The sequence below is a fragment of the Narcine bancroftii genome, chromosome 4 (genome assembly GCF_036971445.1).
Source record: "Narcine bancroftii isolate sNarBan1 chromosome 4, sNarBan1.hap1, whole genome shotgun sequence".
Lineage (NCBI taxonomy): Eukaryota > Metazoa > Chordata > Chondrichthyes > Torpediniformes > Narcinidae > Narcine > Narcine bancroftii.
The window spans coordinates 62,993,490-63,237,282 of record NC_091472.1 but is presented as its reverse complement, the minus strand read 5'-3'; the positions used below and the strand labels follow the sequence as shown (position 1 = coordinate 63,237,282).

General features: G+C 41.2%; 3 protein-coding genes and 2 long non-coding RNA genes across 16 annotated transcripts; 2 read left to right on the top strand and 3 right to left on the bottom strand.

Moving 5' to 3' along the window:
* Positions 1 to 3,856: 3,856 nt before the first annotated feature.
* erlec1 (endoplasmic reticulum lectin 1) lies at positions 3,857 to 40,102 on the bottom strand. 4 transcript variants are annotated; one of them, XM_069931407.1, is made up of 14 exons: positions 39,822 to 40,101; positions 39,122 to 39,226; positions 36,355 to 36,435; positions 34,993 to 35,070; positions 34,842 to 34,908; positions 31,345 to 31,391; positions 27,558 to 27,781; positions 24,448 to 24,586; positions 22,610 to 22,771; positions 21,249 to 21,308; positions 20,070 to 20,194; positions 10,380 to 10,457; positions 6,458 to 6,533; positions 3,859 to 4,515 (listed from the first exon to the last, which is right to left on the bottom strand). In XM_069931407.1, exons 1-14 carry the CDS (start codon positions 39,984 to 39,986, stop codon positions 4,444 to 4,446), a joined length of 1,479 nt encoding a protein of 492 aa, XP_069787508.1. In that variant the 5' UTR covers positions 39,987 to 40,101; the 3' UTR covers positions 3,859 to 4,443. The 4 variants fall into 4 exon arrangements, with proteins under 4 accessions (XP_069787510.1, XP_069787511.1, XP_069787508.1 ...); XM_069931408.1 differs by having other exon boundaries at positions 34,842 to 34,905; XM_069931409.1 differs by lacking the exon at positions 10,380 to 10,457 and having other exon boundaries at positions 3,857 to 4,515; positions 39,822 to 40,102.
* On the top strand, positions 39,653 to 59,479 carry LOC138760624 (uncharacterized). Of its 2 annotated transcripts, XR_011355759.1 has the most exons (5): positions 39,653 to 39,802; positions 47,230 to 49,722; positions 52,101 to 52,295; positions 55,164 to 55,206; positions 58,677 to 59,479. It is a non-coding gene; the product is annotated as an uncharacterized lncRNA (long non-coding RNA). The 2 variants fall into 2 exon arrangements; XR_011355758.1 differs by having other exon boundaries at positions 47,230 to 52,295.
* On the bottom strand, positions 54,789 to 67,806 carry chac2 (ChaC, cation transport regulator homolog 2 (E. coli)). Of its 3 annotated transcripts, XM_069931414.1 has the most exons (4): positions 67,721 to 67,806; positions 64,795 to 65,243; positions 58,672 to 58,707; positions 54,789 to 55,190 (listed from the first exon to the last, which is right to left on the bottom strand). In XM_069931414.1, exons 2-4 carry the CDS (start codon positions 64,795 to 64,797, stop codon positions 54,813 to 54,815), a joined length of 417 nt encoding a protein of 138 aa, XP_069787515.1. In that variant the 5' UTR covers positions 64,798 to 65,243; positions 67,721 to 67,806; the 3' UTR covers positions 54,789 to 54,812. The 3 variants fall into 3 exon arrangements, with proteins under 3 accessions (XP_069787515.1, XP_069787514.1, XP_069787512.1); XM_069931413.1 differs by lacking the exons at positions 64,795 to 65,243; positions 67,721 to 67,806 and adding an exon at positions 64,127 to 64,209; XM_069931411.1 differs by lacking the exons at positions 64,795 to 65,243; positions 67,721 to 67,806 and adding an exon at positions 62,795 to 63,642.
* asb3 (ankyrin repeat and SOCS box containing 3) lies at positions 63,125 to 178,010 on the top strand. Of its 6 annotated transcripts, none has more exons than XR_011355757.1 (12): positions 67,988 to 68,096; positions 83,796 to 84,005; positions 100,216 to 100,374; positions 106,774 to 106,886; positions 121,111 to 121,246; positions 141,795 to 141,972; positions 143,621 to 143,818; positions 148,132 to 148,383; positions 158,294 to 158,427; positions 162,768 to 162,961; positions 174,007 to 174,100; positions 175,961 to 178,010. XR_011355757.1 is itself a non-coding variant. In XM_069931404.1 (11 exons), exons 1-11 carry the CDS (start codon positions 68,015 to 68,017, stop codon positions 174,022 to 174,024), a joined length of 1,674 nt encoding a protein of 557 aa, XP_069787505.1. In that variant the 5' UTR covers positions 67,988 to 68,014; the 3' UTR covers positions 174,025 to 174,237. The 6 variants fall into 6 exon arrangements, 4 of the variants coding, with proteins under 4 accessions (XP_069787507.1, XP_069787506.1, XP_069787504.1 ...); XR_011355756.1 differs by having other exon boundaries at positions 174,007 to 174,171; XM_069931404.1 differs by lacking the exon at positions 175,961 to 178,010 and having other exon boundaries at positions 174,007 to 174,237.
* Positions 172,781 to 187,156, bottom strand: LOC138760625 (uncharacterized). The gene is made up of 3 exons (XR_011355760.1): positions 187,075 to 187,156; positions 176,007 to 176,635; positions 172,781 to 173,815 (listed from the first exon to the last, which is right to left on the bottom strand). It is a non-coding gene; the product is annotated as an uncharacterized lncRNA (long non-coding RNA).
* Positions 187,157 to 243,793: the final 56,637 nt, after the last annotated feature.

Sequence of the window (243,793 nt, the reverse complement as noted above, 5' to 3'; positions counted from 1 at the left end):
ATAGGAAGGGTAAATTGCATTAAAATGAATATCTTCCCATGGATACAATACCTATTTCAATCGTTACCAATTCCCTTAACAGAGAAATTCTTCAATGAGCTAAAGAAAATAATAAGGAAATTCTTATGGAAAGGGTGGGGGGGGGGGAAAGGAAACTGAGGATAGTGCTAGATAAATTAACAGAAAGGTACAAACAAGGGGGTTTGCAGCTACCAAACTTTAAGAATTATTATAGAGCAGCACAATTAAGATACCTATCAGATTTTTATCAAACAAGGGAAAAACCAGATTGGACCAAAATAGGGCTAAATAAAATAGGGGAGAAGGTACCTAAACATATACTTTATAAGTGGGATGAAAAACTGGTACAATATAGAAGTTCACCAGTACTCCACCATTTACTCAACATTTGGAAGAAGATTCACGTATTATAGACACAATGATAATTAAAAGATTTATAACAAACATGTACATCAGCTGCAAGAAAAAGAAAATGATGAAATAAGCTATAAACCCAAACAAAAGTCGGAACAAGATCTAAACATAAAGATAAAAAATGAAATATGGGAAAATCTATGCTCCAGAACTATGAGAAATATAATAACATGAGGTTACACATGATACAATATAATTGGTTACACAGGCTATATATCATGCCCCAAAAGTTAAATAAATGCGATCCAACAGTATCAGATAGATGTTTTTGCTGTAAGAAGGAAATGGGAACAACAGTACATGCAATTTGCGCCTGTGAGAAAGTGAAAACATTTTGGGAAGATCTCAATCAGGTATTAAATAAAATCACAAAAAGCAACATACCAAAAAATCCAGAGTTCTTTCTTCTAAGTCATATAAGAAGTAAAGAATTAGAACTCAAACTGGATGAAGCACAAAAAAGATTTATTATGATAGCCTTAGCTGTAGCAAAAAAATGTATGTCAACTTGGAAATCAGAAGAGAGCCTGAGAGTACAGCAATGGTACATAGAAATTAATAAATGTATTCCATTGGAAAAAAATAACATATAATTTAAAAAATAAAGTCACATTATTTGAACAAATTTGGGAACTGTACATGGAACACAACAGAGAGGGCCTACCACGGACCTCCACCACCTAAAATGACAGAATGAGAAGAAGACGAAGTGGAATAACCCAGTGTGTAAAAGTAGATGACACAATTTTCTTGTTTATTTTCATAAATAAATGTTTAATGGGTTTATGGTATTGTATATGTTGAATGCTGAGTGAGTGGGGAGGGGGGAAAAAGGGGAGAAAATGACACTATATTCAAGAGGGAAATGTTTGTGTATATTTTGGTTAATATGGTTATTAGTGTGAAAAATTAAAAATTAAAAAAAAAAGAAACCTTCTTGGACAGGCCTGACAAATTCTGCCCCATCTATCCCTCTTGCAATACAAGCCGAACTATAATTTTATGGTCACTATTTCTAATAGCTTTTTTAATTCCAGATTTAATTACTTGAAGTTAGTTCTCCAACATTCAATTTGAAATGCTAAAACATTCTCAGCAGGATTCATTAATAAGAAAATTAAAATTTCTACAGCTATTCCTGATGGAGCCTCTTAGTTGCAACACCTGTGTTCAGGACTGGACCTGGGTTCAAATCCTGAGCTGTCTGTAAGGAGTTTGTACATTCTCCCTGTGTCTGCTTGGGTTTCCTCCCACCTTTCAAAAACACCGGGGTGTAGTTTAATGGGGTGCAAATTGGGTGGCATGGACACGTAGGGCCGAATTGGCTTGTTACATTTAAATTAAAAAAAAATAGAAATTGTTTTAATTCACCCATCAAAAAAGCCAAGAGATATTATTCAATGCAAATCAGTTTGAACAAATACTGCATCTACCCAACGTGAAATAGTCAGAATTAGTAGTCATTTAGATTAGGCTTTTTGTAAAGCAAGAGACGCTCTTCATGCCTCCTTGCACCATCTCTTCAGCCCTGCTTCCCATTTCAACATTTGCTGTCATTTTCAACTCTACCTGCCCACATCAAAATGACTAAAATAAAAGGTTGGAAATCTTCAACAGGTTAGATGACCTCTTTGGAAAAAGAAATACGAAGTTTGTGTTTGTCCGGGGCGGGAAGGTGGTAGAAACAATAAATAGGATAAGAATACTACTTTTGATAGGGTGAGGGTACAGATAACAAGGTGATTCCACTATTTATGGAGCAGTCTAGTTGCTTTATTAGGAAGCAACAAATGGAGCTGGATGAAACAAAAGGACAGAAAAGTATGATGTCCTGGGTAAACTTGTACCTCTAACTTTGTTCGTTTTAGATTGGTCACAGTGTTTGAGCTACCAAAAGAAAATAGACACACACACCAAGAGCACTTCAGTTTATACAAATCTTTATTACAAATTCTAAAGCTGATATCAAACTACATTATGCAAGCCTTTCCCAATTATACTTATCAATACCTGGACTGGTCCCAACTGCCGAAGCGAGGCAACGACTGCACATTTGTAGTAGGTTGTCGGGGCGCCGGTAGCAGCTTCTCCACCTCCCCCGACCGGGTCGTTGGCTGGACTCTAGAAGTTCTTCTTCTTGCTAAGAAATGTTGCCACCTCTCGGAGAGTCTCAAACTTCAGCAGCGGGACCATGGCTTATATTACCCAAAAACTGCTTACCCAAGCACCTATTCCCAGCACAGAAATATAAGCGAGCAAGCTAGCATGCCTAGGCTTCTATTGAATAACATAATTTTCAGCTTAACACTTTGAATACAATGGTTTATTTTGCATCAAGGCTAGGCCTCTGACAGTCTGTGACCAAAACAAGCAGGAAGATTAAATGTTCTTGGTACACAGATGTCTTTTTTGTCAGATAACTGCATCTCTGGCCCCTCGGTAGAATTTAGCTTATGTCTCCTGATTCTTAAAAACAAGCAGGTTCTCAGCCTTGCAGAAGCAAAAGCTGCAAAGGTAAAAAAACATGGTTTAAATCTTCCATTACATATGAAAAGCTGATTAGAGCTGTTGCTGAGATTTAAAACCAAAAGGCAAAATGCTAGAGTGCTCAGTTCAGCCAAATAAGGCTTCCTTTTACCCTAGCACCTAATAAAGGCACTGACTATTTTCACCTGTACTTGTCCCACCACATCTAATACAGAAGATAATAGTCACAGCCAAAACACCTTCTCACAGTTCACTGGATTATATCTCTCATATGCCTGCACCTCTGTGCTTCTACAAGACCTTTTGACTACTACTCAGTAGAATTAAATACTTTTCTCTTGTTTCCTACCAAATCTTCACCTAACCTTGAGCCTAATTGATAACTGTCACTGTGATGTAAGAATAGACCAGGGGATGAATTCAGAACTTCCCAATCTGCAGATAATCAGCTTGCACAGATATGCACCTTGTGACAGAGTATATAGATATGTTTTGGGGAGATAAATTGGGAAAGGGTTGTTAGAGTAGGTTACGTACAAACATTTTAAAACAGATCTCTGTCACAACCTGAGCAGAATCTATAATCAATGTGCACTATTTGTTCAATAACAACATTCCTCCCTCTATCAAATCAGCCCCTTCCAACTCTCTTAAATCCAGGTTGAAGTTGTAATTTTTTTTTTCACAAGTGTTTTGAGGTGATTGTTGATTGTTACCATGTTGTATGAACAATTCTAAACCTCGGATTCTCGTTTCATACAGCACTTTAAATGGCTGATCAAGATGAGATGTAATTATGATCTATGCAGCACTTTGGTCAACGCGAGTTATTTTAAATGTGCTACACAAATAAACTAAACTAAAAATGAATTTACCCACTGAACCATTTGACAACTTGCACATGAATATTTATTCAGACATAAGAAAACTATATGCATTTTTATAATACAAGTGTGAATTATACATTGTTGCATTCAAATTAGCTCATTTTATTATTCTCAGGTAAGAGATTTATTTTAAATACGGCGAATCAGATGTCATAATACTTTCAAAGTGTTATAAACATTGAAAAGAAAGCAATTAATGTAAAGATGTTTATGAGAAAGATTTAATGTCTGCAATAGCTGGGATGCAGTAAATAAACTATTCAAAATGTTTCCATGTTGCAAGAAAAGCAAACATTTAACACAAGGATGATCCTTGAAGATCTGGAAAAAAATAAATTTAAAATTTACATCATAAAATTACAATTAGCACAGCAGATGTACAAGTTTCAAGTATTATTTCAAATGTTATACAAATTCAAAGATATTTCAATGGATTCTTTTTATAGTATATTTACAATCACTGTAGATCAGTTCCTCTGTTAATTTTCACACAAATGTCTGTGAAATACTCATTTCCAAGTGTCCAATTTTAAAAGGAACAGATATGCAATAAATGTTCAATTTTCATACTATGTGCCCAATCCAAAGTATTTGGAAATGCCAGTTTTCTTCTACTAACAGAAATCCAGTCTGTTTAACTGGGTGGTGAAAACAATCCATTTTCATCAGCTGTATCTAGAATTTTACAAATTATCGGTGATTCCACCTAAGGAATAAAGTAGCAGACAATTAGGATATGGCACAGAGTTCAATGCCATGAGCAACATCAATATCCTCCATGTAATGAACAAAGTAGAACCTGAGACAGTATATTGTTGTACATCTCAGCTGACTCACTGCACAAAGCCTCTCAATGTAGAGAAGACGGTATTTACAACATTAATAATCATATTTTAAGAACAGTAATATTCCTGCCTAGATTTCATGTACAAGAAACCTTGCTATGATTTATTAATTTCCAGAAAGGGTATACCTTAAATTCATGTTATTTCTCATTTTGATGATAGTAAAAATCGTTTGCTCAGTAAAAACCAAAATACATGCATGTTTAAGATACTGTGTTCAAAACAAATGAAATATTGTTCCTCTGTTTAAAAAGGGCTCCAAGTGTAGGCCCAGCAATTATCGAACAGTAAGTTTGACGTCGGTGGTGGGTAAACTAATGGAAAGTATTCTTAGGGATAATCTGTATAAGTATTCAGAGGGGCAGGGACTGATCAGGGACACCCAACATGGGTTTGTGAGGGGAAGGTCATGTTTGACAAATCTTGTTGAATTTTTTGAGGAAGTGACTAGAAAGGATGATGAAGGTAGAGAAGTAGATGTAGTCTATTTGGATTTTAGTAAGGCTTTTGATAAGGTTCCACATGGAAGGTTCAGGCACTAGGGATTAATGTTGAGATAATTAGATGGGTTCAATGGTGGCTGGAAGATAGGCACCAGAGAGTCATGGTGGATAACTGTCTGTCAGGATGGAGGCCAGTTACGAGCGGTGTGACTCAGGGATTGGTGTTGAGTCAGTCCTTTGTTGTTCGTCATTTACATTAATGATTTGGATGATGGGGTGGTAAATTGGGTGAGTAAATATGCAGATGATACAAAAATAGGGGGAGTTGTAGATAGTGAGGAGGGTTTTCAGGGTCTGCAGAAGAATTTGGACTGCTTAAAAGAGTGGGCTGAAAGGTGGCAGATGGAGTTTAATGTAGATAACTGTGAAGTGCTTCATTTTGGGAAGAATAATCATAACATGACATATGCAGTGAAAAGGAATGGCATTGAGGAATGCAGAGGAACAGAGAGATCTTGGAATAATGGTTCATCGTTCTTTGAAGGTGGATTCTCATGTAGATAGGGTGGTGAAGAAGGTTTTTGATATGCTGGCCTTTATAAATCAAAGCATAGAATATAGGAGCTGGGAGGTGATGCTGAGACTGTTCAAGGCATGGGTGAGGCCAAATTTGGAATAATGTGTGCAGTTCTGGTCCCCAAATTATAGGAAGGATATCAATAAGGTAGAGAGGGTGCAGAGAAGATTTACTAAAATGTTGCCTGGATTGCAGTATCTAGAATACAGAGAAAGATTGAGTAGATTGGAGCGTAGAAGGTTGAGGGGGGATTTGATAGAGGTATATAAAATTATGAGGGGAATAGATTGAGTAGATGAGAATAGGCTCTTCCCCTTGAGGGTAGGAGAGATTGGAACAAGGGGTCATAAGTGAAGGGTTAGGGGGCAAAACTTTAGAAGTAACATAAGAAGAAGCTTCTTCACTCAGAGAGTGGTGGCTGAGTGGAATGACGTTCTGGAAGAGGTGGTTGTAGCAGGGTCATTTTTTTCATCTAAGAAGAGGTTGGTTGAGTACATGGATGTGAGGGGGTTGGAGGGTTATGGGCAGGGAGCAGGTAGGTGGAACTAGTGGAGTTTCACTTAAATCGGTGTGGACTACAAGGGCCGATATGGCTTGTTTCCATACTGTAATTGTTATATGGTTATTTGCAAGATGTGTCCATTGGAAAGTCATCAAGACCATTTATAGGTCAGATACATTTTCTGCCCAAAAATATAAACAAGAGTATGTTTTTTTTCTAAAATAGAAAAACGCACAGACAATGTAATTGTGAAATACTATAAACAATTAATCTTTACTTACTCCTAGAATGTATTGACAGGTTTGTGGCTCAAGCATGTAGATTGTGACTGCATGTGGTGATTCCGATTCCTTGCACCTGTGACAAAGGTATTACATATAAAAATAAATTCAGCCCAGAAAGATCTTAAGTTTGAAAATACAGGTATTCCCCACTTTATGAATACCCGTTTTACGTAAATTCGCTTTTACAAAGAAACCAGTTTTCACTTTTACGAAAGAAATTTCATTTATGAAAAAGCAACTGGTGGGGCAATCATTGGGTGGTCAGCGGGGTGGTCAAAACTCACTGTCTTCCTGATTCTGATAAGTGAAAGTACACTGTACATACATATTCCTACTTTATTGGCTGTGTATTTATCATAATTCCTGCTTTTACATGTTAGTGTTATTTTAGCTTTGATGTGTTATTTGGTGTGATTTAGTGGGTTATTTTTGGGTCTGGAAATGCCATTTCAGCTCATGAAAAGTTCCGTAGGAACGCTGTAGTTTCGTAAAGCAGGGTAAACCTGTATTAAAGATTACCTATCATTCAGACTACAGAGAATACAGCAGTTGTAGTCGGGAGTAGTGGCCTCGGCAGCTGGTGTACATACAGGCCTAGTGTATCTTCAGGACAATGCAGGTAAGCGCAAATTCCTTGTAGACACAGGTGCTGAACTTAGTTTGCTCCTGCTGACCTATTTTGAAAGGATGCATAAAAAACGCCACTTGTCCCTGTGAGCGGAGAATGGAACTGCCATTCCAAGTTTCGGCACTAGACAAGACGCAATCGGAGTAGGTGGAATCATATTCCATTGGAATTGTGTCCTCGCTTCTGTCACCCAACCCATTTTGGGTGTGGAATTTTTACGTTCCCACAACTTACTGGTAGACATAAAGCGCAGAAAATTAGTTCATGCCACCACCTTTCAGACATATCCACTGGTGTGCATCAAGGGGAGAGTTTCACAGCTCAGAGTACATACGTTACACAAGGACACATATACTCTATGCAACGTATTTCCCCATATTCTCACCTCTAACTTCAATGCCTCAAGAACAGCCCATGGTGTGTCTCATTACATAGACACATCAGGCCCACCGGTCCATGCCAGGGCTTTTTGTCTGGCACCTGATAAATTGCGGCAAGCAAAGGCAGAATTTAAAGCAATGGAAGAATTGGTATCATCTGACGCTCAAATAGCCCTTGGGCCTTACCTTTGCATATGGTACTCAAGAAGACAGGCAGTCTTCAAGAAGTCGCCCTGGGGCGACTACTGTACGTTTAATGATGTCACTACACCTGACAGATACCCAATTCCACACATACAGGATTTCTTCACCAATCTGCACCATTGCCGCATATTTTCAAAGATTGATTTGGTTAAGGGATAACATCAGATACCGATTCATGAGAATGATATTCCCAAAACAGCAATTATGCCGTTTGGTCTTTTTGAATTCCTCAGAATGCCATTTGGCTTAAAGAATGCCACGCAAACTTTTCAGCAGCTTATGGAACGCTCCAGGCAGAGATTTAGACTTTGCGTATATTTTCTTGGATGACATCCTTGTACCAAGTCAAAATGAGCAAAATCACTGTCTGCATTTGCACCGCCTTTTCCAATGGCTCCAAGACTTTGGTCTGACAATTAACCTTGACAAGTGTCAATGTGGCAAGTCAACCATAGAATCCTTAGGGCATAAACTTACAGCAGACGGCATAATCTCCATTAGCAGGCAAGGTAGACGACATCCGTACATTCTCCAGACCTGTCACTGTCAAAGGGGTACATAAGTTTTTGAGAATGATAAATTTTTAATCACAGATTTATTCCTGGGATTGCTGACATCCTGCGACCCCTGTCTGACATCAGCTCTGCTCCAAACAAAAACATTACCTGGACCGCCGAGGCAGAGGCCGCATTTATGTCCGCCAAAGAGATATTAGTCAAATCAGCAATGCTTACGCATCCAAATCCTGAAGCTGCTTTGACGTTTAGCACAGATGCCTCGGGAACAGCTGAGGGTGCAGTTCTGGAACAGTAGGTCAATGGCCATTATCAGCCCCTTCTTTAGTCATCATCTAAGACCAGCGGAAATGAAGTACAGCACCTTTGATCAAGAACTATTAGCACTTTATCTGGCTATAAGGCACTTTCGCTATATCTTGGAAGGTCGACATTTCACCATATTCACAGACCATAAACCACTCATTTTTGCCTTTAGCAAAGTCACAGATCCTTGGTCAGCAAGTCAACAACGACATTTGTACTACATTTCGGAGTTTACTACGGACATACGTCATATTTCGGGAAAGGACAAATCTGGTCACAGATGTGCTCTCTAGATCAAGTGTGTGCCATATTCAGGTTAGAGTCAACATTGCTGAACTGGCTGCGGCACAATCCGTAGATCTGGATATACAGGCATACAGCACAGCTATTACTGGACTCGACATTCAATAGGTGGCACCACAACAAGTTAGTCCAGAACTCCTTTGTGATGTATCACTGGGCTATCCTCGACTATTGGTCCCATTACCTTGGGGACGGCATCTTTTTGATGACATTCACAATCTATCGCACCCATCCATCAGGACTTCAGTCAAAATAATGTCAAACAAGTACATGTGGCATGGGCAATGGGCACGAACGTGTATATCCTGCCAATCTGCGAAAACTCAACACTACACCAAGGCACCCCTGCAGCCTTTCCCGACAATACACAGATTTGAGCATGTGCACGTGAATCTGGTTGGACCATTACCAGTATCATAGGACATGAGGTATATTGTCAGGGTAGTAGACAGCTTCACATGCTGGCCAGAGGCCATTCCATTACCAGTCAGTGATACTGAGGCATGTGATAGAGCGTTCACCTTAAATTGGATTGCTAGATTTGGAGGCCTACACACATATCTTCAGACCGTGGACCACAGTTCACTTCGGCGTTATGGGCTTCCTTGGCTCATTTTTGTGGTACACAATTGCACCACACTACTGCGTACCATCCGCAGTCCAACGGGCTGGTGGAACGTTTCCATCGACAAATTAAATTTTCACTGAAGGCCCGACTCACCGGCCCCAACTGGGTCAATGAACTACCTTGGGTTCTACTAAGAGTATGAACAGCTCCAAAAGAAGATCTGTCTGCATCATCTGCAGAATTGATGTATGGTATAACCCTTATGGTTCCAGGAGATATTCACTTCACAAGTAATTCAGACATGGACGACCTGCAACAACTCCACAAGGGTATTGCTAACAGCAAACCTTCCTCTACCAACTGGCATGGCAAACCTAGGCAACAAGTACCCCAATCACTATTAAACACTGAATTTGTATTCGTATGAAGACAGGTTCCAGGGGCACTGTTACTAAAACCATATGAAGGACCATTTTGTGTGATTAAGAAAGATGGAGTGGTATATATATTAGACATAGGATGGCATCCGCAGCTATTCAGAGTGGACAGACATAAACCCACCTATATGGACCCTACTTCACCAGTTCAGTGCCCTCAACCCAGGCGATGTGGATGTCCGCCTAAGTTAAGCACATCTGGCATCTTAAGTTACAGTGACAATTCTGGGTTGGGGGTGATGTAGCAGGCGCACAGCGTGGTATTGCGAATCGCCACCATCAGTTCACAGACTTATCTGACACATCACGGGCTAGCAGTGCTGGGCGCCAAAGTACAGCGAGTGGATCAGATGAAGCCCCTGCCTAAAGGTGTGGGGCAATAATGTCTCATAGCTTTAACCTGCTGGTCCACAGGACCAGCAGCTGTTCACTAACAAGCTCATTAACAGGCAGGGAATAAAAGGTCTGTGTTTGTCTGCAATAAACCAGTCTTGAGTTGACAACCTTTGTGTGTGTTTGCCTTTATTTAGTAGCATCTACCGTAGTTGCTGCTACACAGTCACTGATACTAAACTTACTTCAATTTTACAACCACTTGTCGTGGTTCTCCTGTTAAATCACAAAGATCTCCATTTCCATAGAAATGCGAAACAGCTCTGTAAAAGAAAAGAATCATCCGTAACATGGCACAATATTAGATAATCAATTTCCAAATTCACAAGACCATTTCATGAATATTCTACTGAAATTCCAATATAAATCTCCACAGTAAAATCTATAATCTGCCATTAGAATGTTTGAAAACTTTGATGGTTTGGCATTCTGACTCACTGTTCTGATTCCCACACTCTCATGAACATACTGTGGTCCCATTCCCCACATTTCCATGAAACCTGTGCACTCACTAAAAATTATTATACTAATGAGTAGCATTAAAAAATGGTATGTGTATTGTTGAGGTATTAAGCAGAATAACTTTTAAAGTCCCAAGCTTGCTGGACTAATGGGAGTTTAATTATGACAAAATATAAAGAAATAAAATCTTACATTGATATCTAGGAAAAACAAAAATTATGACTTTTGCTGTGCAAAGTGTAATAAAACAATTGATCTAGTCTTTACTTTAATTTGTAAATGGCTTGCAAATCAATGAAACTGTTATAGTTCTGCACGATGGGCCACACCTGAATAGAAGTGACAAAATTATTGAAAATGTTGCAATGAAATGGTAAAATGGAGAAGTTCACCATTTCAGGCACACAGCAAAGATTCTACATTGGTGCAGATCACAAATGCTGGGAACAAATCAGAAACAACAACTGCTGGAAATGCCCAGTATTCCAGGTAGCTTCAGTGGATGATGTGGTCCCACCTTCCCTGGAGTCAGCAAACGCAAGACTTTTGTGAGACTGCTTTGCAGGACCCACTAATCAGTATGCAGTTACTCAATATTCCAGCCTCCTGTCACCAATTCAGTGTCTCTGACCTACCTGTCCTCTGCCTCTACCAAAATGAGAAGAAGCACCTGGTCTTTTATCTAGGTTCTTCGCCACCCTTGGAACTAATGCCACTTTTGTTCCACACTCTGGATTTCATGGATATAGCAGTAATTACTTACAATCTTTTAAATATACTATAAATGTAACCTTGACAATTTTGGTTGGCTCTGCTATGAACTAACAACCCTTTTAATTTTGGAACTAAAGGAACTTTGTTAGCACTTACAAAGGGCAGCAATGGAAATTCACCAGACAATGGTAAATTCAAAATAGTTTTTATTAAACTGTTGCAGCTACCTTGGTAGAGCTACCAAAGCAATACACATACACCAGGTTAGTCAACACAAGACTGTTTTATTTAGACTTTATAGGCTTCTTTTATATACCTCACGTCCTAGGCTCCAGGGTGGTGACATCATTAGGAGTTTGCCGCCGATCCATGGGACCGGCAGGTTTAAATTAAGCACCATGAAAGTCCTGTGTCTTCCAGCAGGAGACTCAGCAAATCAACGTGCCGATACTCAGCACGCAGCACTGCACACGTACAGTCCATTAAATGGGTGAGTAACCAGTTGTCTGTCCTATGGCTCCATGTGCCCGCTGAAGAACCGTGCCGGCGACAGTGCACCCACTCGGCTGCTACAAAACTATTAATAACATTTCTTACTTATCTCTAAACTTTACACAGACACACATCTAGATTTGTGCATAGTGAGTAAGCCCCTCTCTGAAAAGTCCATTTTAAAACTTCAGTGTCATTTTAGTCTTGCTTGAAGGTCTTTGATAATTTTCAGTTCAGAAATAATTATAAAGCACTTTTAAACATCATATCTTCAGGCTTCTTTAAACTCACAATTCTTTCGATGAGATTTCCTTTAGAAATATTCTTCAAACAGAACTGATCATCTTCTATGAAAAGGATAATACAAGTCTCGTCTTCCCAGGATCAAATCTTCTTTTGAATGAAGACTTTTGGAATCTGTTTTCCAAACAATGGAACTGTCCTCTTTAAAGAGACAGTCAAAAGTAGGCTTCACTTTTGAAATCTACTTATTCTGTGTATCCCTTTTGTTACAAGTAAACATAGGCAGCTTTTCCCCTTGTTCAAGGAAAAAAAACTGCTGGTCAATTCTGCATCTGAACAGAACAGTGTGTTTTCTTACACGGACTTCTTTGTCTCTCACTTTGATAATGTATTTCTTGCAAATCTCTCATGTTACATGACAAGTGACATCTTTTCTGTCTTTGAAGTTCATAAGGTGCCTCTGTGAGGACTGCTCTCCTTAGAGCTAAAATGGCCATGCGTTTATACAGGTGCTTCTGAAATAACACCTATTGTTTTCAAAAAATCCATCATAAATCCTTCAGCAGCCATTTTGTCTCAAACTGGCTTCTATCTTCCATCTCAAAGAACCAGGTGTATGTAAAATGCTAATGTGTTGTCTTTTTGCTGAAGTCAGCTAACAGCTGCAAAGAACGTTTCTGTAGAATGTAAATAAGCCGTGTCCTCCCATACTAACTAACTCAGATCGAGATAAAATATAGTTTTAACATTAAACTAAGGATTAATATTAACACAGATCCATTACAGCACCTTCTCACATTTCTTGTTCTTTTCAATTTTCTAGTTCTCTACAACTCAAAACACATCATCTTCTCACTTTTCCATTTCTGCCACAGGGTCCTTGACCCAAAACATTGACTCTGTTCCTCTCACTACTGAAGTTGCCTGAATGCTTTTGACGATTTTCCATATATTTAACTGATATACAGATTGTATTGCAACATAAAACATACTGGGTCCTTTGGCCCATGAGGTTATGCCAACCTCTAATAACAGGTATACCCTGCTCTACGAATACTCGTTTTACGTAAATTCACTTTTACAAAGAAACCGGTGTTCACTTTTATGAAAAAGTGGCCACAGTACACTGTCTTCCCAATCCTTGTAAGTGAAATTACACTGTACAAACATTATTTCTACTTTATATAGGCTGTGTATTTATCATAACATTCCTGCTTTTACTATATGTTAGTGTTATTTTAGGTTTTATGTGTTTATTTGGTATGATTTGGTGGGTTATTTTTTGGGTCTGGGAACACCATTTCAGTTTAAGAAAGGTTCGATAGGAGGAGTCACGTGATGGAGTAGTGGCCGGACGGTGAACTCCAGCCCTCTCCAGAAAAGTCGGGAAAAACAAGAGAAAATACAAAGGCACAGAAATACAAGTTAAAGAAAAGTGAGTATAAAGGTGGAAAGAAGATGGAGACAAAAGAAGAAAAATCAAAATCAACGGTAAGAAGAGAGGAAGAGAAGACAACGGAGGAAAAAGGTGAAGGCCTTACCTGTCCGAAGAGGCCCGCTGTGGAGAGAGGAGCCCACTACCTCAGGTCGGTAGAAAAAGAACTACAACAATGGCTCACAGAGCCGAGTAAAAGTGCGCATGCGCGATGCGCATGAAAAAAAACACACCGACGGGAGGGGGGACCAGCTGGGGAGTCGATCTCCACAGCCGGCAACGACAGCTGCAGAACACCTGCAGCAAGAAGAGACCACAGAAGACAATAGAAACAAGAAAGAAGAGGAGGAAAGGGCACCAAAGAAACAACAGATGGCCAACCCAGAGGAAGAAGAAGAGGAAGAATACAGTGAAATAGATAAAGGGAAAGGCAAGGTAAAGGATATACTTGCTCTTGTTAGAGGATACATGGAGTCATTTAAAGAATGGCAAACACAGGAATTCAATGATTTAAGAAGAAGAATAAACAACACAGAAGAGAAAGTGAATAAAATAGATATGACCTTAACAGAAATGGGGAAAAAAATGGACAAGATGGAAGAACGGGCAATAGCAGCAGAAATGGAGGTAGAAGACTTAAAAAAGAAATTGGAGGAATCTAATAAAAAAACTAAAGAGACACAAGAACTACTAGCTCAAAAAATAGATATAATGGAAAATTATAACAGAAGAAATAACATAAAGATAGTGGGCCTTAAGGAAGATGAAGAAGGCAAGAATATGAGGGAGTTTATAAAAGAGTGGATCCCTAAGACCCTAGGATGTCCAGAACTACAGCAAGAAATGGAAATAGAAAGGGCACATAGAGCATTGGCCTCTAAACCGCAACCACAACAAAAACCAAGATCTATTGTAGTAAAATTCCTAAGATATACTACAAGAGAAAAGGTACTGGAGAAGACAATGGAAAAAGTAAGAGAGGGCAACAAACCACTGGAGTATAAAGGGCAAAAAATCTTCATTTATCCAGATATAAGTTTTGAACTCCTAAAGAAGAGAAAAGAGTTCAATACAGCAAAGGCGATTTTATGGAAGAAAGGGTATAAATTTACACTGAAGCATCCTGCGGTATTGAAAATATTTATTCCAGGACAACAAAACAGACTGTTCTCGGATCCAGAAGAAGCACGAAAATTTGCAGAACAATTACAAAAATAGACTGAGGGATGAAGACGGGTAATGAGAGTAAAAATGATCACGATTGATATGTATGTGGGTAAAGACAAAAATAGACTGAGGGATGAAGACAGGTAATGAGGGTAAATATGACCACGATTGATATGTATGCGGGTAAAGAGGTACAAGAGTGAATAGAGACAATAGGCATACGTGAAAGTATCTGTAATTAGAGGAAAACATAGATAGTATAGACAAGAATTAATAAGGGAAGGTAATGGAATAGAGAGAATAAGGAGGGAATTAAAAGAGTGACCTTTGTGACATATAAAAAGTGAAATCTTTTCTGGGGGGGCGGGGTGGGGGAAAAGAGCGGTCACTGCAAAATCAGTTGACGCTTGCGAGTGGATTCGCAAATCCAAATGGAGAGGGGAGATGTGGTTGTCCGACAAGGGATAAAGGACAACTCAGGAGGGGAAGGGGAGATTGGGGATAAAGAAGATAGAAATAGGAGAATAAGGAAAATGTTGGATGTTGTAGGAATGTTGTCTGGTAAAGAGTTGAAAATAAGAAAACAGAAATGGAAAAGGAGGAAAGGTAATGATGGAAAATGTTAGGTCTGCTTTGTTCATGAATGAGTGAGACAAACACCAGGCTGAGTCGAAATCAGGGTTCTTTGTTCTTTATTACCAGATTGTAACACTTGCGACTAAACATGTTAGTCGGAGAATGCATTCTGCCGTTATCAGCAAAATGGTGATTTTTTATACCCTTGGATACATGCTTAGAACATCATCATATCATTACTTGTCCAATGACTAAAACTGTTGCTATCCTTTCCCTGCTAGCTTCCTGCCTCTCAATCCATCAATGTCTCTCTTATCTTGTAAGTACAAGGATGCATTTACATCTTGTTACAGCCCTGTACAGGGCAGGGTAACTCCTTACACATTCCCATCTCATGATGTTTTACCTTACAAAAAACAGAAAGAGAAGATAAACAAAATATAAAATGGCTACGCTGAACTATATGACTTTAAATATTAATGGAATACATAACCAAATTAAAAGGAAGAAACTACTAAATTTACTGAAAAAGGAAAAAATAGATATAGCATTTGTCCAAGAAACACACTTAACTGAATTGGAGCACAAGAAATTAAAGAGAGATTGGGTAGGACATGTAACAGCAGCATCGTATAATTCAAAAGCAAGAGGAGTGGCTATATTAATTAGCAAAAATGTGCCATTTAAAATAGAAGAGAAAATAATAGATCCAGCAGGGAGATATGCTATGATAAAATGTCAGATATATTCGGAGCTTTGGAATCTACTTAATATATATTCACCTAACGAAGAAGATCAAAAGTTTATGCAAGATATCTTTTTGAAGGTAGCTAATACGCAAGGGAACATACTAATAGGAGGGGATTTCAATCTGAATTTGGATCCAAATATGGATAAAACGGGGAAAAAAATTAACAGGAAGAACAAAGTAACCAAATTTATAATTAAATCAATGCAAGAAATGAAACTTGTGGACATATGGAGGAAACAAAACCCAAAAGAAAAGGAATACTCATACTACTCGACTAGACATAAAACATACTCAAGAATAGACCTATTTTTGTTATCAGCTAGTATGCAGGATAGAGTAAGAAAAACAGAATATAAAGCGAGAATGCTATCGGACCATTCACCCTTAATACTGACAGTAAAGCTAGAGGACATCCCTCCAAGAATGTATAGATGGAGATTAAACCCCATGCTACTTAAAAGACAGGATTTTAGAGAATTTATTGAAAAACAATTAAAAATGTACTTTGAAGTAAATACGGAATCAGTGGAAGATAAGTTTATACTATGGGACGCAATGAAAGCATTCATTAGAGGACAAATAATAAGTTATGCAACCAAGATGAAGAAGGACTATAATCAGGAAACAGAGCAGTTGGAAAGGGAAATAGTAAACATAGAAAAAAAATTAGCAATAAAGGAAGATACAACCAAAAGAAGAGAATTGGCGGATAAAAAAATAAAATATGAAACATTACAAACATATAAGGTGGAGAAGAATATAATGAAGACAAAACAGAAATATTATGAACTAGGTGAAAAAACACACAAAATCTTAGCATGGCAGCTTAAAACAGAGCAAACTAAGAAAATGGTATTGGCAACAAGGAAAAAAGACAAACAAATTACATATAATCCAAAAGAAATTAAGGAAAACTTCAGAGAATTCTATGAACAATTATACCAAACTGAAAACGAAGGGAAAGAAGGGAAAATAGATGAATTTTTGACTAAAATTGAACTACCAAAACTACAAATAGAGGAACAAAATAAATTAACAGAACCATTTGGAACAGTAGAAATACAAGAGATAATAAAAAAATTACCAAATAATAAGACACCAGGAGAGGATGGACTCCCAATAGAATTCTACAAAACATTTAAAGATCTATTAATACCACCCCTCCTGGATGTAATCAACCAGATTGATGAGACACAAAACTTACCAGATTCATGTAAAACAGCAATAATTACAGTGATACTAAAACAAGGGAAAGATCCACTCTCACCAGCGTCATATAGACCAATATCTCTGCTAAACACAGATTATAAGATAATAGCTAAACTATTAGCAAACAGATTAGCAGAACAGGTATCGAAAATGGTAAATTTAGACCAAACTGGATTTATCAAAAAAAGACGCACAACAGACAATATTTGTAAATTTATTAACTTAATTCATGCAGTAGAAGGAAATAAAGCACCTGCAGTAGCAGTTGCTTTAGACGCAGAGAAGGCCTTCGACAGAGTAGAATGGAATTACTTGTTCAAAGTATTGCAAAAATTCAGTTTACCGGAGAAGTATATTAATTGGATTAAAGCATTATATAAGGGACCGTTAGCGAAAGTGACAGTAAATGGACGTGTATCAAAGCAATTTAACTTAAGCAGGTCAACGCGGCAGGGATGCCCACTATCACCATTATTGTTTGCGCTAGCTATAGAACCACTAGCAGAATCGATAAGAATAGATAATAATATAAAAGGAATAAAAATAAAAGACAGGGAATATAAAATCAGTCTATTTGCGGATGATGTGATAGTGTACTTAACAGAACCAGAACTATCAATAAAAGAACTATATAAGAAATTGAAGGAATATGGAGAAGTGTCGGGATACAAGATAAACGTAAATAAAAGTGAAGCAATGCCTATGAATAACGCGGATTTCTCAAAATTTAAGAAGGAATCCCCATTCAGATGGCAAATGCAGGCAATAAGATACCTAGGTGTACAAATAAACAAAAATCTAGGCCAATTATATAAACTCAATTACAATCCACTAATGAAAAAATTACAGGACGATTTAGAGCATTGGAAAGAGCTACCACTAACACTGATAGGAAGGATAAACTGTATTAAAATGAACATTTTTCCAAGGATACTATACTTATTTCAGGCATTGCCAATACAACTGACAGAAAAATTCTTCAAAGAGTTAAAGAAAATAATAAGGAAATTTTTATGGAGAGGGGGGAAACCGAGGATAGCACTAGATAAATTAACAGAATGGTATAAACAAGGAGGCTTACAATTGCCAAACTTCAAAAATTATTATAGAGCCGCACAATTAAGGTACCTATCAGATTTTTATCAAACAAGGGAAAAACCAGACTGGACGAGATTAGAATTAGATAAAATAGGGGAAAAGATACCTGAACACATATTATATAAATGGGACGAAAAATTGGTACAACATAGAACTTCTCCAGTATTACACCATCTCCTCAATATATGGAAGAAGATTCATGTAGAAAGAAATAAAACAAATTATCAATTACCAAAACTAATATTGATGCAAAATAAGCTACTCCCTTTTACAATAGACAACCTTTCCTTTAGAAAATGGGAAAAAAAAGGGATTAAAAGAATAGAAAATTGTTTTTCAGGAAGTAGATTCTTATCCTTTGAACAAATGAGAGATAAGTACAATATAACTGGAGATACAGCGCTGGCATATTACCAACTGAGATCCTACTTGAAAGATAAATTAGGAAGCAATTTGAGTTTACCAGAGGGAAGTAACCTTGAATATGTGATTACAGATACAATGTTAATCAAAAGATTTATAACAAATATGTATATTAAACTGCAAGAAAAGGAGAATGAGGAAACAAATGGTAAAACTAAACAAAAATGGGAACAAGATTTAAATATAAAGATAAAAAAGGAAACATGGGAGAAATTATGTTCTGGAACGATGAGAAATACAATAAATACGAGGCTGCGTATGATACAATATAATTGGTTACATAGACTATACATTACACCGCAAAAGTTAAATAAATGGGACCCAACAGTATCTGATAGATGTTTTCGATGTAAAAAAGAAAGGGGAACAACAATTCATGCAATCTGGACATGTGAGAGAGTAGAAAAATTTTGGGAAGATCTCAATCAGATATTAAATAAAATAACAGAAAACAATATACCAAAGAATCCAGAGATCTTTCTCCTAAGTAACATAAAAAATAAAGAATTTGGAATTGACTTGGAAGATGCACAAAAAAGATTTGTTAAGATAGCCCTAGCCGTAGCAAAAAAATGTATTATGTCAACCTGGAAATTGGAAGATAATTTGAAAATACAACAATGGTATATAGAAATGAATAAATGTATTCCATTAGAAAAAATAACATATAGTTTAAGAAATAATATTGAAATATTCGAACAAGTATGGGAGCCTTACATTAAATACAATAGCGAAAACCTACCGGGGACAAACATTACCTAAGTTGATGGAAGGAGAAGGAAAGAAAAGAATGGACTCTGTAGAATTTCTGGTGTATTTTTGTTGAATGACAACATTGTATGACTGAATTAATGCAACCTAGATTGTATACCTAAAATGGATGAGAGGGGGGGGGGGGGTGGCTTGGGAGGAGGGAGGGGGGGGGAGAAAAAGTCACTGTAAATGTGTGAAAAAGAAAAAGTGTATATCATGGCTATTGTGATTTATGGTGTGAAAAATAAAAAATTAAAAAAAAAAGAAAGGTTCGATAGGAATGCTCCTATTTTGTAAAGCAGGGTATACGAGAACCTACTCCACATTAATATAACCCTTTCCTACCTCAGAGCCCACAATTTCTCTTACATCCAGCTGCCTATCTAAGAGTCTTTTAAATGTCTATTTTTAACCAGCCTCTACCACTACCTCTAGCATTGACTGTTTACTCACAGCAACTGATGAATGAACTGCCCCAAAATGTGGTGATCAGAATTGTCCATTATTTCTCAAGGCCAAAAGAATTAACATATCACAAGGCTATAAATGTACCTGACTTTTTGTGTTCCATCCTCTCTCCATTGATATGACCTGGCTGAATTTTTTGCTGCCCATGTGATATGCTCTTCTTTATTCCAGGTTCCAACCACTATGATGTTTTTGCCAGCTCCTTTATCCTTCAGATACACAAACAATTATTCAGCAGGCATAGTTATCGCTGTGCCTCGAAAAGTAAGGTTTTGTTCAACAAACTGCAGTCCAGCAGTAGCAGGGAAAAACTGGAAGGTGCAGTGGTATGGATACTGGCTTGGGTTTAAATCCTCCCTGACTGAAGGGATAGGAAATTTTGCATCCAGGCAGCAAAGATACTGAGTGAATCCTCTTAATCTGTCCTTGCACTAGTCCTCAATTGGGCAACAAGTTGCAATCTCTCTCAAAGATACGATTGGAGGAAATGGAAAAGAAGAAAAATAGCGATGGAAGTAAAAGACAAATTACTCAAGGGTAAAGGCACCTTGATGGGTGTGCTGTATTCTGTATCTTGGTTGTACTTTTCCTCATCAGTGAGCAATAGATGAAAGAAAAACTGGAGTCCAAAATGAAAAACATTCTAATGCTCACAAAATATATATATATATATATATATATATATATATATTTAAAAATTCATTTTTCTATACTGTGCACCCTGTGTCAGAACCGAACAAATCAGCTGTTTGGCCAAGGATGGGTTTATATGTGTGTGATAGGGATACTCTGGATTAGTTTGACAAATATTCTATCACTATTTCAGTCAAGTACCAACATTTGTTACATCAGGGATAGGATCTGTTTTAATTCAATGTACATTGATTGGTCTTGCAATTTTAATTGTACTCCTGGCTTAGTCATTCCTTTTAGGAAAATTATGAATCATGGAAACATTTCCAATTTTTTTCATGCTTTAAAATTTTTCTGAAATATAATAGAAAAACAATTCAGGCACTATTATTTTAAACCTATATGTATATTCACATTTTCTTTAACATGAATCACTGGGCAAATTTTAAGTTAAGGCATGTTGTTATTGCCAAATAGCAACACACTGTCACCATGGTTTATGCATTAAAAAAAAAACAAAGCTCCACTTCAGTTTGAAAAATGTTGAGTCTTGTTATTGTCAGTGATAATCTCAAAATTCTAAAACTGCATTTCCACTGTATATGAAATAAATGTAGATTCCACACATACCTCATGATACTGCTGTACGTGTTTACCATAGCAGAATTCATACTTCCACCATCCTACACCCTGTCCATACAACAGTGAAAAACACATCTTAGTTTAAGTGCATTTTAACCTTCAATATAGTAAAATAAAAAGCACATTTCCAGAATGGTATGCTGAATTAGAGAAGTAGCAGGGTGCAACAGCACTGATTTACCACAGCTTACAAACAAAGAATACACGCATGAATTTAAGTACGTGACTGTGACAAGATCAATTATGCTCTGTTCTTTCAATCATTTCAAAGTGACAAAAAAAAAAGTACTGTTCAAATCACGGATAGCATTGTGGCTAGCACAATGCTGTTACACACCAGCGATGGAGATCTGTGTTCGAATCCCATGCTGTCAGTAGTGAGTTTTTAAGTTCTCCCCATGACTGCGTGGGTTTCCTCCAGGTGCTCTGGTTTCCTCCCATCTTTCAAAACGTACCGGGAGTTGTAGGGCAATTGGGTGTAATTGGACGGCAAGGGCTCATTGACTGAAATTGCCCTGTTCCCGTATTGTATGTCTAAATTTAAAATCTAAAACAAATATCACAAGAAATTAACTAAATAACTTATAAGGAACAAAGCTTTTAGAAGAACAAAGCTTTTAGAAGAACATTAGATGCTCCTTATGAGGCCTTAGCTCCTTTTATGATATATTAAAACATTTTTTCAGTTAACAGTGGCTCCTCTTTACTGCGCACTAACCATTGGCCAGCGGGCAATACAGCCCATGCTGTAGCTTCCTTGAATCTTAAATTATGCGGCTACAAAAACTTGGGGATGAAGTAGGAAAATATCTCCACAATTTTAATTGTCTCAAATAATTAGAAAAGTTTTATTTCTAATTCTTTCACAGACTTGATAAACATCAAACTTTTGGTATCAAGATCAAATAAACAATACTGGGGGGGGGGGGGGGCATGATTTTGCAGATACTGGTACCTCAATGCTATGCATTTGTTCAAGGAAAATAGTAAGATTTAATTCACAAAAGGCATCATGGTCAAAATAACCATTGTTGTGGACCAAGTGCAGACATGTACAAATTTATCACCTTTGAATTCTGTTGTCAATTTACAAAAACTTCTCTTGAGGTTTGTAATTTACACTTTTTCATGGAATTACACATTTGTAAATCCTTGACTTGTGAATGCATTTATAATATTTCTGATGAAAATACATTGGCCTGCAACTCAATCACTTATCACCATGGCAACCCAAAGAACTGCTGACCTGATCTATCAGTTCTGTTTTTACTGTAATTTCTTGGAAACCGATGGTGTGATCTGAAACAGTTATCAGCATTTTTACAAAAATACCAGGTCTAGAATCTTACCCCATGGAAACAATAGGAGCCACTTAGAAATTCCTGAATGAGTTGTTCATCAGACAATTTGGAGATGTGAATGGTCCCTACAGCAACTGGCTGTTGACCTCCAATGCTAATAGATTTGTGGGTCGAAAACTTCTCATCTTTTGTGGATGTTGCATCTATTTCCTAGTGATCAATCCAAATTGAAAACAAGTTAAAATGACATTAATTTCAAAACATAAAACTTACTTACCTCTCAAATCCAGCATGAAAATTAGAGGTAGCCTTCTGATTATTTGAAGTCACATAGAATGAGCATTTAACTTTATCTCTATGGAAATAAATCCTAGCAATGCTTCTGGATAAAGGCCAGGAAGGAAATAAAATGACAAAAGTCCAATTTAATTGATCAACAAGAATGATATCCCTGCACACCGGAGCCTCAAGTGTAGAATCTTCATATCTGTGAGCTTTAAAACATCTAGTAAAATACTACAAATCTTATTGGAAATTATATAATAACAAAAGGGAAAATAAAAGACAGTTTTTAACATTTGACTTTTACATTTGATCATATGCCAACACTTGATGAAGTGGTTATACTTTTAAATCCTTGATATCAAGGGGCATCAGAGGAACACTTCAAATTGAAAAAAAATTTCTAAAATGGAGAAAAATGAAAAATTCACAGAGAACTATATGGAAGATCTAGACCGAAATAACATTTCACTCTTCATTTTGATGTGGGGAATTAGATCCATCCAAAGTAAGATTCTTACCAAAACTAGGAATAAAATAATACATTGTATTACACAGCAAGATACAATTGCAGTGGTAGGTACATTTATTGTATCTGCTGGTTTCATGAAAATAAAAGTTCTCAGCTTTCAATTAAGCAAATGGGTGAAAGCACTGGCATACAAAATATAACTGCAAAGCCCGAGCTCATCCTGTTCACTCCTTCAAATTCTCCGTGCAATAATGTTACAGATAAAATAGACCTTGGTTAGACCCCATTTGGAATATTGTGTTCAGTTCTGGTCACCTCATTACAGGAAAGATGTGGATGCTATAGAGAGGAGGCAGAGGAGATTTATAAGGACATTGCCTGTATTGGAGAGCATGCCTGATGAGGATAGGTTGGGTAAACTTGGTCTTTTCTCTTTGGAGCTATGGAGGATGATGAGTGATCTGATATAGGTGTACAAGATGATGAGGAGCATTGATTGTGTGGTGGCCAGAGGCTTTATCACAGGGCTGAAATGGCAAACATCAGCTTTAAGGTGCATGGGAAAGTACAAGGGGATGTTATAGGCAATTTCTTCACTCATGAAAGGTGCTGCTGGCAACTGTGGTGAAGACAGGTTCAAGCAGATCTTTTAAGAGATTATTAGAACTGAGAGAAATGGAGGGTTATTCAGTAGGGAAATTCTAGACAGTTGGTAGGTTATTATGCTGGCACAGAACAACAGATACCAAGACAACTTTAACTTTGGGAGCTGGCTGTATGGAGTTTCCATTCTCTCACTCTATAACAACACATTTCATCTGGCTGCTCTAGTTTTTTCCCACACCCCAGTGTTGATAAGTTGACTTCTGTAAATTACCCCATAGTGTGAGTGATAGGCAAGAAGAATCAAAGAGGAATTGGTTGGCATGTGTCAGAGAGAATAAATTGCTGAAGTTATCAGGAAGTAAGGAGAGGGAGTATGTGATTACTGGCCTTGGAGCTGGAATAAGATGAATTACCTCTTTTTGACTTGGCATGAATTTCCCAAATGTATATGAGTAATTTAAAAAATAGCTGGGAGACAAATCTTTCCTTGACTATTTAAAAATTTCATCTGAAGTAAAAATATTACCTCTTGGATTCTTTGATTATTAAAAGGTGGTTTCATAATTTCTTCTTGGTGTTTTTCTAACTCGTCAAGGCTTTGAGGCCTTAATGGAGAGCCATGGAATGACTGGCAAAATATGTCATTAACTGGAGAGGTTTTAAATCTATGTAAAACAAAAACAAAGTCAATGCTTTCATATGGTATCACATTAAAAGTATTGTTACAAAAATATTAGTAAAATAGACCAAACTTATTGAACTTATTAAAATGTTATAAAATTGAGAAAGGATCTTGAATGCATGGATTGGGATAAGTTTTTTTACAGCAAGGATGTGCGAGATAAATGGAGGACCTTCAAAGGTGAGATTTTGAGAGTACAGAGTTTCTATGTTCTTGTCATGATTAAAGGCAAGGTTAGAAGGAACAGGGAACCTTGGTTTTTGAGGGATATTGGGGATCTGGTTCAGAAGAGGTGTATAGCAGGTATAGGCAACATGGAGCAAATGAGGTACTTGAAGCATATATAAAAAAAAAAGAACAAAAAACCTCAAAGAAATCAGGAAGTCTAAAAATAAAACAAAGACATAAGGTTGCTTTGGCTGATAATGTGAAGTAAAACCCTAACAGATTCTACAGGTCTATTAAGGGCAAAAGGATAGTAAGGGACAAAACAGGTCCCTTTGAAGGTCAGAGTGGTCGGCTTTGCATGGAGCCAAAAGAGATGGGGGGGGGGGAAATATCTTAAATGTTTTTTCACCCATCAGTATTCACTCAGGAAATGGACACAGAGTAGTGGGAAGTAAGGAAAACAAGCAGTGAGGTCATGGAACACATACAGATTAAAGAGGAGGAAGTGTTTGTTGACTTAAAGCAAATAAGGGGGGGGATAAATCCCCAGGGCCTGACAAGATATTGATGGAGACTAGTGTAGAAATTGCAGGGGCTCTGGCAGAAATATTTATAATGTCCTTGGCCACGGGGGTGGTGCTAGATGATTGGCGGGTAGCTCACATTGTTATTGTTTAAAAAAGCCTCCAAAAATAACCCTAGAAATTGTAGGCCAGAGAGCCTGACATCAGTAGGAGGTAAGTTAATGGAAGGTGTTCAAAGAGACTCGATATACAATTATTTAGATAGCCAGAAACGGATTACGGATGGTCAACATGGTTTTGTGTGTGGTAGATTGTGCTTAACCAATCTTGTAGAGATTTTTGAAGAGGTTACCAGGAAAGTTGATAAAGGAAAGGCTATGGATGTTGTCTACATTGATTTTAGTAAAGCCTCTGACAAAGTCCCACATGGGAGTTTAGTCAGGAAAGTTCAGATGCTAGTTATTCATGGTGAAGTAGTGAACTGAATTTGACAATGGCTGGATGGGAGAAGCCAGAGAGTAGTGGTGAATGATTGCTTCTCAGACTAGAGGCCTGTGACTAGTGGTGTACCTCAGGGATCAGAGCTGGGACCATTGTTGTTGGGCATCTATATCAATGATCTGGATATTAATGTGGTAAATTGGATCAAGAAGTATGCAGATGACACTAAGATTGGAGGCGTTGTGGAGAGCGAAGGTTTTCAAGAGAGGGATCTGGACCAGCTGGAAAAATGACAGATGGAATTGAATGCAGACAAGTGTGATGTGTTGCATTTTGGAAGGACATACTCGGTGAACGGTAGGGCACTGCAATGTGCGGTAGAACAGAGGGATACGGATTCATAATTCTCTGAAAGTGGTGTCACAGGTGGATAGGGTTGTAAAAAGAGCTTTTACCATATTGGCCTTGATAAAACAAAGTTCTGAGTATAGGAGTTGGGATATTATGGTAAAGTTGTATAAGACCAAATTTGGAGTATTGTGTGCAGTTTTGGTCACCTAACTACAGGAAAGCTATCAATAAGATAGAAAGAGAGTAGAGAAGATTTACTAGAGTGTTGCCCAAACTTCAAGAACTGAGTTACAGGGAAAGTTTGAACAGGTTTGGACTTTATTCCCTGGAGTGTAGAAGAATGAGGGGAGATTTGATCAAGGCATTTAAAATTATAAGGGGGATAGACAGAGTAAATGTACAGTTGATAGGCTTTTTCCACTGGGGGTAGGTGAGATACTAAGCAGAGGACATGGGTTAAGAGTGAAATGGTAAAAGTTTAGGGGAACATCTTCAGAAAGAGAGTGGTGAGGGTGTGGAATGAGCTGCCAGCTGAAGTGGTGAATGCGGGCTCAATTTTAACATTGAAGAAGAATTTGTACAGGTACATGGATGGGAGAGATATGGAGGGCTATGAATTGGGTGCAGATCAGTGGGAGCAGGCAAAAAAAATGGTTCGGCACAGACTAGAAGGGCTGAAGGGGTTTCTGTTCCACAGTGCAAATAATTTTTTAAGACTATACAATACATTTAAATGGCAAAAAAATGGTGGCGCTGCCAGAGATGCTGTAATGCCATAACTTCCGCTGGCGCAGACCCGTGGAAAGCAGGCAGTGGAGACACAGCACTCCTTCACGGGGTTCAGTCATCTAATGCAAACAGCTCCGTACAGACTTTTAAAGACTGTTAAAGGAGCCAACGATGTTTGTATTTAGGTTTGTGCCCAAGATGGCGACGTCGATGCTGGGCAGTGGCCTTGAGAGGTTGTAGACTCTGGGGGACCAGAGCAGGGCACCAAAAATGGAGAGAACACCCTCCATTGAGAACGAAAAGCAGAGGAGATGACCCTGCAGGATGGGGACCACAGAAGCGGAGCAGCGAGGGGCTCAGCAGCTGAAGGACCCACACAGGCTGCAGCTGGTGGTATCAGGGTCATGGGAACCTGGATTCAGATCTGGGTCTTAAGAGGGTGTTGAGGGCAAGAAGGGGAGCCCATAGGGCCTTGGATGCTGGTCTTCCTGATCGTATTGGGGGTTTGGATCTGGAGCTCGAGTTGTCAATGAATAGTCACACAGGTCTGTGTGACTGCGGAGGATGTAGAAGCACTGAAAGCAAATCAACGAATACTCAGCAACTCTGAATGGACTCACTCTTGATTCTCTTTCTCTTACTCTAAGTGGTTAATGGTGACTCTGTCTGCCTTTCGGCAGTCTAAAGGAAATTTTGTTTTATTTTAATCAAGAAAAGAATCTTGAATCTTAAATATTTTACCTGTATTTCGGATGGCTGCATAATAGTGGAGTTAGTATAACTAATTCATATTCACAGGTAGTGACTTCAGCCACAGAGAGGATCTCATGTTTTGCTTCAGGGTGGCAGACATACATGACAGTGGTTACTCTTGGTTTATTCTGTTTTAAGCTGCAAGGTGTGCCATTTCCCATTATCACTGGGTGATAAGGACTGATCTGTCCTTCTATGTTTTTGGTGTGAACCTTGAAACAAAATAATTGTCACTTTAGCACATCCCTTTCAACAAGCTTGGACAAATTGTATTCTCCGCTGTTAGCAATAAAAAGAAACATTCAAAAAAATAAACGCTGTAACACATATTCCTGTACAGAAGTTGGTTTTCATATCATATTGTATATACCGGTACTCCCTAACTTACGACCATAATTCGGACCTTAGGATTGGTCGCATCTCGGAATGAATGAATGAATGTTGGAATTGCATAATTTGTTCAAAAAATAAAGAAAAAATATAAAATTATGTTGTATTTCACAAACTGTAACAGGGATAGAAGCATGCAAGAGCCAAAATGTGCATACTTACCTTGTTAGTCAGCATCCCAGGGTCTGTAGGCTAGGCATGATGCGCGAACCTTTGGTTCACATATTGGAGTTCGGTTGGCGCGTGCGCGAGAGTAAAGCGCCCTACCAATATTGAATTCGTGCCCTTTGTGAACCGTGCATACACCAAATGAAAACTCGCGGATGCACGCAGAAATCAAGATGGCCACGCCCAGCCTACGGACCCTGGGACACCGAATAACAAGGTAAGTGCAGACATTTTAGGTCTTACATGCCCTGTATCCTTGTTATAGTTTGTCAAATACAACATAAACTGCGTAAATTTTTTAAAAAACTGTATGTGTGGATGGTTGGTCACAAGTCCAGGAGTACCTGTGCGAGAGAGTAACCTATTTTCTTTTTTTACCAGTAGTTTTGACATGAATTCAACAAAGCAATGATGGGAAATTAACACAATATTCACCTGTATAAAATAACAAAGGATTTGAATTCAGACAACTTTTAAAACAAAATGATCTCTGAAAAAGGACTCAAAAAGTGAAAGTAAAAGATTTGTATTTATTATCACTCCTGATGCTCTTTGTCATTTTATATGATAGTGATTTTTAATCTTACAATTTCCACATTTTTGGATTTCTTAATTCAATTTTGTTTTAGAAATAATTTTGAATCATACAGCAACTTGAATTCAACAATGCGAACACTACAAACAATTGAGAATACAGAAGAATGTAAAAAGGGCATCTAACTATGTACAATTTCCATTTCTTGCTGAAAAAATACAATAATGGAATGAAGTGTCCCATTTTTAGACTTTGCATGAGAACACAAACAACAAGTGACACCATTTAAATGTACAGGTACCATAGATGGATTTTAAACTGAAAAATGTGCTAAAATCATGCCAGATATTTAATCAAACACCACCTTCAATGACCTTTATCCCAACATAAATACCAACAAAAAGATTTTGCATAGGCGTACCTCATCTGTTGCTGCCATGCCTTGGCATTGATTTACCAATTCATCATAAGTACAGCATATGAACTGGCTTTTTGTCCCAGCACATCTACACTGAACATGATGCTAATCTGGTTTAATCCTATCTGCTTGCACATGCTCTATATCAGGGGTGTCAAACTCAAACTCACGGAGGGCCAAAATTAAAAACTTGGACTAAGTCGAGGGCTGAACTAAATATTTATTGAAAATTTTCAACAACATCTTCTTTCAACATATGTAATGTTAAACTTTAGGATATAACTTTAGGAGGATAATGCTACAGGTCAGGAGTAGGTAGCTTAAGTTCACCCTTTGCTTGACCTGAGGGAAACACATTTGGTCCCTGTGGAGATGTAGTCAGCATTCACAGGCTGTGTCCATTTTGGCCTGCATCAGGACTCAGCATTTCCTGCTCACTCCTCAGGCTCTAGGCCTCTATTCACCCTCGACCCACCATCCCTCTACCTGACCAGTCCTTTACCCAGCCTCTACTCACCCCTCACTCCACTCACTCTGCCTCTACCCACCCTATCCTATACACGCCCCTCTACTGCCTCTCCCCTCAACCTGTTCCTCCCTCTACCCGTCTCTCACCCTCTAATCACCCCTCCCCTACTCACCCTGCCCCTCCCCTTTTACCTCTTCTCTATCCACCCCTCCTTCTACTCATCCCTCCCTCTAACTGCTCCTCACACCACCATAACTTCCCCTGCCCATTACTCCTCACCTACACCCTCTGCCCACCCCTGCTTACCCACCCACTCAGGCCCAGCGTGCTGCCGATCAGCCTTTGCGGACAGCCACCATCTCTCTCTTCACATGCAGGGCCGAACCAGCCGTCCCTGGGGTCTGCGCGGGTGCAAGCGCTGAAGGCCGTGGCGACCGGGAGAAGTGCGCTCGCGCTGTGGAAGGGCCGTCCGGTGCCAGTCGCGCGGGGCTCGTGCTGCCCGGGGGCTGTGCGCAGCCTGCCATGTCCGTCGCACCGACAGGAAATCACAGGCGCTCACCCATCCGCCGCACCGCTCGACAGGTGGGAGAAGTGATTGGTTGTGCGGGGAGCCTTCCAACTGGCTTGCCGGCTGATGACATCGACAGACTTCTCGTGTTACAATTTCTCGTGTTACAATGGGGAAGGATGTGCAATGAAGGGGGAGGATGGTGGGGCTGACATTACCAAAAAACAGCATTGGCTCTCGCTGCAAGGTGGGCCACCTCTAATACATTTTTGAAATGATCTTGCGGGCCAAATATAATTATATCGCGGGCCAAATTTGGCCGGCGGGCCAGAGTTTGACATGTGTGCTCTAGATCCTTTATTCACTGCTTGCTCACATCTGTCTAAATGCCTATTACATGTTACATTATCAGATTCCACCACCTCTCCTAGCAGCTTGTTTACACTGTGTGTAAAAAAAAAAAATTGCCTTGCACAGTTCCTTTAGAAAATCTACTCTATCAATACCTCTTGTTATTTTCACATATAAAAATACAGTACAATTCTGATTATCCATATTTGGATTCTCCAAATTTTTTGTTTAAAAAAAAAATCAGATAAATGAGGTTATCTGAAGCAGATAAGAAATCCTCATTTATCCAATTTTTTTTGGAGCTGAACTGACCTCAGTTAGGTCAGTTAAATTCACTCGACATGAAATTAGAACAATTGTCCTCGTTTCAGGCAACTCCCTCTCTTCTCTTGTTCCATTTCTTCTTTACCTTCCCCTATTGAATTTTACCTACAACTCTCCCTCTCAATCTGCATGTCACTGTCTCCCAGCTGCAGGCGGTTGAAGAATCCCTTATCTCACTGTCATCAAGGAAAGTGGGCTCCCGGACAGGAGTGAAGACCTTGGGCTCCCAGGCAGCGGGGACCTTGGTGGAGGTGTCGATGATTGGTGGTGGCCAGCATTTTTTTGCTGATAATTAAACAGTATTTTTATACTTAAAAAGCCTTCCCTTGTTTAATATCCCCGCTGCCGCTGGGAGCCCGATATCCTTGCTGCTGCCAGGAGCCCGAGGTCCCCAGTTAATTCAGCTCCAAAAAACATGGATAAATGAGGATTTCTGAATTGTTTCAGATATCCTCATTTATCTGAATTTAAAAAAAAATTTGGATAATTGAGGATTTTGGAGAATCTATTTTCTGATAACTGGAATTGTACTGTACTTGTTATTAAGGTTTAAATTTTTGACGGGCGGGGGTGGGGGGAGGAGAGAGAACAAAAAGACAGCATTTTACTTACTTTAAATTTCTCAGTTTCAGATTCATCTGACTGAACCTCAGTAGGACCTAATTGGGTAAAGAAATCCACGATTGTGTGAATATTCACCAACTATTCATACACATTTATTCAGAACTAACAAATTCTTAGAGTTAAGTACCTAACCACAGGAAACCATCTTAATCAGTAGAAATTACCATATGAATAGATAACTACTTGCATTTTTAACTTATTTAATTTAAATACAGCATGGCAACAGGCCCTTCCAGTTCACAAACCTGTGCCAGCCAATTACAACCACATGACCAATTAACCTAATAAACTGTACATCTTTCGATCATGAGAGGAAGTTAGAGCATCCAGGGAAAATGCACATGGACTCAGGGGGAACATACAAACTCCTACAGACAGTGGTAAATTCAAACTTGGATAACCAACATTGCGCTAATCGCTACACTAATCTGTTTTTATAAACTTGTGCCCATGATAATGAGTTTTTGCTCTTCAGTGAAAGAGGAACATTATCACAGAACCACATTGGTTTCAGATTGAAAGCAAGTGCTTTCATACTGTTCTGGAACTTAATGGTATTTTTAATGTTCTTAATGAAAATACGCTTATATCAACCTAAAGCAGTGGTTTTCAAACTTTTTCTTTCCACTCACATACCACCTTAAGTAATCCCTATGCTATAGGTGCTGTGATTAGTAAGGGATTGTTTAAAGTGCTATGTGAGTGGGAAGAAAAAGTTTGAAAAACTCCATTTTAATCGTACCTAATTGACTGGTTATGTGCATGGCTTCATAACTCCAAAACAACTGGGCCAAGCAAAATATTTCAGTAACAATTGGGTTTAGAGCAGTGATTCTCAACTTCCCTTCCCACTCCCATACCACCTTAAGCAATCTCTTACCAATCACAGAGCCCTTATGTCATACAGATGACTTAAAGTGGTATGGGAGTGGGAAGAAAAAGTTTGAAAAACTCCATTTTAATCGTACCTAATTGACTGGTTATGTGCATGGCTTCATAACTCCAAAACAACTGGGCCAAGCAAAATATTTCAGTAACAATTGGGTTTAGAGCAGTGATTCTCAACTTCCCTTCCCACTCACTTACCACCTTAAGCAATCTCTTACCAATCACAGAGCACTTATGTCATACAGATGACTTAAAGTGGTATGTGAGTGGGAAGAAAAAGTTTGAAAACTACAGACCTAAAACATACAGCCTTTTAGTACAACACTTAAAGCACATTTAGAATATGTACCATAAAAAATGTAACAATTGAAAATGCATAATGTGCACCAAAAATGTTCACATTGCATTGGATTAAATAGCAGTTCAGGCATATGGAATTCCAATTCCAATTACAAAACAAATATTTAATTTTATTCTTAAGCACTTGAGGGAGGGAGGGAGGGAGGGGGCGGGCGGGAGGGAGCGGGCGGGCGGGCGGGAGGGAGGGGGCAGGTGGGCGGGAGGGAGGGAAGGAGGGACGGGGCGGGTGGGAGAGAGGGGGCGGACGGGCGGGAGGGAGCGGGTGGGAGGGAGGGAGGGAGCGGGCGGGAGGCAGTGGGCAGGAGGGAGCGGGCGGGAGGGAGGGAGCGGGCGGGAGGGAGGGAGCGTGGGAGAGCAAAAGGAACTGGGCACAGATCAGAAGGAGCGAAGATGCACAGTTGGGGATGCTGTCATTGTACAGCATCATGTGAGAGTAGCCATTTTTCTATCATCTTCTCCTGTGTTAACTTTTAGTCATGATCATATGACCATATGTAGTTACTTTTATTATGTACTGCATTATCTTTAAGATGTTTTTGTGTATGAGGAAATGTTTTATATGCATACTTTTATCTTAGTAAATATATACTACAGTATAACTCTCATTATCCAAAATCAGATTTCCTGAAATCCTCACTTATCCCAAACTTTTTTTTGGAGCCAAACTGACCGGGGACGTTGGGCTCCTGGTGGCGGCAGTGGGGACCTCGAGCTTCTGGGCAGGAGCGGGACAAGTTGGGGTCCCGGCACAAGTGGGGCTTTGGTGATTAGCAGTGGCCAGCATTATTTTTGGTGAGAATTAAACATTATTTTAATGTTTAAAAGGCCTTCCCTTGTTGTTTGTTGTTTAAACACTGTTACAAGTGATTTGCTGTTGCTACTGGGCTGTTTTTTAAAAAAAATGACCAGTTCTTCGAAAAAGCCATTTATCTGCAATGGGCCCGGTCACGACCATTTTTTATAATTGGAATTGTTCTTTTTATATACACGAAGATAAACATTTGACTAACTGATGCGAAATAAAGACCATATGTACCTGTTCCGACTTGCATACAAATCTGAATTAAAAACAGACCTAGATAATGGAACTCATTTTTAACTGGGGGCTGCCTGTATTTTACCTTTAGTGGAGTAAAGGGAAGTTCAAGAGCCTGATACATGTAAAAAAGAACTTCTCGGACTGAAAGGCGATTTTCAGGCTTATGTACCTTCTTCCTGAAGGTAGCAGTGCGAAGTTGTGACCAAGTTGAAGAGGGTCCTTTACGATGTTGGCTGCCTTCTTGAGGCAGCATCTCATATAGACATCTCCAATAGATGGGAGACTCTGATGGACTTAGCTCCATTCTGCAGGCTCCTGCATTTCTGGGCAGTTGAATTACCAAATCCGGCTATAATGCAACTTGTCAGTATACTTTCCACAGCAGACCTGTAGAAGTTTCATGAAGTTTTTGATGTCATGGCAAATTTCCTCAGACTTTATGAAAATGGAAGCATTAGGAGAGATCATCTGGTATATGACCTTGCAATAACTTGAAGGTACGAGCCCTCTCCACCTCCATCCCATCAATGTGGACAGGTGTGTGGTTCCTCAGCCTCCTCTTTCTAAAATCAACATTAGACTCCTTGATCTTAGTGATGATGAGAGCAAAACTGTGGTCCTGGCACCACCCAACCAGATTCTCAACATTCATCCTCTATTCCATTGGTTTTCAAACTTTTTTCCCCACTCACTTACCATCTTACATAATCCTTATGCCACAGGTGCTCTGTGATTGGTAAGGGATTACGTAAGGTGGTATGTGAATGGAAAGAAAAGTTTGAAAACCACTGTTTTAATCATACCTAATTGACTCGTTATGTGCACAACTCCAAAGGAAATGGGTCAATGACAATTTTTCTCAAGCAGAATATTTCAGTAACATTTGGGTCTGGAGCAATGGTTCTCAACCTTCCCTTCCCCCTCACATACCACTAAGTAATCCCTTACTAATGACAGAGCACCGATGGCATCGGGATTACGTAAAAGTGGTATGTGAGTGAAAAGAAAAAGGTTGAAAGCCACTGCTCTATTCTAACTCATCATTATTCAGCTCACAGCAACAATCAAGAACGTTATTTGAAATGGCTATGAATGGTTCTGGTCCTTCATATTCAATGATCAGATAGCCTTTCAAATAGCACCACAGAAGAATAACCATGTTGCACATATGAAAATTCCAGTTGATATGGTTTATTACCTTTGGTTTCAGAATCTGCTGGTGTGCTCATTGTACCAAGATAATATTCTTGGATATTAACTTTCTGCTAAATGAGAAGATACGAAAATGTGAGCACATTAAATATTTAACTGTTGGAAAAACAACTAACTGATGCAATCAATCACTGCACCTGTCCAGTTTCTTTTTCCTCATGATACTGGCGAATGTGTTTTCCATGACACACTTCGTAAGTCCAGTAAGATTCAATCTGCAGCATATAGAAATATCATTTTTAGAAATGTTCAGTCAGGAATATTTGCATTTGGATAAATGGGTCAAAATAAATACACAAATAAAATACCAATTATTGCAAGAAACAAAATATCAACATCTAAACTATATGCATTTTTTAAGAAGTGCAACATGATTATTCACACTTGAATATAATGCACTTAAAATAAGCAGAACTTGGAAAAAAAGAGTAAAAATTACCCAGTATCAACAATTATTATTGGTAATTACAATAGGTATCCTCAACATGAGAGACAATAGATGAATGTTTCATTGGAACATAGCATTGTTTCTTCAACAATAATTCAATATTGACTAGCTGTTATTTCATAAAATTGATTTTACTTGTTACCAGGTGAACACACTTCATTACTTGGTAGAAAAAAAGAAACACGGCATGTGTGTTTAATGAAAACTTTTTTCGCCAATTAACCAGCATCTTTTTCTGATCTACAGTTTACTCCAATAAAACTCCAAATTGGGTAATTAAATTTCTGGTAGTCATTCTATTAAAAATATTTTAAAATATTTAAAATATAAAGCCAGTGAAGGTCATAGTTATACAACATGGAAGCAGGCCTTTCGGTTTAATGAGTCCATACCGATCTTTCAATTGCATTTACAGGTTAGGAAAGAGCTCCCAATCAAGCATATTTGCTAAAAACTTTAGGACCAATGTATATTATCAATCAAAAGGGCCAATTCATCACAAAACAAAAATCTGTAATTGAAATAAACTATGAAATATAACCAAATTAACATTGGTACTTCACTGTTTTTTATTTCAAGGATATTACCAGAGTAGAAAATCAACTAGAAAGAATATTAAAATAAAGATGCACAGATGAAATAAAAGTGCTAATAGGAGGCAAATAATTGATAATAATAATAAAACCACCTTTGGAGCATCAGTCAAAAAAGAGATCACCACACCTTGAAACATGTTTGAAAAAAAAAATACAGTTAAACCCCTGGCGTCCAGCACCTATGGAGATTGGTAGATGCCGGATAAGTGAATTTTCCGTTTTGTTGAGATTGCGTGTTGTGTGATTGGCAAATGATTGACAAAGTGCGCCAATTTTAAACTTCTGTATTTTTTACCTTTTTTCTGCAATTCATTTGCCGGTTGCTTGAATTCCAGATAACAGGGGTTTTACTGTATAATCAAAGCATGACCAATGGCAGCATCGTATATACCCTGGAAACAACTTTCCATAGTTCCAAAAATTATTCTATAAATTAATTTACAACTAATTTTTACCCTGTAAGAGCAACTGCTCTGTTTAAGGAGTGGTTCCAACAGTTCTCTGGGTCCATGACCATTGTAATCACTGTCTTCATCCTAAATGCAAAGAAAAAAATGATCCACAAAGTAAAGCATTCATTTTAGACTTGGGAACTCACTCACTTGAGCTAAGTTGTTAAAAACATCGAAACTGAATTCCAAATGAAGCTGGCAGAATATTTTGGAATGAATTTTACCAAAGTAGTATAATTGAGTAGCAAATTATGTGCTGATTCAAGAATTACTTCAGTAAAATGAAGCAACAGTACTTACATGTATTAGATGTTGCAGCAGATATTTTATTACATTATTTCTTCTGTGGAAACTAAGCACTGAAGATGGACAAGTGCATTTTGCTAGATATCTTTCTTTAATTTCACAGATAACATGAGGTGCATGATTTATTTTCTATTAACTCACTAACAAATCTGTTACAGAGCTATATAGCACAGAAACCGCACTATTCATCCAATGCTGACTATGTTATCTATCTGAGCTGGTCCCATTTGCCTGTATTTACCTCAGGTGCCTGCAAAACTCTACTGTCAAAATGCACATCTAAATGTCTCAAATATTATACTTGAACAACTATTTACCCACCAGCCTCTATGTGGAAAAGTTGCCCCTCAGGTCTCTTTTAAACCTTTCATTTCAATCTATGCCCCCAGTTTTGGAATCCACTGCACAGGAAGAAAAAGACTGTGACTATTAACATTTATGCTGTTAATGATTTTATGCACTTCTATAAGGGATTTCCGCCCTGTCTCCTAACTCTCAGGGAAAAAGGCTTAGCCTATACAGCCTCTCCTTGCAAGTCAAGTCCTCCAGTTTAAGAAACATCCTCGTGAATCTTTTCTGCATACTTTTCACCTTAATGACATCCTTCTCATAGCAGGGTAACTGGAACTGCACATAATATGCTGTTTGGTCTCACCACGTTATACAATTGTATTATAACATCCAAACTATTGCACTCAATGCACTTACCGATAAACACCTTCTTACATACCATATCTACTTGGATTACAGCAATAAGACCATAAGACAAAAGATATAGTCGTAGAAAAAGTCAACTCAGCCCATCGAATCTGCCCTGTTAAACCTTTCATTTCAACCTATGCCTTCAGTTTTGGAATCCACTGCACAGGAAAAAAGACTTGTCAGGGTTAAAATCACTTGTATAGCCAGGGCTGCCAGTCTATAGCAGCCCGCAGTTTGTTTTACATTCCTTTGAATGTTCCTGTGGTTGCAGCCTGTGAACCAAAGTCTTTTACTGTGTGCTTTCAAGATAAGACAGCCATTTCTGAATTGTTCTGAATTCTGCGAAGATGACGGTCTTTGGTAATAGACCTGGAACTCTATTGACTGCATCAATTATTGCTTCAAATAAAGTTTCAAGTGATGTATTAAGTACCTAAGATTCAGGATCTCTAGGTGACTAGGTAGGAAAATAGTCGCTACAACTGTGACGATTAACATTTATGCTCTTTATGATTTTATGCATGTCTCTAACTCCAGGGGAAAAAGACTTGACCAATACAGCTGATCATGAGCTGATCTATAACTTTTGATGCCTGGTTAATCAAAAACTTAATAATCCTTAAATACACCCAAAGACCTGGCCTCCACAAACTTCCATGACAACAATTACCAGGATTTATCATCCTCTTGGTGAAGACATTCCTTTGTATCTTTGTTCTAAGCAGATGCTTTTCAATTATGAAGTTGTGTCATCATGTCCTGGACTTTCCCACCATGGGAAACAAACTTTCTACATCTACTCTATCCACATCTTTCAACATTTGAAATACTTCAATGAGATCCATCTTCATTATCCTAAATTCCAGTGAGTACTGGAGAAGAGCTGTCAAACACTCATATGAAACCCTTTCGTTCTTGAAATCATCCGGAGTGGTGCAGCTGGTAGAACCTGCTTGCAATACTTCAAGTGAGGTCTCACTACTGTTTATAAAAGCTCAACATCACATCCCTGCTCTTATATTCAATTCCTCTTGAAATGAATGATGTACTTGCCTTCTTTGCAACTGACTCAACATGCAAGTTTATCTTCAAGCTATCCTCAATGAGGATTATTGGACAGTGGGGCAAAGAGAGAAAATGGATCAGCTTCAATGGTGGGGGAGACTCGATGGGGTGAATAGCCTGTTTCTGCTGCTATGATTTATACGTAGTCAGACAACAGCAAGTGACTTTAATGTCTATTTTGACAGTCATACTTGTGAATTCATTTAAAGATTTAAAAAGGAGCTTCATGGGTGGTAAAATTGTACATAACTGTTAACTATGGTTATATAATGAATTCTTTCAAGTATTGACAAATAAAAAGTTATTACTTGACCCTTTTTAAACAGTAAGGTGCCTAACATTACACAGAGACATGGAGTCAGAGTTGTTCAGCTCAGAAACAAGCCCTATGACCAAGTGCATGCTGACTGTTTGACTCCACAAATTCCATTTCCCCATTCTATGCCTCACTTGTCTAAATATCTATTAAAATAGTGACTGTTCTTCACACAAGAGCACTTTCACACAGTATCTTTTAATTAGAGAATAAATCAGCAGTATATATATATAGAGAGAGACACACACACAGAATGACACACGTCAACATTTCTTATCATTTGCAATTTGAAATTCATGCATTTGACAGTATTGATGCATCACAGCACAAGGCTACAAAAGACAGCAATTGTAATAAAACCACTAAAAATCCAAGGTTTACCTGGTCTCCATTACCAATTGATGGCAGCATACATTTGTATCTTTCATTGTGAACTGTAGTGATAATTATAAAATCATCAGGTTTATACAGGCCACCTGTTGTTGGCTGAAAATACAAAATTAAAAGCCATCAAGTAAAATGAGCATAACTATTTTCCCTAAATAACCAAGTTTGTTATCACATACTAAGATGTAAGCAATCTACAAGGTACAGGGATATCAATAAAAAAATAACCAAATGATTGCCTTCAGTATTACTTTTGGAATTATCCATCTTCAGGAATATATATTTCTGTGGAGGTAACTAACAAAATCACATTTCATAGCAAAATACCATGATGTCAAAGTGAATGAATAAAATTACTAATGATAGATTAAGCTCCATGACAAATCGTGGTGTGATCTCACGATACTTGTCTTAGATGTTGTGCATAAACCACAGAGAAATTAAATTTCCATCAGTGTCCACATTTCAATGAAGAGGCACGGGCCCGTGGCATGAGTTACCACCTCTGATTGGACAGAGCCCGAGGAACCAGGTGACCTCCCACACTCATCCCTAGTGACAGTAAGTGTGACCTGACAGGAGATTATCCAGGCAGCCGAGCCCTGGACAATTGATGAAGTCCTGATCAAGCCCTCCGAGTTTGGAATTGCTGGCCCCTGGAGGCCACCACAGACGGTGAGTAGGTAATACTAACCAGCGTGAACTCGGGCCCCGGCCATGTTATTCTGAAGGGGACATCATCGCTGAGCACAGGGGCCGTCCTACTCCGGCTCAGCCTGACAACAGCGCCGGTCAGCAGCAGCAACAGGCCAAGGCCGCTGGTGGAGCCCGAGCCGAGCCGCAGCCGCTCACACACCATCCTGCAGTGCTAACGCAACCGAGACCTCAGCCAGTGGTCCCGCCGCTTGACACGCCGAGCCGAGTTCATTACATTCGGAAACTGCTCCATTTGCCACGTCTATTTCCGGTGTTTCAGAGCACCATTACTTCCGGGGTTAGGCCGATGGGCTGGAGAGGAACGACGCCGGCCTCTTTTCTTTGTCGACAGCGGCTCCTAGTGGAATAACAGAGACTACAGGCCGCTTTAGTTGCCCATTCAGAGCCAGCTCTTCAGCGCTTGACGTCCTGTTTTGCGGAAACTACCAAAATGTTTGGCCTGGAAGTCAGCCTGAAGAAAACGGAGGTCCTCCATCAGCCAGCTCCCCACCATGACTACCAGCCCCCCCACATCTCCATCGGGCACACAGAACTCAGAACGGTCAACCAGTTTACCTATCTCGGCTGCACCATTTCATCTGCAAGGATCGACAACGAGATAGACAACAGACTCGCCAAGGCAAATAGCGCCTTTGGAAGACTACACAAAAGAGTCTGGAAAAACAACCAACTGAAAAACCTCACAAAGATAAGCGTATACAGAGCCGTTGTCATACCCACACTCCTGTTCGGCTCCGAATCATGGGTCCTCTACCGGCATCACCTACGGATCCTAGAAGGCTTCCATTAGCGCTGTCTCCGCTCCATCCTCAACATTCATTGGAATGACTTCATCATCAACATTGAAGTACTTGAGCTGACAGAATCCGCAAGCATCGAATCCATGCTGCTGAAGATCATACTGCGCTGGGTAGGTCACGTCTCCAGAATGGAGGACCATTGCCTTCCCAAGATCGTGTTCTATGGCGAGCTCTCCACTGGCCACCGAGAAAGGTGCACCAAAGAAGAGGTACAAGGACTGCTTAAAGAAATCTCTTGGTGCCTGCCACATTGACCACCGCCAGTGGGCTGATATCGCCTCCAACCATGCATCTTGGCGCCTCACAGTTCGGCGGGCGGCAACCTCCTTTGAAGAAGACCGCAGAGCCCACCTCACTGACAAAAGACAAAGGAGGAAAAACCCAACACCCAACTCCAACCAATTTTCCCTTGCAACCGCTGCAACTTCTTCCATGAAGCCAAGCCAAAGAAAAGAAACAGGTAGTTAGAATCTGGAGCAGATAATTGCTGGAGGAATTTAACAGGTCCGAATTGTCAGTCAACGTTTCGAGGCTAAAACTTCTATTAAATCCAAGATGGAATAAATGAAATTATTTATCTAAAGGGAAAAAGATATGGAAGAAGACCAGAAGGAGTGGTAAGAGGAGAGATAGACAAATTTCTACAGGTGTGTGGTGGAAAGTGTGCTGAAGGACTGCATCATGGGGACACCAATCTTTGGCTTGGCTTCGCGGATGAAGATTTATGGAGGGGTATGTCCACATCTGCTGCAGGCTCGTTGGTGACTGACAAGTCCGATGTGGGACAGGCAGGCAGGGTTGCAAGGGAAAATTGGTGGGTTGGGGTTGGGTGTTGGGTTTTTCTTCCTTTGTCTTTTATCAGTGAGGTGGGCCCTGCGGTCTTCTTCAAAGGAGGTTGCTGCCCGCCGAACTGTGAGGCGCCAAGATGCACGGTTGGAGGCGATATCAGCCCACTGGCAGTGGTCAATGTGGCAGGCACCAAGAGATTTCTTTAAGTAGTCCTTGTACCTCTGAGTAACCCACAGCATAAAGCTCTCTCAAAGGCAGTGGGCACAGCTCAGGACATCACAAGTAAACCCTCCCCACCATTGAAAACACAGACAGGGAACAGTGCCTTCGGAGAGCAGCAGCAGTGATCATCAAGGATCAGCACACGTTCTGTTCTCACTGCTGCCATCAGGAAAGAGTTATAGATGCCACAAGACTCGCACCACCAGGTTCAGGAGCAGCTGTTCCCCCTCCACCATCAGACTCCTCAACAATCAACTCAATCAGGTTCATTTAAGAAGGACTCTTACTTTTGCACTTCATTGACTTTTTTTTATTCTCTCTGTATTGCAGTCAGTTTGTTTACATTTTTTTAAACATGTGTAGTTTTTTTTTGCATAACCAATGTGGTAATTCTGCCTCATCTGCAGAAAAAAGGATCTCAGGGTTGTATGTAATGTACTTTGACAATAAATCTGAAGGACAGATATGCCACTGGAGAATTAATTTGGGGAGTTAAAATGATGAGCAACAAAAGGAGCGGAGGCATTCAGCTAATTTGTCAGCCAACCTGAGTTTGGTCTTCTCGATGGAGAGGAGCCTACACTTGAATGCACCAAATACACTGGACTAGGTTAGACAATGTGCATGTGAAATTCTGCCTTGCCTGGAAGATCTGGATAGAGGAGAGGGAGGAGATGTAGGGTTGTAGCGGGGTCGCTACGGCTATAGCTCTGGGTATAATAGGTTATTAGCTCAAGGTTGAAAGAAGACTCACACACCAAGGGAGTATTATCAACACTGGCTTTATTGGGCTGCAGCTCTGCCTTTTATAGGTAGCCAGTTGTCACCACCGGGGAGTGGCCTGAGCAAGGCTAGACCCCCTGCAATCCACTGGCAGTGATTGGTCAATTCATCTGCTATTCCTGCAGCCTATGGTATCTCATCCTGCGTGCTGTCTGCCCGATTGTCGTGTTTGCTGACACGATCCCTCCACCAAGAACCAGCAGTTGGGACACTTGGCGGCTGACCCCTGCGCCATGATTAATATCCAAGCGAGCCGGTTTCAGCCATTCGAGGTCTCCTCCCTGCAGCCAATGTCCAACACGCAGGTGGAGCTGTGTGTCTGACAAAACGATATGGACCTTCGTAAGGCCATTGAAGGGGTGGCCAGTGGGCCCCGCATTGGACAAAAACATACATAGTGATAGTCTGCAAAGTTTTTTTTGGGACAAAGGTTCTGGGCTTAACTGGGGCTAATGAGCCCAAGCGCTCATGCAGTCGAGACAATGTAGTACCAGGACTTCCCCCAAGTCCTCTGAAGCCGCCACAAATTTGTCCAGGATGAGCCATAGACCAACTCTGCAGAGGATGCCTCAAGATCCTCTTTTGGGTGGTGCAGATGCCTAACAGGACCCAAGGGAGTTTGTTGGCCCTGTTTGGTCTGGTGAGTCAGGCCTTCAGAGCTGTCTTCAGCTGCCTGTAGAACCTCTCCACCAGCCTGTTGGCCTGTGGGTGGTATGGTGTGGTGGAGTTGAGTCCCCAGGACATTTGCTAAGGCGGTCCACAGGCTGGAAGTGAATTAGGCCCCCTGTCAGATATTTTGCTCGGGGACCTTGAAACATGCTATCCAGGTATTCAGTAATGCCTGTGCACATGTCTCAGTGGAGATATCCGGTAGCGGCACCACTTCTGGCCATCTAGTCATCCAGTCGACCATGGTCAATAGATAATGTGTACCTCTGGATACAGGTAGGGGTCCCACAAAGTCTATGTGCCTGTGGCTGAAACAATGGTGTGTTGGTTCAAAAGGCTGCAGAGGGGCTTTAGTGTGGGACTGGACCTTGGATGCCTGGCACTGACTGGCACTGTTTTGACCCACTAAATGACCTCTTTACGGAGGTTGTGCCAGACATACCTGTTGGCCACCATTCTAACTGTAGTGCTGATAGCGGGGTGAGCCAAATTGGTGGTCCGAATCGAAAACACCTCCTCCATGTGACTGGAATGATGGGGCGTGGTTTGCCAGTCGAGGTGTCACAGAGCAGTGTGCGGTTACCTGGGGCGATCTGGATGTCCTCCGGTTGCAGGCTGGTAAGTCAGGGTCTGCTTACTGCACATCTGCCAGGCCTGCATGGTCGATGACTGGGGCTTGGATAGCTAGACGAGCTAGGTCATCGGCTACCACATTGGACTTGCCAGCAATATGTTCAATGTCCGTTGAAAATTCAGATATGTAGGACAGGTGCTGTTGTTGTCTGACACCTTGCTGAAAGCAAAGGTAAATAGTCTGTGTAAATTTTGAACTTCCTGCCCTCTCGGAAGTAATGGAAATGCTGAATTGCCCAGTATAACACTAACAAAGGAACTGTTCTTCTGCTCTGGTGGCCTGAGATGTTTACTAAAAACGGCCAGTGGCTGCCACTGTCCATTAGCCAGTTGCTCAAGAACACCCCTGATCATTGTGCTGGAGGCGTCTACAGTAAAGGGAAACTGTCCTGGGATGCACAAGGAGGGTGACTTTGGCCAGGGAGTCTTTGGTTGCAGGAAAGCCTTGGACATCTCCTGTGTCCATTGCATGTCTTTAACCATACCCACAAACTCTTGCAGTCCTTTTGTGGTCATTGGTCTGGGGAAGGAACGAATAGCGTCCACTTTGGTGGGTAACGGCCTGGCCCCATGTTGGTCAATGGGATGGCCCAGGAAATCAATAGTCTCTCGGCCAAAATGGCACTTGGCCAGATTGATGGTTAAACCTAACTCTCAACCTGGAGAACAATAGACTTAAGTGAACGATGTGCTCTGGGTGGGTGTGACTGGCTATTAAAATTTCATTGAAGTTGACGAAGGCAAAGTGCAGATCCCGGCCCATTGAGTCCATCAACCTTTAGAACGTCTGAGCCACATTTTTCAGTCCAAATTGTATGCAGAGGAATTCGAACAATCTAAAAGGGGTTATGATTTTGGTTTTGGGTATGTCATTGGGGTGAACTTGGATCTGATGATAACCCGATGAGTTCCACCTTGGAGAATATCTGTGCCCCTTTCAGATTACCGGCAAAATCCTGAATATGGGGGACGGGGTATCTTTCGGGCGTGGTGGCCTCATTAAGGCGGTGGTAGTCTCCACACAGCCTTCAAACTCCTGCTGCTTTGGGTACCATGTGGAGGGGGAGGCCCAAGGGCTATCGGAGCGCTGCACAATGCTATGTACCTCCATCTTTCAAAACTCTTCTCTAGCCAGGTTTAGTTTCTCATGGGGAAGGAAGGGGAGGTCCCGCCATAATAATTTGGTGTCTCACCCCATGTTTGGAATAGTGATGGAGGGGAATTCCATTAAGGCGCGAGTGAATTAGTTGTCAGCAGTACTCACTGAGTGTAGATGGGGGTTAGTAAGTTCGGTGCCCTTGAGTGAGTATGTCTGAAATGTCTGGATGACACCCCTTAAATCCACCAGTAGCGAGTTGGCTCTCAGGAAATCTGCACCCAATAACTTGTTGTACAGCCACCACTGTAAACTTCCAGGTGAATTGTCTGTCTCCAAAGTGGAGGGGAATTGTACAGGTGCCAAATGTCTGAATGTTGGAGCCATTTGCTGCTCTAAGCTCTCGGCCCACCTTGCCGCTGCGGGCTTCTAGGCTGGATAGGAGTTGGGGGGGGGGGGGAGAAGACTCTGTACTGTGCCCCAATGTCCACCAAGTAACGTCAGCCCAACAGGGAGTCTCTGATGTTTTGGAGGCTATGCAGTTGGTCGGTCGTCACAGCCATCAGTGACAACCAGCCTTGGCGTTTCACTGGAAGATGCAGGGGGAATTGCATCAACGGGCCTTGGTACCCCACTGTTGATAATAGAAACGGTACTGCTCACTGGTGGGTGTGTCGATAGGGTGGTCGGTCAGTCGGCGGGCTTCCTGGCCAAATGTCACCTCTTCAAACAAAGTGCCTGCTGGAATTACACCCATGATTGCAATGCCAGAAGCCCGGCAGCTTCTTCACATTACGGCATTGATTGTAGGCTGTTCCTCTTTTGTTGGGTCCAAACAGCACTTTGGACCAGTTGGGGTCACCACTGTAGCAGGATCGCTACGGTTATAGTTGAGGTTGAAGAAGACTTGCACACCAAGGGAGTGTAATCAACACTAGCTTTATTGGGCTGCAGCTGTGCCTTTTATAGGCATCTGATCATGTCACCACTGGGGCGTGGCTTGAACGAGGCCAGCTGCTGAGGTTAGAGTCTGCTTTTTTTTTAAAAAAAAAGACACCACCTCTTGTAGATGTCCTCGATAGTGAAGTCTGGTGCCCGTGATGTCTCAGGTAGAGAATAACAACCCTCTGGAGTTTTGCTCTCCACAGTACAGATCATTGGAGATGTTGACACCCAGAAATTTGAAGTTCTTGACCCTCTCCACTACTGAGCCCTTGTTGAGGACTGGTTAGCATTCCCCCGACTTCCTCCTGAAGTCCACAATCATCTTCTTGGTTTTGCTAACGTTGAGTGAAGGATTGTTGGTGTGACACCACTTAACGAGCTGATCCATGTCCTTCCTGGATGCTTCCTCATTGCTGTTTGTGATTCTGTTGACAACTGTGGTGTCATCAGCAAATTTCCTTTCCATATATTCACTTGATCTGTAGAGTATTTATAGCATTTTGTTTTAGAATTATAGCATCCAGGGGATTTGGTTATTACTTCTGTCTAAAAAGGATGCAGCCCAAGATGTGACAGATGCTGGAGTGGAGAAAGCAGGAATTTTATTTCTTGCTCCCTTCACCCAGTGGGCTGGATCTCCAACCCCTTCCTGAGTTAAGGTCTTACTCCTGCCTGGAGGTAGTGCCACCACTTGCCATAGTTGTTTCCCATTTTTCTATTGACTGGAGCCATCTGTGAACCACGCTTGCTGTTGTTCCTCTTTGGTGAGGGAGTCGAACAGCTGACCCAAGGATAAGGGCAAGGAATTGACAGCAGGACCTCGGGGAAGGGGGTTGTGACTCCCTGGGAGGCATGACTTTTCTTATGCAGCTTGCTGACTCCTGGCCCAGCCTCTCCCTGGTCGGCAATATACCACTGTCCCTTAACAATAGATGAATGCTGGGGGAAACTCTTTGTGGGTGGCAGAGGAGGATTTAATGTACCACATAATGGGCAGGTAAGGCCAAAGTACGATGGTCTCATTATCTGTTTGTTGCTCTGAGGTGAGGAGAGCCAAATAGCATGCCAGGAGCTGGTGTTTGAAGTGGGTGTAGTGGGAGATGGACTCTGGGATAGTTTTTGTCCAGAAGCCAAGTGGAACTCTGCGGCCATTAATTTTCGGCCAGAGGCTCCACTCAGCTGTTGTGGTGGCGTCTGAGACCTGGAATTCAAACAGGACTCTGATCTGTTGGGAGGCTAGTGGCAGTGCCTGTTTTGCTGTGTTGAGCGCTAGCTGCTGCTCAGAGCCCAGTGATGTGTGGTCTTTTTCCTGGAGATGGTATACAGCTGGTGCAGCAGCATGATAAGATGGGGGATGTGCTGCCACCAGTAGCCTAAAAGGCCAGTGAAACTCTGGGCTTCAGCCTTGTCGGTGGGAACTGCTGTATTTAATATTTTATTTTGTGCAGCCTCCAGGATATCCCTCTGGTCAGAGGGCCACTGGATTCCCAGGAAGAGGACAGTCTGACTGGGTCCCTGTATTTTCTCCCAATTGATCGTCCAGCCATGAGTGCGAAATAGAGATGAGGGAATCCAGTGTCTGCACCTTCTCGGAAGCCCCTGGATCAGTATGTCATCAATATAATGACTTGCAATGATGTGGGGGTGGATGGATAGGTCACAGGTTATTAATCAGTGGCAGAGGGTGGGACTATGGAGATATGGAGAAAAGGATGTATTGCCTGCCAAACTGATCCTGGGAGTCAGGGCTTAAGAAGATGGAGAACACATTGGTGAGGTCCACCATGGCAATGGTTTGGTGTCCCTGCCCATTTTCTCGCGGATAGGGTAGACTGGGCTATTATAGGGGGGACACAGCGGGTCTGATCACCCCTTCGTTGAGGAGGGCATCAATCACTTCTGCATTCTCCTCATTGCCTATGTTATGTTAAATGCAGCATCCCGGTGTCTGTAAGCTGTGCGCAGCCCACCCCCATCCTTTTTTTTGGGTGTCTGCCCATTTCTTGCTTGTCTAATGAAACATTAGAAAAACAAAAAAAAAATCAACCATCTATAGATGCTGCTTGACCTGCTGAGTTTCTCCAACATTTTGTGTTGCTCTAATCCAAAAATCCTCATTCTAGATGGGAATAATAGAAGAGGATTTCAAAAGTAACATGCTATCTATTTCAGCAAAGATCAACAGGAGACTATAGGCCAACAGTTTAAAATTGAACTTTCATGAAGAAGCAGGGGTAAGACATATTACTGACATTGCTTGTACCCAAATTACATGAAGAGTGCAGTTAAAGTACTGTATTTCAATTGATTAACAAATGTATTTTCATTAGATTAAAACAAAGGAATTGACATTCTGAAAATGCAAGCACAGGGTATGTGGACAATATGATTAAATGACTAAAGGAAAAAAAAAATCAGTTATATTGATTAAAATTATACTTCAAAATCCAAAAGATGTTTGGAGATGACACAAGTCTTGCATCAGAGTAAATCATGAAAAGAACGGTAGAATTCTTGAGGAAATCTTAGCAAACAAGTGGAAGTTAATGCACACAGTAAAGTATGATCTGGAACTCGTTACCAGAAAGTATGCAATCCTCTTGCACTAAACTGAGGAGAATTGGAGATGGACTTGAAACAAGCTAAAGAAAATCCTGGGATGTGATCTTCTAAACATGATCAGAGGAATGGGAGACTGCATGTGTCCCTTTCATCTTGTAAAAATATAATGTATTTTTATTTAAATTTAAAGGGATATATTCTAGAAATCAATCATGAAAATAGTATATTGAACAAAAACACTGGAGAACAATAAACAATTCATGGGCACTTAAATTAGTTCAGATTGTGTAAACATTGAATATTTATTTATATAGCACAACAGAATATTGCTCCCAAGTGCTGTATACCAATTAAGAATACACAAAGCACAAAATCAACTAACACAAAAGACTAGACACTGGATAAGGGAATCATCTCGCAGAATAGTAATGGGATGGAGAAACACGTGGATGGTGACTCACCCAAACAATCTGGGTGGGTGTTGTAGCTCCCAAGACAACCATGACAAAAGCAAGGCCAAACTTTTATCTGACATCAAGGGAATCGATACAAATTCGAAGATTATCATAATTTCTTAAAGCTGCGGCAGTTATAATGAGCAACAGTAAAGAGACAACATTCTTCAAGACTGGTGCATCATTAATGTGAAAAATGGCTGAAGATGATTAAACTAGCACCGCTCTGCGAAGGGTGATGGAATGCAAAATGGGTAGATTTGAGCTTGAAAATAGACAGCACTAACTAGTGGGCCCCTTTCTTATCAGAAACCTCAAGGATGAAGGAATCTGATTCAGACTGACAGTGACCTAGGGTACCCCATAATCACCATTGTGCTTGCTTAATAAAGACATGAATATTAACAGACACCCCTAAGGATGGGTCTGCCTAATTAATATAACATGCAATGTATGATGAGGGAGGGACTGTGTAGTATCTGCACGAATAGAAGGGAAAAGGGGAAGGTTGTAAGGTATTGAAATTCCAATTAGAAGAGACTAAATGAAGGTGTGGTGATGTTGAGCGCAGGACTGTATGAAAGAGTGATGATTCTGGACCTCCGGTGTGTCTTGGGACTAAGAGACACCCGGCTCTGCAGAACCGAGATAAAGCTGAACCAGTTCTCCAAGACTTTGTCTCCAGAGTAGTGATATTTTACAAGCCTGGGGACTCATCCGGGATCGCAACTCCCACCACTTGGCGACTGGCTATCAAAGGACGAGAAGGTGCACCCCGCTGATTTCAGTGGTCTCAGATTTCCTTGCTTGCCATCAGCGGTTTGAGTGAGTGATATCCGGACAGGAGACTCTGGAGAACAGAACAAAAGGGAACTCCAGTAGGAGGAGTGGTTCGGTCGGGGGACTCTCGTGCACGAGACCCGGGTAAGAAAATTGACTATTAAGTATTACTTGGGCGATTGGGATAGTCTGTCAGGAGTGTGTGATCAGACAGGGAGGAAAATGGGTAATCAGTGTACCAGGTCTGATGAGTCCTGAGAGAAGAAGGGACCCCAGAGTGGGGGCCATGGGGCTGACATTCCACCAGATAGTCCGTTGGGGCACGTGAAAGGGTCGGGAACAGACCTGTAAAAGGGTCAGGTCGGAGACCAAAGAATGTCTTCGGGGAGATTTCCGAGAACTTGGCAGTTCAGGACTGTGGTTGAATAAGAGCTCAGGGAGCTCAATTAAGAGTTCAGGGAACTAGTCAGGTCAGGGACCATTAGTGTGTTTGTGTGTGCTCGAAGAGCTCAGGTTTTGGGAACCTGAAGTACAATGGGGAATTGTGTAGATACAGCTATCTGGAGGTTGAAAATATAATTTGAAAAGTTTCTGAGACATTAAATGAAAGGCTAGGGAGAGAAGGATGGCCGTTGGTGGGTACTTGGGATGATGAATTCATTAAAGAAGTAATTAGAAAATGGTGCCTGTTAGCACAAGAAAGAATATAGGCTTTCAGGTTGCCAAACTAATGCTGTAAAACTGGCAGAAGGGGGGGACAGTAAACCTATGGATGTCCTCCAGAAAAATGTGCACATAGAAAGGAGCAGGACAGGAAAAATCTGGAAAGGAAAAAAAAGCCTCCTGCACAGAAGGATAAACAAAGACTACGTAGTCAAATGGAAGTCCTAAGGCTGATGGAGGAGGGAGAGTACTCCTCGGGGACCCCCTAAGGACCACCACTAGCATATCATCTGCCTGTATCTAGACCCCTAGCAGCAGTCCCCTCTGGGCCAGCAGTACCCAAAGTATTTTAGGATCCTGTTAGTGCTTGAACCCAGAGCCATGATAAATCATCCGGCCACTGTAACAAAGAAGTTAAGATTTAAAGAAAGTTTGTGGGAAATTCTAGAAGTTTTTGTTAAAACACGTTTGTCTGCATTTGCACAGTTTAAAAAATTAAGCTGTTCTCAGTGAGGACAGAGAGGACTCAGCAGAAAAACACAAGATACCACTCTACCAGCCAGGCAAATTGGCAGGAAGAGATAACACAGCCAGTTTGTACATAATACTAGAGCACAGAACGAAGACAGCCAGGAATACTCTTAAAAGGGCTATGCAAGTTACCAATTTGTTTACAGTTTAAAGTTGAGCACATACCCATGATAAAGATGTGATTTCTTAACTTAACGAGGCAGCAGATAAAGTAGCTGAAGTATCTAAAGAGTTATCAGGATTGGGACCCCAAAGATTTAGTTCAACATGAGTCCTCCTCAATGAGCCTTATACCTTCCATCCAGGAGATTAGACTCCACCAGAGGGACGCCTCTGATAGAGAAATTGAGCGATGGAAATGTTCTGGTTGTTATTATGTTGATGTACTTGAGTTTTGGATAACCCCAGCAGGCAGGGGGAAAAGTGGAAAAGTGGGACATTTCAAAAAGGAATATCCAGAATTAAAGAGAGAAAGGGATGCTATCCCTCGGATGACTTTTGGGAGGATTAGTGGGATCAGGGGTTTCTTCCTCCCAGGACTCACCGGGAACCTTTGATAAATTTCCAACAAAGCGGATGCCATTTTTCTGGTGGACGCAGAGGCCACTAGATCATCATTAAACTATACCGGAGGGAGTTAGATTCATTTGTCAACAATTAAAGGTATCAGAGGTAAAAGGGGAAGAGTTTTCTGTACCTATTTTGGGAGCCCATTATGATCGGAACAGATCATGAGGAAGTGATGTGGCAATTATTATACATTCCGGATATTGGGAGTAACCTCCTGGGTTACAACTGGGGTTAGAAAAGGGGGTAAAATATTTGGGACACTTAATAAGTAATGGAAAAAAGAAAATGTCCCAAAAGGATTAAGGGGATATTGGAACTGTTTCTCCCGAAAACAAAGAAGGAACTAAGGAAGTTCCTGGAACTGATGGGTTATTGTTGACTGTGGATAGATTCATATGCACAAAAGACTAAAAACTTGTACTTCACCACTAGGATACTTCAAGAAACAATGCAAAAGTTAGAAATAACATGGGTTATTTTCATACCCCATGGCATCCCCCTTCCTCAGGATGGGTAGAACGAATGAATCAGACATTGTCCAAATTGGTGCTAGAAATCAAGTTACCCTGGACTAAATGCCTGCCTATAGCATTACTGAGAATCCAAGCACCTCAAAGGAATGTCTGATTGTCCCCTTATGAAATGCTATTCAGACTGCCATTTTTGGGAAGAGAAGGGGAATTGCCTACTGTAGAAGTCACTGACAAATTTATAAGGAACTATGTATTGGCGCTCGTTGTTTCTTTATTTGTTCTTAGGAAAAAGGCCCAGACACTTCCGCTCGAATTTGCCATTCACAAAATACAATCAGGTGATTGGGTTCTGGTTAAGATGTGGAAGGATGCCAAGCTTCATCCAAGTTGGGATGGACCATTTCTAACCCTCCTGACCGCTGAGATAGTGAAAAGAATTGCAGAAAAAGGTGGACACATCACACCAGTGTGAAAGGACAGGTGAGGACTCCTGCTGAGCTGCCAATTTTGCACATACATCCCACCAAAAACCCGCTCAAGATCCAGTTGAAAAGACATCGTTAGAACAGGACTTTGAATAGTTTGTGAAACACAAGTTAAATATCTACGTACAACCCTCCTCCTTCAGTAGAAAGAAACACGAGATGGTGGTGGATATGCTGAATAGAGTTGGTAAGTGGGAACCTGGGTTGGGCTGATGGGATTCATACCCCAGTAAGGAGGATTGGAATCTATCATCAAGCCCTCAGGGCCAGTAAAGTTCACCATTACCACTCCAGAGAGTTCTAAACCACAGGTGATATGGTTCGATGCTTGTAGTTTAATAAAATGTGGAAGGATTGAGAGTCAGAGATAATATAGTTTTCAGGAGAAATATATGTGTCTTATCTGACATCAAGGGAATCAATACAAATTCGAAGCTTATCATCATTTCTTAAAGCTGCAGCAGTTATAATGAGCAACAGTAAAGAGACAACATTCTTAGAGACCGGTGCATCATTAAAATAAAACACAAGACAGTGAAGACGAAACACAACTTAGATTTTGGAGTCAAAACATTGTAATATTACCTAAATTACAAGCTAAACTAATTATACATAAAACACTCAGTTGTAATTAGAGTTAAAAAAAACCAAAAAATCTGTCCCACCAATACTTCGACTAGAAACCAACACCAGCACCACAGCGTTGAAAGACCGCAGCAGCTCTCAGTAGCTCGAGTAAGGAGTCTCTCCGTTCACGTTCTCTGGTACCTGGGGTTATATAAGCACCTCCGTGTTTCACAGCTCCCACATTGCCACCAACCCCCACAACACAGCCCCTCAAGAGCACCCCACTAGCGTGAAGTCCTGGCCCCACAAACAGTCCACAGTTCAGCTCCATAACCTTGGTGAGGCATCATCCTACTGGAGATAGAATACAATTCAATACAATATCCCATTAATTGTTTTGATTTTATTAAAAGTGCCTTGTTTTTCTCTTGAGGTTCATTTAAAATTATAAAGATTGATCAATTATATCACTGTATAACATTCATGAGGCAGAGGATCACATTTTCAAAATGAGAGCAGCTTAACAAATTTAATTTACCATAGTATCTTTAAGTAAATTCAGATTTAAAATATTAAATGCAAGTCAAAAAGCAATATTTTTGACTAACCTCTGTGATAGCTTTGAATACCTAAAAATGTATATTTATAATTTTACATTCTGTTTTTAAACTTGGTCTGCAATGTTACTTTTCCCCAAATATTTAGGCATTTATTTGGCAGGTCAACAAATTAATTCAGATTTAATACTTCAATGGAGAGGTAAAATTTGTTCACAAACCACAATACATGTTTGTGTGGAAAAAGCACAACACTGCTAGTACCAACAATCCACAAAAAGATAGCAATGATTATGAAAATAACCTACTTATCACAAAGTTCAGCATTTTCAGATCATAACCACCACTCCATCTTTTCCAGAAAGCAACTCTGCAACACCCATATGTTATGTCCCCCCCCCAACTCTGTATTGCACAATTGTTTACGTTTCTTTATTTGTTAACATGAACATTGTGTAGCTTTTTTTTGCATTATGAATAAGAGATCATTCTGCCTCACCCGCAGGAAAAAGAACCTCAGGGTCCTATGTGATGTCATGTATGTACTCTGACAATAAATTTGAATCTTACTGCTTTACTGGGATCTATTGCTTTCATGCCTTTGTACTATATTCCCTCTTAGTCTCCATCTTATTACAGACTTTTCCTTTAGTTCTTTCATTACTTTTCCACATTTGTTGCCCTTACACCGGAGCAAGAGCATCTGTTTATTTTTCCCCTCCCCTGGGTTCAGGTGAAAGGTTACAAAATCTGAAGTAGCGCTCCATCCTTTCTGTTGACACAGTTTGACTCATTTTTATAGTTTTTAAACATTCTCTAGATTTTGATGAAATTAACTACAAAATTGATTATTTATAATAGGAAAACTCAAATACTCTAAATAAATTGTTCAACTTTTAGGTTAGATTTAGAATTCCAATATACAATTACAATCCCTGAATGTCAGCTGTTTAAAGCAACAATATTGGAAGTATCTATTTAAATATTATTTTACTGATTATAACCATGTCAAGTTGAAATTTAACTTGCAGATTCTAAATTAAGATACAGCAGTTTTATAAAGGATGTTGACAATAAACATAATGCATATCCTCAAGGTATCCAGTACCCAACTTTTTTTTGTGTTTAATTGTTCAATAAACCTGATTTGATTGCCTCAAGCAGGATTATACTTTTGCCAAGGATCACTGTTGAACAATCGAGAAAACCAACTTTGGTATAGACAATTTGTGGTTCTCTTTTCAAGATTTCACTGCATTAAATAATCATGTTTTGATTGGGGATTGCCAGGAATAATAAAATAGCAGAAGTCAATAAAAACTGAGTAAGAAGGAGCTAAAGTGTAAACCATGTTTTCCCAGATATACTTTGTGGCATCAACTGTTTATTCAGTTACTTCTCTCACACCTTGCTACAAGCTCCTTGACCATCCTCTCCAATGAAAAAAGATGTTCATCAGTATCTTCTGGAACAAGAATTCGTAAGGAGTCAGCAAGTTTAAATAGATACTCCGTGTTCCTTCCACTTGGTCCAACGGCATTTAAAATTTGCAGAGCCACATCTTCCATGGGCGCTGGGCCCAAGTAATCAGGATTGTCACATGTTCCTATATATTGCATCACAGCAAAAGGATCAAGTGAAGTATCCTTAGGACAAAATGTAACAGTAATAGTTCTGTAACCATTTTTTTCTCGAAAGTCAAGATATTTTTTCACTTCTTTCTCCTTTCCATTTGGCAGCTTATACGCAACACCCCAAACAAGGCCCTGGACAAATAACAAGGTAATAATTATGTCCAAAATATCAAATATATTAACAATTTATATTAGTTTATTATTGGAAAAAGGACACATTACAGACAAGCAGGTGATATTTGGCATTACAATATGGAAAAACAAATGCTGCAGATCAGAACAGATTGCTGAAAATATTTGGGAAGTTATCAAATAAAGAGTTAATGATAGAGGCCGATATCTACCAAGTTGAAGGTCTTCAATCAGAAATGTTAATTTTGTTTTTTTCTCTCTCTCGCTCCTTCATATTTCAACCAAACTGTAGGATTACTATATACAAGAACGTCCCTAAAGAAAATGCAAAACAATGCCATCAACCAGGATCAAATGTACATTGGGTAAGGATGATGGGAGGGAATTCTAAATATGGAGTCTGGAAATTACATGTGATTCCTCATCTTTTGTAAATTTTCTGGGGCAAGATTAACAATTTTGTGGAATAACTCGCAAATTAAATAAGATATTTAGCTACAGATTCAAATGTAGAAGTTAAACAGGCTGCACATTTACTTTTAAATGAATGATGCAACAATGTGCATGTTGAAACAATTCACTGCGCCAGAACTCGTTGGGAGCTGCTGCACTCTCAATACTCATGTAGTGGTAGTAGGTCTTAATCCAATGATAAATCGCTGTCAGAAGTTATCCTGCTTTTAAATCTTGAAATCCCATACAAAGCAATACCATCATGCAGGTGAAGTAGAACAAGTATCACTGACAAAGCAGAATCTGACAAACAGTTTTCCTCTGTTACATTGACAACTATATTGGTGCTGCCTCATGAACCCATGAAGAGTTCATTAACTTTATTCACTTTGCTGCTACCTTCACCCTAACTCAAATTCACTTACTCCAGCAACACTCTCCCCTTTCTTGATCCCTTTTACAGACAATATAAAGATACCAGGAGGCCACTCCCAGCTGTGATCTACAGGCTGCACTGGAGGACCAATTGTTAAGTGTATGCTGCAAAAGGAGTTGGGGCTCAGTCTTAGCTCCATGATAAATTGTGGTTTAGCCTGTTTAACTTGTACATTTGAATCTGCAGCTAAATATCTTATTTAATTTGCAAGTTATTCCACAAAATTGTTAATCTTGCCCCAGAAAATTTACAAAAGATGAGGAATCACATGTAATTTCCAGACTCCATATTTAGAATTCCCTCCCATCATCCTTACCCAATGTACATTTGATCCTGGTTGATGGCATTGTTTTGCATTTTCTTTAGGGACATTCTTGTATATAGTAATCCAACAGTTTGGTTGAAATATGAAAGTAAAAGGAGATCAACTGTCTCCCTAATTTTGGAACAATAAAGATAATACAATTGGCGTGACTCAAAGAAAAAAATGTATACATTTAAATTTAGTCGAACAGCATGGTACAGGCTTTTCCAGGCCATGACCCCAAGCCATCGAATTACTCCTAAATGACCTACACCACTGTACATTTTGAAAGGTGGGAGGAAACTAGAGCACATGCAGTCATAGGGAGAGCGTTCAAACTCCTAACAGGACCAGATTTAAACCTGGGTTCGTGGTGCTACAAATGTGGAGTATTGTGTACAGTTTTGAGAAGATTTACTGGGATGTTGCCCGGACTTCAGGAACTGAGTTACAGGGAAAGGTTAAACAGGTGAGGACTTTATTTCCTGGAGCATAGAAGAAGGAGGGCAGATTCAATAGAGGTATTTAAAATTATGAGGGGGGTAGACAGAGTAAATGTAGATAGGTTTTTTTTCTACTGAAAGTAGGTGAGATACAAACCAGAGAACATGGGTTAAGAGTGAAAGGGGAAAAGTTTAGGGGGAACTTCTTTACACAGAGTGGTGGGAGTGCATGCTCAATTTTAACATTTAAAAGGAATTTGGGGGTTGGTGGGGGGGAAAAAGAAGGTTGGAAGGTAGTGTTTGTTTTTACCTCAGTAGTTCTACATAACTCTAAGTAGTTGTCACTCAAGTAACCTGAATGCTAGTGCAGGTGTGCTGTCTCTAGTTTTATATTTATTTCCTGTTTGCAAATAAATTCTATGGTATTACTAGGAACAAATGTTGAGGGTGGTCACTCCTTGAACCCTTTGAATCTGTTACCTCGACCTGTACTCTCACCATCACATTGCTTCACTGACAATTAGAAACTTCTGAATGAGCAGTAATTAGGCAGATTGGATTAAAATGACAATCTGAGTTGGTCAAAATGACTCAACATTTTATCAGTAACAAAACAAGTTATGAAATTAACCCAAAAAGAGAGATGTCAGCATGAGTACCATTTAAATAACAATAAACAATTAATTTGGAATTTGGATGGGAGAGGTATGGAGGGCTATGGACTGGATGCAAGTCGGTGGGTCGAGGCAAAAAAAAAATGGTTTGGCACAGACGAAGGCCCCTGTTTCTGTGCTATAATGCTCTATGGTTGCGCAAAGCTTGTACAACTAAAACATTATCTTACATTTAATGTTACGGACACATTTACTTATGATATTTTTCTTTCGAGGCCTGAATGAACAATTTTACGGTGTCACATAACAAGCTGGGAACAATTCTCCAAACTTAGGATATTAAAATTTTCACCCTCTCTTAAGATGTCCTTTTAAACCTAATTACTTGACCAGATTTTTCAACACCAATTATAAATATTACTATGCATGAACATTAATTTAATAAGACTACTAACAGCAGAGAATTGTTGGCAACATTAAAGATAATGTAAAACTGCAAACTGTTGAAACACTAATGTAACACGTTACCTTTTACTCAAACTATGAATAATGCTCTCATTGTAGCAATCAATCTTTTATTCAAAAGGAGACAGTTAAACATCAAAAGCACGAAAGAACAATCCTGGATCTGCTGTAAACTACATTTCTAATTGTTGTTCAGCACCAGTCAGCACCATAATACGCTTGCTGAATAACACATAACTCACAAAAGCTCAGTGACAACAAATGTAAATGATCTGAAGTGGCTATCCAAATATAACATTTGTAGTAAGATGTAATTTGAAGAAAAAAACCTCTAATCACCAACAGATCACAGTTTTGCAACACTCAGGTATTAATTTCACGTTTCCTGTGTTGTGCGATTGTTAGTGTAGAAAACAGTGGCAGTTTTCTACATACAGTATAGTATAGTTTAAAAAAAATACAGATACTATAGAATTCATAATACAGGATCCAGCAATGCTTGCAAAGTAAAAAAAAATCCTCTAACACAATCTACTTTTTTCACCAGGTATCCTGAATGCATGAGCTTTCAAATCCTGAATATATTTGAACTATAAATATTCAGGCTAAAGTACTGTGTTTTTATCCAAAGAAAATTAAGCACTTTGCACACAGCTGAGTTAAATTACAGTGACACATTATTGCTACTATTTAGAAACTTATGTATTTTTATTTATGAACAACTTATTTCCAAGAAATAATTAAAATTATGCATTTTTTTGTTTACCTCAGGATCTTCAACAAGCGTGACAACTCTTCCAGGCTATAGAGATGGAATGAGAAATACACAAAAATAATGAGATCACAGTGAATGAATAAAACCATTTTAAAAGAAATTAGGCAATTTTAAAAGTGAGCATACAATGACTAATCCAGATAGTGAGTTTGTGTTCAGTCTTGCTGTATTACAGGATGACAAATCAGTAGATGCAGGCAGCAGTGATGGTGATGATTTGTGATGGGGCATCCGGCAACACCTTCCCTTGACTGGCCTACAAGAACGCCTGCAGAGCCAGAACATCAGACTGCTAGTTTTGCATGAGGATTCCTGCCCACGCCACTGATGCAGATTCCTTTTGACTGTAAGGGGAAATTGTCCAGCTCCTCAAATTTGTGTCCTGTTTTGGGAAGGCCAGGAAGTAGTCCTAAACCAACTTCACCCTATAGCATGGGAACAGCACTACAGAACTTCAAACCCAGTGACCCTTGGCGAGATGGGTGTTTCAAGGCATGGTCTTTCTCTGCAGACAATTTGGCCTACTCCAAAGTCCCAACTTTCAGAGTGATTCCCCAAATGGTGAGTAATGGCAAGGAATATTTTTGCAGATGGTGTTATCAGCATTGGTCTAACCAGTTGGCTGAGACACCATGAGCCACTTCTGGTTGTGATCCACAGGCAGCACTGGAGGACCTATTGAAAAGTGTATGCTGTAAAAAGGGTTGGGGCTCAGTCTTTGCCCTCTCCTGATCCAGCCCATTTAACGTACATTTGAACCTGTAGCAAGATCATTTCTTTAATCTGTGTTCATTGCAGTGGTGGGGTGGGGGGGGGGGGGGTGTGGGCAGGGGAAAGAATGTTGGCAGGTAGTGTTTGTTTTAACCTCATAACTCTAAGTAGTTGTCACTCAAGTAACCTGAATGCTAGTGCAGGTGTGCTGTCTCTAATTTTATATTTATTTCCTGTTTGCAAATAAATTCTATGGTATTACTAGGAATAAATGTTGAGGGCGGTCGCTCCTTGAACCCTTTGAACCTGTACTCTCACCATCACATTGCTTCATTGACAATTAGAAACTTCTGAATGAGCAGTAATTAGGCAGATTGGATTAAAATGACAATCTGAGTTGGTCAAAATGACTCAACATTTTATCAGTAACAAAACAAGTTATGAAATTAACCCAAAAAGAGAGCTGTCAGCATGAGTGCCATTTAATAAACAATTAGGAAAGGACAAACCTTCTGAAGTTATTTTAATGCAATCCAGGGAAAAAAATTAAACTATCGATAAATGAACTTTTAAATTTTGATCCTCATAGGAAAGATTTACAATAAACAGCTACAAAATTTGGGTGGCACAGTTTGGCATAGTGCAACATCTTTAAAGTGCCAGCAATCTGGACTGGCTGTAAGTAGTTTGTACATTCTCCTCATATCTGTGTGGGTTCTTCCTGGGAGCTCCAGTTTCCTTTCACCTTTTGAAATATTCCAGGGGCGTAGGTTAATTGGGTGTAAATTGGGCGGCATGAACTTGTGGGCTGAAATGGCCTGTTACCGTGCTGTATATCTTTAAAGCAAAAAAAATTTTTTGAGGTCTGATATTAAGAAATTTCTTAAAATTAGGTGGTGGAAATAATATTTCTGGAGAAGGTAAATGTCATCTCAAGTCAAACAGTGGTCAGACAACTATTGATTTATTTTCATAACTTAGCAAGATGGGAGGAACAAAGACAAATGGAATTTAATCCTGATAACAGTGAGGTGATACATTTGGAAGGATCAATAAGCCTAGAGAATTTTAATGTTCTAGGGAATATTGAGCAGAGGAATGAGTCCAATGTGACCACATAGATGAATATGGTGGATAAGAAGCTTTTGAGACATTTTCTTTTCTTAGAATGGGAAGAGAATACAAGAACAGAAAAATTACGTTAAAGTTGCAGAGGGCACACTGCGTATCGCACTGACCACGATAATCAATTAGAGGATTGCACTCCAGAGGAAACAGGAGATTCACTAGGATATTGACTGGAAGGAGCATTTTAGTTAGAATGAGCGACTGGATCAGCTAGGTTTGTATTCTATGACGCAGAGGAGCCTGAATGAGGGTTACAAATTTAGGAGGGGCATGGTTTGAAACATTTCAACATAGCAGAGATGTACAAAATCAGAGCACAAGAATTTACATAAGGGTATGAGGTTTAGAGGGAAAACCCACTATCTGAGGGAATGATGGAGAGAGATCTCTCATGTGTGGATGAGGACCTGAATCAGTGTCATCGAAAACTATAGGCCAAGTGCTAGCGAAAAGAGAATAACATAAAGGGTATTTGATGGTTCGCCTGCTCACACGCTGTATGAATCTACAATTATATATTGCAAAGGTAACAAAATATGCATCACAAATATCCATGAATGGGATTGAAAAGGCAGAAAGAATGAAAAAATCTTAAGCTAACATTGACTTCCAATTTTAGTACATCACCCCCCCCCCCCCCCTGCTTTCCCCTATTCCTGATGCCATTCTCTCTTCTCTTTCCCTCCCATGTCCTCTGGCTTCCTGTCATTCATTAAATTCAGGTGCCTTGCTGTTTGGCTTGGACAATCATGTCTCTCCATCCGTCACAAGCTCTGACTCTCCGAATTGTAGTTGTTGCCACCCCTGAAGTGGTTTCCCGTTGCCTTCTTCAGTTGCAGTGTCCATACTAGATTCATCCGCCCAGCGTTTTTAGTTTTACAACCAGAAATTCCAAATTATAGAATCTGCTTGTAAAAGCCATCCACTATCTGCAATTCATGGCTTCATTTGATCCTGATTGGGAGGCAAAACAGTACTAAATCTTGCCTGAGGGTGACCTGTAGGATATCAAACAGAAGGAGAGCCTTACACCTCCTTTTGCTGAGCAATTGCACAACACCAATACCAAAACCACACCTTAATTCCTTCAGCTCTCCAGCACTGTCCTTAGCCTCTAGCTTCTTGCTCCGAGCTTTAAAACCCCTCCCCATTTCTTCCTCCTCCCTCTTGCCTATCCTATTACCTGCCAGCCCATGTTCCTCACCCTTCCACCCCACTCTTTGCATGTTCTTCGCATTTCCAAATTCACTGTCTATTGCCTGACCCGATGAGATGAAAAAAATTTTTAGACATACAGCACATTAACAGGCCATTTTGGTCCACAAGTCTGTCCCACCCAATTTACCCAAACCCCTGGTACTTTTCAAAAGGTGGGAGGAAACCAGAGCCCTCAAGGAAAACTTACACAGTCATGTGTAAAACATACCAACTCCTTACAGACAGCACAGGATTCAACTTCAGTTCCGATTGCAGGCACTGTAAGGGCGTTTTACCAATCATTCTTCCAGCATTTTGTGTGTTTCTACAAATCACTTATATCAAATGGAGTTAACGAGAAAATCAGCAGATACTGGGGTTGAGTGTAATTTAGGTATTGGTTATACCAACTGCATTTCCACACTTCCCTTAATCTGACCACAACATATAAACAAAATTAGGGTATTTGACATATTGTCCATCCCACATAGCTGATTTACCATTCTTTTCAAAAGTAAGTCACAAAAATCTGTAGACACCCTAAAACACAAAATGCTTTTTTAACCTTTGCTACATAATGGACATAATTTTACTACCATCCTTTTCAAACATATTTTCCTGCCTTCTTCCCATAACTCTTGATTCCTTTCCCAATCAAGAACCTGCCAGTATTTACTTCAGTCTTAAATACACCCAATGACTTGGCCTCCACATTTAGTGAGCAGCAACAAATTCCATGGATTCACCACTCTTACAAAGAAATTCTCCCTCATCTCTGCTCTAAAAGGATGGGGTTTTTTTTTCCTTCTGAGATTGTGGCCACTGGTCCCAGAGGGGGAAAACATCCTGTCAACGTCCACTCTATTAAGTAGGTTTCAATGACATTCTTCTAAACTAGAGATAAACTAATGAGAACAGAGGAAAGAATGGAGGCCATTCGGCCCTTCGTTCCACTGCCTGATTTCTCCTTAATGTGGGAATGTGCTCTATCATGCCTTATCCTGGAACGGAATCCATCTCTATAGTTGTGTTAGATTGGATTCTTTACGCGCCCTGCCTCCCTCATTCACTCACCTACCTTTCCCGGCATACCCCGATGGTCGGTGCTGCCTTGCCAGAAGCGACGGCTGTAGCCCCGCACGTAACCCACTAACTTCTCCTGGTACGGGAAGTCGACTTTCCAGATGAGCGAGCCGTACCCAAATATCCACATATCGGCGCCGCGGGATATTGGTCCTCAAAGGTAAACCGATTGATGCCGCAGCTGCTCCACGTCGGCGAACCCACAACGGTATCGGCGCACGTCGCTCCCTTTCAACGGGCTGGTAAGAGGACCAATCCTATTGGCTGTCCCGTTTGTCTCCCATCCTCTTCTGATTCGTCGGCCGGAATCAACCAATCAGATGTGAGTAACGTGGGCAAGTCTTCGGCCGAGCAAGAAACGGTGAGGAGAGTTCGATGTGAGTAATGGGAATCGTCTTACGGACGAAAGGAGTTTTTGTTCCGGTTCGCCGTGAGGGCTTTAGTCGACACCTGCTGTTGTCCTCTGCAAACGTTTTGTTGGCGGAAACTTGTTTGGAATACCGGCGCAGAGTGGTTCTTCCCCGGGCAAGGCCTGTCATTCTCCTCTCGCCACCACCGTCTCGATCTTCACTCCCCCCATCTTTGCATTCCGTGCTTTGAGTTCGCAGAGGTCCGCCAGCGTTGGGAACTTGAGTAGGCAATTACTGGAGAGACTCAGCATGTCGGACAGTATCGATTGGCCGAAATGGGTCATTCCTTTTTTAAAAACCTCTATGGATGTTGTCTGATCTGCTGAGCTCTTCCATCGATTCTCGGTTCCCAGATAGAGTCATAGTGTTCTGGGCTTAATTTGCCCAGGCTGACCCTTTACCTGGATAGGGACTTCCTGGTGGTCATCTTTGTCTGTTGCAATAACAGGAACTGTTCAGAGGCCAACCATTTTAATTCTACACACCACTCCCACACTGACATGTCTATCTGTGGCATCATAAACTTCCAAACTGAGGATACCCACAAATTGGAGGGACAAGATCTAATATTCTGTCTGGACACCATTCAACCAGATGGTATTAACATCAACTTGTCCAGTTTCAGTTATACCCTTGCTATGTTTTCCTATCCCTCTATCTCCTTTCCTTCAGCTCCCCAATCTTTTCCCTCTCTATTCAGAAAGCTCTCTCTTCTCAGTTTTTTTTTCTCTTCCACCCTCTCACCTACGTTCTCTTACCTGTTAACCTGTACTCCTCCCCCTGCCCTTCCTCTCCTATCTCCACCTTTTTATTCAGACACCTGCCTGCTTTTTGCTTCATGAAGAAGTATGCAGGCCCAAAACATTGGTTACCCTTTACTTCCCATAGATGCTGCATGACCTGAATTTTTCCATCACCTTTGTGTATTGCATCAAATTTGCCTGTGTTTGTTCCATGTCCCTCTAAATCTATCCCATCCATGTACCTTTTTGAATATTACATTTATCTCTGCTTCTCCCTCTTTATTTGGCTGTCTGTGCCATATTTTTACGTTAAATATTTGTTACAAAAGAAACAATGACAATATAGTTGATTTTGCAATCTTTAAGACAAATGATTTTTAAATCTGTAGTTAACTGCCATAAAAGGGCATTGGCAGTGTGGTTGCATCACAAAGTGCAAAAGTCTGCTGTTGTCCCACTCAACTATATTTTTAAATTTAGACATACAGCACATAACAAAGGGCCCATGAGCCCATGCTGCACAATTACATCCAATTAACCTACAACCCCTGGTATATTTTGAAGGGTGGGAGGAAGCCAGAACACCCGGAGGAAACTACGCAGTCATGGGTAGAACATACAAAACTCCTCACAGGCAGGGTGGGATTCAAACCCCAGCACCGATTCCTGGTGCTGCAACTATGTTGCGCTAACTGTTATACTAATGATGCTGCCCAATGAGGCTTTTGCCTCAAACTAATACCTGATTAATTTGGAAAAATATAATCATCTATTGCTCACATCTGTCAATAAACAGATTAAACATTTTCATTTAACGAGTAAACATCAACATCATACAGTACCATCAACAACTTTCACATAACCTCACACTTGAATTAGTGCAATCAGGTTTCTGCCCCCTGCTAAAACTGAATTTGTTCCAATCCAATGTCATCAACTTGCACAATCAGTGATTCTATAATAAGTCATTGTCTGCTGATCTATCAGTAACATTTAATTTTGAGAACACATGATCCAAGCCTGCTGACTGTTTTGAAATGTTGCGACAGGCTTTCTTGGCTAAATAGTCCACTTGAAAGAATGCTGAGGGCTCCTCAAGGACGCTGAAGCCTTCCTGATTGTATTGGAGATTTGGATCTGGAGTTTGGGTTGCTGATCGAATAAGAGTCTGTGGCTGCAGAAGCTGCAGGTGTGCTGGAGGTAGATTCACGAACACTCAGCAACTCTGAAGGGACTCTCTTTCGCTTCTGTTTCTCACTATAAGGGGCGCCAGGCAACACTAATGGTGATTCTGCATTAAAATGAGGCAGAAGACAGTTTCGTTTAATATTACATGTTCTGTACAATTACATGACAAGAAAGGACTCTTGAATCTTCAGTTATTGTCTGAGTTTTATCTCACTCGAAATCAGGGAGTGAAATAAAACTCATACAATGACTGAAAATTCAAGATTCTGATCTGGTGATGAGTTGGAGATAGAAGAGAGCTTTCAGTTCCAGGGCATAAACATTTCCAATGACATGTCCTGGACCACCTACGTCAATGCTTGGCCAAGAAACTCATCAGAAAGTTCTAATTTCTCAGATGCTTGAGGAAATTTGGCATGTCACCTTGCCTCTACAGACTCGCCATTGAAGATGTCCTATCAGGATTTATTAGTGTGGTGTAGGAACTTTTCTGCCCAAGACTGCAAAAAACTGGTTGAAAGGTTTCTTTTTTGTCATTAATAATGTAACATACATGAAATGCTTCAACTTTTGTTTGCCATCTGAGCATTGCCCTAACAATAGGAGAAAGAGAGAATCGCTTCAGAGTTACTGAGTGTCTGTGGATTCCCCTCCAATGCTCCCATAGCCTCTGATTAGTTTCTTGGCCAGTTTCCAACAGCCTGCAGCCCATGCAGGTCCCCCAGCCGGAGGTTGCCTGGAGTCTTGAGTGGATTTCTGAACTGATGAGCCCCTCACTAGTCTGCGTCCACCATCACCGCCCTGTAGGGTTGTCTCCTCTGCTTCTCTGTCTCAAGATGTGAGGGAGTGTTCTCACTGTTTTTGGTGCCCTAGTATTGGTGCTCCTCTGGAGTCTGCAAACCCTTCCAGCCGCTGCTGAGCAAAAGTACTGCCATCCTGGGCACAGACCCGGGAGTTGAACGATTTCAATTAAAAAACATCGTTGGCTCCTTTAACAAGCCGTTTAAACCCATTTGAAGCAGTCGGTATTAGGACTGAGTGGTTGAGCCCTTTGGGGCAGCGCTGTGTCACCGCTCTCCCGGGTCTGTACCAGCGGCTGCACTGCTGTTGCAACAGCTCTGGCAGCTTCGCCATTTCTTTAACTGTGGAGGGTTGTGAACATTGCTCACGCTATCACTTAAAATTGAACCCCCACCACACCTCCCCACACTCTCGCTGACTCTTGATGCCTTGGGTAAGCAGCCAAAATTCATCCTGTCCACACACTCTCCATTTCCTCCCTCCCCCCATTAGGAAGAAAATTTGTGAGTGTGAGATTACATGCCACCAGATTCGCAGGAACAGTTTTTTTTTCCAGCTGTAATCAGATTCCTGAACGAACCTCGAAATAGTAAAATTATGCTGACTTTGCCCTGTTGCAACTGAAAACTGCTCAGTATATCTATTTGTAACTCTGCACTTTTGTCCTGTCTTTTAACTTGTATTATGCATGGGATGCCAAACTGACTTTGTGGCCATGTTTGTGGATGATACAAAGATCGTAGGAGTTGCAGGTATTATTGAGAAGGCATTGAGTCTGCAAAAGGACAGACAGGTTAGGAAATTGGGCAATGAACTGGCAGATGGAGTGCAGTGCAGAGAAGTGTATGATCATGCACTTTGGAAGAAGGTGTTGACTATTTTCTAAATGGGCAATGAATTCAGAAATCAGAAGTGCAGAGACTTTTGGAAGTCCTTGTGAAGATTCCCTAAAGGTTAACATGCAGGTAGAGTTATTGGTAAGGATGGCAAATGCAATGCTAGCATTCCTTTTGAGAGGGAAAGCAGATAAAAACATGGATGTAATGTTGAGGCTTTTTAACACTTTGGTCAGACTGCATTTGGAGCAATGTGAGTGGTTTTGGGCACCTTAACTAAGGAAAGATGTGTTGGCATTGGAGAGGATCCAGAGGAGGTTCACGAGAATGATGCCTGGAGTTAAAGGATTATCATATTAAGAGTGTTTGATGACTCTGGGTCTGTACTCACTGGAATTTTGAAGATTTATGGGGAGAATCTCTTGAAACCCACTGAGTACTGAAAGGCCTGGGTATAGTGGATGAGGAGAGGATGTTTTCTATAGTGATGCGGAGAACAAGTTTGGAGGGTCCAAAAAGTGACAAGTCTGAACACAGTTTAACCACAAATAAATATCTTTATTTACACGTGGGGAGGGGGGAATTGCAACAGGGATCACACACACACACACGCACACACACACACACACACACACACACACACACACACACACACACACACACACACACACACACACACAGAAGCTACACACAATTCATGTGCATCAGACACAGCTAAACAACCTATACGGTCTACTAACAGATTGCTACTAATCACAGTTCTCATGGCTAAACACGAGGACAAAACAAACAGTACCTCCTACCCTAGCAGGCATGGTTCCCTAATTAACAGAGTGTGTAATTACACTGATAACAAGTAAGGCACAACATTCCTCAGTTATGCACCACAATAGCTCCCACCCTTTACTGGCACACATGTTACAGTTTCTCCAGTGTCACTCACAGCTCGCAATCTTGAGTGAAGCCTTGGTTTGTTCCCTGTGGCGGGGGTGGGGGCGGCGGTTTCAAGTGGTGGGCGTTTTACTGCAGCTGGCTGGAGGGGCTGGTTCAAGTGTGCCCAAATGAGAGCCAGTCTTAAGGTGTGTTCTGATCTGTGGATGAACTTGAACTTGATTGGCAGGTAAGGTGACTTCTGACCAGGCTCCCACCAAAGAGGCCATGTGATCCTCCACATCACAATGGGAGTCTTGAAGCAGAGGTCTCTACCTCAGAACACATATGTCTCTTTATAACAGTGATGAGGAGGAATTTTGTTACCCAGAGGGTCGTAAAACTATGGAATTCATTGCCACGGATGACTGTGGAGGCCAAGTCATTAGGTATATTTAAAACCACTAAATAGGCTATTGATTAGAAGGGAATCAAGGGTTATGGGGAGAGGGCAGGAGAATGAAATTGAAAAGGATAGTAAATCAGCCATGATGCAATGGCATGGTAGATTTGATGAGCTGAATAGTCTAATTCTGCTCCAAAATCTCATGGTCTTTGAAATAATTTAGTTTGCTTCCATCTGTTATGTTAAAAAGTGGAATGAAGTCCACAAATCTGCAGTCTAAAGGATGAGTTCCCAAACTGAGAGAAGCTTGGGAGGTTATAATTGGGACATTGCATTGTTGGTACCAAGACGTTAAGTATAAAATGTATGGTTTTGGGGATTTGTCGTGGTTTAATGTTAATATTATCCTCACACTAATTTTATTCAATTATTTTTAAAAATTCTCCAATGAATTATTAATTTCTGCACAATGTGTATGATGCTAATCTCATTATACTGTAAGTACTAGCACAAAGTAATCATTCACGATATTTACTATTTTCTTTGTTGACCTCACCAAAGCCTTTGACACCGTGAGCAGGAAAGGGCTCTGGCAAATACTAGAGTGCCTCGGATGCCCCCCAAGTTCCTCAACATGGATATCCAACTGCACGAAAACCAACAAGGTTGGGTCAGATACAGCAATGAGCTCTCCGAACACTTCTCCATTGACAATGGCGTGAAGCAAGGCTGCGTCCTCGTACCAACCCTCTTTACTATCTTCTTCAGCATGATGCTGAAACAAAGCATGAAAGACCTCAACAATGAAGACTGTGTTTATATCCGGTACCGCACAGATGGCAGTCTCTTCAATCTGAGGCAAGCTCACACCAAGACACAAGAGCAACTTGTCCGTGAACTACTCTTTGCAGATGATGCCGCTTTAGTTGCCCATTCAGAGCCAGCTCTCCAGAGCATGACGTCCTGTTTTGTGGAAACTGCCAAAATGTTTGGCCTGGAAGTCAGCCTGAAGAAAACTGAGGTCCTCCATCAGCCAGCTCCCCACCATGACCACCAGCCCCCCCACATCTCCATCGGGCATACTGAACTCAAAACGGTCAACCAGTTTACCTATCTCGGTTGCACCATTTCATCAGATGCAAGGATCGACAACGAGATAGACAACAGACTCGCCAAGGCAAATAGCGCCTTTGGAAGACTACACAAAAGAGTCTGGAAAAACAACCAACTGAAAAACCTCACAAAGATCAGCGTGTACAGAGACGTTGTCATACCCACACTCCTGTTCGGCTCCGAATCATGGGTCCTCTACCGGCATCACCTACGGCTCCTAGAATGCTTCCATCAGCGCTGTCTCCGCTCCATCCTCAACATTCATTGGAATGACTTCATCACTAACATCGAAGTATTCAAGCTGGCAGAGTCCGCAAGCATCAAATCCATGCTGCTGAAGATCCAACTGCGCTGGGTGGGTCACGTCTCCAGAATGGAGGACCATCGCCTTCCCAAAATCGTGTTCTATGGCGAGCTCTCCACTGGCCACCGAGACAGAGGTGCACCAAAGAAGAGGTGCACCAAAGAAGAGGTGCACCAAAGAAGAGGTGCACCAAAGAAGAAGTGCACCAAAGAGGTGCACCAAAGAAGAGGTGCACCAAAGAAGAGGTGCACCAAAGAAGAGGTGCACCAAAGAAGAGGTGCATCAAAGAAGAGGTGCACCAAAGAAGAGGTGCACCAAAGAAGAGGTGCACCAAAGAAGAGGGGCACCAAAGAAGAGGGGCACCAAAGAAGAGGGGCACCAAAGAAGAGGGGCACCAAAGAAGAGGGGCACCAAAGAAGAGGGGCACCAAAGAAGAGGGGCACCAAAGAAGAGGGGCACCAAAGAAGAGGGGCACCAAAGAAGAGGGGCACCAAAGAAGAGGGGCACCAAAGAAGAGGGGCACCAAAGAAGAGGGGCACCAAAGAAGAGGGGCACCAAAGAAGAGGGGCACCAAAGAAGAGGGGCAGCAAAGAAGAGGGGCACCAAAGAAGAGGGGCAGCAAAGAAGAGGGGCACCAAAGAAGAGGGGCACCAAAGAAGAGGGGCACCAAAGAAGAGGGGCAGCAAAGAAGAGGGGCAGCAAAGAAGAGGGGCAGCAAAGAAGAGGGGCAGCAAAGAAGAGGGGCAGCAAAGAAGAGGGGCAGCAAAGAAGAGGGGCAGCAAAGAAGAGGGGCAGCAAAGAAGAGGGGCAGCAAAGAAGAGGGGCAGCAAAGAAGAGGGGCAGCAAAGAAGAGGGGCACCAAAGAAGAGGGGCACCAAAGAAGAGGGGCACCAAAGAAGAGGGGCACCAAAGAAGAGGGGCACCAAAGAAGAGGGGCACCAAAGAAGAGGGGCACCAAAGAAGAGGGGCACCAAAGAAGAGGGGCACCAAAGAAGAGGGGCACCAAAGAAGAGGGGCACCAAAGAAGAGGGGCACCAAAGAAGAGGGGCACCAAAGAAGAGGGGCACCAAAGAAGAGGGGCACCAAAGAAGAGGGGCACCAAAGAAGAGGGGCACCAAAGAAGAGGGGCACCAAAGAAGAGGGGCACCAAAGAAGAGGGGCACCAAAGAAGAGGGGCACCAAAGAAGAGGGGCACCAAAGAAGAGGGGCACCAAAGAAGAGGGGCACCAAAGAAGAGGGGCAGCAAAGAAGAGGGGCAGCAAAGAAGAGGGGCAGCAAAGAAGAGGGGCAGCAAAGAAGAGGGGCAGCAAAGAAGAGGGGCAGCAAAGAAGAGGGGCAGCAAAGAAGAGGGGCAGCAAAGAAGAGGGGCAGCAAAGAAGAGGGGCAGCAAAGAAGAGGGGCAGCAAAGAAGAGGGGCAGCAAAGAAGAGGGGCAGCAAAGAAGAGGGGCAGCAAAGAAGAGGGGCAGCAAAGAAGAGGGGCAGCAAAGAAGAGGGGCAGCAAAGAAGAGGGGCAGCAAAGAAGAGGGGCAGCAAAGAAGAGGGGCAGCAAAGAAGAGGGGCAGCAAAGAAGAGGGGCAGCAAAGAAGAGGGGCAGCAAAGAAGAGGGGCAGCAAAGAAGAGGGGCAGCAAAGAAGAGGGGCAGCAAAGAAGAGGGGCAGCAAAGAAGAGGGGCAGCAAAGAAGAGGGGCAGCAAAGAAGAGGGGCAGCAAAGAAGAGGGGCAGCAAAGAAGAGGGGCAGCAAAGAAGAGGGGCAGCAAAGAAGAGGGGCAGCAAAGAAGAGGGGCAGCAAAGAAGAGGGGCAGCAAAGAAGAGGGGCAGCAAAGAAGAGGGGCAGCAAAGAAGAGGGGCAGCAAAGAAGAGGGGCAGCAAAGAAGAGGGGCAGCAAAGAAGAGGGGCAGCAAAGAAGAGGGGCAGCAAAGAAGAGGGGCAGCAAAGAAGAGGGGCAGCAAAGAAGAGGGGCAGCAAAGAAGAGGGGCAGCAAAGAAGAGGGGCAGCAAAGAAGAGGGGCAGCAAAGAAGAGGGGCAGCAAAGAAGAGGGGCAGCAAAGAAGAGGGGCAGCAAAGAAGAGGGGCAGCAAAGAAGAGGGGCAGCAAAGAAGAGGGGCAGCAAAGAAGAGGGGCAGCAAAGAAGAGGGGCAGCAAAGAAGAGGGGCAGCAAAGAAGAGGGGCAGCAAAGAAGAGGGGCAGCAAAGAAGAGGGGCAGCAAAGAAGAGGGGCAGCAAAGAAGAGGGGCAGCAAAGAAGAGGGGCAGCAAAGAAGAGGGGCAGCAAAGAAGAGGGGCAGCAAAGAAGAGGGGCAGCAAAGAAGAGGGGCAGCAAAGAAGAGGGGCAGCAAAGAAGAGGGGCAGCAAAGAAGAGGGGCAGCAAAGAAGAGGGCAGCAAAGAAGAGGGGCAGCAAAGAAGAGGGGCAGCAAAGAAGAGGGGCAGCAAAGAAGAGGGGCAGCAAAGAAGAGGGGCAGCAAAGAAGAGGGGCAGCAAAGAAGAGGGGCACCAAAGAAGAGGGGCAGCAAAGAAGAGGGGCAGCAAAGAAGAGGGGCAGCAAAGAAGAGGGGCAGCAAAGAAGAGGGGCAGCAAAGAAGAGGGGCAGCAAAGAAGAGGGGCAGCAAAGAAGAGGGGCAGCAAAGAAGAGGGGCAGCAAAGAAGAGGGGCAGCAAAGAAGAGGGGCACCAAAGAAGAGGGGCACCAAAGAAGAGGGGCACCAAAGAAGAGGGGCACCAAAGAAGAGGGGCACCAAAGAAGAGGGGCACCAAAGAAGAGGGGCACCAAAGAAGAGGTACAAGGACTGCTTAAAGAAATCTCTTGATGCCTGCCGCATTGACCACCGCCAGTGGGCTGATATCGCCTCCAACCGTGCATCTTGGCGCCTCACATTTCGGCGGGCAGCAACCTCCTTTGAAGAAGACCGCAGAGCCCACCTCACTGACAAAAGACATAGGAGGAAAAACCCAGCACCCAACCACAACCCACCAATTTTCCCTTGCAACCGCTGCAACCGTGCCTGCCTGTCCCGCATCGGACTTGTCAGTCACCAACGAGGCTGCAGCAGACGTGGACATATCCCTCCATAAATCTTCGTCCGCGAAGCCAAGCCAAAGAAACTTCATGTACATCACCATTTAGGAGATCTCCCACTGGTGCTGACCATTCTCTTTCTATTAACCTATTTACTACAATTTTTCTGAAAAAGATCTTTTGTATTATTCCCAAGACATGTTTGTTTCTAATAAGGTTAACATTTGATACCATTCTCAATTGCTTTGAGAACTATTGTCTTAAACAGTTGCTGTCTTTGTAGTGAAGAGACAATTAAAGGACTGTAGGTAGGGATCTTGATCCTGTAACATTGAGTTTCCAAGTCAGATGGTTTGTGATTTGAAGGAAAACTTGCAGATGGTGCCGTTCCCATGAGTTTGATGTTCTTGTTCAAGAGTCCTGAAATCTGACTCACCTGGGAATTAGTAAAAATATAAGTAGTGTAAACCAAACATAATAAAAACTGCTTTGAAACTTCTATACAATGTTTTAACTGTGACACTTAAATGAGTGAAGAATGTCACTGGCCCGTGGTGAACATAGGCAGTAAGAAGACAGGGTAAAGAAAAAAGGCCTACTCTTTCTATTGTGACAGGCCCAGAGAATCCCAAAAGCCAGCAGCCATAGAAATTCACCAAGACAAACAAAAGTTACCTTTAATTTTCCTTAAATGTAAAAACAGGATCAATCTTCAACTTAACACCATCAACTTAACCAAACCCCTTCTAATTCTAAATGCACATGCATGTAAGTTCAGAAAAGTTCCCTGATTCACAGTCCAATCTCACTTCTCACTCCTCCAAGTTCACCGGCATCAGACAATTCTTATACTGTGCAAAAAATTCAACATTCATGAATCTTCACCAGGCTCGGTCCTTGAAAGGTAAATGGTTACTGCTCAGGAAGGTTCTTGTTGGTTTTCAGAGAGAGATTTGTTGCTTGTTGGACACACACAAACTGATTCTTTCCGATCAGCCACTTCAGTGTCTTGCCGAAGAAACTGGACCCAATAAGGTCCTCCAGATGATATCCTCTTTCTTTCAGGTCACTACAGAGTTCCTTTTCTGTTTCACTTTCCCTTATCTCAGGCGAAACATTATACAGCGAGCCATCTCCTCTTGTATGGACCACAAGGATTTTGAGCAGGCTGAACTAAGAACTCTCAACCCTTCTTCAAAATGGGGTTTCAAACAAGCTTCCAAAAGCTACCGCAGAAAACCAGCAGTCTGTCTGTCTGTCTCTCTGTTCACACACCGAGAGAAAAACCTGTTTGACTCTCTCTGCTTGCAAAACAACGAGCTTCCTAAAACAGCACACTCCACCAAAATGACTTGCAGACTCCCAAAATCAATTAATGGGAGATCTCATCAGTTTCCTGAGATTGGCTTTTCCATTTGCACCTCCTTGCGAAAATCTTCAGCACAGGGGTCTATTGTCTTTGCAGACTTGTAGACACTACCATGTGCATAACTCTTGGATTTTAAAATGAGATCTGTTTTGAAGTGTTTGTATCTGTTTGTGACTTACACTACTCCCACATTCTATCACCTTCATGAAAAAACATATCTATACAGGATATTAAAGATAACATAATCTGTCACACTATGGATTCAGGAGGTGAGGTGAGCACTCATCCCAAGTCAAGTCGTGCCCCTGTGGGGGCTGTCTGATGATCTATAGCGGCATCACAGCTGTCTCTCAGGGGTGATAGCGTTGATGAAGAAGTTGAACTGTGCATGCGTGAGAAGACGCACGTACGCAGATCACAGGAGCTTCAAGATTTCGCTGGAGCCAGCAGTGTTTTTGATGGCCCAGATACACACCCAACACTGTTCCAGGAACAAGAAGAGATTTCACTGTCGGATTCGAGGAAGAGGAAGAAGGTCAAGAAGAGGAGATGACAAGCCAGATGAGAATTTTTAAAGATAAAGGTTGGAAATTGAAAGTGCCACAGGAGGAATAATGTACTAATGCCCAGTTATTAAAAGAATTGAGAGAAATAAAAACAAATATGAAAAACTCATATAAACAAATTAAGACATATTTTGCTATTGTCCAGAAATTGTAAATTAAATTGGACAAGGTAAATGAAACAGTTAAAACTGTGGAGACTGTTACAGAATATGTACAAGATAGAATGGTGAAAGTGGAGAATGATACTGATGCATGGGGCATTGAAAGGAAGCAACTGGAGAATTTTAGGATAATAAACGATATTAAAATTGTTGATCTGTTGTTGTTCTTAACTTTTTACATCAATGGATTCCAAAGGTCCTGGGACCAGATAAATTTGAAAATATTATTGAAATTGAGCATCGAGCCTTGAGTCCGCAACCTCTAACAGATCAGAAGCCAAGATCTATACTTATAAAATGTCTTTGATACCAAGATAGGGAGAAAATATTTGCTTTAGCAGCACAAGGTGCTAAGGATAGACAAGGTCCGTTGGAATTTCACGGAGCGAAGATATTCTTCTACCCTGATACAAATTTGGAATTGTTGAAGAGAAGGAAAGCATTTAACATGGTGAAGCAATTTTTTCTGGCAAAAGATTTTCTTGCAAGGAGGACAGAACAAGATCTTTACTGATTATGTTCAGGTAGAAGAATTTGTTGAAACACTACCAATTAAGCCACAAGAGGAAGTTTGTAAAACTTTGAATGTAAAGTGGTTTTTCTAATTTCATTTTCCATATCAATGGGATGGGTAATGCTAAACATCTGGTGGGGGGGAGGGGGGAAGGTGGTTTGAAGGTTTTATGGACTGATTGCTATTGACTCGTGTGTATTTGTGGCAGGCACCACAACTTAAAATAGAGGGTAGTGTATATTATTTAAACAATATTAATATATTTTTTTTCTTTTTATTTTTGTGTAGGTCAATTGTTATAGTGTTAAATTGCTCATGTATAATTTTTTTTTCTACCTGGATTGTTGAGCGGGATGACCCTTATCAAGGCTCATGGGATTGGGGGCAAAATCAAGGCTCATGGGATTGGGGGCAAAGTATTGATGTGGATTGAGAACTGGCTGGCAGGTAGAAGACAGAGAGTTGGGATAAATGGTTCGTTTTCTGAGTGGCAGGCGGTGACCAGTGGGGTACCACAGGGATCTGTACTGAGAGCCCAGCTGTTCACAATTTACATTAATGATCTGGATGAGGGGATTGGATGTAATATCTCCAAATTTGCAGATGACACTAAGCTAGGAGGGGTTGTGTGCACGGAAGAGGGGGTCAGGAAGCACTAGTGTGATTTGGATAAATTGAGGGGCTGGGCAGATACATGGCAAATGCACTACAATGTGGATAAATGTGAGGTTATCCACTTTGGTAATACAAACCGGAAGGCAGATTACTATTTGAATGGCATTAGATTAAGAGATGGGGAAGTGTAGAGAGACCTAGGGGTACTTGTACATTAGTCTCTGAAGGCGAGCATGCAGGTACAGCAGGCGGTTAAAAAGGCAAATGGTATGTTGGCCTTCATATCAAGAGGGTTTGAGTATAGGAACAAGGATACCTTACTGCAGCTGTACAGGGCCTTGGTGAGACCACACCTGGAGTATTGTGTGCAGTTTTGGTCACCTTATCTAAGGAAGGATGTTCTTGCAATGGAGGGAGTGCAGAGGTGATTCACCAGGCTGATACCTGGAATGGCAGGAATGACTTATGAGGAAAGATTGTGCAAATTGGGATTGTACTCGCTGGAGTTTAGAAGATTGAGAGGGGATCTCATAGAGACATATAAAATTCTGGCAGGACTGGACAGAATGGATGCAGATGGGATGTTTCCAATGATGGGAAAATCCAGAACCCGGGGCCATGGTTTGAGGATAATAGGCAAACCATTTAGGACTGAGATGAGGAGGAATTTCTTTACCCAGAGGGTGGTGAATCTGTGGAATTAATTGCCACAGAGGGCAGTAGAGGCAGGTTCATTAAATCTGTTTAAGAGGGAATTAGATCTATTTCTTCAGTATAAGGGTATTAAAGGTTACGGAGAGAAGGCGGAGACGGGGTACTGAACTTTAAGATCAGCCATGATCTCGTTGAATGGCGGAGCAGGCTCGAAGGGTCGAATGACCTACTCCTGCTCCTATCTTCTATGTTTCTATGTTTATAACAGTAGATAATAATTATTTGGATGACCAAGGGGGTGTAGGGAAAGAGGTGAAGGGACAAAGTTGTTGGATTTGGATTAAAGTAAATATCAATGAGTAATGCACTGAGATCTCCCAGTTTAATGTTAATGGGCTGAATGGACCTGTGAAGAGGAAAAGAATATTGATACAAATTTTAAAAAATAAATGTAGATGTAGCTTTTTTTTACAAGAGGCTAATTTAACAGAAATAGAACACAGAAATTAAAAAGAGACTGGATGTGATATGTTGCAGCTTCTTCATTTAATTCAAAGGCAAGTGGAATAGCAATTTTGATAAAGAAGTATGTTCCTGTTATACAAAATGGTTGATCCTGTTATGTAACATTTTCAGGTTTTTTTCAGAATTCTGAACCCTTTTGTATGTATATGCACCAACTGTATTTGACAAAAAAAATTATACAAGAAACATTTCTTAATTTGGCAGGGGCACATCAGAGTATTTTAACAGCTGGAGGTTTCAATTTTTGTCTAGATCCAGTTTTGGATAGATCATCTAGAACAGTAATAAGAGCAAAGGCAACGAAAGCAACTTTGACATTAATGAAAGATTTGAATTTAATAGATATATGGAGAAGTATTCATCCAAGAGAAAGGATTACTGCTTTTATTCAAATAGACATGATTCTCTTATTCTGGGATAAACCTATTTTTAATATCGCCACACCTTCAAACTAAGAGTTAATCAAGTTTATAAAAAACAAGAATTGTCTCTGATCATTCACCGATATTAATGACATTTACAGTGGTAGACAAAGAAGAATCAATTTATAGATGGAGACCTAATTCAATGCTATTAAAAATAATGGATTTTTGTTAGAAGGCAAATTCAAATTTTCTTTGAGATCAATTCTAATTGGTTTATGATAACATATCTAAGGGGACAGATTATAAGTCATACTCAAAAATTAAGGAAGATTATATGAAATAATTGGATGAATTGGAAAAAAAATAACATGTTTAGAAAAGGATTTGCAAAGACAGACCTCTGAGGAGAAACGTAGGCTTATAAATAAGGAATCAGTATAATGCCTTACATACATATAGAACAGAGAAAGTGATAATGAGGATAAAACAGATATTATGAGTTAGGGGAAAGGACTCATTAAGTTCTTGTTTGGCAATTGAAAACCGAATAAGTCTCAAGAATTATTAATGCAATTAAAACAAAGTCTAATGTGACTTCTTATAAGCCTTATGAAATTAATGAAACATTTAAACAATTTTATTCTCCGTTATATAAATTCGAGTTGCTTAGAAACAATAATAGAATATAATTTTTTTTATCACAAATAAGGTTACTGATGCTAATTTTGCAAGAGTAAATGGAGTTAGCTGCTCCTTTCACATCAATGGAGGTGAAGGAAGCATTGAACTCATTACAAAGTCATAAATTTCTAGGAGAAGATAGTTTCCTGTCTAAATTTCCACAAAATCAGGTAATATTGAAGGGATAAGTCCCAAATTAGAATATATAGATATAAAATATATTTTGTATCAAGAAGAGTTTTTGAAGATTGCTTTAGCAGTAGCAAGAATGTATAGCAGTAACATGGAAATCAGATACCCACCTGGGTATGGAGTGGTAGAACGCAAAGATGCACAGTTACGTTCCTTTGGACAAGATTCCTTACAATTTGAGAAATAAGTATGATGTATTCTTGAAAATTTGGCACCCGTATTTACAAATTGAGGGAATTAATTTATAAATCTTTTCCTCAAACTTCAACCCTCATTAACCTCCTTTAGTTGTATTAAAAGATATAAATAATTGATGCCATGTGGTGCGGTGGGGGGCGGGGGCGGGGTGAGTCCTTCCACAGCCAGGTTTCTATTCTTCTTTCTTACTCCTTTCTCTTCATTCTTTTCCTATGCTTTTTTCTTTTTCTTTTGTTATGGGGGGGAGGGGAGGGAGTTGGGTTGGGTTTTATTTATCATCTCATGGATTTGATATTGATTTTTATCATTATGTTTTTTTTTAATCTGGCTATGATTACATGTATGGAAAACGTTTCAATAAAATTTTCAAAAAAATACAAGGCAGTTGAATTTGGGGATTGGGAGAGGTTGTCAAAATAGTCCTGGCATGTTATAGATGGAATAAAATGCCTAGCCCCATCATGAATGTTGAAGGTGGCAGATGGGATGCCAGTTAAGTGGGTTGCTTTGTTCTTGGATGGCATCAAACCTTTTTGATTTCATTGTAAAGATATTTTCTCAAACAAATGCAGATTTTCCATCGTAGTCGTGACATTTGATTTATCAAGGGTGGAAAGAGATTGTAGAATTGATAGGTTAATCACATAATTCAGCATTTGGGTCTTCTAACTGCTGTTGCAGTTATTTTGTGTTGCTGTTCCTGTTACATTTCTGCTAAGTGTTGAGGATTCAGTGATTGTCATTGAATACCAATGGTTGGTTCTGAATAAATTTCTTGTCATTAGTTGGTATTTAGGTATATAAATTTGTTTAGTGCCACGATAATTTCCTTCTTAAGATCACCTTTCCATGAACCTATCAATTTAAAAAGCAGGCGATTGGTCCAGTTTATTGTGGACAGTCTCCATGTGGAAACCAGTCTCTTTCACATCTCTCCCTTTCAAATACCACTGAGTTTGATTCTATTATTAATATTATATAAATGCTGTGAATGTTATCTTGCTAATAACTCATTACCAAAATTAATATGTCATTCCCCTTGGTTCTAGTTTGGAAAAAAAACTGTACTAAACACTTACTGTTGTTATTGAACTGTTGCCTTTTATATTGCTGGTTTTCCTTACTAATTTGAATGAAAAGAAAAATAACCCTACTGGTACTATCCTGTTTTAGTTTAACATCTCCCATTTTTAACAATTGCTCTTAACAATTTTTCCTGATTGGACTCCTGTGACCAGTGGTGTTGCAGAGGTCAGTACTGGGTTCACTATTGTTTATAATCTATATGGGTGGTATGGTGACTGGAGCAGTTAGCGTGATGCCATTATAGCGCCAGTGACCAGGGTTCAAATGCAGCACTGTCTGCAAGGAGTTTGAATTCTCCCCATGTCTGCATGGGTTTCCTCCAGTGCTTCGCTGTCCTGCCACCTTCCAAAGCATATAAGATTGTAGGTTAACTTTGTTGTATTGCATGGCATTGGCTTAAATGGCTGGAATCAGCTTCTACCATGCAAATTAAAAAAAAATGATTTGGATGGTCACGTAAATTTGCAAATGATTCCAAATTTAATGGTGTGGTGGGAAGTGAGGAATGATATTGTAGTTTATAATGGGATCTAGATCATTTGGGATGGTGGGCCAAGGAGAAGCCAATGGAATTCAATTCTGACAAGTGTCAGGATTTGCACTTTGGAAAGTCTGATCAAATGACTGGACTCTGGACAATGTAGTAGAACAAAGTGACCTCAGGTACAGGTGCAGAGTTCTTTGAAAGTGGCAACCTCAGGTAGACAAGAAGGTGAAGAAAGTGTTTGTCACACATCATCTTTTGGTTAAGGAGTACTCCTGGACTACATCCTGGTGCGAGAAAGTGACAAACAAGATGTGCTCCACACCAGGGTCATGCCTAGCGCGGAATGCCACACTGACCACCGGCTGGTTCGCTGCAAGCTCAACCTTCACTTCAAGCCAAAGCCCAGGAACAATAAAGCCCCCAGAAAGAGGTTCAATGTTGGAAAACTGCAGTCAGACGAAGCGAGAGGAAACTTCCAGGCAAACCTCAAAGCAAAGCTCGACGTTGCAACCCGCCTCACGGACCCGTCCCCTGAAACCCTCTGGGATCAGTTGAAGACTACCATACTGCAATCCACTGAAGAGGTACTGGGCTTCTCCTCCAGGAAAAACAAGGACTGGTTTGACGAAAACAGCCAGGAAATCCAGGAGCTGCTGGCAAAGAAGCGAGCTGCCCACCAGGCTCACCTTACAAAGCCGTCCTGTCCAGAGAAGAAACAAGCCTTCCGTCGCGCATGCAGCCATCTTCAGCGCAAACTCCGGGAGATCCAAAATGAGTGGTGGACTAGCCTCGCCAAACGAACACAGCTCAGCGCGGACATTGGCGACTTCAGGGGTTTCTACGAGGCTCTAAAGGCTGTGTACGTCCCCTCACCCCAAGTCCAAAGCCCGCTGCGCAGCTCAGACGGCAAAGTCCTCCTCAGCGACAAGATCTCCATCCTCAACCGATGGTCAGAACACTTCCAATCTCTTTTCAGTACCAACCGCTCAGTCCAAGATTCCGCCCTGCTCCAGCTCCCTCAACAGCCCCTAAGGCTAGAGCTGGATGAGGTTCCCACCCTGGATGAGACATATAAGGCAATCGAACAACTGAAAAGTGGCAAAGCAGCAGGTATGGATGGAATCCCCCCAGAAGTCTGGAAGGCTGGCGGCAAAACTCTGCATGCCAAACTGCATGAGTTTTTCAAGCTTTGTTGGGACCAAGGTAAACTGCCTCAGGATCTTCGTGATGCCACCATCATCACCCTGTACAAAAACAAAGGCGAGAAATCAGACTGCTCAAACTACAGGGGAATCACGTTGCTCTCCATTGCAGGCAAAATCTTCGCTAGGATTCTACTAAATAGAATAATACCTAGTGTCGCTGAGAATATTCTCCCAGAATCACAGTGCGGCTTTCGCGCAAACAGAGGAACCACTGACATGGTCTTTGCCCTCAGACAGCTCCAAGAAAAGTGCAGAGAACAAAACAAAGGACTCTACATCACCTTTGTTGACCTCACCAAAGCCTTCGACACCGTGAGCAGGAAAGGGCTTTGGCAAATACTAGAGCGCATCGGATGTCCCCCAAAGTTCCTCAACATGATTATCCAACTGCACGAAAACCAACAAGGTCGGGTCAGATACAGCAATGAGCTCTCTGAACCCTTCTCCATTAACAATGGCGTGAAGCAAGGCTGTGTTCTCGCACCAACCCTCTTTTCAATCTTCTTCAGCATGATGCTGAACCAAGCCATGAAAGACCCCAACAATGAAGACGCTGTTTACATCCGGTACCGCACGGATGGCAGTCTCTTCAATCTGAGGCGCCTGCAAGCTCACACCAAGACACAAGAGAAACTTGTCCGTGAACTACTCTTTGCAGATGATGCCGCTTTAGTTGCCCATTCAGAGCCAGCTCTTCAGCGCTTGACGTCCTGCTTTGCGGAAACTGCCAAAATGTTTGGCCTGGAAGTCAGCCTGAAGAAAACTGAGGTCCTCCATCAGCCAGCTCCCCACCATGACTACCAGCCCCCCCACATCTCCATCGGGCACACAAAACTCAAAACGGTCAACCAGTTTACCTATCTCGGCTGCACCATTTCATCAGATGCAAGGATCGACAATGAGATAGACAACAGACTCGCCAAGGCAAATAGCGCCTTTGGAAGACTACACAAAAGAGTCTGGAAAAACAACCAACTGAAAAACCTCACAAAGATAAGCGTATACAGAGCCGTTGTCATACCCACACTCCTGTTCGGCTCCGAATCATGGGTCCTCTACCGGCACCACCTACGGCTCCTAGAACGCTTCCACCACCGTTGTCTCCGCTCCATCCTCAACATCCATTGGAGCGCTCACACCCCTAACGTCGAGGTACTCGAGATGGCAGAGGTCGACAGCATCGAGTCCACGCTGCTGAAGATCCAGCTGCGCTGGATGGGTCACGTCTCCAGAATGGAGGACCATCGCCTTCCCAAGATCGTATTATATGGCGAGCTCTCCACTGGCCACCGTGACAGAGGTGCACCAAAGAAAAGGTACAAGGACTGCCTAAAGAAATCTCTTGGTGCCTGCCACATTGACCACCGCCAGTGGGCTGATAACGCCTCAAACCGTGCATCTTGGCGCCTCACAGTTTGGCGGGCAGCAGCCTCCTTTGAAGAAGACCGCAGAGCCTACCTCACTGACAAAAGGCAAAGGAGGAAAAACCCAACCCCAACCAACCAATTTTCCCTTGCAACCGCTGCAATCGTGTCTGCCTGTCCCGCATCGGACTGGTCAGCCACAAACGAGCCTGCAGCTGACGTGGACTTTTTACCCCCTCCATAAATCTTCGTCCGCGAAGCCAAGCCAAAGAAAAAGAAGTGTGCAAAAAGGGGGACCTCAAGATACAGCTGTACAATGCATCAGTAAGATTATACTCAAGAGCACTGCATTCATTTCTGGTCACCTAGCTGTAGGAAGGACATCAATAAATTGGAAGGAGTGCAGAAGTGATTACCCAGGATGTTGTTGGGACTAGACTACGAGAGAGGAAGAGTCTCTGGGTGATCTTGGAGTGGTTAATAAAATCATGAGGCATGGATAAAGAGTTGACAGACCACAGGGGCTGCCGAAGGACTCACCCCGCCCCCGCCCCCCAAGGGTGGATGACTGTAGAACAAGAGATGATAGGATTAAAGTGAGAGGAGAGAGAATTTGGAGGGGCCTGAATGGCAACTTTTTCATAGAGAGAGTTGTCTGTATCTGGAAAGTGCTGCCTGAGAAATCTGTAGAAGTGAGCACAATTCTGACATTCAAAAGAGCCATGGACAAATTTATGAATAGGAAGGGCTAAGAAGGATATTAACCAAATGCAGGGAGATTGGACTAGCCCAGAATGCCAACTTGGTTAGCATAGATCAGTGGTTTTCAAACTGCCCTCCCAAACTCGCATTCCACCTTAAGCAAAGCCTGTGCCATAATTGCTCTATGATTGGTAAGGGATTGCTTAAGGTGGTATGTGAGTGGGAAGGGAAGGTTGAAAACCACTGCTCGAAACCCAATTGTTACTGAAATATTTTGCTTGAGAAAAATTGTTATTGGCCCATTTCCTTTGGAGTTATTAAACCGTGTACATAACGAGTCAATTAGATGTTATTAAAATAGTAGTTTTCAAACCTTTTTTTTCCCCTCTACTCACATACCACCTGAAGCAATCCCTCACAGAGCACTTATGACAGAGGGATTGCTTTAGGTGGAATGTGAGGTTTTGTTTTGGGGGTGGGGGGGTGGTGCAGTTTTAAAATCACTGGCATGGATGATTTGGGCCAAATGTTCTTTTCCATGCTACATCAGTGGTAACCATGACAGTGGATGATGTTAGAATGAATTTATGTTTAACATTTACTGACTTTAAATTATTTCTGTTTTATTAGTGCAGCTCTGGAAAATGGACTTCACAGAGGCATACTCTGATACTTGTTCAGCTGCTGGGCTTGCTGCAAGAAAGGGAAATGTAGAACTTTTGAAAGCATTGATCAAAAAAGGTCATAGTCTTGACATTGCAGACAACCGTGGTTGGTGTCCAATCCATGAAGCAGCGACACACAAAACATTGAAATGCTTGAGGCTTTTAGTATGTACAGGTAATGGAGATGACTAAGTATGTAAATAGATTGTTTTATTGAAATAAGATTTAACCTTCTCATTAAATATCAATGTTACAAATTGTTTGGAAGTAGCAGTTTTAGAGGTTTTTTTTGGTGGAGGGGTTTATGGTGGCACCTTGTGTTGAAACCAAATTAAGAAATTTAAAAAAAACTTCTTTGTCCAAACAAAAATAGTTAAACTCTTATTAAATTGTCAAACTGAATCTCACTGATGATATCTTTTGGTAGCTAGGCTGTGATATTGGTTACTGTGAATTAAAGTGCATGCTCACTTATCTTTATTGTTGTATGTCTATTTATGTCCTACATTTGTTTGTTTTTTTTTGCTCTTTTTCCATTCTCGTTCTTTGTTTCTGGCTTATTGTAGTTGATGTTTTTGAACTTTAACACTGACAAAAAATTGGATCATGATGAGAATGTTCAAACATGTCACCAACCCTGATCAAAATGATGGAGTAGCAGCTTGGTTTCTATTGTAATGTGAACGGTTTTTAATGTGAAGCTGGGAAGGGTTTTGCTTCCTGTCTGTTTTTTTTTACTTTATGTCTGCCTTGTAGATAGCTTGGAGCCCATGCTGTGTGTTGCAGAGGAAAAGAAATAGAGGAAGAAAACAGGTCTCTGTGTAGTTTTGAAATTTCAGATAAAGTTGTTCTTTTGAGCTTGAAGTTGTTGAGTGGTTCTTTCTCAAAGTAGAAGTTACCACATATTTTTGGCGATGAGGTGAACTGGTTTTGTGGAAGTGTCGACCCGTTTTGAACCGGAGCTGTGCATTTGGATGGCTATGTTTGGGATTATAGGTTAATTCGTGGAAGGAAATGGGGATTGGCTGGTGTATGAGGAAAGGTTGAGACACTTTTTCTGTGCTAATGGAATTACTGAGGAGGCTAGGAAGCGCTCTATTCTCCTGAGTGTGTGTGGGGGGAAAAGACCTACAAGTTGATAAAAAAATTTAGCCACATCGCGGAAACCAGGGGAAATTCCATTTGCCGAACTGGCCAAGCTTGTGTGGAACCATCACATCCTGAAACCTTCTGTGATAGTCCAATGGTTTAAGGTTCACAGCCTTTTCAGGAAGCCAGCACAGCCTGTCACCAATTTTGTGGTTGAACTTCGGCAGCTATTGGGGCATTATGATTTTGAGGCAATTTTGGATGATATGCTCTGTGATAGATTGGTATGTGACATTAATAATGATGCCATACAATGCTGCTTGTTGGAGGAAACCCCACCGATGACTTTCAAGAAAGCCCTGGAGATTGCCCAAGCCATAGAGATAATGGTTAATAATGCCAAGGATATCCAGAAAGGTCACTGGAGGGGGGGGGCCTTTGGCAGTCAGTGGCAGTGTACCAAGTCAGGAGGGAGACTGGTATACAGGGCAAAGTGAATGGAATGTTTTTGGTATGGAGGAATGCACTATGCAAATAAATGCAAATTCCAAGACGCTAGTGCTATGGTTGTGGCAAAATGGTCATTTAGCTAAGAACTGCAGGAATTCAAAGAGTAAAGTTAAGCCTGGGGAGAGAAAGCTCAACGGGCTCTGGCAGCTGCACGCTACCGAGAAGAAGCAGATGAAGAGACAGCATGTGGTTACAATATGTTTGGAGTGGAAACAGATGAGGAATCACCTGAACCATTTTCTGCTAGTCACTGTCAGGGGAAAGGATGTTAAATTTTAGATTGATTCAGGGGCCACAGCATAAGTCATCAGTGAGGAGACCTACAGGAGGACAAGAGGTCCAACCTGCCTCCCATCAGATCGTCAAAGCTCAAATTCCAGCAGCCCATACCTCATTTAGGGGTGTTATATGTGGATATAACACAGATTGAATCTTAACAGATAAATTCTTATTAATCAAAATTGCAACCCCTCTTGTTTCAGAATTAAACGATGAAGCTACCACTTGACCTACCCAATGTCTTTTTAACTTTTGGTATTCTTTCACAGTTAAATGTGTCTCTTATAGAAAAACAATATCATCTTTCTTTTTTTTATTGCACGCCAAAACATTTTTCTCTTAATTTAGTTATTAAGCCCATTTATATTAAAATGTACAAAATTTAATACATTACTAACTGCCATTTCTTAATTCCAAAAATTAAAGAACTCTTGCCACCCATCCCATTGGACCCCCATTCCATAAAATCCTTCAATTACATTTGACTTATAGATAGATAATTGGATTAAAGATAACTGCGGTCTTGGATGCGCAGAGAGGACAAGATCAAAGGAGTATTGAAGGTAAGTGATGAAAGCACAAACTAAAATCATCAAGAATTAAGACTATCAATGACAGAGAAAAAATAGAAGGAAAAAAACCAAAAAGAAAACTAAAAAAAACCCTGAAAAAAAGCCCTAAAAAAAGCACTGATTTAAAAAAAACCACCAGTTCTACTTCCCTCTATTGTACTTGTCAGGTGATCTATCAAAACTTGCTGAGTGATTTGTTGATAGTGTTTAATATTCGGAAGAGCATTTGCAAATTCCAAAGCGGCTGCTTCATCAGTAAAATTTTGTGATTAATTTTCTCCAGAAAACACTAAGTGTAGCTGGGTATCAAAAAGAGAATTTATATTCCTTTTTTTCCAAAGCACTGATACGCAGGATCAAACTTCTTTCTTCTTTTCACAATTGACATACTTAAATTCCATAGAAAAACAGTTTATTGTTTGCCACTGTTGGTGGACCTTGGTATTTTTGGACCACCGCTTTAATATCGTTTCTTTCTCTTGATAATGTGAACATCTAATTAAAATTGAGTGTGGCACTTGTCCCGGGAATGGCTTCTTTCGATTAGCCCTACTCTATCCAGTTCAAGTCCATTTGGAAAATTTTCAGGACCCAGAACTTGTGGAATCCACTTTTGAAAAAATTGTACTGGATTAGAGTCCTCAAAATCTTCAACCAACCCGACAATCTTCATATTATTCCTGTGACTATGATTTTCCAGTACATCAATCTTTTGTAAAACTTCTTTCCTTTGAACTTCCCAACCCATGACAGAATCTTCCATTTTATTAACTGTATGTTTACATTGCTCTACTTCATAACGATAGTCTTGGATATTGTTTTCAATTTTTTGGACTTGAATTTTAATTTTATCAACAGCCTCAGTATATTTTGTCATTTCTTTATTATTTTTCTCTTCACTCTTAACATATTCAAATTGTGCTTTAACATCACTTCTGACAGATTTAAATTGCAAATCTGTATGTTTACACATTAACTGCATTTGGTTGATAATCATAGAGGTTTGTTCATGGGATTCCATACCTTGAGTTTTGGCATAGGATATCTAAATCATATAGCTTCAATCTCTTGAATCAGTTGGGCTCCATCTTTTTCGTATTCTGCTCCTACTCCCTCCAATTCTTCATAAGCTTTTTCTTCCTTCAGTTTATCTTGTTCTTCATCCTTATGTCCCTCTGAATTGCTGCCAGATGATCCTGATTCAACATCTAGTTGAATCAACGGCTTGGTCTAATAAGCTATACTAGTATCCACAGCCTTAATTGATTCAGCTATTCCCCATAGAGAAACAGCTTGCTCCATTGTGCACGTCTGGACTTTCATGCATGTGCAGTTGTTCCTGTGATGTCTGTAGTTCAAATGTCTTCTTCTGGACTCCAGCGTGATCTTCGTCGGCTCCCTGGATAGATAGCGCTGGAGTCATATGAATCTTTGCTGTCACAGCACAAATTGCTCTTGGAGGAGGAGGAGCTTGAGCCCAAGGCTCCATTGTTAAGGTTGGTCCAACTTCTTCAGTTGTACTAACCTTTTTTTCTGAAATGTTGTTATAAGTTTTGGGAGTACACAAGCTAATGACACCATTGTTTTTTATATATGGGCATGTTGGATTTTTAGGGGGGGAGAAGTGTTGCAATATGTGCTGTTTTTTAAAGTGAGGCTGGAAGGGGTTTTACTTCTTGTTTGTCATCTTTACTTCCTGTGTGCCTTGTATATAGCTCGGAGGCCATGCTGTGTGTTGTAGAGGAAAAGAAACAGAGGAGAAAAGCAAGCCTGTATATATCATTTTGCTATTCCAGATAATGTTGTTCTTTTGAGCTTGAATTTGTCGAGTAGTTCGTTCTCAAATAGAAGTTACCACAATTTATTTTAAACTTCACCACGAAGCATCTTTTTCTGTTAATTATTTTATTCCATCCTCACAACTCTCTTTTAAAATCTTTGATTCACTGTTCTTCCATCACTCCTACATCTCTGTCATTGATGGTCTTAATTCTTGATGATTTTAGTTTGTGCTTTTGTCACTTACCTTCAATACTCCTTTGATCTTGTCCTCTCTGCTCATCCAAGACTGCAGTTATCTTTAATCTAATTATCTATCTATAAGTTATTGGTTCAGTTCCTATTTAACTGTTGTACATCTATTCTCTTCCGTTTTTAACACTTATTCATTTGGAAATTTTTACCATTAGAACTTGTCTGAAATTCTTTTTTTTAAAATTTTATTTATGTTGTTCAAAAAACAATTTGTACATAACATATACAACAATTAACCCTGAGCATGAATGTTATTTTTTATATATAGAGAAAAAAAAGAAAAAAGAAAAGAAAAGAACCACCACCCCCCCTCTTCAGCCAACTCTCCAAAGGAGAGCCAAAAAAAAAAGAAAAAATATTTAAAAAAAATTAAGCATACATATTAAGATCTAATCAATTTAAATTTAAATGTAAATATTCTGAATATAACAACCACTTATAAATAAAAAAACTATAATTATCACGCGAAACATAAATAATTTTTTCTATTATTAAACAATATCTCATCTCATTATGTCATCTATTAATATCAATCATATTTGTATCTTTCCACGTACTAGCAATACATTTTTTCGCAACAGATAAAGCTAAATATACAAAAGCAAGTTGAAACTTATCTAATCCCAAACTTTTCAAAGGTTGCAAACTGTCCAATAAAAATACTGTCGGATCTAAAACTATTTTAATCTTATACAGGTATTCTAAAAACAATTCAATTTTCTTCCAAAAAGATTGTATATGTATACATGACCAAACAGCATGAAAAAAAGTTCCAACAGAATTACCACATCTAAAACACAAATCTGATTCATGAAAACCATACTTTTTTAATTTTTCAGGTTTTAAGTATAATTGATGTAAAAAATTATAGTTAATCATTGCATAATGTGCATTTATCAATCTAGTTACACTATCATAACAAATATCTAACCAATCATCCTCGGAAAAAATAAAACCAATGTCCGCTTCCCATTTATGTTTAGACCTATCCCAACCCTTTTTATCCATACCATCCTGTAATATTTGATACATAGATGAAATATAAACCTTCTCTTGTACTTTCATAAGAAAAATCTTAAATTTGGTCATTTCAGGTAAAATCATATCTTTACCAAACGTACATTTTACCAAAGATCGAATTTGGTAATAGAGAAACAAAGAGTTCTTATCAACACCAAAACTGTCCCTCATCTGATTAAAAGATAAAAATTTACCCTCTTTAAAACAATCTCCCAAATTTTTCACACCTTTAAATCTCCAATGCAATAAACTTCGATTATGTATTGAAAAAGAAATAAGTTGATTATTATACAACGGAGTCAAAGCTGATAATTCAGCCCTAGAGCCTATAATTTTATTTTTCTTAATCCATAGCTTCATTAAATGTTTTAGTATAGGCACATTATATTGCTGTAACAAATTTATATTCCATCTAAACAAAAATTGATGTATTTCAAATTCAGAAATATTTGCCATCTCAATTTTGGCCCAACTAGGAGGTTGTACCAAATCCATCAATGAACTAATAAATTTAAGTTGGGCTGCTTCATAATAATTTTGAAAATATGGTAAACGTAATCCACTTAACTCATATTTCCAAGTTAATTTATTCAAAACTACTCTTGAAAATTTACCTCTCCATAAAAATTCCCTAACCATTTTATTCAAATCTCGAAAAAAAATATTATCAAGTAAATACGGAATAGATAATAGACAATAGACAATAGGAGCTGGAGTAGGCCCTTCGGCCCATCGAACCAGCACTGCCATTTTACAGATCATGGCTGATCCCTACCATCAGTACCCCTTTCCAGCCTTATCCCCATAACCCTTAACTCCTTTGCCCACTAGAGTCTTATCTAACTCTCTTTTGAACATAATCAGCGAATCTGCCTCTACCACCCTCTGTGGCAGAGCATTCCACAGATTCACACTTCTCTGGGTAAAAAAATGTTTTCTCATCTCCGTCCTAAAGGGCCTACCCTGTATTCTTAAACTATGCCCTCTAGTCCTCGTCTCCCCCATCATTGGGAACAAGTATTCCGACTTCACCCTGTCTATCCCCCTGATAATTTTGTATACCTCAATCATGTCCCCCCTCATCCTTCTAAACCCCCCTCATCCTTCTAAACTCCATCGGATACAAGTCCAGTTTTTCTAGCCTTTCAGAATATGTCAACCCAGCCATCCCTGGAACTAACCTTGTAAATCTGCGCTGCACACCCTCTATAGCTAGTATGTCCTTCCTCAAAATTGGAGACCAGAACTGGACGCAATACTCCAGGTGGGGTCTCACCAGGGCCCTGTACAACTGCAGAAGGGCGTCTCTGTTCCTATACTCCAATCCCCTCTTTATGAAAGCCAACATGCCATTAGCCTTCTTCACACCTTTCTGAACCTGCATGCTAGTCTTCAGTGACCGGTGAACAAGTACTCCCAGATCCATTTGCTCCTCCCCACTCCCTAGCTTGTCTCCATTTAAATAATACTCATCTTTCCTATTATTGCCCTCAAAATAGATAACCTTACATTTGCTTACATTGAACGTCATCTTCCATTCAGCAGCCCACTCCCCCAACCTGTCCAAGTCCCTCTGCATTTTCCTGACATCCTCCTCACACCGCCACCCAGTTTCGTGTCATCTGCAAATTTGCTCAAGTTATTAATAATCCCCTCATCCAAATCATTTACATAAATTACAAACAACTGAGGACCCAATACCGATCCCTGCGGCACTCCACTCGTCACATCCTGCCATCCTGAAAAAGACCCACTTACCCCAACCCTTTGTTTCCTATTTCTTAACCAATTTCCTATCCATGTCAGCACCTTACCCCCAATACCATGCTCCCTGATCTTGCCCACTAGTCTCCCGTGCGGTACCTTGTCAAAGGCCTTCTGGAAGTCCAAATACACCACATTCACAGGCTCTCCCAAGTCCACCCTCTTTGTCACATCCTCGAAAAATTCCAGAAGGTTAGTCAAGCATGACTTACTCTTAAGGAATCCATGCTGACTAGCCCTTATACTATTATTTCTGCCTAAGTGTTCTGCTATTACTCCTTTTATGATAGACTCCAATATCTTCCCCACCACCGACGTCAGGCTGACCGGTCTATAATTTCCCGTTTTCTCCCTCCCTCCCTTCTTAAAAATTGGCACCACATCAGCCACTCTCCAATCCTCAGGGACCTCCCCCGAATCTATGGAACTTTGGAAAATGTCGACCAGTGCTTCCACAATTTCCATAGCAACTTCTTTAAGCACCCTGGGATGCAGCCCATCAGGCCCTGTGGATTTATCAGCCCTCAGTCCCAACAATTTACTCACAACCTCCTGTTTCTGGATCCGGATATCCATTAGATCCCCTACTTCCCCAGGAAAGTTCCCCAAGTCTCTTGACACCGCATGACCATTACCCCCTAACTGACCATAACCTATATCCTCCTTGGTGAAGACAGTTGCAAAGTATTTGTTAAATTCCTCAGCCATCTCCTTGTTTCCGGTAATAATTTCACCCTTTTCCATTCTTAATGGACCAATTTTGGACCGAACCAATTTCTTCCTCTTCACATATTTAAAAAAGCTTTTGCTATCCTCCATTATATTATTTGCTAATTTCCTCTCGTACTTAATTTTCCCCTCTCTTATGACTTTCTTAGTTACCCTCTGATGCTCTTTGAAGGTTTCCCAATCCTCTAACTTCCCACTCCGCTTCGCTCTCCTATACTTACTCCCTTTGGATTTGATATTACACTTGATTTCATTAGTTAGCCATGGCTGCCATTTGCATCTCCTAGAGCCTTTCCTCCACTTTGGAATAAATTTGTCCTGAAACCTGTGAAAAATGTCCAAAAATACCTGCCATTTTTCCCCAGTTGTCCTCCCAGCTAGTGTATCTTTCCATTTTATTTTGGCTAGCTCCTCCCTCATAGCTGCATAATCCCCTTTATTTAACTGCAGTACAGATGCTTCCGACTTCCTTTCTTTTTCCCTTTCTAATTGCAGCTCAAAAGCAACCATACCATGGTCACTATTCCCTAATGGCTCCCCTACATCGAGGTCACTTATTAACTCTGCGTCACTGCACAGCACCAAGTCCAGAATCGACTTCCCCCTGGTAGGTTCCTCCACTAGCTGCTCCAAGAAAGTATCTCGTAGACATTCAATAAACTCAGTCTCTTGTGCTCCTGCCCCCGTCTGATTATCCTAGTCCACCTTCATGTTAAAGTCCCCCATAACTACTGTATTGCTACCACTTTGACATGCCACTCTTAATTCCTGATTTATACTTCTACTGATATCTAAGCTACTTTGAGGCCTGTAAATGACCCCCATTATGGTCCTCATGCCTTTACAATTTCTTAATTCTATCCAAACAGACTCTACCCCACCTGTTTCAATGTCTTTCCTTTCAAACGCCTGAATTTCATTTTTTACCAACAGAGCTACCCCACCTACTCTTCCTAACTTTCTGTCTTTTCTATAGGACGTGTACCCTGGAACATTTATTTCCCAATCCTGCCCTTCCCGCAGCCATGTTTCCGTTACTCTGACAATATCATAACCTCCCATTGCCATTTGTGCCTCAAGCTCATCCATTTTATTCCTTACACTCCGTGCATTCATACACAATACCTTGATACCATATCTCCTTTCTCCCTCCACCTTTGTTCTCGATGCACTTGCCCCTACTCTCCTATTCTTTTTAGTTCCCTTTTTCCTTATTGTTTCACCGTCTAACGGAAACACCCCTATATTCACTCTCCTATCTGCTTCCCTATCAGTCCTGTTCCCTTCCCCCTGCCAAATTAGTTTAAATCAAATCTGACAGCATTTTAAAATCTAACTGCCAGTATTTTCCCCCATTGCATTCAGGTGTAAACCATCCCTCCTGTAGAGGTCTTGTCTTCCCCAGAAGAGATCCCAATGGTCAATGAACCTGAATCCCTGCACTCTGCACCATTCCTCCAGCCACACATTTAACCTCCTGATTTTATTATTTTTGCCCTCACCCATGTACAGCACAGGTAGCAGCCCCGAGATTACGATCCTGGAGGTTCTGCTTCTTAACCTCCTTCCGAGCTCACGGTAGTCCCTCTTCAGGTTCTCCTCCTTCATCTTATCCACGTCATTTGTACCCACGTGTATCAGGACTTCTGGCCATTCACCTTCCCCCCCCAGGATACTCTGAACCCTATCTGAGACGTCTCGCACCCTGGCTCCTGGGAGGCAACACACCATACGGGAACACTTGTCAGGTTCGCAGAATCTTTTGTCTGTTCCCCTGACGATGGAGTCCCCAATGACCACCTTGTTCCCCTTCCTCCTTTCCGCACCACCGGTTCCCTTGGTGCAACCTCTGGCAGGTTATCTTCCCCAACTACATCCAATACACTATATTTGTTGCTAAGAGCAGTAGCCACCGGGGTGCTCACCACAGAGCTAGCAACTTTCCCCCCTCCCCTGACAGTAGTCCACTTACCTGACCCCCCCCAATCCAGGGGTAAGCACTTCCCTGAGCATTGTATCTATAAATTCTTCACTCTCCCTGATAAGCCTCAGATCATCAAGCTGCAACTCCATTTCTTTAATTTTATTTTTTAATGCTTGTGTCTCATTACATCCCCTGCAGGTATGTCCTGTGGGAAGATTTAAGGTCCTCTCGCTTACCTCCTCACTCTCTTGCGAGCCTAAGGTCATCAAGCTGGAGCTCCGGTTCATCAACTCGGCCCCTAAGGAATCCCACCTCTTTGCACCTGGCACAGATATGGTCATTTGGGAGGGTGGAGGTCACCCATGCCTCCCACATCTGGCAAATTGAGCAGAGCACTAACCCCATAGGCTTTTTAATGTACAGTGCACTCACCTAGGAAGTGCTAATAAAAACAGCCAACCTTTCGCTCCGCCTGCTTTCGCCGAAGCCTGATGAGCCAAAGCCTGGAAGTCCCACTCGCTCGCTGGGACACTCGCTCGCTGGGCCACTCGCTCGAAATTGGTCTATATGAATATTGCATACACGGAAAAATATTCATCTTAATTGTATTTATTCTACCCAATAAATTAATAGGTAAATCTTTCCATTTGATCAAATCAGTTTTAATTTTTTTTATTAACAGAACATAATTTAATTTATATAAAGATTGATAATTAACATTCAGAATTATACCCAAATATTTAATTCGATCAGTCCATTTCAAATTAATAATATTCTTATAAACTGAATAATCTCTTTCACTTATTGGTAATATTTCACTTTTTTCCCAATTAACTTCATATCCAGAAAGACATCCATATTGTATTAAACACTCCTTCAAGTGCAAATGTGTCTGAGCTGGGTTTATTAAATACACCAATACATCATCAGCAAATAAATTAATTTTATACTCCTCATCTAAAACTTTCATACCTTGTATCTGTGTATTTTGTCTTATCAGCTGTGCTAAAGGTTCAATCACTAACGCAAACAAAGCTGGTGATAAAGGACAACCTTGACGAGTTGATCGAGTCAATTTGAAAGGTTCCGAAATCAAGCCATTCGTCTATACTCTAGCTACCGGTTTACTATATAAAGCCTTAATCCAACCAATAAAAAAAAAGACCAAACTTAAATTTCTCCAGAACTTTAAACAAAAAATTCCACTCAACTCTATCAAATGCTTTTTCTGCATCTAAAGATATCACCATCGGGTGGTCTGAAGATTGTCGAAATCTATTAATCAAACTAATCACGCGCAAAATATTATCTGAAGCATATCTATTCTTTATAAAACCTGTTTGATCCATATGAATCAACTTAGGTAAAAATTTAGCCAATCTGTTTGCTAATATTTTAGCTATTATTTTATAATTTACATTTAACAACGAAATTGGTCTATATGAAGATGCTTTCAAAGGATTTCTATCTTTCTTTGGAATTAAAGCACTAGAACAAGACTCAGGTAATTCATAATGTTCTCCAACTTGATGTAATACATCCCCAAACACTGTAGCGAAATCATCATAAAACATTTTATAAAATTCAACCGAAAATCCATCATCACCAGGCGATTTATCGTTTGGCATTTCCATCATAGCCATTTTAATTTCCGAATCAGTAAATGGTTCCTCTAACTCCTGTATATCTGCATCCTCTAATATCAGTAAATTCAACTGTGATTAAAAAAAAATCAATCGATCCAATTTCTTGTTTTTCTTCAGATGTATATAACTTTTTATAAAATGAACAAAATTCATCATTAATCTCACAAGGTTTATAAGTAATAAGAGAATTCCGTCTTACAGCATAAATAGTCCTCGAAACCTGTTCTTTCTTTAATTGCCATGCCAATACCATGTGCTTTCTCTCCCCATTCATAATACTGTTGCTTAATCCTATTAATCACACATTCAAATTAATAAGATTGCAAAGTATTATATTCCAATTTCAACCTAGATAATTCTATTTTCTGATCTTCTGTAGCATCTTTCTGAAATTCCTTTTCTAACTCAGCAATCTGTTTCTCTAAGTCAAGACTCTGATTTAATCGATTCTTTTTCATTTTAGAAGTATAACTAATTATTTGTCCTCTCAAATAAGCTTTCATAGCATCCCATAATACAAACTTACTTTGAACAGAATTAGAATTTTCTTTCAAAAAAAATTAATTTGTTTTTTCAAAAAATCAATAAATTCCGTATTTTTTAACAACATAGTATTAAACCTCCAACGACAGGCCACTTGAATTTTCTCAGAAGTTGCATATGTAAAATATAACAAAGAATGATCTGAAATCACCCTACTTTTATATTCCGCTTGTTGTATCTTCCCTTGTAAATGTGCCGATACTAAAAAAAAGTCAATCCTTGAAAACGATTCATGTCTAAATGAATAAAAGGAGAAATCTTTCTCTGTTGGATTAAGATATCTTTAAATATCTACTAAATTAAGATCTTTCATCAACGCTTGAACCTGAACTGCCATCTTAGATTTCTTAACTTTCTTTGGAGATTTATCCAATAAAGGTTCCAAAACACAATTAAAATCACCACCAACTAAAATATTATCATTAGCCTGACCCAAATATAAAAATGCATCTGAAATAAATATTTCATCATCAACATTTGGGGCATAAATATTAAGTAAAGTCCAACATTCACTAAAAATCTTACAATTCAATTTAAGAATACATCCTGCCTTTTCCTCCATTGATTATAATTCAAAAGATACATTTATATGTATCAAAATTGCTAAGCCTTTAGCCCTAGAATTAAATGAGGAAGAATATACATGCCCAACCCAGTCCCTCTTTAATTTCATACTTTCCTTCACAATGTGTTTCTTGTAAAAAAGCAACATCAATTTTCATTTTCTTAATATACGCCAAGACTCGCTTACGCTTAATCGGACTATTTAAACCCCGAACATTAAAAGTAGCAAACCTCAACTTTGACATATCTACTATTGTTACTAAATACCAATAATTTTCTTTGGCTTGGCTTCGCGGACGAAGATTTATGGAGGGGGTAAAATGTCCACGTCAGCTGCAGGCTCGAATGTGGCTGACAAGTCCGATGCGGGACAGGCAGACACGGTTGCAGCGGTTGCAGGGGAAAATTGGTTGGTTGGGGTTGGGTGTTGGGTTTTTCCTCCTTTGTCTTTTGTCAGTGAGGTGGGCTCTGCGGTCTTCTTCAAAGGAGGTTGCTGCCTGCCGAACTATGAGGTGCCAAGATGCACTGTTTGAGGCGATATCAGCCCACTGGCGGTGGTCAATGTGGCAGGCACTAAGAGATTTCTTTAGGCAGTCCTTGTACCTCTTATTTGGTGCACCTCTGTCACGGTGGCCAGTGGAGAGCTCGCCATATAATATCTTTATATGAAAACTCAAATCAGCATATATAGCCCCTCCAGTAGGAGAAAAAAAATCACAAATTAAAAGCTAACTAAAATGAAAATAAAATTTAAAAAAAACTACCAAAAGGTAGTAATCCCTAAACAAAAATTGGGTATGAGTCACCCACCAGTGGTTGATGACTAGTAAAGAACTTAGAGCAAATCTCTCCCTCCCCAGCCAAACAATGAATAACATCAAAATATCATAATAACAAAAAAAAGATTAAGAATAAGAAAATTCTTCTATTCATCAAGAGATTCCAGTCTCGGAGATCCCATTTCAGAAAAAGTTGGACCCTTTCCATTCCCGTTTTTCCCATTTCTGCCATTTCGTCAGATTCCAAAACACGCAGATTTTTCTTTAGGAGACAATGGTGGACTATGTCTTTGTCCTCTTATGTCTGGCAATGAATCAGCAAAAATCATTGCTTCACGATCATTCTCAAAAAACTGAAATTGATGATCTCCGTAAAACACCTTCAACACTGCCGGGTAGCGAAAAGTAGACTTATAACCTTTATGCCACAAAACTTCTTTAACTGGGTTTAATTGACGTTGGCGTTGAATGTCCTCTTGAGTCAAGTCAGGATAAAAAAAACTTTACTATTCTGAATCAATAACGGAGTTTGTTGTTGTCTCTCATTTTGCACTGCTTGTCGAAGTATTGCTTCTCTGTCCAGATAATTCAAACATCGAATTATTATCGGTCTCGGTGGTTGACCAGGTAAAGGTGTTCTTCTTAAAGCTCTATGAGCTCTTTCCAATACCAAGCCTCCAGAAAAAAATTCTTGTCCTAATACTTGTGGATCCAGTCTTTAAAAAAATGAAGAGGATCTTGTCCTTCTATACCTTCTGGCAAACCAACGATTTTCACATTATTCCTTCTACTTTGATTCTCCAAGTAGTCTATTTTCCTCTCTAACTCCTTCTCACGTTCTCCCAATTCTATAACTGCTTTTTCAACCTTCGACACTTTTTCTGTGTTAGAAACCACTTGCTGTTTACATTCCAAAAAAGCAGACTGAAATTTTTTTAAATCTTCACAAGATGCTTCCATACATGCTTTAACTGTATTCAATTCTGAACTTATACTAGCATTTATTTGAACCATCTCATTCATTAAAGGTTGAATGACAGCATTTAACTGCATACACTGTAACTCAGAAAAGCTCAGCCCTGCTTTCTCTAACGTAGTGGCAGAACCAGGTAACTGCAGCTCCTGCTGCAACTCAACGAAAGGCATTTTAGAGGTTTTACTGCGGGTCTGGACTCCCAGCGACGGCACCCCAACTTCCTCAGGGGATCGCCGCTGGTCTCCCCCCACAGCTCGTTGTTTTTGCGCAAAATCTCAGAGGAAATCTATATCTTCAGGTTGAAATGGTTCCTGATGCATTTCAAACAATGGAGTTGTCTTCCTGCATGCTCCCTCCGTTAAAATCGAGAGGCTTCCAGAATCGGGATCCACTTCTTAGGAACACGCACCTTCCTCCAGAGAACGGGTAATTCCAGTGCAATCCTTCACTTGGTGAGTAGTAGACATTTTTTTTTCAGCTCCCATAGGCAGTCTTTGTGGTTTAGACACTGAATAAGTTAAACCTGAAACTGTATTAAGTCATTTCGGCCCCAAATCTTCAGCACTTCGAAAATGTAACTTCTTCTGCACTTGAGGTTTAATCTTTTTACCAGTAGTTCCTCAATACTTTAAACTAAAATTTAAAAAGTTTAAACTTGAAAACAAAGGGTTAAAAAACGGGTACTTAAAAGTCTGGCCAGAGAGGTCGAAATTACACGTCTAGACTCTATGCCATCTTGCCACGCCCCTTTGTCTGAAATTCCAGCTTCAGTGTCTCATTCACCATCCATCAGTCTCCTGTGTCTCAAAATGAGACAATGTCTCCTGACCCTCTTACTCCCCTAGTTTTAGCTTATTTTACTCCAAATCTTTTATGGTTTCAGTCTTCTCTCTTTTATGTTCAAAGATCATTTCTCAAATTATATCAGCTTCCTCCTCCACCCTCAACTCTTGCCTGGTTCTCTTGCTGATATGTTGTTAATAGTTTTATTTTCTTATAAATTACCACTGATAACATGAACTTCAGTACATTCACATTTAAACTTTGATCTGTAATGTTCCTTGAATATGATATTGGTCCTGAGATCTTTGCCTGCTGTTCTTGGAATTTCCTTGAGTTGTCGCACAATAAACAAGTTTGTAACTTGTGGTTTTAAACTATATCTATTGCATCCCCATTGCTTTCATAAATCCTCAGCTTCTCTCCATGTGAAACCCTTCCATGATTATACTTCAGATTTAATTTGCTTTAAAACTCTAATTAGTATTAAAATAAATAAAACCTTGCTAAATATATATTTCCTCAGACTTTACATGCCTAGATCTGTGTTTAGTTCCAGACAAAATCAAATAAAAAAAAACTTAGTTGCCAAAACACTTTTTAATTTTGTTCAGCCTTGCCTGCCATTACCTCCATGCTTGTAAACCATGAATGTTTTCTTCCTCTGGTTGCTCTCTGTGTATTTCATCCTTTAACTGACACTGACAAAAATCCCACCCTGAACCCAAGCATTGAAAGTTGGTGCTTTCAAGAAAAGGCAGAGATTGTCCTTACGCCTTTTAATTATTTTTGAAGTTTGTCCATAAAATGTCTACATTCTCATTTTGTCAAGATATTTCAAATGTCTACTTGTGCTACCTTTTTCCTTCTGCCTATTTGAGAAGTGCTTATAATGTTCTTTTGCAATGAAACAAATCAAGTTTACTTTGTATTTGCAATTGTTTCTTGCATACTGGCTTGAGTTCTAGTTCAGATTTAGTACTGCACGACGAAAAAGGAAAGCAATGGCTTTGGCCTGTTCAGATGTGAAATTGGGAGATTAAAGCCAACAACAGATGGTGGAGCAGTGAATATTTGAAGTGAAAAGGAAACCATGTGAGAAGGGGAGTGAGTTTTGTAAGTATTTGCTGACTTGTATATTTATTGAAATAGAAAAATGCTTTTTTTTTCCTCTAGCTTCGTTGACATCAGGTATAGAACTGAAGACTTTTGAAGGTGAAACAGCTCTTCATCTTGCTGCTAAACATGGCCATTTAGAAATTGTCCGGATTCTGCTACAAGCTGGAGCAAATCCGGATGCCATCACTAATGAGAATGTGACACCACTTTTTTTAGGTAAAACACTAAAAGCTGAGCTCTGGCTATAATTTGTTTGTAATAGCATCTGTCACAAGCTAGATTTGTACTGGTTTTGAAACTTGCATACAGGTCTTAATGTGTAAGTTGCTGAAATGCAAGATTTAATATCACAGTAAGGAAAATTTGGCAAAGGATTTGAGACTATAGAATTAATACTTGAAATAAAATAATCTTCAATCAAATTGATGGACAAGCCTTCAGAAATACTAGGATTGAGAAGATTATGTCAATGTGCATAAATTTGGAAATAAAAAGGAATGTGAAACAAGGGAAAGAAAGATGGGTTAGTAAGAGATTGAAAAGTTTTTAAAATATTCTTACAAATCTCCAATAACAAATGGATTGGGAAGGAGGGCAGCATGACATGTAATATTTAATTTCTGGTGATTAGCAAGTTGATTTGGAATCATTGCCACTTATCGTGGCATTAAAAGGAACTAAATTGGGTAGCTCTTGACTTTCTGTGATTGGTATAAGTTGCAACAATTTCACAGCATTCCATGCATTTTGGCAATGAGGTTCATTGCAAACTAGTAATAGAAGATTACAAGTTGGACACTTGCTCAGGGCAATAAATATGGCCTGCACCCAAAATTCTTCTATCATTTGCACCTAGTAGATAGATTTAAGAAATTGGTTATTTTAGTCAGGACCTATCTAATTTGTATATTTAATTTGCATTTTTTGGAGTTCACTTTATTGGAGATTCTTCAGCCTTGGTCTTAACTCTGGAAAAATTGCTGAAAGTCATTTTTCCCTTGAACTTGCCAGTCAATACACAGAGCTTTGGAGATTAATCAAAGAAGCGTGACTAGAATGGTCTTCATAGTTTTTTTTTCTTGTAATTTTCTAACAAAGAGATTGTTTCCATTAAATGTGTTTCATGGCACTACATGCTTTGATGTATGAAACATGAGCTTTCCTGGAAAACACTACATTAAGTGAAAATTCATAAATCAAAAAAGCTTTGTAGTGAATTTCAATGCAAGACTTTAGTTGTATTCCAGAATTCACAAATTTCATTCAAGATATCTAACCACTTAAATTATGTCAATGCAAATATCTGAAATAAAATATAATTTTATTATCAATAAAAGCAATCTAAATATGATAAAAATAAATCATGCATCCTTTCACCAAGAAAACAGGCAAAATCCTGAGGGTCCTTGGAAGGATAGCTGCAGAGAGGATGTTTCCTCTAATGAGAGAATCTGGAATCAAGGTCATGGTCACATAATGAGAGCTTGCCTTTTTAAGACAGATAGGAACAAATAAAACATGAGAATAGGAACAGGAGAAGGCTATTTGCTTAATCGAACCCACTCCATATTTCCATAAGATCATGGCAGAACTGGCTGTGGACTCAGCTCCACTTACCCGGCTTTACACTATAATTCTCCTGCTATGCAAAAGTCTATCTAAGTCAGTCATGAATATATCTAATGAGGCAGCCTCTACTGCTTCCTTAGGCAGAGAATTTAACAGATACACTGCATTCTGTCCGAAATCTACTCCCGTGAATCTTGAGACTATGTCCCCAAGTTCTAGTCGGAAACCACTTACCTGCCTCTGTCTTATCTCTCCCTTTCATAATTGTACTTAATTTGATAAGATCATCCCCTTTGTTCTTCTGAATTTCAGCAGGTATAGCCCCAAGCAACTCAATCACTCCTCATAAACCAACTCCCTTATCTCCAGAATCAACCTGGTGAACCTCCTCTGCACTGCCTCCAAAGCTAGGTATATCTTTTCTCAGGTAAGGAGACAAGAACATCACACAATGCCTCAAATGCAACTCAGCAGTACCCTGTACTGATGCAACAGAACCTCCCTGCCCTTCGTTCCCTAGAGCAACGATGGGCAATATTCCATTTGCCATGAAACACAAGACTGCAAATGATGTTAATGTAGTAAAACGCAGAAATGCTGGAAGAACTCAACAGGAGGTAAAGATATATATCCAATGTTTTAGGCCTGAGTCCTTCTTCAATGTATGAGGTGGTGGGGGAGGGGGGGGGAGAGGGGGGAACAGCAGTAGGCATCTCAATTTAAAGGCTGGGGAGAAGGAAATAAATGGCAAGGGGAGGAGCACAGACCAACAGACGAAAGGTGATAATTGGGCATGGATAGGAGAACAGGAAAGGAAAAGTGAGAATTTATCAGGGGAGGTGGTGGCTCTGTGAATGCAGAGTTGGAGGAAAGGGTTCAGAGGAAAAATGAGAGAGAGAGAGAGAGAGAGAGACAGATCTAGAAGAAAGAAATAGGGATAGATAGGGTTAACGAAAACTAGAGAAATCAATGTTAATGCCATCTAGTTGGAGAGCGCCAATTTGTGAGTGGTCTCAGTCTGGCATGGGCAGACATATCAGTATGGGTATAGGGTGGGGAATTAAAATGGGTGCCACTACTATTGCAGCGGATAGAGCAGAGGTACTCAATGAAGTGATCTCCTAGTTTACATCCAGTCTCTGATGCCACAACATCCGGAGCTCCGGATGCAGTAAGTGACCTATGGAGGTTCACGTGAAAGACTGTTTGGGCCCCCAAATGGTGTTGAGGGAGGAAGTATGGCACTTCCTGTAGACACAGGGTAGGTGCCAAGGGGCTGATTGATGGGAAGGGAGGAGAGGACAAAGAAGTCACAGAGAGAGCAGTCCCTGCAGAAGGCAGAAAGGGGAAGATGTATCTGGACGTGGTGCGATGATGAATTAGATGATATGTTGGATGTGGGGGAGGGGGGGGTCTAGGTGAGGACAAGGGGAATCCTGTCTTTTTGTGTGTGTGGGTAATTGAGGATAAGCGGGTGAGGGCTGAGTTGATGGTAGTCGAGGGGAAGTCACATTTTGGTGGGGTCCTGTTGAAGGGATAAGTAAAAGGAGATGTTTGAGAGTTGTCATCTGACTTTGGCCAGATGGAGGTCAGTGCACAACAGTGCCACCCTTGTCTGCAGGTTTGATGGAGATGTTATGATTAGTGCAGAGAAAGTGGAGGGCAAGGCATTCTGAGGAGGTGAGATTAGAATGAGTGAGAGGAGTGGTGAAGTCAAGATGGTTAATGTCTTGGCAGCAGTTGGAAATATAAAGGTCCAGAGCAGGCAGAAGGGTGCCATGAGGTGTCTAGGAGGAGGAGGGAGATTTAAGATGTGAGGAGGAGTTCGTAGAGATGGATGGAGAACCAAGGTTGTCGAAGTAAGCACAGAGATGGAGCCAACCGAAGAAGAGTGGCATCATGGTGTGCATGGAACTTGTTGAGGTGTGGGCGAAGGGGGAACAAAGGTGAGGTCTCTACTGAGGACAGCTTTCTGCCTCGAGATGAAGGCCACACCATAGGAAGTGCTACACATATGCCCGTACCTCCTCTTTCACCACCATTCAAGGCCCCAAACAGTCTTTCCAAGTGAAGAAGCACTTTATTTGTGAATCTGCAGGGGTCATTTACTGCATCTGGTGCTCCTGTGGATTCCAGCAAAGGAGAGACTCGATGCAGACTGGGAGATCGTTTCATTGAGCATCTTGGATAGTGACGATCCCAGTGGCAGCCCGTTTCAATTCCCTTCCCATTTTCATGCTAACATGTTTATCCTTGGTCTGAGACCACCCGCAAATTGGAGGAACAACACCTTGTATTCTGATTGGGCACTCTGCAGCCTGATGGCATTAACATCGACATATACAGTTTCTGTTAGACCCCCAATCTATCCTTATTTCTCCCCTCTCTCTCTCTCCCCCCCCCACCTTTTCCCTCTCTCCTTCCAGCTCTGTATTCATAGAGCCACCCTCTCCCCCGATCAATTTTCAACGTTCCTCTCCTGTTCTTCTATCCCTGTCCAATTATCACCTGTTGGTTTATATTCCTCCCCTTGCCCTTTCTTTCCTTATCCCCTGACTTTTAATTCAAATACCTAACTGCTTATTACTTGTACCTGGTGAAGGGCTCAGATCCGAAACATCAGTTATATATCTTTACCTCCTATGGACTCTGCAAGACTTGCAGCATTTTTGTGTTTTTACATTATTCCATTTCCTATCTTGATTACCTGTTGCACCAGCAAATGAACCTTTTGTGATTCATGCACAAACATTCCCAAATTCTTCTGCAAAACCACACGCTGAAATCTTTCACTGTTTAAATAATCTGATGCATATTTTAATTTTCTTCCAAAGTGGATGATCTTGCATTTACCAATATTGTTCTCTGTCTGTCAGACGTTTGCCCACTCACTTAACTAATCTATGTTTCTCTGCAGACTTTCCACTCTTGTGCACAATTTGTTTTTCCATTCAATTGTGTGTCATCAGCAAACTGGATACTTTTCACTCTGTCTTCAAAATCATTACATTTGTGGGCCAAGCACTGACCCCTGCAACACTTTGCTCACTACTGATTGCCAACTAGAGAAGCACCCATTTATCCTAACTTTCTGCCTTCAATCCTCTATCCATTCTAATATATTAACCCCCAACTCTATTCATCCTTTACTTAAGGATAAGTTTTTGTTTGCAGCATGTTATTGAAGACCTGGAAATCCAAGTATGCAACATCCACCTTCTTGCTTATTCACTACACATGTTATATTCTCCAGTAAATTTGTCAAACATAGCCTGGCCTTCTTGAATCCATCTGCCTCTTGCAACAATTTCTGTCAAGATATTTTGCTACTTCTTCCTTAATGGAGACTTCACCCTTTTGCCTAGCTGCACATGTTAAGCTAACTGGTGTTTAATTTTTGCACCCACCTTTTGCTTACATCCTTTTTTTTTAAATAGTGGTGTGACATTTGTTGTAAATGGTCAAAATTTCTTCTCTCTGAGCGCTTTGAGTTTTTGCATTATAACTTTTTTTAAAATTTGAGAGATACCCTCTAGCTGTCGAGAATTTCCCTTTGACTCTTGCAACCAAAACTTGATTGACAAACTTTTAACTCAAGACAACAGTTAAGCAGTCTATGAATGCTCAGATGGCGGTGGTCTGCTAATAATTTCAGAATCAGGATTTATTGCCATGAACAAAGCATGAAATTTGTGTTTTGCAGCAGCATCATCGAGCAAACATTCGTATTATAACCATCTTACAACGTTATATATATAAAAAAAAATATATATAAAAAAATAATAACAGTGCACGAAAAGTGAGGCTCATTGCTTATCAGGAATCTGATGGCAGCTGGGAAGAAGCTGTCCTTGTGCCATTGAGTGCTCGTCTTTAGACTCCTGTACCTTTTCCCCTGACGGTAGCAGAGTGAAAAGGGCATGCCTGGGTGGTTGGGGTCTTTGAGGATAGATGCTGCTTTTTTGGATGTCCTCAATGGAGTGGTTTGGTGCCTGTGATGTCACAGGCTCAGTTAACAACCCTCTAAGAGTTTTTTCTTGTCCTGAGAGTTGGCGCCTCAATACCAGGCAGTGATGCAACCAGCCAGAATGCTCTCCACGGTACGTCTGTAGAAGTTTGAGAGTCTTCAGTGACAAACTGAACTGCCTCAGACACCTCACAAAGTATAATTGTTGGCAAGCCTTCTTTGTGATTGCATCAACGTGAATGCTCCCCATTGATTTCCTTCTCCCTTAATTTTAATGTTTTTAATTTAAATTTAGACATACAGCATGGTGACAGGCCATTTTGTCCGATGAGCCCATGCTGCCCAATTACACACAATTGACCTACAACCCCCATGCGTTTTGAATGTTGGGAGGAAACCCATGCAGACACGGGGAGAACATGCAAACTCCTTACAGGCAGTGCAGGATTTGAACCGTGCAGTCCCTTGATTTTTGAAGTATCAGTGTTTACAATTTAATATTGATTAATTTTTTTCTTCCAAATTTTTCTCATTGAGTGCCTGACGTTGAACTATCTCACAACTTCATGTGATAAGAGTTCGATTCTTGTGGTGGTCCTGAGATTTTGATGCTGTATGGCAGATCCAGGACCCAGATATCCTCATGGTAATAAAACAGCGGCATTTCCTTCTCACAAGAGCATAGACAATAGTTTATTATTCAATTGTCACGAAACAATTAATCTCTTTTTTTGTTTTGTCTATTTCACAAATGCTGTCCTTTCCAATACTGGAGCGAATAAGTTTCTGAGAATGAAAAGTGCACTTTGTAACAACCAAATTGGTATTTTGGGTGTCGGTGTGAGGATGATTATAGTGCTATGTAGTTTGTGGGAACATAGCTTCATATAATAAACTTGTAGGGTAAAATAATCAACTTTCAAAATGAATTGGCTCACAAATACAAAATAATGTTATTCCAGAACTTGTGCAATTTGAATGCTTCTATTTAATTTCTCTTCATTTGATCATTTTGAAATGCACCTGTTTATCTGTAAGCATTAATCTTTGAATACTATTGTTTGATCTTATAATTGCAGCAACAGAGAAGGGCTACATAGCTGTTGTAAGGATACTATTAAAATATGGAGCAAGGATTAATGGATTCCATTCTGCATGCTTATGGAGTGTTGTGCACCAGGCTGCTTATCAGGTACCGTAACATTCATTGTAAATACTTCAGTAGGGATAGAGGAAATGTTTAAAATAATTGGTGAATGATAGCAATGTATTAATTTTGCTTTTTCATTCTTAAAATATGGGTGACAGTGGCATGCTATGCATGCAAGTACTACTCAGCTGTCCTTGTAGAGGTGATTCTTGAACTGTTGCAGTCTCCCTGGTGAAAAAAATATCACTTTTAAGTACAGAAGCCAACGTTTTGAACTAGTGATGATGAGCTATCCAATTTCCAAATAGAAATGGTGTGTGATTTGAGGGTGGAGGGACAGGTAGTCGGTGTCAGAAATTAAGTTCTACACAGAGAAAAGGGAAAACTAAAATGTGTAGAGTAATTAATTGTGAATAGAGCAGATCTGAGTTGTATTGTACAAATTGAATATATTTCGCATGTCAAATTCACTTGGAAGAATATTGCATGGTCACTGTCATTGAAGCATGGGTATAAGATCATCAGGGTTCAGAATTAAATATGACAGGAAAAATAGAAAATGCAGAATGGAGCGGAAGAGTATCAAAACATCAGGGACACATCAAGGCTGTGTGCTTATTTCTGTAATATTCCCACTAGACTAAATCACACAGGCAAGTTAGGCTCCAATGCAATCTATAAATTCTCTGACAAGACTTCCATTGTTGGGCAAATAAAGCATAATGATGAGTCAGAATATAGGATGGAGATCTGAAAAATAAATGGTGCCGGAAAAACAACCTTTCTCTCAAAATTGGCAAGACTAAAGCACTTTTTGTGGACTTTAGGAAATGGAGGCAGAGGGACCTCACATCTGTTTTCATTAACAGAATGGTGATGGAGAAAGTCCCTTCAAGTTCCTGAGAGTCTACATATAGGCAGAACTCTCCTGGAGCTAGCAGATCGAGGCAACCATGAAGACACACCAACACCTCTATTTTCTCAGAAGTCTGAGGTAATTTGGCTTGTTGTCAAATTGTCTATTGAACTTCTACTTGTGTATTGTGGAAAATATATTGCATCATGGTTTGGTTTGGAAATTTGCCTTAGAATGCAGGAGGCCACAGAAAATGGAAAATCTAGCCAAGTTCATCATGGGCACTGACCTAGTGTCCATTTATGTAAGATGCTTGTCTCAAGCAGTCTGGCATCATACAGGATTCTCATTACTCTGGTTATAATCTCTGTTGCTATTTTTGGGCAGAAGGTACAGAAGTCTGAAGTCCATCAAATCCTAGGTTCGGGAGTAGTTTTTTTTTCCTCAACAGCTATCAGGCTCTTGAACTTCTCCAGTCTACCCTAAACTACTCTGTGACCACAAAAGATCTGTCTGCACTATTAAAGTGCCATTCTCTTTCTTGCATAACTGCAACTATGAATATATATTTATCTTTAATATTTTTACCTTTCCTACCTTGGTATATTGTGGTTAATTTAATTTTTCAATGTTTCAGGCTTCTGTCATTTCAGACGTGATAGAACAGGGGGAAATAAAAGGAGGAGGAGAGGCATTGTTTGTCAGGGAAAATATCACAGCTGTTTCGGCAGGACAAACCAGAGACCTCGTCTACTGAAGCTGTATGGGTGGTGTTATGAGCCCAGAGGACCCCAAAATCCAGCAGCAATATAGATTTACCAAGACAAATGGTTACTTAAACAAAAGTAGCTTTTAATTATCTTTAAACATGAAAACAGAATCACACTTTAATTTATCACTATTAATTTAACTAACCTAACTTAACCCCCTTCTAATTCTAAGCGCACGTGTATGTAATGTGTATGTAAATTTAGAAAAGTTCTTTGATTCACAGTCCAATCTCATTTCTCATTCCTCCAAGTTTACTGGTTGCAGACAATTCTTATACTGTGCACAGAATTTAATATTTATGAAGTTCATCAGGCTTTGGTGCTTGAAAGGTCAATGGTTACCGCTCAGTAAGGTTCTTGTTGGTTTTCAGAGAGAGATTTGTTGTTCGCTGGACACTCACAAATGATCCCTTCCAATCAGCCACTTCAGTGTCTTGCTGAAGAAACTTGCCCCATTAGGGCTTTCCAGATGATAAACTCTTTATTTCAGATCACCACAGAGTTCCTTATTGTTTCTCTTATTTCAAGTGAAACATTAGGCAGCCAGTCCTCTCCTCTTGTATGAATCACAAAGGCTTTGACCAGGCTGAACTAAGCACTCACAACCCATCTTCCAAATAGGGTTTTTCCACAAGCTTTCCATCTTGTCCTATTGCAGTCCCAGGTGCTGCTGCTGACTGTAGCATTGAATTCTCACTCACACTGAGAAAAATGCCTGTTTTTCTCTCTCTGCTTGCAAAACCACATGACCCTCTAAGTTCCACTCCAGACAGCTGGCGGCTCTGACGACTTCTTTCATCTGTTGCCTTTTTGTAAACAACAATCCATTAGTGAAGTCTCTTGGGCACTTTCCAAAGATTTTGCAAAGGCTCTTGGAGCTGCACTGTCTAGCATGAGCAGAGATCTGTTTTAAAGTGTTTGTATGTGACCTACACTAAAAATAAAACCTTCCCCAATTTATCTCCCAAAAACATATCTATAATGTGGAACTGAAGAATGGGAAAGATATAACCACACTCCTGTGGTTGAATTATAGATCACCCAATAGCCAGCGAGAATTTGAGGAGGAAATCTGTAGAGAGATAGCAGATAGCTGCAGGAAACATAAAAGTTGTGATAGGGAATTTTAACTTTCTACATTCTGACTGGGACTCCCATACTGTAAAAGGGCTAGAAGGCTTGGAATTTGTCAAATGTGTTCAGGAATGTTTTTTAAATCAATATATAGAGGAACCAACTAGAGAGAATGCAATATTGGATTTCCTTTCTCCTTGGAACATAGAATAAGGGGAGATTTGATAGAGGGGAAAGACAGGGTAAATGCGAGCAGGCTCTTTCCACAGATTAGAAGAGAAAACTATGAGAGGACATGGCTTTTTGGTGAAAGGGGAAAGGTATAGGGGGAACATGAGGGGGATCTTTTAGAAATTTAATTCATAGATTTTCAAACTCAATTTCCAGTTATCAGTCACAAATTACAGTTATCCATTATATACAAGATTTGCTGTTAAGACCGAGCCATTTCCCACCACGCCCCCTCCCCTTTCCCCAACACACTCAACAGACCACAATTACATACAACAATCAAGACACTTACAACAAAGGTTGGGAACATATCAGGGATTTGTCACGGCCTGATAGCTGGCACCTAGGCCGTTAAATTTTTCTTGACTTAACTTGATCAGGCTGGAATGGACCCCCCCCCCCACCCCACCATCCCTCCTTCAGTAGAAGAATAGATGGGGAAGGCAGGGTGACGAGATATGCAGATCCACAGTAGAACTGTGCTCCTACAACATTTAAATATGTTTGCCAAATTTTTAGAAAAATGTTATTTTTTTTCCTTAAATTATAGGTAATTTTCTCCAGGGGAACACAGCTTTGCATTTCCACATTCCAGTTTGCAATGCCCAAGTGAGAGTCAAATTTCCAGATAACCACTAGGCACTTCCTGGCCACTGCCAATGTGATCAGTACAAATTGGATTTGAAATTTGGACAGCTTCACCTTAAGCCTTATGCCCGTCATATTTCACAATGGCAACATCTCTGGGTCCTGTGGAAATTCTTTACTGAAGATTTTTTTTTCTGGGGCTTGGCCTAGTTCCACCCAGAAGGGTCTCACCTTGGTACATGGCTAGGTTCCATGCACAAAGGTTCCTCTTGCAATGCCACATCTAAAGCACTAAACAGATTAGAGTTCTTTAGCCAGTCTTTGACTACCATAGCAATTTCATACAGTAAAAATAATAAATCACATCAGTTTAATTGGCAATTCATCACCAACTTCATATGTCATTAAGTGCTGGAAGTGACTATATAAAGGATTTCTTTGGCAAGGGGTTGGGGGAGGGAGTATATATGGATCATATTCTGTTTAGTATTCAGTACATTTAAAAAAAAACAATCCAAGGATCATACAGGAGAAGTGAACCCATGGAAGTTACTAGATGGCAGCCAATATTCTCAGAATGGCACACTGGTAACTGAAGAAAACTAAGAGGAAAACCTTTAAAATTCAAGGCCTGTCGGCAAATACTATCACTTTGAGTTTTAACAATGTGAGTTTGGAGGACAAGTTTTCATCTTTCATAAAGGTGCTAGTTACCAAAATTAGCAGATAAGAGTTTTATTTGGGTGATTTACAACATGGAAAACTGGAGCCAATTTTTCCATCTGATTCAGAAGTTATGCGGTGGCATAAACAAAATTCAGTTTGTTTGGTAAATTGAAGCCAACAAATATTTGAGAGAGAGAGAGAGCACAAAATTCAAAGTTGTCTTATTGTGTTGCTTACAGAGAGAGGAACAATGGGTTGGTCCGGATCCTTCTGGCTGCCTTCGAAATGTTCATCCCTTTTAAAATGCCCAACATTCTAAACTGCCTCCCAGACAATGACTAATTTTTGGGCCTCCTTCCACTCTATAGCATCCCCAGCTCACCTAAGTCCAGAAATTTCTAGATCATTTTCTGCACAAGCCCAATCCGTCTCCCACTCTCTCAGCAGTCCACTTTCACCTTGACTCTCTAAGGCAAACTGTCACTTTCCAACACAAAACCACACAACACATATACCAATGCACAACACAGAACTCTGAAACAGCTATTGCTACATTTAAAAATTTCTTTTGATAAATATCTCTGGGATCCTTCAAAATTTGTGTCTTGAAAACTCATCCCAATAAAATACTTCCAAAACTTATCTACCTTTTCACATTGCCAGACTGCATGCAGGAAAGATCCTACTTCTTTATTTCATCTAAAATATTGATCAGAACAATTCTAATGAAGTACATCCAATTTGTATGGAATATAATATAATTGATGTAAAAAAATTAAATTGTACCATTTGATATCTAACATTAATTGTATTACACTTTCATAGCATAATTTTGACCATACTTCTATTTGAATCTGTATATTTAAATCTTTTTCTCATCTGGATTTAGATTTGAATAAATCCTTTTTCTGAATAGTCTCTTGATATACATATTAGTAATAAATATTTCAATAAACATACCTGTTATAAGATATTCAAATAGACTTTGTTCTGGTAATTTAAAATTCATCCCTAATTTTCTTTTTAAATATGATTTAAGTTGATAATAAGAAAAAATAGTATTACTTTGTATATTATTCTTATCTTTCAATTGGTCAAAAGTCGAAAAATGATCCCAAAAAACAATCCCTTATTTTTTATTCCACAATTTTGCCAAATATTGAAATAAAAATTATTAACCATAAAATGAATTAAAGGATTTTGATTTAATATCATTAATTCTTCAATCCTCTTTCTACATGTACACAATTCCATACCTTAAGTATATGCTTCAAAATTGGTGTATCTGATTTTCCTTTTAATAATCCTTCATGCCATTTGTATAAAATGTGTTCAGAATTACTTTCTCCTATTTTACTCATTTCAATTTGCACCCATGCAATCTTTTCATCAGTCTAATAACAAGAAGACAAAGATCTAAGTTGAGCTGCTTCATAATAATTTTTAAAATTAGGCATTCAAAGTCCCCCTTGATCAAATTTCCATGTTAATTTTTCCAATCCCTCCAAATATATCTTCTTACGCTTTTATTTAAATCCTGAAAAAAAACATGATTGGTACAAAAATTGGTAAAGATTGAAAAAGGTATTGTATTCATCTTCACACAATTAATCCTTAAAATTGGCAATTAAAATTAAAATCTTTAATTTTCCTCAATAAAGGTATGTAGTTTAATTTAAATAAATTATTTAAATTCTTATCAACATTAATTCCTAAATATTTAATTGCACCATTCTGCCATTTAAATTTTGTCCTTTTCTTAACTTGAGTATAGTCTGTCTTGATCATTGGCATCACTTCATTTTTAAAAATATTTACTTTGTAACTGATATTAACCCATACTCCACCAATCGATCATTTACTTTTTGTAATGAGCTTTTAGGGTTTATAAGATATAATGATATAATATTACATTATCTGCAAAAAGACTAATTTTGTGTTCTTTATCATATCTTAAATCCTTCAATCTCATTATCACGTCCAATCACTTCAACTTAAGGTTCTATAGCTAATGCAAATAAAAATGAGATAATGGGCATCCTTGTCTAGATGATCTTTCCAACAAAAAGGATTTTGATATTTGTCTATTTGTAATCACTGTAGCTTTTGGTGAATTATATAATGCTCTTATCCAGTTTATAGAGCTGGTTGGAATTCCAAAAACTTTCAGAACTTTAAATAAATAGACCCATTCTAATCTATCAAAGACCTTTTCTGCATCTAAAGCTAAAGCCAATGATGGTATTTTTCTTTTCTGAGCCATATCTATTAAACTTAAAAATCTAACATTATTATCTGCTGATCTATTTTTAATAAAAAACAGTTTGGTTCACATTAATCAATTTAGGTAAACATTTAGCTAATCTATTGGCTATTAGTTTGGACATAATTTTATAATCGGTATTCAATAGTGAAATTGGTCTATATGAAGATGGAAACAAAGGGTCCTTCCCTTTTTAGGAATAACTGTTATTAATGCAGTTTAAACAACTCAGGTAGTCCCAAAGATATTCTGTTTGATCTAACAACCACATAAATATCAAAATAACTTTAAATTCTTTATAAATTTTCTCTGGAGAGAAACCATCCTCCCCTGGAGCCTTATTGTTTGGTAAAGACATCAGTATGTCATATAATTCTGCTACTGTAAATGGATTTTTTAATTCTGTCTTCTCTTCTATGCTTAACCGTGGTAAAGTAATTTTGGATAAATATCTGTCTATTTTATCCCCATCCTTCAAAGGTTCCAATTGATGCAAGCTTTACATTTTTAAAAAGGAGGGTGTGCTTGCTGTCTTAAAGCAAACAAGTGTGAAATCTCAAGGGCTTGAAAAAATATTCCCTTGGATCCTGAGGGGGGCTAGTGTAGAAATTGCAGGGGCTCTGGCAGAAATATTTCAAATATCCTAAGCCATGGGTGTGGTGACAGAGGATTAGAGGGAGGTTCATGTTGTTTCATTGCTTAAAAAGTCTCCAAAAGTAATCCAAGCACTTATAGACTGAAGAGCCTGGCATCAGTAGTAGACAAGTTATTGGAAGGTGTTTTTAGGAGTTGAGTTTACAATTTGGATTAGGGATACTCAACATGGCTTTGTGCATGATTAACCAATCTTAGAGTTTTTTCGAGGAGGTTACCAGGAAAGTGGATGTTCTCTATATGGACTTTAGAAAGGCTTTAAAAAATTCCCACATGGGAGGTTAGTCAGAAAGGTTCAGATGCTAGTATTCATGGGGCAGTAGTCATCTATATTTGACATTGGCTTCACAGGAGAAGCCAGAGAGAGTTATTGGATGATTGCTTCTCAGACTGGAGGCCTATGACTAGTGGTGTGCTTCAGGGATCCATGCTGGAACCATTGTTTGCCATCTATATCAATGATCTGGATGATAAGGTGGTGTGGTAAATTGGATCAACAAGTTTGCAGTTGACACAAAGATGAATGTAGTGAAAAGTGAGGAAAGCTTCAAAAGCTTGCAGAGGGATCTGGACCAGCTGGAAAAATGGGCTGAAAATAGCAGATGGAATTTAGTGCAGACAGTGTGACTTTAGGACAAACTGGTAGGGTACTGAGGAGTGTGGTAGAACAGAGGGATCTGGGAGTTCAGATACATAATTCCCTGAAAGTAATGTCACAGGTGGATAAGGTTGTAAAGAGAGCTTTTGGCATATTGGCCTTCAAAAATCAAAGTATTGAGTATAGGTGTTGGGAAATTATGATGAAGTTGTATAAGACATTGGAGAGGCCAAATTTGAAGTATTGTGCATTTTTGATCACCTAATAGAGGAAAGATATAAATAAGATAGAAAGAGTGGCAGAGAAGATTTATTTGGATGTTGACTGGACTTAAACAGGTTAGGACTTTATTCCCTGGAACATAGAAGAATGGGGAAGATTTGATAGAGGTATTTAAAATTTTGAGGGAAGAGACAGAGTAAATGTAGATAAGCTTTTTCCACTGAGGGTATGAATTAAGGGTGAAAGGGGAAACATTCAGGGAGAACATGAAGGGGAACTTCTTCACACAGAGTAGTGTGAGTGTGGAACAAGCTGCCAGCTGAAATGGTGAATGCAGGCTGTTTTAATTTTTCAGAAGAATTTGGACAGCTACATGGATTGGAGGGTTATAGAGGACTACGGTCAGGGTGCAGGTCAGTGGAACTAGGGAGAATAATAGTTCAGCACGGATTAGAGGAGTGAAGGGCCTGTTTCTGTGCTGTATTGTTCTATGGATCTATTGTAGTTATATCTTATTTACCTCTGAGTGCAGCATGTAAGAAATTTGGTGCATCTGTAAATTGTACTTTTTTATATGACAATAGACAATCATAATTGTAGAAATGGTGAAATCACTTCAAGAATGAGATGGGATGTAACAAAAGGAAAGTGAATAGTAGAGACTCTATAGATAGAATTTAAAAAAAACCAAGGGATTTCAGATTCAGATTTATTAACTGAGTACATGCATGACATCACATACAACCTTGACATTCTTTTTCCTGTGGGCGAGGCAGAATTACCACTTATTGGTAGTGCAAAAAAAACTGCTCAGTGCATACAAGTAAACAAATAAAGAACTGTAAACAGATAAATATTGTAAACAAACTGACTGCAATTCAGAAGGAATTTAAAAAAAAATCAATTAAGTGCGCAAGTAAGAGTCCTTGAATGAGCCCTTGATTGGCTTTCTTGTTAAGGAGTCTGATGCTGGAGTGGTAGCAGCTGTTTCTGATCCTGGTGATGGGAGTGTTGTAGCACCTATACCACAGCGAGAACAGAGCATGTGCTGAGTGATGCGAATCCTTGATGACTGCTGTTACTTTCCAAATGCAGTGTTCCCTATAGATGTTCTCAATAGTGGGTAGGGTTTTGCCTGTGATGTCATGGGCTGTGCCCATTACCTCTTGTAGGGCTTTACGCTCAGGGGTATTGGTGTCCCCATATCAGACGATGATGCAGGTGGTCTGCACATTTTCAACCACACATCTGTAGAAAATTTCCACGGTTATTGGTGTCGTATTTAACCTCCACAAACTCCTGAGAAAGTAGAGGCGCTGACGTGCTTTCTTCATGATGCCATTAGTGTGTTGGGTCCAGGAAAGATCCTCCAAGATAGTGACTCCCAAGAACTTGAATTTGTTCTCCCTCTCCACCTCTGATTTTCCCTGCCCAATGAACACTAATTGTATACCTCTGGCTTTTTCTTCATGAAGTTAACAATCAGCTCCTTAGTTTTGTTGACTTTGTGCAAGGTTGTTGTTGGTGCACATTCATCCAAGTTTTCAATCGTGCTCCTGTATGCTGACTCATCACCTTTCTTAATACAACCCACTTCCGTAGTATCACCGGCAAACTTGTAGATGGTGTTATTGTCGTACTGAGCCACTCAGTCGTAGGTGTAAAGTTAGTAGAGCGGGGGCTAAAAATGCAGCCCTGTGGGGCTCCGGTACTGATGGAGATTGCAGAGGAGATTTCTTACCAATCTTCACTGATTGTGGTCTGGAGGATTTAAACTATAGTGTCAGTTTTATGAAGTAGTTGCATATATCAATGCAGTGATTAGCTGAACATGCATAGTGAAGGCAGAATCACAAATAAGTAAACACACAATGGTAGAGAAACTCAGCAGTGTCCTTTTTTATAGGAAAGGTAAAAATACATAACGGACATTTCAGGCTTGAGCCATTCATCAAGGATGGAAGTATAGATGAAGACTTATTTTATGTTTTATGGAGGGAAGAAAGGATTTATATCTGAAGTATAAATTATTGCAACAGAAAATGTCTAAAATTGATTGACATAAATCAAGACTAAAATGGGAAAAGGATTTGGGAGTTGATTTGGATAGAGATCATTGGAAAACTGTTTGTATTGATAGTATGACAAAAATCATCAATGTCTAGTTATAGACATAAATTATAATTTTACTCATCAATTATATTTAACTCTGGAACATTTGAAAAGATGTAATTTGATTTTTTTTTGATTTGTGTGTACGATGTAATAGACAGAAGGGTATGTTTTTGCATTCAGTATGCTCTTGTGATAAGGTTAAACCTTTTTGGTCTCGTGTTAATGATTATTTGCAGGATGTTTTGAAAATAAAACTCTTTAGATTATTTTTTTAATTGGTGATATAAGTGGAATTTGTTTGGTATATAGATTGGATAAATTTCAAATAGCTTTCTTGAGATTGGCTTTGGCAGTGGTGAGGAAACGTATAGCAAGTACGTGGAAAGAGTGGATGGAACTTAATTTATAGAGATGGCATTCAGAATTAAGGTCTTGGATTCCTTTGGGGAAAAATAAAGTATAATTTGAGAGATAAACACTATATTTTTTGGAAGTTTTGGAGACCTTATTTGGATTATTTCAAATAGAAACTTCTGAAGATTTTGATCTGGATGTAGTGGGATTTCCTCATTCCACAAGGTATTAATTCTTGTTTAGTTTTTTTCTTTATTAGGGGTTAGTTGGGGTAAGTAAGGGTGGAGATGGGAGGAGGGGATGTATTATAGGGGTTGTGGGTGAATAGAAGGTTATTTTAAATATATATAAACCATGTTAAATTTGAAGATATATTTGTAGTATATTATTGGTGTAATCATGGTTGATTATATTTTAAATAAAATATTCAAAAGAAGATTTGTTTTACATCTCTTGAGAATTATGTGAGACTTTCTTCCAGGTTCTTTGATTGGAGTGGAGGGTAGCATCAATCACTCTAGCCTGAAATGGATGCAGCTGTACATACCTCAAATTTTAATGATGCAGGAAAAGCCTGGCACTTCATGTTTTTCCCCTGAACACCAGTTAGATACTTGTTTGGGAGGATTCCCAAAAGAAAGTCACCCTTTAATTGGGTGAACTGAAAGCATATGTTTTAGTGTTATGACCTTCCTGGTAATTCATTATGAATATTTTTCTGCCTTCAACAGAGACATGAGAGGGAAGAACTTCTATAAAACAAAAGCTTTTGCATTGTGTTTGTGTGGTTGATAACTTTGTGTTGGGTGGCAAGGTATAGATCAAAGGTTTAGAAACAGCATAAGACTTTACTGACTGTGAGGCAATGTTATTTTCATAAGGCCATAAGCAGAAATAGGTTGTTCAGCCCATTGAGTCTGTCCCACCATTTAAGCATGATCTGTCCCATTAATCTTGAGGTAGATTAGACGATGGTGCTCATACAATCTGATCTGGTTGATGCAAGAGGGTTTGAAACAAATGGGTTTTTCTAAACTTGTTTGAATAGGATGTATGTTAAAGGTGCAATAGTTAGTTGAAAATATTCAAGATGAAGGGAGTAGGAATTTTGAGATAACCTCACTGAATATTCTTGTTAGGATATTGATCTGTTTTTTTCTGGTTGTATTTTTCATTAATCATTTGCATGAGCAGACAAAGAATTGCTGGAAGAATTCAGCAGGTGAGATATAATGGGCATCCTGAGCTCGTAGATGCATGCCATTTCAACTTCCCTTCTCATTCCCACACCAGCCCGTCTGTCCTGCATCTTCTCCACTGCCTGAATGAGGCTCACATAAATGTTTAAACTATACGACTTAGGCACAGAATTAGGCCATTTTGTCCATTGAGTATGCTCTTTCATTTGAATCATAACTGATATATTTTTGCTCTCAACTCCATTCTTCTGCCTTCTCCCCATAATCTTTGACACCCTTGCTAATCAAGAATCTATCAACTTCTGCTTTAGATATATACAATGACTTGGCCTCCAGTTGTCTGTGGCAACGAATTCTGCAAATTCACTAACTGCTGGCTGAAGAAAGTTCTAATCTCTATTCCAAAGAGGCATGCTTTTATTCTGACACTGTGCCATTGGTCCTAGTCTCTTCCACTGCTATTCATATTCTCCATGACCATTTACTCAGCTCTTTCAATATTCTGAAAGTTTCAATGAGATTCCCCTCCCTTCATCCTTCTAAACTCCAGTGAGTATAGTCTTAGAGTCAACAAACACTCCTCATATGTAAATCCTGTCATCTCCCGGGTCATCTCGTTAACCTCCTCTGGATTCTCTCCAATGCCAGCACATCTGTCCTTGGATATGGGACATGAAATTGCTTGCAATATTCCAAATGTGGTTTGACCAATGCCTTGCAAAACCTCAGTATTAAATCTTTGCTTTTATTCCACTCCTCTCAAAATGAATGCTAACATTGCATTTGTCTTCTGGACTACTGTCTCAACCTGCAAGTTAATCTTTTGGGAATCCTGCACGAGGACACCCAAGAACCTTTGGGCATTCACTCCCCATTTAGTCTACTTTATTCCTTCTACCAGCGTGCATGACCATATACTTCCTTCTGCTGTATTCTATTTGCCACCTTGTCCATTTTCCCTATCTGTGCAAGTCGTTCTGTTCTCTCCCCATTGTCACAAAACTACCTGCCTATCCATCCACTAACTTGGCCACAAAACCACTAATTCAGTCATATAGATATGCCATTCTCATTTTTTCTTGTTATTTCCCCATCCCCACCCCGAGTGACAACGCCTTTAAAGCGCCAACGTTAGAGAGTGGAAGCAGTTTGTACATTCTCCCCATGTCTGCGTGGGTTTTCTCCGGTTTCCTCCCACTATTCATAAGGTACTGGGGGTGTAGGCTAATTGCAAGTAATTGGGCAGCATGGGCTTGTAGGCCAAAATGGCTTGTTGACATGCTCTATGTGTAAATTTAAATAAATTCCCTGTGAAGCAATCAAGTTTAGTTGGCTTCTTCCGCACTCCTCCTACCAACTGCATAAAAAACATTTTTTAATGATTTCAGTCTGTAGTCTCCCTTAAATATTTTGAGGCCCCTGCGAGAGGGGAGGGAGATGGGTGGGGTATAACCCCTGTTGAGATTGACTGATATCATTAACATATAATGTGAAAAGTACCAGTCCTAACACTGACCCTTGTGGAACACCACTAATTGCCATCAGCCAGCCAGAAAAGGCCCCCTTTATTCCTAGCTTTTCCTTCTGCCAGTCAGCCAACCTTGCACCCATGTGAATACCTTTCCCATAACACTATGTGCTTATCTCTTTTTTTGCAGCCTCATGTGCCAAAGGCCTTTTGAAAAACCAAGCAAATAACAGCCACGGACTCTGTTGTGTCTGTTCTGTTTGTTACTTTCTCAAAGAACTCCAACAGATTTGTCAGACAAGATCTCCCCTGAAGACAACCACGCTTACTTTGGCTTACTTTATCATGTTTTCATGTATCCCAAAACCTCACCCTTAATATGGACTCTAGAATAGTTGGCCTATAATTTTTGTTTTTTGACACTTTCCCTTTTAAGGTGGACTAACGTAATTCTCATCTTTTCTTCCTATTAGTTTCAAGTCAAGTCAGGTTTATTGTCATCTGATTGTAGAAGTACAACCCGATGAAACTGCGTTCTCCACTATCCGGTGCCAAACATTCAAGCACTGGCAGTCTTTATCTTTCAATCACCCTCTCAGCACTGCATCTGACCCATTTGTGTGTGTGTGTCACTCTCTCTCTCTCCCTCTCTCTCTCTCTCTCTCTCTCTCTCTCTCTCTCTCTCTCTCTCTCTCTCTCTCTCTCTCTCTCTCAGGTGCCTGCAAATCTGCCTCTGGTCCTCGTGCTTCTCCTTTCCCTGATCCACCAAACCCACAGAGGCCCCTGTCCTGGGGTCCTCCCATCCTGTCCTCTTTACACTGGTTTCTTTGTATTTCCACTATTGATGAAGGGCTCTAGCCTTTAACGTTGATCACTCTTTTTCTACCACTAATGCTGCTCTACCTGCTGAGTTTTTCCAGTAAATTGTGTTTTGCTTCATTGTGTGACGTTGGAGACTCTTGATATTGATTTTTTTTGAGGTTCCTTTTTTTTTTGTTGCCAAAATACATGGTGGTTAGTTCAATAGTGATGTGGACAGCTTATATTCATTCCCTTGGACTTTGAGATAACCTGACAGATGCTAGTGTTTGATTGATGACGGCATTGATCTTGCACTGGTCCCTTTGTATAAATAGGATATTGGTTTTGAGTTTTCATAGAGATGACTTCAGAATAATTATTTCAAATCTTTGAATTATCTTTTGCAGGGACACTTAGAGGTGTTGAAGTTCTTACTTGGAAAGGGGGCTGACAAAGAATCCAAGGATGACTATGGAATTACACCACTGTTTCTTGCTGCTCAGTATGGAAAACTGGAAAGTTTAAGAATCCTTGTACAACATGGTAATTGTTCAAACTTTTTTGATATTGGATTAGAAAGAAGTAAGGTGTTTTGTTTATTTTGAAATGAGGTGTTTTATAATCATTATGACTCAACAGGAGTTGAACCTTAATCTTTGAAATTGTCTGATGCACTGCTAATTTAAGAATGACTTTATTCCTTGAAATTGAAGCAGCATGGTACTTGTCTGAACAACAGTAGTGTTGTTTTAGTTTTATAATCTCACATGCTTTAGAATTGCTTCAGGTAGGTCATTACGCTTTTTAAAAATTATTCATTGTTTGAAGTGGTTTGAAATACTTGTCTCTATAAAGTTCGATGAAAATATTAATGAAATTGTGACAGTACGCCATTAGGCAGGTAAACTGGCCCCACTTGTCACGCACGCAGCGGGGCAGCCGGCCAAAATGGTGCCATCGGGGGTTTCCTCCCGACCTTGGCACTGGGCTCAGAAGTCCGCGCTTGGGGACCCATGTCCGCGCTTGGGGCCCCCCAGTGCGGTTCTCAGCCAGGTATAAGACCAGCCAGGCAGCCTGCAATAAATCAGTTTTTGCTCACTGAACTCAACCCGTCTGGTTGTGCGATCTTTCAGTTAGCAGTGTAGCCGCTGCTACAAATTGTAGTTTTTGGATAAGCTGCTGGTTTATATAGCATTTATCAGCACCTGTCACCAAGTTTTCTTTTTCAGACCATGATATAGTATAAAGGCCTTTGCATTTCTTTGCACTGTAAATCTATTGAGCTTGTAGCTTGGCAAACATATGCTTCTTGGTCAAAGGGTACAAATCCAACAGAAAAATGTACTCAGATGTTCTTTTTAGATTTAAATTAGCATACGCAGTTGAGCAGAACATAACATTTTCTTTAGATCTGCGAGATTGCTTGATACCAATTACAGTGTTAATTTTCTTGCTCTTTATTTAATGGTGCCCAAATCTGTAGATTTTAGATTCTTTCCTGTTTGCTTCAGTCTTCAGAATCTGATTCTGCAGTTGTTTTGCTTTTACAGTACATTTCAGAGAAAGTAAAAATTAATCTGAAATCTTATTGCAGTCGAGCAATTATCATTTTAGTCGTCAACTCGTCATCTTGGGTATAATACACAAACAGTCCAAACAACTCCACTCAAACATGGAACTTTTCTTCTCAGCATGGTGACAATTTGCCACCAACCCTATGTTCTCATTGCTGTTTTCTTCATTGTGTATTACCTCTTGAGGGGATTTTTCAAGACCCTTCATCCCAGTTCTCATGGTTTCATATCCCAACTTTTCTGTTAGGCAAAATCCATAAAATGCACCCAAAAGTGTTCAGGAAGAAAATTCTTCATTGCCCTTGAGTTATAAATGCCTGTAAATAATTCCCAATACTAGGCATTCTAATTTGGTTTAATAATTTTTCTGAAAATCTAAATGTGCAATATTCAATAGTTCCTTCTGTTAGGAACTAACAGCCCTTTTAATTTTTTTTGGGACTAAAGAGACTTTGTTAACACTTAAAAAGGATCAGCAATGGCAAAAATTCACCAAACAATGGTAAATTCAAAATAATAGTTTTTATTAAACTATTAATAACATAATATTTATTTATCTCTAAACTTGACTAAATTTAATTCCAATGCTAAAATGTAAATCTATGTGTGTGTAATAAATTCCCAAAATCTGAAAAGTTTTTTTTTAAACGTTTCAGCATCATTTTAGTCTTGCTTGAAGGTCGTAAATTTTAAGTTCCAAAATAATTATAAAGTGCTTTTAAACATCCTTATCTTCGTCCTCTTTAAACTCTCAATTCTTTCGATGAGTTGTCTGTGAGAGATATTCTTTAAGAGAAATCACCATCTTCTGCGCCACAAACGTATCTCCTATGGATAATACAAATCCTGTCTTTCCAAGAGGTCAAATCTTCTTTTGAATGAAGACTGTGGAATCTGTTTTCCAAATGATGAAACTGTCCTCTTTATCTTAGAGACAGTCAGAGGTAGGCTTCTCTTTTGAAATCTACTTATTCTGTGTTCCCCTTTTGTTACAAGTAAACAAAGGCAGCTTTTCCCCTTCTTCAGGAAAAATTATTGCTGGTAAATTCTGCATCTGAACAGAATGGTGAGTTTCCTTAAACTGACTTAGTTATTTCTCATTTTGATAATATATTTCTTGCAAATCTCTCATGTTACTTGGTATGTGACATCATTTCTGTCTTTGAAGTGCATAAGGTCTTTTGACATGAATGTGCAAAAAGCATTTAAGTTCACTTATACCTCTGTGAGGTCTGCTCTCCTCAGAACTAAAATGGCTAGGCATTTATAGACTTCTGAAATAACACCTATTGTTTTCAGTATCTCAAAAGAACATCATAAATCCTTTCATCTTCTGACTCTAACTTCAATCAGCAGCCATTTTTATCCCAAACTGGCTTCTGCCTTCCATTTCAAAGAACCAGGTGTGTTTAAAATGCTAATGTGTTGTCTTTGTGCTGAAGTCAGCTAACAGCTGCAAAGAACCATGTCTGTGTAGAAAGTAAATGAGCTCTGTCCTCCCAAACTAACTTATTAACCCATATCTAGATAATATATAGTTTTAACACTCTTTAAATATTTTTTTCTGATTTTAAAAAAATGTACATAATAAAATTTTCAATATCATAATATATTGAACTTTTTCTTACAAACAACAACAAACAAAAACAAAATGGTCCCTCTCTCCCTCTCTCCTTCCGTACATATGAATCTGCACACCATCAGAGCTTACATATCTTTTAAATATATATATAGAATACAATGGGGAAAACCATGTTTGAATATAATAGTTGCATTTAAAGTCTTTTTTCTTTTTTTAATTACTGTATCTGGGGCCCTATGTGGTTCAGGTATGGCTGTCAGATCTTTACAAAAGTATCATATTTATTATTTAAATTATATGTGATGTTTTCCATAGATATACAGCTGTTCATTTTTGTAGTCCATTGTACTATAAGTAGAGGGGATCGGACTTCCAGATTGCAATTTTTTTTTGCTACATTAAATGCTATTTTCATAAATGAGATATTCAAATTTTTGCTTATTTCCATAAAATTAGCTAGTAGATATAGCTCTGGGTTACCTGTGAAGGCCACTCCTGTTATCCTGGTTAATTTTTCTGTGATGGCCTCACCTTTACACACAACCACGTAGCATGTAAAAAAAAAGTTCCACTCTGTACCACATCTGAAACTCATTTCTGATATTTCTGGTTTTGATCCATCTAATTTCTGTGGGGTAGGATATAATTGGTGTTAAAAAAAATACACTGAATCAGTCCTCAGTCAGTAGCATTACTTATGCTGTAATGCTGTCCTTATACCAATCTAACCAGTTTCTTTCTGAAATTACCACACCCAAGTCAGACATTAAAACTGCATAAACCATAAAGAAACTTGCATGAAAAGGCAAAAAATGCTTTTTTAACATTAAAAAGATGCTACTGACCGAGGACAAATAACAAATTAAGAAAAAAGAAAATGAAAAACACATTAACCACAGGGTCTGCTGGAGCTCAACGCCTGTCATGCAGGTCTCTTACATTTATCTCGACTTGACCTGATTGGAATGTACCCCCCCCCCCCCATGCACCCCCCAAGAGAGGAAGGACAAAAAAAGAGGGTCAGGCAGCAAAGTACAGAGGACTGCACCTATATCCTTGCACTTGAGTAACGCAGGTAGGGCTGCCAGATTTTAAGAAAAGTTTCATATTTTTTCCTTAGATTTTAAGTTACTTTCTCCAAGGGAACAGAGCTCTGCATTTCCATATTTCAATGCACAATGCCCAAATAAGAATCTGACTTCCAGGTAACTGCTATGCAATTCCTGGCCATTGCCATAGCGATCAATACAAATTGGATTTGAAATTTGGACAACTTCATTTTAAGTCTTATGCCCATGATATTTTCCAACAGGAATAATCTTGGGTCCTGTGGATACTCTTTACTTATGATTTTCTCTAGGGCTTGGCCTAGCTCTACCCAAAAGGACCTCATCTTGGAGCATGACCAGGTTGAGTGCACAAAGTTTCCTATCTCTATGCCACACCTGAAACATTGGTCTGAAAGTTCTGGTTTACCTTTATTCAATTTCTGCGGTGTGAGGTTTAGCTGCACCATTCTATAACATGAGTTAATTATTGTGGTCATGCTAACACGACACAGATCTAACCAGCACTGTTCATCTATCGTAACACCAATTTCCAACTCCCTTTTCTGCCTTGACCTATGAAGTCCCGGTTTCTAGCCTTCCCCTTAGAACAGGGTGCCGTTGTGCCGAAATAAACTTTTTTGTGTTCCCTCTTCGAATCAGAGACTCCATGTAACTGCACATATGGTAGGGCAGTGGTTGGACCCAATTTGTCCCTCAAGAAAGATTTTTACCGAAAGTAGCAAAAGAGTGTCCTATTTGACATATATTTAATTCTTAACTGCTCAAATTACATGAGCTGTTCCCGTTCATAACAGTCCTCGATACACCTGATTCCCCCGTTGGCACCAGGTGTCAGGATCTTGTTATCAGTAGTTAATAGTATTAAATTATTTTGAGTCAGGAGGTCATTTGGAGACAACCCCACCTTCTGGCCAATTCATTGGTTAATTTTGTTCCATACATATAAGCATTATGTTTTAGCAAGGGGTTGTCCTTTTTGCCCGATAACAATTTGGCATCCCATTTATAAGTAAATTCTCCTGCTACTTTTTCATCTACAGTGTACAAACCAATTTGTGCCCAGGATGGTGTACCTCCCCCGACAAAGAATGAGGCAATCCACCTCGACTGGGCTGCCCAGTAATATTTTTTGAAATCTGGTAATCTCAATCCACCCAGATTATAGTCCCATGTTAATTTCTGCATGGAGACCCTGGCCACCTTTTTGTTCCAAAAGGAATCTACTCACCTATGTGTTGAGGTCTTGAAAGGCTAATAAACTTTAATGAAGTTTAATAAACTTTAGAAATAAATATTGTATAACAATAAAATCTTTCCAATTTTTAAAATAAATACTGTAACATTTCCTTTTTAAGAGACATTTCCCTTTTAAGAAACAAACACATTTTTGATGTTATTGGTTCATAACTACAGGTTGTTCATAAATCAGATATTTTCAACCTGGGGACCACCTGTACTTTAAACTGCAATTGAACTGTGATCTTTAGTACATTCTTTCCAATGTGGAAAACTCATTCAATTGCATTTTGTGGCTTTAAAACCAGCCATACATTTAAAGCCCTCTAATGTTAAAATATGCATCTCTTTAAGGAAACATAAAAGAGGGAAAAATTAAACACTGCTGTGGCCATCAAAGGAAGTTGAACTCAGTATTATATCAATGGAAAAAGACACACAAGGTTTTACAAAAAAAAAGGAAGCTTCCCATAGGATTGGGAAAATGTCAGCATCCTGCACACAAGGTATGACCAACAAAAAAAAGTGCAAGTTAGGGAGAATAAAGGAGATGGCAATGAGAGATAATGGGTGTACCAAATATCATCATCCAAAATTTGATTTTGGGTGCTGATATTCGGAAGCCCACAATAAAAAACCTGCAGAATCTTCAGAAGAAGAAGAACCTCTCCCCCTAGCACCATCTTTAAAAACCTCTCCTGCTGCCATTTTCTCCCTTAAATCGGAGTTCCCACCCTTCTACTTTCTTCACCACTTTCCTTTCAATACAATAATTTTTCTTTTAGCAGTAAAAACAAGACGGTTCAGTGCTACGAAATATAAATAAAAAAGATACGCCTTTTAGTTACTCCCATTTTAAAATGGTCTTTTCAATCTTCTCATCTGGCGACTTTAATCTTTTCATAACTTAAAAATTCTTCCACTTCTTTGTTCTTGAAAATTCGTCGATTACCTTCTGAGACACACCCCTCAATGTCACTGGGTAAGTCATTGAATGTTTATAGTTTTTGTCTCTTCATCAAATTGACCAAAGCAGGGCTAAAGTCCTCAAAAAACATTCCTTTTACATTGTTATTTTTTGAATATTCATATGGTGCTACCAAGATTGTATCCCTCTTCTGGTAACTTAAAAGTCTTACCAGGAATAGTCGTGTTCGCTGTTCACCCAGTTTTTCTGGGTCTGAGGGTCTTGTGAGCCTTTAAATTTGCAACTTTGCACTTAACTTGTTTTGTCCCAGCATTTACGGAATCCATGTTTCAAAGAAGCTCATTGGGTCTTTCCCCTCGATTCCTCTTCTCAGTCCAATGATACTTATATTGTTATGTCTGCTGAAATTTTCCTTATGATTAATCTTGTCCATCAATCCTTTTCTGTCTGTGTCCTATGTTTTTTCTTTCTCTTCTAGACCCTTTAGCCTGACTTTTGTCCGGCTCAGCCTCAACTTGAATTATTTGTTCCATTAAGTATTCCATGGTTTCTTTAATTTCCTATTCTTTTCCAATTCAACACTCGTGAAACGAATGCCAAGTTTCCATCTTGTTCAGGATGGTGCTATATCTTGGGCCCCCCACCCCCCAGCTCTGCTGGGTTCAGCTGGTCCCAAGGCTCGTCCTGAAGAACTCCTCATCAGGCTTTCATTCTATGTTCCTGGCTGAGCTGTTCCTTCTTCAGTTTGTTTTTGGTTTTCTTGGTCATTTAGCACTAGTTTTATCCATTTTTGACCATAAAGTTCTGGTTTTTGAGCTTTAAGACTGTCTTTTTAATACTTTTTTATGGAGATCTCTTCCAAAACATATCTGCTCAAATCCTCAGCATTGTCACACCACCCCCTCCATTACACTCCTATTGGTTCTGCTGGTTTATAACCTTAAAAACAAACAAATTGGTCAAACATTATTTCCATTTCATAACTCCTCCTTGTCTCTGTTCAATCCCAATGTTATTTTCTAAATTCTCTACTGCCACTTCTTTAATATTAGATTTTAGAATTTTCATTGCAACTAATGTTATGCTATCTACTACCTCTTTTTATGCAGTTGGATTCCAAACTGTGGAATTGTTCTGGATAAATCAAATTTTGGATGATGATATTTGGTACACCCATTATCTCTCATTGCCATCTCCTTTATTCTCCCTAACTTGCACTTTTTTTTGTTGGTCATACCTTGTGTGCAGGATGTTGACATTTTCCCAATCCTATGGGAAGTTTCCTTTTTTTTTGGTAAAACCTTGTGTGTCTTTTTCCATTGATATAATACTGAGTTCAACTTCCTTTGATGGCCACAGCAGTGTTTAATTTTTCCCTCTTTTATGTTTCCTTAAAGAGATGCATATTTTAACATTAGAGGGCTTTAAATGTATGGCTGGTTTTAAAGCCACAAAATGCAATTGAATGAGTTTTCCACATTGGAAAGAATGTACTAAAGATCACAGTTCAATTGGAGTTTAAAGTACATGTGGTCCCCTGGTTGAAAATATCTGATTTATGAACAACCCGTAGTTATGAACCGATAAGCTGGCCTTGAGAATGACATCTGCTTCCAGTTCGAGTGGAGCTCGCTTTCCATTAGCTCGCTACCCCATTGATTGTCAGGCGGCTGGTGATGTGGATCCACTGTCAGGCTAAGCCGCACATAGCTTGGGCAAAGCAGTGGTCGGGCGTGTGGATGGTGGCCCAGTGGAAGGGAGGGAGAGAGGAGAAAAAGAAGCAGCGTGTGCCATTGCAATGCCTCCGGAACCGTAATGGCTCGGACTGGGGTCGCGTTTCAGCCCCACAAGATGGCAGCCCGGTCTTGTGCTGTTGCGCCTCCGAGAAGGGAGGAGCAAGCAATGGAGAAGGGCGCAACTTTATTTGTTCCATTAAATATTCCATGGTTTCTTTAATTTCCTATTCTTTTCCAATTCAACACTTGTGAAACGAATGCTAAGTTTCCATCTTGTTCAGGATGGTGCTATATCCTGAGCCCCCCACCCCCCAGCTCTGCTGGGTTCAGCTGGTCCCAATGCTCGTCCTGAAGAACTCCTCATCAGGCTTTCATTCTATGTTCCTGGCTGAGCTGTTCCTTCTTCAGTTTGTTTTTGGTTTTCTTGGTCATTTAGCAAAGGAACAAAGGTGTGGGAGGGCCATAGGGTTGGGGGTGCTGCTATAGCCCAGATCTTGAGAGAGTAGCATATGCATACGGCGTATTTCAAGCCCAGGAACAGATTGGAAATTCAAAATTGAAAGTACAGTAGTCATCTCTCAATAATCTTCTTCTGTAAGTGTTAACTTTTAATTATGATCTTGTGACCATATGTTATTGTTATTACAGTACTATTATTAGTATGTACTGTATTATTATGTTTAAGATGTTTTGGTGTATTGGGAAGTGTTTTATATGCATATAAATGTAAAATATGCTACAGGTTTCAGAACAAAAGCCAGCTGCCCCAGATTTAAGCCCACCTGAATTGTGCTGCCATATTCACCCCCTTCCAGTCACGTTGGCGTCTCTCCCCCCCCCCCCCGCCCGCCCAAGTCGCGCTGCTGTCTTTCTCTCCTCCCCACCCCCCCCTTCCCCACCAAACCTAGTTGCATTGTTGTCTCTCTCTCTCTCTCTCTCTCTCTCTCTCTCTCTCTCTTTCTCTCTCTCTCTCTCTCTCCCTCCGCTGTTACAGCACCAGAGAAAAAATGCCAGTGTTTGGAGCTTTCCAGATTTTAGATGTCCGGATAAAGGATTGTGTACCTGTATATATCTTTGGCTTGGCTTCGCGGACAAAGATTTATGGAGGGGGTAAAATGTCCACGTCAGCTGCAGGCTCGTTTATGGCTGACAAGTCCGATGCGGGACAGGCAGACACGGTTGCAGCGGTTGCAGGGGAAAATTGGTTGGTTGGGGTTGGGTGTTGGGTTTTTCCTCCTTTGTCTTTTGTCAGTGAGGTGGGCTCTGCGGTCTTCTTCAAAGGAGGTTGCTGCCTGCCGAACTGTGAGGCACCAAGATGCACGGTTTGAGGCGATATCAGCCCACTGGCGGTTGTCAATGTGGCAGGAACCAAGAGATTTCTTTAGGCACTCCTTGTACCTTTTCTTTGGTGCACCTCTGTCACGGTGGCCAGTGGAGAGCTCGCCATATAACACGATCTTGGGAAGGCGATGGTCCTCCATTCTGGAGACGTGACCCACCCAGCGCTGCTGGATCTTCAGCAGCGTGGACTCGATGCTGTCGACCTCTGCCATCTCGAGTACTTCGACGTTAGGGATGAAAGCGCTCCAATGAATGGCTGCACCATTTCATCAGATGCAAGGATCGACAACGAGATAGACAACAGACTCGCCAAGGCAAATAGCGCCTTTGGAAGACTACACAAAAGAGTCTGGAAAAACAACCAACTGAAAAACCTCACAAAGATAAGCGTATACAGAGCCGTTGTCATACCCACACTCCTGTTCGGCTCCGAATCACGGGTCCTCTACCGGCATCACCTACGGCTCCTAGAACGCTTCCACCAGCGTTGTCTCCGCTCCATCCTCAACATTCATTGGAGCGCTTTCATCCCTAACCTGTATATATACGACTCAGTTAAACATTTGACTAACTGATGCTAAATAAGGACAGTATGTACCTATTCTGACTTGTATACAAATGTGAATTAAAGACAATGAAACTCGTTTTAACCCAGGAGCTGTCTATACTGCTTTGTAGGAAAAATATTAATGAATCCATAGAAAGGATACAGTAAAAGATCACGAGCACATCTGGAATAAAATTTTAGTTAAGAAGAAATTTTCACTTTTTTCAGCTTATCTGTGGAATTATATCTCTGCAGTTTCCTTGGGCAAAGGTGACCTCATTTAATATATTTAAGACAGATAGATTTTCACATATATTGCAGAATTAAGTGTTTTGGGGAAAAGGTAGGTAGAGCTGAGTCATGATGTTGTTGAATGGCAGAGCAGGCACAACTGACCAGATGGCCTCCTTGTCCTCCTATTTCTTGTGTTATGTTTTTTAAAACCTGTATAAATGTATCATACAAAATTAAGGGAAATCTTTGGAGATTTTCAACATTATGGAAACTTTTGAAATGATGGTGCATACTTGTTTCCAGTGGTTGCTGAATTATAAACAGGATGTCCATATAAACAGGACTTCCATAAAGAACTTCGAGGAAGTAGTCAGAAAAAAAACTTTGTAATTTAGATTAGATGAGATGTTCTAATTTTACTGGTTTTAACTATTATAGTGTTTCACTAGTTCTATTGTTTCACATATAATCTGACTGTTATATCTGACTTGTGCACACTGGATTGTGTAGTAGCATTTTGTTTATCTTTTGGGAATATTGAAAGAATTTTGGCAGCGAAGTACATGGTGATTGAGGAGAAGGAAGTGTGTATAATTTCAACATGTGGATCAGGAAATGTCCAGAGATCATTGGGGATCGGATTGAAGGAATAGGAGGAAAAGAGTTTTGGCAAAATCTGTTAGGAGAGCATGGGAGGATTTAGTTTCAGCACAGTAGAGAACATAGAAATGGGTGGCAAATTTGCACAGGTAGCAGAGCTGCTGCCTGACAGCTTCAGCAAATTGAGTTCATTCATGACCCCAGTGCTGCCTGTGTGGAGTTTGCACATTCTCTCTGTGACTTTTCCCCAATTGTTTGTGTTTTCCTGCATCACAAGTAGGTATAGTTTGGTAATTAGTTGGCCACTGTAAATTGGCCCTGCATAAGTTAGTGGCAAAATCTGAGGGCTGTTTTTGGCTATGGGGGAGAATAAATGGGATTAATGTAGGATTGGCATCAATAGTTTAGTTGCTGTGGACTTGGTGGGCTGCAGGGTCTGTTTCTGTGTGGAATGAGAAAATGTCTTTTGGCTTGGCAAGTACCTGTGGTTTATACTCAGTCTTCTCCAGCCTCTCTTTATCTGAATTCATTAGCAAGATATGTCACTTTATTTTTCCCTTTGCATTCACCATTAACCTCTCTAAGGTAGCAAGTTCAACATTCTAACTTTTAACCTGGTGGGCAAAGGTGAGGAAAGAATTATCAACGGATATATGTTTTGAAAATGCTTCCCTAAATTCTGAGGAAGATAGCAAATATAGCATTAAACATACCCTTATCCACGGGAACACAGTTCAAAAGAGAGCACAATGTCTGTTTTTCACTTAGGATCTCATAACACATGAGAATGTTGCCATCTTTGGAGTAAATGCAATCAATTTTGACTCTGATTTCCATACTCACTGATGAAGGGCTCAAGCATGTATTTTTACCTTTGCTATATATAAAGGACATTGTTTGATTTGCTGAGTTTTTCCAGCATTGTGTTTTTTTTTTAAACTTCAACCATGGTGTTTGCAGATTTTTTTTAAACTTCTTTTGTTTTATGTTTTGTGCTGGAAACTACCTCAGACCCTGTACCAGCTTTGAGTGCACAGGATCAAGAAACTTCAATGATTTTGAAGGAGATTGTAGAATCTTAGTATTATGAGAGATTTATGTTAATTCTTCACTTGGGCAGGGCCATCCAAGGCCCTGTTGCTAGTCAGGCTTTATTGCTGGAAGCTGAGAAGACTGTCTGCATCTCTTACCAATTAAGTATAAATATAAACTGATTGTTGGGTGAAATTCTGAATGACAGACCCATCTCAGTGAGATTTGATGTTTTAAATTGATTTTTGAAAAAATTGCTTAAGTGAATAAGCTTTTGAGCTTCCACACAGTGGTGCTGGTGAGATGTTTTTCATGAATTTGTCCTTTGCTAAAATATAATGCGATGTATCACTCTGAATTGTTACTTTTTTTTTCAAATAACATTTGGCCCTTTTGGGCTGCACTTACCTTGCTGTCTTATGACCTTTTCGACTGGGCGCTTCAGATCATCAGAAACATTAAAAAAATATAATTTAAATAAAATTTTAATCCAAATTTAATATACTGTATGTAATTTGTTACAGAGTTCTGTGTTGTGGTTTTGTGTTGGAAAGTGACAGTTTGCCTTAGAGAGCCAGGGTGAAGGTGGACTGCTGAGAGAGTGGGAGATGGACTGGGCATGTGCAGAAAATGATCTAAAAATTTCTGGACTTGGATAACAAACCACCACTGGGGGTGCTGTGGAGTGGACGAAGGCCCAAAGCATGAGTCATTGTCTGGAAGACAGTTTAGAATGTTGGGCATTTTAAAAGGGATGAACATTCCAAAGGCAGCCAGAAGGATCCAGACCAAGCCAATGGTTCCTCTTTTTGCAAGCAACACAAGAAGACAACTTCGAATTTCGTGCTCTCTCTCTCTCTCTCAAAGATCTTTTGGCTTCAGTTTACCAACAAACTGAATTTTGTTTATGATCTTTGCTTCAGTTGAGATCAAAGTTTTGTGAGTCTTCTGTGTTTTGTGTTTGTTTTGTGTCTTAAGATTTTCTGTGGGTTGGTTGGAAATATAACTTAGACTTTAATTACATATGTTATATTTAGGCTGGGGAATTTATTAGTTTTACACTCTTAGAAATTTGCATAGTAACCAGTGGGCATTATTATAAAAGGGGGGATTTTGAATTAAAGTTTGAAGATGAATTTTTGTTAATAATGTAATTGTACATCTTTACCTCTGTGTGATATGCCTTCTTTGTGGTTGCTGGTTTGATCTTGTAACAAATTTGATTAAGATATTAATTAACATAAACTAATAAACCTTCACTTTATTTTTTTGTGGATGGTTGGACCTGTATGGTTAGAGGTCCAATTTTTGTGTTGTATACCACTGATTTGATCTCATCTCCTTACCTCTGTGATGCAATTCAAGGATGAGAATGTTTAGAATGTGCTGACACCTGTACTGCAGTTGGGATGTGTGATTCCCCTGAAGTGCAAATTGAAGTGGAGCTCAATCCAGGCTAACCCAGGATGAGAGGAAAAAAGGGGAATAATTTCTAATAAAATATAAAAGCAAATGTATTAGTAATACTGATGTGAGATACTGATATGAGAGCATTGAAATGTAATTTGTTGTTATTGAGAATAAATTTTTAAAAGTGTTCTTAATATTTGTTCATTATCATTCTCTGGTATTCTGTACAAAAGTTCTATTTTATTATAATATATGATGTCCTATAATTGACATTTATTGTCATCTTGAGTTGCAATTTAGAAAGCTATGCTCAAGTCGAGAGATTTGTTGATCGGAAAAATGCAAATTGTCTAGAAATTGGATTTTTTTTAAAAAATGTTCAAATTGCACAAAATAATTAATAGGATGCAAATTGCATGACTGATCATTCTTTGTGAATTTGGACTAGGCACTTGAGTGTGCTGAGCTTATCAGTGTTCCTGATGGTTTTTTCCCCACTCTTCCATGTACACCTAGAGACATCTAATATTGGAAGATGACTTTATTTCCTGACCATGAAAATGTAATTTCTTGAACTTGAAAATATATTCTCCCTTACTGACTTGAATTGGAGTTCAAAGATGCAGCAAACAACCATCATGAAATTATTACTGTAAACCACATAAAAGGCCATTATGCTGTTTTATATCACCATTTAAAGAAACACTGGACTAACGTCAGGAAAGCTGATTTGCAATGGAATATGCTTTAAAAAAAAAACTCTCATTCAACAGCTGCTTCAGAGGTGACACCTTTGCCACTCTCCATCACCAGCCTTTCAAAATATGGCCTTGCAGAATGGGTAGCAGTGCCAGCAGCTGTTGCATCAGCATTATTTATGTCTGTGCAGTGAAGAATATGATTTGCCTAAATGAGGATGTAGTTGCACAGTGCTAATATGTTGAAACATGCAAGTACAAGAGAAAACTCAAATAATATAAAAGTTGAACATTTTCACATTTGGTTTGAATTTTAATATCTTAACTCCTTTCCCATTATACTAGCTTAAATATGAGTTATAATGTCATGGCATGTTCCCTCCATGATTGCAGTCTAACCTCTGGAAGACTACTCTCTTTCCCTTGATAACACGTGACCATATCTTGCCCTTGATGAGCAGTTTCTGATTTGTTCATGGGGCATGTGTGTGATTTGCTTGGAAGTCTTTTAAGTGTGATTTAATGGTGCCTTCATGCAAAGAAACTTGAATGTTTTGAACTTGCCAAGTTCGTGATCTTGAACAATTTTCCAAACCATTTTATCAAATTCCAAATCATATAAGTCTGGTGTTTTCACCCTTCTCTGACATGTGGCATTGCTCCTCTCCCTGTTGGTAATCAACATGTTGCTTATGAGTAGCATTCTTGTGGCTAGTGAGAACGACAATAGGTTCAGTAGGAGGTATGAAGCCTAAACTCTATTTGAAATAGTGTGAGAATAGAAGAAAATAAATTCTTTATGCACTTTTTCTATGCCTTTTAGTTTAGCAATCACCTGACTCAAAGTACTGTTGGATTGGATTGCTGCCTATTTCCAGTTAACTGTGAAGCTGTTTGGTGGACAGATGTAATAAAATGAGGCTCGTTATCCAAGTGAAACTCACTGGCCTGTTTGGCTCATTCACAGTGTAGCACATATGTATAAATAAGAACATGCAAAACACAATACAACATGTGCATGACTTGAAATATATGTTGCACGTTAAGTTTTGAGGAAATTGTAATATTGGTTATCTTGACATTTGTTAATACAGCAAGATTATTTAATGCCACATTTATTCAATTGATTGGGCAATTGAGTTCAACAGTTGAAGACAGGGGCATTTGAGATCCGGTGACCCAAACATCACTATAAAACTGAGGGACTGTGTAGGGGACAGTCATCGAAGTCATCGTTGATGTGGTTGAGTCAAAGTAGAAAGGCTTTGGTTTAAGGAGCTTCGATGACTAGGGGCTAAGGTGGTGGTAGAAGAGTTGAAGTAAGAAAGTGACACCCAATTTGAGGAACAAAAATGATTCAGCAGGTAAGCACAAGTAAGGGCAGGTTTTAGGTATTTATTTTTCCTTTGAGGCATAAGCAGTGGGAATGGCAGCCAAGGCGGGGAATGCTCCTCTTGTAGAATGTGAGTTGTCAGGGAAGCCAGGAGTATCCCTGATGACTTCATCTGCGAGGAGTGCATCCAGCTGCAGCTCCTGACAAGCTGAGTTAAGGAATTGGAGCTGGAATTAGATGATCTCTGAATCATTCAGGAGGCATAGGAAGTGATAGGAGTTTCAGGGGCACAATCACACCTTGGAGGCAGGAAGAGGGCAGATGGGTGACAGTCAGGAGAGGGGAAGGGAACAGGCAAGCAGGGCAGAGCTCCCCTGAGGCCATTTCCCTCAATAACAAGTAGACTGTTGAGGGGAACGATTAACCAAGGACAAGCCATGGCAATCAGGTCTCTGGTGTGGAATCTGGTCTTGTGTCTAAGGGAAGATAGGAGAAGTGAGCTGTAGTGATAGGGGATTCCACAGTTAAGGGGACAGATAAGAGGTTCTGTGGCAGAAATTGAGTATCCTGGATGATATGTTGCCTCTGTCATGCCAGGCTCCAAGATTGTGTTCCTGACATTCTTAGGAGGGAGGGTGAGTAGCCAGATATGGTCCATTGTTGAGACCAATGACGTGGGCAGGAAAGATGAGGATGTCCTGCAAGGAGGGTTCTGGGTTGAAGGTCAGGACATCTAGGGTAGTGATCTCAGGATTGCTACCTATGCCATGTGCTAGTGAGGTTAAAAATAGGAGGATAATGCAGCTTAACACGTGGCTAAAGACATGGTGCAGGAGGGAGGGCTTCAGATTTCTGGATCATTGGGCTCCCTTCCAGAGAAGATGGGATCTATGCCATCAGGACGGTTTGCATCTCAACTGGAAGGAGACTAAAAGCTTTGTAGGAAGGTTTGCTACTGCTGCTCTGGTGAGTTTAATCTAGATTTGCAAGTGTCAGTAGATTGTGGAGTGGATGAGGAAAAATATGTTGTGAAAATTGCATGCACCATTAGAAGTCAAGGGGTTGTATGTGGTGGAAATGTTCTCAGGTGCATCTATTTCAAATCAAGGAGTATTGTAGGAAAGGCAGACAAGCTCAAAGCGTGGGTTGGGACATGGAATCATGACGTGGCCATTAGTGAAACTTTGTTGAAGGAGGAGCAAGTCTAGCAGCTCAATGTTCTGGACTTCGTTGCTGTCAATGCGATAGAATGGGGTGGTGGGGGGGGGGGTGGGAGGGAGGGTGGCATTGGTCATTAGGGAAAGTATCATAGCTGTGTTCAGGCAGGACAGACCAGAGGACTTGTTGACTGACACTATATGGATGGAGCTGAGGAACAGGAAAGGTATGACCCCACTCATACGGTTGTATTATAGACCACCTAATAGTCAACCAAAATTGAAGGAACAAGTATGAAGGGAGATAGCAGCACAGCTGCAGGAAACATAAGGTTGTGATTGTAGGAAATTTTAATTTTCTACATATTGACTGGGACTCCCGTACTGTAAAAGGGCTGGATGGCTTGGAGTTTGTCAAATGTGTTCATAGAACCATGGAACACTACACAGAAAACAGGCCATTTGCCTCTTAAAGTCTGTGCTGACCACCTGACAACTATCCCACTAGTCCCACTGACCTGATTCCACTCCATAACCCTCCAGACCTCTCCCATCCATGTATCTATCCAACCTATTCTTAAAACTCAAGATCAAGCCTGCATTCACCACATCAGATGGCAGCCTAGTCCACACTCCAACCACTCTCTGATTTAAGAATTTCCCCTAATGTTCTCCTAAACCTTTCTCCTTTCAGATTAAAACTATCTTATTTATCTCCCTAAATCTAAGTGGAAAAAGCCTTCTCGCATCCACTTTGTCTCTATCGCTCACAATCTTGAAAACCTCTATCAAATCTCCCCTCGTTCTTCTTCACTGCAAGGAATAAAGTCCTAACCTGCATCTTTCCTTGTAATTCAACTCCTGAAGACATGGCAACATCCTAGTAAATATATTCTTACTGATATTCTTCCTTGCAACCAGAACTGCTCACAATATTCCAAATTTGGCCTCACCAACTTCATGAAAGTTTTCTAAATCTATGTATGGAGGTACCGACAATCATGAAAGTCTTCTTCAATTTTTTGAACTTTCATTTTAATTTTATCCACATATTTATTACATTTTGTCACATCTGTTTTTATTGCAGTTATTTCTTCATTAATCACATCCAATTGATTTGTAAAGTCAGCTTTAACCTCAGAAAATTTGGCATCCATTTTTTTGACTAATTAAATCCATTTTTTCAAAGATCTGTGGGTCAAGGGGAGTTGGGCTAACATAATATGCACCCCCTTTACCTTGGACATCTTGGTCACCTGCATCATCTTCTGTTTCTTCTCATTGAGATTCCTGCACAAAGCTTTCTTCCTCTCCTTCCAATTCTTCTTCTTCCTCTGAAGAAGTTGTCAGTGGCTGGAAATCCAATTGGTCCTTTTGTTTAGCCTGTGTATATCCAGCCACCACTGCTAATGTTGGGTTCTCCACTTCCGTAATGGCGTTTCAATAGTGCGCATGCGCAAGGACCCATGCATGCGCGCTGGCTCCAGAACTGGCTCAACAAGTTTTTTGCATGCTCTAGCGCTGCCCTCCCCAGTTCCCCGAGAAGGCAGCACTGGAATCTGAATTCATATCCATGTGGCCTTCAACGTCCTGGGTTGGAGAGGAACTAAAATCAGAGGCTGAGTCTTTAAAGTAGGCCCTGGATCTTCCAACAAAGTTACTTCTGTTGTAGTCGGTTTTTTTTGAAGTTTCAGATTTAGCTTTTATAGTAGCCATTTATTTAGACCTCTTAGAAGATGATTTATAAACAATTAGAGTTAAAAAAAATTAAATTTTGGTATTAATTAATTCTGTCAGGAGAGGCGTTTTCCACGTCTTCCTCCTACAGCATCACGCCATGCCCCATGGGGCTTCACAAAATGAAGGATGAACGCGACAATCCAGCAGGCAGCACAAGGCCCACAGCGCTTCCCTCCAATTGGCCACAACCAAAAGAGCTTAACTGGCCTATCAGGGAAAGCAGATCACAAACACACCCATCGGTGCTAAGAGGATTTTGACCACGCCCCTCATCTTGAGACTAAAAGCAGGGCTGAGAGTGTTAACTACACTCAACTGGGTTTGTGTCATTCTTTCTGGGAACTGCGTGTTCTTTCTGAGCTAACCTGCATGCAGCTATAACTTCTCCTTTGCTATAGGCTCCTCAGAGCCATAGCTTGTAGCAGCTAGTTACAACGTCATAATATTTTAATGTTTTTAACTCCTATTTATGTAAGTATTCTCTGTGGTCCAGGAGAAATGCTATTTCATCTTTACTGTGCAAGCATGGTATGAATGATAAATAAAGGTGACTTGACTTGAGAAATGGTTTTATGACCTGAAACATAAACATGTATAAAAGTAACAATGTAAACAACATCTCTTTACATCAATTTATTACACTTGGCTTTTAAGAGATGGAAAGCTGATTTCTTGCCCCGCTATGGTGAAGGTACTTCCACAGATAGAACATTTCAGGATTTAGCCCAGCAATGAAGAAGGATCAGTGATTTGTATTCACATATCAGGTTGCTTTGTGACCTGGAAGTGAATTTGACATCGTGCTATTCGCATGTATAATGTGTGGTTCAGAGAGTAAAATGATGAGTGAGAAGTATCACTATAGAATAAATAGTTGAATGTTTCCTTTAGCTATGATATTTATGTGCCTGGTCTAGTTACATTCCTGATCCATGGTGACTCCTGAATTTTGATGGTTGGTTGGTTGCTCAGAAATTGCGATGCACTTTGATTTTAATGGGTGATTATTTTTGGCAATGATTATTGCTTGATAGTTGGGTAGCGCGGAATGTTGTCTAAATCATGTGGTTTCATTGTCTGAGGAATGGTGATGTCTCCCTGCACCTACATTTAAGAGCAGCCTTACTGCATGGTACTTATGAAGGCCATTCTGCACCTGTGGACAAGTTACCTTTTAAGTTGATGAATGGTGAGTTGCATTTTCCTAGATAGCGCTATGCTGCTTGAATTTCAGTGGAATTAAAATAATTTAGACAACTTGAGAATTCCATTACCTTTCTAACTTGCTATATGATGATGGAAATAATTTGAGATGTTCGGAAGTGAGTTATTTACTGAACCAAACCACTGCTCTGTTCTAGTGTTCCCAATATTTGTGTGACTGTTCCATGATGAGGGCCTGCTAAAGCTAAGAAGTTACCTGTTAACAAGAGATGTTTCATTAAAGATGGTCATGGATTAGTAGTTACTATTTAGCAGCTCAGACCAGAATAATGTCCAGGTAATGGTTCATGTATGCAGGATTATATATGTGGAAGAAAATGGCGTGCCACCGCCGCTGTTGCGGACCCGTGGGGAACAAAGGGCAGAGATATAGTACTCCTGCAGGGTCCAACCACTCAGGCAACTGCCGTCAGTCTGCACAGGCTTTGAATAGCTCGTTAAAGGAGCCAATGGTAGTATTATTTAAAATCCTGTGACCCCGGGGTCTGCACCCAAGATGGTGGTGTCTATGATCAGCAGCAGCCATGAGGGGTGCAGACTCCAAGGGAGTGGAGGACTGGCGCAAGGCATCAAAAAATGGGGAGATCATCTCCCATCTGAGGAGAAGCAGAGGAGACGACCCACGGGACGGTGGCCACGACAGCTGACCAGTGATGGAGCTCTGCAGTTGAAAGATGCAACATACGCAGCTGGCTGCTGATGGCTCGAGGTGAGGAACCCAGAGGCTGTGGGCTGCTGGATACTGCTGTCAGGAGACTCATGCTGAGCTGCGAACTGCTGGAGATTGACTCAAAACTTCCTGAAGGGATGCGAAAGGTTCCTGACCGTGTCAGAGGCTCAAGTTGCTAATGGTTTGGAGTGGACTCTGTGTGGCTGCAGAGGCTGCGGAAGAACTGGAGGGTAATCTTATGGACACTTGATGTGTCTTGTGGGGGTGGGGGGGGGGAGGTCTCTTTTGCTTCTCTTTCTCTGATTATAAGAGGTGCTTTAGGCAATTTCTGCCGATGACAAATCTATCTGCCTTAAAGCAAGCAAAAACAATTTCATATAATATGACACTGTTTTATTACAATGACAATAAATTGAATCTTGAAAAATTTGAGACCTGAGGAGGTGTGACTTAAACTGAACATTGCAGTCATTGGTGAATCTCTGCACTTCTGAAATGATGGAGGAAAGGCCATAAAGCAACTGAAGGTATTTCTGCCTGAAACATTGATCTAAGTGACTTCTGCAGCAAGGTCTTGGGGTTGAGAGGATTGGTTTCCAATTGACACAATATCTTTTTTTGTGCTTGGTATGGCTTTACCTATTAGTGTTCTCCCCCTATTTTGGTGATGTCGAAGTTGCACAGGTATAAATTGACATCACTTCGATGAAACACTTTTGTATGTTTTTCTTACAAAGATTCTTTCAGTTTACCTTGTGCCAAGTAATTAGAAAATTATTAGAAAAACAGTTGCATATGTTTTTGTGACAAAGATTCTGTCAGTTTATTTTGTGCCAAGTAATTGGAAAATTATTTTAAAAAACTAGCAAAGATTTTCAGCAAGTAAATAATTAATTGCACTTTAATGCGTGCACCATATAATTAAAAACTATAAACTTAAACATTCAGTCAGATAACCTTTTTAAAATCAATTTTGCAGGTAGTAATGTTAATTGCCAGGCTTATGATAAGGCCACACCATTGTTCATAGCAGCTCAGGAAGGCCACGTAGAATGTGTTGAATTGCTGCTGTCACATGGAGCTGATGCAAACCTTTATTGCAATGAAGATGATTGGCAGTTGCCTATTCATGCTGCTGCCCAGATGGGCAAAGTAAAGTAAGTGCACACAGTCTAATTGAGCTGTATCTTTAAAAAATTTAAGCACTGTGACAGATTATGTTGTGCTTGGATTGTAAATAGATATGTTTTTGGGAGAGAAATTGGGGCAGGTTTTTTAGTGTAGGTCACATACAAACACTTTAAAACAGATCTTATTTAAAATACTGGAACTCTGCTAATGCTAGACATATTGGCATCAAGAGACTTTGCAAAATCTTTGGAGAATGCCTAGGAGACTTCACTAATGGATTGTTGTTTACAAAAAAGCAACGGATAAAAGAACTTGTCGGAGCCGCAGACTGTCTGAACTTGCTGTTCTAAGAGTTTTGCAATCAGGGAGAGTAAAACAGTATTTGTGTGTGTGTGTGTGTGTGTGTGTGTGTGTGTGTGTGTGTGTGTGTGTGTGTGTGTGTGTGTGTGTGTGTGTGTGTGTGTGTGTGTGTGTGTGTGTGAGAGAGAGAGAGAGAGAGATCAATTCTGCAGTGTTACAGCCAGCAGCTGGGACTGGAATAGGGCAAGCTTGTGGAAAACCCCATTTGGAAGACTGGTTGTGAGTGCTTAGTTCAGCCTTGTCAAAGCCCTTGTGGTTCATGCAAGAGGAGAGGACTGGCTGCCTAATGTTTTATTTGAAATAACAGAAACAAAAAGGAACACTGTTGCGACTTGAAAGAAAGGTTATCATCCGGAGAACCCTGAGGGAGCAAGACACTAAAGTTGTGGATTAAAAAGGAATCAGTTATGGGTGTCAGCGAACAACAAATCTCTCTCTGAAAACTGACAAGAACTTTCCTGAGTGGTAACCATTTACCTTTCAAACACCAAAGCCTGGTGAACTTTATAAATGTTAAATTCTGTGCACAGTATAAGAATTGCCTGCAACAGTAAACTTGGAGGAATGAGAAGTGAGATTGGACTGTGAATCAGAACTTTTCTGAATTTAAACACACATTACTCACATGTATGCTTAGAAGGGGGTTGTTAGGTTAGTTAAGTCAATAGTGATAAAGTGTGATTCTATTTTCATGTTTAAAGATAATTAAAAGGAATTTTTGTTTAAGTAACTATTTGTCTTGGTGAATATCTATTGCTGCTGGGTTTTGGGGTCCTCTGGGCTTGTAACAGCACTTTCTTATTGTGAAATTTATTTTAAATTATATGTCCAATTTATTTTAAATTGTATGTCCAGATAATATATATTGCATTGCAAGGAATTGGAGATCATAAACTAGAATTTGAATGTCTGTACACTAGCTCTAAGTCTCTCTCTATCCTCCTCATCTCCCTCACTCCAACCATGTACCTTGATTTACTTTGTTTTGGAAGCTGACATTTGCATTTTTATCCTTAACATTTCATTAATATTCATTGCGGCAGTTGATGCACTTGACAAGGATAAGGTCCAAGTCAAATAGCTACAGAAATAACATAATCTTGTCAGCTTCCACTGTGTTTTCATCCAATCTATTCATTGAAATTCTTCTTTAACTCATGTTTTTTCAATTTTATTCAAATATATTGATGTGCATTGCATTGGTTGCTTTATCATTGAATCTTGTATTATCAAAAAGCATGACTTTTTTTTCCTTTCGCTCCTGTTGGATGTGAATCTAATGTTTATGTAATAATGTGTTTTTGTATCTGGCAGTGTGTTGGAATTCCTAATACCAATCACTGATCGAATATGTGATAAAGGGACAGATAAAGTGAGCCCTGTCTATTCAGCAGTGTATGGAGGTCAGCAAGAATGCTTGAAAATGTTGCTGCAAGCTGGCTACAGTCCTGATGCCCAAGGGTGTCCGTTATATGAGTGCCTATCGCCCTTGTGTATGGCTTTCTCTCAGAGGTAAGCTATTCAGCATTTTTAGTCTGATCACTTTATCTACATAAATTGAAAAGATCTATGTTATTCATGTTATGTTTATAGCCAAATCCACAGATACTGTAAAACAGTTTATAAAAGGCAAGAAACAAACTTGATATTGTTAATGGCAGTGAATAAATTGACTAGCTGCCACTTCACTTGTCCATGTAAATTTTGTAGAATTTTGCCTTCAGAAAATTTCTACAAGGAAACTATTTCACAAGACATGTTATCATCTGAACAAGTCAGTTTAAAGAATTGTTGGTGAGCAGCACAGAATCTGAAATGGAAACGTAAAGTAAATTGTTATCCAATTTTTTAAATTGATACCAAATTCTCTTTATAAAGTGATAATAGAGATGGAAAATAGTTGTTATTAAGAGAGTAAAGAAACTGAAGGAAAAAAATGTCTTTAAAGAGAATGGAGAGTTACAAAATTAGAAGGGGTAGGCTAGAGTGAGAAAGAAAAGGGGAAAAATCAAGGTTGTTAATGTCCCATTGGCACTTAACAGTGAATGAACCATTGCTTTGTACTATCTCATGAATTCTGAGCATTACAAAATTACATATCAAAATCAAAAGCTGATTATTGGTAAAATGAGTGGAAGAGAACAATGAAAGTTTTTTTTGCAGTTTTAAATCTAATCACTTTCTTAAGTCTTTGGTTGTGCACAAATTGTTTTTAATTATTCGTAATATTTGTAGATGGCAGTATATTTTTAATTTAGCCATTATTTACATAGTTTTATTTCTGGGCTGGATGGTTATTGATAAGGATATAGCTTAAGCAAAGTCTAATAGTGTAGCTTTAGCCTGAGGACAGTGTCTGAACATTAAATTAACTATGCCTGTGGTTGAATTGCTTTTCTCTAATTCCTTGTAGAAGGCTGGGATCATTCTTTCTGTAGCAGGGCCTAAGAAATCCCTGATGAGTATGGATATTTGCCGAATTAGAAGTGGAAATGAAAGGGAAAATTTTAGAAGGAAATCAGAGTGGAGGGTAAGGCAGTTGTGATTAAACAATCATCCAGACCAGAGGAAGATGAAATAGGTTTACATTTGGTCCAGCTCCACATGAACCTCAAACAGCAGAGGGCAGGCTTGCACGAATCATCAAGCAAGAAACCTAATGCCGAGGCATGCTTCCTTGTGTGTTGCCTCTGACAATACAACAAAAAAAATGTAAAACAATGGACACAAAAACTAAATGATTGAGGTAGTAGGAATCTGCTTTGTGTACTCTTTGTTTCTGCATTTGTAAAATGAGTGAAAGAGAATGTGAATGAATGATTTGACAGAGCTCCACAAACTACTTATAGTGAGGTGGGGGAGGAGGGGAAGGGGTTCAAGAAAGCTGGCGGTTAATTATGAGCCTGGTATTACAGAAGTGTGAGCCATATACAAATCAAGATTGATCAAATATGTTATCTCAAGTACAAAAGTACACATTTGTGTAAGATACTTTTTCAAACATGTCACAAAATTAAATGTCTTGATTTTGTAATTGTAATACAGTAAACTCCCTGGTATCGGACACTTATAAGGATTGGTAGATGCTGGATAAGTGTATTTTCCTGTTGCTTGAGACTTACTTTTATAATGCCTAACTAATACACCTGCATTAAGATTAAACAGAAAGGCAAAAATGTTATACTTACACTGAACAAACTTCACTTCCATGAATATATTCATGTAAGCATTTGACTTTATTTTCAGTCACATTCTTTGAAAACATTTAACCGTCGTTGCATCTGCAAGCTTCTCTCCCTCCATGGAGCTGCCCGAATGATGAAAAAAATAACATTATGGATAGTTAAACCTATTTACATCCCCACCCCACCTCCAAGTTTACAGATAAAGCCTCTGACTGGGGCACCTCTTACTAAGCAGGGATAAGGACACACTTTAAGAGAGTCACCACAAGGGTGAGCGGCATCAACCAGGCCTTCAGCCTGGGCAACACCATTGCTATTTCACACCACTTTATTCAAACAGCTGCTACAAGTAAAGCACGACCAAGGCCCTCTGCTGGCTGACTATTTGCTCCCATCTTCACCAAAGGTTTATTTGTTACTTCAGAGAACATTTACTGTTACAATTTTAAACTTAAGTATTTTTTACCTATTATTTTATTCTTGTTTATTTTAATTTTTTAAATTTCTTTTTTTTTGTCATTTGGTTGAAGTTGCTGGTTGCTTGAATTCCGGATGCCAGGGGTTTTATTGTATTTCCTGTAGAGCAAATTTCAATGTTATTAACTTGTCTATTAATAATTTAAATGATTAACCATGTTTTGTAACATATTGAGATTAAGGAATATGTCATCAATTAATGACTGGATTTTGATTGACACAATGCCATGTAAATGCCAGCAAGTTTGGTTTTTCTGTGCTTGTGCATATAAAAGTTGGTATGATTACCTGACACGGAAAACTCAAAGGGGAAGATTCTCTTTGAGAGGATGAAATATCAATTCTCTCAGTTTAAAACCTTTTAAGTGGGTTTTATTTATTCTAAGGACCAGGATCCCCTTGCATTTGGAAAGGCAAGGGCTCATTAGTGATAGCATGGCTTTGTGATGAGGAAATTGTATTTCTTGAATTTGAATGATTTTTTTTTAAGAGATTACCAAGAAAATTGGAAGGCAGGGTAGATGCTTTGTCTACATGGACATTAGTAAGGCATTTGACAAGATCCCACATGTTAGATTGGACCAGAATGTCAGATTGTATGGGAACCAGGGTGAGCTGGCTAATTGGACTCAAAATTGGATTGGTGGAAGGAGTCAGAGGGTGATGGAGGGTGGTTACTCCACAAATGGAGGCTTGTGACCACTGGTGTGCTGCAGGGGTCAACTGTTGTTTGTTTTGTATATAAACATGTTGAATGACAATTTAGTTAGCATTGTTAGCAAGTTTGTGGATGATTCCAAAATTAGTTGTATAGTGGACAGTGAAGATCATCTCAGAATATAACAGGATCTAAATGAACTGGGAAAGTGGGCCAAGGAATGGCAGATGGAATTTAACTCTTTACAAGTGTGTGACAAACACACTTTGGTAGATTAAACCAGGGTGGGGTGGGGGAGGTTGGCGTTCTTGGACGGTGAATGTTTGAGCCCTGCGGAGATTTGTACTGGAGACTAGAGGGTACAAGTGTGTGGTTCCATGAAAATGGTGACACAAATAAACAAGGTGTCGGAGAGGGCATTTGGCACCCTTGAGAGCAGGACCAGGAATATCATGTTACAGTTGCACGAATGTTGGAAAGACTGCACTTGGACAATTGTGCTTAATTTTGGTCAATCAGCTATAGGAGAGATATTAAGATGGAAGTGATGCAGAAAATATTTACACAAGAATTTTGCTGGGAACAGGTAGGCTTACATTATAAGGGGAGGCTAGATAGCCTGGGAGTTTTCTACCCAGAGTGTAGTTGGCCAAATGGTGATTCTTATTGGGGGTGGAATCATGAAGGGCATAGCTGAGGTAAATAGTCATTGCCTTTTCCCCCATGGTTTGGAATCTAAAAACAGATGGCATAATTTTAAGGTGAGAGGGGAAAGATAAAAAAGGGTCCTTAGGGACACCCTCTTCACACAAAGAGCTAGGTGCATAGAACAAGCTGCCAGAGTAAGTGGTAGAAGCAGGGTCAATTATAATGTTCAAAAAACATTTAGACAGATGCATAGGTAGGAAAGGTTTAAAAGGATATGGGCCAAATGTAGGGAAATGGAAGTAGCTTGGTCAACTTGGGGGTGAAGGACATGTTTCCATCCAGTAGAACTCAGTGATCTAACTTTCAAAAGGTTAATAAATTATTTTTGATTGCCAGACATATTCCAAGTATTTTAAGTCGGGCAACTATGGCTTAGCTAGATATAAAGTTTTGCAGCAGTTCAGGGGCATTGCTCCACCTGTTGTTGGTGGGATTTATGAGTGGAAAGCTCATCCTTGCTATTTCACTGGCAAGCATGTTTAACTGGCCTTTATCTGCCAATCTGGGCAATAGGTTTGACACTTTGCACAATTGTCATTTCTTTCTCAGCTATGGATGAGAATTAGAATGTGATTGGCTATAAGCAGAAAGCATGCTTTGTATTAGCAACTGACAAATGTGTTCATTGTATGACTTATTTCATTGTACAAATGAACAAAGATTATTTTTAAAGTCTTTTCAAATAACTTCTGATAAATTTTTAAGATTTGTTAATAAGCTTGTTTTTAAGGCTTGTCTGTTTTTAATCTGTATGGCTCAGATTGTTGGGCTAACATTATTTATTTTTAATTCCTCAGATTTTTTGCAATTATTCACATCCTCCTTAAAGCTGAAGCTGTTGTCACAGGTCTTCATTACATTTATTGTCTACAATATCAGTGTTTCCATTTGCTGCAGTTTTTTCTGGAACATGGTTACTCATTACCAACAGGCAGTCATTTGGCTGGCATTGTAAAATATGGATTAATATCACAACAACAGTTCAAGCAGTGGTTACCTCATCTTCTTTTGGCTGGATTAAATCCTGTAGATTTGCTTCGTGAAGATTGGTAAGTAACCAGTTCAGAGAAGCTTCAAATTGTGAGATAATGTTTTATTAATAGTGTTACAAACCCAAAGGACCCCAAAACCCAGCAGCAATAAATATTCACCATGACAAATGGTTATTTAAACAAAAGTTATTTTTAATTAACTGTAAATATGAAAATAGAATCAAACTTTAACTTATCTCTATTTACTTAAGTAACCCAAATTAACCCCCTTCTAATTCTAAGCGTACGTGTATGATGTGTGTGTAAATTTAACAAAAGTTCTTTGGTTCACAGTTCAATCTCACTTCTCATTCTTCCAAGTTCACTGGCTGCAGGCAATTCTTATACTATGCACAGAATTTAACATGTATAAAGTTCACCAGGCTTTGGTGCTCGAAAGGTAAATGTTTACCGCTCAGGAAGGTTCTTGTAGGGTTTGCAGAGAGAGATATTTGTTATTCCAGGATGTCCACAACTGAGGTATCACCATTAGTCACCTCAATGTCTCGCTGATGAAACTTGCCCCATCAGGATTCTCCAGATGGGAACCTCTTTCTTTCAGGCTACCACAGAGTTCCTTTCTGTTCCTCTTATTCCAAGAGAAACATCAGACAGATAGTACTTTCAGCCATCCACCTCTCTGGAACTTTTCTGTTTCCAACCAGCTTTTCTTGGCTTGCGCTGTTCAGCTGCTTTCAGTGTCACACACACTAGCTGAGAGAGCTTGTTGAGCTTGGTCTCTCTCTCTCTCTCTCTCTCTCTCTCTCTCTCTCTCTCTCTCTCTCTCTCTCTCTCTCTGTTTCTCTCTCTCTCTCTCGCTCTCTCTCTCTCTCACTCTCTCGCTCTCTCGCTCTCCTCACAAAACCCCCACCTTCTTCAGCAAACAACAGGAGTTATCCTTCTGCTCCCATCTGTTGTCTTAGATAAACAAAACCCAGGAGTGACCTTTCTGTGAGCATTCTCTCGGTACTTAAAAACAGCCAGTTTGTCTCCTCCAAGACTATGGTCTATTCATTTCATGACGTCATTTCAGTTCGCACCTACTTGTGAAATGTGCATAGCATTTTCCATAGTTTTTGCAATGTTCCTGAATATGAATTCTTCAGTCTTTCAAATAAGATCTGCTTTAAAATGTGTGTATGAATGTAACCTACTCTAATCTTACCAAATTCTCCCCGCAATTTATCCATTACAATAGTAAAAATAGCAATGCAAAAAATATGCACATTTTTTGGAAATACAGAAAAATCCCCATTATCTGGAATTCAAGCAACCAGCAAAAAATTGCAGAAAATAAATCTGTTTAAAAAAAACAAGTTCAAAATTTGCGCACCCCCCAAGCAATCACGCAATATGTAATCTTAAGCAACCAGAAAATTCAGTCCTTCAGCACCCACCAATCCCCATAGGTGTCTGGGTTAATTTTTATTGCTGCCATCTAGTACGTAACAGTAAGTCGCTTATATGTCATTGTTGGGAATAATGTTATTGCCTGCGTGTGCGTAATGTCAACATGTATGATGTCATTACATGAATTATTGTGTGCAGTGGGGAACCATTTCAGTTTTAGTATTTAAGAATGAATGAAGCATCATGTCTCCGTGTGCTAGTGTTTTTCTAAGCTTAGAATACATGACAGATTGGCATGCTCCAAACATTGGAGTGAAGATTTAAAAACGAAATGCAAGGCTACCACAGCAGTGAACCCCACAGGCTCAAACACAAAACAAAGGAAAGGAAGCAAGAAAATCAACTCAAAATGGCAGAGGAACAGTTTGAAAAATTCGTCGAATATAAAGAAGACTGGAATGACCATGTAGAAAGATTTGATCAACGCAGTCTTGCTCATAATATTACTGGCACACCGGTTTTGAACCAATATCTAGCACTGTTTCTGAGCCAAGTGGGAAGCAAGACATTTAAACTGATTAAGTCTCTGTTAGCACCTGAAAGGCTAAATTCAAAAACTTATGGAGAGTTGTGTGCTGTAATTGGAGCAAACCTTAACTCCAAACCACTAGTTATTTCCAGAAAGACAAAAATTTTATTTCAGAAAGCAGAAAACAGATGAATCTGTAAGCTGAATTGCAAAGACTGTCACAAAACTCAAGAGTTTGATGCATTTTTGATTGAGGCATTAAGAGACCGATTACTAATGGGTTTAGTGGACTGCAGTGCCAGACAATGATTACTAAGTACAAAAGAGGTAAGTTGGCGTGTGACACAGCCTTGAGTTCTGAGGTGGCTGATAACAACTTGGACATTGGTCAAGGTGAACTATGGGAGATAGGTAAATTTTTCCACCAAGAATGCTTCCACTGTGAAAAAAACAACCACAGTCTGGATAATTGTTATTTCAGAAAACCTAAATATCATCTATGTGACAAAGAGGGGCACATCAGAGCCAAGTGTTCAAGAAAGAAAGATGGTGCCACCAAGGGAAAAAGGAGAAAAAGCAAAGACTGAGATATGAAAAACAGCCCTCCTGAGTGAAAACTGTGGAGAAGGATGAAAACCCAAGCAATGAAACTAAGGATTCGGAGGAAGACGAGGCACTGGAAGTAATGTATAATCGTGGATTAAAGGATAAGAAATCAGAAATCTATGTCCATATGAAAATCAACAACAAACCTTGTCGAATGGAGTTGGACATGGGGGCAGCAGTGTTGTTAATGCCACTAAAGTTAAAAACATGACTGTTACCTCACCATTAAAGAGTCCATGGTTTTAAAAATATTCATGGGAAAGAGTCAGGGTGTTCGGAAAATGCAAGGTAAGCATGGAATATAAAGGACAGATACCAAAAAGATTATCCCCTCGACATTGTTGACACCAAAGGGCTGGCGTTGTTTGTAAGAAATTGGTTATCAGACATTCAACTAGATTGGATGGAAATTGGATCCATAATGAACACATGCCTGGAGGATGAGGCCAAGCCAAAACTGGAACAAGTGCTTAAGAAATATCAGTCGGTTTTCGAAAAAGGCCTGAGGAAAATCCAAGGAGTCCAGGCGAAGTTGCACATGAAATCAGGTATTGAACCCAAGTTCTATAAGCCCAGACCGTTACCATTTGCAGTTCTTCTTTCTTTCTTTGGCTTGGCTTTGCGGACGAAGATTTATGGAGGGGTATGTCCACGTCTGCTGCAGGCTCATTGGTGACTGACACGTCCGATGTGGGACAGGCAGGCATGGTTGCAGTGGTTGCAAGGGAAAATTGGTTGGTTGGGGTTGGGTGTTGGGTTTTTCCTCCTTTGTCTTTTGTCAGTGAGGTGGGCTCTGCGGTCTTCTTCAAAGGAGGTTGCTGCCCGCCGGACTGTGAGGCGCCAAGGTGCACGGTTGGAGGCGATATCAGCCCACTGGCGGTGATCAATGTGGCAGGAACCAAGAGATTTCTTTAAGCAGTCCTTGTACCTCTTTTGTGCACCTCTGTCTCAGTGGCCAGTGGAGAGCTCACCATATAACACGATCTTAGGAAGGCGATGGTCCTCCATTCTGGAGACGTGACCCACCCAGCGCAGTTGGGTCTTCAGCAGCATGGATTCGATGCTTGCGGACTGTGCCAGCTCGAGTACTTCGATGTTGGTGATGAAGTCATTCCAATGAATGTTGAGGATGGAGCGGAGACAGCGCTGATAGAAGCGTTCTAGGAGCCGTAGGTGATGCTGGTAGAGGACCCATGATTTGGAGCCGAACAGGAGCGTGGGTATGACAATGGCTCTGTACACGCTGATCTTTGTGTGTTTCTTCAGGTGGTTTTTTTTCCAGACTCTTTTGTGTAGACTTCCAAAGGCGCTATTTGCCTTGGCGAGTCTGTTGTCTATCTCTTTGTCGATCCTTGCATCAGTTGAAGTGGTGCAGCCGAGATAGGTAAACTGGTTGACCGTTTTGAGTTGTGTGTGCCCAATGGAGATGTGGCGGGGCTGGTAGTCATGGTGGGAAGCTGGCTGATGGAGGACCTCAGTTTTCTTCAGGCTGACTTCCAGGCCAAACATTTTGGCAGTTTCCACAAAACAGGACGTCATGCGCTGGAGAGCTGGCTCTGAATGGGCAACTAAAGCGGCATCATCTGTAAAGAGTAGTTCACGGACAAGTTGCTCTTGTGTCTTGGTGTGAGCTTGCAGGCTCCTCAGATTGAAGAGAATGCCATCCGTGCGGTACCGGATGTAAACAGCGTCTTCATTGTTGAGGTCTTTCATGGCTTGTTTCAGCATCATGCTGAAGAAGATAGTAAAGAGGGTTGGTGCGAGGTCACGCTGTTGTCAATGGAGAAGGTTTCGGTGAGCTCATTTCTGTATCTGACCCGACCTTGTTGCTTTTTGTGCAGTTGGATAACCATGTTGAGGAACTTGGGGGGGGGGGGGCATCCGAGGGGCTCTAGTATTTACCAAAGCCCTTTCCTGCTCACGGTGTCAAAAGCTTTGGTGAGGTCAACAAAGGTCCGCTGCCCGAGCACTAAACATAGGCCGCCGTCGCCAGGCAAACCCCGGCAGCCCGCACAGCCCGACTGTTGGCAGCCGAGCCCCGGGCCGGGAGCAGTCAATGAGAACTGTTTAGTGTATTTCAGATTTTAATACACACCTCAAAAACCAACTAAACACTAACAACTGTGAACTCCATTGCAGAGTTCTCTCCAGACCATTTGCAATAACAAATTGGAAAACCAAGGAATCATGGAAAGAATTCAATACAGTGATTGGGCAGCTCCCATCGTGTTAGTATGAAAAACCAAGGGAGAAATCCGAATTTGTGGCAATTACAAAGTCACCGTTAATCAGGCTGTACAAATACCTGGACATCCTATGCCCAAAGTAGAAGAATTATTCCAGGCCCTGAATGGGGGAAAGAAAGTCATGAAGCTGAACTTATCCTAAGCATATTAGTAAGATGAATTGGATAAGGCATCAAAGAAATATGTGACAAGAAATACTCATTTAGAGTTATTGACCTAGACCCAAATCCATATGGAATATCGGCAGCCCTATCAACATTTCAAGTGGATAAATGATTGCATGGCATAAATGTAGATGCTACCTCGACGACAACATAATTACAGCTCAAGACGACTCAGAGCACCTATCTAACTTAGAAAGGGTCCTAACCTGTCTGTAACAAGTGAACGTCTGTTTATTTATGGTACCTTCCGCAACATATTTTGGCTTCACAATTAATAGTAAAGGAGTCCGAATGGATACCACTTGTACCGAAGCCGTCTGCAGAGCACCCTAACCAACAAATTGAGCCAAATTGCATTCATTCCTGGGTTTGGTTAACTATTATTGGAAGCACATTCCAAATTTGTTAATGCTGTGTTTTCCGCTGAACCAATTGTTAAGATAAGAAAAGAACAGAAATGAAGAAACTACTAATACAATCAACCATTTGAACGAAATACTAACATCACACTATGACACAGAAAAGGAAGTGATTGCAGAGGTCGACAGCATCGAGTCCATGCTGCTGAAGATCCAGCTGCGCTGGATGGGTCACGTCTCCAGAATGGAGGACCATCGCCTTCCCAAGATCGTATTATATGGCGAGCTCTCCACTGGCCACCGTGACAGAGGTGCACCAAAGAAAAGGTACAAGGACTGCCTAAAGAAATCTCTTGGTGCCTGCCACATTGACCACCGCCAGTGGGCTGATAACGCCTCAAACCGTGCATCTTGGCGCCTCACAGTTTGGCGGGCAGCAGCCTCCTTTGAAGAAGACCGCAGAGCCCACCTCACTGACAAAAGGCAAAGGAGGAAAAACCCAACACCCAACCCCAACCAACCAATTTTCCCTTGCAACCGCTGCAATCGTGTCTGCCTGTCCCGCATCGGACTGGTCAGCCACAAACGAGCCTGCAGCTGACGTGGACTTTTTTACCCCCTCCATAAATCTTCGTCCGCGAAGCCAAGCCAAAGAAGAAAAAAGAAAGAAGACATCGCCAGTGGGCTACTTATATGGTAGAAAGTTTACCTTAGTAACAGACAACAAACCACTGAGATTGATTCTAGACCCTAAAAAGGGGATACCAGTGCTAGCTGCAACAAGAATTCAAAGGTGGGCCATGCAGCTCGCCGCATAAGATTACCATTTGAAACATAAATCAGCAACACAAAATGACCATGCTGATGTCCTATCTTGATTACCTCTTCCTGAAACCAAACAGAAAAATTAGATAATTAACTCGACAGCGAAGGCTACAGCTATTAATCAGGAACAGCTTCATTCCTTATCAAATACAGCAAATGCTATCAGCAAAGCAGTACGGAAAGAAGCTACACTGTCAAAGGTGTATTAATATTTCACATTAAATGGATAGCCCAAGTCCGAAGCCATCTTTCGAATTGAAACCTTATATACGACGTAATGAAATATCAATTGAAGAATACCATTTGTTTATTATCGGGAACCAGGACAATCATTCCTACAAAATGGCAGACTGCCATGTTATCAGAGCTGCACAACAACCACCCAGGGATGGTTCAGATGAAAGCTTTGGCATGTGTGTATGACTGGTGGCCATCAATGGATATCAATATTGAACAAACAGTAAGAAGATGTTACACTTGTCAGGAGCTGCAACTCAAAGCACCACAAGTGGCAGCTAAACCATGGAAATGACCATCGTGACTATGGCACAGGATTCATGTAGATTTCACTGGTCCCTTTATGAGAAAAAAATTCCTTATTGTTGTTGATGCACACACTAAATGGCCAGTTGTGTCACACATGAAAACAACAACAACAAACCAAATGATTGAGAGACTATGAAGTACATTCACATCATATGGATTACCTATAGAACTAGTCTTCAGTAATGGGCCGCAGTTTGTATCTGATGCTTTTAAGGTGTTCCTACGCAATAACAATATACGACACATCTTATCAGTGCCCTACCATCCAAACATGAAGAAATGGAAAGTTTCATGCAGACATTTTAAAAAGTCCGTGAAAACCAAGAAATCCCTAAACATTTCATGGAATCACAAACTTGCAGATTTTCTGATAGCATATAGAAACATGCCACACTCTATTACCAAACGACCATCAGCAGAATCGATGTTTGGAAGAGACTTGAGGAGAAGTCTTTCTGTGGTGCACCTGAACATTTGCCTTCGTATGGAACAAGCCACATTTCAATCTTCCTCTCCAAGTAAACCTACAAGATCTTTTGAAATAGGAGAACAAGTACTGGTATGGCACTACCGAGATTATATGAAGCCGTGAATCAGAGGTGTGATTCTGAAAATACTGAGTCCCTGTTCCTGTTCCATACTGGTGGGAACTAAAACGTGGAAACGCCACATCACCCAGTTAAAAGCAGTGAATGATCGAATGGCCATATCCACTGCCCATGACCCTGATGAGTTTCCATTGTGGGCTCCTGTCAGTGACAACATTTCAGAAATAGTTTCAGGAGATGATGCCCTGACTGCTCAGCAGTGCAATCAACACTATATCCAGCTCAGCAGAGCAGCCCTACGTAACATCTGAATGGGGCTTGCCAAAGACAAGTTCACAGTCCTTACCACCAACCGAGGGGGAGGTACTGCCCAAAAAGGTAAAGAGTCTGGAGTTGTAAAGTCTACGGGCGATTCTACCTCACCAAGAAGATCAAGAAGGGAAAGATGTCCACCAGGATGATGAACAGTGACTTGCCTGCTTAACACTTATGTTGAAGTGTAGTTGAAGCATTTATTTTGTGGAGGGTGAAGTGTTGGGAATATATGCCTGCATGCTTATAATGTCATCATGTATGATAACATCAAGTGTATGTGTGTGCTGCAGAGAACCATTTTAGTTTAGTAATAAAAAATGAATGAAGCATCACGTCTCCGTGTGCTAGTGTATTTCTATGTCAAGAATACACGGCAGTTCTCCCCATGTCTGCGTGGGTTTCCACCAAGCGCTCCAGTTTTCTCCCACTCTCCAAAACGTATGGGGTTGTAACTTAATTTGGGTGAAATTGGATGTCACGGGTTTAAATAGCCAGTCAGCTTCTACTGTGTTGTAAATACATTTTAAATTTGTATACAGATATATATAAAAATGAAATTTAAAACCACCAATCTTGCCTTAAAAGCTATAGTCAATATGAATTTCATTGTAGAGCTATATTTATTTAAAAAATAAGAGATACTTTTGCTTGGTTTGCGACTACATCAGATATCAATCACTGATCTACTCTCTATTGACATCATTCATCAAAGACTTGTGCCAGCTTATTATCAGTGTGAACTGCATTTTATCGGCATCGATTCTTAAGCTTATAACATTTCAACCTAAAATGTAGATGCTTGGCCCAAATAATATTGATAGATGATTATTTCTTTACTGTATTGAATTAAAATTTAAATCATTTTTTTTTCACTGGCAAGTTTCTTCACTGAGATGTTCCATTACAAATCTGATATTTATAGGCTTCAGTTTATGCCACTTTTATTCATGAACAAATAAAGAGAAAAATTAATGCTGGCCATATATTTAGCTGATTATTTCTGGTTCACAATTTTTGTTATCATAAAACATCTTCAAGTGTTGTTCACTGGCTTTCCACAAGATCTGGAATTGTACCTTCTGGGAAACATTATGGACATGTGTTTTAAACTGTCCAAGTACCAAATTCAGTTTGTGAAGGTCGTCTTGATGGTAGCCAGGAAATGTATGGTCATGTGGAAGACTGACTCCCAACTAAATATTACATGATGGAATCTGGAAATTCAGAGTTGCATTCCTCCAGAGAAAATCATGTACAATTTAAGGAGGAAATATCATATTCGTTAGAGTGTGGAAACCTTATCTGAAAGATATTGGTCCACAGATATGACTATCCCCCTTCGGAATAAGGGTACCGAAACAATCTGTCCCAGCAGGGAAACAATTAGGATCAATGTGGCACAGCCGATGTGCTCTTTTAGTTTTTTTATTCCTTTTGCTACTTAGTCACCTTGGTTGTTTTTTCCTAAGTTTCTGTAGGGGTCGTTGACCCACCAGTACTGTGTTTTTTGTATCTTTATAATTTATATGACTTGATTCTCAGTTATACGGGGGGGGGAGAATAAAAAAGTAGTCTGTATGTCATATTGGTGTTGAAAGACATTGTATTGTTTGTTTGCATTGCATTTATGTGAGTCTTTGAAAATCAAAAATTAATTTGTCCACTGGCTTATTTGCCTGTCTGCAATAGTAAGGAAAGTTTACTGTTGGTGAATTAATGCAGCATTACATAATTCATCATTGGGAACTGATTTCCTCAGACTTTTTTCTTAAAGTCTGAGGAAATTAGTATGATTGATTATTTTGCTTGGCTTAAAAGGCCACAGAGCATTTTTCTGGTGCAGCAGGAACATGCATTTTCTGGCAGTGTAATTTTTTTTAAAAAAAGAGATCTTTTTTCAAAAATAAGCATTCGCAAAAAAAATTAAAAGCTTCAACAAAAATTATCAACAACACTTTTGATTTTAACTTTAACTTTTTCCATTATTTACTTCACATCCCTCTCTGAATTGGGGTTTCAGAGAATGACTGAAATCTAATCTTGGAAGCCTCCTTGATGTCATTCTGCTTAAAAGCAACTGCTATTAATGAAAATATCTGCAGATACTGGAAATTTGAAATTGAAACAAAATGCTGAGGGATATTCAGTCAAGAGAAAAACAATGTTAATATTTAGGCCTATAAGTTTTCATTGGAATTTGAAAGTGAGAAAGCAATCATGTTTTAAGTTGCAGAGAGGGGAAGGGGTGGAGACACAAAGAAGTCTGAGATACAATGGAGAACATTTAATCAAAAGACGTTATTTTGAGACACACCATTTGTCATGACTGGAATTATACAGATGGAGGGGCTGCTTTGTAGTTTTCTGTGATCGTTTCTAGCTTTTGAATTTTTTTTGTCATTTTGAAAATTTAGTTGTATTTTTAATTTTTAATTGGCAGGTTAAATGCAGCCAGTGACAACATGCTTAATTTTACACTTGAGTTTACAAACTGGAAGAGGCTTCCTTTGATTGTGGGCCAGATTCTTTTCTGTCGCATGGGTAGCTCCACTTGGATTGAACAGAAACGTTTTGGTATGTAATTGCTTTAAATACAAATTACAATTGCATTTTAAATCATAATTAATGTAAATTAACACAGCATTTTTAAATATTGCCCTCTGTAACTTTTTTTAATCTGTTGCATGGTTCTGCATTTATAATATACTCAACAGTGTTCTATTACCAGTGTTTTTAATATGCCAAAATTCAGCGATGCAATGCAGTGATTAGAGGACAATTGTGGGATACTAATTGTCAGAATTAACTCAGTGGCTGACATCAAATAACATAAGGCCATCAGTCATGCGAGCAGAAATTCAGCTCATCAAATCTGCCCCGCCATTCAATCATGAGCTGATCCATTTTCCCCATGCAGCCCCACTGCCGGTCTTCTCCCTATAACCTTTGATGCCCTGACTAATCAAGAACTTATCAATCTCTCCCTCAAATACTTCCAACCACTTGGCCTCCACAACAGTCTATGGCAACAAATTCCACAGATTTACAACCCTCTGGCTGAAGAAATTCCTCCACATATGCCTCTGTTCTAAGTGGACACCTTTCAATCCTGAAGTTGTGCCCTCTTGTCCTTGACTCTCCCACTATGGGAAACTTTTCCACATCTACTCTGCCCATGCATTTCAACATTCAAAATGTTCCATTGAGATCCTTCCTTGTTTGCTTAAATTCCAGTGATCACAGGGCAAGAGCCATCAAATGTCCTTGTAAGATAACTCATTCCGGGAATCTTTGTGAACCTTCTCTGAACCCTCTGCAACGTCAGCATATCTTTCTTAAATGAGGAGCCCAAAGCTGCTCACAATACTCCAAATGAGGTTTCATCATTGCCTGATGAAGTCTCAGCATCGCATCCCTACTCTTATATTTTCTTCCTTTTGAAACGAGTGTCTGAATTGGATTTGCCTTCACTGCTGACTCAACATGCAAGTCCTGCACGAGGACTCCCAGGTCCCTTGGGATTTGGGAATTTTCAATTTTCTCCCCAGTTAGAAAATAGTCTACCAGTTGGCAATGATAAATTTTGAAAGTAAAGAAGTGATAGAAATTTAAAAGTGAAAAATAACAGCAGATGCTGAAAATTTGAAATAAAAAAAAACCAAAATGCTTAAACTCCTCAGGTCTGACATAGAGAAACAAAATTTGTATTTTAGGCTTGGCATATAGACATTGGCTGACCTTTCAATGGAAGGGAAGTCTTGCTTCTTTGGCTATGCCAAACCTAGCATTTGTGAAGTGTCAGAAACAAGCCTTTCATCCCACTAAATCTGTGCGGACCATCAAGCAACCATTTACATTAATCTTTCTCTGATCTGGCTTTATTCTCTCCACATTTCCATCAACTAAACCGACTCCAGCCCATTTTATGTCACTCACTTGCATTGAAGGTTTTAATCTAACAACCTTTGTTTTTGGAATATGGGAGGAAAGTGAAGCACACGGAGGGGAACCTGTGCATTGACAGAGTATGTGCAAACTCTGAATTGGAGGTTGGAAGGTAGTTACTCTACTAGTTGCACCACTGTGCCACTCCACATTGTGCAACAAAGTAGGATTAATTAATTACCTCAGTTGTTCATTCTTCACCACCTCCTTGAAACAGTATTACACAAGAACAAGTCTCATGAATGAATTTTTAATGTAGTTGATTGAAGAATGGATTCAGGAATAATATTTTAATGTGAATGAAGGTAAATATGTGAGCATGAAAACAAAGCTGGCTGGAAAGCAATGGCAATTAAATAGATTAGATAACCTTTATTGTCATTGCACAAGTACAATGAAATTGAGTGAACATCCTGGTGGTGCACACATACATAAAACAATAAAATATAAAAGCAACAACACAATAAAACAATACAATATTCAATGATTGATTGTATTCAGCTCATGTGTAGCTCTGGGGTAAAAACTGTTTTCAGGTCTGTTTGTCCGTGATTTAATGGACCTAAAATGTCTATCGGAGGTCAGCAGTTTAAACAGATAATGACCATGGTGGTAAGGATCCTTCAGGATTTTGGCTGCTCTACTGAGACAGCAAGATCTGTATCAATCCTCCAAAGAGGGTAGTGTGCAGCTGATAATCTTCTAGGCCATACTGATGACCCTCTGAAGGTCCCATTTGTCTGTTGCAGGAGGCCAGCACACTCTTGCTGGAGCAGCGATAAAAGGACACCTGCAGTTTCTCCTTAAGAATCCTCAAGCATGGAGTCATTGCTTTGCCTTTTTACCTACTGTAATTGTATTGGTAGTCCAAGGGAGATCTTCAGCAAAGTGCTTACCCAGAAATCTGAAAGCAGTAACCCTTTCCACACCGTCCCTGTTGATGTATATAATGGGTCTGGAACTGTACTGTTCCTCCTGAAATCTATTTATAAGTTATTTTGTTTTCAAGGAGTTAGCAATGAGATTGTTCTCTGACCAGCACACTGTCAATCTGGACTTCATCCCTGTAGGCTGTCTCATCTGAAACGAGTCCAACCACAGTTATGTCGTCTGCAAACTTGATGTTGGTATTGGTAGAATACGTGGAGGCAGTCATGGGTATAAAGAGAGTAGAAGATGGGACTCAATACACACCCTTGTGGGGAGCTGGTACTGAGTAAAAAGGTAAAGGAGAGATGAATGCCAATTTTAACAGTCGGGGGCTGTTCATTAGCTTAACGGATTAGTCAATTGAGATGCAGGGGTAACTTTGAAGGGGATTTCAGAAAACAGAAAAGATCATTTGAAAAGAAAGACATATTTCAAGGAAAGGATAGTAGCAAACTTGAAGAAAAACTAATTATGTGAAGGCGTGTGTCAGATTGGACTGGACAGAATATTTTAAAAAAATAGAAGGAATTCCTAAAAGTTTAACAAGGTATTTGTCTTTAGAACTGTATTCTAAATGCAGATGCAAAAATTAGACATTGAATGAGCAAATCTGAAGCAACCTGAAAATACATTTATCCAGCGTCTATCAATCCCCATAGATGACAGATAGCAAGGGTTTTACTGTATACAAGTCTTGAGTTAGACCCCACCTGGAATAATGTGTTAATTTCTGTTCACCTCACTATAGGAAGGATGTGGATGCCTGAGAAAGGAGATGTAGAAAGATCCTGCCTGGATCGGAGAGAATGCCTGATGAAGTGTATATGTTGAGTGAACCTGGTCTTTTCTCCTTGAAGTGATGAGGATGATTTGATAAAGTGTACAAGATTATGAGAGGCATTGATCATGTGGATGGCCAGAGGCTTTCCCAAGCCTGAAATGGCTAACACAGGAGACATAGTTTTAAGGTGCTTGGGGAGTAAGTAGTGTGTGGAATGCATTGGTAACAACAGTGATGACAGCAGGTAAAATCGGATATATTGAGAAACAATTAGATAGGTATATGGAACTTAAAAAAATGAAAATCTATACAGTAGAACAGTTCTTGGCAGTTAGAGTAGTTTATTGGTTCGGCACAACATATTTGGCCTAAGGGCCTGTACTGTGCTGTAGTTCTATGTTCTCAGGAGAAAAAAAACTGGACTACAAAGCAGGCTGAATACATGAAAACAGATGGCAAGAGATACAATATTTAATAGATATTAAAACATGGGTGTTAGTCCTGAAGGTTCATCTGGGGTATTATTAATTGAAAATGAGGATGGCTTAGGATTGTTGGAAGTGTTGGTAATTTTACACACTAAATATGTGAGCAATTGAGGCTCATGTCCAAGTTGGAAGATAATAATTCAAAGTCAATGGAGGATTTTTTCTGGGGAGAAAAAAAATCATAGACCACCATTATGTTGATCCCTACTTGAGCAGTGTGATAAAAGTTGAACAAATATCTCTTGTACATTAAGTTGAGCATCTTAACGATATTGAAGTGGAATTTGATACAGTAAAATCACTGTTATCTGGAATTCAAGCAACTGGCAGCCTCAAGCAACCTGCAAAAAAAAGAAAAAAGAACTAAACATATGAATGTTTAAAATTGGTGAGCCTTGCTGTTAGTTCTCCATTCACGCAATATGCAGTCTCAAGCAACTGGGAAATTCACTTATCTAGCATCTACCAATCCCTGTAGGTGCTGGCTACCAGGGACTTTACTGTATTAGCAATCAGTTTTGCAACAGCAAGATGAATTAGAAAAAAATATACCATCATGATGTAATCTAGATACAAATAGGAATGATAGGTTACATTTGTAATAACGTGCTACTTTGAAATATATTTGCTGAAAAACGAGTATTACAGGTTTTCTACAGGTCCATGATGATCTATTTTTCACTTATAACAAATATGTATAATTGTTCTTTTTGTTTTTCATTAAATATTTGTGAATGTTTAATACTGCTTAATTTTCTGTTCCAATTTAGATGAAATTCCTCCATTGACTCATCTCAGTCGTTTAAAAATTCGATCAACACTGAAAAGTGAATGCCTTCGTTCTGATAAATTTATTTGCCAGTTACCACTACCATCTTGTCTGCATGATTTTCTTCTTTATAAGGATGTTTTGAAATTGTATGGCATTCCTGAAATTTTAGTGTATCACGAAGAAATGGAAACTGTAAGTAATTATGCTGAATATTTGGAAAATTGATCAAAAACATCAGATTTGGAAGATGAAGTGTTGTAAATCATCATTTGTTCTGTTAATCATCTTAACCTTGTTCATCCATTTAGATTGGGATTTATCATTTTTGATTGTGAAAGGTATAACAGGACTTTTATCTTAAAATTTTGCAGGAGTTTCTCTGAAAATGTCACCATTTTCTTTTTACTCCACCTATCCTTGAAACATAGAGCAGTACTACACAAGAACAAGTCTTTTTTACAGTCAAGAATAATTTTTAGCCACCACTGACATCTCTGATCTTAATTTGACTTAGTTTAACAGAATACTGCTGTTTGATCTTGCCAACCTCTACGTCCTTCTCCAGTGAAAACTGATAGGAAGTACTGTTTTTAGTACCTCACCTACTTCCTCTGGCTCCAGGCGTGAATTTCATTTATGTCTTCCAGTGGTTCTACTTATTCTTTGCAAAATGCCTTGGGACTCTTTTTAATCTTACTTGCCAAGGACATTTGATGCCCTCCTGCCCCCTTTTAGTCCTGTTGCTTCCTTCATATTATTCAATGGCTGTCTCTAATTTCTGCTTCCTAAAGTTTAGTCTTCTGTTTTGTAAATTTTATTTTTCATGTTCATCAATACAAATACTGTACTTATCTGTATCGTACAGAATAATAAAAAATGATGCAAAAAATTTCATATTTTCTCCCCTATCCTCCCACTCCCTCCCCACAAAAGTAAGAAAAACAAGAAAAGAAAAAGCCTGTCTCAATTAATAATACATCCTTCATTAGTTAATTAAATTCCAAATTTACAAATATAATCTTAAACCTTAAATCTAACGTGAGTTGGAGCAGGAAGAGCGGACACTGTAGATGAAATCTCTTACCAATAAAATACATATAAAGTTTCCAAATCTTATCAAACTTTTCTTGTTGATTCTGTAAATCATACTTTCTAATGGTATAAAATTTTGTAATTCCATTTGCCATCTATTCAACCCCACATTATTATCTAGTTTCCATGTTACAGCTATACATTTCTTTGCTATTGCTATGCTTAAAAACTTCCTCTGATAAATATGTAACTTCAAATCATAAATATCTCCTAACAAAAATATTTTGGGATCTTTCAAAACTTGCATCTTCAGAGCTCGTCCCAATCAAATACTTATATCTTCCCAAAATTTTTCTACTTTTTCACATTGCTGTACTGCATGTAAAAAGGTTATTACCTCTTTATTACATCTAAAACATTGATAAGAGCAATTTGAATCAAGTCTGTGTAATTTATTTGGAGTGTTATATAATTGATGTAAAAAATTAAATTATACCATTTAGTACCTGACATTAATTGTATTAGTTATACTTTCATAACATAGTTTTGAACATACTTCTTGAATTTGTATATTTAATTCTCTTTCCCACCTCAATTTAGATTTAAATAGATTTTTTTTCTGGATATTCTCTTGCAATTTTATATACATATTAGCAATACATTTTTTGATAAATGTGCCAGTTATTAAATATTCAAATTGACTTTGTTCAGGTAATCTAAAATTGGTCCTCACTTTCTTTTTAAGTATGATTTAAGCTGATAATAAGAAAAAAATAGTATTATTTGGTATATTATACGTATCTTTCAGTTGGTCAAAAGTAAAAAAGCCCCAAAAAAATCCTTTATCCTTTTTATTCCACAATTATACCAAATGTCAAAATGAACATTATTAACCATAAAAGGAATTAAAGGATTTTGCTTTAATAACATTCTAGCCAACTGATAATTCTTCATTCCTCTTTCTACATGTATTCCATTCCATACTTAAAGTATATATTTCAAAATTGCCCTTTCAGCAATCCTTCATACCATTTGTACAAAATATGCTCAGAATTATTTTATTTTACTCATTTTAATTTGCACCCATGCTGTCTTTTCATCAGTCTGGTAACAAGAGGACAAAAATCTAAGTTGAGCTGCTTTATAGTAATTTTTAAAATTAGGTATTTTTAGTTCCCTTGGTCATATTTCCATGTTAATTTTTCCAATGCCATCCTTGGCATTTTGTCTCGCCAAATAAATCTTACACTTGTTGCGGCGCACATCCTCCTGGTGAATGTGGCGGGGCAGCCATGGGGAGGTGGCATCATCAGGGGTTTCCAGCGATTATGATGTCACAATGCACCAGGTGACTGAGCTCATGCTGCCCTTATAGGGATGCGCTGAATTTGAATAAAAACAGTCATTAACGACCTTCGGTGTGGCAGCAGTGATTTCTTTCAGCTTCTGCAAGCGCCACAGTGGTGACCCCGACGGGTCCAGACGGCTATCTGGACGCTGCGAATGATTGGCGCAGCCAAAGTGAATGCAATAGCCCTCAAACGTCCCCCCTTCTGGCCCCATCGCTCACGGACGTGGTTCGGGCAGGCGGAGGCACAATTCTAACTCCGCTACATCTTAGCCGATACCACAAAATTTTACAACGTCGTGGGCGCACTGGACCAGGACACGGTGGCAAGGGTGGATGACATCATTCACCAGCCATCAGCAGTGGGCAAGTATACCACCCTCAAAAATCTACTCCTGGGGAAGTTTGGTCTCACTCCCCAGCAGCGTGCTTCCAGGCTCTTACACCTGGATGGGTTGGGGGATCACAGCCCCTCATCCCTCATGGATGAAATGCTGGCCCTGGTGGAGGATCATGAACCATGTTTCCTCTTCCGCCAGATATTCCTTGAACAGATGCCGGAAGATATCCGGCTCCATCTGACCGAAGAGGACTTTTCCGACCCCCGTAAGGCTGCAGTCTGGGAGATGCCCTCTGGCGCACAAAACAGGAGAACGAGGCAGCCCTCAGCCAAGTCTCCAAGCCAGGGGTCCTGCCATCCGCAGGATACCCCCAAGCACAAGCCGGAGGAAACCCAGTCAACATGGTGCTTTTATCACCAGCGCTGGGGAGTGAATGCCACCAGCTCTTCGACTTCCAGGGAAACGGCAAGGCCAACCGCCGTTGATGGCTGCGATGGTTGGCCACATGAACAGCTTCCTTTACATCACTGACAAATCCATGGGCTGCCGGTTCCTGGTGGACACAGGGGCTGAGCTGTGTGCCCTCCCTGCTACAGTGCTGGAAACTCGAACCCGGACCCCAGTCCAACCCTGTGGGCTGCCAATGGTTCCGCAATCAATACCTATGGCACCCATAGGGCACAGATACAGATTGGGGATGAAAAGTTCATTTGGAGATTCGTCCTGGCCTTGGTGGGCACCGCGATGTTAGGGGCTGACTTCCTAAGGGCTCACAGTCTGCTGGTGGACGTGAGGGGCAGGAGGCTGCTCAACGCCCGCAACTTTCACTTGGTGTGCCTGGGCACGGCAGACGACGACAGACCCAAAATCGTCATGGTAGCCACTGCCACAGACGAGTTTGCCGAGATCCTCAGTGAGTTCCCTGTCACTCTTCGACGTTGCCTCCCCCCACCATGGAGTTTTCCATCACATCTCAATTAAAGGCCCCCCGCTGCACGCCAGAGCTAGGCGGCTGCCATCGGAGAAGCTAAAACAGGCAAAAGAGGAATTCTCCAGGCTCTAGGAGCTGGGCATCGTTCTGCGGTCAGACAGCGCTTGGGCGGTGCCACTGCATATGGTCCTGTAGTCATCAGGGGGTTGGAGGCCCTGTGGAGACTACAAATGGCTAAACAATGCCACAACTCCAGACAGGTACCCAGACCCCCCCATATCCAGGACTTCACGGCCAACCTCCACAGCGCGCGGTTCTTGGTGCCCAAATATCACCAGATCCCGGTACACCCCGATGACGTTGGAAAGACTGCCATTATCACCCCTTTCGGCTTGTTCAAATTCCTCTGGATGCCGCTCGGGTCCTCCCTTAAGGGCCTGCAGGAATTCGTGGGAATGGTAATTTTTTTACCAGAGATTCATCCCTATGCCGCCTGCATCATGCGCCCTCTTTTCCTGCTGATCGTGACAAAAGGGAAAATCCTGGCCTGGTTGGAGGAGGCGAACGAGGCCTTCACTGCAATGAAACAGGCCTTCGCAGAGGCAACTTTGTTGGTGCTCCTGCTCCCGGAAGCGCACACGGTGGAGGACTGGAACAGTGGCTGGACGGGCAGTGGCACCCGCTGGCCTTTTTCAATAGGCAGTTGCAGCAACTGGAGCTTAAATACAGTGCATTCGACTGGGAGCTCCTGGCGCTGTACCTGGCCATCCGCCACTTCCGATACTTCTTGGAAGGCAGAACGTTCATTGTTTTTACTGATCACAAGGCCCTCACCCAAGTACTGGCTATGGCCAAGGACTCGTGGTTGGCCAGGCAACAGCGCCACCTGTCCTACGTGTCCAAATTCATGACAGACATTCGGCACAGGGCGGGCAAGGACAATGTGGTCGCGGATGCGCTCTCCCACCCGGCCATCAGCACGCTAGCTCCGGCCTTGACTACGTGCAACTAGTGCAGGCCCAGCAGCGTGACACCGAAACTCAAGCTCTTCAGACCACCATCTCAGGGCTCCAGCTCGAGGATATCCAGCTTCCTGACTCCACCCAGCCACTGCTCTATGACACCTCCACTGGCTCACCACACCCGGTAGTCCCACAGGAGTGGAGGGCAAGGGTTGTCAGCTCTATCCACGATCTCACACACCCTTCAGTAAAAAATACTGTATGTATGGTGGCGCAGCGATTCGTCTGGCATGGCCTCAAGAAGGAGGTACACACAGGCCCCTGTTCAACATTTTGACTCGGCAACGCAGAGGTTCCAGCATATCCACGTGGATTTTGTGGGCCCCTTGCCAGTGTTCAGCAAGTCGCGGTACCTGTTTACCATAGTGGACAGAGCAACCAGGTGACCGTAAGCCACCCCAGTCTGTGAGGTGTCAGCGGAGATGTGTGCTAGAGTCCTGTGATAGAGTCCTGGTCAGCCAGTGGATCGCTCGTTTCGGCATGCTGGTGCACATCATGAGCGACAGAGGCGCCCAATTTACCTCTGCACTATGATCGCAGCTGGCAAGGTTTTTAGGGGTAACACTGCACCACTCCACGGCCTACCACCCACAGTATAACGGGTTGGTAGAGAGGTTCCACCGACACCTTAAATCTGCTCTGATGGCAAGACTTTCCGGCCTCGACTGGGTGGACGAGTTGCCCTGGGTTCTTCTTGGGATTAGGACGGTGCCCAAGGATGACCTGCAAGCCTCATCAGCAGAAATGGTTTACAGCGTGCCACTCTCCCTGCCAGGCAAATTCTTCGGCCTGGAGGCCAAGTCGACGCACAATGAAGGTGAGCAGCTTGCGGACCTCCGTAAACAACTGGGCAACCTAATCCCGCCTCCCCCATCGCACCACGGCACCCGATCATCCCATCGACTGAAAGATCTGGATGTGGTGCAATTTGTGTTCGTCTGGAGAGGACCACAGAAGGTCTCGTTGCAGCGCCCATACGAAGGGTCGTGCAAGGTTCTCCGGCAGTCGGGTGGAATTTTACTTTAGATGTGGGAGGCCGGGAAGAACTGTTTTCTGTGGCCCGCTTAAAGGGTGCTCATTTGGATTTATCACGGCCTGTGCAGACAGCCAAGCCCAGGCGCCGGGGCCGGCCACCAAAGCGACAGAACGTGTAGCCAAGTGGAGGGGCAGTCATGGGGAAGTGGCATCATCAGGGGTGTCTCTCTGACTCCAGAAACCCTTCTAGCGCACACCCTGGGCAGTGATTATGATGTCACAATGCACCAGGTGACTGAGCTCATGCTGCCCTTAAAGGAACGCGCTGAATTTGAATAAAAACAGTCGATAACGACCATCGGTGTGGCAGCAGTGATTTGCTTCAGCTCCTGCAAGCACCACATACTTTTATTTAAATCTTGAAAAAAACATTGTTGATACAAAAATTGGTAATGATTGAAATAGGTATTGTATTCCAGGAAAAATATTCATCTTCACATAATTTAACCTTCCTATTAAAGAAATTGGCAAATCCATCCATCTTATTAAATCTTCTTTAATTTTCTTCAATAAAGGTATATAATTTAATTTAAATTCTTACCAATATTAATTCCTAAATATTTAAATGCCTCCTTCTGCCATTTAAATGTTGTCATTTTCATAACTTGAGTATAATCCGTCTCAGTCATTAACATCACTTCACTTTTATCAATATTTACTTTATAACCTGATATTAACCCATATTTTGCCAATCGAACATTTAATTTTTTTAATGAACTTTCAGGGTTTGTAAGATATAATATGACATCATCGGCAAAAAGACTATCTTAAAGCTCTCAATCTCATCTCTTCTAATCACCAGCTAAAGGTTCTATAGCCAATGCAAATAAAAAGGAAATAATGGACAATCTTGTCTAGATGATCTTCCCAATAAAATTTTTTTTGATATTTGTCTATTTGTATCTTTGGGTGATTATATAATGCCCTTATCCAATTTATAAAATTTGTTGGAGTTCCAAAAATCTCCAATACTTTAAATAAATAGTCTGATTCTAATATGTCAAATGCTTTTTCTGCATCTCAAGCCAAAGCTATTGATGGTATTTTTCTTTTCTGAGCCTCATTTAACAAACTTAAAAACAACAATATTGTCAGCTGAGTTTCTATTCTTAATAAAACCTATTTGGTCCATATTGATCAATTTAGGTAAACATTTAGCTAATCTATTAGCTATTAATTTAGATAAAATTTTATAATTGGTATTCAGTAATTAAATTGGTCTATATGAAGATGGAAGCAAAGGATCCTTCCGTTTTTAGGAATAACTTATTAATGTTATTTTAAATGACTGGTAAATCACAAAGATCATTCATTTGATCTTACAATCCCATAAATATAGGAAATCATCTTTGTAAAACTCTGGAGAGAAACCATCTTCCCCTGGAGCCTTATTATTTTGTATTATATGTCATATAATACTTTAACAGTAAAATAATTTGTTAATTCATTCTTCTCTTCAGTATTCGTAGAATAAGAATTTATGAAATGCATCAGGGGTTGCTTCTTGGAGCAGTGTATTATAGAATCCACCCAGAAACTGGTCACTAAAAAGATTGGTGCAAAAATTAAGAGCCCAGGGCATTGGAGGAACTGTGTTAGCCCAGATTGAATACAGGCCATCATATGGAAAGCAGAATGTTGGAATAAATGGATCCTTTTCAGGCTGGGGGAAATTTAACTTGAGTTAGATTAATCTCAAGAAATTAATCCTTGGCCCTCAATGGTAGACAGTTACATTAATGACCTGGAGGTGGGAATGAATTGTAAAGTTTCTGAATTTGCCAATGACACAAAATTAGGTGAAAGACAAGAACAGGATGAGGACAATTGTGATTCTGGAATGGGGAATGGATAAACTGACTGATTTGGGGGAAAATACTGGGAAACAGCGTGTAATCTGAGAAAGTGTGAGGTCACTTTGTTAAGTGCAATCAAAAGATTATTGTCTCAGTGGAGAAAGACTGCAAATGAACAATGTTCAGAGGGATTTAGGTGTTCAAGTGCATGAAGCACCAAAAGTTAGCAGGCAAGTGAAGAGGAACAAAACAAACTGATAAAACCATTTGAAATAGAGGAAGTATAGGATATATTAAAAAAAAGCTGCCAAACAATAAAACGCCAGGAGAGGATGGATTCCCATTTTATGAAACTTTTTCTGAAACATTTAAAGAGTTATTAATTCCTCCTCTCCTGGAAGTATTGAACCAGATAGAAGAAACACAAAACTTGCCAGATTCATGTAAGACAGCAATAATTAGTGTAATACCAAAGACGGGGAAGGATCCATTAACACCAATATCTCTACTTAACTCAGATTATAAGATAATAACGAAATTATTAGCAAACAGATTGGCCGATTGTGTACCAAAAAAGAGTAAAACAAGATCAAACTGGATTTATTAAGAAAAGACAAACAGCGGATCATGTCTGTAAACTTATTAATCTAATTCATGCAGTTCAAGGAAATAAGAAGCCATCAGTGGTTGTTGCTTTAGACGCAGAAAAAGCCTTTGACAGAATAGGATAGAACTATTTATTTAAAGTATTACAGAGGTTCAATCTACCAGAAAAATATATTAATTGGATTAAAGCATTGTATAATGGACCGTTGACGAAGGTAACAGTAATTGGATATGTATCGAACCAATTTAAATCAAGTAGGTCAACTAGACAGGGATGTCCATTATCCCCCTCATTGTTCGCTTTAGCAATAGAACCATTGGCAGAACTGATAAGAATAGAAAATAAACTAAAAGGGATAAAAATAAAGGAGAAGGAGTATAAAATTAGCTTATTTGCAGATGACATCATAGTATACCTAACAGAACCAGAAATATCAATAAAAGAATTACATAAGAAATTGAAGGAGTATGGAGAAATATCGGGGTACAAGATCAACGCAAATAAAAGTGAAGTGATGCCAATGAGTAACGCGGATTATACAGAATTTAAAAAAGAATCGCCATTTAAATGGCAAACACAAGCAATCCGATACCTAGGGATCAGGTTAGATAGATAATAACTTAAGCCACTGGTACAAACTAAATTATCAGCCACTAATAAAGAAATTGCAAGAAGACTTAGAACATTGGAAATAATTACCGCTAATGTTGATAGGGAGGGTAAATTACATTAAGATGAATGTTTTTCCAAGGATACAATACTTATTTCAATCGTTGCCAATTCCCTTAACAGAGAAATTCTTTAATGAACTAAAGAGAATAATAAGGAAATTTTTGTGGAAAGGGGGGAAACTGAGGGTAGCGTTAGATAAATTAACAGAGAGGCATAACCAAGGTGGTTTGCAGTTACCAAACTTTAAAAATTATGATAGAGCTGCACAATTAAGGTATTTATCAGAATTTTACCAGACAAGGGAAAAACCAGACTGGACTAAGATAGAACTAGTGAAAATAGGGGAGAAGGTACCAGAACATAAAGTATATGTGGGATGAAAAGCTGGTGCAATATAGAAGCTCACCAGTATTGCATCATTTACTTAATATATGGAAGAAGATCCACTTAGAAAGGAAAAAAAATGAATTAGCAAATACCAGAATTGTTATTCACACAAAACCTACTAATCCCTTTTACAATAGATAACCTTTCCTTCAGAGAATGGGAGAGGAAAGGAATCAAAAGAATAGAAAATTGTTTTTTGGGAAATAATTTATTAACATTTGAACAGTTGAAGTACAAATATGAAATAACTCATGGTACAATGTTTGCATATCATCAACTGAAAGCTTATTTAAAGGATAAATTGGGAAACAGACTGAGATTACCAGAAGGAAGCAGCTTTGAATATGTGATTACAGACACAATGATAATTAAAAGATTTATAACGAACATGTACATTAAGCTGCAAGATAAGGAAAATGATGAAATAAGCCTTAAACCTAAACAAAAATGGGAAAAAGATTTAAACATAAAGATAAAAAATGAACTATGGGAAAATTATGTTCTGGAACTATGAAGAATACAATAAACATAAGGTTATGCATGATACAGTATAATTGGTTACACAGGTTATATATCACGCCTCAAAATTTAAAAGAATGGGATCCAACATTATCAGATAGATGTTTTCGCTGTAAGAAGGTAATGGGAACAACAGTACATGTAATTTGGGAATGTACAAAAGTGAAAATGTTTTGGGAAGATTTAAATCAGATATTAAATAAAATCACAAAAAATAACATACCAAAAAATCCAGAGATCTTTCTTCTAAGTAATATAAGAAGTAAGGAATTAGGCCTCAAATTGGATAAAGTGCAAAAAAGATTTATTATGATAACCTTAGCAGTAGCAAAAAAATGTATAATGTCAACTTGGAAAATGGAAGAGAGCCTGAGAATACAGCAATGGTACATGGAAATGAATAAATGTATTCCATTGGAAAGAATAACATATAATTTAAATAATAAAGCCTCATTATTTGAACAAATTTGGGAACCATACATGGAAAATAACAGGGAGGGCTTGCCTCGGACCTCCACCCCCTAAAATGATAAGACAAACGACTTGATTCAGTGTGTAAAAGTAGATGACACATTTTTCTTGTTTATTTTTCATTGTGTGAAGACATTGTTTTATGGTTTTATTGTATTGTATATGTTGAATATTTATTGGTTTTGGAGGGAAGGGGGGAGGGAGGGTTGGGGGTAAAAAAGGGAGAAAATGCCACTGTGTATATTTAATGAGAAGCGTTTGTATATATTTTGGTTGATATGGTCCACAGTGTGAAAAATAAAAAATTATATTAAAAAAACAACAAAAAAAAGTTAGCAGGCAAGTTCAATATAATAATTAAGAAAGTAAAATGGCATGTGGGTCTTTATTGTAAATGGGTTAGAGTTTAAGGCCAGGATGTTTTGTTATAGTTGGACAGGATGTTGGTGAGGCCACACCAAAAATGTTGTGCATAAGTATCTTGTTCCCTTACCTAAAATGAAATAAAGTAGCATTGGATACAATACACTAGGTTAATGTCATGCTTAGCATTATACTATTACAGCGTCAGCAATCTGCATTTGAATCTGGCACTGTCTGTAAGGAGTTTGTGTCTGCGTGGGTTTCCTCTGGGTTCTCCGTTTCCTCCCTTCTGAAGAAGAGCAGGTTTAGTAGGTTAATTGGTCACATACATAGGTGTATTTTGGCAGTGCAGGCTTGTGGGCCATAAGGGCCTGTTACCCTGCTGTATCTCTAAATTAAAATGAATTCTTGTTCCATCAAGAGTGGCGATATATTTTGGGTCTGTCATCCTTTGTGTTTTGAAAGATTCAAGGGGGCATGATATTTTCTCCAGTGGGGGGTGTCACAAACCAAGGGATGTAACTGCAAAATAGAAGCAAGTCATTTACATTTAAAGTGCTTATATATTTGAGTCAATAAACTATTTGTTACAACCTGAATTTTAATTTTAATCTTAAAGCAGGTTTACAAATGTTAATATTTTAATATAATGCCTGTGTTGGGATTTGTGCTGTATTTTGCATTTATATATTTTCTTTCAAATACCTGAACAGAAAGAAACAAGCAGATAAGTAGTCAGACAAGACCATTAGGTTCGTTGCCTAATTGAGGAAAAAAAATGAGGACTTGTTTGATGAACAATTTCTGGTGAGAATAGTGAACAAAGAAAAGAAAGAAACGATGACCAACTTTTCAGGAAGAGGTTTAGAATGGTGATGGTAAAGTAAAAGTAGTTGCAAGGTCAAAATACAATACTCACTTATAAAGTGTAATTATGAAAATTATTGAAATGATATTTTGCCTTTAATGTTTATCCTAAAACATGGAACATATTTTACTTACTGATGTTAATGTCCTGAACATTCACTTCTGGTAAAATGAAATCCTGATTTCAGGAGTGGGGATCAATTTTTTTAAAAGCCTTTTTTTTTTGTTGTTATTTCTCATAGCTGGTGAGTTACTTAGTCAATCTAATATTCTTATTGGTTATATATGTGGAATGTCTAGTATATCTTTATGCAAAAGTTTGACATGGAAAATTAATTAGTTGCCCTGCATTCATGTACACAATCTATTTTGATTTTTAGAACAAAGTAGACAAAGATGTCCAGTTCTGCAATTCAAAACAAAACAGTACAATAAACTTGCTGACTAAAACAGCATTATTTCACCTATACACTAAAATACACCAAGTTGAATGAACCAGTTGACATGATCCTGCTCTAGTTTTAGGCAACTTTTGCAGTCTGATGATACTTTGTTCATCCTAAATGCTCTTTTTATATATGATTCACTCACTAGTTTTCATAATGGAATCCACCAGTCTGTGATCCTCTGAATGTTTTTCTTGAAGTCACAAGACACTAAAAATGCTGGAATCTACAACGAAAAAACAAACTGGAGAAGTACTCAGTGGATTTGGCAATATATGTGAAGGGAAAGAGATGGTTGATATTTCATGTAGAAATCTTGCATTGAGAAAGAGTGTAAAGGAGTGTTGGCCAGTATAAAGAGATAAGGGGGAAGGGAGGAACTGGAAAACAATAACTAGATCAAAAAGATAAGGAACTGACAAGATGCACATTGAAGTCTCCAAATTCAGGCAATGTCCATACATTTGGGTAGTAAATTACCCTGGCAGAATATGAGGTGAAATTCCTGTAGTTTGACATTAGTTCTTGATTCATACTTGATATGTCCAGTATGCTATTGTTATACTCCAATCAAGTTTACCCAAATGTCTGTAGTTCAGCGGCAATATGCAGATGACACTTAAATTTGTGCAGGTTTTGGAGGCTTCCAGTGATGAATGGGAGAGGAAGAGTCCTAAACTCCGACCTGTCCCTGCTACACCTCAACACACTTACCTACAGCAAGACCTCTTTCCATTTTTCAGGAGCCATCTCTCAGTGAAGGGAGATATTGTAGTTTAATTCAGATGACTTGCATTACACCAGAACAGCCTTTGATTGATTGAGGAAAAGGGTATTTGTGGATCAAGACCTCAGACTTGTCATAATACTCATGGGCAGCAAATTAAAAAGAAATTATTTTTACAATTTTCTGCTTGCATGTTTTTATCCATTATTTTATTATTTATTTTAATTTTAAAATTCATTTTCCTTGATTTTGTTTATGCAAGTTGCTTGAGGCTGCCGGTTGCTTGAATTCCAGATACTATATATTCCAACTCTCTGAATCTTCTCCAGCAGTTTTTCTACTTTTTCCAGCACATTTGTGTTTTGCACTTGACCCCAGAAACTGCAGATTTTTTGTAACTTCCTGCCACTTATGTAAGACTAATTGATTTATAGTTACCCAGATTATCTTTAAAACCATTTTTAGATAACAGCAGCAGATTTTCCACCCTTGAAAAATTCTGTCTTTAGTGATGAGTTAAAAATTATTAATAGGGCATCTTGAACTCTGATCTTGGGAAATTACAGCCAACAATCACGTGTACATGTTGTCTTGGGTAAACTGTACCTCTCACTTTGTTCGTTTTAGATTGGTCACAGTGTTTGAACTACCGAAAGAAAATAGACACACACACCGAGAGCATTGCCATTGCGACCACCGTTTCTTCCATTTCTTCTAGAAATCTGATTCCCATCTTGCAGCTCTGCCCTCTTTGGAGACCGTGGAGGACTACGTCGTTCCTGGAATTGCGTAATTGGCAAAGACTGCACACTTGTAGTAGGTTGTCAGAGCGCCAGTAGCAGCTTCTCCACCTCCCCTGACCGGGACGTTGGCTGGACTCCAGAAGTTCTTCTTCTTGCTGAGAGATGTTGCCACCTCTCGGAGAGTCTCCAACTTCAGCAGCGGGACCATGCCTTATATTACCCAAAAACTGCTTACCCAAGCACCTATTCCCAGCACAGCAAGAAAGATAAGCTAGCATGCATAATTAACGAATAACATAATTTTCAGCTTATCATTTTTAATACAATGGTTTATTCTACATCAAGGCTAGGCCTCTGACAGTCTGTGACCAAAACAAGCAGGAAGATTAAATGTTCTTGGTACACAGATGTCCTTTCTTCAGATAATTGCATCTCTGGCCCCTCGGTGGAATTTAGCTTATGTCTGCTGATTCTAAAACACAAGCAGGTTCTCAGCCTTGCAGAACCCAAAGCTGAAAGTTTTTTAAAAAAAAGGTTCTCAGCTCTGCAGAACCAACAGCTGGAAATTAAGAAAAAACAGGTTAAAAAATAGGTTAGAATCTTCCATTACACATGCTAAACTAAAGAATAATATGTTTCATTGCATGATTGTACAGTAGATAATTAGACGGACAGCTGGGGTTGATTTTAGGGGTATGTAGCTTACTTCTTTAGGGAAAGGACGACAATGTGCAAAGCTGAATTACTAATATTAATAGAAGCCTTGTTTTCATGGCCAATCACTGAGGAATGCACATCTCAGGTTTACAGTCAGATTTATTTAATAACTTTTACCATTACCATTTGTAACTTATATCACTGATAATTAATCACAGGTAGTGATTGTGTAGTTGGTCTGATTCAACACTGCCAGAGGTTGGAAGAACTTTATTAGACTGGGGAAATGTTAGGGTCATAGTAAAAACACAAAGCTAGAGAAACTTAGCAGGTCAAAGTATCTCGATGAAGGGCTCAAGACCAAAATGTTGGTTATGTACCTTTTACTTAGCTATATAAAATACATTGTTTGACCTGCTGAGTTTCTCCAGCATTGTGTTTTTACTTCACTCGTGGTGTCTGTACTCGTGTTTTACTAATGTTAGGATGGAGTTGGAGATGCATGATCTCACCGAGTCTCTTTTTACAAGTCAGAAGAGATTTCTGAAGAAATAGCAAGGATGTGAGGGGTACAATTAAATATAGTACCCTCAGTGCTTTTGGTCCTATTGCTAACTATAGGCATTCAAATAGTGACAGAAACCACTGGCATTCAGGGAACGCCTCCTCCCCCACCCTCTGATTCCTCTTGCTCTGCCAGAAAGGTATGTATTTTTGTGTGTCTTGTTACAGATCAGAGTAACCTAAAAATGCCAATTGTTCTGCTTTAAACTGCTAGCATTCCTCCTCCTTCCTTGTCCATAAGTTCCATTATGTTTAGAACTCCTGTGCAGGTGTGAGAATGTGGAATTCCTGAAATTTTCTTTCCACCATGATGACATCTGGAATGCCCTTTGCTTTTACAAGGCAGTTAAGGATAGCAATTCTTTTCATTGCCTGTGTGGTGAAAGGCATTTGTATAGGTGTATGGACTGGCCAGTCCAAACCTACCTGACCTTCCCTAATCCCTCCCTTGGCTCTTCCCCCAGATTCCCCAATAAAGGCTGGCATGCTCAGACGTGCCCCCTCTTGCTCCTGTACCTGGAACCTGACCAAGTGTATCAGTAATGCTCAGGTTTTGGTAATTTAAGCTGTTTAATCACTCCATCATGTCAACATGATTATTGTGTTCACCACAATTTAATTACCAAAACAAAAGCCATGGAAGCTCAGCATACAGGAAAAAGCAATAGTGATCGGGAAGATGCCCATTCACCCAGTCCACAGATGGTGGAGTCGAGCCAACCATATGGTGCAGTAGGAGTTGCATCCCTGAGGTCTGCATCAACTCTGCAGCAGGTAATGGGATATGTTTGCCGGCCGACCATGCTCATGATTGAACCCAGGGAGCTCAAAGCAGGCTTAACCTTCAAGAGGTGGCTGTGCGGGATGCAGACGTTCATGGGGTCCCACAACCTAATAGATACTGAAGATAAGTATGATCTCCTGTTTGCATCTGTGGACGATTGGGCGTTTCAAATACTTAGAGACTGCCGAACATATGATGAGGTGATGGCCCTGCTGCAGAAGCATTATGAGACCCCAACAAACCCAATGTTTGCGAGGTACAAATTAATGACATGGTGTCAAGCCCCTGGGGAGCCCTTTGCACAGTGTGCACGGGTGATGAGAGAGCTGGTTAGAGCCTGTGGGTATACCGCGGTGAGTGCCAATGAGCTGATGCGGGGCAAACTGCTGACAAACATGCTATCGACCCAGGTCCGTCAAAGACTTCTGGTAAAAGGTCATTCTTGTTGTAAGAAGTACTGGATTTGGGGGAGACGATGGAGACTGCGGTGTAAAGCTGTGAGGCTTACACCGCTGATGGTCTGACATCCTCATGTTGGGATATGGCAGCAGTGGCTGGGGCCGGGAAGTGCAGGTTCTGCGAGGTGGCCAGGCACCCCCGGAAGTCCTGCCTGGCCAGAAACGCAGTGTGCTCAAATTGCAAAAAGAAAGGGCACTATGCGAAGGTGTGCTGGGGACAGCCCACTGCCAGCAGTGCCGTGTGAGATCTGAGGGACGGGTTGCCATCTTGGAGGGAGCTGTCATCAAGACGACAATCGCTAACATCAATTCTGGCTTCAGATCAGCAATTGCTAACTTCACCTCTGGTCCCAGGCATATGTGAGTACTGGGGGCAGCCGTCTGAGGTGCAGAGTCCGACATATTACTGACAGGAATGGTCCAGTGGTGACTCTGAATTGGACCTAACCCTAGCCTCCATGACGCTGGATCAGAAAAGGCCTCAGCAGCTAGTGTGATTGATGATGAACATTGAGGTTGTTTGTTTGACATGGGGAGCACCAAAAGTTTTAATAAAGACCTGTGCACTGAAGGTGTCTCCAGAAAAGTGCCAAATATCCCTGGCATCTAAAGCCCAGTCCGCAGAGACGTGTGGGTACTGATGGGTAGACTTAAGGGTGTGGAGCAGGGTGAACAAGGGTTTTAAAATCATGGTAATGCCCAAACTTTATGTGCTGGTTGTCCTGGGGTTAGACTTCTAGTGTCAGCTGGAAAGTGTAACGATGCAGTTTGACGATCTGCACCCCCCCCCCCCCCCAATCACAGTGCAGAACAAGAATTTCAGCCCAGCCAATGAGAGCAATCTGGGCAGTATGTGTGGGCCGTCCACCTTCGAGCCCCCACTATCTGAGCACTTATCAGAGAATTGCCGACCAATTGCTGTCAAAAGCAGGAGATATAGCCCAGAGGACAGACATTTCATTAAAACCAAAGTCCAGAGGCTGTTGGCTGAAGGCATCATCAAGCCCAGCAACAGCCCCTGGCGAACGCAGGTGCTGGTGGTAAAAGGGGGGGGGGTGGGGGGGAGAACTGGATGCTAATAGACTGCAGCCAGACTGTGAATAGATTTATGTTACTGGATGCCTACCCCCTACTCCGAATCACCGACATGGTGAATGGCTTTATCCACATAGACCTTAAGTCGGCATACCATCAGATCCCAACCTGCCCAGAGGACAGGCCCTACACAGCTTTTGAAGCTCACAACCAACTGTAATCGTTCCACAGGATGCCATTCAGTCTGACGAATGGGATATCAATGTTCCAAAGGGAGATGGATCGCATGGTGGACGATCACAAACTAAAGGCAACGTTAATGTCACCATATGTGGGCATGACGTGGAGGAACATGATACAAATCTAAAGGAATTCCTTGCCACGGTAAAAACCCTAAACCTGATGTATAATCAGAAGTGCATGTTCCGCAGTTCACGGCTGGCAATACTAGGGTACACGGTGAATATGTATGAGATATACCGGAAGTCACGTGGTAAGAGAGAGAGATAAGAACACAAGCAGGAGAACAAAGGAAACGGGAGAATAAAAGCCACTAAGAAGTTTACCTGATAAAACTTGTGTTTAATGTTTTATTAACTTCACATTTCGGGCCACAAATGTGACATTGGCGACGAGGATGAAAGAAGCTTGAAGAAAATTAAAGACTAAACAAGATTACAGAGGATTACAGACAACTTCAAGGTGATAAGAATTTTCTCTTTGACTCAGTACTTTTGGGGCTGGAATATTTCCTCATGGCTGGGGCAGACAGTGACTTTCTAACACATAGTGGAATTGCTCATTTTGACCCAACAGGTGATGCAAGTACTGTAAGTGTGAAGTGGAAGGCATGGCTGGAAGAATTTGAATCCTATGCCGACAGTCATGGCCTATTTCTAGATACCAGTACAGTTGAACAAAAAGCGCAGAGAAGGGCGTTACTTCTTTTCACTGTTGGACCTGCAGTTCGGGAAACATTTAAGACACTTTTGAATACTGGAAGAAAGGATGAGTACTGGAAAGCGGTAGATGCATTAAATGCACACTATGTAGTGACACCGAATGCTATATTTCAACGCCATTTGTTTCGGAGAACGAGACAAGAAGATGGTCAGACAATTGCTCAGTATGTGACGAGACTACGCCAGCTAGCTGTTGGATGCAATTACATGCCAGCTGATTTGGACAACCAATTACTGGATCAAGTCGTACAGCACTGCAGATCAGATAAACTCAGAAGACGTCTACTGGAAAGAGGGAGTGAGTTGGAATTCACCGATGCTTTAACCATTGCTGCTGCATTAGAGGCTGTTGAAGGGCAATTTCATACCATGACCCTGAAAGACAACTCAAGCCAGCAAATTAAGAGGCTCTCACATCACCATAATCAGCCAAGATATACGTCGACACAGGACGTGGAGTGTTATCGATGTGGAAACCGAGGTCACTTTGGAAAAGACCCATATGGCCCGGCCAAAGGCAAAGTTTGCAGAAAGTGTGGAGGTAAGGACCACTTTGCAAAGAAGTGCAAAAGCAAGTCCAATGCAGACCAGAAGAGGAAGAGTACAACTTCCAAAGGCAAAGCCTGGGGGAAAGGAAAGTATCCTGGAAAGAAAGATACCATTCACCAGATAGACGGTGACGATGATGATACCCAGGAGGAACAGAGTTGTTACCAATTTACGTTGAATGAAGTACATCATGAGAAAGTCCCAGTGATCATTGGTGGAGTGACAGTTCAGGTCATTGTAGACTCAGGCAGTGACAGTAATGTGATTGATCGACATTTATGGGAGAAGTTGAAAAGGAAAAAGATCATCTGGACCTCAAAGTGTTCCAAGAAACTGTATCCATACACAGCAACCAAGCCATTGCAGACCATTGGATGTTTTACTGCAACTGTTGAAGCTGGAGATAAGTACACCGAAGCAGAGTTTATGGTCATAGAAGAGAGGGGAGAACCATTGCTGAGTAGAAGCACAGCGCAAGACCTGGCAATACTTCATATTGGAGCTTGTGTCAATTCAATTCAGTCATACGAGGATATGAAGCAAGAATTCCCTGCAGTCTTCCAAAGAGTAGGAAAGCTGAAAGGTCGACAATTGAAGCTAGCGGTAGATGAAACGGTCAAACCCAAGGCACAACCAATGCGCCGAACTCCGTTTGGACTTCGTGGGAAAGTTGAAGCCAAAATTAAAGAATTGATCGAACAAGACATTCTTGAACCGGTGGAACATTCGACACAATGGGTCAGTTCCGTAGTGATTGTGCCCAAACCAAAGGATGACATAAGACTATGTGTTGACATGAGAATGGCCAATGAAGCTATAATTAGAGAACGACACCCTATACCAACAGTGGAAGAAATACTTCAAGAACTAACTACCAGCAAGATATTCTCAAAAATTGATCTGAAATGGGGCTATTATCAATTAGAGCTGGATCCAGGTTCCCGAGATGTAACTACATTTGTGACTCACTGTGGATTGTATCGTTACAAGAGACTATCATTTGGAATTAATGCAGCTTCTGAGATCTACCAGTATGAAATCCATCGAGTGATTCAAGGCATTCCTGGAGTTGCCAACATTTCTGACGACATCATAGTCCATGCACCAACGAAGGAAGAGCATGACAAACGGTTGAGGCGTGTACTATCTAGACTACAGGAGGCAGGCCTTACCGTGAATGGAAACAAGTGCCAGTTCAGTGTGTCAGAAATGGACTTCATGGGACACAGACTTACATGGGAAGGACTAAACCCTGCAGAGGCCAAGGTGAAAGCTATTGCAGAGGAACGTGCACCTCAGAACGCAACAGAGGTGAGAATTTTCCTAGGATTGGTCAATTTTTGTGCAAAGTTCATTCCTAATTTCGCTACAGTGGCAGAACCACTAAGGAAACTAACCAGGAAAGGTGTACCTTTTCATTTTGGATCTGAGCAGAAGAAAGCGTTCACAGTGCTGAAGCAAAGCCTGACAGATGCAAAAACTCTTGGATATTACGATCCGGTGGCATCAACCAAAGTCATAGCGGATGCCAGCCCGGTTGGTTTAGGAGCCGTGTTGGTCCAGATGCATGATGGAGGACCAAGAATCATTGCCTATGCCAGCAGATCGTTATCAGATGTGGAAAGAAGATACTCTCAGACAGAGAAAGAAGCACTCGGACTTGTATGGGCCTGTGAGAGGTTCCATGCATATTTATACGGCATTGAATTTGAACTCATCACAGATCATAAGCCATTAGAGGTGATCTATGCACCTAGATCCAAACCATGTGCCAGAATAGAGAGATGGGTACTCAGACTACAACCCTACAAATATAAAGTAATCCACATAGCAGGGAAAGCAAACATTGCTGATCTGTTGTCCAGATTGGTGAAGGATGGAGGTCCACAATCCAAGTCAGAATTGGGAACAGAAACAGAGAGCTTTGTACGCTTCGTAGCTATTCAGTCGACACCGAAAGCTGTGACTACGAAGGAAGTCGAGAGAGAATCCGAACGTGATCCAGAACTCAGGGAAGTAAGAAAATGCATACAGAGTGGACAATGGGACAAGTGTACTCACAACGCTTACATTCCCATTAGAGACGAACTTTGTTGCATCGGACAGTGTGTATTAAGAGGTTGCAGATTGGTGATTCCGCAAAGATTGAGACCGAAGATCGTATCCTTAGCGCATGAAGGACACCTAGGCATTGTTGGTACCAAGCAAAACCTCAGGACCAAGGTATGGTGGCCAGGTTGTGATAAAGACGCAGAGAAATTTGTTAAAACTTGTCACGGATGTCAAATCACAAGTAGGAGTAATCCACCAGAACCGATCCGGAGTACGCAACTTCCGACAGGACCATGGATTGACGTAGCTGTTGATTTTCTTGGACCTTTACCGACGGGTGAATCAATTATGGTAGTGATAGATTACTACAGCAGATACTATGAGTACGTGGTGTTGAAGTCCACAACCACTGAAAAAACAATACAAGCGTTAGCAGAGATATTCGCAAGATATGGATTACCTGTTACATTATTCTCTGACAATGGTCCACAATTCATTTCAGAGACATTTACGGAATACATGAGAACCACAGGTATCCACCATCATAAAGTAACTCCGAAATGGCCGCAAGCCAACGGAGAAGTAGAGAGACAAAATCAGTCCATTGAAAAACGATTGAGGATTGCACACGCAGAAGGACAAAATTGGCAAGAAGCATTGCTATCTTATGTGGCTGTCTATTGTAAGGTAAAACATCATGAGATGGGAATGTGTAGGGAGTTACCCTGTACAGGGCAGTAACAAGAAGGGGAGGTGTCCTTGTACTCCTGTTAGGTAAAACATCATGAGATGGGACCGGAGAAGGAGTCACCCAGTACTAAGGAGTAACAGAATGCATCCTTGTACTTACAAGATAAGAGAGACATTGATGGATTGAGAGGCAGGAAGCTAGCAGGGAAAGGATAGCAACAGTTTAAGAGAGACATTGATGGATTGAGAGGCAGGAAGCTAGCAGGGAAAGGATAGCAACAGTTTTAGTCATTGGACAAGTAATGATATGATGATGTTCTAAGCATGTATCCAAGGGTATAAAAAATCACCATTTTGCTGATAACGGCAGAATGCATTCTCCGACTAACTTTGTTAGTCGCAAGTGTTACAATCCGGTAATAAAGAACAAAGAACCCTGATTTCGACTCAGCCTGGTGTTTGTCTCACTCATTCATGAACAAAGCAGACCTAACACTATCGAGCAATGCCTCATGCAACCACTGGAAAAAGTCCTGCAGAAGCATTTTTTGGGAGAAAAATCCGCACAAAAATGCCAGAAATAAAGGAAATCCGAGACGACCAGGAGATGAGGGACCACGATGCTGAAAAGAAAGGTGCAGCAAAGCTGTACACAGATTCGAAACGCGGAGACAAGTACTCAGACATCATGCCAGGAGATAATGTTTTAGTGAGGCATGAAACTGGTGGTAAGCTAGACACACCTTATTACCATCAACCCTATACTGTTGTATCCAGAAGTGGCAGTATGGTGACAGTCAAGTCTCCGACTGGAGTACTGTATAAGAGAAATGTCTCAGGTGTAAAAAGGTACCAGTCCAGAGATATATCAAGTGAAGAGGTTGAAAGGCCAATACGAGATGCTGAAACTGAGAGACCTGATGATGTTCCAGAGGCAGTTACCAGCACTCCTGATGAAGTGACTAGAGCAGCAGAAACACCCGAAGCCGTGGTGAGCAGTATTTTCGACGCCGAGAGTGAACAACCGAGAAGCGACGACAATATCGCAGGCAGGCCGAAACGAAACCGGAAAGTGCCCAAACGATACGAAGACTTTGTGCCATAGTTTTAATAAGAACTTTGGGACAGTATTTAATCTTATATCATAAAGTGCATGTATGAGTGCTGTAGGAAGTAAATTTTATGTAGTTGAGTTATAGTATTACCATTAGTTACGATGTTTGTATGTTTCCGAGGGATATTGATAAGTGAAGGTAAAGTTTATTTCTGATTAAAGGAGGGATGTCATGATAATGAATATGTATGAGATATACCGGAAGTCACGTGGTAAGAGAGAGAGATAAGAACACAAGCAGGAGAACAATGGAAACGGGAGAATAAAAGCCACTAAGAAGTTTACCTGATAAAACTTGTGTTTAATGTTTTATTAACTTCACATTTCGGGCCACAAATGTGACAGGTGGAGGGGAGGGATCATGTCCCCGGACCCTGATAAAATGCATCCCCTTAGAGAGGTCTTGTTGCCCCAGAACCTGAAAGCCCTTTTATGCCCAATGGGTCCCCAATACACAGACAAGGCCCGCATGCCATTGATGAATCCCATTCCAAGTGGAAAGTGATGCCTCTGATGTTGCTATAGCAGCCACGCTAAATTAGGTAGGCAGGCCAGTGGCATTTTTCTCTAGAACACTCCATGGCCTGAAACTCAGGCACTTGACAATTTAGAAAGAGGCCCAGGCCATAGTGGAAGCTGTGTGCCACTGAAGGCATTATTTGGCTGGTAGACCATTTACCCTGCTGACGGACCAGAGGACCGTCGCATTTATGTATAACAATCTGGGGTAAAATAAATGATAAGATCATGAGGTGGAGAATCGAACTCTCCATGTATAATTATGAGATCTTATAGCAATCCAGGAAGCTTAGTGAGCTCTATTCCGGGGAACATGTATCAACACACAAGTGGATCATCTGAAGTTCCTGCATGACAAGCTCTGCCACCTCGTGAGGGCTAGAAATTTACCCTACTCAGTTGAACTGTCCCATAACTGCTTGGTCTGTGCCAAATGCAAGCTGCATTTTTACAGACCAGCTAGATCCCAACTGATTAAGATAACCTATCCCTTTGAACGTCTTAGTATGGACTTCAAGGGTCCCCTCCCATCCAATAACTGGAATCTGTTCTTCTTGAATGTAGTGGATGAGTTTTCCTGGTTCCTGTTTGTTATCGCTTGTCCAGATATGTCTGCAGCCATGCTCACCAGTGCACTCTAGACCATATTCATTATGTTTGGATACCCCAGCTACATACACAGTGACAGGGGTTCCTTCTTCATGAGTCAAGAGCTGCAACACTATCTGCAGGTGGCGGGGATAGCCACAAGCAGAACTACTAGCTACAACCCCCGTGGGAATTGGCAAGTGGAGAGTGGGAGAAAGGTACAATCTGGGGAGCAATCCTGTTGGCCCTCATGTCAAAAGGGATGCCCATCCCAGAAGCAATTGGTACTACCAGACGTGCTGCACGCTACCAGGTCCCTGCTGTGCATGGCTACTAATGCCACTCCCCACGAGAGACCCTTTTCCCAGGAGGTCGGCATTTGGAACCACTATGACACTCTGGCTGACGACACTTCTTCGCAGACATATATCCCACAAGACAGATCCCCTTGTGGAAAAACTGCATCAGGTACACGTGAACCCACAATACATATTTGTGCAGTACCAGGATGGGAGGGAGGATGTAGTGTCAGTACAAGACCTGGCCTGGGCCAGGTCTTAACACTGATCAGGTGACCCCAGAAAAACCAGTTGGTCAGTCGACACAGTGCCTATCCATGTCCCAGGGTTTTGACGTACTCCCGCTCCCCCCCACCCCCAGATAACAGTAGAACCTCCCCCACCAGCACCAGTCATATGCCAAGCACCAGTGGCAGTCAATCCTACAGAAATCTCACCAGCAAGGAGCCCACCCCAACAGGCAGCCAAGGGCTCAGTAACCGAAATTCCACTCACACAGGTACACAGTCCTGCGAGCTTAGCAGAGGAACAACAGGGGCCTTGCCCAGTGTCTCAGACGTCACAGAGGATCACGAGACCACTAGACAGGCTAAACCTGTCATATGAACTATGTATATGTGTAGCAAAGTACACTATGTGCTCCGTGTCACCACATCACCGCGCTGGGTTTTATCTCAAAGAAAGGGTGAATGTGGTGAAAGGCATTTGTATAGATGTATGGACTTACCAGTCGGAACATACCTGTCCTTCTCTGACCTTCCCTAACCTCTCCCTCGGCTCCTCCTCAGATTTCCCAATCTGGTGTGCTCAGACTTGCCCCCTTTTGCTGCTGTACCTGGAACCTGGCCAAGGAGTGTATGAGTAATGCTCAGGTTTTTGGTAATTAATCACTTCATCATGTTGACATGATTATTGTGTGCACCACACCCTGGTACGTTTTGAATAGTGGGAGGAAACCGGAGCACCTGGCGGAAACCTATGCAGACACAGGGAGAAAGTACAAACTCCTTACAGACAGCATGGGATTCATACCCTTGTCCTGGTCACTGGTACTAACCATGCTGCCCTACTCTATCTGGAGCATGATACACATTGGAGCTTCGTTGATGTGACCAAGTAGTGATTTAATTTCTCAAGAAAATAAAAAGTGTTGCTTCTCTAATAGGAATGATATCATCCTTAAAACTAAGGTTTGGTGATCACAGATGATTTTATAATTGACTTTTACTTTGAATGGAAAAAGTATCCATATGCTTCAATAAACATATGGGAATTCTATTTTAGGTTATTCTAGGTTGCATGCTCTTGCATTCAAATTTCATGTGCATTTAATGCAACTCGAGGCCACAGTACCTGTCTGTACTGTCAATTCATTACCTTATGAAGGAATCAATACGAATAGGTGAAGGATTTCAGCAAAATCTGCAGGGAGTTTTTTTCAAACTGCAGGATATTGTGTCAATGCTGCTGTTGTCAGAATCTAATAGATGCTCTTCTTGTTTTGTAAGCAAAACACAAACATGTGGGACTATTCAGAATCTATGCTTTCGCGAGACAACAAATCCCACACCATTCATCCTGTTGTTGCTCATTATAAATGTTTGATGGGATGCACTAATTGATGAATTCCAAATAGTAGTAAAAAATTGAAAAACAGCGTGTTTGCACCACACGATGGCATTTTGCAGTTGCCAGGATCGTTTACAACCTTCTGTTACCAAAATCAATCAACCCTGACTTCACGTCACTGGCCTTGAATATGTCGTCGGAATTATAAATAACAGGGTCAGATCTGTTTGACTTACTTTTTGTCAGCAAGTATTGAATGGCAGAAAGCTAAAATTATTTTAAGAACTCTTTCCCTGAATTTCTTCACAGAGGCCATTACCTATTACAATTTTTAAGTAGGCTCTGAAGTAGGTAGCGAGGACTTCTGCTCAAAACCACTGAACTTGTGTTTTAAAGCATCAAATATCTGCTTTGTGGCATCTGACATATTCAGATGAGGTAAGACAAATGAATCCCCATGGAGGCCCAGAGAATGCTTTATGGACATGGCTCTAACTAGGACGGCATGGTTGGGATAGCAGTTAGCGGAATGCCTTTACAGTGCCAGTGATCGGGACCGGATCTGGGTTCAAAAACTGTGCCGTCTGCAAGGAGTTTGTACATTCTCTCCATGTTTGCATGGGTTTTCTCTGGGGGCTCCAGTTTCCAACCACCCTTCTAAAAAAAATGTACTGGGGTATAGGTTAATGAGGTGTAAATTGGGAGGCACGGACTCAAAAGGGCCAAATTGGCCTCTTACAGTGCTGTATGTTTAAACGTAAGTTTAAAAAGCAAGGATATTGTGTATGTATCAACATGAATACAATCTGCACCTCATGAATTTTGATGCAAATGCTGCTAAAACCAATTATCCCGCATTCAGCTGCATGAACCATTGACCCCACCCCTCCGTGTACCTTGTGCTCTCTGTAGGGATTATCACCACATGCAGGTGATGGTTGGAGGAGGATTAATCTGAAGATTTGCCAGTATTTGGTTTTGAATAATGGTTGGAGCGAGAATTTTGAGGGAGCTTCAGGACAGAAGGTGTACCTAAACTTTAAGAGGATTGGCTGGTTGGTAATATCTTGCTAATAAATTTGCAGATGAAAAAAAGGAAAGAATTCAATGCAGTTAAGGTATCCGGCAGTTTTGAAGGTTTAAGTCCCAGATGGGAAGAACAGGTTTTTTTACTGAGCCTAATGAGGCAAAGGTATTTGCGGATTCATTGCCTGAAAGAGAGAGACAAATAGTGGGTGATACTTGAATGAAATATATCACCGAATGGTTTCAGTTGTTACAAAGTTTCAGGAAAGTTTAATGGGGAGGAGGGGTTTTATCCTATAAGCAATCTATATATATTTAAAAGATCCATAAATGACTAAGAATGTATAGACATAATGCAACATATTGTATTTTGAGTGAGTTAGTCAGCAGTATGGAGCTAACTGCTGCGGAGTCATGAGTGCTAGTGTGGTTTCGACCTCCACCCAAATTCTTCCACTTTCTTCTACTTCAGATACCCTTCCTGACAATCCATTTAGGGCATTCTCCCATCTATTCATTTTGTTGTATAACTCTCCTGTTTTTTCCTTTAAGTCCCTGGCCAGTTCTCTCCTCCATTCTTTACATGGCCTGCAGGATATCTTACCGATACCACCTTGCTCCCTCCATGAGTCCCAGATCCTCCCTGCGATTTTCTCCCAACTCTGCCTCCAGTCTTCTCGACACTCAGCTCGCTAGGATCTCCGTTGGAGCCATCTCCCGACATGGGGCCGAGGTTTTCCCCATCCCCAAGTGTTGCCCTCACTTACTCATTGTCCTCGGGTGGTGTGGGATGGGGGAATGCAATGCCCTCCACTCCCTAAAGCTCTGATCCCTCTGCAGACTCCTCATTTGGCCTTTCTTTTTGTTGGCTTGAATTCTTTTCTTTATTTTAGGAGGGCCACACTTATGTTTAGGTAGAATAGGATATTTTTTTCCTCCAACTCCATCAGCACCCCTCCTCACTTTCGTCCTGACTACCACTGCCCTTAAAATGTTCTCACTTTCCTGGTGACACAGACCGGAGGTTGCGTTGCCTCTCCTCTCTGGGTTATTCTCACCTCCTGCTGTCCTCCTGGGTGAGCCTCAGTCGCCCTCGGCAAATCGGACCTCACGGGCTTCGGCCCTGGATTTGGCATCGCCACCTTGGCCTCCATGAGGCAGGCTGGATCAGGTGCCAACCATTCCTCCTACCTTGGTGGCTGACTTTGCCTGGCTGACGTTCTTCTTTCCCATTGTTGCAAGGTAAGAACTTTTATTTATTAATTTTTGTTGTTCTTGGTGCTTATTTCTCTTTTTTTACACTGTTTTTAATTGTCCTGGTCCTGGAGCTCTGGGGGTCAACGTCCTGCTACTCGCTCCTCATCACATGACCTTCACTTTTACAACATTTCTTAGTGTCATCCATTTGTTTATCCAGTGGCTCATTTTTAAAGATTCTCTACAAAAACATTTGCCCTTCAGATCCCTTTAAAATGTTCACTTTTAACCTATGTCATCTGCTGTGGTAAATATATGTTGATTATCTACCCTATCTATGCTCCTCATTGTTCACTAAAGCTCTATAATGTCTCTCTTCAGTCTTCCACATTCCAGTGAGAACAATCCCAGCCCATCCAATCTTTCCTTGTAACTCAGGCCTTCTATTCCAGGCAACATCCCAGGAAACCTTTTTTGCCTTCTTTCTCGTGCCACCACATCCTTCCTATAGTGTGGTGACCAGAAGTGCTCACAATATTTCAAGTGTGGCCTAACCACTTAATGCCCAATCCTTGAAAGAAGAGCTCAGGCGCAAAACATTGGTAATATATATTTACCTGCTAGAGAGACCAGTTGAGTTCAATACTCCTGCCTCTGAAGACAAGCAAGCTAAACACCTTCAATACCCTATCCACCTGTGTTGGCATTTTTAGGGAGTTTAGAACTTGTACTCGAGGTTCCCTCTGTACATCAATGCTTTTAAGCTCTGTATATGTCTGGCCTGTATGAAACAATCCAAAATGAATTTTCTCAAATATGTCTGGAGTAAATTCCATTTTCTGCAGAGCTGTGTCCCTCTTCATCCTTCCATCAATCTCTGAGTCAGCTGCAAAGTTACTTATTAGACTAACAATATTCATGGGATCAAAGTGCACTGATCAACATTTCCAAATTTCGTAAAAAGTGAATTTACAAGTGTCACCCAAAGCCAGTAGTGTTAGCAGCCTTCCATTTTTCACACTGGTGAATGGAAAAGTACATTTCTCTCCCAAACTCCATTCTCATTTGCAAAGTGATCATAAAATCATAATGACCATAATTATATATATATTTTTCACTCTTATTAGTAGTTAATAGGTAGACAAAATAAATTTGCGTGCTTAGGAGTTGTATATCAGAAAGTGTGCGGTCATGCATTTTGGTAGAAAATGAAGGAGCAGACTATTTTTAAAATGGGAGAAAATTGAAAATACTCAGATGCAAAGGAATCCGGGAGTCCTCGTGCAGGATAGCCATCAGAGACTCTCATATGTACAAAATAAAATCTATTTATTTATTTGTATAGATAAAATACTTGTCCTGCATATGTATTGTCTGGTTGTGTATCTGTATGTTTTGCACTGAGGACTGGAGAATGCTGTTTCGTGGGGTTGTACTTGTACAATCAGATGACAATGAACTTGACATGAAAATGGCATCTACAGCAATTCTGGTTGCTCTTTTCAGGAAGGATGTGGAGGATGTAGAGGCTTTGAAAAGGTCACAGAAGAACTTTACCAGGATGTTGTCTGGACTAGAATACATGAGCTATTAGGAGAGGTTGGACAAACTTTGTCTGCTCTGGTTTCTTTGGCTTGGCTTCGCGGACAAAGATTTATGGAGGGGGTAAAAAGTCCACGTCAGCTGCAGGCTCGTTTGTGGCTGACAAGTCCGATGCGGGACAGGCAGACACGACTGCAGCGGTTGCAGGGGAAAATTGGTTGGTTGGGGTTGGGTGTTGGGTTTTTCCTCCTTTGCCTTTTGTCAGTGAGGTGGGCTCTGCGGTCTTCTTCAAAGGAGGTTGCTGCCCGCCAAACTGTGAGGCGCCAAGATGCACGGTTTGAGGCGTTATCAGCCCACTGGGGGTGGTCAATGTGGCAGGCACCAAGAGATTTCTTTAGGCAGTCCTTGTACCTTTTCTTTGGTGCACCTCTGTCACGGTGGCCAGTGGAGAGCTCGCCATATAACACGATCTTGGGAAGGCGATGGTCCTCCATTCTGGAGACGTGACCCATCCAGCGCAGCTGGATCTTCAGCAGCGTGGACTCGATGCTGTCGACCTCTGCTATCTCGAGTACTTCGACGTTAGGGATGTAAGCGCTCCAATGGATGTTGAGGATGGAGCGGAGACAACGCTGGTGGAAGCTCTGGTTTATAAGTTTATAAAATTACACGAGACATTGATTGGGTAGACAGTTAGATTATTTTTCCCAGTCACATTTGAGAGAACATGCATTTCAGGTGAGGTAGGTGGGGCAGGGAATGGAGGTTTAAGGGAGATGTGCAGGGCATTTTTTTTTTCCCCACTGGGTAGTTGATGCCTGGAAAATGCTGAAAAGGCTTTTGGATAGACACATAAATATGCAGGGAATATGTGCTAGAGCAGAGTTTTAGTGTAATTTGGAAATCATGTTTGAGGTAGACATTGTGGGCTGAAGGGCTTGTTTTTGTGCTGCACTGTCCTATGTAATTGTATGATTTCAAAAATATCATTATTTCTTTCCATGTGACTACATTGAAAAAAATGATATACATACCTCACTTATTTATAAATTCATTTTCCCACTAATTATAAATATGCAGATTTAACATTTCAAATGATGGCCAATGGTATTTGTTTTAAAAAAATAACATCAATAAAATGCTTGAAGATTGTAAGTCAATTTGTGTATTTTTTAATATAATAAAAATGAACTTCGTTTAACTGGTTTACTTGTAGAAAATTTTCAGCAGTTTTCTCTACTCTTTTATAAAATTATGCTGATCTATATAGCTATTTCTCCACCAATTTATCATTTCTATTTCCCAAAAAAGGTACCCAGAGTAAGAATGTTTAATGCTAATTTGTAAGAACTTACTATTAATTTTAAATTTTAATTTATGCAGCACTTGGAAATGGGTTGAATTCATAATATATGATGTGATAGTACAGATTCTATCACCAATGTGTATATGCACAGATTATAGTGTAGGATGACTGTGATTGGCTGAGAGCGTAGCCACGCCTACTAGCAGGTCTTAAAGGATTGCTCCGAGCCAGACCAGGTCATTCTGGACTGATCGACCTACGTGTGATATGCTCCAGTCTTTTAGTTAATAAAAGCCTTGGTTTGGATCAAACAAGTCTTTGGTTCTTTCGACGTGCTCTACAATTTTATTAACTAAAAAGTTTTGAAACGATGGAGCGTATGCCTCAGCTGGAATGCCTCGACATCGACCCACAGTCAGCTACAGCCTCGAATGACTTTAAGCACTGGGTGAGATGCTTCGAAACATACTTACAGCTCTCTGACTCTGCCGTGATAGAAGACAGCCATCGACTACTAATATTGATGACTATGGCGTCCCCGAGAGTCTACCAGAGCATCCAGGATGCGACCACTTACGCCGCAGCCATGAAGGTGCTGAAAGGGCTCAACGAGCGACCAGTGAACAGGGTCTATGCTTGGTACAAACTTGCAACAAGGAGGCAAATGTAGAGTCCTGTAGAGCTTGCAATGGGCAGGGACTGTGCCTGCACAGACAGATCTACTGCGGAGACCACAGACAATCTCAATCGGGATGCCTATGTGGCTGGGGTTCAATCAAATGAGGTGAGGCAGCGCCTGCTAGAGCATGGGGGAAGAAAACCTAAAGGACGTGATCTGGATCGCAGAGACAATGGAGGATGCGGTCTTAAGTATGGACGTGTACTCTCAGGGCTGGACCGCACGCTCTGATGTAAGTAGGATGCCCTCCCTCTACCCTACTACCCCCCGGCACACCGACGGCCTGTTGGCTGCTGCTACGCTGCCCGATGCGACCCCGAAGTGTTATTTCTGTAGGAGGAACAAGCACAGCAGGTCCCAATGTTTGGCGAGAAAAGCCAGGTGCCAGAAATGCCTTAAAAACAGGCACTTAGCTGTAGTCTGTTGCTCCAAAATAGCCGCCATCAAACACAGTGCCTCGTGTGAAGCCAAATCGCAGCCCTCCCATTCGAACACTTCTTCCTCAGAGCTCTCGTCCAATGAGAGCGAGGGCTCCACCATGCGGCAATGCCTGATGTCATGGGGCAGACGCCGAGCGCGAAAGGTACGAACCTCCCTCGGCGCAATGACGTTCACCCTCACTCACGAAGCAACATCCCACCAGGCCCCAGCCCTGGCCTCAACGGCCACCACCGCTGCCAACCAGGGACCCACTGCCGCCATCACCACTGAGCCCACCGCTGATGCTGCCGAACAGGGACCCGCCGCCACTGCGACCAGCGACCTGCTGCCGCTGCCGACCAGGGACATAGCACACCCGCCGCCACTACCGACTGAGGACACACGCCGCCATGACCGATGCTACCGACCTGGTTCCCAGCGCCAATGACCGCCCGACTGACCACCCCACTGCCAACAGCAAGCAGTGACCCCCAACACTTACCGTTGGCTGGCCGACATCCCCAGCAGACTGCAGGCAGCAATACCAACTCCTTGATGCTGTCTCTTCAGGCCCAACAGTTTGCGTGACATCATCACGCACACGTTGCGTGACATCATCATGCAGGACTGCACTGTTCCCCTTACAAGTAAATGCATCAGTAAGCCTAGACCAGGACTTTTCCCATCCCCTCACAAAAGCAATGGAACTGATTAAAGTGCATGGACACTATAACAATTGCTTATTTGACTTGGGGTCAACTAACAGATTTATTTTTCCAGAACTGGCCCACCATTGCGGACTGGCTATTCTCCCCACTGCCCAGAGAATTTAATTGGCAACCAGATTGCACTCGACTGAGGTAAAAGGGTATTGCATGGCAACTGTGAAAGTCCAGGGCATCATGTTCACAGACTTCAAACTATTAGTTCTTCCCCAATTGTGAGCCCCTGCACTGCTGGGACTGGATTTTCAGTGCCAGTTTCAAACCATTTCCCTGCATTTTGGGGATCCTCACGCTCCACTCTCTGTCTGTAACCACTCCACCCTGGAAGCTTCCTGCAAGCGACAGCCCGAGCCACCCGCCCCCGCGCCCCGGGGCCTCACCTGTAGCCTCTCCACCATCTGCCAGCGCTCTTCGCAAACCTCAGCCCTGGCTGGAAGCCTGTGGCCACCAAAAGGTGGCAATATCATTATGAACATAGGAAATTTATCACAAGTGAGGTGTGCAGACTGCTGGACGAGGGCATTGTCGAACCTAGCTCGAGACCCTGGAGGGCCCATGTGGTGGTTGTTAAAAATGGGGAGAAGCCGTGGTTGGCAGTTGACTACAGCCAGACAATCAACCACTTCACGCTTCTGGATGTCTACCCCCTTCCACAGATCACGGATGTGGTGAATCAGATCGCCCAATACCACGTATTTTCCACCATTGACTTACATTCGGCCTATCTCCAGCTCCCAATCCACTGAGAAGACCGACCTTTCACAGCCTTCGAAGCAAATGGGCGGCTCTATCACTCAGCGCAGCCACTTTGAACCAGGCCGGCTGGTCGGTAGCCTTCGCCAGAACCCTCCAGGGTCCTGAGAGCTGACACTCCTCTGTCGAGAAGTAAGCCCAGGCCATAGTCGAGGCAGTACATCATTGGAGACACTACCTCACTGGCAGGTGTTTTACACTGCTGACTGACCAACGTGCAGTCTCCTTCATGTTTAGCAATACCCATCGAGGTAAGATCAAGAATGACAAAATCACCGGGTGGAGAATCGAGCTCTCCACCTTTAATTATGACATACTGTATCAGCCTGGTAAACTCAACGACCCACCAGATGTGCTCTCCAAAGGGACCTGTGCCAACATATAACTGGACAGGCTGCAGAGACTCCATGAGGAGCTCTGTCATCCAGGGGTCACTAGTTTTGCGCACTTTGTCAAAGCTCTCAATCTGCCCTTCACAGTCGAGGAGATTCGCTCCATGACCCGAGCTTGCCCGGTGTGTGCTAAGTGCAAGCCCCACTTCTTCTGTCTGGAGAACACCCATGTCATCAAAGCCACCCACCCCTTTGAGCATCTCAACGTCGACTTCAAGTGCCCCTACCGTCGACCAATCGTAATACCTACATCCTTACGGCCATCGACGAGTACTCCCGCTTCCCGTTCGCTGTGCCCTGCTCGGACATGACCGCCTCCTCAGTCATAGAAGCCCTGCACAGCATCTTCACCATCTTCGGGTACCCCAGTTACATTCACAGTGACAGAGGGTCCTCGTTTATGACCACAGAGCTGCAGCAGTACCTTCTGGAGCGTGGTATTGCTTCAAGCAGGACCACCAGCTATAACCTACGCGGTAATGGGCAAGTCGAATGAGAGAATGCCACCATCTGGAAAGCGGTTACACTTGCCCTCTGGTCCAAAGGTCTCCCCACCTCTCGCTGGCAGGACGTGCTCACTAGTGCCCTACTCTCCATCCACTCCCTCCTACGCACTACGACCAATGCCACCCCCCATGAAAGGATGTTCTCTTTCCCGAGGAAATCCGAATCGGGAACAACCATACTGGCATGGCTCATGGTTCCCGGGCTGGTCCTCCTACGACGCCAAATCCAGTACTCAAAGAATGATCCCTTGGTTGACTGAGTGACTCTGCTCCAAGCGAACTCGCATTATGCCTACATTGAATACCTGGACGGGCGGGAGGACACAGTCTTGGTAAGGGACCTAGCCCAAGCTGGATCAGGCACAGTAGTGCTTCCAACCCAACCTCCCCCAAATCCTTCTCCCCTAGGTCATGTACTTGAACAGAGGGACCAGCACCACCCCACCAGCTTGGGCCAGACTGTCAACAACGCCATTGGGGAATTGAGCGAAGCAGTGGCCGCACCCTACAAGCCTGCCGGTGACACGACTCCAGCGACCCAAATCCCGGCACCACGGCGGTCACATTGGATGGTCAGGCCCCCTGACCAGTACAGCCCCTAACCTCCACCAGGTCCTTTTTTTCTTTTACTTTTTCCTTTTTTACAGCCCTCCATCCACCCTGGAGTCAGTTCTCAAAGAAGGGGTGAATGTGATAGTACAGATTCTATCATCAATGTGTATATGTACAGATTGTAGTGTAGGTTGACTGTGATTGGCTGAGAGCATAGCCACACCTACTGGCAGGTCTTAAAGGATTGCTCCAAGCCAGACCAGGTCATTCTGGACTGGTCATCCTACATGTGATATGCTCCAGTCTTTTAGTTAATAAAAGCCTTGGTTTGGATCAAACAAGCCTTTGGTTCTTTAGACTCGCTCTGCACATGAGAATTCTGTTCTAACTAATTCATGATCTGAAGTATATGTCAGAGTGGGAGTTAGTATCATCACAAGGTTTACCTACCATTTTCAATTATTTGGGAGTCTCCAGAAATGGTTTTCTCCCAGTAGTACTGCTAGCAACCCAAGGCTTTCCTTCTTTCTCATTTTTTCTTTTAAATTTAGACATACAGCACAGTAACAGGCCCCTTCAGCCCAAGAGCCCATGCTGCCAAATTACACCCAAATGGCCTGCAACCCCCAATGTGTTTCGAATGGTAGGAGGAAACCGGAACCCTAGGGAAAACCCACGCAGACATGGGGAGTACATACAAACTCCTTAGACAGCATGGGATTCAAGCCTCAGTCCTTATCGATGGCACTGTAACAGCATTGGACTAACTGCTATGCCATCCATGCTGCCCTGACATCCTTCTACTTTGACCTGAAATATCTCCAACCTTTCTCCATGTTTGTGTCACTGCATTGTTTTAACAAGGTTTGACTTTCTGTTTGTCATGACATGAAATCTGTTCATGCATGTTTTCATGGATTCTCGTAATCCACGAGTAGTGTTAACGGAAAACTGCAAAATTCCATCTCCAGCATTACATTTGATGATGAAAACGGGTTACAAGGATTTGCAAACTAATCAACTCTAGCTAACATTCATATATGCTATACACATATTTCAATGTTTGGAAAAATATTTTAGTCAGAATCCATTTGGTGAGATTTGAGATAGAAATGTTAAGAAACCAAGACATGATGTTGATCAGCTTCATTGCAGATTGCAAAAAAAAAAAAAATGTGATGTGGATTTTGACCTGGGGCTTTTTCATAAAACTATCTGGAAACAGACAACTTCCAGATAAAATACCTGCTCAGGTACTGAAGGACTGCGCAGACCAATTGATGTAGGTCTTCACAGACATCTCCAACACCTCGCTATAGCAATTCATCATTCCCTCAGGGTTCAAGACAACCACCATCATCCCAGTACCCAAGAGGGTGGCAATAACAGGCCTTAATGACTACTGCCCTGTGTTAGTCTCTTCTACCGTTATGAAATGCTTTGAGCGTCTGGTGATGGAACGCATCAAAGCACACCTCCTAAAGATGTTGGATCCATTTCAATTCATGTATAGAAGAAACTGTTCCACAGATGATGCTATAACCTTGTCGCTTCACTCCATCCTGTTCCACCTGGAGAACAATGTCTCATACACCAGGCTGCTGTTCATTGACTTCAGCTCAGCATTTATTATGATAATTCTCCAGAGGTTGCTGGAGATGCTGTCCTCGCTGGGAATCAACACCTCTCTTTGTAACTAGATTCTTGACTTCCTAATGGAAAGACCACAGTCTGTCCAGGTCAGAAGCAGAACATCGAAGACCATCACATTGAGCACTGGTGCACCTCAGAGCTGTGTGCTCAGCCCAAACTTGTTCATTCTACTGACCCACAACTGCATTGCCAGATCAAGCTCCAACAGTGTCATCAATTTTGCAGATGACACAACAGTAGTGGCCTCATCAGCAGCAACAATGAGTTGCACTACAGAGAAGAGATGGACAATTTCATGAAATGGTGTGAGATCAACAACATGAGTCTCAATGTGGACAAGACAAAGGAAATGATTGTGAACTTCAGGAGGATCAGGAACAACCACCCTCTACTACATACCAACAACTCTGTAGAAGGGAAAGTGGAGAGCACCAAGTTCCTTGGAGTTCAATTAACTAATGATTTATCATGGACACTCAACATCTCCTCACTTGTCAGGAAGGTGCAACAGCGACTACACTACATTTTTCTTTTGTTTTTCCCTTTTCTCTTTTAAATATTTTTATTGAGTTTAACATATAAGCTTACACACAAAATTTTAAGGAAAACACATAACAAGTGATCTCATATACATACAAGTACAAAATAAAATGGATGGATCTATATTCCTTAATCCACATGAGAAACAAGTTATTGAATTAATCTATGTTGAAACCCATATTTTCCAAATTAATCCAAATAAAAATTGATAAAAACGACACTTCTTGACAAGACTGAAGTGGGCAGAGACAATCACAGGAGTCTCGTTCCTCCCACCCCACTCGCCCCCCATTGACAGGATCTACTGGGATAGTTGTTTGAAGAGGGTATGCAAAATCACTGAAGACCCCTTCCATCCTGCACGTGCCATCTTTCAGCTGCTTTTGTCAGGGAAGATACGGGAGTATCAGAGCTAGCACCATTAGGCTGAGGAACAGCTTCTTCTCACAGGCAGCGAGAATGCTTAATGACCTAAGAAACTGCTCACACTAACCATGCAAAACTCATTTGTACATAAATTTAATTTAATTTTATGGATAAAAATACTTGCCCTGGGCATGTATTATTTGTCTGTATATGTGTTATGTCTGGTTGTGTATCTGCGTGTATGCACCGAGGACCAGAGAAAGTTGTTTCATCGGAGTGTGCTTGTAGACAGAAACTTGAATAATCCTGTGATTGTCTGATCTCGGAAGCTAAGCAGGTTCAGGCCTAGTCAATACTTGGAGGGGAGACTTCCTAGGAACACCAGGTGCTGCAGGTTTCTGTGAGGGGCGCTGGACAAAGTGGCGACTCTGCCTTATGGTAGACCAAAAGTTAAAGAATTTCATGTATGTTGCATTCTAAATGTAGTATTACGGGACAATAATGGAACCTTTACCTTGACCTTTCTTTTACAATCAGATGACAATAAACTTGACTTGTACTTGTATCACTTAGTCCAACAATTCTGGACTCCACAACCACCTACTCCCAACTTCTAGGTTATGCATGGGAGCGTAATTTCACTTAAGAGTATAGAAGATGGAGTCGTTGTGTTCTGATGGTGCTTGTAATGTTTTCATTTAGGCTTTAAGTATGCATTTAATTACTAGAAAGCATTATTTAAGGGTTAATATGCTACCATTAAATGTCGTTTGGTTTCCTCTTCACTCTGCTGAAGCTAAACTGTAACAAATTGTAGTGAAGATATTTTTCCAAGCTTCACCAAAGTTGTATTTTAATTTAAAAAATTATATATTTATTTTAAAGCAATCTCTAAAAATTCTTAGGTTTAAATTATAAATTTAGACATACAACACGGTAATAGGCCATTTGGCCCACAAGTACATGCTGCCCAATTTCTACTTCATATTAGAGTCAGAGTTTTACAGCATGGAAACAGGCCTTTAGGCCCAACTTGTCCATGCCGACCAAGCTAATCCCATTTGCCTGCGTAATATAAACCTGTCTAAATGTCTGCTAAACATTACAATTGTCCCCATCTCTATCACTTCCTCTGACAGCTCATTCCATATACCCACTAGCCTCTGTGTGAAGAAGGAGCCCCTCAGGTCGCTTTTAAATCTTTACCCTCTCATTTTAAATCTATGCTCTTTAGTTTTAGATTTCCCTACCCTGGAAAATAATAACTATTTAACTCACCTATGTCCCTCATGATATTATAAAACTTTATAACGTATTCCCTTAGCCTCCAACTTTTTTGGTGATCAGAACTGCGTACAATACTCCAAGTGTGATCTCATCAACATCTTGTACAGATGTAATATAATGTCCCAGGCCCATGTACTCAATGCTCTAGTCGACACCCTGTCCACCTATGTTGCCATTTTTATGGAACTACACATCTATAACCCCACATCTCTCTGTTCTGCAACACTCTACAGGGCACTACCATCACCATGTAAGTTCTGCCCTGCTTTAACCTTTCAAAGTGCACCATATTGCACTTTCCCAAGTTTAATTCCATCTACCATTCCTTGCCCACTTTCCCAATTCATTTAGGTCCTGTTGTAATTGCAGGTAACTTTCTTCATTGTCTACTCTCCCACCAATTTTGGCATTGTCCACAAATTTGCTTACCATGCTAACTGCATTGTCATCTTGCAGTGTAGTTATAAGCTCACACTCGACTGGAGGGAGAACTAACACTTTTATTAGCTTACAACACAGGTAGGGTTCATGAACAGGCTTCAGAGGAGTTTAAGGTTTAGGAGGGAAACCAGGGTATTATACAGGCCCCCAGGGGAAGAGCCAGGAATTCCAGTTCACTACATTCACCCCTTCCTTCAGAATTAAAGGTCTGAGGATGAAGAGAAGCCAATAATAGATACAGAAAAGAAATATATATAATACTATTTACAGATGCTGGCAGTCCGGGGGTCTGGAAATCCTGGTGCAGTGCCTTAGCACTGGGGGACCTTGGGCTCTTTGAGTCTCTTGATCCACCTGTAATGGAAGGGTAGTGGGCTGGGGCTCCGGTTCAATGATAGTGGAGGGTTCACTCTCCTCCTGGACTGGGTCCCCTGAGGCCCTGGGTGGGGGGTGGGAAACCTGAGACAATGGATCTTCAGATCCGGCGGGTGCAAGATCCCTGATGTAGATGGTGTCCTCCCTGCCATTTGGGTACTCCATGTAGGTGTACGTGGGGATAGCATGGAACAATTTCACTCTTTCTACCAGGGTGGTTGGTCTTGCTTCTCCTCGCATGCTTCTTGATAAGGACCAGACCAGGACTAATGAGTCAGGCTGGGAGTGTGTTCCCTGATGCTGACCTTCTGTTGAATGTAAACATGAGTTCATGAGAAGTAGCATTGGTTTCAATGTAGAGTAGTGACCGAATTGAGTGGAGCGCAATGGGGAGGACATCCTGCCAGCACGAGCCTGGAAGGCCTCTTTGCTTCAGGACAAGTTTGACAACCTTTCAGATCATGGTGTTCTCTTTTTCAACCTGCCTGTTACCCCGGGGGTTGTAACTGGTAGTCCTGCTGGATGCGATGCCCCTCATAAGCAGGAACTGACGCAGCTCATCACTCATGAAGGCTGAGCCCTGGTCGCTATGAATATAGCCGGGATACCCAAACAGGGTGAAAATAGAGTCTCGGGCCTTCATAACGGATGGGGTGGATGTGTCTGGCATGGGATGGCGAACGGGAAGTGGGAGTACACATCGATGACCGAGAGGAAGTAGATGTTCCCATTCGTGGAGGGGAGAGTTCCCTTAAAAATCGACGCTGAACTGTTCAAAGGGCCTGGATGATTTAATCAGGTGCACTTTTGTGGGGCAGAAAAAGTGCGGCATGCAGTCCTGGCATGACCTGGTCATTTACCCTGAGTAAATTGCGGGACTTGACAAAATGAGCCATGCGGGTGACCCCTGGATGGCAGAGCTCATCGTGTATGGTCCGCATTTGACCGGTGTGTGCGGAGGCACAGCATCCCCTGAACAAGGCATCCGGAGGGTTGCCAAGGGCCCCTGGCTGGTAGACAATGTCAAAACTGTAGGTGGAGAGTTCAATCCTCCACCAAACAATTTTGTCATTCTTGATTTTGCCCCTCTTGGTGTTGCTGAACATGAATATGACAGAGTGCTGGTCCGTGAGGAGCATAAATCTTCTACCACCCAGATAGTGCCTCCAGTGCATTACGGCTTCTACATTGGCCTGAGCCTCCTTCTTCACAGACGTGTTCCGGAGCTCGTGGCCTTGAAGCGTCCATGAGAAAAAGGCAACCAGCCTGCCTGCCTGATTGAGGGTAGTAGCCAGGGCTATGTCCAAAGCGTCACTTTCCACTTGAAAAGGTACATTTTTGTCTACTGCATGCATGGCGGCTTTTGCAATGTAACTTTGGAGGTTATTAAAAGCCATCTGGGCTTTGGCTGAAAGGGGGAAAGTGGTGAACTTTAACGGGACGAACCTTGTCGGTGTATTGAGGAACCCACTGGGTGTAATATGAGAAAAATCCCAGGCATCTCCTCAAAGCCTTTGTGGTTCCAGCAAGGGGAAATTCTTAATAGGGGGCGCATCCTATCAGGGTTGGAGCCAATTACGCCATTCTCCTCCACATAGCCAAGGATAGACAGTCGTGTAGTCCTGAATACACATTTGTCAGAATTGTCGGTGAGATTAAGGGCTCTCGCCGTATGGAGAAATCTCTGGAGATTGGCATCATGGCCTTTCACGGTGTGGCCACAGATGGTGGCATTGTCAAGGTAGGGGAAGGTAGTCTTCAACTCATACTCATCCACCATCCTGTCCATCTGCTGCTGGAAAATAGAGACCCCATTGGTAATAACGAAAGGGACCCTCCTGAACTGATAGAGTTGACTGTTAGCCTCAAATGCTGTGTATGGGTGGTCTTTGGAACTGATTGGCAGCTGGTAATAGGCAGCTTTCAGGTTGATGGTTGAATAGACCCAATACTGTGCGATATCGTTCACCACATCTGAAATGCGAGGGAGGGGGTATGCATCCAGAAGTGTGTATCTGTTAATTGTTGGGCAATAGTCAATCACTAACCTGGACTTGTTTTCCCCCTTTACTACCACCACTTGCGCTCTCCACAGGCTGGTGCTGGGTTGGATTATCCCCTCCTCCAGCAGGCGCTGGGTCTCCGTCTTTATAAACTCTCTGCTGCGCTGTACCTCCTGCTCTTGGTGGCGATGGGCTTATAGTTGGCAGACAGATTTGGGATCAGAGGTGGGGGATGGGCGGGGGTTGATGTTCAGCGTGGAGAGGCTGCAAGTGGGTTTTGGTTTTGAGGGCCCTCTGTTTCATACCTTTACCGGGGGAAGGGGACCATAAAACTCCAAGGTCATACTTTTAAGGTGACACAGGAAGTCCAGACCCAACAATACTGGGGCACATAATTCATGTGAAATTTACAAAATTCCCCCCTTCAAACAACAGATGAATTAAGTACACACGCTGAATGGGACTAGGATGCTAGGAAGATTTGATAATTAGATGGGTACATTTTTAAGTTATATTTTTGCACAGTCCGTGAATCTATGAAATTTTCCATGGACCCTGTGTCAATCAGGCATTTGGCCGAATGTTCGTTTACCTTCACTGTCACCAATGAGTTGATAAGCTGGTGAGGACTATTCTGGTCGATGACCAGTGATGCTAGGTTGCCGGAGACGCCGTGTTATTTCCTCAAGTGGCCCCCTCCGTACTGAGTCTACCTGTGCAGGTAAGATGGTGCCAACCTCGTGGCGCAGCAAGATGGCCATCCTCCTTCCTCCTCTTACGATGATGATGGCGCTGAATTCAAAATCAGGCCGCTGCAAGATGGCCACCGTGCCTTTTTACACCGTTTCCATCGGTGATGGGATGCACAGCTGACGATCTTGGGTGAGTCCAGTATGGGCAACTTGGGGCAGGAATCAGATCCAGGAACGGTACAAACCATGGACTTCCTCGGACCTCCCTTCATGCGGTAGACCCTCGCCCAATGTTCCTTTTTCCCACAGCTGGAACACGCCGAGTCTTTGGCCGGGCAGCAGGCACAGGGGTGCTGTTCCTTGCCACAGAAAAAGCACTCCTGGGCTCGGGAAGCAGCAGCCATTAGAGTGGGGGCCAATGTAGCGAGAGCAGCCGGTCCTTGGAGGTGCTCACCCGAGAGCACAAGTTCACTGGCCTCCAGGACATTGTTCTCGACACTGGCCTGTTCCAGTGATTTGGGGAGCTCAACGTGGCTAGTGAAGTCCTTCCTTCCCGACTCAAGCAGTCGCTGCCTCACGTACCTCGAGCAGACCCCTGCAACTAGGGTGTCTCGGATCTGTTCATTTTCCCAGACGTGGCCCGAAGTGGCCTCATACCTGCACTTCTTAGCCAGCATCCACAGATCCAGCATGTAGTCATCAATCGGTTCTCCAGGCCATTGACGGCATAGGGTGAGCCGATGCCTCGCTAGGACCTCGTTTGGGGCCCTCATGTAGTGGGCCTTCAGTGCCTTGACGGTGGCCTTGTACGTTAGGCAGCCTCGGACAACTGCCTACTCCTTCATCCCTACCCTTGAGATGAGCGCCGACCTCTGGAGCTTGTCTATATGGAAATCGACCCTGGTCACATTCAGGTAGGCCTGGAAATAATCTAGCCAATATGCAAACTCCTCCTGCGTCGGGGGACTGGGGGGTCTATTAAATACTGGGCTTGAGCAACGTTTCCATCCTTGTTTGTGAGCTAATAAAATTGTAGTGTCGATAAAAGTTCACACTCGACGGGAGGGAGAACTAACGCTTTTATTAGCTTACAACATAGGTAGGGTTCATGAACAGGCTTCAGAGGGGTTCAGGGATTAGGCGGGAAACCAGGGTTATATACGGGCTCCCGGGGAGGAGCTGGGAGGCAGGACCAGTCGTCAGTACAGGACACTTCTAATGAATCCCAGTTCACTACACATCTAAGTCATCAATAAACAACTGTGAACTCAACACCAAACCCTTTAGCACACTACTGGCCACAGGCCTCCAATCTGAGTAAAAACCCTCCACACCACCCTCTGACTCCCATCGTTGTCATTTCTGAATTGATTTGGCAGTTCAACCTGGATCCCAAATGATCTGGTCTTCTGGGCCGGCCTACTATCTGGGACCTTGTCAAAAGCCTTGCAAGCATCCATGTAGATAGTACTTGAGGAACAATACAAATAACAGCATTTATAATTTTTGTTATGCACTGTGAAGTGCGTTGGAACATTACAAATATTTTAAATGTTTTGCTAGATGTTGAAGCAATGCCTGCCAAATGGAATAAGCTCCGCAATGATGTAAGCCAGTGAAAAGGATACAAGTATGAATAATTGTGAATCATTTGACTAATACTGAAGATGCTGAATGTGGTCAAAACATCATATTGGATATTTGTTTAAATGGAGTAGCTTTGTTTAATTGATTATGGAAAACATTCAATGGATCTTGCCATTGCTCCAAAAATATACAGGATTAAAAAAAAAATAGATGTGACATATTTCACTGCTTTTCTCTGAGTTGAGCAGATTTGTTGCATGTCACAGTTCCCAAATACATTCAAAGCTCAAGAAAAGTGATTTATTTTGAACTTGATTACCTTTAACAGAGGTTGCTGTGCTTGTATTTTGGACATCAGGTTGCAGGTTTGCAAATGAGTTTGATGGTGTGAGTATTAAGGTCAGCTAACTTGCTTGTGCCAGATAGTGTGCTGCAATCTATAACCCTTGCTGGTTCAACTATTTCTGAAATCTCAGCATTCCTCTTGTTCTTGCCCCTAAGGTCCAGAATACCTTCCTTAAACTTCTCTGCGTCTTCACTTAAAAACACACATCATCTGTTCTAATACCTCCTTTTGTGACTCCGTGTTAAATTTTGTGTGATGATATTGTATGAATTATGTTTGTGATCATTGAATCAGTTGGTAATATACAATAAGTGTAAACAATATTTAACTTGTTACATCCCAGAAGGAAGGTAATTTAACCCTTGTCAGCTTGCAGGGAGCAATCCCATTCATCCCCATCTCCATATTTTTCTGTATGCCTATTCTATTTTTAAAAAATTCTTCAACTCATGCCCATCAACTCTCTTTTGATTCCTTTTGCCATTAACGTGCACTGATACACAAGATAATAATAGCTATAAACCAAATCAAATCGACCAGCACATCTTTGAAATTAGATACAAACTGCAACAGCCAGAAGAATCCTGCACAATCATGGGGAAGAACAAGCAAACTCTGCATCTAATGCTCTAAATGTACTTCAACCAATGTTTTGTAAAACTGCAACATGCTGCCTCAACTCTTTTACTTCATGTCTTAGCCAATGAAGGGAAGCATGTCAAATGCCATTTCCACCTTCCTTACTACCTGTTTGCTTTTAGAAAGTTTATTTACAGAAAGTTTCAGGATTCTCCTTAATTCTACTTGCAATGGTCATTTCATAATTCATTTTTGGCCTCCTAATTCTTCTTAAGTTCTCGACAAACATTAAGTTACTTAATTGTGACAAATTTCCTTTTCTTTCTTTTCACTGATCAAAAACGTTTGCATGTGGGGTTTAGTGCATTTACTCTTAAAGCTGTAAGAAGTTTTTTTGAGGTAGAGTTGTTCATCCTTATTAATATTCCCACTGTTGTGTCTGCCTCCAGCTGTTCATTAATTCTATAATACTCTTGAGGTTCAGCCACTTCTGTTTTTCCCTCAATAATAAAGATTAATTTTTTTGTCTTTCCAAGCTTGAATGCACTGTGCATATCTTAAAACAAAAACACATGTTACCTTAGTTCAAGGATAAATTCTATTTACTGGACTGAAAGTTGAAGTGATTGTCCAGAGATGACTGGCCTTACCCAGAGCATCACACCCTTTTGAATCTACTAATATTCACAAGCGATTTGTTTGTCAGGCGTTACAATGCATTACTTTGCCTCCCTAAATATTACTCATTTCAAGTATAATTTTCTAGGCCCGATGAAAATGATTAAACAGTTGCAATGCCATGATCTTATCAAAGGCAGCTGCTAAGAGCACTCATCAGAGAAATTTGTTTTAAATCAATGAAATTAAAATTTGAGTGACAGGAAGCTTTCAGAGCCTGCTTGTTCAGTAATAGTGCTGCTTTACATCTGGGTGCATCTATGTTTTTTATAACCTCGAGACTCTACAATTCAATTAACTTATGCCAGGCCTCCTAACTTTAATCCACCATCAGTTATAATTCATATAAAATTTTGCTGCCTACATGCTAATTCACACCTAAATTTGATTTGTCTATCCACCTGTGCACATTCATTTCCGATATCGCTGTCAGCTCAGTGAGAATCTGTATTTAATCCCTCATCAATTCCATTTATGGCTATTCCCTTCTTCATCCATTTATCCCCCTCCAGACCTCTAGTTTCAGTTCTCCTTCAACCCTGACCTCTTGTACATTCCCCATTTACTATGCCCTACTGTTAGTGTCTTTTCCTTTAGAATCTAGCTCTAGTTTGTAATTATATAACATTGCCTTTGGCTCAGAATCATTTTTTTCTGTACATTAGAGGAGAGAACCTTGGTCCACCTTGTACAGTGAATATATTGTATTCATGCAAGTGAATTGTCTATATTTTCTAAAAAAACTTAAATCTCATTGGGAATTGTGAGAATGAGACTGAACAAGAGGAGGAACGGTTAAAAAGCAACATGAGTGGTAGGTGCTCGTTTAAATTTCTCCATTGGCCAATTAGCTGTAGCCAATAAAAGGAAGGTAAGCTCAAGTGGAGTGGCCTAGTGTTGGAGTGGGACTTTGTTTTGAGAAGCCCAGTGTAGGACTTATGGCTTTGGTTCAAGAGGTTTCAGTGAGCTGGGGTGGAGGTAAAGAGTGATTTTTCTAACTCTTTGTTCTTTAATAGACAATAGGAATGACAACTAGAGAATGGAAAAGTTCCTCTTGCAGAATATGGATAGTCAGGGAAGCCAAAAGTATCCCTGATGACTTCATATGTGAGAAGTTCATCCAACTGCAGCTCCTTACAGACCATGTTAGGGAATTGGAGTTGGAGCTGGATGAATCCTGGATCATTTGGGAGGCTGAGGGGATGATAGATGAGAGTTACAGGGAAGCAATCACATCTAGAAGGCTGAATGAAGGTAGCTGAGTCTCAGTCAGGGGAGGGAAAGGGAACAGATAGGAAGTGCCTAGCACCCATGTGGTTGTTCCTCTTGGCAACAGTAAGTTCCTCTGGATTCTGCTGAGGTGGGGGGGGGGGGGTGACTTGTCTGGGCCTAGCAGTCATATCAATAGTACCATGGTCAGCTCTGAGCCTCAGAAAGGAAGGGTGAGGACAGGTAGAGCGATAGTAATGGAGGCCAAACAATCAGGGGAACAGATTGGAGGTTCTGCAGCTACAAAAGAAACTCCAGGATAGAGTGTTGCCTCTTGGGTGTTTGGGTCCAGGATGTTTCTGAGTGGGTTTGGAATATTCTAAAGGGGGAAGGTGAGCAACCAGAGGTCATGCTACGTATGGGTACCAATGGCTTAGGCAGGAGTGGGGTAGAGGTTCTGTAAAGTAAGTTTAGGGAGTTAGGAAAGAGGCTGAAGAGCAGGACCTCCAAGGTGGTCATCTCTGGATTATTCCCAGTGCCACAAGCTAGGGAAGGTCAGGACAGAAGATAGTGCAGACAAATGTGTGGCTGAAGACATGGGACAGGGTTGGATCATTGGAACCATTTCTGGGGAAGAGGCGACCTGTACAAGTGGGACAGGTTGTGCTTGGACTGGAGGAGAACTACCGGTAATATCCTGGCAGGGAGGTTTGCTAATGCCGTTGGGGAGTGGTTTAAACAAGATTTGAGAGTGTAGGAACCAAAGTAAAGAGGCAGTTGCTGTACAGGTAGGAACAGCTGGTAGAAAGTTTGTGTGGAAGGACAGTCAGGGATGAGTTGCAATGCAACAAAAACCTAGTCGAAAATAACAAGTGAAAAGCTAAAGGTTTTGTATTTAAATGCCTGCAGCATAAGAAATAGTGGTTAACCTTGTAGTACAGTTATACCTTGGCGGGTATGAATGTTGTAGTCATCACAGATTAGTGGCTAAAGGATAAATGTCATTGGAATCTTACTGTCCAATGACAATGATACACAGTGTATCAAAAAAGCTTCTTCAAATATATAAAAGTAGAGGTGAGAATAGATATAGGACCATGAGAAAATGACGCTGGAGAAAGGGAAGAAGATGGCAGAGGAACTAATGAGTATTTTGTATCTGTCTCAACTGCGGAAGACCTTAGCAGTGTGCCAGATGTTGGAGAGTATCAGGGAAGGAACGTTACTTTTTCAAGGGTGAAGGTACTCAGAAAGCTGAGTGATCTAAGGGTGGATAAGTCTCCTGGACCAGATGGATTGAACCCTTGGGTTCTGAAATAGGTAGTGGTAGAGATTGTGGAGGAAATGATAATGATCTTTCAGTCAATATTTTCTGGTATGATCCATGAGGACTATAAAATTGCAAATGTCACTCACTATTCAAGAAATGAGGGAGGCAGCATAAAGGAAATTAAATATCAGTTAGTTTAACGTCAGTGGTTGGGAAGATGTAGGAGTCGATTGCCAAGCATGAGGTTATGGCGACACATGACAAGATAGTCCAAAGCATTCATGGTTTTCTTAAGGGAAAATCTTTATGACAAACCTATTGGAATTCTTAGAAGTAACAAGAAAGCTAGATAAGGGAAATGCAGTGGATTTTCAGAAGGCCAGTCATGAGCCTGTGGTGATATGTAATTACACCACTAGGTCACCACGGGTCATCCCAATGACCTTGTATATAAAGCAGTCCAGAGCTACAGTCTAGCCTTCCAGGTTCGTCTTGTAGAGAGACAAGACCTCTTAGTGTACATATTAGTTTATTAAAGCTGTCTTGTACTCGCACTGCTGGTGTGGTTATTGTCAGTACAATTTAATAAACTAATATGATAGCTACTAGAATGGAAGTTGCTTCTGCTCCAATGCGCATTCCCGATCACCTGGAGACTCTTCCTGAGGAATGGAATCCAGGGACGACTAGCACACACGTGAATCCGAGGACAGACAGCGAGGGACTGCTGTACTGGAATTGTGGTGGAATGTGAGGAAGACCACAGAAGTACGATAGGGGAGGTAAGAAACAAGCCAAGAGCCCTGCCTGCCCATGGGTTTGCCGATACAGCCGCTGCAACCCTAAACCCTGGTCCGATCAGAAAGGGGCCACTACAAGCACGGGTGGAAGGATCTCCACAAGTTGTGTTCCCGATCGCCACATATGTGCAGAATTCCTGACCACTCCAGAGCCAGGGAAAGCAGACACCGCTACCATCACACTCCCGGCAGCAGTTTCCCCAGTACCACGGAGACCTGACGATACCGCTGAGATCCCCCCTCAGCCTGCTGCAAATGTCCCAAAGCCAGAGACTCAGCCAACAGCCCCAAGCACCAGAGCCCCCCAGAGGCTCTACCAGCAGCTCCCAGTACCCAAGGGTCCACCCTTGCTACACCTAAGGGACCGGAGACTGCGGCTTAGCCATGTGCTGTGACCAGGCAGGCTGGAGCTCAAGCCCAGAAATCCTGGAGCCGGCACGCACTTCAGCCGCTGGCAGAGATGCTTTCTGAATTACGTGGAGGGTGCTGAGGCATTGGATAAAGTGCTATTAATGCTGCTGTTAGCGCAGCTGGGAGACCACCCTTACTCCCTTATACAGGATGCCAGATCCTACCAAGAGGCAATGAGCAATGAGCAAGAGGCAAGAGGCATTACAGTAAGGGGCATAGCAAACTCCACTCTCGGTACAGAATCATGACCAGGTCACAAGAAGTAGGGGAGTCTGCCAGAGACTTTATACTCTCTCTGAAAGACCTGGCGAGAGGCTGCAATTTAAAGCAGTATCAGCTCAGGAGTATGCGGAGGACCTTATTAGGGACAGAATTGTTGCGGGCCACTGAGACGAGACATCGATTGCTGAAGAAAGGAATGGTGGGGCTAGATGAGGCAGAGACTATTGTGGAAGCTTTAGAAAGCACCAGGAAAGAATTGGAGGAGTATTCTCAGGACCCTCAGGCTGGGACAAACGTCACACTGCTGGACTCTCTAGCCCCACGAAAAGAAAAGTATGCTGCCTCACAGGAATTCATAGCAGCAGCAGCACCTTGAGGGTCCCAAGTGCTTTTTCTGTGGACAAAGAAAGGACCCCAGAGCCCTCTGCCCTGCCAGAGAAAATGTCTGTTCTAACTGTGGAAAACGTGGGCATTATGCAAAAGTCTGCAGAAGCCCCAAGGCCACAGCCAAGGCCCATTCTCATGCTAATGAGAGGCGGGAAAGCTCTTCTTTCTCCACAGACAAACAGAAGAAGAATAATGCTATGTGCAGCCGGCCATCTTGGACAAATGCTATGGAGCAGAGGACAGTCTTCAGGAGATGAATATGACGCTGAGTACTATCGGATGGAAGGACACAAAAGACACACCAGACTTGCTTCCCTATGCATGAATCAGGCAAGTCCACACAATTTATCTGATGCCACTGTGTGCATCAAAATTAATGATGTGAGGGTAAATTTCTTAATAGATAGTGGAAGCACTGAAAGTTTTATTGACCAGGGGTTAGTCAAACACCTTGCCCTCCCCACACGCCCGAGTGAGCACCAGATCCTGTTAGCATCCAGAAGCCTTGCGGCTGAGGTTAAACAGTTTTGCAGGGTTACTCTAGAAATCCAGGGCACAAAATACGAAGGGTTCAAATCACTAGTACTCCCTCACCTCTGTGCCCCGGTACTATTGGGGTTAGATTTTCAGTGCCAGTTAGAAAGCATTACAATAGTGCACAACGGGCCTCACCCCCCACTACACCTTACGAAGAAACAACACTGCAACCTGTCTGTCCTGAACATAGAACCCCCTCCGCTGTTCACACACCTGACCCCAGAATGCACACCAATAGCCACAAAGAGCAGGAGGTACAGCCCTAGGGACAGAGTCTTCATTAGGACAGAGGTCCGCAGTCTACTACAGGAGGGCATCATAGAGCAGAGCACCAGCCCCTGGAGAGCCCAGGTGGTTGTAGTAAAGTCAGGAGAAAAACTGTGCATGGTAGTGGATTACAGCCAGACAATCAACAAATTTACACAACTAGATGCCTACCCCCTGCCACGCATAGCAGACATGGTCAACAACATTACGCAGTATAAGGTGTTCTCCACCATAGACCTGAAGGCAGCATACCACCAATTGCCCATTAGAAACAGTGATCACATTTACACGGCATTTGACGCAGACAGCAGGCTGTATCAATTTCTGTGACTCCCCTTCAGTGTCACCACTGGAGTGTCCCTGTTTCAGAGAGAAATGGACCGAATAGTAGATGAGTTCCAACTGAAAGCGGTGTTATCCTACTTAGACAACGTGACAATCTGTGGCTATACTGAAGAGAATTTAAAATGCTTCTTCCAGGCAGCCGAGAAAAGGAATCTAACATACAACAGGGACAAATGAGTCTTTAGCACCAGGAAGTTGCCAACTCTGGGCTACATAGTGCAGAACGGGGATATCAGCCCAGACCCAACCCGTATGAGCCCTCTCCAAGACCTCCCAGTGCCTTACATGCTGAAAGCACTAAAAAGGTGTTGAGGACTGTTCGCTTACTATGCCCAATGGGTCCCCAACTACACCGACAGGGCCCGCCCACTTATAAAAGCCTCAGTTTTCCCACCGTGCCAAGCAGCCACCAGAGCATTCAGGGACATTAGGGACCATATCGCTAAAGCTACCATGTGGTCCATAGATGAGTCGATCCTGTTTCATATAGAAACAGATGCATCCGATGTGGCTCTGGCAGCCACCCTAAACCAAGACGGACGACCGGTGGCCTTTTTCTCACGAACCCTCCAGAGATCAGAGGTAAGACACTCAGCAGTAGAGAAGGAGGCCCTAGCCATTGTGGAAGCAGTAAGGCACTGGCGACATTATCTGGCGTGCAAACACTTCACCCTCGTCACGGACCAACAGTCTGTGGCTTTTATGTTCGATAACCAGAATGGGGAGAATTAAGAACGACAAAATCCTGCACTGGTGGATAGAATTGTCTACATTTAACTACGACATTCTATACCACCCCGGAAGACTCACGAGCCCCCGAACGTGCTGTCCAGAGGCACTTGTGCCATCCTTAACCACACATCCCAGTTGCAGAGCTTGCACAATGAGCTGGGCCGCCCGGGGATTCACTAGACTGTTTCACTTCATTAAAATGCAAAACCTCTCATTTTCGGTAGAGGAAATGAGGTCAGTGAATAAGAGCTGACCCATCTGTGAGGAATGCAAACTGCAATTTTACCGGCCAGACAAAGCCACCCTGATAAAAGCTACCAAATCTTTTGAGCAACTCAGCCTCGATTTTAAAGGCTCGCTCCCGTCCAATAATAGAAGTGTCTATTTCCTAAATGTAATAGATGAATATTCCCGTTTTCCCCTTTGCAATCTCGTGTTCTGATGTATCAGCAGGCACTGTTATAAAATGCCTCCAACCTATCTTCAGCATATTTGGGTACCTGAACTACATACACACAGACAGGGGAGCTGCATTCATGAGCGCAGAAGTACAGCAGTACCTGCACGAGAGAGGGATTGCTACCAGCCGCACTACAAGTTACAATCCCGGGGGAATGGACAAGTCGAAAGAGAAAATGCCACTATCTGGAAAACGGTCCTCTTGACTTTAAAAGCAAAAGACCTGCCTGTTACTAGATGGCAAGAAGTGTTGCCAGAAGCCCTACACTCTATACGTTCTTTGTTGTGTACAGACACTAACATGACCCCACGTGAACGTATCTTTTCTTTCACAAGGAAAGCCACGACGGGCACAGTGCTGCCTAAATGGATGATGACACTGGGACCTGTTCTCCTCCGGAAGCACTGCAGACCCCACAAAGCAGACACGCTGGTGGGTCAAGTGGAGTTGAGGCACGCGAACCCTCATTTCGCCTTCATCACATTCCCAGATGGAAGAGAAGACTCAGTGGCCACCAGGGATCTCGTGCCGGCCGGATGTGTGAACAATGCAGAGGAAACACAGATATCTATGGTTCAACAAGGAGCACAGCTGCAGTCACTAGAACAGTCATCCATCGAGTCACCCCAGAGTATACCACCCACCCTGGAAATCAGGACCCTGGGTATGCCTGCCTCACAAAATATTACCACCCTAGATTTGATGGTAGGACCTAATCCCATACAAGAGGTTCCCAGCCCACACAGTCATATGGCCATCTAGTACTTCCCACTCCCACACCTCCATCAAGAAAGACCAAAAGGCAGACTGCACTCCTCACCCCTATACCACCACCAAGGAGGTCCAGAAGGCAACAGAAGCCAGAAAAAATTTTGGACTTATGAACTTACAAACAAGGAAGGAGGACCGGGGAGGGGGCAAAACAATTTTTTTTAAAGGGGGGGGGTGAATGTGGTGATACGTAATTACACCACTAGATCACCAGGGGTCATCCCAGTGACCTTATATATAAAGCAGTCCAGAGCTCCTGCCTAGCCTTCCAGATTCGTCTTGCAGAGAGATAAGACGTCTTGTGTACATATTAGTTTATTAAAGCTGTCTTATACTCGCACTGCTGGTGTGGTTATTGTCAGTACAGAGCCCATCCTAATATGGGTGGAGCATTGGCTGATTGGCAGGAAGTAGAGGGCTGGAATAAAGGCATCACTTTCTGATTGACTGCCAGTTGCTAGTGGTGTTTCACAGGGCTTGGTGTTGGGGTATATTAATGATTTGGATTATGGAATGAATAGCTTTGTGGCCAAGTTTACAGATGATACAAAGGTTAATGGAGGAGCAGGTAATGTTGAGGAAATTGGGAGGCTGCTGAAGGACTTGGAGAGATTAGGAGAATGGACAGAGAAGTGGGAAATTAAGTAAAATGTTGGAAAGTATACAGTCGTGCACTTTGGCAGAAAAAAATAAATAGGCAAACTATTTTTTTAAATGGGAAGAAAATTGAAAATACCCAGATGCAAAGGGACCTAGGAGTCCTCATGCCTGAAGGTAAACTTGAGTTGATGGTGAAGAAGGCAAATGCAATGCAGACATTCATTTGAAGTGGAATAGAAGAGCAGGGATGTGATGTTAATGCTTTATAAGGCATTGGTGAGGCCTCACTAGGAGTATTGCCAGCAGTTTTGGGAAAGGATGATTTTAGAAAGGATGTGCTGATGTTGGTCACAGGAAGTTCATAAGGATGGTTCTGGAAATGAAAGGGTTATCATGTGGAGAGTGTTTGTCAACTCTTGGCCTGTACTCATTGGAATTTAGGAGAATGGTGGGGGGGGAATCTCATTGAAACATATTGAATATTGAAAGGCATGGACGGAGTAGATGTAGAAAGATTGGTTCTCATGGTGGGAGTGTCTAGGACAAGAGACATAACAGGATTTGCTTAGAACAAATATGCATAGAAATTTCTTCAACCAGAGGGTGGTAAATCTGTGGAATTTGTTGCCACAGGCAGTTGTGGAGGCCAGGTAATTGGATATATTTAAGGCAGCAATTGATGGGTTCTTGATCAGCCAGGACATGAAAGGTTATGGAGAGAAGGCTGGGCAGTGGGGATGAGTTAAAAAATGGATCAACTCATTATTGAATGGCAGGACAAATGCAATGGGCTGTCTAGCCTATTTCTGCTACTATGTCTTGTGGTCAGCTTCAATCATTGCACAAATGAGTTTGGACAAATGATATTTCAAATGGCTTTCCTTGTTTTATTTATTGCACATTTTTACTGCATTAAATCTTCTTCATCTGGGTGATTTTGAAATCTGTTCTCAGGAAGGATTGGCACTTACAGAAAATGAATCTTAGTAAATTGTGGAAGCAGATAGAAAATCATAGGCACCAGAAATTTCTCAAGGTACATTCTGGTGAGAGTCACTGCCAACTGGAATTATTACACCCTGTCTTAAATTTTTACTTCATTAAATAATGTAATTGGATATAAATTGAAATGGGTGAAAAATGAAAATGGCAAATAATCTCAATCAGAAGTATTGTCTTTTGGTCTTCATTGATGACAATGTTTTGTTCTGTAAAATTTACTTCAAATACGATTATTATTAGCTCTGAGTTATGCTGAGCCAGTTCAGAGAACTTAAAAGAACTGAGGAAATATGTATCAGGATGGGAATGACTAGAATGTTTTTCTTGAAAAAGTGAGATCAAGGGCTGATCTGAGAAAAATAATTAAAATATGAAATAATTTGTGTAGAGGAAAATCTGAGGAATATTTAAACTGAAGGTTATAATAAGATGATAGACTTAATAAATTACAATTTAGGACAACCTTGTTTTATTTAATCTAATGATAAGAATGCTAAATGCACCATCACAAGTAACAATTGTGGCCAGCACAATACATGCCTCTGAGTGAAAGTTATCTATCCATTTAAGGGAGAAGACATAGAAGGATGTGTTGATACAATTAGACAAAAAGAGGAGTATAATCAACAATGACACTAATTAGGCTAATTGCCATAGATTGAATGGAATTAGAACCAGAATTCAGGTCACATTCGGCTAAGGCGAACTCTTCATACAGTTTTCAAAAACACAGAAGGTAATTCATTAAATACTGATTCAGTTAATTTTATGATACATCCTCCTTTTGCAGTAAATTCACATTCTGCTGGACAATCAACATAAATCCACTTTAATTAAAGTAATATATTATTGTTGTCAGTACATTTTCCCACATTTCATTGGGATCTTCATTGCATTCACTACATTGACATGCTTTACAGCTGCAGTTAAGTCAATCTCCTTAATGCTTTGCAAGCTCACATTGTACTGATGCTGCATCTCAATGTAATAGATCCCTGTGGAGCAGCAAGGCTAGCAAGATTTTTTGGTGAGGTCTTTCAGCTGGTTTGCAGCTCTTTTGCTGCAAGCCGAAGGGTTGGTGATAGTTTGAGAGGCATGAGTTTTCCTGTATGGAACTTGCCATCTTATTAATGGCAGTATTCATCATGAAGCTGATAAGTAGACTGTAATGTCAGGTTGTAGCTGCTGGGAGACATTTTCCACTCTTTTAATTGTCTCTCACAAGAACAACATGAATTTGATGAAAGTCTATAAGGAGATTAATAAATGAGTCAGCCTACAGGGTTTGATTTAATTCAGTACAGGAAATCCCAGTGCTGTCCATTTTAAATATCTGATAAGCACTGAAATAAAATAAAATAAAATGGCACCAGTGAAGCATGGTGAGATACTCTGCGCTGCTCCCAGTATATCCCCTCTTTCTATGAAATAGAACTGTTGTGCTTTCTGTAATTGTTCTCTTGTAGTGGCCTGCAAACGGAAACACAGACCGGCCCTCAAAATGGCCGACAAATGCGGCAACTGCGCGAGCTTGGGGGGGGGGGGGGTGACACCGGCCATTGTCCCAGGTGACCTTCGTATGGTGGGAAGATGGGATACTCTGCAGGGAACACCGGCCAATCTGAGGCCAGTGCTCCAATGATACAGGGCCCTGACATCAGTGCCAGAGGCCCATATAAGTACAATGGCCAGAGCAATAAATCAGTCTAGCTTTTCAAGGTTTAGGTGTGCATGTTCTTCTCCACACACACATAGTGGGTATGTTGCATTGGTGACCCCGACAGATCCAACCGGCAGTTGGACCCGTAGATGATGGATCAAGCTGAGCCAGCAGCCATCCACGCAGTCTCTCTTGGGATTCCGACATTCTGGGTGTCGCAGCCACACATGTGGTTTGAGCAGGCCGAAGATCAGTTCCACCTTTGCCACATCACTGCCGATGATACCTGCTACTTCTCCGTTGATGCCGCCCACAATACGAATTTTTGGGAAATGCCATGGCCAACTGTCATTGATGGCTGTGATGGTTGTCCCATGTGAAGGCCTCCTCGACGTCTGGAAATCATTGGTGGGCAGGCATTTCCTAGTTGACGTGGGTGCTGAGATAAGTGTCCTACTCTCCGCAGGTTTCACACCCTCAGTGGAAAGCAGGGCCCAGCACAGAGGGCAGCCAACAGCTCCTACATTTGAACTTTTGGGACCCACACCATTCCCCTTCATTTTGGCAACAGCCGGTTTACATGGACCTTCACCCTTGTGGCAGTGACACAACCACTTCTGGGGGTCGACTTCCTTCGGGTCCACTGCTTGCTGGGTTTTAAAATTTTTTTTAATTTTTAAAATCAAAATACAAACAAACATTTCCCTCTTAAATATGCACAGTGGCATTTTCTCCCCCTTTTTTCCCCCCCCTACCTTCCCTCCCCCCCTTCCCACCCCCCTCCAAACCCATTAAACGTTCAACATATACAATACAATAAAACCATTAAACAATGTCATCACACAATGAAAATAAACAAGAAAAATGTGTCATCTACTTTTACACACTGGATCAAGTCATTTTGACTTCTTATCATTTTAGGGGGTGGAGGTCCAAGGCAAGCCCTCTCTGTTATGTTCCATGTATGTACGATTCTCAAATTTGTTCAAATAATGTGACTTTATTTTTTAAATTGTATGTTATTTTTTCCATTGTTTATTCATTTCTATGTACCATTGCTGTACTCTCAGGCTCTCTTCTGATTTCCAAGTTGACATTATACATTTTTTTGCTACAGCTAAGGCTATCATAATAAATCTTTTTTGCGCTTCATCCAGTTTGAGGCCTAATTCTTTACTTATATTACTTAGAAGAAAGATCTCTGGATTTTTTGGTATGTTGCTTTTTGTGATTTTATTTAATACTGGATTTAGATCTTCCCAAAACTTTTTCACTTTCTCACATGCCCAAATTGCATGTACTGCTGTTCCTATTTCCTTCTTACAGCGAAAACATCTATCTGATAATGTTGGATACCATTTATTTAACTTTTGCTGGTTGATCTCAAGGGATGGTGGTTGGTGCATGCCAAAACCTCTCAGACATTGCCTCTGGTGGAAGCCAAACTACCTGCCCCCCACCTGGACTCTATAACACTCTCAGACAATTAATTCACCCGCATCCTGGTGGAGTTCCCCTCGATATTGGCATCACAATTCTCCGCGACTGAGCCAAAGCACAGGATAAGGCACCATATACTGACTGGGGTGGGGGGATTCTACACCAGGGCATGCCGACTCCTGCCTGAGAAACTCAGCCTGGTGAAGGAGGAGTTTTAAAAAAAATTGAGGAGCTGGGGATTGTGTGATGCTCTGGCTGTCTCTGGCCCTCTCCCCTCCACATGATGCCCAAATCAGCAGGGAGTTGGAGACTACTGCTGCCTCAATGAGGCCACCACGCCCAACAGATATCCTGTGCCCCACATCCAAGACTTTGCTGCCAACCTGAACGGAGCATAGGTGTTCTCCAAGGTGGACCTCATCTGCGGGTACCACCAAATCCCAGTTCACCCCCTGGATGTCCCCAAAACTGCAATCATAACCCCTTTGGTTTGTTTGAATTTCTCTGCATGCCATTCGGTCTTTTCAGGGACAGATGGACACAGTGGGCCGGGATCTCTCATTTGCATTCATCTATTTGGACGATATCCTCATCACCAGCCGCAGCTGCAAGGTCCACGCCGCCTGTCTGAGTGAGTTCAGGCTGACCAGCAACCCCACTAAGTGCCAGTTTGGTCTGGACACCATCGATTTACTGGAGCACAGGATTAACAGGCATGGGTCTACACCCCTCCCTGAGAAGGATAAGTTAGTCTGGCATTTTGCTAAGCTCCGCACGATGAAAGGGCTGAAGGAATTTACTACAGGTTCATGCAGGCATTGGCCCTTCTTTGTGCTGATGACTGGCAAGGCAAAAGACATTGCTTGGGGCACAGTACCCTCCAGGGTGTTCCAGAGTGCTGAAGATGCATTAACCAATACCACCCTCCTGGTCCACCCCAGTCTGGAGGCACTGACTGCTCTAACTGTCAATGCCTCTAGCACAGCAGTAGAGGGCATGCTAGAATGACTCATTGAGGGCCAGTGGCAACTCCTGGCCTTTATCTGCAGGCACCTCTGCCCCCAGAACTTAAATACAGCAATTTAGATCCAGGAGCTATTAGTGCTGTACCTGGTGGTAAGACATTTCCATTACTTTTTGGAAGGCTGACAATTCAGGGTGTTCACTGACCACAAGCCACTGACTTTCACTTTCCATAAGGTATCGGACACATGGTCGGCCTGACAGCAGAGGGTCTTGTTCTACGTGTCCGAGTTTACCACAGACATTCAACAATGTGGAAAAACAATGTGGTAGTTGACGCCCTGTCACACCCCGCAATCAAGTCGATACATGCCCTGTCCCAAGGGGTTGATTACGTGGCCCTCTCCAAAGAGCAGCAGCAGGATCCTGAGATCCTCACAAATAGGATAACCGTCTCCAGCCTCAGTGGAGGACTTCTCCGACGGCCCAGGTAACCTGACATTACTGCGACATTTCTACTGGCAGCCCCTGCCCAATCATCCCGATTGCATGAAGGTGCCAGGTTTTTGAGGCCTGGCGCACGGTCAGAATGGTGGCCAACAGGTTTGTCTGGCATGGCCTCCATAAACAGGTCGACCAGTGGGCCAAGACCTGCATGAAATGTCAGTCCTCCAAAATGCAGGTTCACACAAGAGCGCGCACACAGACTTTTGAACTGGCGCGGTGCACGTTTAGCCATGTGCAGATTGACTTAGTGGGGCTTTTACCTGTTTCCTGTGAGGAGAGATACCTCTTGACCATGGTGGACTGTTCCACAGGGTGGCCGGAGGTGGTCCCACTGGCTGATACTATCAGCCTGGGCACTCATTGACACATGGGTCTCCTGAAGTACCTCACCTTGGACTAGAGGAAGCAATTCACCTCCAGGCTCTGAGCCGCGCTGGCTAACTTTCTGGGGATGCAACTCCACCATACCATGGTATATCACCCACAGGCAAATGGGTTGGTGGAGCGCTTCCACAGGCATGTCAAGGCAGCCTTGATGGCCTGGCTCAAGGGTCCCAACTGGGTGAACAAACTGCCTTGGGTTTTGCTGGGGATCGTACTGTACCGGAGGATGGCTTCAATGCCTTGGCAGCGGAGATGATCTACGGTATGCCTTTTATTATCCCCAGGGAATTCCTGGCCCCCAATAAATGCCCAGAGACCCCGTAGAGACCCTCGATAACCTGTGGAAACACTGGGGTCCTTGGACCCATGGCATCCCCCACCACATGCCCAAGCATAAGGTCCTAAATGACCCTAAAACTTGCTGGTACATGTTTGTGAGGAGGGGTGCACACAGACCTCCACTATAGAGCTCTACAAAATCATTAGAGACAATGGTTCCACCTTCGTCCTCGACATTGGCAGTAATGAGGAGACTTTACCGTCGACCGCCTGAAACTGGCATATCTGGACTGTCTGAGCTGGTCTTCACTCCTCCCCAGCGATGCAGGGGCAGGCCACTGAAGGCTATGGACAATGGCCTGGTTGCTGATTCTTTGGGGGAGGTGGTGTGTAGTGGCCTGTGCACAGAGACATGGACTGCCCTGCAAAATGGCTGACGAATGTGGTGACTGCACGGACCTGGGGGTGACACTGGCCCTCGTCCTAGGTGACCTCCGCGCGGTGGGAAAATGAGGAGCTCTGGCGGGAACGCCGGCCAATCCGAGGCCGGCGCTCCGGTGTCCCAGCACCATGGGCCCATATAAGACGGCCAGAGCAATAAATCAACCTCACTTTCTAAGGCTTTGGTGTGCGTATTGTTCTTCTCCATGCTTGCATAGCGTGTATGCTACACTCTCACCCTTCTACTTTGTACGGCTGTGTGAATGTTTGAGCTGATCTGTTAGACTGTTCATTGAGGAACCCTTCTCACTGTTCCAGGTATAATGTGACAATCAAAGCAAAAAATAAATAAATTTGGGAATGGGCAACAGAAAACAATAACTGATTTGCATGTAGTATCATTTTCCATTGAATTGTCTTAAAATGATCGAATTATATACTGATAAAAATCTTCATGAAATTATTGAATTGTTGAGAGCTTTAACTATTGAATTTTCATCTATCACTGCTGTAAAAATATCTTTGAAAATGTCTACAAATGGTCTTCAACCATGAGCATTAACCACGTTTGTTCTTGCCCAGATACCAGCTGATCTGCTGAATATTTGTTAGCATTTTCTGTTTTTCTTGTGGAAAATGTTCTGTCTTGTTTATTGAGGTATAACTGAATTTTTAATAGTATGTAAGCCCAGTGAGATAAAACTGAAGGGGGTGATTATCTCAGTTTTCTCTGATCTTACTGCAGAACTGGCCTGAGTTATTGGCATTTTCAGGAGGAAAGGTGAGCAGCCAGATGTTGTGGCCAATGTAGGTACCAACGACGTGGGTAGGAAGGATGAGGTTGTCCTTCAAGGAGAGTCCAGGGAGTTAGGCTCTAGGTTGAAGGACAGAATCTCCATGGTTGTGATCTCAAGATTGCTACCTGTGCCATGTGCTAGTGAGGTAAGAAATAGGAGGATAATGCAGCTTAACATGTGGCTATAGACATGGTGTTGGAGGGAGGGCTTCAGGTTTCTGGCTCATTGGGCTCTCTGCTAGATAAGGTGGGGGACGGTTTGGATCTGAACTGAAGGGGGATTAATATCCTTGTGGGTAAGTTTGCTGGTGCTGCTCTGGTGAGTTTAAACTAGATTTTCAGGGGGAGGGGAACCAGATTGCCAGAGCAGATAGAGGAGTGGAGGAGGGAAAAGATGATGTTAGGATTGCATGCACCATAGAAGTCAACTGGTTGTACATGGTGAAAATGTTCTCATGAGCAACTATTTCAATGCAAGGAGTATTGTAGGAAAGGCAGATGAGCTTAGAGCATGGATTGACATGTGGAATAATGACATTGTGGCCATTACTGAAACTTGGTTGCAGGAGGGGCAGGTCTGGCAGCTCATTGTTCCAGGCATCCAGTGCTTTAGATGAGGTAGAATGAGGGGCATGAAAAGGGGAGGAGTGGCTTTTTTCTTCAGGGAAAATATCACAGCTGTGCTCAGGCAGGACAGACCAGAGGGCTCGCCTACTGAATGGGTGGAGCTGAGGAACTGGAAAGGTATGACCACACTCATAGGGTTGTATTACAGACTGCACAATAGTCAAACAGAATTAGAGGTGCAAATCTGTAGAGAGATAGCAGACAGCTGCAGGAAATATAAGGAAGTGATAGTAGGAGATTTTAATTTTCCACATATTGACTAAGATTCCCATAGTGTAAAAGGGCTAGATATCTTGGAATTTGTCAAATGTGTTCAGGAAAGTTTTCTAAATTGATATGAGAAACCTACTTGATGAAGGAAAGGTTGTGAATGATGCCTACATGGATTTGAGTAAGGCCTTTGACAAGGTTCCACTTGGGAGGTTAGTCAGGAAGGTTCAGACACCAGGTATTCATGGTGAAGTAGTGAACTAGATTTTACAATGGCTGGGTGGGACAAGCCAGAGCATATCTGACTGGAGGCCTGTGACTAATCATGTGCCTCAGAAATTGGTTCTGGGACCATTGTCATCTATATCAATGATCTGGATGATAGAGTGGTAAAATGGATCAGCAAATTTGCAGATGACATTAAGATTGGAGGCTTGTGGACAGCGAAGGAGGTTTTAAAACCTTGCAGAGGGATCTAGATCAGCTTGGAAAGTGGGCTGATAAACAGCAGATAGAATTTAATGCAGACAAGTGTGAGGTGTTGCATTTTGGAAGGACCAACCAAAAAAGGGCATACATGGTGAATGGTAGAGCATTGAGGAGTGCATTAGCACAGAAGAATCTGGGAATACAGATATATAATTCCCTGAAAGTGGCATCATGTGGAAAGGGTTGTAAAGAGATCTTTTGGCATATTGGTCTTCATAAATCAGAATTGATCATTGGAAGGTTGTATATGACATTAGTGAGGTCATCTGGTTGGGTGTGGCAGAACAATAATTTTGCTCGCATTGTCACCAAGGATAAACAGCTTATTATTGATATTAAGAAGGAGTGAGGGACCACACACCTATCTGCATTGATGGGAAGGAGGTGGAAAGGTTTAAAATCTTCAAGTTTGAGAGTTCATGTATTAGAAATCATCTCCTGGAGCCAGCATGTTGAAGCAACCATGAAAAAGGTACACCAATACCTCTACTTTCTGAGGAGTTGAAGGAAATTTGGCATGTACACAAATACTTGAAACTTTTACAGATGCAACAAGTAAAGTATACTGACTGGTTGCATCACAGCCTGGTTTGGGAATTTGACTGTCCAGGAGCACAGAAGGCTCTGGAGTGTAGCAAACATAGCTAGGCCCATCACAGACTCTTTAATAGGTCCATCTCTTAAAGTCATCTATGTGAGGCGCTGTCTCATGAAGGATCCCTAACACCCTGGTTAGAACCTCTTCTCACTGTTACATTACAGCAGAAGCTAAAGAATCCTGAAAACTAGCACTTACTAGGCTTAAGGTAAAACACAGGATTCTGTTGACATGTGGTTAAGTGAAAAAAACACATAAATGCTGGAGAAACTCAGCAGGTCAAACAGTGCCTTTATATAGCAAAGGTGAAGATACATCACCAATGTTTTGGGCTGGAGCCCTTCATCAAGGTACTAGGTTTAAGAACAGTTTGTTTCCAACAGCTATCAGCCTCTTCTACCTCTCCTTATTATACAAATCAAGGACTGGTTGAACACCACAAAAGGATTAACTGCATCATTGCAAAGTCATTTTATTACCACCAGAATAGCTGAATATTTTATTTATTTATTGACTCTTTATAATTCAATTAATTATACTGTGTAGTTGCATTTTTCACAAAGGACCTGTTCAGCTGCCACAATAATTTCTGTGCATATGTACATTGTACAATGTATATGACAAACTCATATCATTAGATACATTTGGTGTGTGTAGTAATCCAATAGATCTAAAAATTGAAGTTAATAATTTTGGTCAGAAAAACCAGAACATAGAAATGAGAACATAAGGTAAAATATGAAAACTTCAGACTACTGGTTCAACTTGAACACCAGCCAAGCTTGATCAATGAGATGAGTGCATAATTCCAAGTAACCAGATGTGCAATGTGGTAGTCTTCTTCTGGTTATCTATTCCATCGGATGATGGTTCCTTTCAGTCAGTTTGTGGGGCACTGATACCCCACTCCTCAGAAAGGAGCAGTGTGTGTATGAATGGATTTTAGGTGAGTTGGGAGTTGCACAGGACCCATCCTCTTGATATCCTCTTCTGGGTCCAGTAGCATGGTGATGCCCAAGAAGGCTGGGGGAAGTTCTGTTGCAGTGAATGACCAGACCAAGCTTCGATGCAAGGGATGCCCTTTCTGCATTTCATGTGCTTGCTAGATGGCCGTTGACCCTATGAAAGGTTTCGTCCACCCTTTGACAGGTGTTATTTTTCATCCTGCAGGGTGTGTAGTGGGAGAGCTGGTTTAGTCGCTGACCATGCAACAAGTAGTACTGGGTTACGTGGTACTAGTAGCACTCAAACAAGTGACCTGACCCCAAATGTGGTAATACTATTAAAGTATCAGTATTATTGTCCTAGGGTTATTTCACAAATATTCTCTTGATTTTCAGAACTCCTGTGGAGAATTGTAAAAGACTGCTAACTAAAATATGCAACTTTTAAAATTTCTATAAATTAATTATAAAACATAGATTCAATATATTGAGTATACTGGACAGTTTCTTTTATTGTAGTTAGGGAATTAATTTGTTAGTTTGTAGCTAAGTAAAGGTCTGGACCCACTGCAATTTGCCTATTGTTACAATCAATCCATAGCAGACGCAATATCACTTGTTCTCCACTCGGTTCTAGATCACCTCAAACAGCAACTCATACATACGGCTGCTTTTCATGGACTACAGCTTGGCCTTCAGCATCATTATTCCCTCAGTCCTGGTCAAGAAACTCCAAACCCTGGGCCTCTGCTGTGCAGCTGGGTCCTGATTTCCTAAAAGGAAGACCACAGTCAGTACGAATTGGTAAAAATATCTCCTCCTTACTGACTATCAACACAGGCACACCCCTATGATGTGTGCTTAGCCCACTGCTCTACTCACTATACACCCATGTGGCCAGGCACAATTCCAATGCTATCAACAAATTTGGCGATAAAACCACAAAAGTCAATGAGGGAGCGTACAAAAGATGATAGATCAGCTCATCAAGTCGTGTCACATCAACAAACTTGTGCCCAACATTAGCAAAACAAAGAAAATTGTGGACTTCAGGAGGAATTCAGAACACGATCCTGTCCTTATCGAGGGCTCATAATGAAGAGGGTCAAGAATTTCAAATTCCTGGGTGCCAATATCTCCAAGGATCTGTCCTGGAGCCCCCACGTTGATAAAATCATGAAGAAGGCTCTCCAACGGCTATAAATTGTGAGGTGTTTGAGGAGATTTGGTATGTTGAAGAAGACTCTCGAAAAAATCCTGGCTGGTTGCATCATTGTCTGATATGGAGGTGCTAATGCTCAGGGCAAGAAAAAACTCCAGAGTGTTGTTAATTCTGCCTATGACATCACAGGCACCAGACTTCACTCCATTGAGGACACCTACAAGAGGCAGTATGTTAAGAAAGCAGCCTCCATCCTCAAGGAACCTCCCACCACCCTGTCATTGCCTTCTTCACTCTGCTACCATGGGGGGAGGGGGGGAAAGAAAGGTACAGGAGCCTAAAAATGACCACTCAGTGGCACAAGGTTAGCTTGTTTCCCACTCCTGAATGATCAATGAACCAAGGACACTGCTTTTGACTTTTCGTGCACTATTTTTATTTATTGTTGTAAGGCGGTTTGTGTAGATGTTTGCACTATGATACTTCCACAAAACAACAAATTTTGTGACCTGCTTATAACAATAAATTATGATTCTGATACTCCAACTAGTTCTACCTTTCTGCATGGCAAGAAACAGGGCGATCATTATATTTTAACCTTGCTCTCAACAAGCCCAACTGACACACTCCACTCCATTAAATTATATGGTTCTTTGAAGCAGGATGGGAAGTAAAGGGATAAATTTTCTCCTTTCCCAGTTGGAAGAGAGGAAATTAGAGGATTGATTTCCAGGTATCTATTTTTTTTAAGAATCGAGGTTTTACTAGCATTGATTGCTCTTTCCTAATTTGCCTTTGGAAGGCACTGGTAAGCTGCTGCCTTTTACCTTCTGATAAAGATGCTCTCACAAAGATATTGTGCAGAAAGTTCCAGCATTTAGGCCAAGCAATAATGAAGGAACAGCAATATATTTCCAAGTCAGATGGTGTCAGCTTGGAGGGGATCCAGAAGATGGTGGTGTGGTTCCCCTTGTTCTTCTTAGTAGGCTGAGATTACAAGCCTGGGCATGCTAATGGAATGGGCCCCAAGTGACCAAAGACTTTGTGATTGGAGGTGAGTAACTTGCTCCAGTATATTGAGCCACTAACCTGCTCTTGTGTCCAGAGTATTTGTGTGGCTGATCCAGTTGAGATTCTTTTCAGCCATGTTGTGCGGGTGTGTGTGTGAGAGTCCGCCTGTAGGTGGTTAATTTTCACTCACTGGAGAGATACACAATGTTCCTTTTTACAGGTACGTCTCCAACCATTGCTCGATAACCATTGCCTTCAAATTTTCTGAGGGTGCCTTGATGTTACACTCATTCAAATGCTGGGGATTTTCTGCTGGGCACATCTAGCTGAATATGGTTTTGAATACTTCAGTATAAAAATGCTAGAGTCCAGTGAAAACACAAAAATGCTGGTGGAACTCGGCAGTTTTCATAGTGTCCAGAGGAGGTAAATATTTTGTTTTACCAAAAATAGATTTTATTCACAATAAATTATTTACAAACTGAAAACTATTCACTCTCTTTGCACCATTAGTTTCATATATACATGCATATTTCCATATCACTGTACATTGTTACATTCACTTCTTTTTAGCACCATGGCCACGACTGTGGATCCTTGTCTTACTCCTACCTCTGTTTGTGGGGTTTCCCCCCTTGGTCGCAGCCCCTCAATGCCTGATGACATAAGGACTCTACACTGTGGTCCTTTCTCAAGTTGTTCTTGCATTATCTGTGCCAACCTCAGTGCATTCCTGCAGTACATGGCTTAAATCTGTGCCCATCACCCCACGCCTCCATCCTGGTGGTCTACTAGAGCAGTTTTCCAGTTTCTATAGGGATCCATCATGAAAAATATCCAAAGGGTCACCATGCACAAGTCACCAGACAACAGGGGCAAGGGTGTACCTAACATGCCCTCATCCTGATGACCAAGTGTGGCTACATCAGGATGTACTGTGACAGAGTATATAGAAATGTTTTTAGGAGATAAATTGGGAAAGATTTGTTAGAGTAGGTCAGACGCAAACACTTTAAAACAGATCTTATTTGAAATACTGGAGTTATGCTAGACATAGTGGCTTCTCACACCATTTTGCAAAAATTTGAAGAGTGCTCAAGAGACTTCACTAATGGATTGTTGTTTACTATCTTAAAACAAATAGGGTGAATAAATCCCCAGGTCCTGACCAGATATTCCTTCAGACCTTGAGGGAGACTGGTGTAGAAATTGCAAGGGCTCTGTCAGAAATATTTAAAAGGTTCTTTGCCATGGGTGTAGTGCCAGAAGACTGGACGGCAGCTCACATTTTTCCCTAGTTTAAGAAAGGCTCCAAAAGTAACCCTGGAGATTATATGCCGGTGAGCCTGAAATCAGTAGTAGGTAAACTACTGGAAAGTGTTCTAAGAGATGGGATATACAATTATTTGGATAGCCATGAATTGAGTAGGAATTCTTAACATAGGTTAGTTCATGGTAGGTCCTGTTTAACCCATCCTATAGATTTCTTTGAGGAGGTTACCAGAAATGTCGATGAAGAAAAGGCTGTGGATGTTGTTTACGTGGATTTTAGTAAGGCCTTTGACAAGGTCCTGCATGAGAAGTTAGTCAGGAAGGTTCTGACGCTAGGTATTCATGGTGAAGTAGTGAACTGGATTCGACGGGAGAAGCCAGAGTGTAATGGTGGATGATTGCTTCTCAGACTGGAGACCTGTGACTAGAGGTGTGCCTCAGGGATCAGTACTGGGACCATTGTTGCTTGACATCTATATCATTGATCTGCATGATAAAGTGGTATATTGGATCAGCAAGTTTGCAGATGACACTGAGATTGAAGGTGTTGTGGACAGTGAAGAAGGTTTTCAAAGCTTGCAGAGGGATTTGGACTAGCTGTAGAAGTTGGCTGAAAAATGGCAGATGGAATTTAATGCAGACAAGTGTGAAATGTTGCAAATTTGAAGGACAAAGCAAGAAAGGACATACATGGTAAATAGTAGGTCAATGAGGAATGCGTAAGAACAGAGTGATCAAGGAATGCAGATACATAATTCCCAGAAAGTGATGACACAGGTGGATAGAGTTGTAAAGAGATCTTTTGGCATATTGGCCTTCATAAATCAAAATACTGAGTACTGGAGTTGGGATGTTATGTTAAAATTGTATAAGACATTGGTGAAGCCAAATTTGGAGTATTGTCTGCAGTTTTGGTCACCTAACTGCAGGAAATCTATCAATTAGAAAGAATGCAGAGAAGATTTACTAGGATGTTGCCCGGACTTCAGGAACTGAGTTGCAGGGAAAGGTTAAACAGGCTAGGACTTTATTCCCTGGAGCGTAGAAGAATGAGGGGAGATTTGATAGAGGTATTTAAAATTCTGAGGAGAATAGGCTTTTTCCACTGAGGTTAGGTGATATACAAACTAGAGGACTTGGGTTAAGAGTGAAAGGGGAAAGTTTAGGAGGAACATGAGGGGGAATTTCTTCACACAGAGAGTGGTGGGGATGTGGAATGGGCTTCCAGTTGAAGTGATGAATGCGGGCTCAATTTTAACATTTATGAAGAATTTGGACAGGTCCATGGATGGGTGAAATCTGGAAGGCTATAGACTGGATGCAGCTCAGTGAGACTAAGCAAAACAACAGAAATGGTTTTGCACAGACTAGAAGAGCCAAAAAGGACTGTTTCTTTGCTGTAATGTTCTATAATTCTATGGCAATGGCTTTGGACAGGATTGTGTGCTCAAAATTTAACAATGATATTTGTCTCTAATTCCTGATATCCTCATTCTCCCTCTTCTGTTTAAAGATGAGGGTGATCCCTTCTGCATGGAGTCTAACATGCTGCCTGCCAGGAATGTAGCATTCCATAATTCTAACAGGCTGGGCCCACCCAGTTCCAAAGATCAATGTACAACTCAACCAGTAAACTATCACTTCTGGGTGTTTTACTCAACTTAAAAGAATGAATGGAGTCTGTCAGCTCCCTCAAGGTAATTGGCTGTCATCTAAGACCTCCGCGATAAATGACAGGAAGTTCTGGGAGGCCATTCTGTTTGTTGCCTTAGTGTCGTACAGTTCAGCATAAAAGGATCTGCTGATCCTCTGTATGCCTGTCTGTGAGGATGTGATTGAGCTGTCCTCTTCCTTAAGTTTATGGATCACAGAGCTCCTTCTGCGAACCTTTTGGAAGAAGAATGTGGACTTTGGATTGTGACTTACCAGCTCTTCACATCTTGGATTTCCTCTCTCACATCTATCCCTCTTGACTGCAGAAGGAGGAGTTTCTGTAGGTCAGTCTGGAGTTGACACAGTTCTTTCTGAGCTGGGGCTATGCTCCACCTGCAGGGTGGCATCCTTTACTGCCTCCATCAGGAGTCTGTAGGAGCTGTCCAGAGAAGTGTGTTGGTGATGATAAAGTTGCCTCTCTGAAGGAAGATGCCCAGACTGAAGGCATGACTGTAGATCACACTGAACCCCCAGCCTAACCATACCTATTGGGCCACCACCGTTATCATCTCCGATAGTCCATGAGGTGAGGCAGCCTGCACTCTTGTATGAAAGTCACATCTGCCTTGACTTTGGCAAGATATTGCAAGGTGATCACACATCGCATTGTGCGTTTGACACTGCACACTGCACTCTTAATCTCTATTGTTATTTTTTGGAATCTCCAGTTCACAATCTTTATGGTCCATTCAGTGTCAAACAACTCTCATGCCCACCATGTTGGTGAATTGCAGCACTGATTTCAGCTCAGGAACAGCAGGTGATCTTCCTCTGGTAGTGGGGTCCTGGGCAAAGCTATTGGTGTTGCTGGGGGGAAGATCCATTTGTGCTCTTGCTTCTCCATCTCCTAGCTGGCTTGTATTCTCCTCCTGGAGTTGTGGGGGGGGGGGGGGGGGGAGGTCACTTTCTATACTGCTCCTGGTCTTCTAGAGCTGTGGTGGGGGGAGGGGGGGTGAAGGCCTCTGCCCAGCTCCAGATCTCATGGAGTTTGGATCACTGGGTGCTGTGTATCCCATGGTTCAGCAAACTCCTAACCCAATGGACTCTTTTCTTTCCCCTCCATCTTGGAGCCTCTTCTGCCTTCATTTGGTGCTCATACTGACTTCATCCTCTGATGACAAGAGATTGCTGGCTTATATTTGCCTCTTTACCCTTTTCTTCTCACTGCTTGTGATGTAGGTTGCCAGTTTCATACATGGGTTTTCGTTCTTTTCTTGACTGTCTGGCATTTTTCCTCCACAGCTCGCTCCTCCATCAGCATGGATCCACCCCTGCGTCAGCAGGCTCTTATGCTCCAATGGCCCTCTCAGTTGTCTTCCTCTTCTTTCCTAAACCTTCATTATGTTACAGCTTTTCATGGATCCAGTTGATCAACTCACAGTCGATGATCTGCACAATCTTAGCCAAAAGACTGAGAAGTGATCATTTTGGGCTTGAGCCCTCTTCAAGCTATGAGCAAAAAGCAGACAGGCACCTGAATAAAAAGGCTGGGGGAGGAGCACAGGCCAAGAGGCAAGAGGTTATAATTAAACTTGGATAGAAGGACAGGAACTGAAAGGTGAAAATTGATTAGGGGAGGAGGTGGCTCAGTTAATGCAGAGCAGGAGGAAAGGAGACACAAGGAAAGGGGAAGGGGAGAGATGGAGGGGTGTGGCTAAGGCAAACCGGATGAGTAGACATTAATGCCATCTCTTTCTTGCAGCAGCAGTCTTATGATTGGAGAAACTCAGTGTGGCACAAGTGCTGCCTGAGCCCCAAAAACGTATAAATCGAGTCGTGAAACCCTAAAAAATTTCTCAAAGGTGGGGAGGGGTTAACTTGTACGCTGGATATACTTTTGAGATCTTAAATTCACCAAACAAATACCAGATTGACATTGATTCAGCTTATAAGTTGATGCTGGATGCACCTCACCACCGCCAACGTTGTTTCTCCCCGACATCTCCCCACCACTGGGCACTGCCGTAACCGCTCCTACCAGGGTTCTGGAGGTCAGCATTGCCACTCCTGCCTGGTAGGGTGAGGTTCCTGCTCCCATTGGGACCATGATATTACCACTCCAGCTCTAAGGTTCGTCGCCTCTGCTGCCTGGTAGGCCGAGGTTTTTACAGCTTTGTTATTTGTGATTTAGGTGTTTAAAAAAAAAATAAAATAAATTTGGGTTGTTCCTGGGAGGCCCTGACATCCTGGAAAAATAGGGATATAACGTAAAACCATTAAAATGAGGCTAAAAAAGAGGTGTTGACCTATCTGCCGATCAACGTATGCAGAAATATATTGTATATCTTTACCTCTCTGAACACTGTGAGGCCTGCTGAATTCCTTCCACTTTTGTGTTTTTACTACAATCACAGCCTCTGCAGACTTTTGTGTTTCACTTTATTAAATAAAAACAATTTTCTGAGTGAACATTAGTAACTGATGAGACTTGCATTGAAACTTCATCAGAAACTTAACATTTTGCTCTCCTGATACTTGGAAGCACTACAATTAACACGTGGTTCAGACGCTATTAAAATCGGCAATTAAATCAAACATTAAACCCATTAATGGACACTCAAGTGATATTTACCATTTTAGTCATTATTATTAGCTTTAATGGAGGGTGTGAGGATCAGTAATATTCACTTTATGGAAGAGGCCATGCAAATTAATGTAATTAGACTGATGGAATGAAAAAATGCACTTCTTTATTCTTGCCTGGCCATTAAGACCTCAACAAAGGCATCAGCAGGTGTCTGAAACAAGGTGGCAGAAAATGCCAAACCGAATCTACTGCCTCCGCTCCAAAACAGAAAATGCTGGACGCAACCAGCAGCAGTGGGGAGAGAAACAGCTGCCGTTTCACATTTTAGCAGTCACCTTTTGTTCATGATCTCCGGTCACTGCCCCAGTGAGCATATTTGCCAATCTTTTCCATCTGTGGAGGGCTGAACAACTTGGCTTTCAGCATCCAGGAGGCATCCTGTGAGAAAGAGTGGGCTTCAAAGAGTGAAGATCTCTCCTGTGTGGTACTGCAGAGGGCCCACCATTTCCAAAAGCATTGGAAGTAATTTTAAATATCTTTGGTAGTCAGAAATAGTTTTTAAAAAAAATACCAATCAATTTAAATAATCCTCAGTAAATTTAATGAAGTCAGTTTAACAAAAACTGTAAAATATTAACCAATAATTAAAAATGAAAATAAACCCCAAAAAAAGAGTAACCCTGGTTGTTTCAATGGGCTGGCCATCTGTGCACCAGCCCACATTGGCTAGATTCAAATCCAAAGTACATCCAGGCTGCTATCCAGCAAATCAGATTTCCATTGCTGGGTTCAATGGGGAGTTCAGTGGCAGAGCTGCTGTCAGCCAGCTGTCAATCAGTTTGATTTGATAAAATCCTATGGGAGGTACCTTGTCAACAATGATCATGCTTTAAAGGGGCATCTCTTGAAGAAGAGTGCCTAGCTTAGTAATGAAAACTGACCACGATCCTGCCCTGAATTATGTAGTTATGATTTTGCATTTCTAAACATGGCAATGTGGCTTTTATCTAAAATATCTATTATTGCATGCCAGTGGAGTTAGAGATCTTAGTCTTAATTGATGAACAGTTGCACACAATATTCTTATCCTAAATTGAGTTTTGAGGATGGTTTAAATAATGACTTCATCATTATAATGCACTGGAAAATATTCCAGTTTTGATTGTGAATAGCATTGCTTTAAAGCACATAAAAGTTGATACCTAAATTTTGCTGAGTGTGGCTAATCAATGGCAGCTCTGCTGAGGGAATATTGGTTGCCCTCTTACATGGTCCCTGGCTAAAAGATTCAATGCTTTGAAGCCCTGCTCAGCTGCAGGGTCTTGCATTGTTTGTCACATCAATAGGTCAAAGGACAGAAGAGGATAATTTTCAATGATTCTAAATATCCCTGATGGTCAGAAAACTATGAAAAAAATAAACAATGGAAACATTTTAACATTATTAAAAACTTGTGTATACTTACCTGAAATACTTAAGTACTGTAATTTACTCTTTTTCTTCCTCTCAATGGTAAGATTGACATTCAAATAAACAGGCTTGCAGATCCGTTGGCAAAAAAAGTTAAAAATGAATCTAAATAAAGGATCTATTTGAAATAGAGTAAGTTGGAAATAGCCAGCAGGGCAGGCAGCATCTGTGGAAAGAGAAATGGATTTAATGTTTCAGGGCTATGCAGTTAGAAGTAAGACCAGTTTTAAAATAGAAAGAGCAAAAAGTGGAGAGAATACAAGAGAGGGTCAGTGATTGTTAGATTGCAGGTTGCCTGAAGGTTTCATTCAGATTCTGATGACAGTCTTATACCTGAAATGTTAACTCTTGTTTCTTTTTCCATATTTCTCATATTAACTGACTGTTTGTTGCATTTTCTATGATTATTTCATCGTTCACAGTTGCTTTGATTTTGTAAAATCAACTTAACTGTTTGATTGCTATCCAGTGAGCAATATAATTTCAAGGTCCGGTGATTCCATGGAAGAGTAGAAATGTTCTAAGATGTATCTGCATATTACTGTTTTACTGTCAATCATATTTATTCATGAAGCCTCGAGGTAACAGAAAACAGTAGCTGAAAATATTAAATGTCTATAGCCTAGATTTGACAATCTTCCTCCTGACTGCTACAGCAAATGAAAATGGAGATCATCCTTCGTCTTATCTCTGCTAAGTCTGCATTATTAATGCCAGTGAAAGAGTTACCATGCCTGTGACTGCTGGTAGATAGGCACGAGTACAATTTTGTCAAACTGCATATTTACATAGTTTTCTGGATTATGTTATTGCTGAGCAGATGCTATTTTGGTATTTTTTGAGTAATTTTCATAGTTAAAATTCAGTCTTAAAAATTATTTTTGTAATAAAATATTAAATCAGCCAGCAAGTAAGATAGTAGAGAAAAAGCATACTTAAGTGTTGAAAGTTTTGAGCCTTTTGCAAGATGAAGTGAAAAATGTTTCATCATTTATGACTCCTAACTACAAAATGTTTAAGATGAACTAAATCACACAAAACAATGCGATTTACTACGTTGGGGTTAAAAACACAGAAATGCTGAAGAAACTCAGCAGGTCTTGCAGCATCCATAGGAGGTAAAGATGTATAAACAAAATTTCGAGCCTGAGCCCTTCTTCAAGGTGTGAGCAAAAAGCAGGTGCCTGAATAAAAAGGCTAGGGGGTGAAGGGAAGAAAGGGGGGGTGGGGCTGGGGGTGGGGAGGAGGAACATGGGGCAACAGGCAAAAGACATGGATAGGGCAGGAGAGGAAAAGGTGAGAATTGATCAGGGGAAGGGATGGGTAAATGGAAACTGGGGAAGTTGGTAAATGCCATCTGGTTAAATGATGCCAAGATAACCATATATAACCATATAACCACTTACAGCTCAGAACAGGCCAGTTTGGCCCTACTACTCCATGCCATAACAAATCCCCACCCTCCTAGTCACACTGACCAGCACCTGGTCCATACCTCTCCAGACCTCTCCTCTCCATGTAACTATGCAGTCTTTCTTTAAATGTAACCAACGATCCCGCCTCAACCACATCTGCTGGAAGCTCATTCCACATCCCTACCACCCTTTGCGTAAAGAAATTTCCCCTCATGTTCCCTTTATAATTTTCCCCCTTCAATCTTAAACCATGCCCTCTAGTTTGAATCTCCCCCATTCTTAATTGAAAAAGCCTATCCATATTTACTCTGTCTGTCCCTTTTAAAATTTTAAACACCTCTATCAAGTCCCCCCTCAATCTTTTACGCTCCAGAGAAAAAAGCCCTAGTCTGCACAACCTTTCCCTGTAACTCAAATCTTGAAATCCTGTCAACATTCTTGTGATCCTTCTCTGCACTCTCTCTATTTTGTTTATATCTTTCCTATAATTTGGTGACCAAAACTGTAGACAGTACTCCAAATTTGGCCTCACCAATGCCTTGTACAATTTCATCATAACCTCCCTACTCTTGAATTCAATACTCCGATTTAGGAAGGCCAACATTCCAAATGCCTTCTTCACCACACCATTTACCTGAGTATCAGCCTTGAGGGTACTATTTCTTTGGCTTGGCTTCGCGGACGAAGATTTATGGAGGGGGTAAATGTCCACGTCAGCTGCAGGCTCGTTTGTGGCTGACAAGTCCGATGCGGGACAGGCAGACATGGTTGCAGCGGTTGCAGGGGAAAATTGGTGGGTTGGGGTTGGGTGTTGGGTTTTTCCTCCTTTGCCTTTTGTCAGTGAGGTGGGCTCTGCGGTCTTCTTCAAAGGAGGTTGCTGCCCGCCAAACTGTGAGGCGCCAAGATGCACGGTTTGAGGCGATATCAGCCCACTGGCGGTGGTCAATGTGGCAGGCACCAAGAGATTTCTTTAGGTAGTCCTTGTACCTCTTCTTTGGTGCACCTCTGTCTCGGTGGCCAGTGGAGAGCTCGCCATATAACACGATCTTGGGAAGGCGATGGTCCTCCATTCTGGAGACGTGACCCACCCAGCGCAGCTGGATCTTCAGCAGCGTGGACTCGATACTGTCGACCTCTGCCATCTCGAGTACTTCGACGTTAGGGATGAAAGCACTCCAATGAATGTTGAAGATGGAGCGGAGACAACGCTGGTGGAAGCGTTCTAGGAGCCGTAGGTGATGCCGGTAGAGGACCCATGATTCGGAGCCGAACAGGAGTGTGGGTATGACAACGGCTCTGTATACGCTTATCTTTGTGAGGTTTTTCAGTTGGTTGTTTTTCCAGACTCTTTTGTGTAGTCTTCCAAAGGCGCTATTTGCCTTGGCGAGTCTGTTGTCTATCTCGTTGTCGATCCTTGCATCTGATGAAATGGTGCAGCCGAGATAGGTAAACTGGATGATCGTTTTGAGTTTTGTGTGCCCGATGGAGATGTGGGGGGGGCTGGTAGTCATGGTGGGGAGCGGGCTGATGGAGGACCTCAGTTTTCTTCAGGCTGACTTCCAGGCCAAACATTCTGGCAGTTTCCGCAAAACAGGACGTCAAGCGCTGAAGAGCTGGCTCTGAATGAGCAACTAAAGTGGCATCATCTGCAAAGAGTAGTTCACGGACAAGTTTCTCTTGTGTCTTGGTGTGAGCTTGCAGGTGCCTCAGATTGAAGAGACTGCCATCCGTGCGGTACCGGATGTAAACAGCGTCTTCATTGTTGAGGTCTTTCATGGCTTGGTTCAGCATCATGCTGAAGAAGATTGAAAAGAGGGTTGGTGCGAGAACACAGCCTTGCTTCACGTCATTGTTAATGGAGAAGGGTTCAGAGAGCTCATTGCTGTATCTGACCCGACCTTGTTGGTTTTCGTGCAGTTGGATTTACCATCACTCCTAAATCCCTTTGTTGCCTGCACATCTAAATAGCCTACCATTTAATGCATATGACCTATTTAGATTTGCCTTTCCAAAATGTAACACCTCACACTTATCTGTATTAAATTCCATCAGCCATTTCTCAGCCCACACCTACAGCCTTCCTAAATCACCTTTTAATCTACGGTAATCTTCCTCACTGTCCACAACACCACCAATCTTTGTATCATCCGCAAACTTGCTTATCCAATTCTCCACCCCTACTTCCAGATCGTTAATATATATAACAAACAATAGTGGGCCCAGGACCAATCCCTGAGGAACTCCACTAGTCACCGGCCTCCAATTGGACAAACAATTTTCTACCACTACTCTCTGACACCTCCCATCCAACCATTGCTGAATCTATTTCACTATCTCCTTATTTATACCGAATGCCTCCACCTTTTTTCCTAACCTCCTGTAGGGAACTTTGTCAAAAGCTTTACTAAAGTCTAAATAGACAACATCCACAGCTTTCCCTTCATCAACCTTTTTTGTAACCCCCTCGAAAAACTCAATCAGGTTTGTCAAGCATGATCTACCCCTGACAAAACCATGCTGATTACTCCCTATCAATTCCTGTACCTCCAAATATTTGTAAATACCATCCCTCAGAACACTTTCCATCAACTTCCCCTCCACAGACATCAGACTCACGGGACTATAATTCCCAGGTTTACATTTGGACCCCTTCTTAAACAGCGGAACCATATGCGCCACCCTCCAATCCTTTGGCCCTACCCCCGTGGCCAGTGATATCCTAAATATCTCTGTTAATGGCCCCACTATCTGTCCACAAGCCTCCCTGAGTGTCCTTGGGAATATTTTGTCCGATCCTGGTGATTTATCCACCTTTATCTTTTTCAACACAGCCATCACTACCTCCTTGGTTATCCTATATGCTTCATGACTTCCCCACTATTTTTCTTTACTTCAACTGGTTCAATATTTTTTTCCCTAGTGAATACCGAGGCAAAGAAATCATTCAAAATTTCCCCCATTTCCTCTGACTACCCTCGCTATCTACAAGGGGTCCAATTTTATCCTTCACTAATCTTTTACTTTTAATGTACCTTTTGGATTTATTTTTATTCTGTCTGCCAAAGCCTCTTCATGCCTCTTTTTGGCCTTTCTAATTTCTTTCTTAAGATTCCTTCTACACTCCTTGTAGTCCTCCTTCAAATTCTCAGCTCCCTGCTCTTTATACCTCTTGTACACCTCCCTTTTTCTCCTAATCAAATTTCCAATATTCCTCGAAAATCAAGCCTCCTTGTGTCTTCCAGCCTTTCCTTTGATCCTCACTGTACCCTCAAAATTTATTTTTCGAATATCCTCCATTTTTAATTTACATCCTTACCTGAAAATATCCTGTCCCACTAAATACTCCCCAAATCCCTTCGAAATTTGCTCTTCTCCAATCCAGAACCTCAACTTTAGGCCCCTCCTTGCTCTTCCCTAAAACTAACAGAGTTATGATCACTAGACCCAATTTGTTCTCCAACATTAATGTCCGATACCTGACCTAGCTCGTTCCCTAACAGGAGATTTAGTATTACACTGTCCCGAGTCGGTTCTTCTACTAATTGATTTAGAAAACAATCTTGAACACATTTAACGAACTCTAGCCCATCCAGCCCTCTAACTGTATGGGTATCCCAATCAATGTGAGGGAAGTTAAAATCTCCCATGATCACTACCTTATGATTCTCACACATATACGTTATCTCCCTACAAATTTGTTCCTCTAATTTTCTTGGCCCATTTGGTGGTCTATAATACACCCCTATTAGCACCCTCATGCCTCCTTCACCCCTCAATTCCACCCAAACAGCCTCACTGGACGATCCCTCCAGACCATCCTGCCTCCTCACGGCAGTAATGTCCTCCTTAACAAGCAGAGCAACTCCTCCCCCTTTTTTACCCCCTGATCTATCACATCTAAAACAAATATATCCTGGAATATTAAGTTGCCAGTCCTGCCCCTCCTGTAGCCAGATCTCACTAATTGCCACAATATCATGACCCCAAGTATCTGTCCATGCTCTAAGCTCATCTACCTTATTCACTATGCTTCTTGCATTAAAATATATGCATTTCAGAGAATGACCCTCACATATATTCTCTTTTCTACCTTTTACCCAAATCTCCATCCTACCTTTGTTATCGTTAATATTCCTATCTAGGTGGCCATGCTCCCTTGACACTGCTCTCACACTCTGTTCCCCACCCCCCTGCCAAACTAGTTTAAACCTTCCCCCACAGCTCTAGCAAATCTACTTGCCAGCACATTGGTCCCCCTCCAGTTCAAGTGGAGTCCGTCCCTTTTGTACAGGTCCGACCTTCCCCAGAAGAGATCCCAATGATCCAGAAATCTTATCCCTTGCACCCTGCACCATCTCTTTAGCCATGCATTCATCCTCCACATCCTCCTATTTCTACCCTCACTAGCGCGTGACACCAGCAACAATCCAGAGATGACTACCTTGGAGGTCCTGTTTTTTAACTTCCTACCTAATTCCACATAATCCTGTTTCAGGACCTCATCCTATTCCCATGCCAACTTATCTGTCCATGCCCTCCTACACTGCTAGATCGAGAACACCCACAAATTGGAGGAATTACACCTCATTTCCAACTGGGCACCTTCAACCAGATGGCATCAACATCAACTTTTTGCTCATACCTTGAAGGACAAAGGCCCAAAATATCAGTTATATATCTTTACATCCTATGGATGCTACAAAATTTGCTAGGTTCCTCCAAGATTTCTGTTTTTTTTAACTATTATCATAGCATCTGCAGATTTTCATGTTTCAATAAAATGTTTGGGTCGCTATTTACTCCAACCACAATGGTTTTCTAACGGCCTTTTCATGACAAGATTTTGGAAATACAGGAAATCAGTTTTCAACAGTCATTATGTTAACATTCATTTTTAGCAATGTGGACATAGCAACAATGTACAGTACTACATTTGTGATATCTTTAAAATGGATATACATCTTTATCAATTTTATGGAAATTGTGCCTGTTTGAAATGCTCCATTGGGTGTATTTGAGGGAGAGATTGATAGGTTATTGACTAGTAGGGTACAGCGAGAAGGCCAGGCAACGGGGCTGAGTGGAGACATGGATCAGCTCACAACTATATGGTGGGGCAGATGATGGGTTGATTAGTCTATTTCTGATCAAGTTCTGATCATATTTCTGATTATGGTCTTGTAGACTAATAGCAGATCCTAGTTCTCTTGCACATAACATCCACAGTCTGACAATTGACACAATTCAAATACACAAAGGTGACATTGGGACATGGTTAAACTGTGAAGTGTGAGCTGTGAATAAATGATTGCCTTTTCCTCTGCATACATGAAAGATTTTCTGAAATTTGTGAAGCACTTGAATGAGGGTTAAACAAGGCATTTTGTTTTATATACTTTAAATGAACGGATTATGTGGTTACTATTTCAGGGGATTATATGGTTACTATTTCGGACCACTTCTAAGATACTTGTTAGAATCCATTTTCTTGGCTGTGGCAGCAAATTAATCCATGATGAAGCAATCCAAATATCTTTTAAACTGACAGCTTGAAATGAAATATATAATGTGTTTATTTTTTTTATTTTCTGCTTACATTTTCTTTACTTGGAAGAAATAAATTTTTTATATTTTTAAACCAGGAAATCTCTGTTTTTGTTTTGTTAACTATCACTTTCTGGTGTCGTGCTGATCCCTAATTGCCTTTTAAAAAAAGTGATCTTGGGCTTTTTTTGAGACATGGACAGAAACCAGGAGACAAAAGTGTATTTTGTGTCCCAGCTGATCTTACTTTGAATAATGTTGGAAATCACATAAAATGTTAAAATGGGTTTAACCCCAAAAAATGACCCTATATATTTATCCATTCTTGTGCTTACCAATTTTAAAATTGACCCCATGTCTATCTCTCTGCAATGCTAGGGATGTCCCGATTTCCTTTTAGTTCCTTTATTTTATTGAGAGATTATATCAAACAATAAGACAACCAGCCTATCTTGGCGCAGTTACCAAATATTACCATTCTAAAAAAAGTAATACACGCAAGTCTGCAGACACCGTGATTGAAGTAAAAACACAATGCTGGAGAAACTTAGCACATTAAACTTTATTTCTTTTTTCTTTGGCTTGGCTTCGCGGACGAATATTTATGGAGGGGTAATGTCCACGTCAGCTGCAGGCTCGTTTGTGGCTGACAAGTCCGATGTGGGACAGGCAGACATGGTTGCAGCAGTTGCAAGGGAAAATTGGTTGGTTGGAGTTGGGTGTTGGGTTTTTCCTCCTTTGTCTTTTGTCAGTGAGGTGGGCTCTGCGGTCTTCTTCAAAGGAGGTTGCTGCCCGCCGAACTGTGAGGCGCCAAGATGCACGGTTTGAGGCGATATCAGCCCACTGGCGGTGGTCAATGTGGCAGGCACCAAGAGATTTCTTTAGGTAGTCCTTGTACCTCTTCTTTGGTGCACCTCTGTCTCGGTGGCCAGTGGAGAGCTTGCCATATAACACGATCTTGGGAAGGCGATGGTCCTCCATTCTGGAGACGTGACCTACCCAGCGCAGTTGGATCTTTAGCAGCGTGGATTCGATGCTGTCGGCCTCTGCCATCTCGAGTACTTCGATGTTGGAGATGAAGTCGCTCCAATGAATGTTGAGGATGGAGCGGGGACAACGCTGGTGGAAGCGTTCTAGGAGCTGTAGGTGATGCCGGTAGAGGACCCATGATTCGGAGCCGAACAGGAGTGTGGGTATGACAACGGCTCTGTATACACTAATCTTTGTGAGGTTTTTCTGTTGGTTGTTTTTCCAGACTCTTTTGTGTAGTCTTCCAAAGGTGCTATTTGCCTTGGCGAGTCTGTTGTCTATCTCGTTGTCGATCTTTGCATCCATTGAAATGGTGCAGCCGAGATAGGTAAACTGGTTGACCGTTTTGAGTTTTGTGTGCCTGATGGAGATGTGGGGGGGCTGGTAGTCATGGTGGGGAGCTGGCTGATGGAGGACCTCAGTTTTCTTCGATAAAAATACATAACCAATGTTTTGGGCTTGAGCCCTTCATCAAAGTATGTGCAAAATGTAGGCAGGCACCCAAACAAAATGGTGATGGGAGGGGCAGGGGAGGAGCACAGTCCCAGACAGGAGCTAATGGATGGATAATGGAGGGAGGGCACATCAGCAAACATGGGGAAGGGATTTGGCTCTGTGAATGGAGATGGAAGGTGAGTGGTGAGCTGGAGCAAAGAAGACTGAGGGATGAGGAAGAGTGGAAGAACAGGGAGTAGGCTAGCAGAAACTAGAGAAGTTGATGTTCATACCATCTGGTTG

Excerpts from the sequence above, each read along its gene's own strand:
- erlec1 (XM_069931407.1), bottom strand. The coding sequence starts at position 39,986 with ATGGTGTGTGAGCGGCTGCGGCTCGGCTCGGGCTCCACCAGCGGCCTT. Across the intron at positions 22,772-24,447 it reads ATAATCAAAGAATCCAAGAG|GAAATAGATGCAACATCCAC; the intron begins GTAATATTTTTA and ends ATTGATCACTAG. Across the intron at positions 6,534-10,379 it reads CAAGTGGTTGTAAAATTGAA|GTGCAAGGAATCGGAATCAC; the intron begins GTAAGTTTAGTA and ends CCTTTGTCACAG.
- chac2 (XM_069931411.1), bottom strand. The coding sequence starts at position 62,929 with ATGTGGATATTTGGGTACGGCTCGCTCATCTGGAAAGTCGACTTCCCG. Across the intron at positions 58,708-62,794 it reads ATCGGGGTATGCCGGGAAAG|CCTGGAAGAGTTGTCACGCT; the intron begins GTAGGTGAGTGA and ends CCATCTCTATAG. Across the intron at positions 55,191-58,671 it reads CGCTTGTTGAAGATCCTGAG|GGCCTTGTTTGGGGTGTTGC; the intron begins GTAAACAAAAAA and ends TTATTTGTCCAG.
- asb3 (XM_069931403.1), top strand. The coding sequence starts at position 68,015 with ATGAGGAGGAATTTTGTTACCCAGAGGGTCGTAAAACTATGGAATTCA. Across the intron at positions 121,247-141,794 it reads AAGAATCCTTGTACAACATG|GTAGTAATGTTAATTGCCAG; the intron begins GTAATTGTTCAA and ends TCAATTTTGCAG. Across the intron at positions 143,819-148,131 it reads TGTATGGCTTTCTCTCAGAG|ATTTTTTGCAATTATTCACA; the intron begins GTAAGCTATTCA and ends TTAATTCCTCAG.